Source organism: Bos taurus, chromosome 16 (genome assembly GCF_002263795.3).
Source record: "Bos taurus isolate L1 Dominette 01449 registration number 42190680 breed Hereford chromosome 16, ARS-UCD2.0, whole genome shotgun sequence".
Classification (NCBI taxonomy): Eukaryota; Metazoa; Chordata; class Mammalia; order Artiodactyla; family Bovidae; genus Bos; species Bos taurus.
The window spans coordinates 60065649-60345996 of NC_037343.1; the positions used below are offsets into that span (position 1 = coordinate 60065649).

The 280348-nt window shown below is 39.3% G+C and overlaps 2 protein-coding genes, 1 long non-coding RNA gene and 1 pseudogene across 8 annotated transcripts; 1 reads left to right on the plus strand and 3 right to left on the minus strand.

The window, feature by feature from the left end:
* Positions 1-59130: 59130 nt before the first annotated feature.
* On the plus strand, positions 59131-224495 carry RALGPS2 (Ral GEF with PH domain and SH3 binding motif 2). Of its 4 annotated transcripts, none has more exons than XM_005217159.5 (20): positions 59147-59273; positions 100702-100846; positions 106267-106371; positions 107643-107693; positions 127560-127643; positions 135811-135900; positions 140393-140485; positions 145490-145616; positions 187476-187613; positions 188803-188893; positions 193655-193722; positions 195075-195210; positions 195986-196137; positions 199918-199972; positions 203462-203539; positions 205085-205190; positions 205725-205817; positions 211985-212090; positions 214877-214968; positions 217739-224495. In XM_005217159.5, exons 2-20 carry the CDS (start codon positions 100790-100792, stop codon positions 217766-217768), a joined length of 1752 nt encoding a protein of 583 aa, XP_005217216.1. In that variant the 5' UTR covers positions 59147-59273; positions 100702-100789; the 3' UTR covers positions 217769-224495. The 4 variants fall into 4 exon arrangements, with proteins under 4 accessions (NP_001178355.1, XP_005217216.1, XP_059731571.1 ...); XM_059875587.1 differs by lacking the exon at positions 59147-59273 and adding an exon at positions 94570-95431; NM_001191426.2 differs by lacking the exon at positions 203462-203539 and having other exon boundaries at positions 59131-59273; positions 217739-218761.
* LOC107133253 (small ribosomal subunit protein uS8-like) lies at positions 138611-139181 on the minus strand (annotated as a pseudogene).
* Positions 154094-180919, minus strand: ANGPTL1 (angiopoietin like 1). Of its 3 annotated transcripts, XR_009490751.1 has the most exons (6): positions 180578-180915; positions 174695-175540; positions 160369-160562; positions 158961-159231; positions 156136-157628; positions 154094-154443 (listed from the first exon to the last, which is right to left on the minus strand). XR_009490751.1 is itself a non-coding variant. In XM_015475137.3 (5 exons), exons 2-5 carry the CDS (start codon positions 175515-175517, stop codon positions 157441-157443), a joined length of 1476 nt encoding a protein of 491 aa, XP_015330623.1. In that variant the 5' UTR covers positions 175518-175536; positions 180578-180915; the 3' UTR covers positions 154094-157440. The 3 variants fall into 3 exon arrangements, 2 of the variants coding, with proteins under 2 accessions (XP_015330623.1, NP_001068894.1); XM_015475137.3 differs by having other exon boundaries at positions 154094-157628; positions 174695-175536; NM_001075426.2 differs by lacking the exon at positions 154094-154443 and having other exon boundaries at positions 156677-157628; positions 180578-180919.
* LOC132342483 (uncharacterized) lies at positions 184337-237305 on the minus strand. The gene is made up of 4 exons (XR_009490889.1): positions 236716-237305; positions 226159-226441; positions 191494-192448; positions 184337-186625 (listed from the first exon to the last, which is right to left on the minus strand). It is a non-coding gene; the product is annotated as an uncharacterized lncRNA (long non-coding RNA).
* Positions 237306-280348: the final 43043 nt, after the last annotated feature.

Below are 280348 nucleotides of genomic sequence, written 5' to 3' on the forward strand. Positions count from 1 at the left end.
TTCTGCCACCAGCACAACATTCAGCCAAAGCCTTAGGAAAAGATAGAGGGCTCGACAATCACATTTCTCCCATAGCTTGAGTAAAAATCCCAGGAAGAATTTTTTTTTTTTTTTTTTTTTCGCTCTTTGCTCTTGAGACATTCAGAAACTTAGAGGTCATGGCAGAATCTGAGAACGGGCCAAGCCAAGAGTACCTCACATTACTCAGTGGTCAGGGAGTCATTAATTGATGCTCTAGAAACCAGGAAGTATCGGTTCTTGTGTGAAAGCATGGGAATGAGGGCCATTCTGAAAACATATTGGCAATATCGTTGGGAAAATGTCAGGTTTTTAATGACCAACAGAATTTCAAGCAAATCTTTCTGTAATGTTGCTATAGCTAAAACCACTATTTGTTATGATTCAAAGTAATACTGGCTAGCTTTGCTCTCAAGATGCATACTTGGGCCTTTTGAGAAATCATATTCACTCCAGATGTTGTGTAACAGAGGTGGAGAACAAATTCACTGTGAGAAAAAGCTGGAAATGACCTAGATGAGTACAGGAAAACCCAAGGGGCCCAGGCAGTTTTCTATTAAGATCAAGCAACTAATTAGATCGTAAAACGTGTTATAGTTCCCTGACTTCCCCCTCCCCTCAAAGATATGAAAGGCACATTATGTAGCACCAAAGACCACTTTAAAGGATGCTTTAGGATTTGCTTTATTCACAAGTCTGCAACTGGACCACTTATCGCATGTTAAGGAAAAAAAATCCCTCCCTTGTGCCTCTACCGTGTGGATACCACAGCATCACAAGGGTGGTGCAAACACCCTGTTTGTGCCATTTGCTTCCTGGTTCAGCCTCGGTGTCCCCTTTGTCTTCTGATGCACTAGAAGAGTGAGTCACATCTAGCGGGTGTTACATCACTGGGTCCTCATCTCTCTGCTGGTGCTTCACCTATTTTAGCTCAGTGAATCCTCACATGTAAAGGCGGTAGGTAACATCATACCCGTGTTACACATTAAAAGGATACACCTCAGAGAATATGTTGCATCCACGGTCTATTTATTTTAGATAAGGAATATATTGACTCTTGGAGCTCCCATTTCTGGACTCGAAACCTTGGCGTTAAGAATAACTCTGCAGGGAACTTCCCTGGTGGTCCAGCTGTTCCCAACGCAGGGGGTGTGGGTTTGACCCCTGGTGGGGAAACTAGATCCTACATGCTGCAACTGAAATCCAGTATAGCCAAATAAATAAATAAATAAAAATAAATATCTTAAAAAAAAAGATATTTATCTTTAAAAAAAAGAGCTCTGCCTTGTCTCAGAGAGGTGGAACCCTTTGAAACAAAATTGCTAAATAACTTAGAAATAGCTAAATTTCACTCATGTTAAGCAAAATCCAAGAAAATAAAAGTTTGAAACAGCAAAAGAATAGGGTCAAAGAAAAAAAAAAGTCCCTTCTTCCTACAGAAAAAGGCTACATCATCTTTATCACTATATCCCCAGTGCTTAGATTAAAGAGAAAATCAAGACGGATCTGTGGGGAACAAATAAATTCATATGATAGCTTTGGGTGTTTACAATACACAGTCCAGACTGGATGTTTCCTCAAAAGTCACTCTGCTTCCAAGCAGTTTCCCATCCAAAGTAAGCACCAAAAGGACCTGGCCTACCTCCCTAAGGCGTAAAAAAAGCATTACAGATGGACAGTTAGAACAACAAAGAGTGTCTAAGATAAAATAAACTTGATCCACATTGCCTACTTGCCATTCTTTCTTTCTTTCCTTCCTCCCTCCCACCCTTCCTTTCTCTCTTTCTATTTCCTCTTTTTTGTTAAAAAAAAAAAAATCAAAACAGAGACATGTTGGGAGGAAAATTCCTGGATGTTTCCCACAAGCAGATGGTAATGTTCTCCTATTCTCATTTTATGGGCTCTAGACAAAGAAGGGGGCAGTGGAAAAGGGAATGATAGAATCGAAATTAGATAAAGCACATCTGGCCAATCAGTAATCCTCTGATTCTAATGACTCTTGAAAGCTACAGTATTTGCAAGAATTATTTACCATTCAAAAGCAGAGACATTACTTTGCCAACAAAGGTTCGTCTAGTCAAGGCTATGGTTTTTCCTGTGGTCATGTATGGATGTGAGAATTGGACTGTGAAGAAGGCTGAGCGCCGAAGAATTGATGCTTTTGAACTGTGGTGTTGGAGAAGACTCTTGAGAGTCCCTTGGACTGCAAGGAGATCCAACCAGTCCATTCTGAAGGAGATCAGCCCTGGGATTTCTTTGGAAGGAATGATGCTAAAGCTGAAACTCCAGTACTTTGGCCACCTCATGCAAAGAGTTGACTCATTGGAAAAGACTCTGATGCTGGGAGGGATTGGGGGCAGGAGGAGAAGGGGATGACAGAGGATGAGATGGCTGGATGGCATCACTGACTCGATGGACGTGAATCTGAGTGAACTCTGGGAGTTGGTGATGGACAGGGAGGCCTGGCGTGCTGCAATTCATGGGGTCTCAAAGAGTCGGACACAACTGAGCGACTGATCTGATCTGATCTGATCTGATCACTATACTATCCTTACAATCAAGGAGTAAGCCAGTAAGAAATTTCATCTGCACTTGTTCTTTCAATACATGTTTGGCCAGTACTGAGCACGTCAGGCTTTGGGTTAGTTTCATGTTTTATAGAGAAGACCATCTTACAGAGATGGACAAAACAAAGTGCTTGGTGTCAGCTAGCGCATAACCAAGACAACCCTGACAGCAGTGACCATGCAGGTTGGTCAATGCTGGGACAGTGGCATGCCCAGGATACTAGGGAAGTCTTGGAGTGTGGTCAGAACAGGTCTCAAGACCAGGTGACCCTAGAGCTGTGTCCAGAAAGAGCAGTAGAATTTAGACACAAGCGAAGAAGCAAAGGAAGTGATGTGAAGCAGGAGTAAAAGTCATTGAAATATGACAGCTCCTGAGCTGTTTGGGAGCCAGATTTAGTTGGTATCTCTAGAATCTGAGAGGGGGCTGAGGATCAGCAACTGAGCCTGAAGAAGCAGCAGGGGCAAATCAAGAAAGACTCTAGCTCTCATGATTGGACGTTAAACTGAAAGCAGTGGGGAACCATGCAAGGATTTCCGACCAGAAACAAAAATGCCGCGTTAGAACTTTTGGAAGTTCATTTGATTAGCAATGTAATACACAGACTTGGGAATCATGAAAGAAGACTGGAGACAAGAAGACTCGTTAGCAAAGGATGGCAAGAAACCAGCCAAGGACTGCCAGTGAGGATGGAGAGGAAGAGGCCAACTGGTTAGTTGGGCATGAAGAATGAGTGGAGAAGGAGATGCCATAGAGAACTCCAGGGCTTCTGATTTGATTTACCAGGTAGATGTTGATATCACACAACACGCAAGGTAAGGAAAGGGCACAGTTTGAGGAGGAAGATGATATGGGCAATGCTGAATAGGTTGAGTTTGACATGTCCAGCTGGCAGTTGGATAGCCATTTCTGGAGCTCAGTTTTATCCTGGAGATATGAATCAGCACATGGGTGATCAGTGAAGCTCTAGGTTTAAGTTCTACTAGATCAATGGCTTACAGACAGTTTTTTAATAGCCCACAGTAGAAATACATTTAATATCACAATCCTGTGGGCACATGCACACACAGATAAAAATTCACTAAACAGTACTGACTATTGCAAAGTGATGGACTCTAATAATTTTCCCTCTTATTCGATTTTTTTTAATGCAGGTTAAATGCATACTACGTGGGTGCAAACTTTAGTTTAAAACACATAGTTCTAGACTGTAAACTTCTTGTGGCAGGGACCACATCTTACACAATTTGGATTCCCCAAAGTATCTATTATTAATATGCTTTTCACGTAATTTTTGTGGGAGGAAGGGAGGGAAGAAGGGTTTTCTGATAATTTTCTCCAAAACTGCGATGACATCTTATCTCCTCAATTCTCTTGAGCTTTTATATACAGTTTCCATTTTTTCCCACACATTTCCAAGATGAATCAAGAATGAATCACTAGAGAATTCCCTGGAGGTCCAGCAGTTAGGACTCAGTGCCTTCCCTGCTGTGGCCCTGGGTTCAGTCCCTAGTCAGGGAACTAAGATCCTGCAAGCCATGCAGTAAAAATTTAAAAAAAATCATTAGTGCCTAGGGTGAGGGATGCTTTTTCTCCCCACTGCACCCCCAATACCAACTCCCCCAACCACACCAAGCATTACAGGCATGGGGTATTAAGCTGGACTGAACTGGCAGAGCAATGTGCTCACGTGTCCTGGCTGCAGCTCTTTCTGTGCAAAGATTCTCATGCTCTATTCAACATGACCCATCACAGCTGCCTGGAACCAAAGGAAGACAGCAGTGGCAGCCAACACACACATAGAGAAGAGGAAGTGGAAACCAGGAGGAAACAGAAGCTATGAGCAAGCTGAAGGCAAGAGGAAGAGAGGACAGGACGGGTTGCCAAAATTAGTTGATAGGGACAGGAGCGGTTGAAAAAGAAGCAGAGAGTAGTTAAGAAACCATAACAAAGCCCTAGAAAAGGGCGCTGTGGCCAACTTCTGCTCACAGGGGCAAGATACCCAATTAGGCTACCTTCCACTCCTCTGAGAACATTTCAGGCTCTGTGACAGCTGGCTTTTCATAGACTTATCTTACTCCATAAGGCCTAGCCATCATAAATAAAATCCCCCCCTCCCTTATTTTGATGAATTTTTAAAATTCTTAAGTTGTAGAAAAGTTACAGGACAAATAGAGAGAACTCATACTCTTTACCTAGATTCATCAACTTTTAACATTTCGCCACATTTCCTTTTGTCTCCGTTTTTTTCTCTGAAGCATTTGAGAACAGGATGCATATATCATACTCTTTTGCCTCAATATTTCAGTGTGTATTGCCGTAGAACAAAGATGTTTTCTTCTACAACCACAGTACAGGCACATTCAGGAAATTTTACACTGATGTACTGATTTAAAAGTGTCTTTCTACGCCAGTGCTCATTGTAGCATTTTTCAAAATAGCCAAAAGGTAGAAATAACTGAAATATCCATCAGGAGATGAATGCTCAAGCAAAATGTGGTACATGCATACCGTGGGATATTATTCAGTCTTAGAAAGGAATGACATTCTAATGTTTGCTACAACATGCATGAACCTTGAAAACATGATGCTAAGTGAAATAAGCCAGACACAAAGGAAAAATGTTATATAATTCCACTTATATGAGGCACCTAGAACAGGCACAGTCACAGAGACAGGAAGTAGAGTGGTGGTTACCAGAGGCTGGGAGAAGGGGAAAATGGGCAGCTACTCTTTGGTAGATATGGAGTTGCTATTTGAGAAGATGAAAACATTCTGGAGATGGATAGTGAGGATGATTGTATAGCATTGTGAACATACTTAATGCCACTGAACTATATACCAAAAAATAGTTTAAATGGTAATTTTATATTATATTTTATCTCAATTTTCAAAAAATTTCAAATTCTATGACTTGTCCCAATAATGTCTTTTATAGCATTTTCCCCTCCAGTTCAGGTTCACCCATTGCACATGTAGCATTTAACTATTATGCTTCCTTATGAAGGTGACGAATTCATTCCTGTTTGCCTGGACTTTTCCCATCTTAACCTTGCAAATGCTGAATCCTGGGAAACCACTCAGTCCCAGACAAACAGGGATGGTTGGTCACCCTACTCTTTAGTTTCTTTTGATCTGTAACTGCTCCTCAGCCTTTGTCTTTCATTGCCATTTTTAAAGAAATTGGTTCAGTTATTTCATGGGAAATTCTGTGGAAAATTCTTCAAGAGATGGGAATATTAGACCACCTGACCTGCCTCTTGAGAAATCTGTATGCAGGTCAGGAAGCAACAGTTAGAACTGGACATGGAACAACAGACTGCCTCCAAATAGGAAAAGGAGTACGTCAAGGCTGTATATCAACACCCTGCTTATTTAACTTCTATGCAGAGTACATCATGAGAAACGCTGGGCTGGAAGAAGCACAAGCTGGAATCAAGATTGCCAGGAGAAATATCAATAACCTCAGATATGCAGATGACACCACCCTTATGGCAGAAAGTGAAGAGCAACTAAAAAGCCTCTTGATGAAGGTGAAAAAGTTGGCTTAAAGCTCAACATTCAGAAAACTAAGATCATGGTATCCGGTCCCATCACTTCATGGGAAATAGATGGGGAAACAGTGGAAACAGTGTCAGACTTTATTCTTGGGGGCTCCAAAATCACTGCAGATGGTGATTGCAGCCGTGAAATAGAAAGACGCTTACTCCTTGGAAGGAAAGTTATGACCAACCTAGACAGCATATTCAAAAGCAGAGACATTACTTTGCCAACAAAGGTCTGTCTAGTCAAGGCTATGGTTTTTCCTGTGGTTATGTATGGATGTGAGAGTTGGACTGTAAAGAAGGCTGAGCACCGAGGAATTGATCCTTTTGAACTATGGTGTTGGAGAAGACTCTTGAGAGTCCCTTGGACTGCAAGGAGATCCAACCAGTCCATCCTAAAGGAGATCAGTCCTGGGTGTTCATTGGAAGGACTGATGCTAAAGCTGAAACTCTAATACTTTGGCCACCTCATGGGAAGAGTTGACTCATTGGAAAAGACTCTGATGCTGGGACGGATTGGGGGCAGGAGGAGAAGGGGATGACAGAGGATGAGATGGCTGGATGGCATCACTGACTCGATGGACATGAGTTTGAGTGAACTCCGGGGGTTGGTGATGGACAGGGAGGCCTGGCATGCTGCAATTCATGGTGTTGCAAATAGTCGGACATGACTGAGCGACTGAACTGAACTGAATGTTTTCCCAGGTTATGCATTTCTGGTTGAGGTACCATTTTAGTAATGTTGCATCCTTCCAGAGTACCTCAGAGTCACATGTGTCCCTTTGCCCTGGCATCTTAATTTTGATCATGGGCAAAGTGTGGTCCAGTTTCATAATCATGGACTTACTACTTTCTTCCCTGTACATTCTTTTTTTTCCCTTCAGTTTTATTGAGCTATAATCGACATATTGGCTTTCCAGGTGGCTCAGCAGTAAGGAATCCACCTGCTAATGCAGGAGACGTGGGTTCGATTCCTGACTTGGGAAAAGCCTCTGGAGTAGGAAATGGCAACCTACTCCATTATTCTTGCTTGGATAATTCCATGGACAGAGGAGTCTGGTGGGCTACATTCCATGGGGTCAAAGGAGTTGGACAGAACTGAGTGACTAAGCTACACACACAATTGACATACAGCACTGTTTAAATTTAAGGTGCACAGCATAATGATTTGACTGTGGTGACCATAGATGATGACCACAGAAAGTTCAAAGGACATGCATCATCTCACATAGATACAAAATTCAGTTCAGTTCAGTTCAGTTGCTCAGTTGTGTCCGACTGCGACCCCATGAATTGCAGCACGCTAGGCCTCCCTGTCCATCACCAACTCTTGGAGTTCACACAAACTCTTGTCCATCGAGTCAGTAATGCCATCTCATCCTCTGTCGTCCCCTTCTCCTCCTGCCCCCAATCCCTCCCAGCATCAGAGTCTTTTCCAATGAGTCAACTCTTCGCATGAGGTGGCCAGAGTACTGGAGTTTCAGCTTTAGCATCATTCCTTCCAAAGAAATCCCAGGGCTGATCTCCTTTAGGATGGACTGCTTGGATCTCCTTGTAGTCCAAGGGACTTTCAAGAGTCTTCTCCAACACCACAGTTTCCTCGGTGCTCAGCCTTCTTCACAGTCCAACTCTCACATCCATACATGACCACTGGAAAAACCATAGCCTTGACTAGACAGAACTTTGTTGGCAAAGTAATGTCTCTGCTTTTGAATATGCTATCTAGGTTGGTCATAACTTTCCTTCCAAGGAGTAAGCGTCTTTTAATTTCATGGCTGCAATCACCATCTGCAGTGATTTTGGAGCCCCCAAGAATAAAGTCTGACACTGTTTCCACTGTTTCCCCATCTATTTCCCATGAAGTGATGGGACTGGATGCCATGATCTTTGTTTTCTGAATGTTGAACTTTAAGCCAACTTTTTCACTCTCCTCTTTCACTTTCATCAAGAGGCTTTTTAGTTGCTCTTCACTTTCTGCCATAAGGGTGGTGTCATCTGCATATCTGAGGTTATTGATATTTCTCCTGGCAATCTTGATTCCAGCTTGTGCTTCTTCCAGCCCAGCGTTTCTCATAATGTACTCTGCATAGAAGTTAAATAAGCAGGGTGTTGATATACAGCCTTGACGTACTCCTTTTCCTATTTGGAACCAGTCTGTTGTTCCATGTCCAGTTCTAACTGTTGCTTCCTGACCTGCATACAGATTTCTCAAGAGGCAGGTCAGGTGGTCTGGTATTCCCATCTCTTTCAGAATTTTCCACAGTTTATTGTGATCCACACAGTCAAAATTAAAGAAATAGAAAAATATGTTTTTTTCCTTGTGGTGAGAAAGATTAGGATTTACTCTCTTAATAACGTTCATGTATAACATATAGCAGTGATTGTTATATTTATCATGTTGTACATTATATCCCTAGTGCTGATTTATCTTACATTTGTAACTTTATACTTTTTGAATGTCTTCATCCAATTCTACTCCCAGGACCCCACGTCTGCTAAACACAAATCTAATTTCTTTTTCCTGGTCTGGTTGGTTGTTTTTGAAGAATAATTGACCTACAACACTATGTTAGTTCCTGGGACTCAGAATAGTGTATTTCTATACATTTTCCTATTCTAGATATTTCTATGTATTTCAAAATGATTGCCATGATAAGGCTAGTTACCACCCTCTCAGTATATTTTTAAAATAGACATTTATTATGGTATGTAAATATTCCTCACAACCTGAAAGCCTGTCAATCGCTCAGTCGTTCTGACTCTCTGCCACCTCCATGGACTGCAGCCCGCCAGGCTGCTCTGTTCATGGAATTCTCCAGGCAAGAATTGCCATTTCCTCCTCCAGGGGATCATCCCAACCCAGGGATCAAACCTGGGTCTCTTGAATTTCAGGCAATTTCTTTTCCATCTGAACCACCAAGTAAGCTCTGAAAAGCCTGAGGAGAAGCTAAACATTTGATAGGAAGCATCTGACATCATCCTTGCATTTGAGAAGCAAGCATTTTAGGATCCCCTTTCCACTGTCATCACAGGACACAATAAACCACTTTATTCCCACTCCTTCCCTCTTTGGCCACTGTAAGTTTTTTTTTATTTGTCTTTATATAATTTTATTTAGTTGCTTTTGGCTGTGCTGGATCTTCGCTGCTGCTTGAAGGCTTTCTCTAGTCGCAGTGAGTGGCGGCCACACTCTGGTTGCGGTGTGCAGTGGCTTCTCACTCACTGCAGTGGCTTCTCTTGTTGCAGAGCATGGGCTCCAGTTTTGTGAACTTCAGTAGTTGTGGCAAGAAGGCCCTAGAGCATGGGGGCTCAGTAGTTGTGGCACACGGGCTTAGTTGCCTCTCAGCATGTGGGATATTAGTTCCCGGACCAGGGATCGAACCCATGTCCTCTGCATTGGCAGGTGGATTCCTAACCACTGGGCCACCAGGGAAGTCCCACTGAGGAGAAAGACTTTTCAAAATGCAAATACTTTATGAGGAGAAAGACTTTTCAAAATGCAAATACTTCTTTCTATACAATCCCCTCTTTTAAAAAAATTCTTGGCTTGACTGGCAAAGAGTGCGTGTCCTCCTGTTTGAATTTGGTGCCTTGATTCTCATTCTTAAAGGGAAGAGTGTTTTCTTGGGAAAAGCACAATATTTATGTGTCGCAAAGACCTCTAACCTTTTTTATTGACAGCCCCAACTGTCTTCAGAATTTGTTGAATATTTATTTAGTAAGTGATCGGTTCAGATGAACACATCTTCTTTATGAATTACCCAATCGGATAAACAGTGAACTCTTCAGAAGCACTAGCAATCACCGGAGGCAGGGCTTTGTGGGGAAAGAGGTGGATGAGCAAAGGTTTCAGAGCTGTTTGAAGGACACAGAAGCCTTCAGCACCTGGGAGCATTGTGGCCTGGAATTCAACCATGGCACTTATCCCAGGCCAATGCCACAGAATCTATTTATCTCTTATGTTTTCTGCTCGTTCCCTACCTCTGTGTGCTAAAATGAAGAAACCCTCTGGAGCCAGGGAATCTTTGTTTTTGTTCATAGACTGCAGTGCCTGCTCCATAGCACTCATTCAATTAAAATTATTGAATGAATGAATGAGCTTGTTCATGAATGAATGAATGAACTTGTTCATGAATGTAATTAACATAATAATACCATTGATTGCACACCTAAAAATGGCTAAAGTAGTAAATTTTATGCTGTGTATATTTTTTCACTTAAAAAAAGTTTAACGAAGACATCTGACATGAGTAGTCCTGGATCGTTCATATACAGTTGACCTTGAACAACACGGGTTTGAACAGTGCCGTCCCACTCATGCAGATTTTTGTTTCTATAGTAAATTCTACAGTGCTACATGATCTGCTGTTGGTTGAATCCATGGTTTCTGAACTGTGGATATGGAGGGCCTTATAGGTGGATTTGCAACTACAAGGAGGGTCAGCCACTCAACCCTCTTCCCCACCCCTCACATTGTTCAAGGCTCAACTGCACTTGAAATTAACACAGTATAACTATTCTACTAAGGAATCAATCCAGACTAGTTCTTCATTCCAAGAAATGATGGAGGATCAGTCAGTTTCAAAGCCCCTTGGGTCAAGTTTTTTCTTTTTCATCCTACTAATAATGAAATTTATTTTTTTTAAATTATTTATTTGATTGATTTTTGGCCGTGCTGGGTCTTCATAGCTGTTCGGGATTTTCTCTAGCTGCAGTGAGTGGGAGCTCCTCTCTAGTTGTGGTGCACGGGCATTGTGGTGGCTTCTTTTGTTGCAGAGCACAAGCTCAGAGCGCTTGGGGTTCAGTAGTTGCAGCTCGTATGCTCTAGAGCACAGGCTCAGTAGTTGTGGGCTTAGTTGTTCTCCTGCATGTGAGATCTCCCCAGTCCAGGAATTGAACTCGTGTCTCCTGCTTTGGCAGGTGGATTCTTTACCACTGAGCTACTAGGGAAGCCCGACTCGGGTTTTAAGTTTTTAGTTTTATTGGGAGTGGGGGGCTGTGTGTGAAGGATGAAGACTAGCAACCCGTTTTTGGTTATAATCTTTTCTTGACATCCTTCCTCCTGACACGCACCTCACTATCATTCCACCAGAGATTTGAAGAATGGAGTCTTTGAACCCTAAAATTAATGATAGAATAGTTTTGCTTTCCCCATTTCACATGGGGAAAGGCAGAAATTCAAATTCAAATGTGAATTCACATTTTCTGCCAGTATTCTTGGTCATCCACCTTCAGGTAAATACTAGGGTGCTGTGGTAACAGGGAACTTAGAAACCACCTGGTTGGAAAGTATTGCACGTGCTTCTTCTGTTCTCAGATCCTTCTCCCCCAATAGTGAAGAGCCCATGCTTGCCAGTGATGAGGTCTAAAAAGCACAGAATCAAGAATTACAGTTCAGGGAAGTTCGGTGAGATAGACTGGACAGGGAAGATGCACCTACATTAATGGTCCACTCTCGGCAATTTTCTGCTTTAGTGTTCACAAAATGCTTTGCGATCTACAGATAAACGTGCAGGCTCTGCGAAGTGGAACATACAAATGGCTCCTGGTAAAATCCTTAAGGATCAAAGCTATTTTCTCTCTGCCCTTCGAACTATCTAGTTTACTTTTTAAATTTGAACGCTTTCATACAAGTTGTGATGATGACACGAGTGTGAATACACCATGCTCCTTTTGAAAAGATCGTGACTTAGAAAAGTCTTCACCCCAACTCTGACTCTTCTCTGAGGCTTGGGAGGAAAAGAAAGAATGAAAGGGATGCTCATTCATACAAGACTTTGAAAATATATTGGGCACTCAGTTAAAAATACTCTATTAAATTTGACACCTAACTCAATAACTGAAGAAATAGTAATGAAAGATTTTGTAAAAGATAGAAATGATGAGTGCCAAGTCCCATCATTTACAAATGTTCTGCCTTCCATGCAAATGTGGATTCAGATGAAGAAGCAATGAACAGATCTGGGACATCTTCTTTGTACTGTTTTAAGTGTTTTTACACATTTTATCTCATTTAACTTACAGCCACATCTACACACATCTATGTAGACTAGGAAATTGTGATTCTTTTCTTGAGGCAAACGATTTGGCTTTCAACTAAGAAATTTTCTCTCTCTCCTTCACTCTCATTTTTTCTTTTATGAATTATAGGAACAAGCTATTCTTACTTTATCTTAATGTTATGCTTCTAAGACTCAGATACATGTTTCAGGATTGTTAACAAGAAGAAAAAGTATGTTTGTGTTATAAGGTTAATTATATCAAACACTGAGCCAATATTTTTAATAACTATATTTTATTATAACTATACATTTTAGTTAAAATGTCACTACTGTATTTAGTTTAATTGTATGTTTTGATTCTGAATCTCAATAACAAATGCTGGGTTTGTGCTATAACTGTCACGGAAGTGGGTAGGAAAGTTGCAAAGAATGTCAGGATAAGTACTATTCAGTGGGAATCAAGCTTTAAGGAGAATGAAATATTTGACTTGCCCCTCATTCCCAACAAGCTCAAGGCACATTTTCCAACTCTCATTTCGGTGAGAAGTGTCAAGAAGTGAACACAGTGGCTATATGCAGATTATTTCAGAACATAACCTTGATTGATGTTCAGTTCAGTAGCTCAGTCATGTCCGACTCTTTGCAACCCCATGAATTGCAGCATGCCAGGCTTCCCTGTCCATCACCAACTCCCGGAGTTCACCCAGACTCACATCCATCGAGTCAGTGATGCCATCCAGCCATCTCATCCTCTGTTGTCCCCTTCTCCTCCTGCCCCCAATCCCTCCCAGCATCAGAGTCTTTTCCAATGAGTCAACTCTTCGCATGAGGTGGCCAAAGTACTGGAGTTTCAGCTTTAGCATCATTCCTTCCAAAGAAATCCCAGGGCTGATCTCCTTTAGGATGGACTGGTTGGACCTCCTTACAGTCCAAGAGACTCTCAAGAGTCTTCTCCAACACCACAGTTCAAAAGCATCAATTCTTTGGCACTCAGTTTTCTTCACAGTCTAACTCTCACATCCATACATGACCACTAGAAAAACCATAGCCTTGACTAGACGAACCTTTGTTGGCAAAGTAATGTCTCTGCTTTTGAATAGTTATCTAGGTTGGTCATAACTTTCCTTCCAAGGAGTAAGCATCTTTTAATTTCATGGCTACAATCACCATCTGCAGTGATGTTGGAGCCCCCAAGAATAAAGTCTGACACTGTTTCCCCATCTATTTCCCATGAAGTGATGGGACCAGATGCCATGATCTTCGTTTTCTGAATGTTGAGCTTTAAGCTAACTTTTTCACTCTCCTCTTTCACTTAGTTGTATATTATTAACAATTTAGCAAAATAAATGTAGATAAAGATAATTTTTGAAGTATTATACTAAATAATACATAGGTCACTGCTATATGACTTATTCAACAATATAACCCCACTCAAAAACTTATGTACACTCCTCTTTGTGTAGAGACTATTATTGCAGTTCCCACTCCAGTGAACATAATAAATAACTGTGGAGTTATTAGACGTTATTGATCAGTACCCCTGGAGGTATAGATAAATAAAGTTTCAGAAGAAGATAGAGGACTCTGTGTTTATGAGCTATAAGAAATAGGAATTTATTAGAGTGCAAAATCTGGAGCACGAATATCTGAATTTCAAGAATCTGTTCTAACACTTAATAACTGTATGACCTTGAGGAAATTCATTCTCAATTGTAACACAAAGAGAAAAATATTACTTGCCTTCCAGCAGTGCTGTGGTGTTTTGAGAATAAGTGATAAGGAAAAACATTTTTTAAAGCTAAAACACCATAGATAAGTTATAATAATAAATACTTCTAGCAAGATTCAGACTTTTGTTTCCATTACAATTTTTATCTAAAAATCAGTTGCCAAATACTCATTTAAGAAATCAGAAAAGTAAATATAAGGGAAAAAAAATATCCATAGTCCTGCCATCCTTCTTCATCTTCAAGTCTTGCTCAAATATCACTTTTTCGGTGAAGCTTTTAAGGACATTGGGTTTAAAATTGTTGCACAACCATCTCTACACACATGAACACTACGTACTCACTGACTATAGCATTTCGGGTCATGTGACCCACTATTTAATTTATTTGTGTACTGCCTATATCCCTCAGGAATTTGAGCTACATAAAGTGAAGGACTTTTTTCAGTTTGTTCACTGTTGTATCCCATTGTTATCTCTAGTCCCTGTTCCCTGTCAGTATTCAATAAATATTTGTTTTAAAAAAAATCAACAAATCCAAACACAAGTACTATAAACACTTAGATGTGTTTCTGGCAGTGCTTTTAAATTTCAAATGCAGTGAGTGTTGTTATTTTTAACGTACAGCATATAAGTAACACTTATTGAATGCCAGATACTGTGCTAAGGATTTTACCTACTATTTTTTCTTGTTTTTTTATTTTTTTTATTTTTTACCTATTGGTTTTAAATTTACTATGTCAACAACCCTGAGTGATATTATCCTTGATTTACAAATGAGAGAACCAAAGGCTCAAAGCGTTAGGCAATTTTGTTCATCATCAAGCTTCCAGTAAATTAAAACTGGACACAAACCAGTGTGTGATTTTCACAACATCACTGTGCTCTGGAGTTGTACTCTTACTACGTTTTTATTTGTATCCATCTTTTTCTACTTCCTTTTATGTCCTAAGTATTTCCTGATGTTATCACGTTTCATTTCCTACTTCAATGGCCGAAGCTAACTGCGTATATGAGGCTCAGGAGACAGCAGTAAAATGTGGTGGCTGAAGGTCATATCTATTCTTAAGTGTTCAGTTCTGAGCTTTACCTAAAAAATCATATTTAATCTAATCTCTGTTTTTGCCCAGAAGCCCCTCCCTACTCCTGTCTACTTACTCACATTTGTATTAGCTGGGATTCCTGGACTCAACCTATCTGCTCAAGCATTTTGCTTTTTAGGGGGGGGTGGGGGGATTTATGAGAGAACACTGGATTGACTCAGATTTGAAGCTGAACAGTAAGCCTTGGAAAGCTGTCAGTTGGACCCTGGCCATCAGGGCTCCCTCCCCATCTCCTGCCTCTTAGCGCCTTGCTCTCTGACCAGCTTCCTCCGTGGGAGTACAAGACATAGCTGCCTTGGATGGACATCCTTGCAGCTCTTTGACCAAAGAAGAAAGGATTAAAACTTTCTCCAACTCAAGTTTGAAAGATATTGGTAACAAGGCACTGGTTGAACTGGTTGGGACCCTGTGCCTGTCTAGGGATGGACCGATGTGCCCAGGGGAATGGAGAGCAGAAACTGACTCAGCTTGGGCTATGTGCCCTTTCTCTGAAGCACTTCACAGTTAGTAGCCCTAACATGATTTTAAGGATCATTTCCCCCCCAAAAAATGTCTGTTCTGAACAAAATATTGCAAATTCTACTATAGAACCAGATCAAACGCCACCATCTTCCCTAACCACTTCAGGCTTATTCACTCTTTGTGAAGAAAAATTCATGGAACACCTATCACGTGGCAGGCACTGCTAGGTTCATTTGATCAGTCAACAAGGTTTGTTCTCAAGTACCATATATTAATGCATATATATGAAATCTGAAAAAATTGGTGTGGATGATCTTATTTACAAAGCAGAAGTAGAGACACAAATCTAGAGCACAAATGTATGGATACCAGGGGGGAAAGGGAGGGAAGGGATGAACTGGAAGATTGGGATTGACATATATACACCACTAATATTATGTGTAAAATAGATAACAAATGAGAACCTACTGTAGAGCACAGGAAAGTCGACTCAGTGCTCTGTGGTGACCTAAATGGGAAGGAAATCCCCAAAAGAGGGGATATTTGTATATGTTTAGCTGATTCACTTTGCTGTACAGTAGAAATTAACACAACATTATGAAGCAACTATACTCCAATAAAAACAAACAAATAAACAAAAAAAACCCACAAGGTTGATTCAGAGCCTCCTATGCCAGGCATCTTGCTAAGTTGCTGGGGACTCAACAGTGAGGAAGAGAGGTAGGTCTCTACCCTCTAGAACTTACACCCTATGGGCCCAACAGTTAATAAACAAGTAGATAAATGACACAGTCATAGATTGTGAGAAGTCATACACGGGGTGCCGTAAGAGTGTACTGAAGGTAGCTATGGGGAAGGGGTCTGCAGAGCTGATAATAGAACAACTACCCAGCTCACGGAGGCTGAGCCCATGAAGGTCTGCTAAATTGAAAGAGAAACTAGAAAAAGGAATGTCTAGCTTAGGGTAAAAATAAAGGAAATTTTCTGAATGTTAAGAACTGCTGGTTAAAGGAGGTCATACTCCCTTAGGAGTTTTGGAAAAAACACATCATTTAGCAGTCATTAAGAAAAAATGTGTGACCCTAGGAACTGTAAAGTTCACAAGGCTTCAATACACATTTCAAAACAAGCCCAAGAAATAACAATCAAATATGTCATTGCTATACAAGTCATTCAAAAACAAATCCACAACAAAAGGAGAAAAAAAAAAAGCTGTTTCAGAGTTCACTTATCTAAGCACTAAAGAATGAAAAGGCTCCTCTGAAAATCCACATGGAGTGTTTATTTCTTTAAAATGACTCCACCGCTCCACCCCATACATTTGTTTGTTTATATGCATAACAAATATGTAAAAAGAATTAAGGTTTGTATTTTGAGATTGCTCTTAATACAATATCAAACCACATAGTGTCATGAACTTGCCCTCTATTCACACACATAAACATGCTCTCATGCATAAAAGCAGCGTCATATGGAAAAGATACGTTTATAGTTAGAAAGAGCTATGTCCCTATCCTAAGTGGTTCTACCACTTATTAGCTGTGTGACTTTGAGCATCTTATTTAACCTTTCCAGACCTCATTTTTCATTTGTAAAATGGACATAACAATAATAACTTCATGGGGCTGTTCTGAAATTTTTATTAAATGAGATCTATGGTGCTAAGCAGTATGTGAATCAGAGTAGGCATTCAATAGATGGTATTTATTTTTTTTTTTTTAAGATTCAGTTTCTGATTAGGCCTGGACAAGACACAATATCATTTTGACTATTCTTGTATTCTATGAAAAAATTAATTTAGTGTATTTTCTTTGTTTGCTAGTGATTCAGACCACATCAGAAATATTAGTTAGAAGACAGCTATATTTCATTAATATGTCAGGAATAATTGGAACAGATCCAGCTATGAAATAAGTTAAGAACGTTAGCAACGGTTTTTTGTTTTTTTTTTTTTTGGTTCCTTCTGCTATACACTAGAATAGACAAGGGATTAGTTTAATTATTCATGTGTGAATGGGAGACCCAAAGAACATTCAGTCAAAGCAGCCTTTACAGGTCAGAAGAACCTTGGCCATCCGTATGAAAACTCTTGCCTCCCTGTGTGTTCTGCTCGTTCTTGAATTCACAGTCTGGCCCAAGGCGTTCTCATTACTCACTCCATCTGCTATCATTGCTCTGGTTTTAAGGAAAGGGAGTTCACAGTTCTTTTGTTACATCAGTAAACAACACTTACTCTGGAATGTCTTAAGTTCTTATCATCCTTTTATAAATACCTCCAAATCTCCCTTAAATCACACTACCTCGGACATGGAAACCTTGTATCTTACCATTAGCTAGTCCAGGTCCATTAAAGTAGAAATCCTGCTTGAAGCCATGAGACAATCAATTCTTTAAGACACAGTCGAGTCCTTATGGGTAACTCTAATCTTAAGAAAAGTTTTCATTCAACAGTTCACAGAGGTTATAACTTAAGAGTAGAAAGAGAGGAAGGTGAGTAGCAGAGAAGGGAAGAGAAAGAAAGAGGAAATTTTTACATTTCATTCCCTAAAATTTGGTCAAAACCAGTTCTAGAATTACATGGAATAAATCTAATGCTGCCCCCAAACAACTTTCAAACCTTCAAAGGCAACTACTTGCTCTTTCTTTGTCTTCTCTTTTTCAAGCTATATGTTCCTCATGTGTTAAAGTGTGTACCTTTATTGGTTATTCCTGCAGCATTTATTTCCTCTTCCCTTTTTCCACCAGCCCTGATTTCCAAGTGGGACTCTCTGTGGTACTGGATAAGCTGATCCCCTCCCTACTCCAAGGGTGGAGTTCACGGCCAGGGCTAACACTCCATTCTCCTGGCCACAGTGATAGCCACAAGGGTGGGCACCTGACTTAAGCCAGTCAAGTTAGAGTAAATCTCAAGACATTAATGCATTGGTTCTAAGGTGTGAGATGGGGGTAAGGGTTCTTGGGACCTTGGGAATATTGACATCTGTCTTAGACCACAAAGGGAAGGGCCTATACCCAAAATGGTATAGGTGCCAACACCCAAAAAGGAGACAGAGAGAAAAACCTGAGTTCTGGTTGCATCAGGTGAACCTATAGCAAAGCCTTGTCTTAGAACAATTTTACTTCACAATTTTCTGGTTTCAGTTGCATGTGTCAAATTCTTACTTTTGCTTAGCTCAGTTTAATTCTAGTGTTTTGTTCCTTGCAACTAAATATATCCTGACTGATACATGTGAGATGGTGTTGTTATGGTTTCCTTCCCTTGGACAAGCTCCAGATTGTCAATGACCCTCTTCCAAGAGTCCCAGAAGAAAAACCTATTATTCTAGATGGAGCCTGACTAGTACAGGTCAGAGGGGGCCTCTCATGAGACTGGAGTAGAATGTAGTATTGTTAATAACTCAATCTGAGACTGGTATTGGAATTTTGAGCATCCTAATTCCAATTAATCTCACCAGTAAACTACCTATTTTCCCAAATAATTTACCCAAGTGTAACCTACACCCTAAACACCAGGCCCTTGTAGGAAAAAAGAGAAAAGTGTATTTCAGAATATACTTTCTACCTCTTTCTTCCCTACAGAAAGGCCCAATCCCTGCTGGTTCTACTTTAGCTTTCAAAATAGAATCACCAACTCCCTTCTTCTATTTTTCACATAGAGGTTAAAAAAAAATCTGCAGGTTTTCAAGTATAATCACTGTACCTGAATACTTTGAAAACTAAGCAAAGAGACTACAGTGTTCTGCAACCATGTGGAATGATTGCTCCCTAATTACAATGAGCTCCAGGGGTTTTATCTAGGAAAGAAGACAGGTGACTGGTCCCCAAGAGGCCTCTGGGTGGATATTTCCCTAGTAACTACACAAAGGTCTGGGTTTGGACCTCAGCTGGGAAAGTTCACAAACTAGATTTTCCAAGTGTATCCCCAGAGGTGCAGACTCAATGATACACTCACACAGTGTGGATGTATAAATCATAGTATCAATGCGTTCATTGTTAATTGGAGACGAGCTTTTGTGGCAGGAAACAGATGACCTTAATCTCATTCAAAATACCACACCCTCTTTCCTGAGGACGCATACCTGAAAAGTTGGATTAGTAATCAAGACACTTTCTGGGTGAGGATGGAATTAAGAGAAGTTGATTGTCTTGAGGACTTTTTCACTACTCAGGCCATGGTTGACCCTGATCAAATATATCATTACATGGTTACATTGGGGAAACGTATCTATCTAGGGGCCAGAAGGACTATGATGTGGATCCATATTGCCAAATTGTTCTTTGCAAAATAACAACAGTTAATGTTTATACATGGTGCTTACCCTGTGGTCCATCGCTGTACCAGACTTCTTATCGATTAACTAACTTAATCTTTATAATGAAACTTTGAGACTTTTGTTATCAGCTTCATTTTACAAATGGCAACCCTGAGTCACAATGGGGTGAATAATTTGCTAAAAGTTGCCTTGTTAACTAGGTGGTAAAGCTAGATCCCCGGGTTGCCTGGCTCCAGAGTCCATGCTTTAAGTAGTTAATCTACACTACCTCCTCCCTTTTTTTTGGCTCTGCTGGGTCTTCATTGCGATGCGAGGGGGCTTCTGTAGTTGCAGCACACAGGCTCAGTAGTTGTGGCTGAGGGCTTAGTTACCCCGTGGCATGTGGGATATTAGTTCCCTGACCAGGGATTGAACCAGCGTCCCCTGCATTGGGAGGCAAATTCTTAACCACTGGACCACCAAAGCAGTCCCTACACTGCCTGGACCACCAGGGAAACCCCTACACTGCCTCTTGAACTTTGTGTTCTTTTATGCTACACCCTACATGCTACGTGGGTTACTTCATAACCTATTTGACACCATTCTCTATAAATCTGATTCCTTATAATACTGTGTCTCTGAAATATTTTTCTTAAAAAGTATATATGTATGTGTTAGTGCTAGTCCCTCAGTCGTGTCCAACTATTTGCAACCCCTTGGACTGTAGCCCACCGGCTCTTCTGTCCATGAAATTCTCTAGGCAAGAACACTGGAGTGGGTTGCCATTCCCTTCTCCAGGAGATCTTCCCAACTCAGGGATCGAACCCAGGTCTCTTGTATTGCAGGCAGAGTCTTTACCATCTGAGCCACCAGCGAAGCCCAATATATGTATGTATACAGCCTACCAGGCTCCTCTGTCTGTGGGATTTTCCAGGCAAGAGTATTGGAATGGGATGCCACTGCCTTCTCTGGTATGTATATATAGACATATGTATATAGAGAAATGTTAAGGAAAAATAGCATATACCATATATGTGGTGTATGTGTATAAAATCCTTACTGCTGCTCCATATATACCAACAAATATGAGCAAAACCATGCTCGTATGGGCAGTTGGCCAGGAGGACAGGAACTTTGTTATACTGGACTAGACAGCATGATGATAGCTGTTAAAATAGCATTCTGCCTATACTTAACCCTTCTCCAAAAAAGGAAATATTTAGTTTCATGGAGGTATTTAATAGTTACAGCAAGAAACACTAGAAAGGAATGAGGACCTTATATTGGCCTCGTGCTAGAAAGCGATGCTACAGTCAGAGGCAGCCCCTTCTGAATAAGGCTTGAGGCAGCGCACCCTCTGGCACTCGGCATTGCCACAGAAGGCCCCGGTCAGGGCTGGATTTTACTAAGCTAGACGCATCCTTGTTTCAAAGGGATTATTTAAAAACAGCTACAATTTTAAGAAAGATTCCCTTGTTACTTTCTTTTTTTTAAATCTAGTATTTTTTAAAAATAGATTAAAAATTAATATGATTCCAAAACCCAAATGTACAAAAGTTTATATAGTTAAAAAAAAAAAAAAAGAATGTCTCTCCTATGCCTAAAACCCTGAAACTTGGTTCCCCTCTTGGGAGGCAATTATCGGTTCTTTATTTATATTTCCAGAGGTATTCTATTATCATTTTCTTTTACTGTCACATTTTCCCCCATGGGGACGTTATTGGAAACTTTTTATCTTGTTTTTGCCATGGTTTCCTCTCTTTCTTTCCGGTCTCTTTTTACAGACGACAAGGTTGACCTTCCCTGGGGACCTTCTTCAAAATGTCAACTTCTTGTTGATGGATATTGGTTTTATCCTGTTTCCAACTCCAGTTTCTGCTCTGGTTAGGAGTCAGTTTGTGTGTGACAGCTGGTGGTCCCAGGCACCTTCTGATGAATGATGGATGGGACCAGGAGGAACAACCCTTCCCTAATATTATTAATTGCGAGATTTTTGCAAGCTCAAAATTCTAAGAACTGACAGTTGCCTCCAACTGTTACCAGCTGTTAACTTGGCTGAAGTGGTGGGGATCCGATTCCCCTTCAGCAAACACTCTGGGACAACGGCTGGCTTACTATATATCTTCCTTTACACCCTCTGTGACACTCAATTCTGAATTATTTAAGCCTAAAAATAATATCCTAAACCTATTCCAGAGTGCCCACATATACCATTGACCGTGTAACCCTGCAAGAGTAACTTACCTTGGTCCTGGGTTCCCCATTCATACAATAAGGGAAATAGGTGCATTGATCAGCCTGCTTCCAGCCCTAAAAATCTTCAAATGTAAGAACAGGATGAGATGGTAAATGGTTAATGTTGCAGCAGTCTTTCCTCTTTCCCTCAAAGCACCTGACACTTGAAGGAGTGAAGAATCTGGTTGTGATCTTGAAGCAACACCCAGTGTGTACTTGAGCAATTTTAGAGCAAATCTGCTCTTCGCTTCCATGGCCTTGAAGGGTTTAAGAACTGCTTTGTTTCACAGCTGCAAAAAAATTCTCTCCTAGTCCCATATACTAGCAAGTAATTTTTCTTTCTCATTTTAAGTTATTATGAAAACATGGGATTTCCCTGGCAGTCCAGTGGTCCAATGCAGAGGGCTTGGTTTCAATCCTTGGTCAGGGAACTAAGATCCCACATGCCACAGGGTGTGGCCAAACATTTTTTTAAATAAATACATTTTTTTAAAGTTATTATGAAAACAAGCATTAATTTTTTTAAGTATAGAAAAGCAGTAGAAAAAAAAGCAATCCACCCTTTTAATCTCACCTGTGCTTGTCCAGGTAATCTATAACTCTCACCCAATTTGAAAGTTTAGTTTAAGTCATCAGAGTGACAGTTTTGAGGTATGCTTCATGAATTAAATTTTTCTATTTTTATTTATTTATTTGGCCACACCAGGTCATAGTTGCAGCATTCAGACTCTTAGTTGCAGCATGTGGGATCCAGTTCCCTGACCAGGGATCGAAACCCCGCTCCCTGCATTGGGAGCATTGAGTCTTAGCCACTGTACCATTAGGGAAGTCCCATGCTTGGTGAATTAGATGCTTCTGTCTGAGAAGGGTGAGCCTGGTGACAAGGTTTTATGAGTGGAGATACGATGGGTGCCATATTTCCGTGTTCTGAAGTGGAATTTCATCAGGCACTCTAGGGTGTCAGTTTCTTAGGACCCAGCTACAAAATCAAGGGGCTTCCCTGGCAGCTTGGTGGTACAGAATCCACCTGCCAATGCAGGAGACTTGGGTTTGATCCCTGGGTCGGGAAGATCCCCGGGAGAAGGAAATGACAACCCACTCCAGTATTCTTGTCTGGGAAAATCCCATGGACAGAGGAGCCTGGTGGGCTACATGGGTTTGCTACAGTCAGGCATGACTGACCGACTAAACAACGTGAATCAAATTGTCAAGAGACTGATTTCTTCCCAGACTGACAATACATCAATGTGCACTGGAAAACGTGCTTTCACTCAGGTCTGCTGTGTACACATCACCTCCCCCATATAAGGTACCTGGGGAAAATTTTTTTCTGTCAGAAGATTTGATAAGCACGGAGTTAGTATAAGATAACGTATCCAGGCCCTGATAGATATGCTAAGATAGAAAATTCCTCCTCTACAAAAGAGATTCCTAGTATGCAAGTGTCTCATCTTTGGCTCACTCACTCATTGAGCAAACATTCCTCAAGCCCCCCAGCAGATAAGATATCCTAAAGCTATTACTGGTTAAGTTTCATGGTCCCTCACTTGGAAGGGTCGTCCCTCTTATGACCATGGGAGGTGCCTTCATAATAAGTTCATACATTCCTATGTTTTTGTAAAATTTGCAAAAGTAGGCACTTTAAGTAAACAGTTGAAACTTCCATCTCCTGGCCCTCTTACTTCTTCTCAGTCACAATTCCTCTGGAGTAGGGTGACTTTGGAGTGGTCGTGGGTACTTTGGGGGTCTGATAAAGGAGTTGAGTTGGGGATGCATTCTGATTGGGTTTAGTAACTTGCAATCACTTCTGTAAATAGTCAAGTCATTGCTGGTCTTCCAGTGTCAGAATAGCTACAGGAATGCTTCTACTACTCACTGAGCCAGCCCGCCCAGCAATAAGACTTGAAAGTGCTGGACCAGAAGTCGCATTCTATTGCATCAGAAGTACATGGAGTGGGGAAGGAAAAGATGATTTGAAACATACAGACAGAAGGTAATCTATGACGCTGAAGGTTTCCTGGCTGCCCCTCTCTTGGTTCAATGCGCCCTATCCCTTTTCCTCTAACACACCTGACACATCCTCTTCAAGGGGCTTGAGATTTTTACAAACCCCAGAAATAGCCTTAGATGTCATGCTGCCTGGTAAATTTTGTCTAGAAAAAATCCCCAGGATAAGGAAACATGAAGGGGCCTGGGAATCTGCTCAAAGTGGGGAGAAATGAAAAATACTGAGAATACAAATTAATATGAATTGAATATAGTGGCAATGGAGGAGTGAGAGTATTAAGGGAATGGGAATGAACAGGAAAGGTGAGTGTGGGGGTGCCGGGAAGGGAGGACTTGGCAGACACTGACAAATTCTTGCTCTCCATTTCCTTTTAGAGAAGTTAACAGATTGTCCCCTTTCCAAGGCTTTCTTTTTGCAAAGTTCACCACGACTGCTTAGTTCAGACTTTATTAGGTACCATGGCATTCCAGTTATGCCTCCCTGACATCATCCAGATTAAACATGAGGGTTTTTGAATACTTGGCGAAATCTTTACTAAATATTGAGTAGATTGAAAAGAATAGTAAATTATAGATATATGTCAAGTACTCAGTCTTCAAGTGTAAGAAAACAAGTTAACCTGTGAACCTCTCCCTACCCAATCTCCTCCCCTTCCTTCTCAGAGCTAAAGACTATAATTTTGTAAATAGCATTTGTTTGCTTTCCTTTACAGTTTTATCACATGGATTCATTATTTATTGTTCAGTTGCCATGTTGTCTCTGACTCTTTTTTTTTTTAATTTGGTGGTTTTTTTTTTAATTTTATTTTATTTTTAAACTTTACAAATTGTATTAGTTTTGCCAAATATCAAAATGAATCCGCCACAGGTATACATGTGTTCCCCATCCTGAACCCTCCTACCTCCTCCCTCCCCATACCATCCCTCTGGGTCGTCCCAGTGCACTAGCCCCAAGCATCCAGTATCGTGCATCGAACCTGGACTGGCAACTCATTTCATACATGATATTATACATGTTTCAATGCCATTCTCCCAAATCTTCCCACCCTCTCCCTCTGCAACAGAGTCCATAAGACTGTTCTATACATCAGTGTCTCTTTTGCTGTCTCGTACACAGGGTTATTGTTAGCATCTTTCTAAATTCCATATATATGTGTTAGTATACTGTATTGGTGTTTTTCTTTCTGGCTTACTTCACTCTGTATAATAGGCTCCAGTTTCATCCACCTCATTAGAACTGATTCAAATGTATTCTTTTTAATGGCTGAGTAATACTCCATTGTGTATATGTACCACAGCTTTCTTATCCATTCATCTGCTGATGGACATCTAGGTTGCTTCCATGTCCTGGCTATTATAAACAGTGCTGCGATGAACATTGGGGTACACGTGTCTCTTTCCCTTCTGGTTTCCTCAGTGTGTATGCCCAGCAGTGGGATTGCTGGATCATAAGTCAGTTCTATTTCCAGTTTTTTAAAGAATCTCCACACTGTTCTCCATAGTGGCTGTACTAGTTTGCATTCCCGCCAACAGTGTAAGAGGATTCCCTTTTCTCCACACCCTCTCCAGCATTTATTGCTTGTAGACTTTTGGATCACAGCCATTCTGACTGGTGTGAAATGGTACCTCATAGTGGTTTTGATTGCATTTCTCTGATAATGAGTGATGTTGAGCATCTTTTCATGTGTTTGTTAGCCATCTGTATGTCTTCTCTGGAGAAATGTCTATTTAGTTCTTTGGCCCATTTTTTGATTGGGTCATTTATTTTTCTGGAGTTGAGCTGTAGGAGTTGCTTGTATATTTTTGAGATTAGTTGTTTGTCAGTTGCTTCATTTGCTATTATTTTCTCCTATTCTGAAGGCTGCCTTTTCACCTTGCTAATAGTTTCCTTTGATGTGCAGAAGCTTTTAAGTTTAATTAGGTCTCATTTGCTTATTTTTGCTTTTATTTCCAATATTCTGGGAGGTGGATCATAGAGGATCCTGCTGTGATGTATGTCAGAGAGTGTTTTGCCTATGTTCTCCTCTAGGAGTTTTATAGTTTCTGGTCTTACGTTTAGATCTTTAATCCATTTTGAGTTTATTTTTGTGTATGGTGTTAGAAAGTGGTCTAGTTTCATTCTTTTACAAGTGGTTGACCAGATTTCCCAGCACCACTTGTTAAAGAGATTGTCTTTAATCCATTGTATATTCTTGCCTCCTTTGTCAAAGATAAGGTGTCCATATGTGCATGGATTTATCTCTGGGCTTTCTAGTTTGTTCCATTGATCTATATTTCTGTCTTTGTGCCAGTACCATACTGTCTTGATAACTGTGGCTTTGTAGTAGAGCCTGAAGTCAGGTAGGTTGATTCCTCCAGTTCCAATCTTCTTTCTCAAGATAGCTTTGGCTATTTGAGGTTTTTTGTATTTCCATACAAATTGTGAAATTATTTGTTCCAGCTCTGTGACGAATACCGTTGGTAGCTTGATAGGGATTGGATTGAATCTATAAATTGCTTTGGGTAGTATACTCATTTTCACTATATTGATTCTTCCAATCCATGAACATGGTATATTTATCCATCTATTAGTGTCCTCTTTGATTTCTTTCACCAGTGTTTTATAGTTTTCTATGTATAGGTCTTTAGTTTCTCTAGGTAGATATATTCCTAACTATTTTATACTTTCCGTTGCAATGGTGAATGGATTCACCATTACTATTCAACATAGTTTTGGAAGTTTTGGCCACAGCAATCAGAGCAGAAAAAGAAATAAAAGGAATCCAAATTGGAAAAGAAGTAAAACTCTCACTATTTGCAGATGGCATGATCCTCTACATAGAAAACCCTAAAGACTCCACCAGAAAATTACTAGAACTAATCAATGATTATAGTAAAGTTGCAGGATATAAAATCAACACACAGAAATCCCTTGCATTCCTATACACTAATAATGAGAAACAGAAAGAGAAATTAAGGAAACAATTCCATTCACCATTGTCTCTGACTCTTTCCAATCCTATGGACTGCAACAAATCAGGCCTCACTGTACTCAGATTTTGCTCAAACTCATGTCCATTGAGTCAGTGATGCCATCCAAACATCTCACCCTCTGTCACCCTCTTCTCTTCTTGCCCTCAATCTTTCCCAGCATCAAGGTCTTTTTCAATGAGTCAGCTCTTCTCATCAGGCGGCCAAAGTTTTGGAGCTTCACCATCAGTCCTTTCAATGAATATTCAGGGTTGATTTCCTTTAGAATTGACTGGTTTGATCTCCTTGCTGTCCAAGGGACTCTCAAGAGTCTTCTCCAGAACCACAGTTCGAAATCTTCTTATCTTCAGCACTCAGCCTTTTTTATGGTCCAACTCTCACATCCATACATGACTACTGAAAAAACCATAGCTTTGCCTAATCAGACTTTGGCAAAGTGATGTCTCTGCTTTTTAATACACTGTGTAGGTTTATCATAATTTTCCTTCCAAGGAGTAACCATCTTTTAATTTCATGGCTGCAGTTACCATCTGCAGTGATTTTGGAGCCCAAGAAAATAAAATCTGTCACTGCTTCCATTTTTTCCCTTTTATTTAACATGAAGTGATGGGATTGGATGCCATGATCTTAATTATTTGAATGTTGTTTTAAGCCAGTTTTTTCACTCTCCTCTTTCACCCTCATCAAGAGGCTCATTAGTTCCTCTTCACTTTCTGCCATTAGAGTGATATCATCTTCATATCTGAGATTGTTAATATTTCTCCTGGAAATCTTGATTCCAGCTTGTGATTCATCCAGCTTGGCATTTCACATGATGTGCTCTGAATATAAGTTAAATAAGCAGAGTAACAATTAACAGCCTTGACATACTCCTTTCCCAATTTGGAACCAGTCAGTTGTTCCATGTCCAGTTCTAACTGTTGCTTCCTGACCTGCATATAGGTTTCTCAAGAGGCAGGTCAGGTGGTCTGGTATTCCCATCTCTTTCAGAATTTTCCACAGTTTGTTGTGATCCACACAATCAAAAGCTTTAGCATAGTCAATGAAGCAGATGTTTTCCTGGAACTCTCTTGCTTTTTCTATGATCCAACAGATGTTGGAAATTTGATCTCTGGTTCCTCTGCCTTTTCTAAATCCAGCATGTACGTCTGGAATTTCTTGGTTCACATACTGGTGAAGCCTAGCTTGAAAGATTTTAAGCATTAGACTCTTTGGCATTGCCCTTATTTGGGATTGGAATACAAACTGGCCTTTTCCAGTTCTGTGGCCACTGCTGAATTTTTCAAATATGCTGGTATATTGAGTGTAGCATTTTAAGAGCATCATCTTTTATTAACTAATTAATCATTAACTTTTTCATAGATTCTTGGCCATATTTACCAGTTAGTTTGTTTTCAACCTTTATACTTTATTTTCCTTCTTATTCTGGTCAGGATCTCCTGTATGATGTTAAGTAGAGCATCCCAATCTTGTCCTATCCTAAAGAGAATGCTTTCAGGGTGTCACCATGGGATATGATGACTGCTGTAGGGTTTTGTTAGTGTTCTATATCAGGCATTCATTACTGTGTAACAGACAATCCCAATGTCTTAAAATGACAAGCGTTTTATTATTTTTCATGATTCTATGGGTGGACTGTAGGGCAGGTGGCACGAGTAGTAAAGACCCACCTGCCAGTGCAGGAGACATAAGAGATGCAGATTCGATCCCTGGGTTGGGAAGATCCCTCGGGAGGAGGACATGCAACCCACTCCATATTCCTGCCTGGAGAACCCTGTGGACAGAGGAGACTGGTAGGCTACAGTCCATAGGGTGACACAGAGTCAGACACGACTGAAGCGACTTAGCACGCACATGGGGCTCCGTGGGGATGGCTTCTCTTTCTGTTCTAGGTAGAATCAGCAGGTCCGGCTGCAATCTGGATGAGATCCAAGATGGCCTCACTGCAGCTGAGATGGCTGGAAACCCAGGCCTTTCTCTCCTCCTTGTCTTTCCAGGGCTTCTCTCTCTGGCTGGCCTTTTCCAGCAGGAGAGCATGACTTTCTTGATAGCTTAACTTGTCAAAGTATAACACTTATTGACACTTTCAATAACACAAGAACCTTTGAATATTCTATTTCTAATCACTCCTGGACTTATATGCTATTATAGAAGTGTTTTTAGTCTATATGGATTTAAAAAAATTTTTTTTAATTATAGGAGAGTTCCTTTACAATGGTGTGTTGGTTTCTGCTGTACACCAGTTCTGGTGAGGTGATGAACCTACAGCCTGTCTATATTGTAGTTTAGATTTATGTTTACTCACAAATTTAACCCCTTTTTTGTTCTTAATCTCTTCTTGCATCTCAGACTTTCCTCTGGGGAATATGCTAATTCTTCTTGAAGTATATTCTTTAGAATTTCCTGCAATCAATTGGCTGAATCTCAATTCTTGAAAGAAAGTTTTTGCTAGTTATATAATTTTAGATTGTTTTTCTTGTCTCTCTCTTGATCCATTGAAGATATTATTTTACCACTTTCTGACTTCCACTTCTGTTAAAATTAATTTCCATTCCTTTGAAGATAATATATTATTACTCATTTTCTTTTAAGATCTTCTATTTCACTTTTCTGTATTTCAATCACATTATATGTCTAAGTATGATTTTTAAAAATTATTTATCCTGCTTAGGAGTTTTAAAAACTCATACAAAGGTATAATAAAGATTGAAATTGGAGATATAGTTGTGGATCTGAATGTGAAAGATTTTGAAAGTGATACTAAGGAGTTGAGTTCATTCTTCAAACCTGGTGGCTATGCACAGTATATACAAATTTTGGAAAATATGTGTTCCCTTGCATATATTTAATATATATAATTTTCATCATGTCCATATAAGTTCATTTCTTGCTAATAAGAGCGTATAATAAATATTTTGTAAACTAAAATAAGGTGAGGATTGACTAAAATTGGAATATGTTTTATGGAATGCTTGAATGTATCAATTTGATATATATTTGGATATGATTATATACTATTTATGTGCTTAATGAATAAAGTGTGCTGAAAGTGAAAGAGGAGAGTGAAAAAGTTGGCTTAAAGCTCAACATTCAGAAAACGAAGATCATGGCATCTGGTCCCATCACTTCATGGGAAATAGTTGGGGAAACAGTGTCAGACTTTATTTTGGGGGCTCCAAAATCAGTGCAGATGGTGATTGCAGCCATGAAATTAAAAGACACTTACTCCTTGGAAGGAAAGTTATGACCAACCTAGATAGCATATTCAAAAGCAGAGACATTACTTTGCCAACAAATGTCCGTCTAGTCAAGGCTATGGTTTTTCCAGTGGTCATGTATGGATGTGAGAGTTGGACTGTGAAGAAAGCTGAGCACCAAAGAATTGATGCTTCTGAACTGTGGTGTTGGAGAAGATTCTTGAGAGTCCCTTAGACTGCAAGGAGATCCAACCAGTCCATCCTAAAGGAGATCAGTCCTGGGTGTTCATTGGAAGGACTGATGCTAAAGCTGAAACTCCAATACTTTGGCCACCTCATGTGAAGAGTTGACTCATTGGAAAAGACTCTGATGCTGGGAGGGATTGGGGGCAGGAGGAGAAGAGGACAACAGAGGATGAGATGGCTGGATGGCATCACCGACTCAATGCACATGAGTTTGGGTGAACTCCAGGAGTTGGTGATGGACAGGGAGGCCTGGCTGCAATTTATGGGGTCGCAAAGAGTCAGACACGACTGAGCAACTGAACTGAACTGAATTTAAAAATAAATCACATATAATTTTTACCCAACAGTTTTATTAAATGTGTCTTAAAATTTTTGTACTTTAAAATATCATGGTTTCATTTAAAAGAATAAGAATTACTTACCTATGCTGCTTCAATTGTTCTGAATTTAAGCCATCCTAGTATGAGATCAACACTGTTCCTAACTTGAAGCTTCACCCTTGACAGAAATATGTGTAGGACACAAAAAGGCAGGAATGCTTTCATTAATCATTAAGGGGGGTTCCCTGAAACTCATTGTCATGGTGGTATAATCAGTCACACAAGAGGTCTAAACAAATTTTCTATAAACAAATTCTCAATGTCACAATGACTTTAGAGGATCTCTATCTCTCTCACACACACACAAAAATGCAAACAGACCTGGATGTCCTACATTTACTTTTGGAAAAGGATTCAGGCAGACAGGTTTTGCCCACAAATAGATATCTGCTTCAAGGGGAGAGGAAGTCCAGACCTTTTTCTTGGGCCAAGAAAGATAGGCAGAAGAGAAACCAGTCATAATTCTTCTATACTTTATTTGGAAGTAGGTTCAAATGACCTAATGGGCAAATTTTTCTCTCTTCTTTACTTGTAACAGTAAACAGGTAACTGGTACAAGTTTGAAGTGAGACTTCATAACATAACATCTTCAATTACTACAATACTATGAAATTTGTCTTTTTGAAATTTTACTTGAGAATGGTAAATTAGAGTTATTTTAGTTATTTCTACCTTTTTCTCTGAAAAGAGAGAAATATGAGAAATGTGTAACTTTAGACCAATAAAGAAGAATTTGACAAAGGGTATGGTGGCTCAGATGGTAAAGTGTCTGCCTACAATGCGGGAGACCCGGGTTCAATCCCTGGGTCGGGAAGATCTCCTGGAGAAGGAGATGGCAACCCACTCCAGTATTCTTGCCTGGAAAAACCCATGGACAGAGGAGCCTGAAAGGCTACAGTCCATGGGGTTACAAAGAGTCAGACACAACTGAGCGACTTCACTTTCACTTTCATCTTAGAACAAGGTCTAATACATACTTTATGGTTAAGTGTTAATTGTCCTCAGTACAGATTGTATTCTTGATAATGTACTAACCATTAAGCAGTTAGAGGAGGTATTAAACGGGGATTAAGGGCACAAGTACAAAGCTAAACCGCCTGGGTTCAAATCCCCTAATTAGCTCTGTGAACTTGAGTAATTTTCAAAACGTCTCCAGGCCTCAGTTTCCTCAACAATAATACCAGGTTAAAATGTTATCTATCTCAGATGATTGTTTTGAGAATTAAATGAATGCCCCCGTTTCCTCAGCTGTAAATGATCTTTTGCTCACAGGACAGTTATAGGGATACAATGAGTTGTATGTGTATAGTGTTTAGCACAGGGACCTGCCTTATGGTACGACTTCAATAATGTGTTCCATTTAGCAAGTAGGAAATAAATCTGCCTTAACAATACAAAATTAAATGCTTATTTTACTTTCACACACCATATTACAGCTGGGAATTTGAGGATTTAACACAGAAACTGAATACGCTGAAAGAGAAACAGACAAGGCATTAACTTTAAAGAGAGAAGTCCCTAGACATCTTTGTATTCCATTGTACGAATTACATATTAAATATAATGGGAAAAGATAGCAAAGATACACAAAGATAAATGATTCTCTAATTTTCAAGTAAAGCATATCTCAATTTCAGTTCTTAGTTCAACTAAGAAATGTAATGCCATTATAGAAATGTAATGGCAAAACAAGTTCTCCATTTTATCTTATATTAGTTCTCTGGTTTAGCTCTAACTTGTGGAGAGTAAGCATGTTATGGCAAGACACTAAATCTCCTACAAGATCTAATGATTTTTTTTTTAATTGTGTAATCATAATTTTTTAAGTTACATATTCTAGATTCTAAATGACACTAAACCAGGTTAATGTAGCCTTAAAACATCCAGATCAAAAAATAAAGGAAGCTGTCAGTTATCTATGTTTCTCATAAAACACCAAAGGAATTGAACATTTAGAAACATTTCTATGATTGACTGAATTTTTCACTTTTTATTTAGACTTTTTTCTTCTTTTTTTATTGGCCATGCCACAAGGCCTATGGGATCTTAGTTCTCTAACCAGAGATTGGACCAAGGCCCTTAGCAATGAAAGCACAGAGTCCTGACCACTGGACCACCAGGGAGTTCCTTATTTAGACATTTATTATAATCAAGAAGGCATATATTATATAAACAAAGCATTCAAAAGCTAGTTCTGGTTTTTTAATTTATCCAGTGTAAGCTGTTTTTTCTCTTTAATTTCCCTAATTTTCATGCTAGAGATAACTTGAACATTAGAGTGAACAGCTATAGTTTTCGACTGCTCAGAGCCACTCATTATTTGGACAACTGTCCCTTTGCACTTTATTAGAGCTTGGGGTGGGGGGAGCTGTCATCTGCCACCCACTCTCCCCTATCATGCTGACAAGTAAATAAATTAGCCCTGGATACAGGTATATGTAAGGCTGAGTTCCTTTTCTGTTCACCTGAAACTATCACAACATTGTTAATCAGCTATACCCCAATACATAATAAAAAGTTTAAAAACAAACAAAAGAATGAGAAATGACAGAGGTCACATAACACCTAGGTTTAGGATCAATTGTTAACAGCCATAAATATAAGTTATAAACACTAATAACCCACTGGAATCTGACAAGAAGTAGGCCAATTTTTTGAAATTATTGAAATTATTTGAAATAAATTAGCCCTGACTGATCAAAATGGTCCAACTTTCCAGGTAAAGTGATTGGTTCAGGGGTAGACACACAACCCAAGAGGAACCAGTCAGAGTCCTTCCCTGGGACTTTTCAGCCAGAGCTGGAGGGGAAACCTGCTGTCATTTCTAGACCTGGGGGCTGGAAGGATGTGCATCTGGAGTGCTACCTTCTCATCTGTAGAAGTAGGTGAATTCAACAAACCAATACAAGAAGATCTGGGAGATGGAAGGATGGGGCTTGATTGTATAGCTTGGTCCCTAGATTTAACTCTTGTCTAGCATCATGTCCTCACACCCCTACATATGTGGGTGTGTTTTAAAGATACTTGAGTTTATAGCACTTACAACTGGAGGAGTCCTGGTAAGTACAGACATTTTTCTAATTTATTCATAGATGCAACCATTCACCATGAAAGTGAATATATTACAATGAAGTACATTAAAAATGTGGTCTAGGTGTCACTTGAACCCAGCTAGTATAACACGTGGTTGAGGGCATAGACTCTGGAGTCACCTTACCTGCCTGCAAAACTAAGCATCGCCTAGGGCTGAGAAGGGCTACCCTCCCAGAGGGCACACGGGCTCTGCAGTTGCCATAGGGATGGCCTCACACACCTGGAACCAGCACTGATTGCCATTTATCATTGCAAGACACTATTATCTTTCGTTGAAGTGTGTTACTAGAAGTGTCAACCATTCTTTGTTTTGTCATCTGTACAATTCTATAAAGAGAAATGTGCAATGGGAGAACCAAGAAAAACAGGAGCCAGTGTTTTTGTCCATGGATGGGTGGAAGGTTCCTACAGGTTGTGTCTGTGAAGCCACTATTTCATGCATTTTCATGATCTATTTGGGCCCTGCAAAGCATTTGCTTTCACCACCCTGGTTCAGTGGCCAGCTATGGTAGAAAATCCTCTCTAACACTCCTAGAATTTTTTCACATGTATGTTATGCTGCCTGGAATGTGGACATTCACTTGTGTTAGGTTGCCTGGATTCAGAATCCAACTCCATCACTGACTGTAGTACAGTGACTTTGAGCAAGCCACCTAAATTCTCTGTGCCTGTTTCCTTATTTGTGGAATGTAGACAGTATAGCACCTCTCTCCTGGGATTGTTGAGGATCTAAATCATTGACGTATGCTTAGAATAGTGCCAGGCACAGCACTACTTAAGCGTCAACTCTTATTGTGCTTAGGTGTTCATACATCATTTAAATCGGATTTCCTTCTCACTAATCTGTCTGAAGACTGCTTCACTGAGGGAGTGGAAGTTTGTTGAGATGACCCAGGTCAGGGCTCAGGGACTAGAGGAGTTGGAGACAGGGAATGGAGTGGGATGGGTCGGAATGGAGAGGATAAAAAAAGCTCAGGGCTTTGCAGAGTGATGAGAATCTGAATGGGATGACAGGTGGAGTCTATGGACCCAGAGTAAGGGACACTTAGAAGATGGAAGAGAGAAAAAGAAAAGGAAGTAAGAGGGTGCCTAAATACTGGGTTGGTCAAAAAGTTCATTTGAATTTTGGTGTAAGATGAATGAATGAACTTGAATGAACTTCTTGGCCATCCCAATAAATTGCACACATTTCAAAGCTTTGTCTATGTTGACTTGCATCCAGAAAAGGGGGGAAGAAATGTCTTTTTCCTCTCTTTCACTCTTAGACAAATATCATAATTTAACTGCATTATAAATGAAATAGACTGGTGTGGACAAACCTGAGATCCCAAGCATTGTTTATACCTTTCAACAGGAAATCTTTTCTGAGTCCCGAATACCAGGCTTCAGCAATCTTCTGGAGAAGGATCCATAGTAAGTTGGGGCTGCCTGTTTGCTGGGAGAGGGGTGAAGAAGGAGTTTACAACTGGGCAGGTCAGAGAGAGAGCCAATGTCTCACAAGAGAAGAAACTGGAGCTTGCAGTGGTTGAGTTGTCTGGACTAGTGACACAGCTAGTTCTAGAGCCCAATCCCCAGGTCTCCGAATTCCCAGCAGAGATTGGATGACCGCCTGCCAATTTTCATAAAGGTATCCAAATACTAGGCTGGAGGAAGTAGAAGAGGGTAGGAAAATTAGGAGATCCCCAAGTCTACCAAACTCAAGATTTAATTATGCTACACTGCCCAATTTTATTTTATTTATTTTAATTGGAGGCTAATTACTTTATAATATTGTGGTGGGTTTTGCTATACATTCACATGAATCAGCCATGGGTGTACATGTGCTCCCCATCCTGAACCTCCCTCCCACCTCCCTCCCCATCCCATCCCTCTGGGTCATCCCAGTGCACCAGCCCTGAGCACCCTGTTTCATGCATCGAACCTGGATTGGTGATCTATTTCACATATGATAATATACATGTTTCAATGCTATTCTCTCAAATCATCCCACCCTCGCCTTCTCCCACAGAGTCCAAAAGTCTGTTCTTTACATTCATGTCTCTTTTGCTGTCTCGCATATAGGGTCATTGTTACCATCTTTCTAAATTCCATATATATGCATTAGTATACTGTATTGGTGTTTTTCTTTCTGACATACTTTACTCTGTATAATAGGCTCCAGTTTCATCCACCTCATTAGAACTGATTCAAATGTTTTCTTTTTAATGGCTGAGTAATACTCCATTGTGTATATGTACCACAGCTTTCTTATCCATTCATCTGCTGATGGATATCTAGGTTGCTTCCAAGTCCTGGCTATTGTAAACAGTGCTGCAATGAACATTGGGGTACACATGTCTCTTCAATTCTAGTTTCCTTGATGTGTATGCCCAGCAGTGGGATTGCTAGGTCATATGGCAGTTCTATTTCCAGTTTTTTAAGGAATCTCCACACTGTTCTCCATAGTGGCTGTACTAGTTTGCATTCCTACCAACAGTACATTGCGCAATTTTAGACTAGACATAGTAAGTATCAATCACTTGCTTTATACTTTTGGTACTGCAACAATCTGGATCATTATCATTCCTCGCTGATGACGATCAACTTGAAGTACAATCTGCCATGAACTTCCAGGAATGTTTAGCACCTACGAGGCCCAACGGTAGACAACTTTGCCTAAGGTGTGGGTGCATGCATGCTAAGTTGCTTCAGTCATGTCTGACTCTTTGTGACCCTGTAGACTGTAGTCCACCAGGCTGCTCTGTCCATGGGATTCCCCAGGCAAAAATACTGGAGTGGGTTGCCATGCCCTCCACCAAGGGATCATCTTAACCAAGAGATCGAACCCACATCTCCTGTGTCTCCTGCATTACAGGCAGATTCTTTACTGCTGAGCCACCAGGGAAGCCCCTGCCTTAGGACAGTGATAGGAAAATTTTTATGTATTCTTTACTTGCAAGAAATGTCCCAAGATCAATAATGCCACTATTCTCTCTACCTGACTGCTGTGGAATTAACCAAGAGAGGTGAAATGACCAGCCAACTCACTGCAAATTTTGTGTGGCAAGACACTAGAGCAATGATTAAAGAGCACTCTCCTTGGACTTCCTTGGTAGTCCAGCAGCTAAGACTCGTGCTCCCAAAGCAGGGTTCAATCCCTGGTCTGGGAATGAGATCCCACGTGCTGCAACTAAGATTTTACTCAATTTAAATAAAAGATCCTGCATGATGCAATGAAGACAGATGATCCCGTGTGCCACAACTAAGACCTGGGGCAGCCAAAAAAACCCCCAGACACTCTCTCCTTTCACTGCTTAATGGGGCATAAGCATCAGTAAGACATAGAATCTGATCAATTTTAACACCAGCACAATTAAAAAGTAATAGCACCAAAAGGCAATAGCGAGAGTGCAAATCTTTATGGTTACCCCCTTACAAATAGCTGTGAAAAGAAGAGAAGCGAAAAGCAAAGGAGGAAAGGAAAGATATAAGTATCTGAATGCAGAGTTTCAAAGAATAGCAAGAAGAGATAAGAAAGCCTTCCTCAGCTAAAAATGCAAAGAAATAGAGGAAAACAACAGAATGGGAAAGACTAGAGATCTCTTCAAGAAAATTAGAGATACCAAGGGAGCATTTCATGCAAAGATGGGCACAATAAAGGACAGAAATGGTATGGACATAACAGAAGCAGAAGATATTAAGAAGAGGTGGCAAGAATACACAGAAGAACTGTACAAAAAAGATCTTCACAACCCAGATAATCACAATGATGTGATCACTCACCTAGAGCCAGACAGCCTGGAATGTGAAGCCAAGTGGGCCTTAGAAAGCATCACTACGAACAAAGCTAGTGGAGGTGATGGAATTCCAGTTGAGCTCTTTCAAATCCTGAAAGATGATGCTGTGAAAGTGCTGCACTCAATATGCCAGCAAATTTGGAAAACTCAGCAGTGGCCACAGGACTGGAAAAGGTCAGTTTCTATTCCAGTCCCAAAGAAGGGCAATGCCAAAGAATGCTCAAACTACCGCACAATTGCACTCATCTCACATGCTAGTAAAGTAATGCTCAAAATTCCCCAAGCCAGGCTTCAGCAATACGTGAACCGTGAACTTCCTGATGTTCAAGCTGATTTTAGAAAAGGCAGGGGAACCAGAGATCAAATTGCCAACATCCGCTGGATCATGGAAAAAGCAAGAAAGTTCCAGAAAAACATCTATTTCTGCTTTCTTGACTATGCCAAAGCCTTTGACTCTGTGCATCACAATAAACTGTGGAAAATTCTGAAAGAGATGGGAATACCAGACCACCTGACCTGCCTCTTGAGAAATCTGTATGCAGGTCAGGAAGCAACAGTTAGAACTGGACATGGAACAACAGACTGCCTCCAAATAGGAAAAGGAGTACGTCAAGGCTGTTAATTGTTACCCTGCTTATTTAACTTCTATGCAGAGTACATCATGAGAAACGCTGGACTGGAAGAAGCACAAGCTGGAATCAAGATTGCAGGCAGAAATATCAATAATCTCAGATATGCAGATGACACCACCCTTATGGCAGAAAGTGAAGAGGAACTAAAAAGCCTCTTGATGAAAGTGAAAGAGGAGAGGGAAAAAGTTGGCTTAAAGCTCAACGTTGATTCAGAAAACGAAGATCATGGCATCGAGTCCCATCACTTAATGGCAGATAGATGGGGAAACAGTGGAAACAGTGTCAGACTTTATTCTTGGGGGCTCCAAATTCACTGAAGATGATGATTGCAGCCATGAAATTAAAAGACGCTTACTCCTTGGAAGGAAAGTTATGAGCAACCTAGATAGCATATTCAAAAGCAGAGATATTACTTTGCCAACAAAGGTCTGTCTAGTCAAGGCTATGGTTTTTCCTGTGGTCATGGATGGATGTGGGAGTTGGACTGTGAAGAAGGCTGAGCGCCGAAGAATTGATGCTTTTGAACTGTGGTGTTGGAGTAGACTCTAGAGAATCCCTTGGACTGCAAGGAGATCCAACCAGTCCATTCTGAAGGAGATCAGCCCTGGGTGTTCTTTGGAAGGAATGATGCTGAAGCTGAAACTCCAGTACTTTGGCTACCTCATGCGAAGTGTTGACTCATTGGAAAAGACTCTGATGCTGGGAGGGATTGGGGGCAGGAGGAGAAGGGGACGACAGAGGATGAGATGGCTGGATGGCATCACCGATTTGATGCACATGAGTTTGAGTGAACTCCGGGAGTTGGTGATGGACAGGGAGGCCTGGTGTGCTGCAATTCATGGAGTCGCAAAGAGTTGTACACGACTAAGTGACTGAACTGAACTGACTATGTTGGTTTACTCATGCAGCAAGAGTTAGGTGAATTGCTAAGAGAATAATGACAATCACTAACAGAGCTTTACTAGGCACCAGATGCTATGCTAGTCCCCTAACCTACATCATCTCTGAACCTTACATGGAGATTTTATTATCCCAGTTTTTCTTATACAGAGCTGAAGCTGAGAGAATTCCAGTGACTTGTCTGAGGTCCCCTAGCTGGTAAGGAGCAGATGGGTTTGATGTTGCTGCCCTATATGAGGCAGCAGCAGCTAGGGACTTTGGGTTCGGCATTCTGAGAGAGATGCTAGTAGTAGAAATGAACAAACTGTAAAGAAGTTGTGGTGCAGTGGATAACTTGATTGTCCTGTAAGAATTCCAAGAACAACAAAGTTGAATTATAGTAGTAAGGGAGATGTTTTAGTAATGTGAACAGTACAACAAAGGGAGGAGAAAAATCTCTTCTACCTGACTATACCACAAACCACTGCTGATCAAAAATCATGCCTTTAAGAAATATTTTAGATTAAATCAGTTGTTTAGGAAGCCACTATAATGTTTTCTGTCTAGGAGGCAATAAAGTAGATTGGTTAGGACCGTGCACCTGGAGCAAGACTGCCTTGAATCAAATCCTGGTGCTGCCACTTCCCAGCCATGTGACCTTGAACTAGCTACTTATGTTTAGTACCTACCCCATAGGGCTGCCATGAGGGTTAAATCATTAAATACGCATGAAATGCTTAGAAAACACCTGGTCCATGAAAAGCATATGGTCAATGTTATTCAATACTGTGTGCAGAGTAGTTATAAATGGTGTGATGAGATTGAAGGCATGGTCCCCACTTTCAAGGAACTTAGCGACGAGCTGGGATGAAAAAGCATCTGCTAATAATATGTCTCAAGAACTGGTACAACATTAAAACATCTGTTGTCAAGCTATATGCTCTTATATCACTGAAAAAATTTCCAATAAATATTAATAATAATGATTAAGGAAATAAAAGAGAAAGTAAGCTATGACTTAGATTTTGAAGAAGCTGATGGCTCACCACTAGAAAAACTTTTATTCCAGGATTCTGGAAAAGTGACTTGTCCATTATCATTATTGTTCCTCTTTATCTGTTATGTATTTAATGATAACCTTCTCCGTGCAAGACACTGAGATAGTGGTAACAAAGGACTACAAATCTGAAGGAACTCTTATCCTCAAGGAGCTTAAAATCTATTATAAGAAGTTAGATATTAATGAAATTCAAGGTAGAAAGTGCATTAAAGGCATCACCAGTTGTTAACACAATAGTTTCTAGAAGTTCTATTATGTACTTTTTTTTTTTTTAAGTGTTAATCAGGTGCACACAGGAGCCCAGATGCCAAGTGCAATAATGAACATGAGAGAGATCTTGTTCTTTTAGGAGGGGCCTACTTGGTTATAGTAGGAATGGGGAGCAGTCCTCCCTAGGAATCCTCTGCAGGATGAGAAATTTAATCAGGATACAGAGACTGAGGAGATCTCACTAAATGGGCAAGAGCATCGGGATGAGAATTTATTAAATTACCTAGCCAGATCATCCATATGGTCCTAATTCTCTCTCTCCAGCTGTGCCTCCCCTATCTCACCATGCTTCAAAGGTAGATTCATTTTGGGAATAAATACTAGATAATAGATTGTGAGTCAGATAGACTGATATTTTCCACTCTAAGAATATTTCTGTTTTAACTAGATAAAACAGTTTTGTATCTGGACAATTACCTTTTAGATTCCTCTTTTTTACATTTTTTCCTACTATTACATCTGAACAAGGATTTTTAGCATGTTACAGTTTTCAAGTTGATAGCTCATTTTCCATTGGCTACACTCTTAGTTTCTTCCTGATGACATTCAGTGGGGAATCTTCCTTTCTTATAAATCCGGCTAGAGGATGGGTTATGTTGCAAGGCTTTCTGTAGAAAACAGAAATCACTAGGGCTTCCCTGGTAGCTCAGATGGTAAAGAATCTGCCTGTAATGCAGGAGACCTGGGTTTGATCTCTGGGTGGGAAAGATTCCCCTGGAGAAGGGAATGGCAAACCCACTCCAGTATTCTTGTCTGGAGAATTCCATGGACAGAGAAGCCTGGCAGGTTACAATCAGTGTGGTCTCAAACAGTCAGACATGACTGAGCGGCTAACATGCACACACAGTAGTTGATTATTAATACTTTTTTACCTGGAAATTTCATCTTCTTCCTGACTTTTTGTCTCTATCTCTTGTCCTAGATCTTGAATACTAATTTTAGGTTTGACTTCTGTTTGCTGATTACATAACAAATTCTGTTTGGTTAATTGAATAGGATTTATAGTTCATATGAAACCTAGCTCCTTTGTAGCTCAGCACCACTTTGGCTTTCCCTAGTGGGTTATATCGGAGAAGGCAATGGCAACCCACTCCAGTACTCTTGCCTGGAAAATCCCATGGATGGAGGAGCCTAGTGGGCTGCAGTCCATGGGGTCACTAAGAGTCGGACAGGACTGAGCGACTTTACTTTCACTTTTCACTTTCATGTATTGGAGAAGGCAATGGCAACCCACTCCAGTGTTCTTGCCTGGAGAATCCCAGGGATGGGGGAGCCTGGTGGGCTGCTGTCCATGGAGTTGCACAGAGTTGGACACGACTGAAGCGACTTAGCAGCAGCAGCAGCAGCAGCAGTGGGTTATATGAAACCTGAGGAAATCACACAGTGCCCTGCCTAATGGAAAGAGATGTGTACAGGTAACATCAAATTGAAATAAACGTAAAAGGAAACGAAAGTTAGGCAAAAGCTGGTGTTTGTAAGAAGGATAGAGTGTGGAGTTTGGGCCTTCCAGAAGGGGGATGGAGGTTGAAAGATGACTGATTTTTCAGTCACCTCCCAACAATGTGGCAGGACAGAAAGTTTTTATACTGTGAGTGTAGAGCCTAAAATGGGTTTATCACATGAATCCCTCTAGAAAGAATAGATATGTTGACTAAATGCTGCTCAAGTAAGTTTGTGTGAATTCCCTTTCTAGGCCAGTTGGGCCCTGAACTTCTAGGCAAGTTGAGGAGCCTGCCGTGGACATGGGCAGGCAAGGCTAGCCCAGGGTTTGATGAGGCAGAGAATTGGAAGGCATCTAAAACAAGGTAAACACAGCATTGACCTGATATTTCTGGGCAGTAATTTGGAAACAAGGAAAAGGAAATGCAGATACTGTGATTGTACCAGTCTTATAATTTCAAGCACCAAACATTGGTGATTTAGAAAAGTGCTTAGAAGTTAACGTCATAACATATAACAAAGGATATTACTTATAAAACCCAACAGAAACACTTTTCAAGGTTATTTTTTTAACTTTTGTAATATTATTTAATGTTTAGAATAATGACATGAGGAATGACATGGGTACAGTTTTCTCAGTACCCCATCTCTCCAATTCCTAAACTTCTCAGAGTTCTGCTGTGCAAATCAGCTAGCTTCTTTTTGCCTTTTAAAAAGACAGCTCATTGCATTTTACTCCACTTACTTAAATCTATTTATCCTTTATTTTTTCATCTTCTAAAAATCTTTATTCATTATCCTTTCTTCTTTCATTCTTTTTATACTTTATTGTAATTTTATGTGAATTTTGGGAGGTAGCAGATATAAACTTGAATATTCAATTCACCAAGTTTAGAAGGTAGTCAATAAATTTGTTTTTAATTTATCAGAAGCCTTGCCTTTCTTGTGGTTATATTTCAAAATTAATCATGTTGATAAGGAAGAAAAGTACCAAGATATAAGTACATCTAGACAAGTATGGGAAATAGATGGGGAAACAGTGGAAACAGTGTCAGACTTTATTTTGGGGGGCTCCAAAATCACTGCAGATGGGGACTGCAGCCATGAAATTAAAAGACACTTACTCCTTGGAAGGAAAGTTATGACCAACCTAGACAGCATATTGAAGAGCAGAGACATTACTTTGCCAACTAAGGTTCGTCTAGTCAAGGCTATGGTTTTTCCATTGGTCATGTATGGATGCGAGAGTTGGACTGTAAAGAAAGCTGAGCGCCGAAGAATTGATGCTTTTGAACTGCGGTGCTGGAGAAGACTCTTGAGAGTCCCTTGGACTGCAAGGAGATCCAACCAGTCTATTCTAAAGGAGATCAGCCCTGGGTGTTCTTTGGAAGGAATGATGCTAAAGCTGAAACTCCAGTACTTTGGCCACCTCATGCGAAGAGTTGACTCATTGGAAAAGACTCTGATGCTGGGAGGGATTGGGGGCAGGAGGAGAAGGGGATGACAGAGGATGAGATGGCTGGATGGCATCACCGACTCGATGGACGTGAGTTTGAGTGAACTCTGGGAGACGGTGATGAACAGGGAGGCCTGGCGTGCTGGGATTCATGGGGTCGCAAAGAGTCAGACATGACTGAGTGACTGAACTGAACTGAGACAAGTATCAATATTTATGTTTAGGTATAACTTGGCACCAAAGCCCATTAGTTTTAAAGTGGCTTTAGTTCAGTTTCAGCATGTGTGCTGCTATTGTTTATATTATAGTACATATTAGTAAATTGAAAACAATTTTTTGAAAAATGACTTTTTAATGACATCATGATTTCTAAGTGTAGTCACAATTTTAAAGTCAGTCTATAACTAGTTTTACCACCATTTATATTTTCTCAAGTTAAATACTCTTAATAACCACTATGTTATAGATACAGTGAAGAAAAATATAATTGCCATTATTCAACAATGAGTTTCAAATCTGTGTATGCTAAGTCATAGTGAAGAAAGTCTCTCTGGCTAAGTGAAGTCTCTATTAAATACAGTAAGAATTATATAACATGTATTGGTTGGTCTAACAGAGGGACAATTAAATGCTTATGTTACTAATTTTCAGAAGGAGTTAGAATATTTATTTTCAGAATGCGAAACCACAGATAGAATTACATCTCTCCAGGGAAAGGGACTCATTGGTTATGCAGTAAGATTTTCCCATCTGTAATGTGAGAAGCAACTTTATTACTACACTCAGTTCAGTTTGGTTCAGTCACGCACACAGTCATGTTGAAATCTTTGCGACCCCATGGACTACAGCACGCCAGGCCTCCCTGTCCATCATCAACTCCTGGAGTTTACTCAAACTCATGGCCATCGAGTCAGTGATGCCATCCAACAATCTCATCCTCTGTTGTCCCCTTCTCCTCCTGCCTTCAATCTTTCCCAGCATCAGGGTCTTTTCTAGTGAGTCAGTTCTTCGCATCAGGTAGCCAAAGTATTGGAGTTTCAGCTTCAGCATCAGTCCTTCCAATGAATAGTCAGGACTGATTTCCTTCAGGGTAGATTGGTTGGATCTCCTTGCTGTCCAAGGCACTCTCAAAGAGTCTTCTCCAACACCACAGTTCAAAAGCATCAATTCTTTAGTGCTCAGCTTTCTTTACAGTCCAACTCTCACATCCATACATGACTACTGGAAAAACCATAGCTTTGACTAGATGGACTTTTGTTGGCAAAGTAATGTCTCTGCTTTTGAATATGCTATCTAGGTTGGTCGTAACTTTCCTTCCAAGGAGTAAGTGTCCTTTAATTTCATGGCTGCAGTCCCCATCTGCAGTGATTTTGGAGCCCCCAGAAATAAAGTCTACCACTGTTTGCATTGTTTCCCCATCTATTTGCCACCAAGTAATTGGACCGGAATCCATGATCTTAGTTTTCTGAATTATGAGTTTTAATCCAACTTTTTCACTCTCCTCTTACACTTTCATCAAGAGGCTCTTTAGTTCTCTTCTCTTTCTGCCTTAAGGATGGTGTCATCTGCATATCTGAGGTTATTGATATTTCTCCCAGCAATCTTGATTCCAGCTTGTGTTTCATCCAGCCCAGCATTTTGCAAGATGTACTCTGCATATAAGTTAAATAAGCAGGGTGACAATATACAGCCTTGATGTACTCCTTTTCCTATTTGGAACCAGTTCCACATCCAGTTCTAACTGTTGCTTCTTGACCTGCGTACAGATTTCTCAGGAGGCAGGTCAGATGGTCTGGTATTCCCATCTCCTTCAGAATTTTCCACAGTTTGTTGTGATCCACACAGTCAAAAGGCTTTGGCGTAGACAATAAAGCAGAAGTAGATGTTTTTCTGAAACTCTCTTGCTTTTTTTGATGATCCAATGGATGTTGGCAATTTGATCTCTGGTTCCCCTGCCTTTTCTAAATCTAGCTTGAACATCTGAAAGTTCACGGTTCACGTATTGCTGAAGCCTGGCTTGGAGAATTTTGAGCATTACTTTACTAGCAGGTGAGATGAGTGCAATTGTGCGGTAGTTTGAGCATTCTTGGCCATTGCCTTTCTTTGGGACTGGAATGGAAACTGACCTTTTCCAGTCCTGTGGCCACTGCTGAGTTTTCCAAATTTGCTGGCATATTGAGTACACCACTTTCACGGCATCATCTTTCAGGATTTGAAATAGCTCAACTGGAATTCCATCACCTCCACTAGTTTTGTTCATAGTGATGTTTCCTAAGGCCCACTTGACTTTGCATTCCAGGATGTCTGGCTCTAGGTGAGTGATCACACCATCGTGGTTATCTCAGTCATGAAGATCTTTTCTGTTCAGTTCTTTGGTGTTTTCTTGCCACCTCTTCTTAATATCTTCTGCTTCTGTTAAGTCCATACCATTTCTGTCCTTTATTGAGCCCATCTTTGCATGAAATGTTCCCTTTGTATCTCTAATTTTCTTGAAGAGATCTCTAGTCTTTCCCATTCTATTGTTTTCCTCTATTTCTTTGCACTGATCACTGAGAAAGGCTTTCTTATCTCTCCTTGCTATTCTTTGGAACTCTGCATTCAAATGGGTATATCTTTCCTTCTCTCCTTTGCCTTTCATGTTTCTTCTTTTCTCAGCTATTTGTAAGGCCTCCTCAGACAACCATTCTGGCTTTTTGCATTTCTTTTTCTTGGGGATGGTCTTGATCACTGCCTCCTCTACAATGTCATGAACCTTTATCCATAGTTCTTCAGGCACTCTATCAGATCTAATCTCTTGAATTTATTTGTCACTTCCACTGTATAATCGTAAGGGATTTGATTTAGGTCATACCTGCATGGTCTAGTGGTTTTCCCTACTTTCTTCAATTTAAGTCTGAATTTGGCAATCGGGAGTTCATGATCTGAGCCACAGTCAGTTCCTGACTGTGAGCTAGCAAAAACTTTCAAGAACCAGAGTAAGCAAAAACACTAAATGACAGACTCCAGTTTCACTGTTAAATTTTATACGCATATCTCTCAATATATAAATGCAGAAAGAGATATAGAAAGATATTCTTTCAAATATCTTTTATAATATCATTTCATAAAGGTGATATAGTAGAAAATTCTCTCCTGTAATATATTTTAAAATTTTCTACCATATCACCTTTATGAAGTGATATTAAGTACTTTGGTCACCTCATGCAAAGAGTTGACTCATTGGAAAAGACTGATGCTGGGAGGGATTGGGGGCAGGAGGAGAAGGGGATGACAGAGGATGAAATGGCTGGATGGCATCACTGACTCGATGGACGTGAGTCTGAGTGAACTCTGGGAGTTGGTGATGGACAGGGAGGCCTGGCATGCTGCGATTCATGGGGTGGCAAAGAGTCGGACACAACTGAGTAACTGAACTGAACTGAACTGAATGCTATTTTTTTCCCACTTAACTTTCTCCATTATTCTAAAAATATTTTGATTTTTGAAAGCAATTTTACTCTGGAGCTCATGAATAAGCTTCTATAACCAAGCTGAATTCTAGGAAATATTAAACATATATTGAGTATCTCATGCCAAATTGTTCATAGTTAGTATAAAATATATTCAATAAGTATTTTCCAAGCTTCATATATGTATATGACATTGTGCTGTTTATTGATAAGAATATACAAGGAACTATTTAAAAATCCTAACAGATGATGCTGTTAAAGTGCTGCACTCAATATGTCAGCAAATTTGGAAAACTCAGCAGTAGCCACAGGATTGGAAAAGGTCAGTTTTCATTCCAACCCCAAAGAAGGGCAATTCCAAAGAATGTTCAAACTACTGTACAATGTGCTCATTTCACATGTTAGTAAGGTTATGCTTAAAATCCTTCAAGGTAGGCTTTAACAGTACATGAACCAAGAACTTCCAGATGTTCAAGCTGGATTTAGAAAAGGCAGAAGAACCAGAGATCAAACTGCCAACATCCGTTGCATCCTAGAGAAAGCAAGGGAATTCCAGAAAAAACATCTATTTCTGCTTCACTGACTATGTGAAAGCCTTTAAGTGTGTAGATTACAACTGTGAAAAATTCTTAAGGAGATGGGAACACCAGACCACCTTACCTGCTTCCTGAGAAACCTGTATGTGGGTCAAGAAGCATCCGTTAGAACCAGACATGGAACAACTGACTTGTTCCCAATTATGAAAGGAGTACATTAAGGCTGTATATTGTCACCCTGCTTATTTAACTTCTTTGCAGAGTATATCATGCAAAATGCCAGGCTGGATGAATCTACAAGCTGGAATCAAAACTGCCAGGAGAAATATCAACAACCTTAGATACGCAGATGACACCACTCTTACAGCAGAAAGTTAAGAAGAACTAATAAGCCTCTTGATGAGGGTGAAAGAAGAGTGAAAAAGCTTAAATTCAACATTCAAAAAACTCAGATCATGGCATCCAGTTTCATCATTTCATAGAAAATAGAAGGGGGGAAAATGGAAGAAATGACAGATTTTATTTTCTTGAGCTCCAAAGTCACTGCAGATAGTGACTGCAACCATGAAATTTAAAGATATTTGCTCCTTGGAAGGAAAGCAATGACAAACCTACACAGCATATTAAAAAGCAGAGACATCACTTTGATGACAAAGGTCCATCTAGTCAAAGCTACGGTTTTTCCAGTGAAAGTGAACGTGAAGTCGCTCAGTCGTGTCCGACTCTTCGCGACCCCATGGACTGCAGCCTACCAGGCTCCTCCATCCATGGGATTTTCCAGGCAAGAGTACTGGAGTGGGGTGCCATCGCCTTCTAGTCATGTACAAATGTGGAGAAGGCAATGGCACCTCACTCCAGTACTCTTGCCTGGAAAATCCCATGAACGGAGGAGCCTGGAAGGCTGCAGTCCATGGAGTCACTGAGGGTCAGACACGACTGAGCGGCTTCACTTTCACTTTTCACTTTTATGCATTTGAGAAGGAAATGGCAACCCACTCCAGTGTTCTTGCCTGGAGAATCCCAGGGATGGGGGACCCTGGTGGGCTGCCATCTCTGGGGTCACACAGAGTCGGACACGACTGAAGTGACTTAGCAGCAGCATGTACAAATGTGAGATGGACCATAAAGAAGACTGAGTGCCAAAGAATCGATACTTTCGAATTGTGGTGCTTGAGAAGATTCTTGAGAGTCTCTTGGACTGCAAGGAGGTCAAACTAGTCAATTGTAAAAGAAATCAACCCTGAAAATTCATGGGAAGGCTTGATGCTGAAGCTGAAGTTCCAAACTTAGGCCACCTGATGCTTAGAACCGACTCATTAGAAAAGACCCTGAAGCTGGGAAAGATTGAAGGCAAAAGGAGAAGGTGAGAGCAGAGAATGAGATGGTTAGATAGCATCACCAACTCAGTGGACAGGAATCTAAACAAACTCCGGGACATAGTGAAGGACAGGGAGGCCCGGCATGCTGCTGTCCGTGTGGTCTCAAAGAGTCAGACATGACTTAGTGACTGAACAAGGGTGTGGAGTGGTGATAGGCGGAGAGTGGACTGAGGTTATGGAAGTCCCTGGATGCCTCCTTGTTGAACCATAAAGAACTGGGAATTTTTCAACTGGCAAATGAGTAAGGATGGAGAAGACTTGTGACATAATGAAAACAGTGATGGAGGAAAAGTGAGCAAAAGAATAAAAAAAGGGTGTAGTTAAATCTAAGAGACTAGTTAGGAATACCTTTCTACATACATTGTTTGAGCTTATAGTTGCAAAACAGTCTGCAAATAAATTATAAGGATCAAGAATAAGTGGATAAATGTTAAAGGAGGGAAAAGAGTAAACATTCATTCTAAAGCCTGGAAAAGAGAAGTGATAGGAACAGTAACTGTTAGGAACTTTAGGAACTGATAGGAATTTTAACAGATTAAAGAAAAGTTTTCAGGTTAAAAAGAAAGCTCTTTGATTGTTGTGCTATGCTATGCTTAGTCACTCAGTAGTGTCCGACTCATTGTGAAGATTCTCCAGGCAAAAATACTAGAGCAAGTTGCCATGCCCTGCTCCAGGGGATCTTCCCAACCCAGGGATCAAACCTAGGTCTCCCACGTTGCGGGCAGATTCTTTACAGTCTGAGCCACCAAAGAAGCCCAAGAATACTGGAGTGGGTAACCTATCCCTCCTCCAGGGATCCTGACCCAGGAGTCAAACCAGGGTCTCCTGCATTGCAGGTGGATCCTTTATCAGCTGAGCTACCAGGGAAACCCTTGATTGCTGTGGTTGCTTTTATAAAAGCTATCATGCTTCTGGTAAAACAAAAACAAAACAACAACAACAACAAAACCCCACAATGATAAAAGCAAACAATAGAAATATATAAAGTAGAAAAATGAAGTCCCCTTCTCCACTCCTAATTCCATTCCCCTGGAGTAACCATTGTGACAGCTTTTCTCTGCTGATTTCTATGTACGCACCAACTTAAAAGGAAACTGGAGACTCATGTACATGATTCCCTTCAATGTTTGGGCTCTTTCCCATATTGGTCTATATATAGCTATGTTTTCATGTATGCAAAGAAACAGTATAATTGTTTTTACCTACCCTTGTATTGCAGAGTTCCAAAGAATAGCAAGGAGAAATAAGAAAACCTTCCTCAGAGATTAATGCAAAGAAATAGAGGGAAACAACAGAATGGGAAAGACTAGAGACCTCTTCAAGAAAATTAGAGATACCAAGGGAACATTTCATGTAAACATGGACTTGATAAAGGACAGAAATGGTATGGACCTAACAGAAGCAGAAGATATTAAGAAGAGGTGGCAAGAATACACAGAAGAACTGTACAAAAAAGATCTTCAAGACCAAGATAATCACGATGATGTGATCACTCACCTAGAGCCAGACATCCTGGAATGTGAAGTCAAGTGGGCCTTAGAAAGCATCATTATGAACAAAGCTAGTGGAGGTGATAGAATCCCAGTTGAGCTATTTCAAATCCTGAAAGATGATGCTGTGAAAGTGCTGCACTCAATATACCAGCAAATTTGGAAAACTCAGCAGTGGCCACAGGACTGGAAAAGGTCAGTTTCCATTCCAATCCCAAAGAAAGGCAATGCCAAATAATATTTAAACTACTGCACAATTGCACTCATCTCACACACTAGTAAAGTAATGCTCAAAATTCTCCAAGCCAAGCTTCAGCAAGACATGAACCGTGAACTTCCAGATGTTCGAGCTGGTTTTAGAAAAGGCAGGGGAACCAGAGATCAAATTGCCAACATCCGCTGGATCATGGAAAAAAGCAAGAGAGTTCCAGAAAAACATCTATTTCTGCTTTCTTGACTATGCCAAAGCCTTTGACTGTGTGGATCACAATAAACTGTGGAAAATTCTGAAAGAGATGGGAATACCAGACCACCTGACCTGCTTCTTGAGAAACCTATATGCAGGTCAGGAAGCAACAGGTAGAACTGGACATGGAACAACAGACTGGTTCCAAATAGGAAAAGAAGTACGTCAAGGCTGTATATCAACACCCTGCTTATTTAACTTCTATGCAGAGTACATCATGAGAAACGCTGGGCTGGAAGAAGCACAAGCTGGAATCAAGATTGCCAGGAGAAATATCAATAACCTCAGATATGCAGATGACACCACCCTTATGGCAGAAAGTGAAGAGGAACTAAAAAGCCTCTTGATGAAAGTAAAAGAGGAGGGGGGAAAAGTTGGCTTAAAGCTCAACGTTGATTCAGAAAACGAAGATCATGGCATCCAGTCCCATCACTTAATGGCAGATAGATGGGGAAACGGTGGAAACAGTGTCAGACTTTATTTTGGGGGCTCTGAAATCACTGAAGATGGTGATTGCAGCCATGAAATTAAAAGATGCTTACTCCTTGGAAGGAAAGTTATGACCAACCTAGATAGCATATTGAAAAGCAGAGACATTACTTTGCCAACAAAGGTCCGTCTAGTCAAGGCTATGGTTTTTCCAGTGGTCATGTATGGATGTGAGAGTTGGACTGTGAAGAAAGCTGAGCACTGAAGAATTGATGCTTTTGAACTGTGGCGTTGGAGAAGATTCTTGAGAGTCCCTTGGACTGCAAGGAGATCCAACCAGTCCATCCTAAAGGAGATCAGTCCTGGGTGTTCATTGGAAAGACTGATGCTGAGGCTGAATTTCCAATACTTTGGCCACGTCATGCGAAGAGTTGACTCATTGGAAAAGACTCTGATGCTGGGAGGGATTGGGGGCAGGAGGAGAAGGGGATGACAGAGGATGAGATGGCTGGATGGCATCACCGATTTGATGCACATGAGTTTGAGTGAACTCCGGGAGTTGGTGATCGACAGGGAGACCTGGTGTGCTGCGATTCATGGGGTTGCAAAGAGTCGGACATGACTGAGCAACTGAACGGAACTGAATTGAACCCTTTTATTGATAGATATTAAGTATTCCAATTCTTGCTATTACAAACAATACTAAAAGAGCAGTCCTATATATTTCTTTGAATGTCGTCACAGTATTTTTTTTTAAGACAAGTAATATCTACATGTGAAATTGCTTAGTCAAAAAGTATGTACATTAAGATTTTCCTTAATTTTGGCAAACTGTCCACCAGAGAGAGATGCTCATTTAAACTCCTGCCATCAGTTTATTAGACAGTCTGTTGCTTACATTCTGGCTAAAGTTGAACATTATGAATCTTATTAATGGGTCAATCTATTAGGTGAAACATGTCTTGCTTTAATATCTCTTTCTCTGATTATCACGAAGGGTAGGTGTATTTTCATAGGTTTTATTTTTATTTTTTCTCCTGTGGTTATTTCAGTTTTGTAGGGGTTGAACTGATGATGAGTGTCCTCATCTAGATGTCCATGGAAGCAATTAGATGTGTGGACAGAGGTCTGGGAGACTTTCACCAGTGGAACAGTGATAGTTGAAACAGTAAGGCCATAATAATTCCCTGTATAATCATAAAAAGAAGGGAATACAAGAACCGTAGGAAACAGCGTTAGGAAGGAGGAAAGAGAAAGTGATAGAAACTGAGCAGTAACCTCAGATAGAAAGCTCAGCAGTTGTAGGGACTGAAGTAGAATCAAGACGGTGCTCTGACATGTTAACTGGTTCAAGAGTTTAGGATAAGCTTGAATCTCTGAGCTGCAGTTTCCTCATTTATGAAATAAAAAGGTTGGATAAGATGACTCTAATTATAAAAATTCACCATATCTGTAATTTTAACCCAAGAGATGAGACAATTTCATGGAAGTAGTCAATTTTAGAAAGCATAGGGGATTTGGCAGTAAGGCGGCCATTTAAAATAATTAGCATGTTACGGTCTAGGATGGATTGCTTACTTCTGTCACTGCTGCTTTTTTTTTCTTAATGATTTTTTAAAAATCCATTTATTTAAAAAAAGCTTTTTATTTGGAAATAATTTCAGATTTATAGAAGTTACAAGGAACAGCCAAGCAATGTTTATCCAGAGTCACTTATTCTTAACATTTCACTTTTTTATTACTTTTGTTTTCTCTTCTCTCTCCCTCTCTCTCTCTTTATATAAATATATTTCTTCCCTCCAATTATACATAGATCTTAGCCTATTACTCCTAAATATTGCAGTATTTATGGACATTATCACAGTATAGCTATGAATTTCAGTGATTTTAATGATATAATGATACAGTACTTTGATCAATCTAATATCTGCTTTCCAATTAATAAAATAATTTGCTTTATAAAATTTTCCCCCTCCATTTAAAGATCCAACCTAGTATCTCATATTGCCTTTAGCTGTCATGGCTCTTTAGCTAGAATATTTTCACAACTTTTGCCTTTTATGGCATTGATAGCTTTGAAGAATATAACTCCCACCCCCTTAAAAAAAAAAAAAAGACAACATAACATTCCTCATTTGGGATTTATCTGATATTTCCTCATTAGATTCCTCATTATATTTCCTCATTTCCTCATTAGATGCTACGTCCTCTGGGAACTGCATCTTGAGGCAAAGAATGTCCATCTGTCCCTCATTCGTGACGTTAATTTTGATTACCTGGTAAAGGTTTTGTTCAGTTTCTCCAGTGTATAATTACTGTGTTTCATTCCTTGCAACTAACAGGATATCTCTAGGAAGAACTCTTAAGATGACCCAAATATCCTGTTCCTCATCAAAATTTCTCATAGTTAGTGCCTATTGATGATTCTTGTCTTACCCAAACTGTGCCACTGTGGTTGCAAAATGACTGTCCAACTCCAGTACTCCCTCCACATTTACCTGTTCAAGTATAAGCAAGAGTATATCCTTCTCCATTGATTTAATGTTTATTACTAGTACGGATTTATGAGTTTCTGTTGTTTTTTAATTCTAACCTTTTTTTTTTTTTTTGGCTGTGCTGGTTCTTCGTTGCTGTGCACAGGCTTTTTTCTAGTTACGGGGTGGGGGAGCTGCTACTCTTAGTTGTGGGTTCGCTGGCTTCTCACTGTGGTGGAGCATGGGCTCTTGTCGCAGAGCACAGCTCCAGGCACTCTCGGGCTTCAGTAGTCGTGGCTCGTGGACTCTGAGTGCAGGCTCAGTCACTGTGGGACATGGGGCTTAGTTGCTCTGCAGCATGTGGTATCTTTCCCGACCAGGGATCGCACACTACGTGCCCCACATTGGCAGGCAGATTCTTAACTACTGGACTACCAGGGAAGTCCTCTAGCCTTAATCTGAATGGAAGATGTATGAATATGAGGAAACTACTGTGATGAACATTATTGACAAAGATGCTCACCTTCCATTAAGTATGTAGAACATTTTTTATAAAGGAAGTAGAGTGCAATAATAATTTACTTATCTGGTAAACTCAATTTCCAAAATAGGAAAATACGAAAGTAGGCAGATGGCTTTTGCCCCACATATCAGAGTTGTTTTAGCATTATCTGAGTTTCTTTACTCCCACCTTTTGAAAAATATTGGTTATTTGGCTAGCATGATAAGACAATTCAAATGGAGGTGTGAATGTGCACACAGGCAATGCTGTAGCAGCAGTACAGCAAGAAGGGACAGCAGGAAGATTGATCATGAGGACTATCCAGCTCATTTAGACTCAAAGGGGTGCAGGAACATAGTAGGCCATGATTATTTGCTGTAGAATGAAGGGTTCTAAGTACTTCTAAGCTTCTGGGGGCATCCTGGTATTATAGCTTTTGTATTGATATAAGATACCTCTGGGTCATTAGGAATAGGTTAAGCTACACCATATTGTATTAGTTTCAGGCAGAGAAGCAAGTGGTATTTCCGAAAAAAACATCAATACAAGTGGGTTAAATGAAACTTACTAACTAGTACTTGAAGATGAAAACCTCAGTTACTTAGAATATCTAATTATGTTCAATCCCTCGCTGCCCTCTTTCCTTATCCTGTCATATAAATAAGGCATTACTGTAATTGTCATTAAAGTTCATTTGTATTAGTTCATACAAACATTTATTTACATACTAGTTTGTCTCCCCAAGAGTTGTGCCAGGGAGACATTAATCTTCACAAAGTAAATATATCCCTGCTGATCCATACCCTGCAGAGTTGCCCTTATTAGAGGTAGCTCAGTCATAAAATAAGTCCTTACTGGACAGCAAGGAGATCAAACCAGTCAATCCTAAAGGAAATCAATCCTGAATATTCATTGGAAGGACTGATGCTGAAGCTGAAGCTCCAATACTCTGGCCACCTGATGTGAAGATCTGACTCATTGGATAAGACCCTGATACTGGGAAAGATTGAGGGCAGGAGGAGAAGGGGATGACAGAGGATGAGATGGTTGGATGGCATCACTGACTCAGTGGACATGAGTTTGAACAAGTTCCAGGAGTTGGTGATGGACAGGGAAGCCTGGCATGCTGCAGTCTATGGGGTTGCAAATAGTTGAACATGACTGAGCAACTGAACTGAACTGATGTCTTTTGAAATTTGTTGCTCATATTTGAATGGACGGGTGATTATCTCTGTTCTTTGTATCTTATTATCTGTGGCATGTCTCTCTTGATTTGGGAATTGTGGCAGGCTTTTCCAGTAACTTGGTGTCAAGTTTTCTGGAGAATGCCTGTCTATTCCTTCAAACACCTGTGCATTTGAATTTTGAATATGCTACTTTGCCTATACTTGCAGTCAGAACACTGCAAACATAACAGATCTTTTCAAAATGTCCAGCCAATAAATATATTTGAAAAAAAAAAAGATTAAAGCTTAGGAAAATAACAGAGATACATGTTATTACTGAAATTCTGTTGGTTGTAAAAGAATTAAGTGTTACTGAAATAATAAGCTTTCTTATGCCACCAGTTCGATTTTGTTTTGACAGCTGTAATGACAAGAGTTATTTGTTGATTCTTTTTTACAGTGGTGGTCTCGTCTTTGAAACTGCTTGTTCTACATCTAAATGAGTTCCTTGGCTTACCCCTTGGAAATAAGATTGATGGACAGTAATAAAACTGTTACATAATGGTGGTTGTTCTGAAACTACTTTTAAGCCTATTGAATTCTTATTGATTTCTATTTTATATAATGGCATTTCTATTTTATACATTAGTACTTTTTGTTATACTAAGACTTTGTATATTTCTTGTCTTTTGGCAAAAGCAAATGGAAAACATAAAGCAACTCAGAGAATTTAACTGTGATTAAAGATGCTCTTGGAGAAGGCAATGGCACCCCACTCCAGAACTCTTGCTTGGAAAATCCCATGGATGGAGGAGCCTCGTAGGCTGCAGTCCATGGGGTCGCTAAAAGAGCAACTTCACTTTCACTTTTCACTTTCATGCATTGGAGAAGGAAATGGCAACCCACTCCAGTGTTCTTGCCTGGAGAATCCCAGGGGCGGGGGAGTCTGGTGGGCTGCAGTCAATGGGGTCGCACAGAGGACTGAAGTGACTTAGCAAAGATACTCTGATAAAGAAAAGTTGCTATTCTTCCTCTTTGGACGTAAAAAGTCACTGTTTCATTTGCATATCAATGAATAGGAAAGGATACTGACTTCCTAAAATAATTTCCAAGCTATGGAAAAAAAAGAACCAGACATTGAGAGTGAACTTTTTCTGTATTTTTATACACAAATTCTCAATCTTAACGAAATTTGGACTTTTGGAAATTTGAACTTAACACAACTCTAAAGGTTAATAAAATTACTATTTTACAGGTTATCAACATGAGAAACAGATTTTGAGTAATTATGCCAAACTCAGAAATTCAGTATGTTAGAATTTAGTATCTCCATGGCCTAGCTTCATGAGTCACAGGACTTCTTCTCAAGTCCAGGTGAAAACTTCACTGCTCTTACAGTAAATTTTAAAAGATTATTGGCAGATATAGGAAGACAGGCTCATTTGTTTTCAGGAAACTCTCCTAGTTTTATTCCTAACTATGGAAAGCAATCAAAACCTTTGTAGGTGTGAAGGGAAGAAATGAGATCTGAGTCCTGTTTCCTGAAAGCCCATCTCTTTTTCTCAATCAACCCCACCGGGTGAACAGTACAGAGTAAAGGCTTTTACAATAAGCCTTTGTCATTGCACAAGTCGGATAGTGTGGTGCGGGCAGTTCCGAGGTTGGGTGATTCCGAGGCTGGAGAAATCCGTTTCAGCTATCTCATGCAGAGTCAATACTGTCCATGGAAAATGGAAAACTTTGGGGAATTACAGCAGATTCTAGCTCAGATCTTTTCTGCAGGAGCTGGGTAATGTCCACACTGAAACCACCAGCGGGTAGGAAATGAGGATCCCCACTGGGTTCATATCACTCCTCATTCCCTCCAGGAAACAGGAGACAGAGTGCCAGTCTGCCTCACCTGAGAACATTGGGAATAAAAGATACACAGTGTGTGGCCTGACTGCTGGTAGAAGTGGGACAGTTTCCGCAACAGACACTGGCAATGCTACGTCTCAGGCCAAGGGAAGGTCCTGCCAAGGTGAGAAAATATATAGCAGCTCCTGAAAGCTTCCCACATGTACCTGGTACTTGAAGTTATCTCCCCATGTGGATACTGGATGTATGAAGTTCAACTTCTGGCTGTTGGTTCCATTGCAAAGGCTACTATCAGAATTTTCTCTTTTATGAGTCACACTATGTTGAGCAAGGAGAAACCCTAATCAAAATTTAAAGTTATTACAATTACACAAACTAAAATTCCCTGTTGTTCCTCAGTCTTCCTATTTTTCAAAAGCAGTGATAATGGGATTTATATATGCAGATCTATATTGTTGAATTATTACTGTGGGCACATAACCTTTTCCTTAATCTCTAACAATTTAAGAAGATTAAAGATTTACCCAACTAGAAGGATTTTTCCTCCAAATGCTAGTTCTGTTTGCTTATTATTTTTTGGAACTTGAAGCAATTAACATCTGTGGAAAAACTTTCTTTACACATCACACATTCTCCCCTTTTCACCATTAGTCTGCTCTACTTTCCCTTGGTCTATTCTCATTTGACAGTTTGGTTGACCGTTTGCTTCTCCTAGTGATTTCATCATGATTTTTTTTTTTTTAGGACTTTCTTTGAAAGTAAATGAAATAAAAATGAAAAGAACATGAACTTTACCTATCCTTTTTTTGTTTGCTCTTTAACAACTTTGGGTGTGGAGAAGGAGGCGGGGAGGTGCTTTAAAGAAGTAACTCTATTTAAGAGACAAGGGTTGAAGGGCATTCTAGCTTCCCTAACTAGAGTGAAGGGCAGTCAGTGGAGAAAATAATTAGCATCCTACAATATATACGATTAATCTGTTCTGTTTAGGGGTAATTAGAGAGGAAAGAAAGTAAATGGGAAGGATTTTGTCGCTTTCCTATTTTATGGGCAACGCTGGTTCACAGTATTCCTTTCACATTCTACCATACATTGCCTGGAGAGAGAGGCAGATCATCCAATAAACCATCCATTTCTAAATGGTCTAATGATAGCACATACAAAGGTGGATCACCTTCCTTTTATAGTCAGACTGCATCAAATGGTGCTAATTCTAAATAGGCCACCCGGTATAGTGCACCCTCCGAAACAACACCCTTCCGCTGTTTAACGAAATCCATTCCTTTTTTATTCACAGGAAATATTTAATATTCCAGAATCTTGTTCTTGGATTCAACGTGAAAATATTGCTCACCTGAAACTCATCAATCTGAGACCCAAGGGATGCCAAAGTCCCTGTCATCTGCTCATTAAGCCAAGGGCATCACACAAAGGCCTACTTCTAACACCTCCTGAATCTTAATGAGAGTATTGATCTCTACAATTTATGATCCTACGGCAGTGGGGTGGCTCTTCACACGTGGAACCTCCTCACTTGTGCTCAGTGACTTCGAAAAACACCTCTAGCGCGGGCTGGATATAGTATCCGCGAGCCGAGGGTTTTCTCGGTTTCTTCGTTCTCTGGCCTTAAAGGTAAGGTGCCGGGCGCTGAAAGAGGCGGCCACCGCAGCAGATTTCACCGCCGAGGGCCGGGCGCGGGGAGCCGGTGGCCCGGCTGCTGCGGAGGCCCCACCTGTGCGTCCCTCCAATCCTTCCCTGCCCCCTCGTTTGGCTGGTAGCGGCCCCTCCTTCCGGCGGGCTCGAGGCGGAGGGACTGCGGCTGTGGGCGCGCGCCGCGGCCCCGGGCCTCCGGGGACAGTTGGGCTCGGCCCGGCCAAGGAGCCGCTGGCGGGAGCGCGCGCCGGGAAGACCCCCGCCGGCCGCGACGCTCGGGGCCCGCGCGAGCGCGCTCGGTTGGTGCACGAGCGCGGCTCCGCCCCGCCTGCTCGGAGCGCGCCCCCGCCCTGCCCGCTCTCCTCCCCCACCCCCGGCGCGGACGGGGTGGATCCAGCTCACTCCCCTCCCCCGAGCGGCCGCGGCGGCGGCCGGCGCTGAATGAGAGACGCCGACTGCTCCGGTCGCTGAGCGCTAGCCTAGGCGGCGGCGGCAAAACGGCGGAACGCGAGGCCCGCGCCGTCCTTCCAACCTCCGAGGCGTTTGCCGGGGCTGCACAGGTCGGTGCCTTCGCCGCGGGCCTGGAGCGGAGTCTCGGTGGGCGGTGCGGGGGAGGGAAGGTGGGTGCGCTGCGACCCTAGAGCGGCGCGGAGCCGCAGCAGCGGCGGCGGCATCGCGGGGAATGGCGGCGCCTGGGGCGCTGCGGTGTGTGTCGTTCGCCCGGCCGCGGGCCCCGGGACTGCTCGCCCTCGTCGAGAAGAGGGGGTTGCGGGGCTCGGGCTGAGGGAGGAGGGGGCTCGGAACCCAGGGCCGCGCCTCCCTCGGCAGCTCGCTTTCGGCGTCAGGAGGCGGCCATGGGGTCCCCGCTCCGGCTCCCTGTCCTGCGGCCGGGGGTCAGCCCGTCTCGCCTCCCCTCGCTTCTCCCCTGGGTGGCGGAAGCCCCTGGCCTCCGCCCGCGCTGCCTTGGCGCCCAGCGGCACCTCAGCCTCTCTTCAGGTGAGCGGAGCCGGGGCTCCGGGAGCCGGAACCCGCCGAGGCGGGCCACACCCCCTCCCCAGCCCTCGCAGCTGCGCCTCAGAAGCCCGGCCGCCCGGCTGGCCGCCTTGCGGACCCGCACTCTCGCGGTCAGGGTGACCTGTTGCGGAGCGGCCCGCAGCCCGAGTCGCCCGCCGACTCGGACCCGGAGGGACCGGTCTTGCGCTGGCCCCGCGCGGCGGGACGCGGGGCCGGCGCCGCTGCCGGAGATCGGGTGTGCTGTACTGCTAGGAGCGGGCGTACTGAAAAAATAAAAAATAAGAGGTTCCCCCAGGGGTCTGATCAAACACTTGCAGAGCGGGGATATCTGTCTGCAAATATCCGGGATTCCATTGCAGTATCGGATTAGGTAGGCTCATAAACACCATGCTTTGGAGGTGATTTAAGAGAAACCCGAGCCAGGAGTGAGGAGCTGTTATCTGTATCTGGAAAATAACCTTAAACCTGTGCTGAGCTAAATTATGCCCCCACATGCCCCCATCAAAGCTCTTTTCCTGTAGCTGTATGTTGTGTAGACGCAGTCCAGTTTCACTGTACGTGGGCGTGTTTGGGAAGAAGCTGCGAGCTGATAGGAGGTACCTTAGTACAAATGTTAATTTGTTTTACCCAGGAGGGTTGAGGGAGGAGGAAGAAAGGGCACTGATGTTAGCTGTGGAGGAGGGGGCCATTGAAACACTAAATTTCTGTTGAAGAAAGCTCTGAAAAGAAATACAGAGTACCTGGCCTTTAAGATGGTTAAGAAGGAAATACAGTCAGCAGTTAATTGAGCTTTGTCTTTTACATGCCCAGGATTTTTAAATTTCGACACTGTAGTTGCTATAGAGAGCTTTGTTTTCGTACCGGTGTTTGTGAATTGATCTTGGTGTTTTTCTGTATTCACCATCAAGCCAGCTCTGTCTCTTTGAAGATGACCATCAGAATTTTGGGAAACTTTTGGATCTGAGCAGCATAGTATTACAGTCATAGATCATAGCTTGCTGGCTCTAAAAGCCTATTCCATCCAGATAATTATGGTTATACAGTGCTGTAGAATCATAAATAATGTGTGTTACTGTTACTGCTGCATATCTTCCTGGAGACTTTAGAATTATGAAGGATCTTATCCAAACGGTATTATTTTAATAAAAGCCTCTTACTCAAGCTTTGTAGGCATAAAGTTTATCGTCTAGCTTCAAAGATTTGGAAAAGTACTTGTTTTATTAGCTTACAGACCAAATGCAAGGACATTATTTTGAAATGGTAAGATCTACCTTTTTTTTTTTTTTTCCATTTTATTCCACCTTTCATTCAATTAAGAAATTTGACTTTAAAACACTGAGAATGGAACTCTGGAAATATTGTTCATTTTGCCTAAATCATTCCAGATTGCAATATGCTTTTCTGATACATTCTTTGATTATCAGCAAGAACTGACCAAAATGTCCTGAGAGAAAATATAACTACTTTAAAACTGACCTTGTGGATCCTTGATGTTCTTTTATCATATATGTGAGTAGTGTATTTGTGTGTGTTTATGTACCTAGTACATGTCTCTTTCGGTTTAGTACCTGTCATTAGAGCTGAGACAGCAGTTTTTTGTAGTGAATGATGGATATATGTGTAAGTGAAATTGTTCTGTTGCAGTTTAAGGCACTTTTGTCCAGAGGCCCAGATTGTACATTCATTCATTCATTCCACACATGTTTATTCGTTTTCTACTTGGTGCCAGTTAGTTGCCTAGTTGTTGGTGATACAACAGAGAAAAGGATAGGTCTGTGCCCTGATGGAGCTTAAAGGGTAGGTAGGCAGATTGTCAGATAACACTATTTAGCATTAGTTTACAACTTTAAGAAGTAAAAACTCCTCTGAAGAGTTTTTTTGGTTAAGGATATTTGTTGTGTTTTTCCTTCTAAGGATAGTGGATATTATTACTGAGTGAACAAAAGCATCAAGACAAGTTATTTTAAAAATACACTGATGTTTATGTACTTTGGGTATCTGGTTCCCCAAAATAAACACTCTACCTTAAGTCACATGATGCACAGTTTACATGTGGTTAGACAGCTTTATACTTTTGGTTTATATAGTTAAATGAGATGTTTGCTAAAAATATTTTTCTTGGCACTTGTTTTTAAGGGAGTCTAATTCTTTTTTTCCCCTAAATTTTTAAAATCGTTCCTAAATTTTTTCTTCCTCTGGCTGTGTATGTGTGAGTGGACCAAGGTCCTATTGTTCTTCCTTAGAATGTAATAACTGTTATCGCTAAATCAGAGAATTCTGACGGAAATTTTTCTTTTTAAAATATGACAAACACTGGTATAGTTTGTCACAAATTATTGTTGTTGTTTAGTCGCTAAGTCATGTCTGACTCTTTTGAGACCCTATGGACTATATAGCCCACCAGGCTCTTCTGTCCATGAGATTTCCCAGGGAAGAATACTGGAATGGGTTCCCATTTCCTTCTCCAGGGGATCATCCCGACCCAGGGACCTTTGCAGATCACAAAACTTTTTAATATACTGCTGCTGCTGAGTCGCTTCAGTCGTGTCCTACTTCGTGCGACCCCATAGATGGCAGCCCACCAGGCTCCCCCGTCCCTGGAATTCTCTAGGCAGGAACACTGGAGTGGATTGCCATTTCCTTCTCCAGGGGATCATCCCGACCCAGGGACCTTTGCAGATTACAAAACTTTTTAATATACTGTTGATTCTTAAATATGTTGGTACTTCTTATTTACAGGAGTGCCAGCAATTAACATTGACCTTGTGCGTGTGCTCAGTCACTTTGGTCATGTCTGACAGTTTGTGACGCCTGCCAGACTCCTCTGTTCATGAAATTTTCTCGGCAAGAATACTGGAGTAGGTTGCTGTGCCCTCCTCCAGGGGATCTTCCCCACCCAGGGATGGAGTCCCTGTCTCCTGCATTGGCAGGCGTATTCTTTACCATGGAGCCACCGGGGAGGCCCAGAACATTGACCTTATGTAGGTATTATCATCTCCATTTTGAGCTGAGGAAATGGGTTTGAAAATGTGAGTACACCAACGAGCAAGCAGTGAACCTAAACCCAAGTCTTAGCTCTTACTACAGTGTGATGCTCCACCTGGGGAGTGTTGATGGGGGAGCATCCACATCCACTGCTGCAGTTCAGCATACGGTATAGCTGCTAGCCTGCCTTTCCAGAAATTTCTAAATAACTTTTAAACTCTAAACCCAACTGTTAGTTGAGATTTAATTAGACCTGTTTAGAATCTAAAAGTTCTGCTTTTTATTGCTGTATAAAAAAAGACAGTTTGGATCTACTTTTAATGATATAAATGTTTTGAGAATAAGATGTATTAAAATTAATCTTCTTTTCTGAATGTGAAGTTTTTATTGTATAACAACTGTATATAGAATAAAGCAAATAGCTTCACTCAGTTTTCAATAAAAAGATAATTCAGATAGCCTGAAACTCTGGCTTAACCTGAGTGAGATTTCTTGGAGAATAAATTACCCTCTAAATTGTTTTTTTTGTTTGTTTGTTTGTTTTTTAATATGTCTTACTCCCGTTGGTTTACGGATTTTCTTCAGTGAGAAAATAAAGATTGGACGTGATATATTTCAGTAGCTTGAAATTAATCTGGAGTCCTTCTTGATTAACATCTTGAACTTTTGGTTTAGGAAACCTTTTAACCATGTCATAGGAATAAAAACACTGAAATTTGAAATATGTGGCATCTGCCTATTCTATGGAAAGAAGAAAGTTTGAGTATATATTTAGTGAGTCCCTTTAGTCAGTAATGGCTAGTTAGGGATGTAGGAAGCAGTGTTCATAGGACTCAGCTTGAAGGTGTCTGGCAGCTTATGTGTGCCACCACAAGGAACTTTGATACAGGCTTTTGAATGACACATGGCTTTGGTGTATGAGAGGCTTGAAAATGAAGCCCTCACCTTGAGCTAAATTGATACCCTTCTGTTATTTTGCTTATATGACCTTTTCTCCAAACAGATTTTTCCTTTAGAGCTCTATTTCCTTGTTGTTCATTCTTGGAGAACCCTTTTCTGAAAACCTTGCCTAAAAAGCAGCCCCATCACACTCTACCCTCATCTTTATTTCTCTTCACAACAGTAATTTATCTGACATTAAAGCATATGTTAATTTGCTTATTATCTGCTTCCCTCTGGATATAAGGAGGGACCTTCCTTGAAGTCCTTCACAGGGTCAAAGACTTTACTCGCTGATGTCTTCCTAGCACCTAGAAAAGTGCCTGGCACAGTCAATGCCCAGATAAACTTTGTGGAATGGTTGAATTAATTGATACTAAATGATACAAAAAACACTAGTTATGTTTCTTGAAAACAACAACACATTAACTTTTGACTTTAAATAATACACCTGTGCAGTTAAAAAGAAAGTTGTACTGTAAGACTTAAAATGAAAACCCCACCCCCTGAATAATTTTCCCTCCCAGGTCCTGCTTTTAGAGCAATTATTTTTGATACATTTAGCTGGTTTTTTTTTTCTTTCTGATATTTATTTCCATATTTTAAGATATTACTTGTTTTTCAGTTTTAGATATCTGTTGGTTTCCTCCTCTGGAAAATGAGTCTATGCTTTAGGGTTCTTAGGCCCGCTGAGCTTCCTCTCCCTTTATCTCCTTAATACAGTCACCTCCTATTACGTTATATCTCCTAATGTAACATATAGTTATGTAACTTGTTGTTTATAGTTTACATTATTATGACTTTGTGTATCTGTTTACTGTTGAACTATGCAGTATTCTATGATTGTATTTCATGGATTTAAAATTTTGGGGGGACTTCTCTGGTGGTCCAGTAGCTGAGACTCTGTGCTCCAGTGCAGGGGGCCTAGGTTGCATTGCTGGTCAGGGAACGAGATCCCACATGCCACAGCTGAGTTTGCATGCCACAGCTAAGACCTGTTGCAGCCAAATAAATAAATATTAAATTTTTTTTCTTTTTTTTTTTTTGCTTAGTGTCCTATTTGTCTCCCCCCAACCCCGCCCCCACCAGGAACTGTCTCAGTATGTGCAAACACATCAGATTGATCACTTGATTTTTTTTTTTTTAATTAGAAATATCTCAGAGTTCCCTGTCCTTATGCCCAAATCAGCACTGGGGCTCTTCACTCTGCTGGGCATCAGCTTGTGATTTCCCTTTGTGACCCTGGGGGTTCTCTTTACCTTTTCCCTGTGTTAGGGTCCATGTTCTCTGGATCCCTGTCCTCCTCTTTCCCTGATTTACCCCTTTGTTTTGGTGAAATACATCCCTCAGTAACTTTCAAGAAAGAGTGTTTGAGGCGGTGAAATTTCTGAGACGTTTGCATTGCTGAAAATATCTTTCTTCTACCCTGACAGCTGGTTGATAATTTGGCCCGCCTCAGTGTGGGATTCTAAACTGAAGTAATTGTCCTTCAGAATTTAAGGGGTGGTACTGTAATTACCTAGCTTCAGGTGGCTGTTGAAAAGCCTTATGCCCTTTCATCTTCTTCATCCTTTCTACGTGACCAGTGTCTGTTGAGATCCTTTCTTGGTCATCAGTCTGTGTCTCTCGTGTCTTCTGTGTCTTGTGTGGGTCTTAGCGCATTTCTTCTGCGCAGGACTCACTGGGCACTTCAGCCAGCAGTGTCTGTATTAGATGAGAGGAGAGGTGATCATCTAGTGCAAGGCTGAGCCAGTTTTTTCTTTGAAGGGCTGAATAGTATTGTAGGCTTTGTGGGCAGTACCATGTGTTACTGCTACTCAGCTTTGCTTTTGCAGCATGAAGCTGCCGTAGACAGCACAGGCACGTGGTTTGCTGACCCCAGTCTGAGCACAGGTGGAAGGATTAGCCGTTGCTTTACTAGGAGTCCGTAGAGAAGACCAGAATTTGCAGACAGACATGATGGTGGTGGCTTGAGGAAGTTCTCATCTGAGGTTTTCTGTTAGTGGATGATAAGCAGGATCATTAGCTGAGAGTGAGGAAGAAAGGTTGTGTGTATCGGAAGTTTGACAAGGGGGAAAGTACATGACACAGTTGTCCATCAAAGAGTGGAAAAGTGAAGAGAATAGAGGAGAGGAATATATTGTGTTGGCTTGTCAGCATTAAGGGCTCACTTACCTGAGAGAGATGATTCTAAATTTCAGGTTCCTGGCTTTAATAGAAATATCTCTAAAATCTCACTAAATATGATATCTTACTAAAGGTCTCCCCCCTCCCCCCACAATCAGGTGAGGTTTTTTAAAATTAATCATCAGAACTATTCACATATAAGTACTGTATACTTACATGTGTATATGTTTTTATACATACAAACATGACCTATATAACTTCTCATTTGTAGAGAAATGCCAAAAGAAAGTACTATAATTTTTCCCAAATGCATATTTGATTTAGAAATCATTTGCTTATTCATTTTTTAAAAGCCATGGAGCATTTTCTGTGTTCCAGGAATAGTTCTTGGTGCTGGGGATACAGCTGTAAACAAAAATACAAAAACATTTGCCTTTATTACACTTATATTTTAACTAACATCATCGACATTAACAAAGAAAGGAACATTATGCAGAGATGAGAAAATATAATGTTATTCAATGTATTTTTTTTCAGCTTTCTTGAGGTATAATTGACAAAATTGTGTAAGACATTTAAAGTATACAGAATGATGATTTAATACATGTTTACATTGTGAAAATGCTCAGCATCATTAGCTGTAAGACAGTGGTCCCCAACCTTTTTGGCACCAGAGACTAATTTCGTGGAAGACAGTTTCCATGGATAGGAGTTGGGGGTGGTGGTTCAGGCAGTAATGTGAGCAGTGGGAAACAGCAGATGAAGCGTCACGCACTAGCCCCCTGCGTGGCCCAGTCCTAACAGGCCATGGACAGATATCAGTCCGTGACCTGGGGATTGGTATAAGGGAAGTGAAATCAAGCCATGATGAGATACCCCTTCACATTACTAGAAGGGCTAGAATTTAAAAAGTTTGGTGATGTAGCAAGTATAGGTGTGGATGTTGAGAAATTGGATCCCTCAAACACTAACAGGAATATAAAATTATGTAGCTTCTTTGGAAGATAGTATGGCAGTTCTTAAGGAGATTAAATGTTGAGTTACCATTATGACCCAGCACTTCTTTCCTAGGTATATACCCAAGGAAGATGAAAGCATGTCTCCATAAAAAAATTGTTCCCAAATGATTATGGCAACATTATTCATTGTAAGGAAAAAAATAGAAATAACACAAATGTCTATCACCCAACAAGTGAATAAACAAAATGTGATATATCCATCCAATGGGATTATTATTTAGCCCTTAAAAGGAGTAAGGTACGATACATGTTATATCATCAGTAAATTTTGAAAATATTATGCTTGGTGAAAGAAGCAGTCACAAAAGGCCTGATATTATATGATTACATTTGTATGAAACATGCAGAACGGGAATCTGTAGAGATAGAAAGCTAATTAGTGATTGCGTGAGGTTGCAGGTAGGGGATGGGAAGGCCTAAAGAGTATAGGGTTTCTTTTTAAGATTTTAAAAATGTGCTACAGTTGACTGCATTGATAGTTCTACATGCCATTGAACTGTATACGTTTTCTTTTTGGCCTCTCCGTGTGGCTTGTTGTATTTTAGCTCCCTTCTCAGTGATTGAACGTGAGGCGTTGTCAGTGAAAACTCAGGAGTCCTAACCACTGGACCACAAGGGAAATTCCTGAATTGTGTACTTTAAATGGATAGATTGTATGGTATGTGACTTATATTTCAAAGCTGTTTAAAAAAGCAAGACATGGCAAAAATAATCAGTGATATGAGGCAATGTCATTATATTTAATTGAGAAAAGCAAGTTACAGAGAAAAGTATAAAATATCCCATTTTAATGAAATAGTAAAAATCCAATGTTTATTACAGAGTATAAGTGATCTTGTAAGATTGAAAAATGTTGCACACCAGATGTAAACATTTGTTACCTAGGTGGTCTTAGGTAAAAAAGAGGGAGAGAAAGAAGGGAGAAAATAACTTGAAGGAAAAGGGCTTGATATAGAAGAAAGAGCATTTATAACATAATAAACATAAATCTTGAAAAGAAAATGGTAGTTGTCTATGTGGTGAGATACCAGGGTTTTTTTCTTTTTCTTATTATATTTTTCTGGATTGTTTGATTTATTTTATCAATATAAATATCTAAAACTAAATAAGAAACAATACAAATAAAACATTTATGAAATCTGAAAAAATGCAGCAGTTTGTTTTCCATAATAGCACCCAACTGGAAACAAGCCAGATGCCCATCAGCAGAAAAATGTAGCAATAATTTGTGGTATGCTCTATACTGGAATACTATATATCAGTGAAAAAGAAGGAACTACTGCTATACTTAGCAAATATGGGTGAATATCACAAACTATTGATAGAAATCAGACACAAAAGAGTATGTTCTGTGTGATCCTCTTTTCTTGAAGCTCAGGAAAAGGTCAAACTCATCTCTGTTGTTGGAAGTCAAAGTAGTGGTTAAGGGTTGGAACTAGCAGAGCAAGACTTCTGGAGTGCTGGAAATGCTCTATATCTTTATTTGACTGGTGGTTACATGCACATCTACATAGTAAAAATTCATAAGTACATTTTAGTGTTTATGTGTATCTCAATAAAAAAAGTAAAACACATCAAGCCAGAAAAAAATGAAAAAAATAAGCTTTAAAAAATCTGGTGCTCATGTAAAAAGTCTTTGTATACTTTTAAGGATACTTATATCATTTCCAAAGACAGTTTCTCTCTGCCTTCAGTTTTTTATTAATTAATTTTTAATTGAAAGATAATTGCTTTACATAATTGTGTTGGTTTCTGCCAAACATCAGCACGAATCAGCCATATCTGCCTTCATTTTTAATGGTTGCATCATATCACTTTCTGTGGGTGCATCATAATTTATTTAAGCAGTCTCTCGATGGAACTCTTGGGTTGTTTCTAACTTTTATATACTGTAAAGAGTGGTAGAGTTTGCATTTTTTCTTATACTTCTTCCTGTACTTTTCTGGTCGTTTCCTTTTGATGAATTCCTAAAAGGAGGATGGTTTGCTTGTTTGGAGGTTAAGTCCATTTGCATTCTTGCCTGTGCCGTATAATTGTTTCTCTGCACTCTCACTGACTTGGTGATTAACTTTACAAACATAGATTTTGATCTGTTATGTAATAAATTCTTATTTTAATTTGCATTTTAAAATATTTTTGGTGAGATTTATATTTTCATGTTTTTGGACATGTAGGCTATAATTTCCTTTTCATATCTTATATACTTATTGCTTGTATTCTTATCTCTTAAAAGTCTTTTAAGCAGGTAAGTCAAGTAAACAAAAAATACATAAAGATTAATACACTTAACACCTCAGATAGAAAAAGACAAATAAATACCAAATGATATCACTTACCTGTGAAATCTAAAATATGATACAAATGAACTTATCTGTGAAGCGGAAACAGACTCACAGAGAGAACAGACTGGTGGTTGCCAGGCAGGAGGGTTAGGGGAGGGGTGGATTGGGAGTCTGGGGTTAGCAGATGCAAGCTGTTATATAGAATGGATAAACAAGTTCCTGTTGTATAGCACAGGGGACTATTTTTAATATCCTGTGACAAACCATAATGGAAAAAAAAAGAAAAATACAGTTAACTTGAGAAATGAAGCATTACCAGTGCAGTTGAAGCATCCTGTTGCTTAACATTAATAACATGTTAGGGCTCTTCATGTATGAAGAATATTGGTTTTGTTGCTTGTTGTAGACCTTTTCCCTATCTTATTTTCTGTCATATAACTTAGTATTTCCGTGGTGGCTCAGACGGTAAAGAATCTACCTGCAATGCAGGAGACCTCGGTTCAGTCCCTGGGTTGGAAAGATCCCTTGGAGAAGGAAATGGCAACCACTCCAGTATTCTTACCTGAAGAATCCCATGGACAGAGGAGCCTGGTGGGCTACAGTCCATGAGATTCAAAGAGTTGGATGTGACTGAGTAACTATCTCTTTTTAGAGATAGTTTTATTAAATCTATGTTGGCTTCAGTTGTGAGATATTCTGTTTAATAAACAATTAAGGATAGAAATATACTGTCAGTTAAACCATGACACTCTTAGTTTAAGAGGCATCCTAATTTCAGAGATGTTAAAAGATGAGAAAATATTCATCCTAGAATTGATGAAATATATATATATGTTTGGCTGTATGTGTGTGTTGTATGTTTTCTTTAGTCAGATTTATCAGTCTTTTCTACTATTTCCTGTTTTTCTATTGTCAGTCCTAGACTTTCCTACGCCAACATTAAAAAAAAATTCACCTAGTTTTACTTCTAGTATTTTTATGCCTTAAACATTTTTCATCTTTAATTCATCCTGTTTATTTTAATGTAAGATCTAGTTTTTGTCCTTTTACCCAAATAGTTAGCCAGTTGTCATAAAGTTAAAGGCCACTAGCAGTTTTTTGAATAAGTAATGAGTGATACAGTCAGATGTGCTTTTTGAAAAATATTAATATGGCAGTGGGTCTTGGTTGGGTTTAGTCTAAAAAGTCCCAGTTGCATTTTCTATTAAATGTATATCTTAATTCATTTGCAATAAGAGGAATATGAACATTACAACTGTGATTTCATATTGCCTTAAATAATGCATCTGAATATTCTTGGAATCAGTCAAATAATTAAAACAATTTTTTGCCACATAGACCATGGTTTTAATCCTGTGCTTAAAGTTTGTGTGAATCTGGGCAAGTTACTTAATTTTTCTTAATATTCAGCCTCCCTGTTTGTGAAGTGGGCATAGAAGTGTCTTCTCATAGGATCGCTGTAAGGATTAGATGAGGAGATATAAAAGCAAAGTACTAGGCTGAATTAGTTCTTAACTCTTCCTCCTTTCAGGACCGTGAAGATCAAGTGTACTAATCACAGCCTAGCTTCTCTTGTATCTGGGGTTACTCTAGATCTCTAGGGTTACTTGAGTAAAGAATTCGTTAGACCTCTTCAAATTCTGATTTAGGTGTCTCAGGATTTGACTAGAACTTTTCTGGCCTCCTGGAAGTAGCTTACATGACAGATCTGTCTGTTTTCTGTTGTTGCTTTTAAGCTGCTCTTCTGTGAATGTGCTGAAATCTTCATAGCTTTTAGGGTTTTGTAGGTAGGGGATTCGTATGTATTTTAGGTTTCACTGATACAGCTTTTATCCTGTCAGTTGTCATTAGGATAACCTCTGCTGCTTTTCTTTCACAGTTTAGATTTGTGGATATATTTTTTTGATAGGTTTGTGTGGTTCAGATCCCATTTCTTAGGGCTGAGGGTACAGGGGTAAGTTATTAAAAGGGAAATGTTTTGAAGATACCCTTGGATAAGAAACTCCTCTTTTGACTTGCTTCTTTTTGTCAGCAGTGTTTTTGAATGGTTTCTGTGAGCCCAGTACTTGCGAATGTTATCCTTGGAGGAGTAAGTTCTAGATCTTGCACTGGTTGTTTACATCTTCTTGGTGAAGAGGAGAGAGAGAGATGAAATCTTCTGTATGAAACCACAGTAAATCACATGAGATTGTACGTAGTTATGTGTCAGATTGAAGAGCAGTGTGCAGGAGAAGAGGGGGGAGGAGTGCTCAGTGAGGGCAGGAGTGGTCCTTAGGAAATGTGTTTCATTAAGGTGGTAAGAACATAAGCTTTGGGGAGCAGCAGTACTGAAGTTACAGCAACAACAATCAGTTTTGGCATGCTTTGGCCCGAAGGGTTTTTGGAGGTTTTGGAAATAATTTGATAAAATGAGACCAAATTATTCAGTCCTTAGAAGCAAAGCAAGTTAAAATTTAAGGGATAACATATACTGTTACTGACTTTTGGCTTCTCACTCTATTTCCTTTCTTTTTAAGGTTGTAAATTGATCAATTGTAAATGAAGATTGGAGGGAAAATCCAAACTGTTTAGAACCAGTGTTTTTGTTTTTTTTTTTTTCCCCAAAAGGAGGGGGTTTCTACGTAAGTTATATATGTATTGGGTTATCCTCCCAACAAGATTTAAAACAACATTGATAGGAAAGTAGCATTGATAAGTTATATGTTTGCTTTTTCCTTTCTGTCCCTCTTACTTGGTTTTAGCTAATTATGTAGCAGAAAGTTCTTTCCCCTGCCATTGAAAAAGCCAAGGGGTGTAGGGTCAAACTCATCTGCAAAAGGATATTTTGAGCTATAATTCTGCAGGTTTGAACTTGGGGGAACCAGAGTACTGTTGAGGCCTCTGTGCTGTGTGTGAGCAGCTGTGAATTGGCTGTAGTAATAGTGTCAGCACATCTAGACCCCTCTTCTGCTTCAGTTCAGTGCGGTGCAGCGGACGTAGCTACGAAGGGAGAGGGTTATTGACGTTTACTACTTCTGTCTGAGCAGAATTGAAAATGATAGACGATGATGGGCTTTCCTTGTCTCAGTCGTAATATCGTTGCTGTCGTGTGGCCACCCTCGACTTAACAATCACTGGGCCTATGTCCCATGTCTTACTTGTGTGACGCTGTAAATTATATGATCTCCTTAATAACAACCAAAAGTTGTATTTATGACTGCTTAATTACTATAACTAAATAGATTAAAAATACTGACAAGACTTTTGAGCCCCAGATGAAGGGTGACTTGGCTGACTCAGTGTCCCAGACATGTGTTTGATAATTCTGGTGTGCCTGCAGTTGCACAGTACATTGCAGAGGAATAGACCTCAATAGCTATGTTTTTAACCACATAAAAGCTGTATTCCACCTGATTGATCCAGGAGTGGGCATTTGACCTAAGGGCTGCTAATCTGTAAACCAGCTAACAACCTAGCATTGTCTGGTGGGGAAAATTACAGCCATGTATAGGGAACATGGAGTTAATTTGCCACTGAGCCATGAGAGCCTAAGCTGGGAAGATAACGTTAGTGTGGAGTCCCGTAAAACTAAAGTTTAAGAGACTGGAAAGTTAAGTATAAGCAGAAGCTGTGAGTTACAGAAATGGTAAAGGAGTTGAGGAAGCCAGTTGGTAACCAGAAGAGAATGAGGCATCTGTGATGAGAGAAGCACAAAATTGTAAGCAGGAAGCCATGTGGTGAGAGAGGGATGGGCACAGAGCCTGAGACTGGAGATTGTGCTGTCTGGCTCTGTAGATACTCCTCTCCGGTTACTCCAGGACTTCTGTGGCTCCTGCCCTCCTGGAGACGCCATCCCGTTTTTTCCCCAGGAAAGCGTGCAGGCATTGGTGTCAGACTTTTGGCAGTAGAGTTCTGGCTCTGTCTTTTACTACTTGTGTGACCTTGGAAAGGTTGTTTTAACTCCTCTGTCTCATTCCTTATGTGTAAAAAGTGAGCATCATAAGTAATATTGATACCTTTCCTAATGGGGCTGATGTCAGGATTAAATGAGATGACACAAAAGTTTTAATAACAATAGTAAGATCATAACCAGTGTTCAGTGAGTAGTGTCATACATAACATGCTCTTTAGGGTAATTTGAATGAATTTCTTGCAACTAAAAGAGCCTAAGGAAATAATTTGCTTGGAGATTCACTTAGAGAAGTGCAGCCTAGTGTGTGGGTTGAGTAATCAGGGTTATTTTAGGTAGTGAACAGGGCACTAAAAAATAGTCTTATTCACCTTATGAGTAATGGGACTTGCTGTATTTACTCACATACCTTCTTTTATTGTATTTTGCTTCATTGTAGTTCACAGATACTTTGTTTTTTACAGTTTGAAGGTTTGTGGCAACCCTCCATGAGCAAGTCTGTTGGTGCCTTTTTTCCAGCAGCATTTGCTCACTTCTTGTCTCTGGGTCGCATTTTGGTAATAATTCTCAAAATATTTCAAGCTTTTTTCTTATTATATTTGTTATGGTGATCTGTGATCAGTGAACTTTGATGTTACATTGTAATTGTTTTGGGACACCCGAAACCTTCCCCATATACCATAGTGAGCTTAATGTGTGCATTCTGTCTACTCCACCAACTGGCCATTGATGTCTCCACCCCTACTGATCTCTGTCCATCTGTTGAGGCCTCCCTATTCCAAAAAAATGGGGTATTGAAATTAGGCCAAGTAATAACCCTACAGTGGCCTCTTAAGTGTTCAAGGGAAAGGAAGAGTGGCGCGCCTTTCACTTGAAATCAAAAGCTAGAAATGATTAAGTTTAGCGTGGAAGACATGTTGAAAGCCAAGATAAGAAAGCGGAACCAGCCTTATTGTTCATAATGGATCTGAACAGAAGATCAAACCAGTTACAATATTCTATTAGGGGAAGGCCCCAACTCTCTTCAGTTGTATGAACACTGGGAGGGGTGAAGAAGCTGCAGAAGAAAAGTTTGAAGCTATCAGAAGTTGGTTCACGAGGTTTAAGGAAAGAAGCCGTCTCTGTAACATAAAAGTGCAAGGTGAAGCAGCAAGTACTGATGAAGAAGCTGCAGCAACCTGGCCAAAAGTTTTAGCTAATGAAGGTGGCCACACTAAACAACAGGTTGTCAATGTAGACAAAACAGCCTACTGTTGGAAAAAGATGCCATCTAGGACTTTGACAGGTAGAGAGGAGAAGCCAAAGCCTGGCTTCAGAGGACGGGTTGACTCTCTTGTTAGGGACTAATGTATCTGGTATCTTTAAAGTGAAGCCAGTGCTCATTTACCTTTCCTCAAATCCTGTGGCCCTTAAGAATTATGCTAAGTCTTCTTTCCCTGTGCTGTACAAATGGCGTAATAAAATCTTGATGGTAGCACATTGGTTTACATGTTTGTTGTGGTTTTTTTTTCCAAGACAACTTTTATTGACGCATAGTTGATTTACAGTGTCGTGTTTCAGGTGTACAGCAAAGTGAAGCAGTTATTTTTTTTCAGATTCTTTTCCATTATAGGTTCTTGCAAGATATCAAGTATACTTCCCTGTGCCATACAACAGGTCCTTGTTGTTTATCTAATTTATATACAGTAGTATGTATCTGTTAATCCCAAACTCCTAATTTATCCCTCCACTTCCCGTTCCCCTTTGGTAACCGTAAGTTTGTTTTCTGTGTCTGTGAGTCTGTTCTGTTTTATAAATAATTTCATTTGTATCACTTTTTTAGACTATACATATAAATAATGTGATATTTGTCTTTGACCTACTTCACTTAGTGTAATAATCTCTAGATCCACCCATGTTGCTGCAAATGGCATTATTTCCTCCTTTTTTTTTATGGCTAAGTAATATACGACTATATAAATCTCACATCATCTTTATCCATTCATCTGTTAATAGACATTGGGTTGCTTCCAAGTCTTTGCTATTATAAACAGTGCTGCTGTGACCATTGAGGGGGGTGCATCTTTTCAAATTAGTTTCTGTCTCTTTCGGATATATGCCCAGGAGTGGATTGCTGGATCATGTGGTAACTATTTTTTAAGCAGTCTCCATACTGCTCTCCATAGTGGCTATACCGATTTACATTCCCACCAACAGTGTTTACGACGTGTTTTACTGAATATTTTAAGTCTACTGTTGAGACCTACTGCTCAGAAAAAAGATTCCTTTCAAAATATTACTGTTCATTGACAATGCACTTGGTTCCCAAGAGATGGAGATGTTCAAGATTAGTGTTGTTTTCATGCTTGCTAATACATCTATTCTGCAGCCCGTGGATCAAAGAGTAATTTTGACTTTCAAGTCATTATTATTTAAGAAATATATTTTGTAAGGCTATCAGTGAAAGTGTTAGTCATTCAGTCATGTCTGCCTCTTTGCGACCCCATGGATAGTAGCCCACCAGGCTCCTCTGTCCATGGGATTCTCCAGGCAAGAATACTGGAGTGGGTTGCCATTTCCTTCTCCAGGGGATCTTCCTAACCCAGGGATCAAACCCAGGTCTCCTGCATTGCAGACATAGTCTTAACCGTTTGAGCCACCAGGGAAGCCCGTAGCTGTCACAGATGTAAGGCTATGGCTGCCACAGATAGTGATTACTTTGATGAATCCAGGCAAAGTAAATTGAAAACCTTCTGGAAAGGATTCATCATATTTGCTGCCAGTAAGAACATTCATGATTCCTTGGAAGAGGTCAAAATATCGACATAAATAGGAGTTTGGAAGAAGTTGCTTCTGGATGACTTTAAAGGGTTCAAGATATAAGTGGAGGAAATAACTAGCGATGGTGGAAATAGAACTATAAGTGGAGCCTGAATGTGTGATTGAATTGCTACAATCCTATGATTGCTGCTGCTGCTGCTAAGTCACTTCAGTTGTGTCCAACCCTGTGCGACCCCAGAGACAGCAGCCCACCAGGCCCCACTGTCCCTGGGATTCTCCAGGCAAAAACACTGGAGTGGGTTCCCATTGCCTTCTCCAGTGCATGAAAGTGAAAAGGGAAAGTGAAGTCGCTCAGTCATGTCCGACTCTTCATGACCCCGTGGACTGTAGCCTATCAGGTTCCTCCGTCCATGGGATTTTCCAGGCAAGAGTACGGAGTGGGTTGCCATTTCCTTCTCCAATCTCATGATTAAACTCGGATGAATGAAGAGTTGCTTTTTATGGGTGAGCAAGAAAGTGTTTCCTTGATATAGAATCCTCTGGTGAAGAAGCAATGATGATTGTTGAAATTTTAACAAAGAGTTTAGAATATTACAAAAACCTAATGATAAAGCAGTGGCAGTGTTTGAGAGGATTGACTCCAATTTTTGAAAGAAGTTCTGTAGGTAAAATGCTATCAGTCAGCATTGCATGCTACAAGAAAATCATTCATGAAAGGAAGGGTCAGTCACTGTGTCAGGCTTCATCTTTGTCTCATTTTAAGAAATTGCCACAGCCACCCCAACCTTTGGTAGCCACCAACATGATCATCAGCAGCCATTGACATTGAAGCAAGACCCTCCACCAGCAAAATGATTGACTTGCTAAAGGCTCAGATGGTGGTTAGCGATTTTTAGAAATAAAAGATGTTTAAATTAAGGTATGTCCTTTTTTTAAGACATAATGCTATTGTACACTTAATTGACCATAGTATAAACATGACTTATATGCACTGGAAAACCAAAAAACTGGTATGACTTGCTTTATAGCAATATTTAGTTTATTGCAGTGTTCTGGAACTAAACCCAGAATATTTCAGGGATATCCTTTATTTTTCAACCATTTACTAGTTGCTTGGAGCTGTTCTAAGTATTTTACCTGTATTAATTCATTGGATCATCACAATTAACTGTTAAAGAAGGTACGGTTGTTACCTTCATTTTAAAGAGGTAGAAACTTAGCAACAGGAAGGCTAACTGTCTTGCTTTATATTATACAGTATGTAAGTAGCAGAATTAGGAAATGAACCCAGGTGGTATGGTTATAGTTTTAGGCTTTTTTGAAAGCATCTATGTCTTTTTCAGTTTTTATTTACCATTTTAAATGAAGCCAAGGAGAAGGTTTGAGTTTGTTGCTACAGTTTCTTTTACATTATTCTAGTGCTTCTCTCCCATTTTAATAAAGAGTTAGCATCTAGTTATAGAGTATTAGTTGGGCAAGATAGTGATACTAGGTAGTATACTATCGTAAGAGGCTTATACTGTATGTGAAGTGGTACTGTCCCTTGAAGTTAGACCATGGTAAGTCGAAAGTTATATGCTGTAAATCCTGAAGCAATTCTATTTTTAAAAAGGTTGAAGGTAATAAGCCATCAAAAGAGATAAAGTGAAGTCAGAGTTATACTTATTTAATTCAAAAGAAGGCATTAAAAAAAGGAGAAAAAGAACCTTGGACAAATAGAAACAAATTGTAAGATAATAGACCTAAATTTGACCAGATTGGGAATCATATTAAATATAAATGGTCTAAACAGAGATTCTCAGATTGGGTTAAAAAGCAAGACTCAACTATATCCTTGCCTATAAAAAATATGCTTTACATATAAAGATGCAAACCGTAAAGGATGGAAAAAGATACACTCTACTCACAACAGTCAAAAAGAAAGATGGAGTGACTGTATTAATATTAGACAAAGTAGACTTCTTCAGAGCAAAGGATATTTCCAAGAATAAAGGATGTCATTAAAAAATGATAAAGAGGTCAGATAATCAGGAGGACATAACGGATCTAAACATTTGTGTCTCTAAGAACAGAACTTCAAAAATGGATAGCGCTCCAAGGAGAAACAGTCAAATATGCAATTTTAGCTGGATGTTTCAATACCCTTTCTTGAGAATTTAAAAAATTGACCTAATTAACATTTACAGAATATTTCATCTAACAGCAGCGGAGTATTATTCTCAGGTCTCTTTAAATGTACATAAAGCATTTTCCATTATGGACCATATTTTGGGTCATAAAGTAAGTCTCTATAATTTAAAAGGATTGAGATCTTATGTTCTCTGATCACAATGGAATTAAATTAGAAACAGAAAACTTTGGAAAATTTACTAATACTTGGAAACTAAATAATGCAATTCAAAGAGATTAAAAGTTTTGTACCGAATGAAAATGAAAACAGAACATACCAGAATTTGTGGGATTCCATTAAAGCAATACTTAGGGGGAATTTATATCACTGAATGCCTGTATTAGAAAAATATCTCAAATTAATGACCTCTACTTCTACCTTAAGAAATTAAAAAGCAAATTAAACCAAAGTAATTAGAAGAGAGGAAATGGTATAGACCAATGTGGAAATTAATGTATAGAAAACAGACAAATAGTAGATAAAATCACTACAACCCCAAACTGCTTCTTTGGGAACATCAGTAAAATGGATAAAGCTTTAACCAGACTTTCAGAGTTATCATCATTACAGACTCCACAGATAATGAAAGGACAACAGGAAAGTATTATAGACAGCTTTATGTCTGTAAATTTTATAACAAGAAAAAGATTGTTCAAAGACATATACTCAGGAGTAGACAACCTGAGTGGCTGTGTATCTATTAGAAAAATTGGATTTGTCATTTAAATATTTCCCCCAAAACACCATTCAAGCCCAGATGGTGAATTCTACTAACCATTTAAGAAATAAATTATATCAGTTCTGTACAAACACTTGAAAAAATTGCAGAGGAGGAGTGCTTCCTAATTTTCTTTGTGAGGCCAGCATAACCCTTATACTTAAACAAGATATACACTTTATGAGAAAAGAAGTCTGCACAAAAATATTCCACATGCAAAAATTTTAAATTATAGGAAATTGAAGGCGACATTTCATTAAAAATATATATATAATGACCAAGTGGAGTAATCATTCAGGAATGCAAGGTTAGTTTAACATTTAAAAAGCAGTAAATGTAATTCACTCTATGAACCAACTAAAAAAGAAAAACCATGTAATCATCTCTATAAATGCAAAAATAAAAACATTTAATAGTCTTACGTCCATTCCAGATAATACCTGAGCACAACAAGATTAGAAAGGAACTTCTTCAACCCAATAAAGAGCATATCCCCCCAAAACTACGGATAATGTATTTTTAATGATGGAAAACCAAATGATTTCTCCCTGAGACCAGAAGCAAGGTTGTCTACTCTCACCACTTCTGTTCCACACTGTACTATAAATTCTAGACACTACAGTCAAGCAAGCAAAAAAGATAAAAGGCACCTAGAATGGAAAGGAAAAAGGAAAAGTATCTCTTTTTTCTTTTTTAAACACAACTGTTAGAAAATCTGATGGAACCTATGAAACTACTGGAACTGCTAAGTTTTGTAAATTTATGGGATACAGGATCAATGTAGAAATATCAGTTGCACTTCTTTATACTAGCAACAAACAGAAATTGAAATTTAATACAACCGATACCATTGACAATAGCAACATGTATGCAATACTGAAAACTACACGGCAGTGCTGAGCAAAATTAGAGAGCATTTAGATAAGGCAGGAGACATTCTTTGTGCATGGGGTCAGAGACTCATTGCTGCTAAGGTGAAAGCTCTGCCCAGTTGAGTTATTGATTCACTGCAAGCCCAATCAGAATCTTAGCAGGCTTTTTCTGTAGAAATGGACAAGGCGATTCTGAAATTCATGTAGAAATGGCCAGGACCCAGAATATCTAAAACAACTTTGAGAAAGAAGAACGGGCTTGGAGAGCTAATACTACCTGATATCACAATTCATTGCAGAACTAAAGTAATCAAAACAGTGTAGTATTGGTATAAAGATTGAGAAATAGATCAATGGAATAGAAGAGTCCAGAAAAAAGTCCAATAAATATATGGACAACTGAATTTTAATGCAAGTACAAAGGCAATTTATTGAAGAAAAGATAGTCTGTTAAAAAAAATGATGCTGGCTCAATTGGATATATATCTATATATAAGCAAATGAACTTCATCTATACCTTGTACTGTATACAAAAATTAAATCAAAATGAATCATAGACCTCAATGTAAAACCTGAAGTTATAAAACATGGAGACAAAAACAGGGCAAAATCTCTGTAACCTTGATTTAGGTACAACACCAAAAGCACAGCCCAAAAAACCACACAACGATGAATCGAACTCCATCAAATTAAAGTGCGTGCCCTTTGAAAAATATTAAGAGGTGCTTAGTAAGCACCTGTGGAATTGAACTGGTTCTTTGGTCCTCCTGGTATCCTGACCTGGAACTGGGGATCATGGGCTCCTGTCTCTCTTCAGATCACAACTGTTCCAGTGGCCCTCTGTGGCCCTTATTTTTCTCACCTGTAACATGTATGGTTTGGACCACATGATTTCCAAGGTTCCTTCCAGCTTAGACACCTAACATGTCTGTGAAACAATTGACTTGCAAAGCAATATCTACCATTAAATGTATTTTTAAAAATAAAAATTAAAAAAATTTAATTCATTTGGTGAAGTAGTTCTCAAATGAGGCAGTTTTGTCCCCCAGGGGACATTTGGAGTATCTGGAGATGTTTGATTGCCAAAACTAGTTAATGGCGTCTAGTGGATAGAGACCACAGATACTACCAAACAGCCTGTTATGCATAGCCAAGTCCTCCTCACATAGAATTATCTAGTCCCAAATATCAGTAGTGCCAAGGTTAAGAAATCCTAGTATAGAATATCTAAAATCTGTTTAGCTGCTTATTATTTGAAACCTGTGGTATTACACCTTCCTATGTTGAATTCGATGGGCATGAGTTTGAGTAGACTCCGGGAGTTGGTGGTGGACAGGGAGGCCTGGCGTGCTGTGATTCATGGAGTTGCAGAGTTGGACACGACTGAGGGACTGAACTGAACTGATGTCGAACATATTCTTGGTAAAACAAGTTGCTTAATAAAATCCTTTGGAGAACATTGTGTCTTAGATTTTGGGGAATGTGTGTAGATGATGTATTTATGAGACTCTTATTTTTGAAATAATTTTTATATAACTGTGGGGAGTTGATCAATTTGGATATGTTGAAGTTTGTGTTCTCATACCATTTAGAAAAAATATATATTTTTTGGAATTCCCTGGTGGTCCAGCGGTTAAGAGTCCAGCTTGCACTGCAGGGGATATGAATTTGATCCCTGCTCAGGGAGTTAAGATCCCAGCCACATGCCGCAGAAAAACTAAGCTCACTCGCCTCAACTACTGAGCCCATGCACCACAGCTGGAGAATCCATGTGCCAGAACAAAGATCCTGCATGACACAACTAAGACCCGACACGGCTGATAAATAAAAATCTAAAAATGTTTTTAAAAACTTACCACCACCATACATATAATTTCCCAGCCTAGTCTAATAGAGGCCACCAGTAGAGCTTAATTTTAATGGATGAACTAAAATTTAGTTTTTTAAATAATCTGAAATTTACGTTTGCTGCTGCTGCTGCTGCTAAGTCGCTTCAGTCATGTCCGACTCTGTGCGACCCCATAGACAGCAGCCCACCAGGCTCTGCCATCCCTGGGATTCTCCAGGCAAGAACACTGGAGTGGGTTGCCATTTCCTTCTCCATTGTGTGAAAGTGAAAAGTGAAAGTGAAAGTGAAGTCGTGTCCGACTTGTAGCGACCCCATGGACTGTAGCCCACCAGGCTCCTCCACCCATGGGATTTTCTAGGCAAGTGTACTGGAGTGGCTTGCATTGCCTTCTCCGGAAATTTATGTTTAAGATTCGCTAATGCCTACTTTGCTAACTTTTTGCCAATATTCCACAAATAGGCCGAGACCCAGGTTCTCAGATTGGAGAATTTAATCAGTTTATATGGTGATGCTTAGATCTTAGTATTTTTTGTTTTCTTGTTACTTAAAAAAAAAGAGAGAGAACCTAGGGGAGAGAGAAAATAGGTTTTAGTGGAAGAATGAAGGAAATGAACAGGGATTTGAATTGGGTTGAGAACATTGGCCCTTAATATGTTGCCTTATGAGAAGTGGTATTTTTTCAAATAGAGGGAAACTAGGAATTTTGTATATTCAGTTTGATAAGTAGTTTGCTGCTAATACAAGTTTATCTACAGCTGCACCCAGAAGACTGATGTTACACAGTTGAATTTAGTCCACGCATAGCCGCCTTCTACATGTTAATCCCACCTGTTGTACTGAAGGAGTATTTTCTGAGATAGAATCTATCCCTGTTTTTGTTCTAGGCCAGGAGTTGGCTGACTTTCCATCAAGGCCCCAGATAGTAAATACTTAAGGCTTTTTTCTCTGTAGGCCATACAGTCTGTGTTGCGTCTATTCAGGTCTGCCTTTGTAGCATAAAAGGAACCATAAACAGTACAGAAATGAAGAAGTGTGGCTGTATCCCAGTAAAACATAATTTACAAAAATGAGCCTGGGTCCAGCTTGTAGATCATAGTTTGCCAACCCCTGTTGTAAGCCATCAGCATTTTCTCTTTGGAACATTTGGCATTTCTGGTTAGTTTCCCAGTGGTGGCTGGTTGCAGATGGAAGAAAGAGGTACCTTGTCACTTGCAGCTGCTCTGCTGTATTGAATGGCTTTTCTTGATGATGGTGTAGGGTAAGTAGATGATAGGAGCTTTAACTGAGAAAGAGAGTTAACTTCTTAATTCTTTAATTAGAGTTAAAAAAAAAGGCTTGGTTCCCTTCTCCATCACAACCCATATGCAGGTGGTTGACAAATTCTAGCAAGTTTACCTTTGAAAAATCTCTGGAATTAGGTTGTGTGTGTGTGTTTAATAGAAGTACTTATAACCTCTTGGCTGGAGCAGGGTAATACCTTCTTATCACTCTCTGCTTTTAAGGTTCTTTTCTCTAATCCATCAACCTCCACAGATGTTGCCAGCTACCTTTCTAAAATGAAAGTGTTATGGCACACATGTCTGCCTATAAAAAATTATACAGTGGTTCCCAGTCATTCAGAATAGTGGTTCTTAACCACTTTTTATTTCTGAGTTCCTTTGAAAATCATTTGATAGCTGCAGATCCAGGAAAATGAGTTTGTGTGTGTGTGTGTTTATCACACAATTTTCATACTTTGGGGAGCAGGGCATTTCATGGCCCTAGGGTTTAATTCGTGATCTCTCAGTTAAGAAATCTTGATTTAGAGAATAAAGTGCATGTTTCTTCCCAGGCTGTTGTTAATATTTCGTGATCTGCCGCCAGTCTGTCTTCATAGGTTATTGTTCATTTCCGTACACACACGCACACATATACGCATGCGCACTTTTTCTGCAGCACATTAACCAGCATTGTCCTGACATGCCAATTTCTTCCATTCTTCTGTCTTTGCAAGTATTATTTACTCTTGTCAGGAATGTCCTTCCCATTACCCTCCATCTGCCCAATATTTGCTCATTAAGGCTCATCTCAAATATCAGGTTCTCTGTGAAAGCCATCCTCACCTTTCCTCCTTGACAGACATAAGTAAATACGGAGGAATTGTAGTGACTGAGACTTGTAGAGAATCCTTCCCTTTGGAAGGGAAAGGTATGGATAAGGATGGAAGAAGGAAAATTCTAGGAGAGAGTTCCTTACTTTTAAGAGATATTCCTCCTCTTAACCTCCGTGAGCCTCAGTTTCCTAAGTTGAATGTAATAATATTTATCTCAGGGGGCCGTTAAAATAAATGAATGTCCCAGTCCCTACATCAAGTCAGTCTTTATGCAGGCAATTCCCTTCCTCTGGTCATTGGGTGGCCCCAGGAACTTAGGCAGGAGCAAACATCTTCAGAGATCCAGTACTCTCGGTTCTTAATAAAATATCTGAATGGAAAACTAGGCTGTAAATCTAGTAATACAAGATTTCTTGAAATCCTTCTGCCAAAATTGTGGTAAGGTGTGTGTTGTAAGCTACAAGTTGCTATGCTAATATTTATGTTGTTATAGGCATTGCTGCTTTTAAAAGACCAGTGGATCTTTGCTATTAAAGTACGTGATGCTTTTTTTGGCTAGTCAGTTGCTGCTAGAATAGAGCTCCATCTTTCACAAATTAACACTTATGGTTTTCACTGTTCAGTGAATGACTGGGAGGGTGTATGATCTGATAATTCGTAATTTTGCTGGGCACATATTTGGTCCTAGTCTGCCACTGGTAGGCACATTTGTTATTCTCTGGTTTTTTTTGTGTGTGTGTAGTAACTTTGGTTGTGAGGACTGTTTATGCTGCAGGAGGCAACTAGTTCTGGTGATCAAAGAGAAGTAGAAGACAGTACATCTAGAAAGGAATTTGGGGTAAATTGTAAGATTCTGTGGTGGCTTAATAAATTCATGATGTAAAAGAGTCTGGTTTGCAACTTGCAAATAACTAGGGATTCAGTTCAGTTCAGTTCAGTTGCTCAGTAGTGTCCGACTCTTTGCAACCCCATGAATCACAGCACACCAAGACTCCCTGTCCATCACCATCTCCTGGAGTTCACTCAAACTCATGTCCATCGAGTCGGTGATGCTATCCAGCCATCTCATACTCTGTCATCCCCTTCTCCTCCTGCCCCCAATCCCTCCCAGCATCAGAGTCTTTTCCAATGAGTCAGCTCTTCGCATGAGGTGGCCAAAGTATTGGAGTTTCAGCATCAGTCCTTCCAATGAACACCCAGGACTGATCTCCCTTAGGATGGACTGGTTGGATCTCCTTGCAGTCCAAGGGACTCTCAAGAGTCTTCTCCAACACGACAGTTCAAAAGCATCAATTCTTCGGCACTCAGCTTTCTTCACGGCACTCTCACATCTATACATGACTACTGGAAAAACCATAGCCTTGACTAGACGGACCTTTGTTGGCAAAGAAACGTCTCTGCTTTTGAATATGCTATCTAGGTTGGTCGTAACTTTCCTTCCAAGGAGTAAGTGTCCTTTAATTTCATGGCTGCAGTCACCATCTGCAGTGATTTTGGAGCCCCCAAAAATAAAGTCTGACACTGTTTCTACTGTTTCCCCATCTATTTCCCATGAAGTGATGGGACCAGATGCCATGATCTTAGTTTTCTGAATCACCATTGAGCTTTAAGCCAACTTTTTCACTCTCCACTTTCACTTTCATCAAGAGGCTTTTCAGTTCCTCTTCACTTTCTGCCATAAGGGTGGTGTCATCTGCATATCTGAGATTATTGATATTTCTCCCTGCAATCTTGATTCCAGCTTGTGCTTCTTCCAGCCCAGCGTTTCTCATGATGTACTCTGCATATAAGTTAAATAAGCAGGGTAACCATATACAGCCTTGATGTACTCCTTTTCCTATTTGGAACCAGTCTCTTGGTCCATGTCCAGTTCTAACTGTTGCTTCCTGACCTGCATATAGGTTTCTCAAGAGGCAGATCAGGTGGTCTGGTATTCCCATCTCTTTCAGAATTTTCCACATTATTTCAGGGTTTTTTAGAATCACTGAAAGTCTGTTGGAGTAAAAAAATTAGTTATACTTTAATGTGCTACTTGCCTGGAAAATCCCATGGATGGAGGAGCCTGGTAGGCTGCAGTCCATGGGGTCACTAAGAGTTGGGCATGACTGAGCAACTTCACTTTCACTTTTCACTTTCATGCATTGGAGAAGGAAATGGCAACCCACTCCAGTGTTCTTGCCTGGAGAATCCCAGGGACAGAGGAGCCTAGTGGGCTGCTGTCTATGGGGTCGCACAGAGTCGGAGACGACTGAAGCGACTTAGCAGCAGCAACATTCTCAAATTTGGGAATATTTCAAGATGTCTTGAGACAGATCGCTCTTAAACATTGAGGATCTGTTGTACTTGAAGTAATTACACAGGTACCCATTTGTTGAGGTTTATGAATTCAACAGGAAAGTCTTTCTATCACTGTGTATGTATATGTGTGTATATCTTCTTAATGAGACTTGTAAGATCCTGTAATTTAATAGTCCCATTTATAAGGACTGTCTTTTTATTGCCTCCAGTCCAAGCTTTTGTTTTTGCTGTGGCAAACGTTGCCCTTTATACCAGCTTTTCCAGACTCACTTCCTGATGCTTCCCATCACTCTTTTTTACATTTTACCCTCTAATTATATTGTACTCCACTACTGACAGTTCCCTGAATGCCAGTGACAAAGGATTTCACTGTCCCTAGCCTTTGTACATGGTGTTTTCCTTTGTCATTGTGTTTACCTAATGAACTTCTGTTAGAAGTGGAAAGAGAGAAACCAGATATTTTACCCTCTACCACTCCCACATTTCCACAGTACTTAAACATCCAGTTAAGGATTAGTAGGAAGAGGGTAATTTGGCATTGTAGAAAGCACCAAGGATTAGCAAATAGAAGGCTTGTGTTTAAGAGCTACCTGTCCCTTTAATGATGTGAGCTTGGCCAGATCACATGACCTCCCTCCCATTAGATTGTTGTCTAGCTGTAAAATCAGGAGATTGGAATAAAGCAAAGGGTTAGCAAACTCACCCACTCCTTCTTTCCTTTACTTCCATTTTTCTTCCCTCCCCTTTTTTTTCTTGCACATTGGAAGGATACAGTGCTTTCACGTTGCTTTATAGTAAATTACTACAGCAGTGATTCTCCTAGGGAAGGATAATGGCATTACCTGGGTTGAGAGGGGCAAATATTAAAATGAAGACTTGGAGCTTTGAAATGTACTCCAAGTGGAGATCTCCAGAGTACCTTTCCACCTCTTAAATAATGTTCATCTGTGTTATTCTTGGTAGTAGCATGAGGCAGAAATATTTGAGGGTTTATGTAGCTTAGTTCCAGAACGCTGTTCATGAGATCGTTTCTGGCTCTGAGGTTGAAAGTGACACTAAATAAATAGCCACTAGCGCCATCTATTGGTGGAAAGAGTTATACTTTTTATTAGAAATGGACCTTATTCTTTGAAATTTTACAAGTTGAAGATTTTTGGGACTTCCCCACTGGTTCAGTAGTAAAGAATCTGCCTGCAGTACAGAGACACAGGAAATGCAGGTTCAATTCCTGGGTTGGGAACATCCCTTGGAGGAGGAGATGGCAACCCACTCCAGTATTCGTGCCCGGAAATGGACCGAGGAACCTGTTGGGCTGCTGTCCATGGGGTCATAGAGAGCTGGACGTGACTGATCATACACACACTATGAAATGAAGATTTTAAGGCCAATAAGGTTTTGTATAACTCAGAAGAACTTGTAGGATTCCCTTCACTTTTTACTTTGAAAGACTTTCAAACCAAAAAGAAAATTATGAGAGCAGTAAAGAGAACTCCTGTTTACCCTCTGTACAAATTCATCAATTTTCAACATTTTGCCCTATTTACTTTGTAATTGATTTATTTCTCCCTCACACACACATATATGCTGTTTTTCTGAAATATTTGAGATTAGTTTTCATACCTCATACCCTTTTATCTCTTAATACTTCGATTGTATTTCTTAACAGCAAATTTATTTTTTTATATAACCACAATATAGTTATCAAATTCAGGAAACTGACACAGTACTTTGATTTTCAGTCTGTATTCTGGTTTCTGAATTGCCCTCAATAACATCTGTATAGCACTTACTGTAGTCCAATACAGCGGGTGTAGTTATCATGTGTCTTTGCGTTTTCTTTCATTTGTAATGGTTCCTCAACTTTTCTTAGTGTCTCATGACAGTGGCATTTTTAAAAGACTATCCAAAGACCATTCCTCAGTTTAGGTTTGTCTATTTCCTTGAGATTAGGTTCAGGTTATGGGTGAATTTAACTCAGATGACCATTATATCTACTACTGTGGGCAGGAATCCCTCAGAAGAAATGGAGTAGCCATCATAGTCAACAAAAGAGTCCGAAATGCAGTACTTGGATGCAGTTTTAAAAACGACAGAATGATCTCTGTTCGTTTCCAAGGTAAACCATTCAGTATCATGGTAATCCCAAGTCTATGCCCTGACCAGTAACGCTGAAGAAGCTGAAGTTGAACGGTTCTATGAAGACCTACAAGACCTTTTAGAACTAACACCCAAAAAAGATGTCCTTTTCATTACAGGGGACTGGAATGCAAAAGTAGGAAGTCAAGAAACACCTGGAGTAACAGGCAAATTTGGCCTTGGAGTACAGAATGAAGCAGGGCAAAGGCTAATAGATCTTTGCCAAGAGAACACACTGGTCATAGCAAACACCCTCTTCCAACAACACAAGAGAAGATTCTACACATGGACATCACCAGATGGTCAATACTGAAATTAGATTGATTATATTCTTTGAAGCCAGAGATGGAGAAGCTCTACACAGTCAGCAAAAACAAGTCCAGAAGCTGACTGTGGCTCAGACCATGAACTCCTTATTGCCAAATTCAGACTTAAATTGAAGAAAGTAGGGAAAACCACTAGACCATTCAGGTATGACCTAAATCAAATCCCTTATGATTACACAGTGGAAGTGAGAAATAGATTCATGGGATTAGATCTAATAGACAGAGTGCCTGATGAACTATGGACGGAGGTTCGTGACATTGTACAGGAGACAGGGATCAAGACCATCCCCCCCAAAAAAAATGCAGAAAAGCAAAATGGCTGTCTGAAGAGGCCTTACAAATAGCTGTGAAAGAAGAGAAGTGAAAAGCAAAGGAGAAAAGCAAAGATACACCCATTTGAATGCAGATTTCCAAAGAATAGCAAGGAGAGATAAGAAAACCTTCCTCAGTGATCAGTGCAAAGAAATAGAGGAAGACAACAGAATGGGAAACACTAGAGATCTCTTTAAGAATATTAGAGCTACCAAGGGAACATTTCATGCAAAGATGGGCTCAATAAAGGACGGAGGTGGTATGGACCTAACAGAAGCAGAAGATATTAAGAAGAGGTGGCAAGAATACATAGAAGAACTGTACAAAAAGGATCTTCATGACCCAGATAATCACGATGGTGTGATCACTGACCTAGAGCCAGACATTCTGGAATGTGAAGCCAAGTGGGCCTTAGAAAGCATCACTACGAACAAAGCTAGTGGAGGTGATGGAATTCCAGTTGAGCTCTTTCAAATCCTGAAAGATGATGCTGTGAAAGTGCTGCACTCAATATGCCAGCAAATTTGGAAAACTCAGCAGTGGCCACAGGACTGGAAAAGGTCAGTTTTCACTTCCAATCCCAAAGAAAGGCAATGCCAAAGAATGTTCAAACTACCGCACAATTGCACTCATCTCACATGCTAGTAAAGTAATGCTCAAAATTCTCCAAGCCAGGCTTCAGCAATACATGAACCATGAACTTCCATATGTTCAAGCTGGTTTTAGAAAGGCAGGGGAACCAGAGATCAAATTGCCAACATCTGCTGGATCATGGAAAAAGCAAGAGAGTTCTAGAAAAACATCTGCTTCTGCTTTATTGACTATGCCAAAGCCTTTGACGGTGTGGATCACAACAAACTGTGGAAAATTCTGAGAGATGGGAATACCAGACCACCTGACCTGCCTCTTGGGAAACCTATATGCAGGTCAGGAAGCAACAGTTAGAACTGGACATGGACCAACAGACTGGTTCCAAATAGGGAAAGGAGTACATCAAGGCTGTATATTGTCACCTTGCTTATTTAACTTCTATGCAGAGTACATCATGCAAAATGCCGGGCTGGATGAAGTACAAGCTGGAATCAAGATTGCCGGGAGAAATATCAATAACCTCAGATATGCAGATGACACCACCCTTATGGCAGAAAGTGAAGAAGAACTAAAGAGCCTCTTTTTTTTTTTTTTTTTCTAAAGAGCCTCTTGATGAAAGTGAAAGAGGAGAGTGAAAAAGTTGGCTTAAAGCTCAATGGTGATTCAGAAAACGAAGATCATGGCATCTGGTCCAGTCACTTCATGGCAAATAGATGGGGAAACAATGAGAGACTTTATTTTTGGGGGCTCCAAAATCACTGCAGATAGTGACTGCAGCCATGAAATTAAAAGACACGCCTTGGAAGAAAAGTTTGACCAACCTGGACAGCATATTAAAAAGCAGAGACATTACTGTCCATCTAGTCAGAGCTATGGTTTTTCCAGTAGTCATATATGGATTGTGAGTTGGACTGTAAAGATAGCTGAGCTCTGCAGAATTGCTGCTTTTGAACTGTGGTGTTGGAGAAGACTCTTGAGAGTCCCTTGGACTGCAAGGAAATCCAACCAGTCCATCCTAAAGGAAATCAGTCCTGAATATTCATTGGAAGGACTGATGTTGAAGCTGAAACTCCAGTAATTTGGCCACCTAATATGAAGAACTGACTCACTGGAAAATATCCTGATGCTAGGAAAGATTGAAGGCGGGAGGAGAAGGGGATGACAGAGGTTGAGATGGTTGGATGGCAACACTGACTTAATGGACATGCACTTGAGTAAACTCCAGGAGTTGATGATGGGCAGGGAGACTTGGCGTGCTGCAGTCCATGGGGTCGGAAAGAGTCGGACATGACTGAGCAACTGAACTGAACTGTGCAGTCGCAGCTCAAGTACTCGTAAGTGGTGTGTCCCAGAGTATCCCATGAGAGACACACGATGTCTGTCTGCTCCTCAGCTCAAGGCATTGTCCAGTTTCATCACAGTATACTTGTTTATTTTTCCTCTTGCAGCTAATAAGCAGTCTGTGAGAAGACACTGGTTTTTTGGGTTTTTTTTACTTTTCAAAAATTGAAGTCTTTGTGGGAAAGTTTAAAATATGCCGGTAAGCCAAAGTTAGGGAAAACTTGATGTGTAAACCTGGAGACAGCCCCATTTTAGTGTGTGTTGGTACAGGTTCTCTTCCATGCTGCAATGATAATGACAGCCGAAAGGGATTATACCTCAAATACCTTTTTTGTCACATTGCTTTATTGATTTAGCAGTAAGTTGTGGACATTTCTGCATGTATCATTGAGGATTCTTTTGTTCTTTAGTGACTGCATAGTGTTCCATTGCCTATAGATTGTTCCCTGGTGTTCAGTCAGCCTCACATTTCAGGTTTAAGAATCTCCTGAATGTCCAGGCTGTTTAATTGTCCTCCTTTTTATTTATTCCTTTTTAAAAAAATCTTTTTGGCTGTGCCACGTGGCTTGTGGGATCTTAGTTCCCTGACTGGGGATTGAACCCAGGCCCTCAACTATGAGACCGCAGAGTCCTAACCACTGGACCGCCAGGGAATTCCCTGCCCTTGTCTATAGAGCCTTTTCCCCTGTGTCTTAAGGGAGGCGCTGCGGCTGTACGGTTGCCCCACCTGAAATCTTTGCTTGGACATAGAGTTCTGATGTCTGTCCTGCTTCTGCCACACTGATTCACCATGCTGTCTTTCTCTTCCACTATTTGAATACTAACAGGCTGAGTTCCTTTCTCTAATCATTTCTAGGCCTACAATGACACACTTTTGCCAAATACGTAAATGTACTTCTGATTCAGTTGACTTGTCTTTATGCTTTATTTGCCAATATTGTGCAGTATGTTTTGTTTTTTTTTTTTCAAATAGCATGTAGTCTTATGAATTAAATGGACATTTATGGGCTAGTCTTCTGAGTTGAGCCTCTGACCAAAATGCGCACACACCCACCAAAACACAAAAACAGATGTTTGAGGGACAGGGTATCTTTTTGCTTGGAGCTTCCTTTCTGTTAATGGAATTTCTAGTTAACCTATATTTATATTTTGGGCCAAGTCATATAGGAGATCTTGGAGCTTTTTTTTTTTTTTTTTTAAATTATTTGGCTGCACTGGGTCTTAGTTGCTGTACACGGGATCTTCAATCTTCCTTGCAGCACGCACGATCTTTAACTGAGGCATGTGGAATCTAGTTCCTTGAACAGGGATCAAACCTGGGACCCCTGTATTGGGAGCTCAGAGTCATAGCCACTGGACCACGGGGGAAATCCCCTCTTAAGTATTAGAATCTTGGTAGATTATCTTTATGAACATTTTATGCTAGAGATTGAGTATAACCTTTAAAGGCATTACTTAGTAGATTATCCCCCTTTAGTATCTAATTTGAAAGCCTCGCCTCCCCTACAGATAGTTTTAGGCCATTTAGGTACATAGACATACAAGTTTTCTGTGCAGCTGTGGGCCAGTTTATAAATGGTTCATCCCATTATATGTACAATTTAGTAGAAATGCAACAAAATTATATCTGAAAAACTTATATTGAGTCTTTAGATAGGGAGGTTTAAGCGGGCTAGTTTGTTTTCATCATTGCCTGTAATATATGCTGTAACCCTGCTTCAGGCAGGCTGTTAAAGTGGCAGTGTGCTAAGTGAAATACTTTTCTGCTATCCCTATCTTCTTCCTTCTAATTTAAGGTCTCAGCTTGCTTTGTTTTGAAAATCATCTTTCTCACATATCTTAAATATGTACCTAAAATATCTCTAAATAAAATACATGCCTGGAAAAAAACATGGAGACATTTAAACTTAAACAGTAATTTGGGAAGTGATCTAGTAAACAGTCTTGCTGGGAAACAGTTTATTAAGTTCTTTTGACAGAAGATTTCTAAATATGTAGATTAGTTTAAACACTGTCTTTTTTTCTCCTCAACCTGGGTGGTGTGTGAAATTGCTAAACCTGTCTTTGTGGTTGGCTTACAGTGATTGAAGCTTCTCCAGCACATCTTGTTTTTCTTACAGTTTCAGGGTGTTCTTGCCATGTGAATTACTATTGTTTGAAAATGCTTGTTATCCTTTGATTAAGAATTAAGTATAGCTTAGAATATCTTATCACTTATTCTGTACTACTAAGGATACATGGGATAATTTCAGTGGACTTTTGAATAAATTTATAAAATAATTTACAACATTCATGTTTAATTTACACTTGGAAGTTAGCCAGCCAGCATGCAAAGTGGTGTCTCTCCTAAGAGACCTCTCATCATTAAATGCAGTGATTTAGTGTTGGAGACTGTTTTGTAGGTTTATCTCCTTCTTGTGCTGAAAGATAACAGTTGTTATTAACATGTGATACACATAGCACTTCTAAGAAATGAATATTTTTTAAGTAAAAGAAATTTTTAATTGTTCAGTACATTTCTTTTCCAGTGTGCTGCTGCTGCTGCTAAGTCGCTTCAGTCGTACTTGTGTCTTAAAATATGCTTTCAAAATGGTTCATTTAGAGGCATAGTTTACCATTTTTTCTAATTCATTAATTTATATTGTAATTTTCACATGCTTCTGGAATTTTAAAGAAGGGTTATTTGAGATCTGCCTCTTCCTTTCCTTTTGATTTTTTGTGGATTTTTTTTGCGGGGGGAGGGGGGTGGATTACTTGTTTTTATGTTTGTTTTGTTTTGTTTTAAGCCCATCACTGATAGATGGACTTTGAGCCTCTGTCTAAATATTAGCAAAGTTCCTTGGCCAACGCCTTACAGCTGGCTGGCAAGTGCCCAAGCTAGAATTTGAGCCAGGGCTTTCCAACTCCAAAATTTGTGTTCTTGCTATTATACTCAACATTTATACATGCATTGAATTTTTCCTATTTGATTACATATAATTCTCACAAAATCACTTTGATGTACACTTTATTGTTTCTTATGACTATGCATGAGTGCTCAGTCTTGTCCGACTCTTTGCAACCCATGGACTGTAGCCTGCCAGGCTCCTCTGTTCATGAGATTATTCCAGCAAGAATACTAGAGTGGGTTGCTATATCCTCCTCCAGGGGATCTTCCTGACCCAGGGATCAAACTTGTGTCTACTGCATCTCCTGCATTGGCAGGCAGATTCTTTACCACTGAGCCATCCAGGAAGCCCATTGTCTCTTATTTATACACAGAGAAATCAAAGTTCAGAGATTACATAATTTACGCAACAGCACATAGCTAAAGTTCTAGAATTAGTATTACTGTCTTACAGTTTTCCCACTGAACTGCTCTCACTACCCCTCAGGATGGGTGGAGCCAGTATTCACAAATGAATATGAATTTTGTTAGATTTTTTTTCTCTTAAATGTCATCCAAAGTTGCCATTTTCACAGCATCAGGTATTCTGAATTAGAAACTGGTGATGGAGGGTGAAGGTGATGGCAGTTAAGGGGATAGGGTGTGATCAGGGGCTTTTTATACAACCAGGAGACTAGGCGAGGGTCCTGGAGAGCAGAGATTGGAGAAGCCTGGGTAGGAAAGGGGTCTGCACATCATTTCAAGTGCTTCGCTGTTCTTGGCAGAAGGTAAGAGCGTGTTTTTTACTACTCACTTTCCATAAAGCTCAGTGGCATACCCCTGGCATGGTAATCCTTGAAATACTGGTTTTAGTTTCCTAAGGTCATTTCCCTACTCAGAAAACTTGAATGGTTCCTAGCGCCTTTCCTTTCCAATCTCAATTCCTCCTTTTAACAGTTGAGACCATCTGCAGTCTGGTCCTGTCACTTCTTTTCAGAATAACTCAGAAAGGTTGTCCCCACTAAGCAAGTCTGTCCACATCATACTTTCTCTCTGGGCCACCTTTGCTTTTAAATTTGCACCCTTGGTGGTGGTGTTTTACTTCCCCTTCTCTTCAAACCCTTCAACCTGTCTTATTTGGTAAACCTAAAGATATTTCCTCCTCTAGAAATCATGTGACTCTTGAAGCTGAATCACTGTGTAGTAAGTTGTAGTATTCCCTGATGTCTTCTGTTTCCCCTCTAGTTGTATTATAAATCTGCTCAGAGGAAGGAAAAACTTTTGGATTCTCTTCTTTGAACCCCCACTTCCCTCGTTTTGTCCCCCTACCGTCCCTCTCCACTCCTTTCCCTCTCTTTTTTACCTCCTCCCTCCCCACCCCAAGTTTTTGTTCTATCTGTGCAACAGTTTATCCATCTTTGCTATCTTTTGTTTTTCTGTCCATCCATCCTCCCTCCCTTTTTCTTCTTCTAGCTGCCTGTTTCTACTGTGTAAGCTTAGGCAAGTTACCTTTCCACTCATCTCTAAAAACGGGAGTATAATGTAATAATTTTGTAGGATTTGTTTTGATCATTGAGTGATTTTTTAGTGGAAAAATGCTTAGAGTGGGACCTACTGGATAGCAGGCACTCCATAAATGTTAGCTTTGATTTGTTATTGCAGTGTTTTGTGTATTTCAGTGTATAAAACAAAATGATAGGATTGTCTATAAAAGAAGTAATTTTTTTACGTAAACGTAGGTCATTATTTTAAAAAGTTATTAAATAGAGGTTAATTTTAAACTTATAAACACATTGACAATCTAAAATCACTAATCATCCTAATCACAGTTAACATAAATATTTATATTTTGATCTTGACAGTGAGAACTTATTTTCAGAATTCCACATTGCCTGGATTGAAGGAATGTTACTTCCCACAAATTTTGTTTCCTTCATCTGCTTTGGGTTGTGTACATCTCATTGGCTTGTGTACATATTGTATGTGAATATCTTATCTTGAAGGTCTTGGACCTTGCTGGTAGTATAAATTCAATTGCTGTATTTATGCTGGAGCATGCCTAGGATAACAGATTTTCATTTCGTAGGCAGCCTCCTCCAGCCACCGTATTAAGCCCAGGCAAAGACATACAGGTACTTATCTTTCTGTACCAGAATTGTTTTGTAAACCATCTTATCACTGATTGGGTAGACTATCAGTCTCTCTGGTTTTATTCTGGTTAAAATTGTGTGTGGATGGGGTAGAGAGGATAGTATATGTGTCTCTGTCCTCATCTCTTGGTTGATTTTTCTGTTCAACTGGTGTCAGAGTCCAAGCCCCCATCTCTATCCCTTGTTGTCATTTTTTAGCCATGTTGCTAGAAATAGAAAGATTCCTTTAAAAAAAAAAAAAAAACTACAGCCGCGCCAGCTCATCATTGCTGTACTTAGGCTTTTCTCTAGGTGTGGCGAGTGGGGGCTGCGCTCTAGTTGTGGATGGGCTGCTTGTTGCCGTGGCTTCTCTTGTTATGGCGCACAGGCTTAGTTGCCCCCCACCATGTGGAATCTTCCCAGACTGGGGATCGAACCCATGTCCCCTGCTTTGGCAGGCAGATTCTTAACCACTGAGCCGTCAGCAAAGTCCTGTATTCATTTAAATGTGTATATTATTGTGTGCACTGATTATTTGATTGCCATTATGCCGGTATGTTTGTTGTTAAATGGACATTTATTTAATGTTGTCATGTAAACAACTGCTTTGTTCAGTCATTCACTCATGTTTCACAGACAGGTGCTTAAGTTAGGCAGTTAAGGTCAGTATAATGTTTATGTGCCTGAGTGCAAAGATGAAAAATCATGGTTTTTCTGTTGTGTTTTGTTTTCAATATGGGTCCTTGACATCAAGAAGCTCAAAGTTCATTATGGAGAGATATATAAATCAGTGAGAAAATAGAGCAATAGAATTTTGACAAAAGAACAGTGGAAGCATAAAGGAAGGAGACTAATGACCTCTTTGTGGGAGGCATTGGGGAGCTCATATAACCCTGGATGGAGGTATATCATAACCTCTTTCTATTTCTTTTGTAATAACTTGAACTTGTTATAAGCAAATACCCAAAGATAATCTTGTTTTGTGCTCTAGTAGAAATGATTTTAAGAGGCAACCACATTCTTTACTAAACTTCTCTCAAAATAGCTCAATATCAGTCATGTCAAAGTCAAAATTGTCTTTTTTTGTTACTCATCAGTGTTTTTTGTTGGCTGTAATTATTGAAACAAAATACTGGGGGATTTGGGACTAATCTCTAATTTTCTTAAATAAAAATTAAAGAAGGCAGTGAAAGTTCAGCTGTCATACATGCTGAAAGTGCTGTGATATACAGGCCGTTTAAACCTTTTGCCTTCCACGTAAAAATAAAGTGTTTGTTGCTCAGTCGTGTCCAACTCTTTGCAACCCCATGGACTGTAGCCCGCCAGGCTCCTCTGTCCATGGGATTTTCCAGGCAAGAGTACTGGAGTGGGTTGCCATGCCCTCCTCATTGTCATATAAAATGTGTCTTTAATATTTATTTAAAAATAAATTTTAAAGGAAAGCAAGTGCTATGACAGCATATAAATATTGAGTTTCTATTATGGTGTTTTAATTTCACCATATTGCTTTTTTTTCTTATGAAATTTATATGATCATAATACGATTTAGGTTCTGTGGTTGAAATTGTCATTTCTGTTTTCATATTTTTTCCTTAAAATTGTCTATTTGAATTTTTTAACGTGATTATGTACAAAGGCATTAAGGTCACTTTTGGTTTTCACTGTTGTAAATAGTGCTTGTTTGAATAACTTTTAATCTATGTAGTTTTTGCTTCTTCTCCAGAGTTTTAGTGAGATTATTTTTGTTACTGAGAGTTTAAGCCAGCATGTATAAGCATATCAATTCTGTATTATCTGAATGTTTCCAAAGAAATTGCACTAATGAATTATAATTCACTATTTTCCTTATAATTGCTTAACTCTTCTAAAGTATATTTTGTAAAATTACTAAGTGTTTTTAACATAATATTCCTAATGATGATAGCATAAATTATTTTAGAAAAGAATACATAACTGGTATTATGATAGGAGATTAATTAGTGAGAAGTTGTCACTTTAACTTTACCCTCTTGGTATTTTTGTTTGGAATAAAACAATTTTCTCTCCTAAAAAAATAAAATGAAAAGTATTGGGCTTCTTGGTGGAGATACTATTGAGAAGGTGAGGAGGGGTTAGGAGACTGAATGATTTTGCCTCTTATTTAATAATCTGGTTTGGGCTTCCCTAGTGGCTCAGCTAGTAAAGAAACCACCTGCAATGTGGGAGACCTGGGTTCAATCTCTGGGTGGGAAGATCCCCTGGAGAAGGGAACAGCTACCCACTCCAGTATTGTGGCCTGGAGAATTCTGTGGACTGTATAGTCCCTGGGGTCGCAAAGAGTCGAACACGACTGAACGACTGCACTTTCTTTTTTTTCTTTCTTGTGACCTCAAGCAAGGAGCTAAATCTGCATATTTCAGGTTTTGTATTTGAGGATGATACTGCTTGGAAAGAAGCAGCATTGATGTTTGGGGATTATATTGAAGCACTATGCCTGTCTGGGGATTTAAACCTTTCTAAAAGACAGGTAAACTGTTTTTAGAAGTTTCAGAAGAGAATAGTAGGAAATAATTTAACTAAGAAAAGCGCTTCTGTCATGTTGGTGTTTACTGTGAATGATTGTGCTGTTTATACATAGTATTAGGAAAAGTAAATAATATTAAAGCATGTATTTGTCTTATCCAATTTGAACATTTTTGTGTGCAAAGCACAGGAATGTATTGAGGCACATGTTGTAAAAATTAACCCATGCCTGTTTCTTAGGACTTGCAATGTTTTTATGGTATTGTATGAGGCTTTGTTGTACTTGAACGCTGTTAAATACTATTGACATGTAGTACATTTGTAAGTGATTATTAGAATAAGACTTTCATTAAGGTATGCTTTGCTGCCTTTCATTTCACATAATGGATTTTAATATGACAGTTTTCATTAGGATATTTGAATGACTTTTTAATTAAATGCAGGCAGAGAGAGTGATTCTTTACTGTCAATAGTTTGCAAACGTATTAGTGTTTACTCCTGGTATATTACCTGCTTTTTAGTAAATAATAGCCATGCTGCTGCTGCTGCTAAGTTGCTTCAGGCGTGTCTGACTCTGTGCGACCCCATACACGGCAGCCTACCAGGCTCCTCTGTCCACAGGATTCTCTAGGCAAGAGTACTGGAGTGGGTTGCCATTTCCTTCTCCGATTATTAACCATAAAATTTATTTATCTGATATGTAAGTTAGACTAAGGATACATTTCTTTTAACGATTTGATGAATTTTTCTTAACACTAGGGGGCACTCTTGATCTATGAATTTGTATCTAAATTAATCAGGTGCAGAATGTGGAATGAAATGAAATTGTTTGAAAACATTTCATTGCAAACTGAATGTTGCCTTCAGAAAGAATTTGGATTATCAAGTTCATTTTGCATAGTAGCATAAATATAAATGATTCTTAGATCCTTAAAAATAAAGGTTATAAAATGAAATACTGTAGATTGGAGGACATTAAAGTATTTCTGTGCTCTATTCCTTTTCACATTGGTTTTCCAAATGATTATTTTAAAAATCATTGTTCCTAATATATTTCTAATTTAAAAAATTCTGTCACAGTGTTTTGCTCATAGCAGGTACTTAGGATATATCTGAAGAAATGAAGATAAATTTAGGATGTGACTGAAGCCTGCTACCATTAGTAAAAATTTTTAAGCATTTGAAAACCAGCAACATGTTTTTGCTACATCTGGGAAACATATTTTAGGTATTCTCATTCATTGTTTCTGCAATCAGGATATTGCTGATGCCCACCAACAAGTGTTTTGTCGGAGGTATATTCCTAAGATTTTTGTATTTTTTTAATTAGAAGATTCTCTTGAACTTAAGCTTCGTGTGGATTCAGTAGCGAGTAGACAGAATGTGCATTATTATCACAGTGCTCTTCACGTGTGTCAGCGCTGTTGTAGGCGCTTTACATGTGTTAGTTTCTCATCACCACTCTGTGAAGCAGGTACTTCTATCTCTGGGCACAGAAAAGGTAAACAGTTCACTGGGTTTAAACTTAGGCAGTTTTGTCCTGTAGTTTGTGCTTCTAAATCACTGCCATACGTTGCTTTTCCAGAGAAAGGAAACTTAGCATTTCAGGCAAATTAGTATTTCAAGCTCCGGTTGTTAAGTGGGTATAATTTTATAACGTACAGCATAGGGAATGTGGTCAGCAATATTGTTAATAACTCTATGTGGTGACAGATGGTTACTAGCCTTAATGTGATGCTCATTGTAATGTGTAAAAATAGCAAATCCCTATGTTGTATAGCTGAAACTAACTAATAATGTAAGTCAATTATACTTCAGTAAAAATAGATACAGTTTTAAATACCTAATTGATAGACACTTATTTCTCTTCTGGAAAATATCTTAGAAATTTAAAGTTTGAAAGGGGCCTTACTCTGTTTAGAGGAAGAAATTGCCTCCGAAACAGGTAGTTACCAACATACCCATCTAGGAGGCAGTTTCTTTGTGGAAAGGGATTAGAATCACAAGTAAACGTTTTGAGTTTCAGTAAAGTAGAAAAAATATGGTAATGTGGAAAAAATATTTGACAAGAATTTCAGATGGCTTGAATTTTATTCTTGACTCCTCATTTACCAGCCTGTGTCCTCAGAGACGGTGTTTGTGTTATGACTATAATGAAATCCTCCTTAATTAGCTTTATGGTCATTGTGAAGATCAGTGAGATAATGGATTGAGGCTATTCAATAAGCTTTAAAGCCCTATACAAATAAATATATATATATATATATCATATATTGTGTTATTTTTATAACATGTGATATCTTTATAAATAATAATTTGTTTTTAATTATTTGTGATATCTTTGTCAACTATCAACTTGTAAACTTTGTGACTGTAGACTATCAGCAATGCTAAACTTATTCAGTATGGTTGATTTAGGGATGTCATTTAGATCTCTAAGACATTATTTTGTTAAGCCATGTGTTACTTGGCAAGATTTTTTTTACACTTTATTTTATTAAAGCAAACACTTTAAAAATTTTTCTAACAATAAATGAAAAGTTATATCTTTGTTTGGCTGATAAGGAACATAACAGTAGCATGTATTGAACATACGTGTTGAAAGTAGCATTAATAGGATTGTCCTCAGACTGAATTTACTGATTTAAATGAAAAACAGAATTTGGTAAACTGGAAGTATTTTATTTGGGGGCATGGTGAGAGGTATGGGTTTGTTTTCTTAAACTTCCAATAAGACGCACAGTTAAAGTTTGCTGTTTATTTTTTTACAGGAATAATAATGTATTTGTGGCCTTGGACGTGATGCAGTCAGTCTTCTGTTGCTATTAAATAGCGTCAGGGACTGATGTTGTGGGAAGCATGGACCTAATGAACGGGCAGGCAAGCAATGTTAATATTGCTGCTACTGCTTCTGAGGTAAGACAGTTAAGAAGTTCAGTTGTAAAATTTCTTACCTGGCATTTCTAATTTTTTAAGCATTATGGTTGGTTACAGATTTTAAATCATAGCGTGAGAAAAGGGTTACAGACTTTTCAGTTTTTTTAAAAACTATTTTAATTGTACCATCCATGTGTTCATTATACATTTTAGGAGTTAATCCCTACCTACTTAATATAATTGACAGATAATGATTACTTAAAACTCTTTTTTAGTTTTAGTTTTGAAGGATGCATAGGATTTCTTTTTAAGGTATTTTCACATTATATGAACCTTGAGGGCATTAAAACAAGTGGGGCAGAGAATGACCAGTTGACACTGTCAGATCCCTTGATTCCAAGCCTGTCGAAGGAGGCTGAAGAACCGTTAGGCTGGAATGTTGAAAGGGCTCTTCTGGTGATGTAGCTCAGACTGTTGGAGATGAAGACTGAACTAGATGCTCATCTCTGGTTAATGGATTATGATTTTATTTTTGCCGCACCCCCCCCCCTTTTTTTTTGCTTTGTCTATAGATCTAGGGTACTTGCCTGCTTTCCTTAATACTTTCAGCATCTAGCGTCTGTATTTCCCCTTTATTTCATCCTTACTGTAGAGGATGAGAAAAAATGTTTGACGCTTTTACACCTTGACTTCAGAGTTCCTTGGTAATTTCAGCTTCATTTTGCCCAGCCAGCTTACGTAGGCCTTGCTGTTGTTAGAATATTCTCAGTCAGTAGTTTCAATTATTTTTCCTATGTAGATTATTTCCATATTTTTAACTCTAGCTCTGGCTTCTGTTACAAATTTTATTAAGCATTTGTGATGGACCAGGCATTTTACTTATAATATGAACAAAATCAGTTTACTTGTTTCTCTTTTGCTCTACTACTTGTAAAGAAAATAGCTCACCCTCCTTCTCTGACTTCCATCAGTAACATCACTATTTCCTTAGCATCTAAGTTCAGTTCTATAGATTTTGCATTAACCTGCTTCTCCTTTGCCCAGCACAACCATTTTCACATCACAGCAGGGAGAGTCCACTAGCAGAACATAAGCTGGAATCCTCTGTAATGTAATCATCTAGTAACATCTTGGGTCCTGCCTGCACTGTAGCGGAGAGGATTACACAGGCCAGTGACCACCAAGAGCTAGAGAATGCCTGGCACCGGCTTAGAGCCTGGCCACCACACCTTATCTCTGAGAGCCAGTCCTGTTCTCCTTGTTTCTACTAGTAGCATCTTAGTTTGGTCAGTTATTATTTCTTGTCTAGAATATTGTTGTGGGCTTTTATTTTGATCTTGCACTTCTGTTCTCTGCTGTTTTTGGTCCATTTGACTGTAACTCAATTTTAACATTCTTAAAATACAGTTGTTATACTTTATTGTATTCCCGAACTGTCCGTGGTTCCTCATTACCTACTAACTAAATACCCATGACATTCAGCCCTGCATTTGGGACTTTTGTCAAAATGGGCTTAAATTTTCCTTCTAATGGATTTAACTACCACTGATTCTCTACTTGAAATTTATATTCTAATGAAAGAATACTACATCTTGCTGATGTTTGGATAAACCCTCAGCTTTTTCTATTTTAAATGGTATACTTTTATGAAAGTTTTCTCCTGATTCCCTAAACAGGAGCTTTCTTCTTTCTGAAGCTATTACTTTAAAAAAATTTTTTTAATCATTTTTTCCATAAATTTGTATATAGCTTTTATTCCTCCTTGAGGCATGGATTAAATATATTTGTAAATATGTCTATATTGCATGTATATTTACTTGGTATCTTTATAATCATATTTCTTAACTTTCTTAGATGTATGTGGGTATATGATGGTATATTTATGACTTTGTGTCCTGAAATATATGAAATAATATTATAGGAAACAGTACAGAATTGTTTGTTAAATAAAACAGATCATTTCACTTGTATAAAAACTTATGTTGGCTTTTTCTAAAAGTAGATGAATTTCATGAGACCTCAGAGTAGTATAATTCAGTATGTGAGAAGTAAGGGTAGAAAGTCTGCCTTTTAAATTGTCTTCCTGCTATGTCAAGAAAATAAAATAAAAAATATATATTTTTCTACCTTCTCTTGAAATAAAGATGTATTAACATATCAAAATGCAAGCTTCTCAGAAATGCGGTACCCTTACCCTTCTATCTTTACCTTTTAGACCTAACCTGTGCTTAAGCATCTGGTATCAGTAGAGGGGTGGTGAACTTTTTTCATACATTTAGAAGTGTCAATAGTTTTTTAGTCTTTCAGTGGATAAAGAATAACTACTGTGAACTTAGTGTACATTATGTCTCGGTACTGCTTAGCTTCTTATCAATACCACTGTTTATTGCCAGTGGGGAAGCAGGTAGAAGCACATCACTCAGAATTTTTTAAGCCCCTGCTACTGGTTTGTAAGAAGGAAAGGAGGAAAATGATTATTCATTTTGATAAGCATTAAGATTGCCATTATGACCTGCTCACTTCTTTTGAATGAGTTAGAAACTTGGAGAAAATTGGCAAGTTATATTTAAAATGAATGTCTTTACCTGACAGAATATATTTATTATTTGGTAGTTACTGGATTAGTATATACTGTTTAACTGATGTCTATTTGGATTATTGACATGAATAAATTTCTGTGTTAGTCTTGGAATATAAAATAACATTGTTGACATATCGTAAGCTAGTCATAGTTACAGAGATCAAATACATGGAATAAGATAAATATATGAAATCCATTTATGAGACTTTGGGTTTCTGCTCAGACACATAAAGAGCTTGGAATTCATGACTCCTGTCCTCACAGCTTGAAAAAAGCTGAACAGTCTGAAAACCTGCTCTGTTGGAGAACTGATGTCACAGAGCAAATTGACAAGTGATGCCCTGAGAACTGGAGAGAGAAGCAAATAGAGAGAATAACTGTTTACCAAGAGCAGAAATCACTGGAGTCAGGAAAGGGCAGGAACACTTAGTGTAGTTGACAAGCTGCTAGAGGCTCTGTGTGGACTAGCTTGAGAGTTAGCCTCTCCTGGGGGCTTAGTTTAGGCCTCCCACCCCACTTTTGTGAATTTTACCTCCAGGAGCCCCACCAGGTTTTCACAGTGAAGATCATGGAAAAATCCCTCATGCTTCCAGCTGGAGGAGGGGAAGTAACCATTTTGAAATATACTAAGGGGAAGTAATCATCCTGAAATATGCCCAGCATGTTCTTTTCTCCACCCGTCCTCAGGGGAGACTTTACCAGATCCTAATCTACCTGGGGAAAGAGGAATACCGAATTCCGAGCCCTCCAGCCTTCCTGTCTTACTTTCTAAGGGGAGTCTGGGGTACTGAGAATCACCTAAGGTCACAGCCCAAGCGCACAGGCTCACCAAAGTAACAGACTGTAGGGTGGTGGAACATGTCTTCTCTTCCTACTTCCCATACCTTACCACCACATCAGCAGGGTTCCTGTATGATAATAAAGGATCACAGCCTAAAGAACTGCAAGGCACATATCTTATCTAAGGAGTTTCTAGGGAAACCCAGAGACAAAAACAAGGACACTACAGGAAAGTGAAGACGCCTCTAGCCACAACAAATAATAAACAAAGTAACTCCTATCTAGATAAACATAAACTCTTACACTAAAGGCCTATTTACCTCAGTTTCTGTTACCCACTAAGTCACATCTGACTTTCAGCAAATTTTAAGACATGCTGAAAGATAACCAGAAAAACTTAGATTGAAGAGGCAAAGCAAACAATGTAGTAAGAGACTCCAGATATGGCAAGAGATTTTGGGATTAACAGGCTGGGAATTAAAATAGCCAAGATTAGTAATGTTAAGAGCTCTAATGGAAAATAATGGACAACGTGTAAGAATAGATGGGTAATATAAGCAGGAATATTGAAACTCCAAGAATCAAAAGGAAATGCTGAAAATCAAAAACGTTGTACCAGATGACTTTGATTGACTCACCAGGAGACTGATGACCAGCAGACACCTAAGGAAAGAATCAGTGAACCTGACATGAAGACATGTCAGTAGAATCTTCGCAAGCTGAAGTGCAATGAGAAAAATAGAATGAGGAAAACGGAACTCAATATTCAAGAGTGGTGGGGCCAGTGACAAAAGGTGTAGGGTACACATAATGGAACATCAGAGGAGGAGAGAGAGGAAGGAGCAGAAGAAATATTTTAAGTAATAATGGTGCAGAATTTCCCAAGATTAACGAGAGATCCCTTCCTTTGTAATGATTTCGATATTTAGTTGCTACTGAAAGGGTCACAAAGAGTCTGACAGGACTGAGGGACTGAACTAAACTGAACTGAAAGAGAAGGAAAAAGTAAAAATGAAATGTAATGACAGGTGCTCAAAACTGATGTATAATAGCTGTTGGCTTGACATACATATTATACCTCTGTAATTGAAACTTTGGTTAATTTTTTGTGCCATTTACTGAAGCCTGATATTCTATCACCATTTAACAGAACATGATCTGAATGTTCTTATAGTGCTTTTTCTTTGATTTCAGTCAATGATTTGCAAAATGCATCTTTATTTTGTAGTACAGATGAAGTGGAAATTTAACAGAAATAAGGTTTTCAGAGCCAAAAGCCACCTTTTGTTCTACATATGGCAACAACAAATTAAAATTAAGCAGTAACCTTAAAGCAGAAAACACTTAAATTTGTACTGTAATAGAAAGGGCAGTATCAATTGTACTATCACAGACAGACATTCACTTGACAGATAAGACTGGGTCATTTATTATTTAGTTAATGGAATTTTAAATGTTTTCCTGTTATGTTAGGAAAATAATTTATCTTTTTCTTAATAAACATCAGTTTTAAAAATTATAGATGAGTGTATCCCCCCTCTTTTTTTTAATCTCATTTGAAAATCGTTGAACTTGTTAAAATCTTTCATTTCTATTGGAAATGATAGGAGGTCAGGGTGAGGAAACTGACATACAGAAAAATGACTTACTCGCAAACCTAAAATCTAAAGTTGAGGTTAAATTTAGGAACTGACTTATTTGAAAAGACCCTGATGCTGGGAAAGATTGAAGGCAGGAGGAGAAGGAGACGACAGAGGATGAGGTGGTTGGATGGCATCACCAACTCAATGGACATGAGTTTGAATAAGCTCTGGGAGTTGGTGATGGACAGGGAAGCCTGGCGTGCTGCAGTCTATGGGGTCACAAAGAGTAGGACACAACTGAGAGACTGAACTGACTGACTGAGGCTGAATTTTACATTGCCCGACCCTTTTTCTAGTGCTCTTCCAACTAAGCAGTCTGTTCCGACTAACTTTTCTACAATTTGTTAACTCAGTATTCTTAGCTTCCTCAGTTTTAAAGCCAGTCTAGTTTCTGTGATATTGACTGCAAGACAATTTTTTAGTGGCTTCTTTTTTTTTTTTTTTTAATTTAACAGAAAAGTAGCAGTTCTGAATCATTAAGTGACAAAGGTTCTGAATTGAAGAAAAGTTTTGATGCTGTGGTATTTGATGTCCTTAAGGTTACACCAGAAGAATATGCGGTAAGTCTTCCACCTCTTGTTCTCCAGTTTTTGCACATAATTTACATATTGGTACTATCCAATTAGAATTTGTAGGCCCAACAGAGGAGATGTTTAAAAAAGAAAAAACAAACTGGATGTGGGAATCAGTGGAGAGAGTAGCACAACAATGGAGCAAGCAGAGGAATGAAATGGGGAAGATGAAAGAAAAAAATCCACTGATACTTTTAGAGAAGCTTTGTAGGTTACACTATCAACTTGAGAAGTAATAGTAAGCCTTTATGATAATTGCTTTCGTCTCTACCTACACCTCCTCCTCCAGCTAAATGTACTTTACTGACATAGGTAGGAAAGAAGTACTTTTACTTTTTTGTAAATTAAAAAATTAAAGTTGAAGGCATTATTGCATTTTCATGAAGGATACCTAAAAAAACTTAGTTCTTAACAGACAAGTGTTCATTTATTTGCGTTATCTTTTTCCGTTGGCTTGTTAGCAGAATATACTGAGTTCCTGATATTGAACTACTCTTACATTCCAGGAATAAACTTTGGTATATTGCTAGGTTTTGTTTTATGTGTGTAGTCACAAGAGGGATAGGTCCATAAGCACGTGAAGACCTTCAGTATGAGTTGCCACTAGTGTAGAGTCAGTTACTTTTCATAAGTTGGGAAAAAATACCCTTGTATTATTATCACATTTTATATTACTGTTTGAGTAGGTATGATTTAATAGTCACAGCAACACCACTGCTTTATAAACCAGTAGATCCAATTTTTGTTTTTTGTTTTGATTTAATGTATGTATTTGGGCTTCCTTGGTGGCTCAGGTGGTAAAGAATCTGCCTGCAATACAGGAGACTCATGTTCAGTCCCTGGGTCGGGAAGATCCTCTGGAGAAGGAAATGGCAACCCACTCCAGTATTCTTGCCCGGGAAATCCCATGAATTAGAGGAGCCTGTTGGGCTACAGTCATTAGGGTCAAAAAGAGTCAGACACTACTGAACAGCTAACACACACAATGTATGACCATGTTCAAACTTTGAAAATTATTTGTTTATTTTGTAACTTTACCCCACTTGTCTCACAGGAAAATATAAAAAGGCATGAGATAAATAGAAATAATTTTATTTTATGGTGTAAGGACTAAATTTTCATTTTTTTAAGCCCTTATAAAATTGGGACTTTTTTCTAGTAAAGATTTGAGTACAGACTAATAATTTTAATTTCAAATATATGTCATATTATGGCATTCCAAAGAAGAAATTCTAAAAATTTTTTACTTTTTATTTCAGGGTCAGATAACACTAATGGATGTTCCAGTATTTAAAGCCATTCAACCAGATGTGAGTAGTTTTAAGAACTTCCCTTTAAAATATGCAAAATGGTGAATTATATCTCAAATTGAGAAGTTTTAGAAACGAAAAATTACACTTTATATTAATTTTTAAATGTTTAAAGCTTTTGGCATTATTCAGGCTTTGGAAATGCGTGGCATTCATAGCTATACACTGTTGAGTCATAGATGAGACTCAGTCATTTTGGTTGATTTGGTTTCATCACTTTACTGAAGGGGGCATAGACTTAGGCAGGTTGGATGATCTACCTGAGGCTTTGAATCTTGTACTCCCAAGAAGTAAGCTACTGGGTTTCACAGCTCACTTCAGTAATCGTTTCCCTTGTTCCTTAATTTTATGACTTTATAATATGACTGTGTGTTGACACTTGGGCAAGAAGAGAGAGAAGGAAGGCATTTTTTGTTTTATTAAGAAGAAGGAGACTATCTGCATCTACCCACTGTAAACTGTTTATTACACTGTGTGTGTATGTATGTTCCTATCGTTATCACAGTCTGAATATGGTAGCATCTATTTTACTGATGAGAAAACAGAATGACAGTTGTCCCTGATTACAGCTTAGTATTAGAACTGGTTTTCAGACTTTAAAAATTGATGCTTTTTCCACTCTTATCAGGTGAGAATATACATATGACTTTGTATCCCCAAACTAAGTCATCAATAATACTGACATATTCAGTACCTTAAGACAGATACACTTTTAGTTCTTTCAGAACAAAATATAATGTATTTGTTATAGTATTTTCAAGTCAACTATAACATAGATGTTAGAGAAAACATCTGTATCTTCAGTGGCATAGACAGTCCTGTGTTTTTCAAGTTACTTAATTTCTGAATATCTCAAGTTTGTCGCTTACAAAATGAAAGCATGGGCCTAAATGACCTCTGAGTCTTTGTTATATCTACAGTTTTGTTTTGGTTTTTTTTTTCCCCTTTTTCCCTATACCGTGGATGGAGGGCACTCTGAAACCATTAGTTTAGCAATAGAGGAAGCAGAACAATCTAGTCTATAAAGAAGACACAAACAGAAAAATGGCTTTTGTATTTAAATAACAGTAACTGAAGTATTCATTTCCTCACATCCTTGAACAAAGCAAACTGAATTCTTCATAAAAAGAACAACGTTTAGTCCTAAAGTTCAGTCATCTTCTCTTTTTGTGCATGCTCAGGCACTTCAGTCATGTGTAACTATTGGCCACCTCATGCCAAGAGTTGACTCATTGTAAAAGACTCTGATGCTGGGAGGGATTGGGGGCAGGAGGAGAAGGGGACGACAGAGGATGAGATGGCTGGATGGCATCACTGACTCGATGGACGTGAGTCTCAGTGAACTCTGGGAGCTGGTGATGGACAAGGAGGCCTGGCGTGCTGTGATTCACGGGGTTGCAAAGGGTCGGACACGACTGAGCGACTGATCTGATCTGATCTGATGGGCACTTGCCTACCAGGCTCCTCTGTCCATGGGATTCTCCAGGGAAGGATACTGGAGTGGGTTGCCATGCCCTCCCTCAGGGAATCTTCCCAACCCAGGGATTGAACCCACATCTTTTATGTCTCCTGCATTGGCAGGTGGGTTCTTTACCACTAGCACTACCTCTTCTCTTTAGACATATTTTTTTTCCTTTTGAATAAACTGTGATTACTATATTTCTAGAAGTTTCATCCGAGATTAGTGCCATCCAGTAGAAATATGTGAACCATTTATATAACTTTACATTTTCTACAAAATAAAAAGAAACAAGTAAAATTAATTTCAATAATTGTATTTAACTGCAACATCCAAAATATTATCACTTCAACCTGTAATCAGTATAAAAATTATTGAGATTTTTACTCTCTTTTTTCTGTGCTAAGACTTTGAGATTCAGTGTATATTGTACAATTACAGCACATCTTGCCACATTGCAGGTGCTCCATAGCCATTTGTGGCAAGGGGTTGAACACTGAAGATCTAGCAGTGACTGCTTATGGACATAAGCTTCAAGTCAATGGGAATTTTTTGTGAACTTCCTAGAAGTGAACCTTAAAAATTCCCTTGACCCCACTTCCTGATCGAATTTAACACTGATCCTGTTGATTTTTTTTTTTTTTTTTTAGCCTAAATCTCTTATTTATCCATTCTATCTCTACTCTGAACACCCTAATCAAATACACCATGGTAACTCATCTGAATTGTTGCATTGCCCTCTACCTTATCTGTCCACATCCATCCTGACCCTTCTAAACTTTCTCTACCCAGGATCCAAGGTCATCTTTCAATACATAAATCTGCTTTCATGATTCTTCTGCTTAGAATGCTTCAGCGGCTTCCTGTTGCTCTGAAGATAAAGACAAATTGTCCCAATATTGTCTACGAACCTATTCTAAGTTTTGCCTCTTCCTACCTACTCCAACCTCATCTTCCGCCTTTTCCACCTCTTTCTGGTCTAGCTACAGTGGCCTTTTAGCCCGTCTCACCACTGAGCCTGTGTGCGTCCTAGTTAACTCCTAATCATCCTTCACTTCTCAAGTTAAGTTTGACTTTCTCAGATGAGTTTTTTTCTCTTCATACAGGCTCTCCCAGCACTTCCTACTACTTCACTGGACTTGTCAGTTGCAGTTTTACATTTATGGATTGTGGTTCAATAAGTATTTACTGAGTGTCTGTTCTATGTCAGATGCTGGTTTATAGCAGTGAAGAGACCAAAATTCCTGCCCTTGTGCATCTTACATTTGAGTAAAGTAAGCTAGTAGTGTGTCATGGGAAGTATCAGCCAGCCAGAAGAGGACAGGGTGTGAGGGCCGTGAGAGCTGTGATTTTGCATAGGGTGATCAGACAGGCTTCACTGCAAAGGTGCCATCTGAGAAAGACCTGAACGAGATGAGAGAGCAAGCCCTGCAACTGTTTGGGGGGAAGGGTGTTCCAAGCAGACAGAACAGTGCCGATATATAGTGCCATAAGTTTCTTTCTTAGTTCTTTTGGGAACAAAATATAGTGTATTTGGTGTAGTATATACAAGTCTACAATGGCCCTGAATACTTTTCCTTCCTTTATTTTGTGACTTTATAATATGACTGTGTGTTGTATCTTAAAGACAAGAAAAAAATCAAGGAAGACATTTTTAAAAAGAATTAGACTAACATTTATTATGTATCTACCCACTGTAAACTATTTATTATGCTCACATAAGGGAAAAGATTACTGGAGTGAGGTGTGAAGCCCAGGGCAAAGGCCAGTGAGCTCAGTGAGTAAGTGTGGGGGTCTAGTAGAAAGTGAGAGGGCCAGATGGCATGGGACCTGGGGAACCGTTACTCTGAAAAAAATCAGAAGGTATGGATGGTTTTGAGCAAATGAATGACATTTTCTGATTTGGGTTTTAAGTAGCTCTTCCTGACTAACTGGCCATGGTATGTGGGGAAGCAACCATGGGGGTGGGGAGGGGCAGGGACCAAGGACTGAATCGAGGAGACCAGATGAGCAAGGAAGGTGACTTGGGTCAGGGTGTGAAGGGAGGAGGTGGTGAGAAGTTGTCAGGCACTGTATGCTAAAGAGGAGTCAAGGATGATGGCAAGATTTTTGGCCTGACACCTGAAACATTTACTCCATAGCCTTTGAGATGGAAAATGGTTAGTATTGTGTTCATAGCTCCTGGGACTGCCATTTATAGAAAACAGAATATGCAGTGTATTCTGGAGAAAGGCCAGAAGAGCAGATTTTGAAGGAAGAGCTTGAGTTTGGCTTTGGACATGTTTAGTTTTACATGTGTGTTGGACAGCCAAAGAGAATGTTGAATTAGGTAATATATACTGTATTTTATATATGTATATGTATATATATATTCTACCACCACCACCCCACCACCCCCAGTTCAAGCTGGAAATGTAAGTTTGGGAGTTGTCAGTGTAGAGATATTTAAAGCGTGGGTGAGATTACCGAGAGTGAATATACTTGGAGAAAAGAAGGAACCTATTTAGTGTTGAGGAGGAGCTAGCAAAAGAAATTGAGATGCAGCACCTGGTGATTTAGGAGGAAAACTAGGTTAGTGTGAAATTCAGTGAACCAAGTGAAGTACGTGTTTTTAAGAAGGAAGGAGTGATCTGGTGTAAAGTGATGTTAATCCTGGGCTTATATGTTTATTGCTTGCTACTTCCACTAGGTTTTAAGCTACATGAGGACACTTAGGACAGATACTGTTACTATTTTATCTGGCATGTAGTGGGAACTCAATATTTAGAATGAGAAAATGAACAATGTTTAGTAAGTTTTATCCAATGAGAGAATGTTTTTCTTTTTTTTTCCCCCAAAATTGAAGCAGTAACTCTTGGAAGAAGCAATGTAGCACCAAAATATTCTTGTCATGTATCCATCTCATATAATCTTCAAGGTTACATTAACTCTGGCAGCATCAACAGGACTTTGTCACCTGGCAGAAAAACGTCTTCTGATTTATCCTGGGATATTTAAGACGTGTAATAAGATGTAAAGTGTAACAAGATGAAACTCTGTGTACTGACCTAGCCCAGTACTGTTTGAAGCCACTCTGCGTCCTTCCGTATTCGCCTGTCTTCCCTCCTCCCACCAGAGGAACCACTATCCAGTGTTGATCTGTATCATTCCTGTGCATTTAGCTATCGATTTTCTATAAGTGTATGTTCTCCCTTAACAGTATTTGCTTTTGCATGTTTCTGATTTTTTATGTATGGTATCCCGTGATTTTCTTTTTTGTCTACTTATGTCCAACATTGTTGACCAGCATCCATGTTTATACTCTAGTGTGTTAATTACTGAGTTGTAGCACATTAATATCCTTAAGTTTATTAAATACTGCCAAATTGTTTTCCATATTGTTTGTACAGATATTATTTGTTTATTATGTAAAACTCTTGCTATTGATAACTTTAACAAAAGATTTTTTAAGTCAAGATGTTGTCCAGTCTAATGTATTAGTCTCATATATTAGCATAAAATGAGGTCTCTCTATGTAGTCAGAATATTAATTTGACTACCAGATGAATTATTTTTGTTAAATCCAAATTTAACCTCAGATATGAAAAAACAGTGGTTATCACTGAACCAAATAAATTTTTCTTCATGTTTCTATCCATTATACCAATGTTCAAGTCTGTATAATTTTATATAAAGCTTTAAAAACTATATATATAATATATAAAAGGAAACTATTTAAAAGATCGTTAGTTACACTAAAACTGTTTTAGTCAAAACTCAGTATTCTGTGTATATATCCACATGTAACTATTTCAGGTGATGATTTATTCACATTTTCTGAAATAAAATGTTCTAAATCTGAGCTTTGAAGAATGTAGATTCTGAATCCAGCTATGTGGTTTAGTGATTTGATTTGCAAGTTGGTGATTGAGCCACACAGGTCTCAGTTTTCTGCAAATGAGGCAATTTCTGAGCTACTTGCAACTTATATATTTCACATTAATTCTGTTCCCTAAGTAGATCATTGCCATTGTTACCAGCTTGTGGAATTCTATATTCCCAAGTCTTTTTGTATCATGCAGAATTTATTTAAACTTTTGTCCCTAAACTTGTTATTGACTTGTAGGCAGAAAGTCCAGTTGTTTTCCCAGAATAAAGCTGTTTATCTGCCTGTCTGCTGCACTGTCTACCTCAGAATTGCTCAGGGGAAAAAAAAAAGAAAAACTCAAAGCCTTTTGTTTCCCTCTGGAAACTATTGGCCTTATGTTTGAGATGTCAAAAATTATTTTTTATTATATAGAGACTGTCCTTAGTCATCAGTAAAACACTGGCTGAAGAAATCTGGTCTTTTAGTAAGCAGATTTGAGTCAGATTTAATGCTCAGTCTGGTTTTTCTCCAACCTTGTGTTACACTTGAAATGGCTTGAAAGTGAAGGGAAGACAAAAGAACACATTTTGCCACTTTGTTTTTTTGTTTTATAATAGAGAATAATGGGAGAAAAACATGTTTACCAATGAAAAGAATTTAATGGTAAAGGAAAGTTCAGTAATTTTACAAACTACTTAATAGAATTATACAGAAAAAATGTTTGCTCAGGTTTTAAAGTTGTCTTTCTGAGTGGTTTGCACCATCTGTCTATCCATTTTTAGTACCAATCAGAAACCTGCGAGTCATTCTTTTCTCTTCTCCCTCTGTCCTCTTTCTTCTGTTTTTTAGTATCTCCAGTTGATTTTATTTCCTAAATAACTTTTCTCCCCTTCTGCTTCCCTATGCTTCCCTGTCAACGCTGAAGGAAATTTTTTAAAAGAGCACAGTATTTTTACAGGGCTGCAGCTCACTGGCTCAGAGTATGAACCTTCCCTAGCGCCTGTACATGTTTGTTCATCTCAGTCTGTTACCTGTGTTTACTGGTGGATCCTCCTTTATGTGGACACTGCCCTGACGTCCCTATAGCTGCTACTGCTAAGTCGCTTCAGTCGTGTCCGACTCTGTGTGACCCCATAGACGGCAGCCCACCAGGCTCTCCCATCCCTGGGATTCTCCAGGCAAGAACACTGGAGTGGGTTGCCATGTCCTTCTCCAGTGCATGAAAGTGAAAAGTGAAAGTGAAGTCGCTCAGTCGTGTCCAACTCTTAGCGACCCCATGGACTGCAGCCCACCAGGCTCCTCCATCCATGGGATTTTCCAGGCAAGAGTACTGGAGTGGGGTGCCATTGCCTTCTCCGCCCCTGTAGCTAGTGCTACAGAAATCCCATGCCCTGATATTCCTATAGCTAGTGCTGCAGAAATCCTAAGAATCTTCATTTGCACCCTGGCCCAAGCAGCATGGCCAAATTTGGAAGCTTCTGTGAATGGTGATTACTCTCACACAAAACCCGGCTTTTCATTCTTCTCCCGTTCCTCCTTCTAAGTAGCCATTCCTTAGTGATAGGCATGGGACGGAGACACCATGATATACGGTTGCTGACACTGCAGTTACACTGATTACAAGGAAGGAAAAAGCTGGTAGTTCTGTTAATACATCATTACAGTTCTTAACTATCAGAGTTGCTCACTGTCTTTTTGTTCTCAGTATTCTTTAAATTAGACCAGTTTAGAGGGGTAAATGGGCTTCCCTGATAGCTCAATTGGTAAAATCCACCGGTAATGCAGGAGACCCAGTTCAATCCCTGGGTTAGGAAGATCCCCTGGAAAGGATACCCACTCCAGTATTCTGGCCTGGAGAATTCCATGGACTGTATAGTCCATGGGGTCACGAAGAGTTAAACACAACTGAGTGACTTTCACTTTCACTTTGGGAGGTAAATTGTCATGTATTTTGCTTTCTCTTTTTTAAATCGGTCCAACATTCACAGCTCTTTCTGTGGGTGCTCAGAAAATTCTCAATTACTTAATTTCACTTATTTTAAAATTTATTTTAAAGCCCTTTGAATTCCAAAAAATAATTTAGTAGCAAAACATAAAAGGCATGAGCCAGAAGACTTGCGGTTTTGTTTCAGTTTTGACATCTACAGAGTGTGCCACTAACATAACCTATTTCATGTCATTCAGTTCAGTTCGGTTCAGTCGCTCAGTCGTGTCCGACTCTTTGCGACCCCGTGAATCGCAGCATGCCAGGCCTCCCTGTCCATCACCAACTCCTGGAGTTCACCCAGACTCACGTGCATCGAATCAGTGATGCCATCCAGCCATCTTATCCTCTGTTGTCCCCTTCTCCTCCTGCCCCCAATCCCTCCCAGCATCAGAGTCTTTTCCAATGAGTCAACTCTTCGCATGAGGTGGCCAAAGTACTGGAGTTTCAGCTTTAACATCATTCCTTCCAAAGAAGTCCCAGGGGTGATCTCCTTCAGAATGGACTGGTTGAATCTCCTTGCAGTCCAAGGGACTCTCAAGAGTCTTCTCCAACACCACAGTTCAAAAGCATCAATTCTTCAGCACTCAACTTTCTTCACAGTCCAACTCTGACATCCATCCATGACCACAGGGAAAACCATAGCCTTGACTAGACGGACCTTTGTTGGCAAAGTAATGTCTCTGCTTTTGAATATGCTATCTAGGTTAGTCATAACTTTCCTTCCAAGGAGTAAGTGTCTTTTAATTTCATGGCTGCAATCACCATCTGCAGTGATTTTGGAGCCCCAAAAAATAAAGTCTGACACTGTTTCCACTGTTTCCCCATCTATTTCCCATGAAGTGATGGGACCAGATGCCGTGATCTTCGTTTTCTGAATGTTGAGCTTTAAGCCAACTTTTTAACTCTCCACTTTCACTTTCATCAAGAGGCTTTGTAGTTCCTCTTCACTTTCTGCCATAAGGGTGGTGTCATCTACATATCTGAGGTTATTGATATTTCTCCCGGCAAACCATTCAGTATCACAGTAATCCAGGTCTATGCCCCAACTAGTAACGCTGAAGAAGCTGAAGTTGAATGGTTCTATGAAGACCTACAAGACCTTTTAGAACTAACACCCCAAAAAGATGTCCTTTTCATTATAGGGGACTGGAATGCAAAAGTAGGAAGTCAAGAAACACCTGGAGTAACAGGCAAATTTGGCCTTGGAATATGGAATGAAGCAGGGCAAAGACTAATAGAGTTTTGCCAAGAAAATGCACTGGTCATAACAAACACCCTCTTCCAACAACACGAGAGAAGACTGTACACATGGACATCACCAGATGGTCAACACCAAAATCAGACTGATTATATTCTTTGCAGCCAAAGATGGAGAAGCTCTATACAGTCAGCAAAAACAAGACCAGGAGCTGACTGTGGCTCAGACCATGAACTCCTTATTGCCAAATTCAGACTTAAATTGAAGAAAGTAGGGAAGACCACTAGACCATTCAGGTATGACCTAAATCAAATCCCTTATGATTATACAGTGGAAGTGAGAAATATATTTAAGGGCCTAGATCTGATAGAGTGCCTGATGAACTATGGAATGAGGTTCGTGATATTGTACAGGAGATAGGGATCAAGACCATCCCCATGGAAAAGAAATGCAAAAAAGCAAAATGGCTGTTTGGGGAGGCCTTACAAATAGCTGTGAAAAGAAGAGAAGCAAAAAGCAAAGGAGAAAAGGAAAGATATAAGCATCTGAATGCAGAGTTCCAAAGAATAGCAAGAAGAGATAAGAAAGCCTTCCTCAGTGATCAATGCAAAGAAATAGAGGAAAACAACAGAATGGGAAACACTAGAGATCTCTTCAAGAAAATTAGAGCTACCAAGGGAACATTTCATGCAAAGATGGGCTCAATAAAGGACAGAAATGGTATGCACCTAACAGAAGCAGAAGATATTAAGAAGAGATGGCAAGAATACACAGAAGAACTGTATAAAAAAGATCTTCATGACCTAGATAATCACGATGGTGTGATCACTCACCTAGAGCCAGACATCCTAGAATGTGAAGTCAAGTGGGCCTTAGAAAGCATCACTATGAACAAAGCTAGTGGAGGTGATGGAATTCCAGGGGAGCTATTTCAAATCCTGAAAGATGATGCTGTTGAAAGCTCTACATTTAATATGCCAGCAAATTTGTAAAACTCAGCAGTGGCCACAGGACTGGAAAAGGTCACTTTGCATTTCAATCCCAAAGAAAGGCAATGACAAAGAATGCTCAAACTACCGCACAATTGTACTCATCTCACACGCTAGTAAAGTAATGCTCAAAATTCTCCAAGCCAGGCTTCAGCAATACGTGAACCATGAACTTCCAGATGTTCAAGCTGGTTTTAGAAAAGGCTGAGGAACCAGAGATCAAATTGCCAACATCTGCTGGATCATGGAAAAAGCAAGAGAGTTCCAGAAAAATTTCTGCTTTATTGACTATGCCAAAGCCTTTGACTGTGTGGATCACAATATGTGGGAAATTCTGAAAGAGATGGAAATACCAGACCACCTGACCTGCCTCTTGAGAAAATTGTTTGCAGGTCAGGAAGCAACAGTTAGAACTGGACATAGAACAACAGACTGGTTCCAAATAGGAAAAGGAGTACGTCAAGGCTGTATATTGTCACCCTGTTTATTTAACTTATATGCAGAGTACATCATGAGAAACGCTGGACTGGAAGAAACACAAGCTGGAATCAAGATTGCCGGGAGAAATATCAATTTCATGTCATTAGGCTTTGTTAAAAAAAAAATTTAGATAAGTGAAGGGATATTAGACTACTTGACCTTTAAAATACTCTTTAGGTCTTTGAGGATTCCTGAAAGTAGAATAAATTTGGGTGGTAACTTCAGAGTAAGAGCTTCAGTTAAGTGTAGCTTCAATCAGTAATAAATAGGATTTTGACCAAAACTGCAGAAGTCTTGAGATGATAAGTGTTGGGGGTGGTCAGAAGTCAAGTTTTTAGAGATTGGGGTCGGGGGCGGGAGGGTCTCAATGGAACATAAATTCCACCAAGGCAGAAACTTGTCTGCTCATGTGTCTATAGTGATTGAATGATACTTATTCGATACTTGAATTTGAGTGACCATTCCAAGGCTTGTACACTGTACAGCCTGTACAGCCTGCAAGCATATCATCTCCCATTGTTTACCATGTTTAGTTATTTTCACAAAAGTCTATTACCCAGTCCAAGAACGTAATTTTTATCAAGTAACACTTGTTCTATGGAAGCAGAAGTGTTTTTTCCTCTCTGCCCATAATCCACAACATTTTCTTCCTTAGTGTGAATTCTTCAGTGTTCAGTAAGGGCAAAAGTTTACCATAAGGTAAACACTCATTAATTTCTAGAATGAATTTTCTGGTATTTAGTTGAGGCTCTGCTGCTGCTAAGTCACTTCAGTCGCGTCCAACTCTGTGTGACCCCATAGACGGCAGCCCACCACGCTCCCCCATCCCTGGGATTCTCCAGGCAAGAACACTGGAGTGGGTTGCCATTTCCTTCTCCAATGCATGAAAGTGAAAAGTGAAAGTGAAGTTGCTCAGTCATGCCCAACTCTTAGTGACCCCATGGACTGCAGCCTACCAGGCTCCTCCATCTATGGGATTTTCCAGGCAAGAGTACTGGAGTGGGGTGCCATTAACTCTTGTTAAAGTTTTTGCACATTTCTTATATACAGAGGTTGCCCGAGTATGGTTTCTCTTCTAATCATGAACGTTTTTTATTTTTCCTTTAGAAAGCTCTTACACATTTACCGGGCTTCTCTCCAGTGTGAGTTCTCTCATGTTGAGGAAGCAATGACTGTATTCTGAGGAATTTTCCATGTTTCTTTATAGGATTTTTGTGGTTTTTTCCTATTATGAATTCTTGGATGCTCTATAAAACTTGTATTTCTTCTGAAGTCATTGCCACATTCACTACACTGATGGGATTTCTCCTCAAAATGAGTATCACGTTACTCAGCACAGGATGAGTTATGACAGAACGCTCTCTTGCAATCAGGTTTTCTCTCCATTAGCAGCTGTGCTTGAAATCTGTACTGTAGTCATTACATTGGATAATGTTTACTTCTCTTAGAGGTTCCCAAATCTTTATGAAGTAACAGGATCTGACTGAAAGTCCTCTGACGTGTATTACATTCAAAGAAGAAAGTTCTGTGCTTTATTGTTTATTCTGTTCAGTTCGGTTCAGTTGCTCAGTCATGTTCAACTCTTTGCGACCCCATGAACCACAGCATGGGGTTCCAGAGTCCACCCAAACCAACTCCCAGAGTCCACCCAAACCCATGTCCATTGAGTCGGTGATGCCATTCCACCATCTCATCCTCTCATCCCCTTCTCCTCCTGCCCTCAATCTTTCCCAGCATCAGGTCTTTTCAAATGAGTCAGCTCTTCGCATCAGGTGGCCAAAGTATTGGAGTTTCATCTTCAACATCAATCCCTCCAATGAACACCCAGGACTGATCTCCTTTAGGATGGACTGGTTGGATCTCCTTGCAGTCCAAGGGACTCTCAAGAGTCTTTTCCAACACTACAGTTCAAAAGCATCAATTCTTCAGCGCTTAGCTTTCTTTATAGTCCAACTCTCACATGCATACATGACTACTGGAAAAGCCATAGCCTTGACTAAACAGACCTTTGTTGACAAAGTAATGTCTCTGCTTTTTAATATGCTGTCTAGGTTGGTCATAACTTTCCTTCCAAGGAGTAAGCGTCTTTTAATTTCAGGGCTGCAGTCACCATCTGCAGTGATTTTGGAGCCCAAAAAAGTACAGTCAGCCACTGTTTCCCCATCTATTTGCCATGAAGTGATGGGACGTAGGTCAGTATAATAAGTCATTTAGATTATATCAATAAACACAATATAATATATGCAAACACAGTACAATAAGTCATTTAGATTATATCAATAAACAGTAAATACAAAGGATAGATAAAACCTTCCTGTATAACTGGGATACACTAGAGATGGAGGAAGAATTCTGGTTAAATGAGGGAAAGTACATATAGGTCATTCTGAATCTTATTAAAACATTTCTGAAGAACTTGCAATTGTGATCTTTCTGGTGATATATGTAAAGAGCTTTCTCTATGCAAAATTTCTTTCATATGCAAAGAGGCTATTGTCTTGGCAACATCCGAAATTCCAACATCAGGAATATCATAATTCTGTCCTTGTTTTAATGAAAAGTAACATTTTCATTAGGCTTAAAATATAAAAATCCATAAATACAGTAGGAGATTTGAAGAAAGCAAAGAAGACATACGACTTTTTTTCTCATATTTCGTTGGACGTAAGGTTAGCTGCTTTGTCAGTTCTTATTGCTGTTTCTCACTGAAAATTTTCTTAATATATAGTAAGGTCAGACTTAGGGAACTAGGGAAGGTGAAGAAGAAAGCTGTTGACTAGGAGAGTAGGTATATCACACCATCAGTGGTAGCAGAAGATAGCTCCTGCCTTAATCTCTGACCTCACTGTAAGGGGCAACATTAAGGTATTGGAAGTAGGGAGGTTGGGGGAGTAGAGAATGTGAGTTCATTAGAAAAGTGATGTGATATTTTTAATTTAACATAATACATTAGAATTATATAGTTTCAGAGCTTATTCTGTGGATTAGAAGCATAGGAGTCGCAGTGAGTGCTTCATTTCAGGCTGTGACTTCTTTCTAAACAGCCATATAGGCTGAATGGATATACTGGATATACCAGTTCCCTCCAGATCTTCCAGGTTTTGAGCCTAGGAATACCTACCTCAACAGTAGTGATTTTCTCATTGTGAGGACCCCTACCCTTTCAGTCTTGTACAGATTCCATCGCTTTTTCTTTCTTTCCCTCAGTCTTTGTCTACAACTGGTCTATATTGGCCTTTTCTCTTCTTCTATCTATAGGTATCCCTACAACATCACCCTTAGAGCAGTCCTTTTAAGAGTGTTGGAACCTACAAGATGAAATTTAGACCAAGAATTTGACTTTACAGAACAGACCTACAAGACATAAGAGAAGCTGTGACTCCCGTGAAATTCAGTAATTCTTTCATAGGGTAGGTGGTCATCAGTTGTGGTGTTTGCCTTCCCACATGCTTTCAAAATAATCTGTTTAATGGCTAAAAATGAACCCACGCATATTCTCTCTGATACACTTTTAGTGACCATTAAGAAATTGCCTTTGTATATGTGAGTTACTGTTAGAAGCTTTCTCTTCACTGCCTGTTTTAAAAATTGCAAGTTGAATCCATTTGAGCAGATTTTAAGCATCGAGGCTGCTCTATTTCCTTTAGCCTTTGCTGAAATGGAGGCTTATTTACATAGTGTACTTAACTTGAATCAGTCCTATTCATGAGTCAAACCCTAAAAAAACATCTTTTGAGTCACTAAGTTTACTTAAACTTTTTGGTGTTCATGGGAAGTGGTTTAGTATAGAGTAACTGGAGACCTGGCAGATAACCTGTCAATACAGTATGGTGCTGGTAGGAGAATTCATTTCTTAGATGGTATAGTCTCATGTGGAGAAAGATTCTAGGGTCTGAGACAGAAAGAGACAGAGACAAAGGGAAAAGCAGGTTTTTTTCCCACAGAGATATTTAGTGGCTGTTGAGGTAGAGATGGGGCAAGACAGATTCCTGTAAGGTCAGCTAAGCATAAATGCATGTCAGGGTTTAGGAGGAAAGCACTGAATGAGTCGCAGTGCGGTGTCTCCTTCATAGTCCATTATATGGGTTTTTCTTGTTGTTGTTTTATAAACTTTTTATTTTAAGGTAATTAGAGATTCACAGAAAGTTACAAAAAAAATACTACAAGCATAGTTTTATTTTAGATAGGGAACTGTTTTTCTTTTCCTTTTTTAAAAAATGTGTTTAGCTGCACCATGTTTTAGTCACGGCATGGGGGATCTAGTTCCCTAGCTAGGGATGGAATCCAGGCCCCCTGCCCTGGGAACACAGAGTCGTAACCGCTGGACCACCAGGGAAGTCCCCAGAGATAGTGTTAGATTCACGGTTTTGAAACCAAGAAGTAGGTGTTTATACAGTGCATGTCTGTACAGTCCTGTGGCGTTTCAGCGTCTGTGCAGATTTCCTAATTGCTGCCTCCATCAGGACACACAGCTGTTCCCCCAGCACAAAGCTCTCTCACCTGTGCTTCCCCGTCGCAGTCACACCCCCACTCCCCTCATCCACGATTCCTGGCAGCCTCCATGTTGTCCTCTACCCTAGTCTGTTTGATGTTGTATTAGATGAGCTAGTAATGGAACATTGTTTCCAAGGGGAAATGTTTTCTGAAGCAGAAAATATACTCTTAAAAGGTAAAGAACCTCTTTATTTCTTCATGTTTTTTATGTATAAGATGGAGAGCTCCAATGGAATTTTAACCCATTTGCTCCCAAGTAATTTGACTGGAGTTTCATTCATCCCCTGCCTTCTTTCAGGTCTGCTTCGAACAGAGTTTTCTTAGAGGAAAAGCATTTTTTCATTAAGTTAGTGATGTTGCAACTCACCAAAAATTGGATGGATTTTTCAAAACCTCTTAGCTTCTCTTATTTTGAGGAGTCAGAAAAGAATTTTAAAAATTTTAATGTAAAAAATAAGGCTATAATCCACTGCTACCTTTGTGTTCCTTATCATAATAAATTGTAATGATAAAGATAGGATCAAATGAGTTGATATGTGTAAGGCATTTAGAGTAGTGCCTGGCACATAGTGATCTCTGCCTTCGGGTTAGCTTTTATTTTTATTGCAGCTGTTAAGACCTGTGTTTTAAGGAAGAAAGAACTTTTTAAGCCCAGAGTCAGAAGATTAGATCACACAGAAAAGGACAGATGTATTGGCTACCGTCAATAGTTCTATATGCACATAAAGGAGATAGGGAAGATGTTTACGTAGGTTTATTCAGGTGGTGGGTTCTGGGTGGTGTATGGTCCCTGCCTGCTGCCCCTCTCCACCCCCCGATTTTCTGTTTAACAAATTTTGTTATTTAACAACTGTAATTACTCTTACAGATGGGGAAGTTAAGATATAACGTATAGAAAGAGAATTAAGTACACCTAGTTTTGATAAGACGCTTGTGAAACTGACAGGAGTTGCTAGTATGAATGATTCAGTATTTCAGAAGGGCAGTTTGACAAGCGTCAAGACCTTGAAAGAAAGGGTTCCTACTCTTTGACTTAGTGATTTCGCTTCTAGGACTGTATATTTAGGAAATGATCAGAAAAGGTGCAAGGATATTCTTTATTTATACTATATAGCCTTACTTATGACAGGAAAATGGCTTGTCAAATGGCTAGATAAGTTGAATAGCAATTTCATAGAAACACTTTGATTATAGCATTAATATAAATTTGGAAATTTTGTAATTGGTTAAAAACAAATTCAGAGTTGATGGATTTAATCCTAGAAATTGTGTCCTAAACCTTGACATCTTTATATAGTTGTATAAATATACTGTGATATTTAGGAAGACCAAACATGTTTTCTAGCAGTTTGATGTTTTTAATATAGTTATCATGTGTCATGTTTATGTTAATATAATATCTACCACTAAATATTTTGTGTCTATACAGGAAGATTATGTGAAATGAGTATATATCTAGGCTGAGTACAGAGTACTCAAATTCCTTTTTATTGTAGAGTTGCTTCTGTCATTTTCTTTTCCTTGATTAATTTCAGATTTGAAATTTGCAAATTCTAGGTTTAAAAAAAGTACTTTATATCTTTAGAAAATTTACTGTTTACTGTGTTAAAGTGATAATTGTTGTCTCTTTCTTCAGTATTCCCCATCTCAATTGCTCAGGCCAGAAACTTGGGAATTTTAGTACTTCTGGATACCTCATTCTTAACACTGTGTGGATCCAGTTTTTGATCAAGTGATATTTTCAGTATCCACTGATACTACCCTATTCCAGGGAACATTAAACAACATATAAAGTTGTTATAATACCATCATAACTTCCTCAGTCTTTCCGAAGTCAGTTCATTCTTTTTTGTTTTTATTTAATTTTTAAATTATATTGAAGATATGCATATATCATGTTTAAAAAGCTAAATATTTCCACAAGAGAGCAAAATATAACAATATCCTGTTGTTTCCACCCTTCCAACCTCCACCTTTGAGCCCTACACCCATCCAGGTCTCTTAACTTTTCTTATTTGGAAGACTTTATATTTGTTTTAAAGATAATATATCTAAATACCTATTGTTTATGAGTTTTCAATTTTGGTTATGATTTATTGACTCTCTACTATGGAAGATGATTTCACTCTATTTTCTCTTCCTCTCACATTTGCACAATTTATTTCCTCTTCTTTTCTTTATAGTTATGTCACAATTTTGACATGAATAAGTAATCATGGCTCAGCTGTTCTTTACAAGTGTAGAGAAAGCTGAAGAACAGTTGATCCGTGATTACTTACTTAAATTTTGTTTTCTTTCAGCTAAATAACTTACTTTAACTTTCTCTGTTTTTGGGCGCATGCTCAGTAGTATCCAGTTCTTTGCGATCCCATGATTGTAGCCTGCCAGGCTCCTCTGTCCTTGGGATTTTCCTGGCAAGAATACTGGAGTGGGCTGCCATTTCCTCCAGGGGATCTTCCCAACCCAGGGTTCGAACCCATGTCTTCTGCATCTCCTGCGTTGGCTGGAGTGTTCTTTACCACTGAGCCACCTGAGAATCCCTTTAGCTCTCTCTATGACTTGTCACTGATTTTTCTGCCAGAAGTGAATGCAGTGAGTGTGTTTTCTCTGTGTTCAAACATTCCAGATAGTGTTTCATCTTTCAGAGATGTCTCTCTTGGAATTTCCGTCCTTGCTATTTACCATCTGGACTATCGTTCTTATGGTCTGCTCTTAGGTTTGTCTCAGAATCTCCCTTTACTCTTTTTTTTTTTTTAATTTATTTTTTTAAATTTTATTTTATTTTTAAACTTTACATAATTGTATTAGTTTTGCCAAATATCAGAATGAATCCACCACAGGTATACATGTGTTCCCCATCCTGAACCCTCCTCCCTCCTCCCTCCCCATACCATCCCTCTGTGTCGTCCCAGTGCACTAGCCCCAAGCATCCAGTATCGTGCATCGAACCTGGACTGGCATCTCGTTTCATACATGATACTTGACATGTTTCAATGCCATTCTCCCAAATCTTCCCACCCTCTCCCTCTCCCACAGAGTCCACAAGACTGTTCTATACATCAGTGTCTCTTTTGCTGTCTCGTACACAGGGTTATTGTTAGCATCTTTGTAAATTCCATATATATGTGTTAGTATACTGTATTGGTGTTTTTCCTTCTGGCTTACTTCACTCTGTATACTAGGCTCCAGTTTCATCCACCTCATTAGAACTGATTCAAATGTATTCTTTTTAATGGCTTAGTAATACTCAATCGTGTATATGTACCATAGCTTTCTTATCCATTCATCTGCTGATGGACATCTAGGTTGCTTCCATGTCCTGGCTATTATAAAAACCCTTTACTCTTAATTTGGGAATTTCCAGTATTTTCTTTCGGTCTTGGTTCTGTGGTTTCCTGGATCTTCTCTCCCTTTTTCTGACTTTGCTAGTTTGTTTTGATGGATTCTGCAAGCTCTGTGAGAATAGGTGCATAAAAGGAAGATTCCCCAAGACTTCCTGAAAATGTCTGTGATATACTTTCATACTTAATTGATTCTTTTGTTGAATATAGAATTCTAGGATTTTGAAGGCTTTGTTTCAGTTGTCTTCTATCTTCTAGAGTTGCTGTTGAAATACCTGATACCTTCTGATCCCTTTTTTTCTGTATGTTATCTGTTTTTGTTTTGTTTTTGAATTGACAGATTTTATGATTTCTTTGTCTCCAGTGTGCTACAGGTTTTTGATGCTAGGCCTTGATTTGAGTATTTTTTTTTTAATCTTTTATAATGGACATTAGACAGGTCTTGTCCTTTAGATTCAGGAGACATTTTCTTGAATTAGCATTTTTTTCAGTAAGTTACTTTCCTCTATTCTCTCTGTATTCTTTTAGAATTATTTTTATTATTCAGAAGTTGACTCTAGTGGACTCTTCTAATTAACATACTATTTTTGCCCCCATATTTAGCTTATTGTTTAAAAGGTATTATCACCTTTATCTTTGCTGATTTTTAACAGTTCTTTTATTATATTTTTCATGTCCAAGAGTTTTATTTGGTTCTCTGAATCTTTCTTGTTTGTACCCTTCTATTTTTTCTGTTTAATGGGAGCAATATCTAGCTGGAAGTAATAATTACATGGTTTTACCCTTTTCTCCAGAGAAGGTGATGGCACCCCACTCCAGTACTCTTGCCAGGAAAATCCCATAGATGGTGGGAGCCTGGTGGGCTACAATCCATGGGGTCGCTAAGAGTCGGACACGATTGAGTGACTTCACTATCACTTTTCACTTTCATGCATTGGAGAAGGAAATGGCAACCCACTCCAGTGTTCCTGCCTGGAGAATCCCAGGGACTGGGGAGCCTGGTGGGCTGCCATCTCAGGGGTCGCACAGAGTCAGACACGACTGAAGTGACTTAGCAGCACCCTTTTCTCCGTTTTCTTTTTTCTCCACCCTAACTCAGTGTCCTCAGAATTCTTCTTTCCTATGGATTATGTCTCTTTCTGGCCATGGTGGTTGTATTACAGCAGGGTTCCTAACCTGTTTTGACTCTTGAACCCCTTTGGAAAACTGAAGCTTCTGGAGCTGAACCCTTACTTAAAATCCAAGAAAATCAGTTCTAATAACATATACCTATCAAAATATTTTTTTAAAACTGTCCTATGGCTATATATGTGCCCCTTTGTTAACATATTAAGTATCTAGAGGTGCTGAAATTATAACTTCAAAGCAGTGATGAGTGTAAATGATGTTTTTGAGATATCTGTACCAACCGTAATGTGATATGAAAAATCTGTGTTTTTATTAGTCATAGATAAGTCACATATATTGCCAATTCTTCTATAGTCGGTAGCCTACATGTATAATTAAAAGCAGTGTCATTTCAGTTGGAGGTTAGTGTAAAACAGAATTGTAATTTTCTTTTTTTTTTTTTTTTTACATCTAAGTTCTTGAGCTCTTTGAATTCTATTGATAGATCTATGGGGAATCAAACATCCCCTTTTAGGGGTTTCTTCAAATGCCTGGGGTCATTGGCTTTCAGCTCAAAAGATTGAGGTTACCAGAAAGTTGATTGGAAGCTCTGAATGATTGACTGGGACTTGGCAACAAGTAGGCTTCGCTTTACGTTGTGGGATGCTCATCTTTCATTATTTGTAGATTTTCTTCTTGGGATTCAAATCTCTTCAAAGAAGAACCTACATTCTGCATATGGAGTATAGATCTAATTATCTATGTTCATATGGATAAGTAATTGTGCCCACTTGTATTCTTGTAAAATTTGTTTTTGTGATTTGCCTGAATGGTTATACTATTAAATATGTTCCTATTAAATAAAACAATTCTAGGAAAGTACGCAAACTGTCTTTAATGCTTTTAAACCATTAATGTAACACGAAAACTGGGCTTTTTCATGAATTTATATTTAATTTTTTAGGAGCTTGCAAGTTGTGGATGGAATAAAAAAGAAAAATACAGTTCTGCACCAAATGCAGTTGCCTTCACAAGAAGATTTAATCATGTGAGTTGCTTATAAAATTTTGATATTTAGTTTCTGAAATTCAATTCCTCAGTATGTAATTTTTCATTAAGAAATAATTTAAGTTTTTATATCAGTTCTAGAGCATTTTCAACCAATATCTCTTCAGTGTCTTTCCATATAATCTTTTTTTCTTTTTCCTTCTGTAATTCCTATTGAAAATTTACTGGAACTTTATGTTCTTTCCTACTTGTGTCTTAACCTGTCATATTTTACATCTATCCCTTTGTGCTCCATTCTGTGTTATTTACTCAGATTTATATTTCAGTTCACTAAAACAGTTCTCTTCAGATGTGTTAAATCTGCTTCAAATCTATGTACTTTTTTTTACACTAATATCATCCCCCCCCCTTTTTTTTTCAATTGCTTAAGTCATCTTCAACTTTTTATTTTGTTTTATTATAAGGTGTATTAAATCCCACATCCCTAAGCTCTTGAGAGGAAATCTGCCAACGGCAGCTGTCATACCCTTTCCTTTTTTGCCTTTATTTCCTTTATTTTTGGCCTCAAGTGAAATCTTTTCTTTTCAAGTTAGTCATGTGCAGTGCTTAGTCAGTCAGTTGTGTCTGACTCTTTGCAACCCCATGAAGTATAGCCCACCAGGTTCCTCTGTCCATGGAGATTCTCCGGGCAAGAATACTAGAATGGGTTGCCGGGCCCTCCTCCAGGGGATCTTCCCAACCCAGGGATCAAATCCAGGTCTTCCGTATTACAGCTAGATTCTTTACCGTCTGAGCCACAGGGAAGCCCAAAATTACTGGAGTGGGTAGCCTATCCCTTCTCCAGGGGATCTTTCCAACCCAAGAATCAAACTGGGGTCTCCTGCATTGCAGGCAGATTCTTTACCAGCTGAGCTACCAGGGAAGCCTACTTTTTAAAAAATGGTTTTCTTTAACTCAGCATTTCTAGGGGTTTATAGCAAATAGTATATCTCAAGTTATTTGGTTCACTGCGTTACCCAAAATGGAAGTCCGTTAGTATTTTTTTTTTCAGTTAGATTAAACCATTAGTAAGGAACCTACAGCAAACATGTCTTATACTGAATTGCTTATTTAAACTATATGGCAGTTGTTTTAAATTTTTTCTGGAGTGGTCAGAATTTATCATCGTGGTAAACTTTTTTTTGCCAACAAAAACATTGTCACAATACCCACAAATTTGACTTTAGATTTTTAAACACTAATATTATTCTTAAGTAAGTCAAAAGATTGTTAGGGTCAAATATGTCACCATGTACCAAAAGCTTTTACACTTAATCAAGATTACAGTTGATCTATAATAAAATTCATTACTTAGTTATTCCATTACTCTATTATTTTCTCTTAGAAGTGTGATGGGAAATCTGAAGTAGCAAATTACAAAAGAAGTTGCAAAGAGACTTTTATTTTTAAAATGAATTTCTTGTAGATAGCATATAGTTGAGTCCTCCTTTTTTTTTTTTTTTTTTGCCCCATCTGACACAGTTTTAGTAGGTAGTTGCTAAAATAAAATCATTGCTGTTTGAAAGAAGACAACAAAATCCACAGTCTCTATAACATTATCCATAATGATGACTATACAATTGAAAAAATTACCAGACACACAAAGAAAAAGAAAAAGTTGACTGAGTATTAAGAGAAAAAGCATTAAAACTCCAGGAGTTGGTGATGGACAGGTAAGCCTGGCGTTCTACAGTCCATGGGGTCGCAAAGAATTGGACATGACATGCGAATGAACTGACTGACTGAGTTAACTCGGCCGGGCTCAAACTCTAAATTCTCTTTCTTGTTGGAGAATAGATCGGTTCTTTCCAGATTTTGTCTTTATCTGGGCTTCTTAAAGTTTCTCCTGCACATGCACAGTTCCGAGGTCAACTGGAGATTTGGATGAACTTTTTATATAGATTTGGGGGACTTTTCTTACCTTTCCAGAATTTCACCCCTTATTGTCTAGCCGATTGTTCTCTGACTCTTGAAGCCATCAAGACTGTGGCCTTCTCTAAAATTCTCGGTGCACCACCTGGTAACCCTGAATGTCCTCAGACACTTAACTTTATAAGTGCAAATCTCATCCAGTGCATCTTACTTCTTTCAAAGATCTTTTCTCCAGTTTATGCCTTCTTTTGGTTCCTCTCTTGTGCTTTTAAATACTGTTTTTATAATTTGTAATTATAATCAGAGGAGCATTTCCAGAGATACCTGCTTCTCCACATTACCAGAAATGGAACTCTCCCACATCTTTTTAAAACTATGCTTTTTTCAATTGATAATCAAAACACTGGCACACATTGCCAGAAAACTGAAAAAATGTAGAAATGTATGAAAAGCTGGGGGGTAGGTGCAGAATCACCCAGAAATGACTGTTACTAATATTTTAGTATATATTCTTCCATTCTTTATTTTTTTCTTAATCTAATAGAAATCATGTTGTACATATAATTTACAGTCCTATTGTCTTCACATATCATGAAATATTACTGTATCATATTGATAAAATCACTTTGAAAACATTTTAAGTATCTGTATAGTCTCCTGTGACTTGACTCTATCAAAATTTTAATATTCATTCTATTTTGGCTATTTCTTTGGTCACTTTTATTTATGCCTTCTGGCCAGTGGCTTTCTGATTTTTTTTTTGGTGGGGGGGGGGAAAGGTTGTCTAAATTTTTTAAAAATGTTACCTTTAGATAATTGGAAATTTGATTAATTAGAAATTAATGTTTTTAGAAATGATATTAATTTTAGGTTATGTTTGTAGAAAGACTCCTTTTTGAAAATGTTGATAGATACTATCATATATTGTCTGTGATTTGCTTCACAGTATTAATGGAGCATTTGAGAGTGGGATGAGAGTAGAAGTGAGAGAACTTGGCCATAACTTGGTTGTTGAAGCTGGTTGATGTGTACTGGGGAGTTCATTATTATTATGTTTAGTTCAGTATACGTTTGAAGATTTCCATGATAAAAAGTTAGGAATTATCTTTAAAGCTTAACAAATGTTTGGCTGTAAATAAAAGGTTTTCATAACACTTTTATATGATTATAAAAGCTTGAATAAAGCAGCAACAGTTAGAAATAACCTCTGAATAAAAGTTTTCTAAGATATACTTTTTAATGAAATACTTGATTCACTCCTAAAATACTTTAAATGTTTGTTTGAATCTTCTGAAACTGCCAGTTCTGGCCTACGGAACTGGCAGGTTCATATGGTTAATCTAATGTGTATTAGGAAGTATTATAATAAAACAACTGTGAATTCACCACCTAAACTAAGAATATTACCAAAACTATTGAAGCATTTTATATGTTCTCTGCTCTGTCCTCACTAAAAGGGTAACTATTATCTGAAAAAAATTTTTTATCTTTTGTCTTTTCTTAATTTGATTTTAAAAATTTTAACTCTTGTTATAATTCCTATATGAGTAGATTTACCAGAAAAAGTTGTGCCCCTAAACAACATATTGTATATCTTGCTTTTCATCTTTGTAAAACATATCATCAGACTATATAGAGATTTCTGTGGTTGGCTTTTTTTCACTTGTATTTCTCTGCTGTATCCATGATAATGCATATAGTGCTTACTCATTGATTTTCAGTGCTGTCTTCTAGCATTTCATTGCATGAATGTATCAGAAAGAATTCATCATTCTTTTGAGGGTAAACTAATTTTGAGGGTGGACTAATGTGTCTCCTAATTTTTTGCTGTTGTGAAGAATGTTGCTATGAATATTCTAAGAGTTTGGGTGCCCATGTGCAGTAGTTTCTCTAATTGGTGGTTTTCAAACATTTTTTGCTATGACCCACAATAAGATAAAATATTTTTACATTGTAACTGAATATACAAACTAAAGTTTTCTGAAATAATACTTACCTGTATTAGACAATATGTACTTCGGTCTTTGCTTAAAAAAAAAAATTGCTGCTTAAACTTACTAAATTGATTACCATAAAATAACGGGAAAACACTGTGATTTGTTTGAAAAATGTGTTCCTAAATACAAAATTTGTGTCAGAGAGAGTATATCCATGTTTAACTACGTAAGACAATATGTATTTTTAAAAATGATTATACCAGTTTGCTTTGAGCTTTCATCACTGTGTATCCTTATCAGCACTTGGTGTCATTAAACTTTGAAATCTAATTGATGTAAAATGACTCAACTTTTATTTTCATTCATTTAAATATTTACTAAGTTCCTACTATGTCCTGAATATTGGTCTTGATGTTGGGGATATATTAGTGAATAAGGAAAACAGAGATCATTCTCTTTATGGACTTTTTCATTCAGTTCTTCCTAATTTTAATTTTACTTTTTTTTTTTTTTCATTTTCAGACATTCTATCATTTTCAGATTTCTCTGGTCATGTGTATTATTCTCTTATTTTTTATTTTAAACTCTTTATTGTAAAATAAAGCATGGATACAAAAAGAACCCATAAAACAAACATATGGTTTAATGAAAGTTTGGGAACTACCCTAGAAACCCCTCCATGTGCCTTCATCACAGTTCACAGCCTTTCTTCCTCCAACAATAAGTACTGTCCTGACTTTTATAGCACTCACTGTCATGTATTTATTTTTATAGTTTTTATCACATAAATATGGATCCCTAACTTAGCCTGGCCAGTTTTTTTAATTTGTTAAATGTTTGCAACTTTTTAATTTGCAATTTCTCCCTTTATCCTTTTCTCTTCCTTACTATTTCCTGTGGAAGAACCTCTAGAGTCTCCCATAGTCTCCCATAGTCTATATTGCATTTTGTGTAGTATATGTTCTATGTTCTCTGGAAATTAGCTGCTAATTCCTAAGGTTTAGTTGGGTTCAGTGCCTTTGGCAAGAGTCTGGGTTGTATGGGGTTTCTTCATCAGATCTTTTCTGTGATATTAGTAGATACATTAGATATTAGATATAAAGAAATATTTTTAGTGGGGATAATTTTATAGAGATATTTTCCCCTCATCTAGTATTTGCATACCTAGAGATTCCATTTCATACAGGTAAGGAAGAATAAGTATTTGATTTTTTTTCACTTTATTTAGCGGTTTTGAAGATAATGAATTGGTGTTCTGTCATCCTTTAACAATGACAGAGTAGTTTTTAATTTTTTAATTTTATTTTAAACTCATAAATGTAAACATACATGATGTGAATCAGTATTTTCATTGCCATTATTATCATTATTGAAACTCATATTATCCTGTCATTGGCCAACAGGAGCCTCTTCAGGTTGGCTTTCATGACCTTTCTCATGACCCTTGTAATCTTGAACAGTTTCTTTGCTTTTGTTTGCAAAGACGTTGCATGTTCATTTTGTCCATTACCAGCTCTCTGCCTGGAATCAGCGTTTCTTTAACAAATGTTGGTTTCTTATAGTAGGAAATGGACCTAGGTGCTAAAAATGCTCATTGCTATTAGAGTGACCATAATTTCTAGGCTTTTTTAGCAGATATAGCTAGGATACCTATATGTCATACACACACACATATATATACCAACTACTTGAAGATAAAATATTTCATAAATTCATACTAGTACTTCTAATTCAAATTCAAGACCAGAGTTCTACTTAATCTCTTCCATATTATATCTGTATATCCTTTCTTCCACACCTGCAACCTGGTTTTTCATGAATTTGGGGCGTGATACAGTATCCTACAAGTTACTCATTTGCCTTAACCTACATAAATAAATAACAGTCTCAGAATAGCAATACTAATGCCAATAATACTCCTTTAAACAGTTATGTACATATTCTTGCAAATGTTGTATTTCTTTTATAATAAATAGTATATAGTGTCTGGGCATATAGGCATTATATAATGTACTCTCCTTCTTTTAACCCTTATCATTCTTATTTCTGTGAATGTGTGTATTTAACAGTCACTGTCTTTCTAATGTTGGTGTTTCTCTAGTCATTTGATTTTCTGAAGCCTGTTCTCCAGGCATTTACTCAGGAAGGGCTCATTGGAATAATAATTCTTGAGTTCTTACACGTTGATAAGTTTGCCTGTCCTTTGTATGAAATTTTCTTTCCTTGATAATACTTGATGTAGTACTCCCATTTTTTTTCTGGCAAAGTGTTGCTATTAAAAAGTCTGATGATAATTAAATTTTCTTTTCCTTAAAAATCACTTTCTCTTTTCTTAGCCTAAAGATTTTTCTCTTTTAAGTCCAGTAATTTCATTAAACTGTGTCTTGCTGTTGATCATTCTGGGGTGGTATTATCAGGTGTGATTGGCTTTAGATGGGACTGTGAATTGGGAAGCACCTACACTTAGCCTTTCTGTCATGGAGGTCTCAGGGTAGCTGGACTTCTTACGTGGTAGTTCAGGAATCCCATAGAGAATGTTCCAACAATCAAGGCATGGGCTGCATGCTCTTTTATGACCTTGTCACGGAAGTCAGTATCAGTTTTGTTAATTTTCTATTCCTTGAAGCAGTCATGAGCTTGTCTAGGTTCGATGAGAGGTGACATATACCCCCAACTTTCAGTGTGAGGAGTGACAAAGAGTTTGTGGCCATGTTTTTAAATTACCATAGTATTTGTCTTAAAATTTGACATTAAATTTATTAAGTCAGTGATCATGAAGTTTAGATTGAATCATAATTAATATTTTCTAATAAGGTTGTTGTTGGGCTTCCCTGGTGGCTCAGTTGGTAAAGAATCCACCTGCAATGCCCAGGGAGACCTGGGTTCAATCCCTAAGTTGGGTGGATCCCGGGGAGGAGGGTGTGGCAGCCCACTCCAGTATACTTGCCTGGAGAATCCCCATGGACAGAGGAGGCTGGCGGGCTGCAGTCCACGGGGTTGCAAAGAGTTGGAAACGACTGAGCGACTAAGCACAGGACAGCACAAGGTTGTTGTTAAAATAACCTTAACTTTAGATACATTTTAGAAGTAAAATTTATTAGAATCAGGGATAATTATTGTCATTAGTAGTTCAAATATAGTAACAAATATAAAGATGTCTTTGTAAAATATATTCATTTTACATTTACATATACACTTTAAAATATACAAATTTTGACTGTTTATAGATGAAAGTGCAAATAAATTCTGAAATATTTCTCAGAAGAAAAGGTGGTAGTGGCTTTATTTTTGCACTGAGATTTCTAACTACATCCTACGTTTAGATTTGTATAATTTTGAACCAACTGATAGTGCTTTGATTTTGCTTTTATAGTACATGAATTGAAATATGTTATATAAAAAATGTGTATTACATACATATTGCTCTGTGTCATATGATAAGCACACTATTTTCACCAGAGCATTTTAGTAATGTTACAGACCCATCCTGCCTTATGATGAATGATGTTTATTGTTTTTTAAAAGAAATCTTGAAGATGGTTTCATTGAATTAGAAAGCATTACATAATTGTTAAAAATACAATCTTGATTTTAGAATGACTTAGATATATTTTTCTTTAAGTAGTTTTATATTTTATCCTATTCATATCAGGAAAACCATACTTGAGATTCTTGACATTTAGGATTCTACTCCATGTAAATAAATGGCAGCATGGGATTATGCAGACACAGAAAAACATTCTATAAGTAGCATGTTTTACAGAGTCTGATCTTAGAGCTTATCTAATTCTGCCAGAGTGTTATAAAATACAGCAAAAAACACTTGTATACTGTTCTTGTTGCATCATTCTGGTTTTATTGCTTTCTCTTTTCCTTCAAATTTTACATTCGCTTTTATAGATGAAAAATCATTATGATGTGTTTATGTGTCTGTACGAATGTGTATATATGTTTCCCTGATGGCTCAGCGGTGAAGAATATGCCTGCCAATGCAAGAGACGTGGGTTCGATCCCTAGATTGGCAAGATCCCCTGGAGAAGGAAGTGGCAACCCACGCCAGTAGTCTTGACTGGGAAATCCTATGGACAAAGGAGCCTGGTGGGCTACAGTCACAGAGAGCTGGACATGACTTAGTGACAGGGACTCACACACAAACAAATACTCATGTCTATATCTGTCTGTCTATATATGTGTATGAAGTATGTGCAGCATTTGAAGAGTTATGTCCTGGTGGTGAGTCAGGGGCAAGAGAAAGTATTTTTACACAATTCTCAGTGGTTCATCAAGTAGCTCTTGTCATTCTTTGATCCTGTAAGTAAAGAATCTTACCATTCACCTATTTTTATTTTTTATTTGCAGGTAAGCTTTTGGGTTGTTAGAGAGATTCTTCATGCTCAAACATTAAAAATTAGAGCAGAAGTTTTGAGCCACTATATTAAAACTGCTAAGGTAAGATAAACTTGTGCTTCTGTTTTTAATTCAGTCATTTACGAATGCTTGTGAGTAAGTATTTGCCTGTGTGACTATAGTCACTATTTATTGACGCTGGAAGATAAGGCCTACTGATTAACCTAAGTTAATTTTTTAAATTGCATGTCTGTTTCCTTTGCCTTTTCTTCTATTCCTCCTATCTTCCTCCCCTTTCTTTTATACTTTCCCTCTCTTTCTCAGAGAAGCTGATTTGTATTTGGGCAGAGGTCAGATTATGATGAAGTTTAATATTTATAAAATATTTTGGTATATTCTGCAGGTGACTAAAAAAGCCTTGCAGGATTAAGTAGAGAAATACATATCAGTTATTTGTCTTTAAAATAGATTATTCTGCCAACCATGTGGAGAATAAGACTTAATTTTAAAAGAACAGTATAAATGAGGGTGTTAACCAAATACATTGAGTAACATAGATAATAGATACAGCAGGAGAAATAGAACATGGATTTCAAAGACAGTTAAAATTTACAGAGGAAGATGGAATAGGACATTCCACAAGAGGTTACAGAATTTTGCTAAAATTTGTAACAACTCCAGATTTATGTCAAGTTGACTGAAAAGAGGTATAATGGTAGCCACATTCATTATTCTAATAATAAATACATAACTTATCTCACCTGTGAATGAAGGAAGATGGGATAAATTGAGGATATGATTTTTACAGTTGTAAAGTATTGTAATCATTGTAAGTCCTAACTGTTCCATGGCTTCCTTGAGCATCTGGGAGCAGTTGTATTCCAGCATTCTGTGGCACTAGGTGGCAGAGCTAGCCTTCTTTAAAGTTGTTATTTTTTCAGAAGTGTCATAAAATTTTAAAAAACATTCTTTGTGATATGTTAAAGATTGGATTTTAGCTAGTAGAATCCATGTCTTTTCTCCATAGATCCTGAATTTTCATTATTGTTTTCTTGTGTTTTTGTTAGTTTTTTTCTTTTTTTTATGAATGTTCCACTCAAAACCACCACATCCATTAAACCTGTCATTATTCTCATCAAATAATCATTTAATTCCTGTTCAGACTCATACTTTGAGTTATTTCTGATAGTGCTTACTTTTACCCCAAGGTCTAAATTCATAATTTTTTTGTCCATTACTGTGTCTTCAATCCCACTGGGGACTCTGCCTTCTATTTTGTTTCTTATAAAACAGGCAAGTCTTTCTCTTCTTTTAGTAGATGTTTCAGTTAGGTTCTACAGAGTCAGAAAACACCCACACATGTAAATGTATAACATGTATAAAAAGGTTTAAGAAATTATCTCATGTGATTGAGTTGGGGAGAGGCTGGCAAATTTGAGTCCGTAGGGCCAGTAGACAAGCTAGAGACTTAGGAAGGAGTTTCTGGATTTTTGCTGTTACCAATACCACTACTTATACAGCATTCTTGTGTGAATCTCTTGGTGCTCAGCTGCAGGTTAAAATACTAGAAATATAGAGAGAAAAGACAAATTACCTTCAAAGAAATGACAGTAAGACCAATAGCTTTCATTGAATCTGATGAAAATGAACATTTTTTTGTGTTTTGGCTGTTTATGTTTTTCTCTCCTGAAATGTCTGCTCAAGATCTTTCTTTGAACAGTATTCTGTTATAGTGTTGGTCTTTGACTTTTATAGTTTAATAAATATAATCCCAGATGCTAAAGTTTTTTGCTATATTCTTTGCATACATGTTCGTATTTGTGACCTATATTACAACTCTTTTCCTATTGTCTTTTGATACAGATGCTCTTTAATAGTCAAATATATTAATCTTTAACTTTTATTGTCTTATTTATTGTCTTGTGCCTAAAAGACTATCTCATTTAAATCTTACTCTAACTCTGAAAATGTCAAAGATTTTCTCACACATTACTCTTCTATAGCTTTGATTTTGATAGTTAATTCTTAAATTTTAGATATAATACATGTAATTATGGATTCTAGTTCATATTTTTCCATATGAATAATCATTCTGACACCATTTTAAAATCTTTTTTAAAGCTCTCTTTATTTTATCTGGAAGCATCTTTCTGTCACCCTTGTTCTTGAAAAATGAGATTCCAAATTCATGATTCATTTTTTTATTTACTCTGCTTGGGATTTCTTGAGTTTACTCACCCTGGGAATTAGTGTCTTTCAGTAATTTGGGAAAATAATCCACCATTACCTTTCATAGGCTTCCCACTCCAGCATTCTTGCGCTTCCCTTGTGGCCCCGCTGGTAAAGAATCCGCCTGCAATGTGGGAGACCTGGGTTTGATCCCTAAGTTGGGAAGATACCCTGGAGAAAGGAAAGGCTACCCACTCCAGTATTCTGGCCTGGAGAATTCCATGAACTCTATAGTCCATGGAGTTGCAAAGAGTCGGACACGACTGACCAGCTTTCACTTTCACCTCTCATGTTGTTTCTACCCCATTATTTATCATGTCCTTCTGTAGCTCCATTTAGATAAATATTAGCCTTTTCCCCTCTACCTTTCATGTCTTTTTAACCTTTATTTCACATTTTTAAAAAGACTCCTTAGCTTTTGTGTTGCTTTTTGGACAGTGCCTTCCGTTTCATTTCATTCACAGCCAGTACCTGATGTTGTTCTCCATTTGTGAATTCTTGTTTCATTTTCTTTTTCTTATTTTTCCTCTGAGGCATTTTGTTTGTATGAATTTGCATCCCTAGTTTTTATGAATCTACATCCCTAGAAAAAGAAAAAGAATCCAAGGATTTTCTCTCCTATGTGTTTTTGTCTTGCTTCTTTCTGGTCCATGATGACAGCTGAGGTTGTCAGTGCAATAAAACCAAACTGATGGGATGGGAGCAGGTTGTTCTGCCATTTTTCTAGTAATAGATCTTGAGTCACACATCAAATCTGGGGCCCATCCCTCCACACTTACTGAGCCTGCCTGTGAGGTTCACAACAATTTTCTCAGCCCTGTGATCATCAGTGATTTCAAATGCACTAATGTAAGCATGCTTCATCATCACAGTTAGAAACCTGATGATGACTTTGGAGCACAGCCTAATAAGCACCTGGCTTTTGCCTCTCTTTTCGGCATTGTTGATACTCTAGAGAGCATCAGCCAAGACATTCATGCACCCCATTATGGTGGCACAGAAAGATGGCAGAAAGAGTCCTTGTGTTTTTCCCTTTCCCTTTTTTATTTTTTTAAACTTGAGTTCATATTTCTTGAAATTTTATAGGAGTTCTTTCAGACCAGAATTAAGGTGGTATTAGAGTTCATCAAAAGAATAGAACCCTTGCCTTTCCTTGGTTCTCATATTCAAAACAGGCAATTTTTGTCTTGGAGTTTCTTAATAATTAAGGACAGTTTTACATGCTAAGACCTTTGAGGTGTAAACATCTGATAGTTTGGAGAAATCTGAGCAATTAGCAATAATTTGACAAAAGTAGATGATCTCTTGGTAAAGTGATGGAACCTAGCATTAGCATGCATGCACAGCATCATATGGGATTCTTCTGCATGGAGGCTAGAAAAAGCAACGTCTAGTGTTGGGAAGCAGGTAGATGTCCCAGCATGAACAAGGAAAAAAGGGATGGGGATTCAGGTGGGAGGAAGCCAGAAATTGAGGAGGGCTGTGAAAAGCAAGCTTGAACCCTAGCCCTGGAATGTTAGGGGTCCTTCTGCTGCTGCTGCTGCTAAGTCGCTTCAGTTGTGTCCAACTCTGTGCGACCCTAAGGACAGCAGCCCTCCAGGCTCCTCTGTCCATAGGATTCTCCAGGCAAGAATACTGGAGCAGGTTGCCATTTCCTTCTCCCGTTAGTGAGCCTGCTGCTACTGCTGCTGCGAAGTCGCTTCAGTCATGTCCGACTCTGTGCGACCCCATAGACGGAAGCCCACCAGGCTCCCCCGTCCCTGGGATTCTCCAGGCAAGAACAATGGAGTGGGTTGCCATTTCCTTCTCCAGTGCATGAAAGTGAAAAGTGAAAAGGAAGTCCCTCAGTCATGTCCAACTCTTAGCGACCCCATGGACTGCAGCCTACCAGGCTCCTCTATCCATGGGATTTTCCAGGCAAGAGTACTGCAGTGGGATGCCATTGCCTTCTCCTAGGAGGCAGGGGCACCTGAGTAGGACACAAATCAAGATCCTGGGTGCGGGCCTTTCTTTGAACTTGGATCATAAGGCAGAACTAGTAATAGTTCAGTATAAGAAAGGAAACTGCCTACTAGAAACAAGGATGCATACCAGATAACTTTGATACTGAGCCATAACTTTGGTTTTCTTAATGTATTAGACAACTGGAGGTAGATGTATTCCCAGAGCTAGGAGGGAGTTCTGTGTGGGCCAAAAATCAGCTTACTGTAAACACAGTGGATACCCCAAAAACAAATCTCAACAATGAGGGTAATAAGTATGCTATAAGAACCACCAGTTGCCTAAACTGTATTTGTCTTCAAGTTGTCTTGTATTCATGCTATTTATTTTTCATCTCTCCTCCCCCTTTTTCTAAATCTTCCAGAAGTTGTATGAGCTGAATAACCTTCATGCACTTATGGCGGTGGTTTCTGGCTTACAGAGTGCCCCAATTTTCAGGTTGACTAAAACATGGGCGGTGAGTAATCTTCCTTAGTTAATGATAGGTTAGACTGCCTGTTGGAAGTGAAGATGTTTTAGTTCCTTTTGTAGTTCTTAGTAAAGTTAATATTATGATAATAGATAAGGATTTTTTAATTAGTTTGTACTCTGTTCTTTGAAACCTACATTTTTTCCTCTCCCCTTAAATAAGTATTTCATGAGGCTTGTTAAGTATTTTGAGCTAAAACCAACTTGGTGCTTGGTTTCTGCTCTTTAGGAAATCATCTTTGTAGAACTTTTTAAAACATCTTTGACAATATAGAATTTCAAGTTTACTGATGGGAAACTGTAAATGTGAAAATAAATTGCATTAATCATGTAAAGATTATGCTTTTGGAAAATTTGAGAAAGATATAAATTGTAAGTTGCCCCCCAAATTTACTGATTCAGATTTCCATTACAATATTTTTACTCAGTAAACTCTTGGGTTTTTTCCTTAGGAATAAAGGAAAATCTGATAGCTAACAGGGAAGTAGGCAGTGTTTTGCACATTGTGATATTATGCTAATCATACTTGGTTCTGTTTAACAGGGTCAGAGTGTGAGGTTTTACTTTTGCACATTTGTGTATTTTTATGGTTGATCAATGTGATACTGGCCTCAAGCTTGCTGGGTATTTTTCATTTAGGTTTTATAGAACTGAAACTTTAGATTCAGTTAAATCTGTTCATATTAATACTGTTCTTTAATGTTAAAGAGGAATGGTTTTGTTTACTACATTTTGTGCAGAGGGTTAGTGTGTTCTTACTGTCCTGGAATAAAGACTTGACTAACTTTATCACAGTTTTTTACTTACTAAAATATAACTTTGTGTTTAATTAGCCTGCTGTTCTCACTTTTCATAGTGTCTGAAGAGACAGATGTTTCTCATACTGGAAAAACATTAGTATGGAAGAGCTTATGATCTTGTTTATATTTCATTTGTATTTTAGAAACACCTGAGTGAACAGTTTTCCTACTCTAAAAATTATTTTTAATAATGATGACCTAATTCTCTTTTATTAAAACTTTAATTTAATGAGGGAATGGAAGTGATTATAAATATACAGTCATGAATTCCATCTTTGAAGTTTTAGGGAAAAGAAATTGTACTCTGGTTTATATTGTGGTTTAGAAATGAGATACATTTCCCTCAAGTTAATTTTGTTTCCTTGAAGTTATTTTCATTGTCTCTGTCTCATGTCTTGCATCAAAAATAGTTTTGTTTAAATTTAGTAACAGCTCCATTATTAATCTGAATAAAATTTTTGGTGTTCATGTTAAACTTGAAAATATTCCGCAGTTTTGCTAGGTACTAATTGTTTGACGTGCATAGTGGATGATATAGACAAAGTCCTGTTCATATAGAGCTAACATTCTACTGGGAAAAGATAAGCTGTAAATATATAAATGATATATCATAAATAATGATGAATGCGCTGTAGAAAAATAAAACCGAGTAAATGAGATGTAAAATACTTCCCTCATGCTTTTCTGTGATATGTGGTAAGAATTTCTGATAAGTGATTAGACCCAGTTGCAGTTGGACCTGGCAATTGAAAAGGATTGATGACCTTGTCAAAGATGTTGGAATGATTAGATTTGAGAGAATAGTGAAGGAAAAAATGGGACAGTAAGAATAGAGAATGCCTTTGAGGAATTTTGTTGTGAAGTACTGAGGTGAGGGCCAGCGGTAACTAGAAGAAATGTGAGATTAAAGATTTGTGGTGTTTTGCTTTGATTTTAAAGATGAGATCCGTGACAGTATGCTTGAGTGGTAGTACAGTGATCTAATAAAATGAGGAGGTGAACAAGAAGTCAAGGCTGTGATACCATAGATTAGCCCAGAGGAGATAAGGTCCAGTACTCCAGTGGGGCAGGAACAGTGTCTCCGTTTTAACAGGAGAGAAGGGGGTGCATTTGGTTACAAACACAGGTATGTTGGTAGATTTGGTGGTGGGATTCTGCAGAATTCTGTTTCATAAGACATAAGAAGCAAGGTCATTAATTGACAGTGGGAGAGGTATTGGAGGTTTGAAGAGAAAGGAAAGGATGAAAGTCATCAAGGGGACTGTGAGAGTGAATTAATTAGGGAAACATGTAGGTCTTAGGTGGAGAAGGCAATGGCAGCCCACTCCAGTACTCTTGCCTCCATGGACGGAGGAGCCTGGTGGGCTGCAGTCCATGGGGTCGCTAAAAGTCAGACATGACTGAGCAACTTCACTTTCACTTTTCACTTTCATGCATTGAAGAAGGAAATGGCAACCCACTCCAGTGTACTTGCCTGGAGAATCCCAGGGACGGGGGAGCCTGGCGGGCTGCCGTGTCGGGGGTCGCACAGAGTCAGACATGACTGAAGCGACTTAGCAGTAGGTCTTAGGAAGGTCCACTTGAGATTTTTGGTCATGAACTTAGAGTGAAACTAGTGTTCAGCGTTACCATGAAGAAGTGCTGAGAATTAATTGTATTTAACCAGTTGGAATTTTTTTAGGCGTGTTTGTACCACAGAGGGATCAAGGATAGTACAAGAGATAAAGTAGGTAAATATAAAAGTTGTGGTAGATGAGGAATCTAACCTAAGTAAAAGGAAAGAAATAATGAACAGTGAAAGGGTAGTATGGTGGAAAATCCTGGTGCCCTCAAATACAAGGAATGTACCAAAAAACAACATCACAAATGGGGGAAATATTAGAAACATTATCTTTAACATCAAGCAAAAGTATGCTCATTTTCACTGTTTCTACTCAACATAAAAATTTTAGCATAGTCAAAAAAGATTAGAAATAATAAGATATATCCTCAAAAAATTAGAATTACATTGAGTTACCATTTATCTATCAACTCCACTTCTGAGTATATACCCAAAAGAATCATAAGATTGGGACTCAAACAGGCATTTTTATACCAGTGTATAAAAAAGCATCATTATTAACAATAACCAATAGGTATGAACTATCCAAATGTTCACGAACAGATGGATGAATGTACAAAATGTGGTGTAAACATACAATGAAGTATTATACATCCTTTAAAAGGATTGAAATTCTGACACAAGCTGCACCTTGGATAAACCTTGATGATGATATGCTCAGTGAAATAAGCTAGACACAGTAAGACAAATAGTGAATGATTCCATTTATATGAGGTGCCAAGAGTAGTCAATCATTCAGACAGAGTAAAAGGTGGTTCCCAGGGCTGAGAGGAGCAAGAAATGAGGAGTTCTGTTTAATGGTTACAGAATTTCAGGGAAGATGCAAAGAGTACTAGCCATGGATAATTGCAATGATTGATGGATAATGTGAATGAACTTACTGCCACTAAACTATACACTTAACACTGGTTAAAATGGTAAATATTATGTATATTTTACCACAGCTTTTAAAAATAGTCCTCTGAAAACAAGTCTCTGCTATCCCACCCCAAATTGAATCCTTTCATTCTGACTATTGATTTGTTAAGAAAATTGCAAAATGTGTTATTTTTATACATATCAGACTCCATGCTTCTTTAGTTTTGTGTTTCAGATATGTCAAAATCAGCTATGAGTTCCAAGTAATTTGTTTCTCCAGATATTGTACCAGAGTTCTGGAATGATTGACTTTGGAAAGAAAAAAAAGATTTCTTGTTATCCTTGCTGTGTCATGCAGTATATTTTGCATATTCAAATACTTTGTTATGTGGGAGAGAAAAGAATGTTTGGATTTGTAGATCGAAGTGGAGAGTTGCACCAAATCTTGAAAGTTCTAATCAAGTGTATTGAAACTGGGCCATAGAAAGTCGTGAAACCAGTGTTTGCAGGAAAACCCATCTAAAACATTCAGGGATGCTGGTTAGACAGTTTTTTTGTTTTTGTTTTTGTTTTAGAGATTATCTAAAGATAATCTGTTATCTTGGAGCCTGTGAAAAATAGATTACAGCATCAATCCCAACTATATTACTTGTAATATTAAAAAGAGTAGTGGATTAGATGTTAGAATACTCTGTCTCCAGGACCAGACTGAGACCCATAAAAGCAGGACCTAGTCTTCGTGAATGATGACTGACGAGTGTTGGTGTATTCTGCTTCTCCTTGGGGTCTCAGTCACCTCATCTTTAAATTAGTCCTCTTGACTTTTCTCTTAACCTCGTAGGAGAATTAGATGAGAATTTTATAGGTGGAAGTGTTTTGCCTGCTATAAAATAACAAATATTTTATGACATAAAGTGAAATTACAACATAATGAAATAGTAACTTCACATATTTAAAGAAGAGATTTTTTTCCCCAAAGTCTTTGAAATACTTAAAAACATGTATTTTCTGAATCTTTTAGTTAATATTATTTCGGATGACTGTCCTTGCTTTTCTTTTATTCCCCTTGATATCTCCATTTTTCTCAAAGGGCACGCACTACAGATCTACTCCTCAAGCCTCCTAAAACAGCTGCAGTTGATTGTTCAACTGTATATAATACAGCACTGATCAAAGGGATCAAGGAAAAAAATGTCAGAAATCCAAACGTGTAAATTGTAGTTTTATAGTACTGGAAGAACTAGGTATGGTTAGAGTCATCAAGAAAAATTATTACTTAAATTATGAAATTCAGTATTTATTTCCTAATGCTTATTTACATAATTAACTATCTTTGAGGGGGCAGGGGACAAGTCATGAAAATATTTGGGCCTTTGAGGTAAATATGAATATATAATTATTTTAAATTAGGAAAATGAATAATAAAAATTGTTTAACCATTTAAAATAGTAAAGATGAGAAATAATGTATTATAATTTACTACTTAGTTAATTATTTTACGTACATACAAAGTATATTGTATTTTATAAATAATGAATATGGGTTTATTATATTAATAAACATGTCTGATTTTGTTTTATTTACATACTACCAAAATATAATTAAAGAAAATAAAACTTTGAAATTAAAATTCAAATTTATGGTAATTCTAACTTTTAAGTCTTTAATAAAATTGGATACAGAAATAACTTGGGCTTTTCTGTTTGTCTTATAGTTATTAAGTCGAAAAGACAAAACTACCTTTGAAAAACTAGAATATGTAATGAGTAAAGAAGATAATTACAAAAGACTCAGAGACTATATAAGTAGCTTAAAGATGACACCCTGCATTCCCTATTTAGGTGAGTTATGTCACTGTATATTCATTATACCTAGTTGTTGCTTTGCTTTAATCAATAGTTTATAAAAAATTCAATGTATTTTAAAAGTTTGTGTGTCCTTTAAAGAAATTAAAGGATTCTTAAGTTGAAAAAATTGTCTAGAGGAATGTGTTACCTTACTACCTGGAATGTATTTTCATTTTTTCTTAGAAATGAAGCATATGGTAAAGCCATACATTTTTCCTATTTTAGTAATGCTTTAAAAGAATGAACTAGTAGTTTGCAGTGAAGTTTAATGCTGTGAAAATATTTAACATTTACTTAAGAAATTGATCAAAAGATACAATGAATTTATTGTCAACATCATGAGTTCGTAGTTTATATTGTTGGCAGGTATTTTAACAGTGAATTATGAAAAACAGTCTCAATGAAGGTGTTATTGTTTTTCTGGAAGAAATTAGCTGTTTAGCTGTGGAAATTTAGCTCAGTGCTGAGACAAATCTGTATTTTACATATTATTACACATAGCGTGTATCTCTTTATTGTATATTTTACAGTGTTGATGAATTCCAAGAAGCATTAAACCAATAACGTAAGATGTTCACCAAAATATGAATAGTAATTGTTTATTAGGTGTTTGAATAAAAAAATGACTGAAACTATACCTTTTTAATGTATATGTGAATTTAAATACAGAAAATATATTATGTATACCTAGTATATGCATTATATTATGTATACCTAGTATATGCATTAAAATAAATTGACTTGATCCTATGTAGAGAGTAATCAAAAGATAACATTTGTTTTTTCCCGGTATCCCCTTTTACCTCCTATTTCCACTCTGTCTTTTACGTAACTACTCATACTGGATTTTATCATAACTGTTTCTGAAAATCATGGAAAAACCTGTTCCTTGTTTAGGAGACTCAACAGTGTCATCTTTGAAGTCTTTATAGTACCACTGAACACAAAGTACCAGTATAGTACCAGAACTCAAAGCAGGGCAGAGACAGCTGACGCACTGTCCTTTAGCTGCTCTAGAGCATCACCTTAGTTTGTCAGAGATCTCAACTCATCATATCATTGTGGGACATTCTCAGAGTCCAGTGGGAATAGGAAATGTTGCACATCCTGTGTTGAAGGCAGAGCACTCCTGTGCATTGTGCAGTGGCCACGTACTGTTTGTTTCTTTGATACATGGTTCAGGGCCATAGTAAACATAACTCAGGCTCTAAGCTGATATTAGGAAAGGCATTCTGCATACGTTCTACTTTCTACCATTACCTTGGCTTTGACATTCTTAAAAGTGGGGAAAGGAAGAATAGAGGACTTTTTAAAGTCATCAATATCTTCATACTCCATAAAAACATAAACTTTTCATAACATAAAGAACATTAGAGAGAATTTTTTGAATTCATGTCACTCAGTTGTGTCCAACTCTTTGTGACCCCATGAACTATAGTCTGCCAGGCTCTGTTCATGAAGTTCTCTAAGCAAGGATACTGGAGTGGGTCGCCGTTCCCTTCTCCAGGGGATCTTCCCAACCTAGGGATTGAACCCAGGTCTCCCAAATTGCAGACTGAGAATTGGGAACTGTAAATTCCAAAATGGCTCTATGATATTCATTTTTCAAGTCATTGAATTGTCTTCTTTAAGCCTTGTTTTCTTTACCTAGAAGTAGCACACATGTTTTTCTTGAGGCTGGGTGGGACGACAGTGATCTCTTCTATATAAATCACTTATACTACACTTGAGAAAACCAAAGTCCAGAAAGGTAGAAGAGCTGATTCAGAATCCTAAAACCTAGTTAATGACAGTTCTGAGGTTCTGACCTAACATCCTTCCAATTATAGCTGCTAAACTCTTATTCTAAAATTTACTGATTCCACAATTGTGTTTTTTCTCATTGAAATAAATATTTTTTGCAAATTTCATAATTTTTTTTTTTTAGCAAAGGAGACTAAGATTATTTTCTATTAAAGAGGACAGAATAACATAAATCCTTGTGCTGTGATGTCTAGTTCAGGGGTCTTTGTTTTATATTTATCCACATAGAAACTTCAGTAGAGGGTTTGAACTTGTCTGTGCCTGTGCACTTAAGCACACTCTTATATACCTATGAGGGTGTGGTGGGAAATCATTGAAATAGTGGAATCTGGACAAGTTTTCCTTTAGAAAATATACCTGTTTTCTCCCAACTCTGATACCTGAAATGGAGTATTTTTTCCTGTGGGTTAAGGCAAATGAAGAAAACACTGAGGTATAGAAGTTAGTTTGGAGAAAATAATAAAACCATAATCTTTCCTGTGTCTTCAATTTGGTCTGCATTAACTCCTCTTTTCAGTTACTTTTCACTTTATATATTCTCATGACCCAGAATCTTCCTTACTGCAATTCTCCACCAGTAGCACCAGTCTCTCTTGATTTACCTTCTAATTTATGGCTTTTGTTTTTTTGACTCCTCTTTCTCTGCCTTTCTCTCAAATCTGTTCTTTTAAAGGTCTCAGTCCTTTCCATTTATTCCATACACACACTTAAAATGGTCTCATTCAGCTTTTTCCCATATATCACCTGATGACTGCCAAATCTCAGATTGGACCTATATATTCAATTGGCTTTGTGGCCTAGTAATTCCTAATTCTTGTGGCCTAGTAACATTTTAGGTACTCAGATACTGATTGAATGAGATATCTATTGGTAACTCTTAATTTAGCATGTTCAGAAGTATATTCATCATTTTCCCCCTTTTTCTATACCTGATCCCCATCTTATCTCCTAGCTTAGTGACCTAGTGATCACAGTGTTGCATTATCTACACTGCTTCACCGCCCTCAACACTTGGCGGGTTTTCTGTTCTTTGTTTTTGGCTTTACTGAATTTCTCCTCCTCCCCTACTTCTCATACCATCTGTTAGTTTAGTTCAGTTCAGTTGCTCAGTCGTGTCCGACTCTTTGCGACCCTCTGTTAAGCAAGATGCATGTTTGTGAGGGTTATCAAGAATTAGAAGCCAAAGTGAAAGTGTTAGTTGCTTAGTCGTGTCCGACTTCACAACTATATGGACTGTAGCCACCAGGCTCCTCTGTCTGTGGAATTCTCCAGGCAAGAATACTGGAGTAGGCTGCAATGCCCTCCTCAAGGAGATCTTCTGGACCTGGGGATTGGACCTGGGTCTCCTGCATTGCAGGCAGATTGTTTACCACCTGAACCACTGGAAAAACCCCATTAGAAGCCAAAGGGTGAAGGGGAATGGCAAAAACTTATGCTAAAAATAGAAAACATACACTTTCAGTCTAGTTCAATTCAGTTGCTCAGTCATGTCCGACTCTTTGAGACTCCATGGACTGCAGCATACCAGGCTTCCCTGTTCATCACCAACTCTCAAAGCTTGCTCAAACTCAGATCCATGGAGTTGGTGATGCCATCCAACCATCTCATCCTCTGTCGTCCACTTCTCCTCCTGCCTTCAATCTTTCCCAGCATCAGGGTCTTTTCCAATGAGTCAGCTCTTTGCATCAGGTGGCCAAAGTATTGGAGTTTCACCTTCAGCATCAGTCCTTCCAGTGAATGTTCAGGACTGATTTCCTTTAGGATGGACTGGTTGGATCTTGTTGCAGTCCAAGGACTCTCTCCAGAGTCTTCTCCAACACTACACAGTTCAAAAGCATCAGTTCTTCAGTGCTCACCTTCCTTTATAGTCCAACCTCACATCCATACATGACTACTGGAAAACTTTGTCGGCAAAGTAATGTCTCTGCTTTTTAATATGTTGTTTAGATTGGTCATAGCTTTTCTTAATTTCATGGCTGCAGCCCCCATCTGCAGTGATTTTGGAGCCCCAAAAAATAAAGTTTGTCACTGTTTCCGTTGTTTCTCCATCTATTTTCCACGAAGTGATGGAAGTGGATGCCATGATCTTAGTTTTCTGAATGTTGAGTTTTAAACCAACTTTTCACTCTCCTCTTCCAGTTTCATCAGGAGGCTCTTAAGTTCTTATTTGCTTTCTGCTGTAAGGGTGGTGTCATGTGCATATCTGAGGTTATTGATGTTTCTCCCAGCAGTCTTGATTCCAGCTTGTGCTTCATCCAGTCCAGTGTTCTCAAGATGTACTCTGCATATAAGTTAAATAAGCAGGGTGACAATATACAGCCTTGACATACTCCTTTCCTGATTTGGAACCAGTCTGTTGTTCCATGTCCAGTTCTAACTGTTGCTTCCTGACCTGCATACAGATTTCTCGGGAGGCAGGCCTGGTGGTCTGGTACTCCCATCTCTTGAAGAATTTTCCAGTTTGTTGTGATCCACACAGTCAAAGGCTTTGGTGTAATCAATAAAAGAGAAGTAGATGGTTTTCTGGAACTCTCTTGCTTTTTCGATGATCCAGTGGATGTTGGCGATTTGATCTCTGGTTCCTCTGCCTTTTCTAATTCCAGCTTGAACATATGGAAGTTAACAGTTCACAGACTGTTGTAGCCTGGCTTGGAGAATTTTGAACATTACTTTGCTAGCGTATGAGATGAGTGCAATTGTGTGGTAGTTTGAGCATTCTTTGGCATTGCCTTTCTTTGGGATTGGAATGAAAACTGACCTTTTCCATTCCCTTGGCCCCTGCTGAGTTTTCTAAATTTGCTGGCATGTTGAGTGCAGCACTTTCACAGCATCATCTTTTAGGATTTGAAATAGCTCAACTGGAATTCCATCACCTCCACTAGCTTTGTTCATAGTGATGCTTCCTAAGGCCCACTTGACTTTGCATTCCAGAATGTCTGTCTCCAGGTGAGTGATCACACCATCATGGTTGTCTGAATCATGAAGATCTTTTTTGTATAGTTCTTCTGTGTATTCTTGCCAGGAATATTCTGTATTCTGTACAGAAGTATTCTGTACAGAAGTATTCTGTGTATTCTTGCCAAGAATATTATGTATTCTGTACACGAAACATACACTTTAGCATCTACATAATTTTATACATTGGATTCTCCATGTAATTATTCATCCCTATACCAGTCTGTGAAGAAGCATCTGAGATTGTGAGATGATTGCGGAACATTTGGCACAAACATTTGGTAGACTTGGGACAGGAAAATGAAACAGTGAAATATTTGTCAGACAAGTTCTTGTGATGCAGTTAAGCTCATTTCCAGCATGAAAATCACCTTTTTAATGCAGTGACAGTTTCATTTTATAGCACACTTTGAGATTAAATGTATTCATCCCATCTATCAAAACAAACATGCTTTTCCTAAGAAAATGTGAAGCATTTCAACTTTATATAACTTTTTGACTGCTTGATTTATTTATATCATATGCAGCTGGTTTATTTTCTCATTCCTAATCTTCAGTACTAAAGTATGTTGAAGAATGAAGATTTTACAATAGTTTATATCCTGTTAATATTTACATTTTTCATATTTTGTCCTTATTAAAAATGAATTAGGATCATGGTTTTTAAATTTAACTTTTCTTCAGAATTTTTTCCCCACTCATATTAAACTAGGCCTAGTGCAGATAGATGCCAAAAATGACAATATTTACAAGATGCTGTACATTTGATAGGAGATAACTTGTCCTGAAGACATTTGAGAGATAATAGTCATTGTGCATATTAGGAGCTTCTAGTTAACTATCCCTCCTCAAGTGTACAGAATTTGCATAATGTTATCCTTTATCCAGATGACTCCATGGTAAAGAATCCACTTGCCAAGTGGACGACCAGGGTTGGATCCCGGGGTCGGGAAGATCCCCTGGAGAAGGAAATGGCAGTGTATGCCAGTATTCCTGCCTGGGAAATCCCATGGATAGAGGAGCCTGGCTGGCTACAGTCCATGGGGTTGCAAAGAGTCAGACACAACTCAGTGACTGAATAACCACCCCTTGTCCTTTAGTGTCTGCGAAGGTTCTTTTGGAACAGATATGTCAACCAAAAGAATCTGTACTGTACAGAGAAAAGGTAAAGGTTAATCACCTACTCTTAACATAAGAGGCATTATCCAAACTAACGGTGTTATTAATGTTATGAATTATGAACTGAACCAACCATCATTCTCTGTGAAATTTAAAACAGAAAATGAAGGCTTATATACTGACAAAACTCTTACTTTGATACTGCCAGATTTATTTATAATTCAATGTGGATTAAATTATAAAAAGTAGAAAATGTTTTCTTGGCTTTCAACTCATCATCTGTTGAAAAGTTGTCTCTTCTGTTGGTTTGCATTCAAGGTAAAAATTAGTCAGCCTGGACGATATAGTGAAAAGTTCTTAGGCTAAGGATGCAGTTTTTCTGGAGAGAAATAGTTTGGCAAATTTCAAGGAAAAAATTGTTTTATATGAGAATTATTGCTTTAAATCTGAAAATCATTAACAGCACTCATTTGTTCTTGTCATTGGAGAACAGTCTTAAGGGGCTTATTAGAGAATTTGGCATGGGAAGTTTTGCTTTGCTGGAGAGAGGGCAAAAGAGCATTGTGCAAAAATAATTTAGTTGTTGTATGAAACATGATAAATATTCTTTCATGTGCGTTTTCTAGCCTCATTTCTACTTTATTTATGTAACTTTGGGAAGATGCAGTAGCTCAACCAGCTTAGGATGTTTTCTGGGAAGGAAAGCATATGTTTTTAAAACTATGGAAATAAGGAAGTTGTTGCAGTTCTATACACTGCTTCCTATCAAGTAGAAGCAGAATGTTACAGAGAAAAGTAAGATGGCCTAACCCTGTCTCTTATAGAGACACCCCCCAACTTAATTTGCAGTTTTGTATGTTAGATTTTCAAGATAGCCCCCTCTCACCCCCCTCTCTTTTTTTTCCCTTTTTTGAGAAGAGAAAATCTGTCTTTATGTTGGGCTTCTCTGATGTCTCAAGATAGTAAAGAATCTGCCTGCAATGCAGGAGACCAGGGTTTGATCCCTGGGTTGGGAAGATTCCCTGGAGAAAGGAATGCCAACCTGCTCTAGTATTCTTGCCTGGAAAAGTCCATGGATAGAGGAGCCTGGTGGGCTTTTTTTTTCTTTTCCTTTTGTGAGAATAGAAAAGCTTTCCTTATATCCATCTGTAATAAAGAATATAAATTGTACCCTTTCCATCCCCTATCCTCTGACAAGCACTATTTTGTTTTCATTAATCTCTCTCCCTCAGCAGTGTGTAATAAACCCTTAGTTTTTCTTGGTCCAGGGCTCTATGCTTAGCATCTCAAATAAAAGTGGGCACTTAATATTTAATACTTAACTGGTTGACTTCATTAATTAAATTATCCCTTTCTGGCTCTTCCCATTGTTCCAGCAATTTTATTCGTGTGTCATTTTTTGTATACAACTCCCTACCTTCTCCCAGTGTTCCGCTGGCTATCCAGTGTTTGCTTAGCACTGTTCTTGGTGATAGATGTAGAGCAGGGATCAGAGTGGACTTCGACCCTTCCTTTGTGGAACTTAACATCTCTTTAATACCAAGGACTGTGTGGATGTCATTACCTTGTGAATAACCTCTCCTATCTCCTAAGCTGTGAAAGAGGTGCATAACATTACCAGGCCTTGATAGCAGTGCCCTCATCACAGCAATGTTTGAAGCACACCTAAACTTGCAAGGACCTTCAGATTTTATCTGATCCTCTTTAATGTTTCTGGAGTTTTCAACCTATCTTGATCCCTTAGAAGAATATAGTTCTTTAATTTTATATTAGTTTTAGAAATTTTTGCTAATCTATGTACAAATATTTTCAAAAACAGTAGCTTTTTATTCACATTTCTACAAAGATATTTTGACAAAGTCCAAAGTTTTAATGAGGGTGTTTTCCCTGCCTCTTTGGTAGAATTTTACGTGGTTAAATGTATAAAAGTCTTTGGCACTGATCTCAAAAATGCCTAATGGTCAAAAAATGTCACTGGCTTTTAATATTTTAAGAGTTTTATTCCATTTTCCTTTCTTTGATTTGTAAGTAATACACACCATGGATTACTTTACCTTATTCTTCTCACTAGGATTACATAGTGAATTCTAAAACAGCAATAAAGCATGTTCAGTCATTTTATTCTGAATCCTGAGAATGAGGTCTGAAATGAGCTCTGACCAAATGGCAGCTAGCCCTAGCTTTTTCTTTAGCCAAAATTACATTCCCATTTTCCATTACCTCATTTATATCCTTTTTTACTCTCATTTTTTTATATATATATTTAAAATTCTTCTAACTTTCTTTAATAGTGTATTTTATGAAGTTTACTTTAGGCCATTCAGAGACTTGTGATATAAAAGGGCTAGGGATGGGGTTATATTGATTGCTTTCCCATTTTCATCGTTTTGGGGTTTGTTTGTTTTTTTTGAAGAGCCTATATCTTTAAAATATATGTATATTATGTGTAGAAGTTATATAGATCTGCATTTTAATCATAAAGAGAATCAGATTCCCCCAGTTCCAACAGCTTTGCCAGCAGTGTTTCCAACTTGATATTTCAGTAACGTGTTTTGTAAATTTTTTAGCAAACCTTAATAGGAGGATAATAATAAAAATCTTAAGTAACATTTATTTGCAATTTAATCCCATATGCCCAACATTGTACACTTTACATAAATTTTCTAATTTGTTACAACAGTTTATAAGTGATATTATTATTCATGTAAGTGAAAAAACCTGAACAAGGGAGGTTAAATTGACTTGCTCTTAAGATATGCATTATAACCATTTCATTTATAGCTCCAAGAAAGCATTATGGAATTATATTAATATTTTAGAAATCTGTCTTTAGTTTTAATTTTGAGTTCATCTTGAAAACTGAGCTTATTTTTATGGCTTCTTTAAGGAGAGGTCATGCCATCATTACGTAGAATCATTCTTTTCTTACTTATTTTCTCAGACACTAAAAGAATAAAAAAATCATTAGGATATAATCATCTTTAACTTACTATTGATTAATTCAAGTATATAAAAATCATATCACAGTAGTACAGATTTACAGGTAATTTGAAACATTTTCATAGTTGTAGAAGCTTTTACAGTTTTCTTATATGATTACTAGTAGGAGTCCTAACAAATATAATGCCAAAAGAATTAGCACTCCTTGACTCATAGAGTCAAGTGAACATTAAACTGAAAATCTGATCTTTACACTCACACAGGCTTGGAGCCTGAGGATGAGTTTATTAGTTCATATGTACTTAATTTTAGAGATGTCAAGGTTCCTTAATATTGACGATGTCCCATTGAGTGGAGGATAGAGTCTAAGTCATTTTTAGGATAAGCTTCATTTCATTTATTAAAAATAACTAAACATAAGTAATCCTTCTATAAACCAGCTTCAAGTTTATAGCTCAATCTTACTGAAGGTAAGGCAACCACATCTTATTCCCGAGTAACCTGTAAAGTGGCTAGCTATCAGACCTTGCCTACCATACATGTGACTTAACCTAATCGCTCACAAGATTCTCATTAGGCTGAAATCTCTTAGTATGGCTATTCCTTTTTTTATTTTTTTGGCTGTGCCACACAGCATGTGGGATCATAATTTCCCAACCAGGGACTGAACCCTAGCCCCCTGCATTGGAAGCGTAGAGTCCTAACCACTGGACCACCAGAGGAGTCCTTTTTTTTTTTTTTTTTCTTTTTTTTACTATGGCTGTTCTTAATTTTTCTTATGGCCAATGCTCTTTACTACCTGCCGTTAACAGGTGGCATAGCTCTATTAAGTTTGCACATGAAGATCGTGGATCAGTGTAATTTTGTGCTGGAAAATTTGGATATTGTTTCTTTTAGCACGTTGGTTACTCACTCTGTGCAAGACACCACATGATAGGTAATGCAGAAAGTATATAGATGAGCAAGAATAATCTGGTAGTTGAAGTCTACTGAGTCCTTACTAGTATCAAGCATTATTCTAAATGTTTCACCACATGTATTACCTCATTTGATTTTCACAGTAACTACATGAGCTAAGTACTGTTGTTATCTCCACTTTATAGATATGAAAACTGAGGCAGGAATATATAAATTGACCTCAGGAATATCTAAGTCTAACACATGTACATAGTAGATTTGAGCCACAAAGCCAAGCAGTTCTGCCTTTAGGACCTATGCTTAGCCATCATATAATATTGCTTCCTACTCCTTGATCTCGAGGAACTCAGTTGCTTAAGTTATTGTTAAGCTTTCCAGGAACTTTTGAGCAGAGCTGTATCACCTCTCTATAAAGGAGGGTATAATGAACCTGTGGGCAAGGCGCTGTGAGCATTCAGCAGTCTTCCAGTTTGTATGTTGACTTTCACATGATTCTCGTGTTAATAATATTCCTCTTCTGTGAAAATTCTCTGAGACTTGTCTTTAATAGGGTTTTGGATGTGTGAGTGAAATGCTGTAGTTCTGCAAATAAATGGAATGCCCTCGTAAAGTTTTATTCAATTAAGACTTGATAAAATGATTAGATGCCTAATTTCTCCCAGAAATTTTCTAGTGGAGTTTTCTGGTTCTAGGGGTGGTGGAGAGGGACTTGAAAACCATTCCAAAATGACCAGATAAAGCAGGGAATAACATTGCTGTCAGCTTGATGTTCTCTTACCTTCTTTCACCAGAAGTTTTGAGATGTGGCAGAGCAGAAACATTGGACTTGATGTTGATGGATTAAAGTTGTGCAGATAATTATCTTCAGTTCTGCCTGGTTGAGCAAAAGTCTCAAGAGATTCCTCTAAAATTTTTAGTTCACAAATGAGTTAAGGGAAGATCTGCTCTAAGCAGAACATATTTTTAGAAGATAATTATTCTAGAAGATTGGTAGTAAAGTTGTTAGTTGCAAAGATGAGCTAAAGACACACACACTGGAATTAGCCATTTGGACTACTGAAACCCCTGTGGATTCCATCCTGAAACTGTTGAATCTCAGTATTGGAAAGATATCTAACAGCTCGTTGAAGATGTTTTAGTCCCACCCATCGGTATGCAGTAATGCTTGTAAAGCTGTCCAAACTTTCTGACTTGACTAGCAGATAAACTTTTTCTAAATAGTTAAGATCAGTAAATTAGGGAGGGAAAAGTATTAATAAATAAGCTTAGAGTTGTAATTCAGTTCTGTAAAACCATTGACTCACCAAATATTCTGCACGTTTGTAATATCAATGTTTTACTGATATAAAAACATAAAGTAGATTTTAGGAAATTTTGGTATTCATACGAAATCATATGAAGGTAACATTGAAAAATTAATTTGTCTATTTCTGTTTCTATAAATTGGCCATTTAAATACTGTAAACATTATTTTTGTTTTTAAAAAATATGTATCTTGTGGATTTCTTCATTCTGAAATTGACATAAAATATATTGTCAAGAATTCAAGTTTAATCATTTCATGTGAAAGGCATAAACTCACTTTGAAATAACTTTTATTCAATGCAAATTGTTGGCAAAACTAGAGTTTTTTCTAATTTCCTGTCTATATTTTTTATAAATAAAATGTATGATGTTGCTGAAATCTTAAAATTATTTTTCCATTGGAAGTTACAGCATTCTCATAAAGGCTTTAAATAAATTGTTAAAGATCTTGACATGTATTGAATTTTGATTTAAAATAAAGCTAAAATTTGTTTTACGTTGTGACAAATAATTTACATTTTAGAAAACAAACTTTGGCTGTATTCAGTCAATAATATTTTTAAAATAACTTGGATTATAGATGCAGATAATCTTCTACAGTATATTAAGGGAAGATGAAACTATATTCATAAATCCCCTTTTATAGTTATAGTAAAAATTCACTTAAAAAACTATATCTGTAGAAATGAATTGTGCAAAATAATACACATGTAACATTTACATTTTTAAGAACTGAAAATTAGAGTTCTGTGTCATTTAAATTGGAGACTGCGTCTCTTCAGTCAATAGGCTTGATCAACATCTGAACTGCTCTCAAGGAGTATGAGCCACCTCGGTATTCGGCCCAAAATATCCCATCTTGGTACTTGCTTCTGTAATGGCCTCCTCTGTACCAGACTCCATTGAGATTCGAGTGTGCACAGGCATTGTACCACCATCCTCCTTTATGGAAGTGGGCGCAGTTTCCTTTGAGGAAAAAAAATACAGACATCAGAGTAAAAGTTTCTTCTAAGTGTGGTACTCTGTAAACCATCAAAAACCTACTCTACTTTGAGAACAGTTTGAGTTTTTCTTACTGATTTCAGTTAACCTTTATCTTCACAGTGGTGTTTTTTCATTTATCCTGTTACTGTTGCTTGAGTATCAACTACTTGAAAGATCACTTGAATTGCCTTTTTTATTTTGCTCTTTGCTTATTAGCACATGCTTTTTTTGTTGTTGTTGTGAGTGATTTTCTTTGCTGGGAGGCAGGGTAAATAAAATGCAAGTAGTGTTTGTATGTAAGAGAGAGAAATGGGAGAGATTGGGAGGGAAAAAGATATGGAGTTGCTAAAGAGAGTAAAGTTGGGTAAAATTGATTTTTAAAATAGCAAAAAAATCTATATCTAAAATAGTACTATTAACAAATCAAATGAGTTTCTGTAAATAAGGCATATATTATGGTCAAATCTGTCTTCCTTTTTCCTCTTTTGCCAGAGTGAAATAGAGACCTGTGTGCTGCTTGCCATAGAGCTCAATGTAAAAATAAATCAATTTTCAGGAGATATCGCTTTATCAGAGCCAGAAACCTAGGCTAAAAAGGCAAAAAGTGTGTGAAAATTAAATTAAAAATTACATTATGTGGATGACCTAATTGAGTCTTTCTAAAGAGAATATTTCTCCTCTGAATAAAGCTTTTCTGCAGTTCCTGTACCCCCTGCTACAGTCATCTTGCTAGTCGTCTTTACCAAAAAGTGCCTTTACCCCATGTACCCAAATGACTTGCTTCCTTCACTCCCTTCAGGGCCTTGTTCAAATGTCACCTTTTTTGTCCAACCCACGGAAAATGGCACCCTCCCTGTTCCTTGTTCAGTTTTACTTTTCCTGAAGCACTTGCCACCACCTGAGAAATCATTTTGTTTACTTCCAGAAAGTAAGTTCCCAAAGGGCAGGAACTTTGTTCACTGCTGTGTTCCTCAGAGCCTACAACAGTGCCTACCACATGGTAGGTGTCCAGTGGGATTTGTTAGCAGCTGTAGGCAGTTGCAAGTTTATTTCCAGATGACTATGTTTTGTTTCCCATCCCACCCCATCAGGTTAGAACAGCAAGACCTTGTTCACAGAGTTCACGCTTTGCGATTGCCTTAGAGAAGAGCTCCTAAAAAGCTGTTCCTTTTAGCAGGTTGTATTCCCTTTGACTGAGTCCAAAACAACTTTTCTGAAAAGACTTCAGTGGCATATACTTTATAACTGGGTTCTATTTAGTGCATAGAAAGTGGTGATCCTGCAAAGAAGACGCATCAGTTTTTTCTCACTCACCTGCATACATATCTTTATCTCTGTCCAGAGTGGTGAACTGTTTACCATTATGCCACATCATGGAATCCCCAGCATTCCCCTGGTAAGTCCCCAGACGCAGTCTATAGAATTCACTTTCCGGTTCCAGGCGGAAACTGCTATATTCTGCATAGACTTTTTTGTCACTCCAGTCTTCTAATTCAATCAGTAACTTATAATTATCTTGATTGCTAAGCAAATAGATATTTTCCAGTCCAAGCCAATATTCTCCATCAATGTTTCCAAATCCTTTCTGTTATTAAACAAAGAACATGCATACATGAATGAGTGTAGAGATAGTAAGCATTTTCTAGATGTTTTAAACACCTGATAGCTTAAAGATATTGACCATTTAAGTGTTAATGTAATCTTCCATTTTTGTAGATCACCTGTTCTACTGAAGTCCCACGTAATCACTTTGTTTTGTTTTGCTTTCTCTCAATTTGTCAGCATTTATTTGCACAACTAACTCCAAAGTCTACAAATAAGATAAAAGCAGAATTGAAATTATTCATAGAAACTAAAAATATTAACTAGTACACTACCCAGATCCTCGAAAAGCGTTCCTGATTTCTTTCATACTCATACAAAGAAACAAATTTTTGTTCTAAAGGTATTGTCTCCACCATAGTCAAATAAATAATACATCTAACATTTTTTATGATACTCAGCAAAAATGGTAATATCTGTTTTAGAACAAATTATCTTCTTTAGCTCTATTAAAAATAAAATTAGTAAATGTAAGATGATAAAATAGTAATCTTCAAAGTCCTGTTGGAAAATTGTAGGTTAATGTTTGAAGAAAGTAACAAATTAACTATCCTATTTCCATAAATATTTGCCATCGCAAGTATGCAGCAGAATATGTTTGATAAACCTGATCTTAATGCTAAATGTATTTTCAAAGAGGTTGTGTTCTTTCACTTGTTACTTGTTTAGAAATGTATACAATTTCTCACATGGATATATTAATGTCTCATTATTATAAGCAATAATACAGAGTATAGGACTTCCAAAACATGACCTTTTTTCTAAGATTGTTTACCTCCGATTAAATACACTTGATAATGGGTGCAGATGTGGTCATGAACAAAAAAGCAGTTGTCTTCCTAGAAAATGAAATTAGGATCAATCTTTGCAAAGAATTAAATATATGTGTAAATCATCCAGACTGAAAGGGAACATTTTAAAGTACATCTTCAGTTTCCTTTTTACATTTTAATTTTGACTTGAAACCAAAGATGAGGATTGTCTTTTGGACAAATGCAGATAATGAAAAACATACGAAGAGCAATTTTTTAGCTGTGTATCTTATTTGTTGCATAGAATGACTATTCTTGCAAGAGCTGCTTTGTCTACCTCTCCCCCCAGGGCTGAATCACTGATTTACCTTATAATTTTCCCAGTTTCTGAAGAAGTTGACAGAGCCATCTGTTCTTTTCTGAATAACAGTCCAACCCCCGGGATCCAAACTGTTCTCACACCATAGTTGCATTGGTCCATTGCTGTTTTCAGGTTTGATCATATAAATCCCACTGACTGAATGTCCAGCGTCTTTTGCATGCTGACAATCTTTGTATGGTCCTGTAATTAAAATTTTGGTTTGGCTTTGATTGCCAGGAAACTTAATAGGAAAAGAGCCATATTAAAGTAGTTTTTAGTCAAGAGTCTTACCGTTGTATCTTTCTTTACAGATACCATTTTTAATGTATTGTGTACACAAACCTCCAAAAGCTAAAGAAACTAAATTTTTTTTAAAAAAGCATCTAAATAAAAGAATTACCCTCCCCGAGTCCCACTATCTGGAACATTAACTTGATTTTCCACTGTTCTTGCAAGTCTTTGTCCAAATACATCTATTTTTTGTATTGTTATAATTCTGACACTTATAGAAAATTGTATTCTTTTTGTTTCAACAAACGTTTCCATGGGACTACAGCCTCCATTCTAGCACTTACAGTAACTGTACGACACAGTCTTTGATGTTGATATATCATGCTTACCTCTGCCACTAGGCACTGAGGTTTCATCTGATTTTTGCTATTATAAATAACACTATACATAGTGTCTTCTTTTTGACTTCATTTTTTCATACATATGAAAATCTTGCAGGATTGATCTGCTAGATCAAAAGTGTGTGAACAGTTTTACAGTTTTTCATGGGGTCCAATTTATAGTTACCAAAATTTGATTTCAGTGGATCACACTAGTCCCTTGAGATACTCAGTGAAAATGGCATACCACGGTCAAGTAAGTTTTAGAACTGCTAAGTATTATATTACCCTTTCAGAAACACAGTATACATTCACATATGAAAGACTGAGAAGCCCTGAAATAAACCAGTCTCCCAAGCTTATGGAATCTTTTAAATTTTTCCCTCATACAACAGTTCATAAGAATACATTTCAGGAATGTTGGCAACATGCCTTTCTAAAGTGTTGTATCAATTTATATGACTAACAGTAATTTTCTTATTTAATCTACACAGTAACCTTCTGATAGTTTACAGATGTTCTGTAGATGAAACAGTTAACTGACTAGTCTTGAAACCCTAGACTTAAGCCCACTTTTTTCTAATCCCAGAACCCATGCTCTGAACTGTTATGCTACAATTGTTCCCATGTTATCTCACAGTTGTATGAATTCACTCCCTATTTTTTAATCCACTGATAAGTTCTTCATATATTTTAAAATGACAGAACATTTTGTGAAATCGTTTGTAGGGTACCTGACTCTTGAACTTGTGATTTCCATATTTCTGATCAAAGAAAGATAGCATCTAGTTTACTGAGCATTCTTCAGTTTCACCCTTCTCCAGTGTTTTGATGCTTTGAATTTTTTAATAAGCATGTCAAAATATTAAGTGATTCAGAAATAAGAATTACCCTAAAGATCAACCCTAAGTTACCCTTAAGAACAACCAAATGAGTATAGAAATGTCAGTTGTCAAATTTTATATTTTACTAAAAATTTTTAAGTTCTGACATGTAGAATTTTTAGAAATTGTGTGAGAGTTCAGTCAAGTAAAATTCGTACAAGAAAATCTGTACTGTAATGATAATAGGATTGTTGAAATTTTGAGGAATGTGTTTTCTGTACGATGCCAAGTATGTACAAGGTCCCTTATGGGGCCTTATTGGGGTAGAATTAATCTCATTAAATAAATAGTTACACAGCTACAACATTAGAAGGGTTTCTTAGAAACTGTAAACTCTTCCCTCTAGATTATCCTTAAGGATGGAGACTGTTTTTGTTTTTCTTCTGACTTCATGTCATCAGTGTTTGAACTATTAAGTTCAAACTTAATAGTTTGTTAAGCAAATGAATCAGAGTTGCTTTCACATTTTGAATACAGGGAAATTGAAAACCACACGCAAAAAGAAGAGATGATCAATTTCTCTAGTCCATATTTTTATTGTGTTTCATTGATATTTCTCTGTTTCGGGTTTTTAAAAATTATAATGACTGTAAGCACTACTGATTGCTACTAAAAATTTATAGAAACTGGAAATACATAATGCTGCCTTTCTTGGGTTATATTTATTTTAAGTATTAAATTTCTTAGTTCTAGAGCTTCAATTAGATTATTTTTTATCATTTTTATTTCTCTTCTGAGATTCCAGTCTTGCATTTATTATGGACATAGTTTCCTTTAAGCTGTAATAACTACTTTAAAAATTCTTGTTCCTTCTATTTCTAGTTTGTTGAGAGCTGTTACCATGAATGGATTTAGGATTTTGTCAAGGCGTTTTATTTATCTACTGACATGATGATATGGTTTTTCTTTTTTATTTGTTAATATGATAAATTCTATTGATTGTATTTTTAGTGTTAAGCCAACCTTTTGTTCCTGGGATAACCTCAACTTGGTCATGTTATATTATTGTTTTTATATATAGCTTGATTTGTTAAATTTTTGTTAAGAATTTATGTTTTTATAGTTGTGAGGATATTGGTTAGATTGTGAAAACTCATAAATGGTTTCTTAAGCTAGGGAGGGCTCTTCTAAAAATAATGTTTTTCCTTTTCACACTAGCTGTAAATTAGATCACGTTCCATTTAAATGCAATGTGAATTATTTTTACCTATCTACCTTCTCAGTTATTGAATTTAAATTACAAAGTATTCATAGCCTTTAACACAGTGCTTAATAAAATAGTCATCATCAGTAACTTAGTTCCCTTTTCTTCTTTGTTGCTGACCTTTACACATAGTAGTAACTTATTTAATAATTTAAGTAGCTTGTGTAATAAATATGTTTGTTGTATTAAAAGATTTAATGTGGCTATTCAGAGTTGAATGTACACTCATTTCTATTATAGAAAAATAATGTATTCCTGAAAAACCTCATGTTCTGCAAAATCATGCACTAAAAATAACAGTTAATGTTAGCTCTTAGCATACTTTGTGTTCATCTGCAGTTATTTGTGGCACAGAACATTACTATGCTTGGATAAAATCCCATGTGAACCAATTTGACCACTTTGTTTCACTGATGTTATTCACCATTGTTTTTTTAACCAGTCATGTATGAGCTACTTCACGTTACAGAAGCATGCAAGTCAAGTCAGAGAAGGGTAGAGAAGTTTAAATGAAGTATGATTTCCAGATCCAGTCTTAGATTATTTTGTGCAATGCATGGTAACGTGTTTTATTTATTTACTTGTGGGTGAGAGCTCTAGTTTTTATATCCAGTTTAACTGTGTATCTAGCTTAACTCACTTCAGTGCTCAAATATTTGTTGAATTAAACGATTCCTGGCAGCCACAGTGGTTTCCTTGGTTCTGTCTTTTCTGCATCTGCAATAGGCTGGAGACTGTGTTAGGCTCCAGGGATAGAGAAACAGCCACAGAGTCCAGGGGGAAGTGGGGAAAGAAGACTCCACTATATCCTGATGAGTCCTCCGATCGGCCGCAGGGCGCACAGGAAACCTGGCTGAGAACTAGCTAACCCAGACTTGTGGGGAAACCATGGTGTTGGCTCCATCTGCCGAGGCATGGAGAGAAGAGAGCTTGATGAACCAGGAGAGTTAGAAGTTCAGCATGAGATGTCTGTGGTGGAGGGTGGCTCTTAGAGCTCTTGAGGTCTGCTGCAGGGTTGAAATAGATGTCTTCAGTCTGAGAATGCAGTTGTCATAGTTGTTTACAAAATTAACCAGATTTTTTCTAAGTTGTCACTTTCAGAACAGTCAAGAATATCTGAGGAACACTGCTTTTAAAACTTGTATCAGTATTATAGTTAATGCACACATGAAGTGTTTTTGTTGCAGTACATACAAATCTCATTTCGTAAGTGTGCTTCTTCTGTGAATGTCATCTTTGTAAATGTTTGCTCTGTACTCATTTGAGTATAATTTTGACAGTTTACATTTTATATTCTACTATATATATTTACAAGTTGGACTTGCATTAGATTATTGGAATTGCTGTAAAACATTTATAAGCATCGTTTGGAGTCTTGACAGAATTTTTGTAGAATGCCATTTGTCTCTCTTCTGCTATTTAATAGGCCCTCAGATATTTAAGCAAATTGGGGAGTTCCTGGGTTTTCTAGATCCAGCTTTGATTTGATAAGATTTCAGTTTATGCAAATTTAAAATTATCTTCAAAACCCACTTTTTTGTAGTGAGCTTCATGTTTGCAGTTTGGATGCCTGTTATACTTGGTTGATATAAAGGCTTAGGAAAATGTGGTAGAAATTCTTTTCTGAGACATGTGGATAAAATTAGCAGTATTTGCAGCTATTTTTTTCCTCCTCAGTAAAGCTAATAAGTATCAGAATTTAGTGTTTGTTTATATTTATTTTTATAAATAAACCATTAACCTGTCTTAGCCCAGTGTATACTATTGATCTTGGCAGAAATATTTTCTCATTATTACTTGCATATCTTATTTATTTTCTGCTATGCGATTAGATTATAGATCATTCTTATATTAAATGTTTTACTGCTTTCTCTTTACCATAAAAAGTGCTTCCCAGGCATTCTTAAATGACTAGTAAAGAAGTACCAGCTTTATTTTTGAGAGGCCAGTTTCCCAGTTTAACTTGCTGGTTTGTGTAGTATCAGAAATTAATTTATCTATGATATGATTCAGGAATTTGTTATTAGTTGTTTACAGGTATAGACTAGGAGTACCTTTCTTCCAAAATAGGAATTTTATTACAACCTTTTGCTTACAACCTCTTAAAATTTTTTATTGGAGTATATATAGCTGATTTAGTGTTGTGTTAGTTTCAGGTATACAGCAAAGTGAATCAGTTATACATATACATATGTCCATTCTTTTTTTTTTTTAGATTATTTTCCCATATAGGTCATTACAGAGTACTGAGTAGAGTTCCCTGAGCCATACAGTAGATTCTTATTATTATCTATTTTATATATAGTAGTGTGTGTCTGTCAATCCCAGTCTCCCAATTTACCCCTCTCCCCCACTTTTCCCTCCTGCTAACCATAAGTTCGTTTTCTACATCAGTGACTTGCACTGAGTAATCTTGAAATAGTTGTTTTCTATGATGCAATTGGATTCTTCTCAAAGCGTGAAAATGGAATTCTGTACATTGAATCTGAAGTCTCTTTCTTCCTCAGTTTATTTGGTGATTAAAATTTGTATAAGACTAACAAAGTCCAGTTAATAGGTCTGATTCATCATAGAAAAATACCAAAAAAAAAAAAAAGAAAGAAAGAAAAATACTGACCAGTCATGCCACATATTTCACAACATGTATTTTTTTATGAAGAACCCATGTTTTGAACAGAACAGTGTGTTGAAAAAGACAAGAAGATTTCATACTTTGAATAGCACCTTTACTGGAAGCCATCTTTATTTAACATACCTGTCCTCTTTCTATAAAGAAACTGTTTAATTACTTGAGAGGTAAATCCTTTTCTTTTTGTTGTTGAATTTCTCATTAATTTCCTTACTTTGTCCCAGTACCGTGTTTTTTGTGATAGAAGAAGTAGGACGAAAGGGATAACCAACTTAGAACTTTCAGATAACTGGTCAGCAAGTAAAATCTTTCGACAAGTAAATTTTTTAATTGGGTTGAGTTAAGTATAAGATAAATATATTTAGCATTTCTGGAATGGGAAATTTGAGGCAAATGCCTTCTAAAGTGATAATAGATTCTTTCTTGTAAAAATATGAATTACTTTGTTTATTAATCTATAAGCTTAAAATGCAGTTAGCAACCTGAGCTCTTATATTGAAGTTACTTAAGAATATACACGGCATCCGGTCCCATTACTTCATGGGAAATAGATGGGGAAACAGTGTCAGACTTTATTTTTTTGGGCTCCAAAATCACTGCAGATGGTGACTGCATCCATGAAATTAAAAGACACTTACTTCTTGTAAGGAAAGTTATGACCAACCTAGATAGCATATTCAAAAGCAGAGACATTACTTTGCCAACAAAGGTCTGTCTAGTCAAGGCTATGGTTTTTCCTGTGGTCATGTATGGATGTGAGAGTTGGACTGTGAAGAAGGCTGAGCGCCGAAGAATTGATGCTTTTGAACTGTGGTGTTGGAGAAGATTCTTGAGAGTCCCTTGGACTGCAAGGAGATCCAACCAGTCCATTCCAAAGGAGATCAGTCCTGGGATTTCTTTGGAAGGAATGATGCTAAAGCTGAAACTCCAGTACTTTGGCCACTTCATGCAAAGAGTTGACTCATTGGAAAAAATTCTGATGCTGGGAGGGATTGGGGGCAGGAGGAGAAGGGGGCGACATAGGATGAGATGGCTTGATGGCATCACTTGCTCGATGGACGTGAGTCTGAGTGAACTCCGGGAGTTGGTGATGGACAGGAAGGCCTGGCGTGCTGTGATTCATGGGGTCGCAAAGAGTCAGACACGACTGAGCGACTGAACTGAACTGAACTGAAGAATATACCAATTGTTTTTCATAACTGGTTAATAGAAGCGTACTTCAGCCCCTTTGCTCAACTAGTCGTCCTCGTTAATTTAGTTTTTGTTGGTTTAAATGTTAATATAAGTATTCCACTGAAACCAGCTGCATTTTTAAAATTTACTAATGGGAAGCATTATAAATAATTAAATTGAAAATTAGCTTATTACTTACTAAAAAGCATGTTTTTAGTTTCTAATGACTGTTTTTCAAACTTAACTTTATTAGATTGCCTTTTATATTCCCATACATGGCAAGGCATATATTGGAAATTACACTCCAAAAATATACGACAGGGATGGTCAGAGCATACACAAAGCTTATTTTCATTTGTATCACCTCATTTAATCATCACAACAAGCTCTTAGAAAAGAAGCAACTGAGCCTCAGAAGAGCCTTGCCAGAATCCAGATTTCCTGGTATGCAGGTCTATTCTCTAACATACTATGAAGGAACTTTCTCAACTTCATTTACCTACAAGGAATGAACTTATAAATATGCCATCTGTAAAAGGAAAGTGTTTTCTTTTATTAAAGACTATCGCCAATGAACAACATTACCAGTTAAGAATTTTTTGATAACAGTCTGCCAAATGTATAGTTACATTCCCAAACATTTTGTTTTTCAGGTAGAGGGAAAGTAATTTTTCTGGGGATTATTTATTGTAAATGAACAAAAATATTCTGTTTTTTGCCATAAGCTCATAGTAAGTTTATTCTCCTGAGGTGCACTTTTCTTATAACCATTTTAAATGAAAATATAAAATTGCCTGTCATTAAGATACCTTTTTAAAAATGCTGGTAAGATATATATAACATAAAATGTACCAGCTTAACCATCTTTAAGTATACAGTTGAGTGGCATTAGTACATTTTCATTACTATACAATTAATCTCCATAGCTCTTTTCCTCTTGGAAAACTAAAACTCTGTATGCATTAAATAACAACTCAGCATCGTCCCCTCCCCCAGCCCCTGGCAGCCACCATTCTACTCTCTGTCTCTCTGAATTTACTGTAGATACCTCACATATATGTAGAATAATTGTATAGTATTTGACTTTCTGTGATTGGCTAGGACACTTTTTAAATATACATACACGTTATTCATTTAAAGGGTTTAGAATGACCATGTACCTACATGTAGAGGGCAGTAATATGAAATTCTTGGTGCCAGGAGCATATGTGAGTTCAGCAATAGACATCCATGTTTGCCCTTTTTGTTCAAGTACCCAAACAGCTGACATATTTTCCAGTCTGACATAGGAATAATATGAACAAAGATTTTAGCACATTACATATAAAGAAAAAATAGCAAGTCTGTTGTTGCTTGTTGTAGTTTATATTTGATAAGAATCACAGAATACTAGAACTAGAAAGAGGTATTAGAGTCTTCCAGTCCCACCAGTACTTGTACAAATGAGAAAAACAGGCAAAGTGACTTACCCAGGGTCAATAACAAAGAAAACAAGTTTCCTTAATTCTGTGCAGTTTCCCTTGTAGCTAATTAATGTCCTTGAGTTTCAGAGACCAACAGTTACAGAAAAAAATAAAAAGTTAATGTTTGCTTAGAACAACAAATATATAATGAATAACAGAAGAAGTTATGCCCGTGCTTCATTTTTACATTAAGGATTGGTTTATTTGGGATATATACACCATTATTTCTTTTAAAGCAAGTCTGTTTAATGGGACCTTTGATATGCTAAATCCTTAGCATGAGATTTAACTCTCTAATACTGGATTTTTTGGCACTGCAGCTCAGTGTCTAGTAAAACCTAGAGCTGATGTGTCTCATTTCCCATAGGCATGCTTAGTGTGTCATTGTCTGAATATGTGAATTATCATTTCTTCCAGAACTGGCGATAACCATCAAATTAAGATACTCCATGGCAGTCATCCCCATATTTATGTGACTATACATCCCATCAGTTAAAAAAAAAAAATTCACACACTTCAGTTATGTTTATTTATAAATTATATGTAAAAATTACTGATAAATTATATACATTAAAGGCTTAGACAAGACATCTATTTTTAAGAGAATATAAAAAAGTTTTTTCTTTCTTTATATGTCCAGGTGATCATTCCATCCACATCATTCCCTTGAAAATCAGAGGGCATGGAGATCTTAATAATGATCATCATTTGCCCAATTTACTGGTTCACTAGCCTCTTGTTTCTGACAGTTACAACATAAAATGAATGACTGCAGTAGAGTAGAATGTGTTAAAGTACTTTCATGAAGGTCTTTGGAATGACAGTTTTAAGAAGCTCTATAAAAATATAATATCAAGTTAATCAGCATTTATTTAGCATCTGCAAAGGACACAATATCCACCTACCATGAAGGAGCTTACACTATAGACTGAAGGCATTTTATGTATGTGTGTATACATAAGTACTGTGTGTACATGTGAAGATACCTGATGATTCAGCAGTGAATATAAGAAATATCGTGTCTTTGTTATAGAGTGTAGAGACATTCGTGTAGGAACAATCACTTCAAGCCTGGGGAAGTCAAAGAGGCTCTCAAAGAGGCTTCAAGGAGGACTCACTTTTGTATTGTATAATACTGTAGTCTGAGCCTTACAATTTGAATTAGGGAGAATGCATGGGAAATATTTAGAAGACAATGAGTTGATTTATTTTATTGAAGCAGATGGTTTTTGTGAAAGAAATCAATAGAAGGAAAGCTAAAGAAGTGGGGTTGATTCTTTTGAGGAGGATATTAATCTTCCCCAGGCTAAGCAAACTGGATGTTTTCTGTTTGTAGTAAGGACCTGCTGGGCAGGTGTGTGTTGTGATCAGGATGGAAATTTGAGGCAGATCTGTTGGCAGTGTAGAATATATTTTGGTGGAAAGAGAAAATGGAGTTAAAGAGATCAGTTGGCAAGCTGTTTTACAATTCTCAGTAAGAATAATGTTTGAGTGCCAGGTCCATGGTTCTAATGGCTCCTCATGTGTGGTAAATACTGTTGTTATCCCCACTTTACAGATGAGGAACAGACACAGAGCAACCCTTTCCACCCAGCTGTCACCCAGCTAGTAATCCAGGACGTTTTTGTCCACTCTCTGCTTTCACAGATAATGTGGATCTAAGTTAGAGTTCCGGTTCTGAACAGAAATGAGGGACACATCCATGAAAGACTGAAAAGCAGCACAGATACAACTTAGTTGACTCCATGCATGGGACAGGAGGGAAGAGTCAAAGATGAGCCAAACAGATTCTGAAATGGGTGGTAAAATACACCAAAATAGAGAAGTCAGAATCCATTTACCTATCAGTTTCATTTACAGAAATTTATTTCCTAAGAGTGTAATTTTAAGGATAGAAATGGTACGGACCTAACAGAAGCAGAAGATATTAAGAAGAGGTGGCAAGAATACACAGAAGAACTGTACAAAAAAGATCTTCACAACCCAGATAATCACGATAGTGTGATCACTCACCTAGAGCCAGACATCCTAGAATGTGAAGTCAAGTGGGCCTTAGAAAGCATCACTATGAACAAAGCTAGTGGAGGTGATGGGATTCCAGTGGAGCTATTTCATATCCTGAAAGATGATGCTGTGAAAGTGCTGCACTCAGTATGCCAGCAAATTTGTAAAACTCAGCAGTGGCCACAGGACTGGAAAAGGTCAGTTTTCATTCCAATCCCAAAGAAAGGCAATGCCAAAGAATGCTCAAACTACCGCACAATTGCACTCATCTCACACGCTAGTAAAGTAATGCTCAAAATTCTCCAAACCAGGCTTCAGCAATACGTGAACTGTGAAATTCCAGGTGTTCAAGCTGGTTTTAGAAAAGGCAGAGGAGCCAGAGATCAAATTGCCAACATCCGCTGGATCATGGAAAAAGGAAGAGAGTTCCATAAAAACATCTATTTCTGCTTTATTGACTATGCCAAAGCCTTTGACTGTGTGCATCACAATAAACTGTGGAAAATTCTGAAAGAGATGGGAATACCAGACCACCTGACCTCTTGAGAAACCTATATGCAGGTCAGGAAACAACAGTTAGAACTGGACATGGAACAACAGACTGGTTCCAAATAGGAAAAGGAGTACGTCAAGGCTGTATATTGTCACCCTGCTTATTTAACTTCTATGCAGAGTACATCATGAGAAACGCTGGACTGGAAGAAGCACAAGCTGGAATCAAGATTGCCAGGAGAAATATCAATAACCTCAGATATGCAGAAATATCAATAACCTCAGATATGCAGATGACACCACCCTTATGGCAGAAAATGAAGAGGAACTGGAAAGCCTCTTGATGAAAGTGAAAGAAGAGAGGGAAAAAGTTGGCTTAAAGCTCAACATTCAGAAAACGAAGATCATGGCATCTGGTCCCATCACTTCATGGGAAATAGATGGGGAAACAGTGGAAACAGTGTCAGACTTTATTTTGGGGGGCTCCAAAATCACTGCAGGTGGTGATTGCAGCCATGAAATTAAAAGACGCTTACTCCTTGGAAGAAAAGTTATGACCAACCTAGATAGCATATTCAAAAGCAGAGACATTACTTTGCCAACAAAGGCCCGTCTAGTCAAGGCTATAGTTTTTCCAGTGGTCATGTATGGATGTGAAAGTTGGACTGTGAAGAAGGCTGAGCACCGAAGAATTGATGCTTTTGAACTGTGGTGTTGGAGAAGACCCTTGAGAGTCCCTTGGACTGCAAGGAGATCCAACCAGTCCATTCTGAAGGAGATCAGTCCTGGGTGTTCGTTGGAAGGACTGATGCTGAAGTTGAAACTCCAATACTTTGGCCACCTCATGCGAAGAGTTGACTCATTGGAAAAAACCCTGATGCAGGAAGGGATTGGGGGCAGGAGGAGAAGGGGATGACAGAGGATGAGATGTCTGGATGGCATCACCGACTCGATGGACATGAGTTTGGGTAAACTCCTGGAGTTGGTGATGGACAGGGAGGGCTGGCGTGCTGCAATTCATGGGGTCACAAAGAGTTAGACATGACTGAGCGACTGATCTGAACTGAACTGAAGAGTATAATTATAGAGGGGAAAAAAGAACAAGGTTAATTTTTAAAGTTTATGGGGGGAGCGGGGGAGAAAGACCTGAAGATTATTACCAAAGTGTTTTCAGAAAGTGAAAATGAAAAGTGAAGTCACTCAGTCGTGTCCGACTCTCAGTGACCCCATGGACTGTAGCCTACCAGGCTCCTCTGTCCATGGGGTTTTCTAGGCAAGACTACTGGAGTGGGCTGCTATTTCTTTCTCCAGGGGATCTTCCCAACCCAGGGATTGAACCCGGGTCTCCCACACTGCAGACACGCGCTTTACCATCTGAGCCACCAAGGAAGCCCATATAAATAGGTTCTCATCTCTAGCTTCTGACCAGAGCTCCAAAATTTCTGTAATTTCTTAAAAGATAAATGTACTAAGGGCATCTTATGCTCTAATGTACACTCCTATTACTACTAGTAACTATAAAGTAGTTCCTCAGAAGTAAACTATTACTGTAGTTTACTTCTGAGTATTTGGATATTCCAGAAGCATTTTTAAAAGTTTGTTAGTATTTTCTAGATTTTCCTCAGTAATTATTGTTTTTACAATAATAATTGACTTATTTCTTAAAGTAGAATGCTAGTTCAGGGAAAGATTGTTTTAGGGTCTAGTTATTAATTTACGTATTCATTCCTCAAGCATGTATTGTAGTGCTTACAATATGCGGAATACAACAGCCACACCTAATCCTGGCTAGATGTTTGAGATAGATAAATGAAAAGACAGTTTACTTTCTTCCAGAAATGTTCAGTCTAACAGGGAGACAGACATGCAGACAAATAACTTCAGTGTAATGTAATGGAAAAAAACATGTTGAAGGCATTGTCAGCAGTTTGGGGAGGGAGACTTCTAGATACATTTGTTTGAATCTGAGTAGGTATAACAGTTAAGACACTATTTTAGCTAAGCCTTGAAATCTACCAGGTTGGACAGATAAGCTGAAAGAAGGCATTTCAGTAGAGGAAGCAGCAGCATGTGAGATAATGATCCAGGTGCAAACATCCAGCTTTGGTTAGAATCAGGAGGCGAGCTCCATGCCGGAGTTATCTGAGCAGTGGTGAAGCTTGTAGCCTTGAAGGAGTGTGAGACCTCTAATAAAACAGAACATCTTCGAGAAAGCCTTTAAGTCATAGGAGAAGGAAGAAGATGCCAGTGAAGGACCTAGAGAAGTAGGAAGAGTTAGAGTATTATCATCTGGATACCCAAGAAAGCAGAGATGTGTGAATGGTCAGTGATGTCCCCTGCTACACAAAGACACGAGCACTTTGCAATGTACATACTTTCAGTCTTTTGTCTTTTTTCTGTTTTTTGTTTTTTTAATTATTTCTTAGTCTACATGCAGTCTTTTGTCCTCCCTTTTCAATAAGTGAATAAACTACAATTAATTTTTTTCTTTCTTTCTTTTTTTTTTTTTTTTAACTTTTGGGCCTTTGGGTCTTTCCCTTTAAGAAAACAAGTCAATTTGTAAAAAATTCAGGAGAATATAGCTTACGAGAAATTGGATGTATGTGTAAAATAAATGTATTCAGAACGTTAACAGTGAGCTTACTAGACGGAAACAAAGATGACTTATTCATCTTTTTGTGGCAGACACCTTGATCAGTGACTGATAATGAATGAAAGGAGGAAGGGATGGAATTAGAGGTAGAGATACTAGGATCAATCCTCAGGATTTTTGTGGATTGAAGACTTACTTATATTTACATGGTTACAGGGTATTTTAGCTTTGAAAAATAGGTGAGGTGGATACCTTTTCATGGGCTTTCCTGGTGGCTCAGATAGTAAAGAATCCTGCTGAAATGCAGGAAACCTGGGTTCGATCCCTGGGTTGGGAAGATCCCCTGGAGGAGGGCAGAGCAACCCACTCCAGTATTCTTGGCTGGAGAACCCTCATGGACAGAGAAGCCTGGCGGGCTACAGTGCATGGGGTCACAAAGAACTGGACTAAGCTGAGTGACTAAGCACAGCATACTTTTTCTTCTTCTTGAGACTGAGAGCAAGAAGCCTGGGTTTTATGCAAATGTTTTCAAGACAGGAAAGCACAAGGAACCTAGTACTAAGTATCTCAGCACAGCAGCAGAAGGTGGTGCATGTGCTGAGAGTGGAGCTAGGAGGAGGTTAATGCTAAGCTTCGGGAGATACTGTTGTTGTTTAGTTGCTAGGTCGTGTCTGACACTTGGTGATCCCGTAGACGGTAGCCTGCCAGGCTTCTCTGTCCATGGGATTTCCCAAGCAAGAATACTAGAGTGGGTTGTCATTGCCTTCTCCAGAGGATCCTCCTGATCCAAAGATTGAACTCACTTCTCTTGCATTGACAGGTGGGTTCTTTACCTCTGAGCCACCAGGGTAACTTTAGGAGAGTGAGAACTAATTGTTACACATTCCTTCTGAGGAAGATAATGATGAGAAGAACAGCAAGAGGTAAATGAAAGGGATGTTTAGCAAATGTGAGGACCTAGCTGGAGACAGGTAGGATGGCATAGAGGTTAGGAGTGGATTGTGGACTCATTCCTGTCTCAGTGCAAATAATTTAGATTATAAGAATTTGGATGAATGACTACTTTTCCCACAAAGTATACTGTTTCTAGAAACTGTTAAGACTGAGAGATGTATTTAAGAACAATTTCAGGTTAATAGAAAACAAAATCAGAAAATTTAATATTCATGTAAAATTACATCACCAAAATGAAGGATAGGCATGTATTATGAGCATTATTTCATAAACCATAAAACATATTGACCTTGTACTTCCATTTTTAGCAGTAAGAGGTAACTCACCTTCATTGATGAAAGTTACCGGTGGTATCTTGAGAGGGCTTTTGGTGGGAGAAGTAACCAGATCCGGTGGCGGCATTAAATCTCTGGGATAGCCTGGATCCCTCTGTATCTCATTGCCTCCCAGCAGACCAGGAGTGTACTGATGACTGTTAGGGATGTGCTGTGGCACGACCTGGACGAGAGGAGGAGACACATGGGGGTCCTGTCGAGAAAATATCCTCAAGCACTGTTCTTCCAACAAAGTGATCATCACAGACTGGTTATTGACCAGATCAGTCAAGGAAGCGTATTTCACCTCCAGTTCCCTGTACCTTGTTGCCATCTTCAACATTTCTGTGGTGACATTGAGGATTTTATTTTCCAACTGGGAAAGTTCAAGTGAATTATCCCTCTTTCGGATAATCTCATGCAGCAGTTGCATATAGAGCTGAGTGACTCGAGAGTTCATGTTACGGCTTTCTTTCCTCAGCAGCTTTACCTCATTGACAATGTTTCCATCCACGTCCACCACCAACTGCAGGACGTCTATCTCCCGCTTCTGCTTGGAGAGCACATCCTTTAGGTTCTCAAGATCCATCCTGGTGATCATGTCTTTAATGGTACCTGCATCTTGCCCTTTGGTATTGACACATATTGGCCCTGTTATTTTTTGTTCAGGTACCAGAAATGTGTATGAACATTTCTTTGCATCCTCTTTACCATCTGTGGCGCGAGGGTATCTCCTCTGGGTTATTTTTTTAATTTTGAACTGTCTTCCTCTGCCATGTCCAATGCCCATTAGTAGGAAGAATAGCACACTTAGGGTCCAGATAAAAGCCTTCATTTTGAAATGAGGTTGTATGCTATCTTTAAAAAAGAAAAAGCAAACCAATGAAGGGAAGAAGTAGAAAATAATTAATATTAATCTACTTTTTAAGTCAGAAATCTAAAAAAGTAAGGGAAAAACTGAATATCTATTGGTGTTAATAAATGGGGCCAGAATTAAAGTTATTAATTTTTAAATTCCATATTAAGTGCCTTCCTATTTGTTTAAAAATTAGGTTTCAGAGAAGAGCTTTCCAACTACCATCTTAGGTAATGCGTTTTGTTCCCCAGCTCAGTGAGCAGATCTTGGTGCCCCTGTGTTGAGGCATATGGTTAGATGCTCTTGGGGCTTTTGAGACCCTAGTAAGACACTTCTCCTACCTTTAAAAAGCTCACTTGTTGTCTTAAGGCTGGGAAAATGGTACACAATGCCTGTAAAAAATTAATTACAACATTCTTCTCTAACTAGTGTGAAAGTTGCTGGTCAGTGTTTTTTCTTTATATTGTATGTTTTGAATTAATTTGACCTTCTCTAATAAGTATCTGTTTTATCTGTCAAATTAAAGAAACATTTTTAGACAAAATGTAAAACCAGAATGTTTTAGCATAGTAGTTTTTGCTTGTTTCATAGTATGTCCTTTTGGTATTGGTGACAAGTTTGAGAATGATAGCATGCTCACTGTGGGTAATCGTGTTTCCTAAATCATATTCCTATATATGCTCTAAGTTTATATATGATTCAGCAGGTTCATTCTTCTAAGAGAAGTTCTACTGAACTGCATTTTTGTAAAATATTAATAACTTTTTATAACCATTACCAAGGAAAGAAACTCAACTGTAGTTGAATCTGATTAGTGAAAAGTGCCTGTTTAACAACCATCTCATATCATCTAAGACTTCTCTGCTCCCATGGGCATGTTGAAGGCCAAGGCCACACAAGTAGGTAATATTAGAGCCAGGTCTAGAATCCAGGTTCCCTGGCTCTTTAGTCAGTGTTTCTAGCAGTGGCACATAGGCTGAAATGTGTGCTTGGAATGTTGCACTTCTGCTGTGAAAGATAAATGCTTATTTTTTTATGGTATAATCGATAGAAACACTCTAGAAAACAGTAAAACTAGTTCCAGGAAGCAAAACTGCTTCCTTTCTCTTTCATTACCTCCCTGCAGAGCAGTAGCGGTTAGAATGAATAGGATGTATCATCCTGTCGTCAGTATAGCCCACCGTGCTGCAGGATAGCCCACCTTCCTCTCTTATAAACTTCTTGTGTGCTGTTTTTGAAGGATGGCAGTGGATATACCAAGAACTTTTCTATCCCATTTTCCACCCAATTGTTTTTTGATTTGGGAAGCCAGGTCCCAAATGATTTATGATGCTACTAATAAATAGCAATGCAGCAGTAACAGTGGGTCATTTTTATTGGGCGTGCCAGGCATTGTTTAAGCCTTTTACATGCATTAAATGATTTTACCACAGCCCTCTGAGGTAGGTTATTACTATCTTCATTTTCAAATGAAAAAACCTGGCATCCAGATGTTAAGTATCAGTACCTCACCCAGAGGCACACTGCTTTCTAAGACATAGAGCCAGAATTTGAACCCAAGCAGAAGACTCCAGGGTTCATGTTTTTCATTAACAACTGTATCATATGGCAACATATTCTGTCCTTTTTTCTATCACCAACACTATAACAATCCTTTATATTTATGTAGTGCTTAACTCATATTAACTGTTTGCATTCACAGCAGCACTGGGATGTAAACATACACCATTTTGCAGAGAATAAGCCTGGAGAAGCTGAAACACTTAGATGGGATTCAGATCTTCTACTCTTACCTCTCTAGACCTGTGACTTTTATCCTACTCGGGTCATAACTGCAGAGGAATCTTAACTTTGTGTTCCTTGTCTTTCACAGTCTCTTCCTGGTTTGTATCTCTTTACATTGACCCCTTACTTAATTATGCACGAGTACTTGTGGATCAGTTTTATATCCCAAGCTTTTCTGCTGCCATTCCTTTCCCTCCATATGTATTCTATCAGTTGATAGTAACATGTCTGACTTGATTATGAATCCTCCTAAAATTAAAGGTTGTATCAATAAAATATGGACTCTTCAACTAGAGTCATAAAGATGGGCTTCCCCTTTATAACAGGCTTCCCTCATAAAGATGACTACTACTTTCTAAAACCATGTCTACTTCAGTGTTTTCAAATGAGTAAGGTTTGCAAACTGGAGTGATAATGAAAATAAAGCAAAGAATGGATGGAGTGCAGGGAATTCTTTTTCCTTTATTAACGTAAGATAGGAGGGATGAGCATAATAATATTCCATATCTGTGTCCGAGGCCTTCTGTTTGCTGACAGATAGCCGGAAGCACACTTGGATGAGTACTTTTCATTTTTTGTTTTCATCCTTTGCCTTCTGACATCAGTTGAAAATTTAGACCAAGTTTCATTTATTTTATTTAAAAAGGGCTTTAGTTACTATATTGGAGTTACCTGTACCAAAAACCAGTAAAATGTTTCTTGTTATACTTGCAGATTCATGGGATTTAGATATGGTTTATTTTTAAAACTGCAGACAGTAAAATAGAAGCCATCAGCCTCCTGGGTAAACGTACAGCGTTTCTCCTGTAGTTAATGCAGCCCTTGTTCAGATGCACTCATTTCTTTCATTTCAGTAATGGAATGGAAACTCTTAGATCATAGAAAATCATTTTATCTAAGTAATCTACTATGAAAAAAGCTACCAAAACAAGGAAAATTCAGAAAGTACCGTGAAACTTCAAAACATGTAGACTTTTCTGAGCAGTGTTCTGATTGAAGGTCTTACATTCCTACCAGACACAGATTTGTATAGAACTGAGAAGCATATAATCCAACTCTGTTGGAACTTTGTATCGGTGTTGTTATGGAAGAACAAAAATGTGAAAATACAAATCTAAATTAAAATAGCCATAGCTTCCTTTTGCTGTATTCTGCCTTGGCTCTTTGTGGGTTCCTGTACAATTAAATCATACGGTGAATCACCATCTACGATAAGAGAATCTGACCTAGGATTAACATTTAAAGGGGACAACAGAAAGTTTATTTAAAAAAAAAATAAATACAATTTCCTTATCCTTTACAAAAGTCATGATTTCGTTGTCACCTAAAGCTGAATAAGGAGCCACATTTCTTAAGTAGTAGACTAGCTACGTCATGAGTAAAGAATGAGTTTTTAGAATACATTTACTGTTACCTTTTATGAAAACATTCTCTCATTTAATATTTTCCCACATATGTTCAGTTTTAAAAGTGAAAGATCCATAAATCTGTGTTACCTCATAAAACCTTTCTGTATATGTTAAAATTTTCCTAGGCCCCACGAGAATGTTGTAAATTAGTTACAGTATACTTAAGTTTAAATCTATGTCTGCTTGGTTGTTTTTAGGGGGGAAAAAAAAGCCTTCCATGCTTTGAGTTAATTTTATTGGTACTATTTCTCTTCACAGTTGCTACATTGCCAGTTAGTAGGGAGAAGAAATGAAAGCAAAGATTTGACTTCCTTTCAGATGGTAAACGCGTAGAGGCATTTAACTGGCAGTGTCATGCCCTGAAAACAGCATGAGGCAATGAAATTAAATTTATGAAGCACTGAAGATACTGTAGATAAAGAACTTCTAGATTGTGAATTATGTTCTGGGAAGAGCCTCAAGAACGATTTCATCCCCTGGAGATGTTTAAGAAAGGGATAAATAGTTATCTGGGTTTCAGATTAAATGCTCGCTTAAGGCTTCCATAAGAACCAAGGTTTAATTGAAGTCCTGTACTTTGCATAGCGGCAACAACAGAAAAGAAAGGGATGACATATTTCTGATTCAGTATTTCTTGGAAATTTTATCAGAATTTCTTATAAAATATGTTTAACAGAGATTGTCCCAGTATTTAGAGTTTTGAATCTTTAAGAAAAGGACATGAAAGTGAAGTTGAGGAAATCTTACTTAGCTTTACCATTTTTTTGCTTGTTGAAGATTCTTACCTTGAATTTCTTTGGTTTTTTAAAAGGACAGAGAACCCCCAAATCATAGCAAACTTAAGTGTCTTTGGTTTTAAAGCTCATTGTTGGTAACTAGTAATTTTATTTTTAGTCTAGTAACAAAATTAAACAAAGCTCCTAGATAGAATATTTAAAGAATTGTGTTCGTTGACCAAAATTGTATTTGTCTAAAAGTATTACATACTTTTGGTCTTTGAATTATGTATGTAAGTAATTGTGTCTTCTGGGTCCTTACTTTCTATTGTTAACACGGGCCACTTATGCAGTGCTTCTGTCACATTGTATTCCTTCTTAACTATGCTCTGTAAGATTTTAGGACTACTTAATGTATCCATCGCTTTGGTTTGTCACATAATTCTGGTTGTAGCAGTTTTAATTTTTGTTACCCAAGTTAAAGTACTGTTACATATAAACTTAGAAACTACTTAAAAGTTTGAGTTTTAGCAAGAAATACCATAGACTTATTTTAAAACTCTTATATTTAGGATTACTAAATACTAGGTTATATTTGGTTATGCTGTGATTGGGGTATCGTTGCAAAGCCTTGCAGTTAATTTGATGTTTTCTTAATTGTGTTTGTAGCTTTACTTTAAGATATTTTAACAGGACATGTAAGTCATTAGCACACACACTGTAGCTGCAAAGACAAACTAATCATGTTTACAACTATTTAGTTTGTATCCTTTTGTTTTTATCATTGTGCAATAAATCTTATACATTTAACGTTAATTGTTAAAATTTCTAATGTCACTAAAGCACTTGTTTTTTGAAATGCAGAATGTATGTACATCAATCTATAAACATACACACTAAATACCATTAAATTGAACCTCAAATAAATCATTAATCATCACAAAGTATGTAATGACCAGTTTTATCTAAAGTTGCAAAACAAAACCTTTTCCAGACAAGCAAATTGTAGTATGTTCCAAAAGTCTTTGATTAATAAGAGATTTTGACATTTCTACTACAAATATAAAACAATTATACATTTCAGCATTCATAGAATTTTAAAATAAAAGTAAAAGAAATATTAAAATACCTTTTTGCATCTGTTGATAAAGCAAGCCCAGAAACTTGCTGCTCTTACTCTTGCTTTTAAAAATCAGAGTAGACGTTTGTTCGTCTGTGACTTTAATGGCAACTGCATTTTTGTTTTGGACCGTTGAATCCAAGCTGTAATAAGGAGCTTCTTTCTTCTTACAGCACTAATCAATTGAATTTGACAAGCCACCTATGTAATTTTAAGTAGTAGAGTGGAAGTTCCTGGTCTGCGGGCTGTCTTTAATCCAGCAGAGAAAGCATTGTGGCTTTGCTCTGTCTGCCACATGGAGAAATGCAGTAAAACCAGCTGCAGCTGACCCAGATTGTATATACAGTACCCTCGAATAGTGATTCCCTCTCTTTCTCAGGAGACTCAAGTTCAGCCCACATATTACGTCACCAAAAATTTGCTGGAGACTAGGGGGGAAAAATCTCCTTAGGATTTCCTCTCTGTTGCCTTAAATAGGGGTGGGGGTAGTGGCATCAGCAGGAGGTTGAACGCCTGCAAACAAGGAGAGACTGTGTGCAGGTTGAAGGAAGGGCACCATCTGGAAACAAACTATCATAGTTTAGCGGGCAATTATAAAACAAACATGTGAGTCTGCTGCAGAGATCTTTTAAGTTGAATACTGAAAAAATAGTACTCAACTTCACTTAGAAGTAGTTGCAGGCTGATGAGTTTGTTTTTTTATTACAAAGCTTAGGAGTGAGACTCTGTTCTAAAGAGGCAGCCTCCTAATTAGCCTCCCAATCCTAATTAATAGAATACTCTTTACAGCCTCGAAGAATTTTTAAACATTTTACTAAATTTGCCCATTTTAGAAGGTTTTGAAGTTGTAAAAAAAAAAAAAAAAAACCTGGTGTGTATTTCTAAGATAAAACTGCTCATTATATATAATTATCAAAAATAATTGAAAAGCTAGGTATAAAATTCTCTCAGAAATTTAATATTTCTTAAATTCTAATGTTATATAACTAAATTCTGATGTTACATAATGTCACTTCCTCCTAGTCTGCAACATGACCCCACTTGTCTGAATACAGTTATTCTTATTAGTTTATGTTGTGATTTAAAAGCAAACATAACCCTGGCCTGAGTCTTAGGGGAAAGAGAGAGTTCTGAGCCCCCCATTGGCTGTGGGAACTTAGACAAGTCACTTTACTACCTCTGACCCAATTCTTCTGCTATGAAATTAGGGAGCTGCTTAGAGAATTAGTAATTGTCAGGTACCAACTATGCCTTTTTATTTCTTTAAATCAAGAATGTTAATTAACTCAGTGGCTGAGGAGACACAGATTTAGACATCTTAGGTAATTTGGCTTAGGACTTCAGTACTAAGCTGTAGCACTGGGATTTGACTCTGACTCCAAAGCATTTGGCCACACTCTCTCTGATTGGATTATATAACTGTTGATTGCTGCTTCTAGATAAAACTTGGCGGGCTCCTACTTTCTGTACGTGTTGCGTGCGTGTGTGTGTGTGTGTGTGTGTAAGTCCCTACAGTCATTTTGTTTTCTTTGCGACTCTATGGACTGTAACCCACTGGGGCCCTCTGTTTTGTGGGGTTTTTCCAGGCAAGAATACTGGAATGGGTTGCCATGCCCTCCTCAGGGGATCTTCCCTACCCAGGGATTGAACCCGCGTCTCTTATGTCTCCTGCATTGGCAGGTGGGCTCTTTACCAATACCACGTGCTTTCCCCCTGTCGTTGCCTAACTTTGTGCTACTTTTCTCTTTCTCAGGCCCTATCATCAACTCTGTTTGTTGATCAACATCCTTTATTTGAAGTCAGCTTAGTTTCTACTTCTTTCACAGAATTAATTATTTCTTTAAATTCCTATGACATACATAGGTATAGCAGGGGTGTACTCAAAGGCCTACAGATGCTCACAACAAGAATGAAGCAGGTAACGTATATAGGTGAAGCAAACGAGAAGTAGGAGAGCAGAGGAAAATAGGTTACGACAGACTGACATCTGTAATGATTACTATCTATACTCTTCCCAGCTGTACCTCACTATTGCCAGATCTCCCCATTTTTTTAAGGAAAAGGTCATATAGATACTTTCTATGTTATTTCCTGATTTTAAAAAGACTGGGACAGCTTCTAGCCTTTGATTTATACTATGTAATACATTACTTGATCATTCAGTGATCACATTGTATTCACTAATACCTTAACCTGGAGAAATATGAGATAGTAAACTCCTTCAGAGCTTGTTTGTTTAAGCAGTGTAGGGGTTTCTAATTTAGTTCAGTTGCTCAGTTATGTCCAACTCTTTGTGATCCCATGGACTGCAGCATGCCAGGCCTCCCTGTTCATCACCAACTCCCAGACCTTGCTCAAACTCATGCCCACTGAGTCAGTGATGCCATCCAACCATCTCATCCTTTGTCGTCCCCTTCTCCTCTCACCTTCAATCTTTCCCAGCAACAGGGTCTTTTCCAGTGAGTCAGTTCTTCCTATCAGGTGGCCAAAGTATTGGAGTTTCAGCTTCAGCATCAGTCCTTCCAATGAATATTCAGGACTGATTTCTTTTAAGATGGACTGGTTGGATCTCCTTGCAGTTCAAGGGACCTTCAAGAGTCTTCTCCAACACCACAATTCAAAAGCATCAGTTCTTCAGTGCTCAGCTTTCTTTATATAGTCCAACTCTCACATCCATACATGACTACTGGAAAAACCATAGCTCTGACTAGATGGACCTTTGTTAACAAAGTAATGTCTCTGCTTTTTAATATGCTGTCTAGGTTGGCCATAACTTTTCTTCCAAGAAGCAAGCATCTTTTAATTTCATAGCTGCAACCACCATCTGCAGTGATTTTGGAGCCCCCCAAAATAAAGTCTGTCACTGTTTCCATTGTTTCCCCATCTATTTGCCATGAAGTGATGGGACCAGATGCCATGATCTTAGTTTTCTGAATGTTGAGTTTTAAGCCAACTTTTTCACTCTCGTTTTTCATTTTCATTAAGAGGCTCTTTAGTTCTTCTTCACTAGTTAGTAATTCATATCACTGACCAGGTTTGGAAAGTGGATTGGCAGGTGTCTAGGGACAAATTATGGTTAGTTTGGGATGTTAAATTGAAAATGAAAGTCAGGAGCTGTGTTCTATAGAGAAATTTGGAGAGTCATCAGCAATCAGGTGATGGTTGAGGCCTCAGAAATAAGATAATTCAGAAGTACATGTAGATTGAGAAGATTAATGACAGAACCATGGTGAATACCAATTCCAAGGGACCTGAGGAAATAGAAGAATCGAGGGAGGATGGAAGCGAGGCAAGTTCAAGCCAGTAAAGACTGAGAAACAAGGGAGTAAGTAGTACAAATACTGCAGAGAGACTGAGCAGTAGAGAGGAGACCAAGAGAGATGTCTAAAGAATTAGTGTGAGAAGGTCATGTGTGCCTTTGCCAGAATAAGTTCCAGCAATGAGATAGATGTGAATTTCACATGTTAGCACATGTGGATCAGTAGAAACCTATATGCTGTCAGTGGGTGTATCAGTTGATATAGCTTTAAAAACCAATGTGGCACTGTCTTGTAAAGCTGAACATTATATATGCCTGCATGTATGTATATATGTGTATATATCTCTCCTAGAGAAGTTCTTGTACGTGTGCACCAGGAGACATGTACAAGAATGTCTGTAGCAACAAGGAGGAAGGGGGCAAGTAACTCAAAACTCGTATCAAACAAAATGAATAAGTAAATTGTAATATAGTTACATATAGTTTATTCTCTTAAGGAATCACGGCTGTACTTAACAAGATGAATAAGTCTTAGAAACAAAATAGTAAGACGAAGCAATCACAGATCATATTTTTAAAAACTTATTTAACAACCATTTGTAAATCACTTATTGTGTACGCATTCTAACTTTACCAATATTATCATTTAATCACACGTATAAAAGTATGATTTTTTTTAAAGCTCAAAAATAAGCAAAAGTAAAATAAAATGTGCAGGAATACAGACATGTGCCCCAAAAAGAACAAGGGGAATAATCTTAAAATTAGAAATGGTAGTTCCCTCTAGACAGGAGGCAGAGAGATGACACAGGGAAAGAAGATAAAGATGAGGCAACAGTACTGATATTGTAGCTCTTACGTTGATGAGTATTTATTACATTATTTGATAACCAATATTATATGTTAAACTGTTATTTTTAAAAGATACAGTTATCTTTTTCACACAAATAAAATATGAATACATGTCAAAGGTTTTGTTTAAATCATTAATTTTACAGGGAATCAGGAAGATATTTACAATAACTTCAAGGAAGAAGTCCGAGTACTGCACATACATGCAGGCCGTTGGGAATGCTGGAATGAATTTACAGATAGTTGCACAATTGTTCAACATCCACAGGGCAATAATCAGTTACATCCCACTGGACATAATTCATTGGCATTTTTATGGACAAGAATTTGTATTATTACCAGTTTTCAACAACTTATAAAATAGTTCAGGCCAAGAGGATGCACTGGAAACAGGATATACCTAGTAATCTTTTTGCCTATTGCAAAGTCTATCACAATTTTTCCTGACACAAGTAAATTTTTATATGTACCAAGTATTACATAAAAATAGAATGAAGGATAAAAAAATTAATTGTACCAGTCCTTATTTCTCTTTCAAGGTGTTTGTTGAAGAAGGCAAGAGTCCTGTATTGAGGAAGGGATCAGATTTAAAGGAAGGGTTGCTTTGCTTGTGTTTTTAAATAGAGGAGATTTAAATGTGCACACTGGCTCTTGGAAAAGAGCCATGGAGTGTAAATGATAGTGGAGGCAGCAGTGGATATGTTAAAAGGAGGCAGTAGAGATTACGTTCAAAATCACAGTTCAGATTTGGAAGAAAAAGAAGGGGATTCTTCTTCCTCTGAGATAGGAGGGAAAGAAAGGGAGCTAGGTTACAGATTTATTTGAAGTCATAAAAAATAAAGTTGAGAGTCTCTAAAGAAAAAGAAGTATTTATGATAGATGGCTTAAAGAATACTGTTAAGATTTACTGAATGGAAAAGGAATGATACTGGAATGAGTAAAAGGATTACCATTGCCAACTTTTTACATTTTGTTAAACACCAATTGTCTGCAAATACTGGTCAGGATTTTCATTTTTTAAAGTGCAAGATAGAGTAACCACTTGAATGAGTTTATTATCTTAAGCAGATTAAATATAAAATACTAAAGATTTTCAATAAAAAGAAAGTCTTAAAAACTATCAAGTGAGTGATACAGATACTGTATGAGTTTGTAACAGTGTAATTTAAAAAAAAAAAAAACCTTGGAGTACAAGTGTATACTCTGAGATCCAGCTCTGTCACCAACAATTCATGTGGTGTTAGGCACTTCCTTAATATCTGTGGACCTTAGAGTGTTTGCCTGTGAAAAGAGGGTTTGGACTAGACAGTTTCTAAATTCCTTTCTTGGAATATGTGAGGAAACTAAAGAACCGTTGACATGGACCTGAATGTAAGATAATGATTCAGATGGGCAGAGTTGAGTTCAGGTATCATTTAAACTGGAAGAACCGGCATGAGAAAAAACACAGGGCTTATCTGGAAGGCAATAAGTACATCATTTTGGTTGCACTTATTCTGAGAGTTCATGAACCGGGAGTAATGATTTGGAAAGTAGGAACATGGTGCCTTTTACGCTTTACACGTGCATAGTAAACTCTCAAGAGATATTTTCTATAGATGTGACTTTGAATATCTAGGACAACTGAATCATTTGAGAGGATGTATTATTTTTGTTGGTACAGAAAAAAAGAGCAAGGTTAACTTCAATGTGTAGTTAGTAGAACTATTTCAAAAATCCAACTGTTAATCTTTAATAAAAACAAGACGTTTCTACTAGAATGAGACAGTTTTCAAAGTAATTAAGAATCAAGACTTCTCCGGTCCTCCCAAGGTTAAGAAACTCTCTTCCAAGGTGGAGCGGGAGGAGAGCACAGGTTCCATCCCTGGTTGAGGAGCTGGGATCTCACGTGTTATGGGGACAGCTGGGCCCGAGCGCTCTGGAGTCTACACACCTCAGCGAAGAGCCTGTGTGCCACAACCCAGACCCAGTGCGGCCAAATAAATAAATATTTAAAAGGAAAAAAAAAGTAAGGCTCATGTGATAGTTACCCACTCGAGGCAAGCATGTATAGAACTAATATTAAGTTAACTGCCCCATGGAAGTGGAAGGGAAGTGGTTAGGCTGGCTAACTTAAAACTTCTTCAGGCTGTACCACAACTTGAAAAATAGGTACTAGTGTATAGACATAAAAACCAAGGTTTGGAAATTAGAATAATTATCTTTATTTTATACAGAGGCAGAGCCAGTTCAGGAGCTTATCTTCTTTCCATTAAGACCCATGGGTAGGTAGGTATTGGAGTTTCTAACTTCAGCTTTAAGTCATGTCTGACCTGGATGCCACAGAAATCTAGGCCTTCAGTCCAGTTCAGTTCAGTCACTCAGTCGTGTCCGACTCTTTGCGACCCCATGAATCGAAGCACGCCAAGCCTCCCTGTCCATCACCAACTCCCGGAGTTCACTCAGACTCACGTCCATCGAGTCAGTGATGCCATCCAGCCATCTCATCCTCTGTCGTCCCCTTCTCCTCCTGCCCCCAATCCCTCCCAGCATCAGAGTCTTTTCCAATGAGTCAACCCTTCGCATGAGGTGGCCAAAGTACTGGAGTTTCAGCTTTAGCATCATTCCTTCCAAAGAACACCCAGGACTGATCTTTAGAATGGACTGGTTGGATCTCCTTGCCTTAGTGGTCATGTTTTAACACAGTATTAATAATGAATATATTTTAAATAGGGCATATATTGAAATATAGCTATAAACAAACTATACTCATCCAAACAAGTAGAAAAACACTCATTTATCTTAATTTTGTTTCAGGTATCTATCTATCTGATTTAACATATATTGATTCAGCATATCCATCAACTGGCAGCATTCTAGAAAATGAGCAAAGATCAAACTTGATGAATAACATCCTTAGAATAATTTCTGATTTACAGCAGTCCTGTGAATATGGTAAGTTTCTGGGAGTAATGCTGTAATTCATTTATAAAGGTTTGATTCATTTACACAGGTTGATGGCCACTTTTCACAGAGCAGGGTACATCATCCTAATGTAAAGGAAAATAATGATTATGTCACTGTCCAATGTTTAGCATCCTGTTTAAGATCTTGCTTTTAAGGAGTTCAAGTATTTCATATTTAAAATGCTAAGTTTTATCTTTTGCTCTTCTGTAATTTGTAGCAACTTTGCTAATGTAATTTTCACAATTATTTTCTATTCTTCTCATCTCATTTGATCTCCCTGATCTATTATGTAAATATTTCTTTTATTTTTCAGTTAGGGACTGAGCTGAGACTGTTGTAGTAACAGTTGAGAAGCTTTCTTGAGTTCTATGTTGAGTAGATAACCAGTTTTGTCCAAGACGTATTTTATGGAAACACATATGTGAAAAGAACTTATGCAAGCCCAAATGATTAGAAAAAAAAAATTTATTGTTTTAAAGCATTTAAATGCTTTCAGTTTGATAGAAAATAGAGAGAGGTTTTTACAGCTATGTAATTTTAATGCTGTTTAAAAACAGTTTACAGTTTGTTGCTGTTTAACTTTAATTTCTTTTTTTTAATCCTTTTCTCAGTTTTTTTAACATAACATCAAATTGTAATGTTAAATCAGTCTTATTTGAAATTTCTAAGTAGGAGAGAAAAAAAACTACAAATGTGAGCCAGGCTTCTTTAAAAAAAAAAAAAAAGAAACCCTAAACTGCCTTATATGTTGCACTTAGATGAGGTTTGACTATAAATTACAATGGTGGCTCTGATTTTCTTTTATGAAATTTCTCATATATGTGGGACTTCGTAAATGGAGGTGTTTTAATCTATACAAACAGCATGCAGCTGCAGTTTTCTAAATGACCTTCAGTTTTACATTAAATAACATTTACCTCAGCCACGTCCTTCTAGAGTTAATTTAAATTTTGGTGCCACGTGGCCTTCAGTTCAGTTCAGTCGCTCAGTTGTGTCCGACTCTTTGGGACCCCAGGAATCGCAGCATGCCAGGCCTCCCTGTCCATCACCAACTCCCAGAGTTCACCCAAACTCATGTGGCCTTAATTTACCTTTAAATATATTTTTCTCAGCTTAACTTTAAAAATTTTGCCTGAGATGTACTTTATCAGATAATTATTTATCATGTTTTGCCTAGATATCCCCATGTTGCCTCACGTCCAAAAATACCTGAACTCTGTTCAGTATATAGAAGAACTGCAAAAGTTTGTGGAAGATGATAATTACAAGTAGGTTGGATCTTCAGAAGTGGTTTGTATAACTGTATCTTGTCCTCTACCCTTTCATCTCTGTATTCAAACATCTAAATACTGCATCTTATCATGCAAATACAGTTGTGTATTTACAGTGGTAAAGTCACCTATTCATGTGAAGTTTTTAAATCAGTCACTTGATGTGACTGAGCCAGTATACAAGTACGTCATCTCTTCTTCTATTAAAAAGCATTGTATGTTTCTCAACTTGTTGAGAGCTGATGTTTGATAGTTCTAGTTTTACATTTCTTCCTTTCTTTCTCCATTGAAGCATTGAATCTTTATGGAAATGTATCTTTTAATAGACTGAAAAATTAATGAAGCAGTCCATGAATAGAAAAATTGCTCCTCTTTAAGGAAATTTTTAACACAGTTTTGAATTTGTTTTCAGTTATTTTTGTGTATTGACAGAATATTGAACCTTCTGGACTCTGAATTAATATTTGTCCAATAGAACACCACACTTGTCCTTTCCTCTATTCAAGCAAGTCCTTCATTAAAGGTTTTCAAAACTTACTTTTAAAACAGCTGATATCCATATCTTTTTGCTTAACCATTCTCAGTCCTGCCCAACAGAAAAGGGATTTTTTCATTATTAACCCTTTTTATTTTTCTGGAGTCGGAAATGCAACCCACTCCAGTATTTTTGCCTGGAAATTTCCTTAGACAGAGGAGCCTGCTGGGCTACAGTCCATGGAGTCACAGAGTCAGACATGACTGAGCACACACACGTACATTCGCATTTATTTTTCAGTAGTGTGCTCTATATCATGACTACCAGGTTTTTGTTTTTTTGTTTTTTTTTTCCCAAAAGATATAAGGATAAAGAGGCTATTTTTCTCTTGAGGCTTTTCATTTTCCTTGCAGCTTCATTTATTTAAAAAAATTTTTTTTGCTGTTTCTAAGCTTTCAAATTTAACTTTGTGTCTACCACAAATATATTTTCCAGTAAAAGGTTATACTTTAAATTTTTATCAAAGTGAAAGATAAGGTTATTTTTTAATATTAATGCATTATATACAAAAATTTTCTTATGCTGTGTGATAGTAATTATCAGGTTCTTTGTTCCATAAGTTTCAACATTTTTTAAAGAATTCTGGAGAACAGAATTGGTACCCATAATAAAAGGCTAGAAATTCCAGAAAACAACTGGAAATAACTTTTCTTCAAATATCAAATATATTAAGAAGCTCTGTACATACACTTAAAATGTATCTAAAGCTTCATTTATATTTGAAAACACCTTTATTGTCATCTTCTCCACCATACTGTATTATTACCACTTTATCTTTCTGTATCAATTTTTGTTTTATGGAAAGATTTTATAGGGTAATTCATTGAAAATGTATGAGGTCAGTGCATCAGCTTTTTAATAATCTTGGCACTGTTTAACAAATCTGATGCCCTAGATTGTAAGTTTCTTGAGTGTGATGGTCTGTGTCATATTTATCACTTACTTCTCTCATCTCTCTACTGACATAGCATAAAACACTCATATTTTGTCCAGTTGGGTACAGAAGATTATCTTAAAACTCAAAACATGAGTAAGTCATTATTAAAATTTCTGTGTCTGTCTCAAGAAATTTAATGGATTTTTTAAAAGTTAAAGTGTAACTCTTCAGTAGAAAGTGAAAGTCGCTCAGTCAAGTGGGAATCTCTGCGACCCCATGGACTATACAATCCATGAAATTCTCCAGGCCAGAATACTGAAGTGGGTAGCTCTTCCCTTATCCAGGGGAATCTTCCCAACCCAGGGATCGAACCCAGGTCTTCTGCATTGCAAGTGGATTCTTTACCAGCTGAGCCAACAGGGAAGCCGAAGCACATTGGAGTGGGTAGACTATCCCTTCTCCAGCTGATCTTCCTGACACAGGGATTGAACCAGGGTCTCCTGTGTTGCAGGTAGATTCTTTCCCAACTGAGCTATCAGGAAAGCCCCTTCAGTAGAAGTGAAGTCTAAGAAATTGTTGCATAAATACAGAGTATGGTGAATTTTAATGCTGAAAGGATAGAGTTAACTAAGCTCTTAAGTAGTTTTAGCTGTCTGTATCCTGGCATGAGAGCTTCATTTTGGTAAGAAAGTGGATGCTGTTACACTGATTTTTGTTTTCATGAGTAACTAGAACTCGAGCAGCCTTCCCATTATACTCATTGTGTGTTAGTCACTTAGTCGTGTCCAACTTTTGCAACCCTCTGGTCTGTAGCCCGTCAGGTTCCTCTGTCCATGGAATTCTCCAGGCAAGAATACTAGAGTGGATTGCCATTTCCGTCTCCAAGGGATCTTCCTGACTGAGGGATTGAACCCAGGTCTCCTGCATTGCAGGCAGATTCTTTACCACCTGAGCTACAGGGAAGTCCCATTGTATTCATAAACAAATATTTATTCAGCTTTTGCTATAGGTGAATGCTAGCTGCTGGGATTACAAAATAAGTAATTACAAAATAGTTCAAAGAGTACTATACTAGAGATGTGCAGAGGATGCTATGGGAACATAGATGAGGGGAGACCCAACTCAGCTTTAACTGGGAAAAGTGAAGAGAAAATAAACATGAGCAGCTTCAGGTGACCATCTTACCTTAGTCTGCATCTTAGCAGGTGAGTTGCTCCACATGAAGAGTTAAGAAAGGTGTTTCAGGGATGGAACCATCAGTGGAATCGGCTGGGGAACTCCAAGTCACTTGGTGGTATTGGAGAATCTTATGGGACGCTAAAGAAGATAGTGTTTTCCTAAAGATGCAGTTGTGTTGCACGAACCTACTGATTAAATGTGTTGAAAATCAGAGCATTTTAACATAAGAGCTATTAAGGTCGTAAGTTGGGAAAAGTGGATTTTATGATGAAAGATTTAAATAGAAATGACTTTTCATTTATCCATAAGCCTCTGTTGTTGGCAGCTTCATCTACATAGGCAGCCAGTATCAATATTACAAGTTACATGCATGTGTTTTAGTCAGGGTGAAAATCTTTCAAAGTTATTTCATTTTAATACTGAGCATAATATCTTCTGGAGAAGGAAATGGCAATCCACTCCAGTATTATTGCCTGGAGAATCCCAAGGACAGAGGAGCCTGGTGGGCTGCTGTCTGTGGGGTCGCACAGAGTCGGACAGGACTGAAGCGACTTAGCAGCAGCAGCAGCGTGGTATCTTTTCTCAGTGAATCCGCATCACTGTTACATATAGTGTTTTGATGATGATGTGGGCAACTGACACTGACTGCACTTTAAGTGCAGTTTAAGACGCTTCCACTTTTTATATTGCTGTCGGTTATCAGCCATTGTTAATAGCAGCGTGATTCTCCCGTAGCCTCCTTTCTGTTCCTTTCTGTTTTGGTTCTGTGTTAGGAAACTTTACTAATTTGCTTACTTCATTGTCTTCCACCTTCTAGACTGTGCTTCTGAAGGGGAGAGACACCCTGTCTGCTTGAGTCTCCATTACATTCCAGTGCTGAGAGAACTGTGCCTGACACAAAACAAGAGTTCAGCGAAGGAATATAGCATAGTCTGAAGCTCACATAATTAGAGTCAGCTACCTGTAACAAGAAAAAGAGCAGAGAGTTCTGGTTAATCATACATCTGTTCAATACATGTACTTTACATGGTTAAGTAATTAGAGTACAATTATGTGTGATTTCTCCTTTAGGATATCAAAGAAATTGATAAAAAGTTAAGCACCTAGAATAGATTTATCATTATAATATCATTTGTATTGTGCAGTTTCATAAAAAATTCCAGTTGGTAGGATGCTGAAAAATAAAAAGTCTTCATTAATTTCCAGACAAATGTTTAATGATAATACAGAGTACACCAAAGTGTATTTCCTGGACTACACCAAAATATTTTCTACAACTGCTTTAGTATCCTATCTCCTGAAACCATTTCCACTGATAGGAATTATAACCTCTTTTTGCTGCAGAACTCAAAATTGATACATTTTCCTAAATGGAACTTGTGTGTGTGTGTGCTCAGTCGTGTCTGACTCTTGACCCCATAGACTGTAGCCTGCCAGGCTTCTCTGTCCATGGAATTTTCCAGGCAAGAATACTGGAGTGGGTTGCCATTTCCTTCTCCAAAGGATCTTCCTGATCCTGGGATTGAACCCAGGTCTGTTGTCTCCTGCATTGGCAGGCAGATTCTTTACCACTGAACTACCTTAATTTCCAACTAATAAACTCTGCCTTAGAAAGGGATTTATCAGGGATTTTGTAAACAGCCTTTTTATTTGTATAGATAGATCTTTCTTTTGATAATTTGAGTTGGTTTTTTGGATGGTTAGTTTTAAATAAGGTTTGTTTTGTTTTGTTTTAATTTTCAGTGCTACAGAGACCATTAGCCCATCCAATAAGGATTCTAGAAAGAATTTGCATAATTTAACTCAGTGTTGGAAATTTACTGAACTTACTTGCCTTGTATCAGTATAACTTCAGGTTAAATCACCAAATAGCTTTAAATGTGTTGAATTGTTCAGCAGTAATGAGGTTCTTGGGAGAGCTATCTCTGTTTTTGAATATGAGGTTTTGATGTTTTTCCCTCTCTTAATATTTCCTGGAATCACTGTAAGATCAGCTTTGTATGAAAGAGAAAGGGGGCTTAATTAAGATCACCCTTGAAGAAAAATATATAGTTGAGATTATTTTATAAAAAATGTTTTTAGGCTTTTGGTAGAAAAATATATGATTTTAATGTTATTTTGTCAAATATTAATCATTTTATGTGCTTTTTTCCTTTCTGAAATTCAGGCTTTCATTAAAGATAGAACCTGGAACAAGCACACCACGTTCTGCTGCTTCCAGGGAGGATTTAGTAGGTTAGTGCAGCTTTCTCTTGTTACTGAGTAATAAACCAGATAACCTAATAAGAAAGAAGGGATATATCCAAAGTGAGTAAATGCTTAGCACATTTTATTCTGCCTGCACAGTTTTATTTTTGGTATTAAAATACATCTTTTTCTATTTGGGTTTTCCTGTTTTTTCATTAAAAAGTTGTCACATGTAGTTTTTCAGTAATATGCAAATAAATATGCCAAGTAATCAAGAGTAATAGATATAGCCAACAGAAAATAATAAGTAAGTGTTTGTGAATTATCTGTTCTTTTTTCATTAAGCATACTGTAAGGGGCAGTGAGGGTTAATTATGTTAGAAATTTCTGTGGTCTAAGTGGAAAAATTTACTAATTTGAATAATTATAGGAGTCAATTTTAGTGGCTTAATTTTTTTTTTTTTAATTTCACTCTAATGCTGGACCAAGTACTCATAAGAATAGTCATAGTCTCTTAATTTATCTGTTGCATTACAATTGGGATTTATATGTATATAAATAATCTAAAAACATAAAATTGAAGAGAATTTTTTAAAGAAATCATAGACAATACCTTGTTTAATATTCCAAATACAGACGTTGGCACTAAGCTTTGTATTATTATGTATCCTAAAAATAATTGGAGACCCATCTAATAAGGTATGAAGGGAATGAGGGAGCAAAACCATGACAGTATCTACAGGATCTGAGAGTGGTCCAAGCAGAGGAAATCGTTTCAGGCTATATCTATTGAAATTTGCTTTTCTTTTCATTCTTAAAGTGATATTTTGCTTGTAAAGCAACTGTAAACCAATAAAAAAATTTTTCAGTGTTATTTTGCAAATCTGTGTATTCTCAAGTTCCTTTTTTTTTAATTTCCAGAAACTTGAGCAGTCAGTATAGATTTAAATTGTAACTTGAATCCTTGACCTACTCTACATATTCTGTATCTATGAAGAAGCTGAAACTAAGAGTGAAGCAGTCATGTGAAAATTAAACAAGCACTGAACTAGGATTCAGAAGACCTGAGGGTTTAGTCTAGGTTTCGTGTGTGATATGAGACCCTTACACCATCTCTTCTAATTACATTGCTTCCTCCATAAACAGGCTACTTAGGGCAAGTAAAAGAGATAGAAATTAATAGATATTATTTGTTTTGAGGTTTTGTGTTTTATGACTCAGAAACTAAATATTTTTTATGTTCAGTCAATTAAATAGAATTCATATTACCTTAAATTAAACCAAAATTTTTATTTCATATCAAGGGATTACAAATAAAGCAATCTTTCTAAACCATTTAATAATTTCTGTCTGTATCTCTTTGTGTCTCTGTCTCTCTCTTTTTTAATTTAACCCTTAAGGTCCTGAAGTAGGAGCATCTCCACAAAGTGGAAGAAAAAGCATGGCAGCTGAAGGAGCCTTGCTACCACAGACACCACCATCCCCTCGGAACCTGATTCAGCATGGACATAGGAAGTGCCATAGCTTGGGTTACAAGTCAGCACTTTTAATTTTATCTTTCAAATTTTTATGTATTTAGTTGGATTTATTTTCTACTTATTTTACTAGTTGGACAGAAAATAGTGTCCTTGCATAGTTTTATTTGTGTAAAGTAGTCTTTTTCTGATTTAGTAAACTATCTTGTTTGCATAAAGGCATTTATCTCTTCCTTACCTTAACTTGGAAATGAGCTTTTTCCAATAGTGCTTTCACATTTTGGGGAATAAAAATGAACATTACAGGTCGTCATCATAAATAAAATCAGGAAAGCAAACACTGTTTCCATTTTAAATTATAACTTATATCATTGCTTGTCTTAACCAAAACAAGTCACCATAAATAAAGCATATAAAAACTGTTCTTTTTATAACAAAATACAAAGAAAGGGAAACTGTCTTTTCGTTTAGCTTTACAAGATTGTTTCCTCAAAGTGGAACCCCAGGTTCACCTTTGCCATGATTTTTGTGGAAATTTAATAGACATTTTTCAAAAGCGAATGTGAAAATAATTTTTAATGAACCCAAGCATCAAGATTAAAGTATTTTCTGTTATATAGGTAGATATGGCCTGGTTTTCTAAAAAATTTTTCCCTAAACTGTTAGCTTGAGGCTTTCATGGTAAAATCTGTGTGTTCATTAGTATGAGAGTTCAGAAGTAAGTTCAGGATAGCAGGTACATCTTTTATATCCTGAATCTTTATGTAAGAGTATCTTTTATATCTGAATTAGTAACAGTAATGAAAGATATGAAAAATATTTCTCTTTGTTTCCAGTTTCATTCATAAAATGAACACAGCAGAGTTTAAGAGTGCAACGTTCCCAAATGCAGGGCCAAGACATCTATTAGATGATAGCGTCATGGAGCCCCATGCACCATCTCGAGGCCAAGCTGAAAGCTCTACTCTTTCTAGTGGAATATCAATAGGTGAGAAATAATTCTCTGAGAGAGTTCCAACTTATGTAAAATAAGACTTCTAACAAAACTCAGCTGGAAAAGCATGATTAACCCCACTACAGGTAGAAAAAGTAATTGATAAAAGCTAAGTAGCAAAGTGTGGATATAAGATCATATTACTAGTAGCTGCAAAAATTAATAATTCATGATGGTTTGAAAAGTGCTTGATGTTTTTGACTTCAAAAGGGGAAGCATTCAAGGAATGGTGGGGAAGAAAACAGGCACTGGTTGAATTGGTTACTGCATGTAGTTGGAATGCAGGAATGAGGAAAGGGGTAGATGAGTTATGATTCTCAGGTTTTTTTTAGATTAAGCAGCTAGTTAGATGGTGGTGCTGTTACTTAGGCAGAGAACATTATAACAGCAGCCATTTGTAGGTATTGAGGTATTTGTAAAGGGTGACTAGGTTTGGGGAATTAAGAATTCCATTTTGGACGTGTTTGGACCATAGTGAGTTGTCAGGTAGGTAATCGAATGTATGAATCTGAAGCTTAAGGAGGTAAAGTCACATCTATAGATACAGGTATAAGAATTAGCATATTTGTAGTATTTCAAGCCATGAGACCAGATAAGGTCACCAAGGGCAAGGATATAAATAAATAAGAGTAGACATGCTAACATTTGGAGGTGTCATTTTTTTTAAATGGTCAGCCATCAAAGGAAACTACAAATGAGGAACCACTGAAGTAGGGAGAAAAACAGTGTGGTATCACAAAAGCCCAGTAGAGGAAGGATCTCTGAAGGGAGGGATGTGCTGAACGTATCCATTCAAGTGCACAAAAGAGAAAACAAGAGGAGAACAGGAGTTGATCACTGAATTTGGCAAGATAAAAGTCACTTGATGACCTTGACTAGATTTGCTTTATAGAATACTGTGGGCAAAGCCCTGGCTGGAGTAGATTGGAGAATGAGAGGTAAGAAAACAGAGATAGCTATTATGAAGAAAACCAGGACTGGAAAAGGACGTGAAGTTAAGAAGAATTTGTTTGTTTTTACTTCCTAAACTGTTATTTATTTTCTGAACCTTCTGCTGCTGCTACTGCTAAGTCGCTTCAGTCGTGTCCGACTCTGTGCAACCCCATAGATGGCAGCCCACCAGGCTCCCCCGTCCTTGGGATTCTCCAGGCAAGAACACTGGAGTGGGTTGCCATTTCCTTCTCCAGTGCATGAAAGTGGAAAGTGAAAATGAAAGGGAAGTCGCTCAGTCGTGTCCGACTCTTCGCGACCCCATGGACTGCAGCCTACCAGGCTCCTCCGTCCATGGGATTTTCCAGGCAAGAGTACTGGAGTGGGGTGCCATGACCTTCTCCGTCTGAACCTTCTAGCTGAGCATAATTTCTTTGGATAGTTAGGAAATCTCTATATGATGCTATTTTTATTTAAAAAAAAAATAAAGGAGGAAAATGTCTTCTCTGATTAACTGCCAAGGTTGCTCAGGGGCTTAGTCTATTACTCTTAATATGATCATCTCAATATTGATGAACAATCAGTAGAAAGAAAGATAGTAGTTCATTTTCTTGAACATACTGACTTCTTTTAACCCTTGAGAGTTTCAAACCCTGACATTGCTTTGGAACTGGAAAGCTTCATTCAGCAGTTTTAGTCCAGTATTCCCTTTTTATAAATGCAAATGATGACAAAATTTACAGAACAGAAGACAAGTTGGTCACCTGAAATATCTCTTCATTAATACTGTAAATTGCCTATATGCAAATATTAACCTCAATCTGAAAAATAGTACACAGAATAATTTTGCAAAAGAGAGAGGAAGAAGCTTTTTCTAGTTAAAAATGTGTTACAGTTCTGGAATCTAGCATGTTACTTTAAGCAAAAAAAAAAGTAATTTTAAAAATTATAGTTCTCAATTTAGTATAAAATATTTGCCTTTTCTGTAATAGTTATCCTAAGTATTATAATGATGATTATTCTCTATTTGTGACTTTTACTTACCATAGATGTTCTTTTGGTTACCACAAGATAGTTATCTAATTATTTCATTCCATTACAGTTAATGTCTTATTTTAGAGAACTGTCTTTTAGAACAAGAAGGGGCTAATTCAATTTTTGCCTTTGTATTTATTGTTTAATTATTCCAAGGCTAAGTAGGTGAACAGTAAGGATTGTTGTATCCTTGTTTATAAATTAGGAACATTAGACATAAGCATTACTTTCCAGGGTGTTTCCTTTAAAACTTTAACATTCTAAAAAGAAAGTTTATAACCACAGCTGGTAGTTATTAATATACACACACAATTCATAATAACAAAAAGATATTTTCCTTAGCTGTAACTTTTACATACAATATTAATTTATGCCTTGGAGGCTCTGAGAAAGTACCCTGAAGAAATAACCAGTGCTTGGGACTGTGGCCTCTAACATTTTGTAACATAGCATATATGTCCTGGGTAACCCAGAATCCCAGAATAGTCTTGACCAGCTGAAGGAGGCATATCTACTTAAGATCCGTGCTTCTGGAAGAAACTTTTGTTTTCTACAAATAAGTCATACTGCTGCTGCTGCTGCTAAGTCGCTTCAGTCATGTCCGACTCTGTGAGACCCCAGAGACGGCAGCCCACCAGGCTCCCCCGTCCCTGGGATTCTCCAGGCAAGAACACTGGAGTGGGTTGCCATTTCCTTCTCCAATGCATGAAAGTGAAAAGTGAAAGTGAAGTCGCTCAGTCGTGTCCGACTCTTAGCAACCCCATGGACTGCAGTCCACCAGGCTCCTCCGTCCATGGGATTCTCCAGGCAAGAGTACTGGAGTGGGGTGCCATACTAATTATGCTTAAATTTTCATTCTTTATCACATAATATTCTACACATCAAAAATAACATACAGGCCTCCACTACCAACAGCAGATTGTCTCCAGTTTCTTGTCTGAGCCATACAACCAGAAAATTATTTCAGTAACTGTTAGTACTTCCAAGGATGGGATATAACTTGTACCATTCTACATGCATGGAAGAGGTGTTAAATCCATCACACATAATGGGTTCCTTATAGTATTCAAGTTTGAGCCTCTCAAAGAACCCTGGTTGTAAAAGTCTGATAGATGGCTCAATGTGATACACAAAGGACAAATTAATTATTGATTAATTATCTTTAAAATAAATTTTAAATCAACCTACACTGTTTTGGACTCTCCAAGTTCTTTCCCCTCCAGTTAAGCTAATTTAAAACTTTCTATTGTAACTGATATTCTGGGTCTCTAAGAGAAAGTTTTTACATTGTTATGCTACTTTTTTTTTTCTTAAGGATTCCATCCTCTTCTGCCTTGCCTCTAAAGACAAAAGTTGAATTTCATTGAGCTTTTTATCCTTAGGATAGTAATGGGTTTTTAAAAAAAAAAAATGCAAAAGGAAGTATACCATGAACCTCTAAGAAATTTGTAATTATATTGGTCTTAAATTATGACAAACCTTATAAGGAAAAATTGTGTGCTTATATGTGAACTTATATGTACTTATTCTCTGATGATAGAAAAAGTGTTTACTAATGTAATAAATTCAAGCCATAAGTATACATATAAAAATATTTTATGCTGTTTTGTTTCTTTGGGTAGATTTGTCAACTCTGTTCTAATATATTGCAAAATAAATCAAGCACAATGGTATTAGAATGAAGAATTGATATGTGAATGTTCACCAACAAATAATGTGAATAAGCACAGCTAGAGCATTTATTTTTTTAAAGTAAAATCTAAACTATAATTATGATGTTTAAAAAAATAAGATAACTTTTGATTTTAGGTAGCAGTGATGGCTCTGAACTAAGTGAAGAGACCTCATGGCCTGCTTTTGAAAGGTAAGAAAAATTGTCCATTTAAACTGTTTTGAGTTTATTTTGTCCAAGTATATGATGTTTCCCATCATATACTTCATTGGTTCATTGGTAAAGAATCCGCCTGCCAATGCCGGAGATGTGGGTTCAATCCCTGGGTTGGGAAAATCCCCTGGAGAGGGATATGGCAACCCACTCCGGTATCCTTGCCTGGGAAATCCCACGGAGAGAGAGCCTGCCGGGCTACAGTCAACGGGCTCTCAAAAGAGTCGGACACAACTTGGGGACTAAACAACAACAACAAAGTATATGATAATCTGAATTTTAAGACATAATATTTATTACATATAAAAGGACTATTTAGGCTTCCTGCTGGTGGCAGAAATTAAAAGTTAATACTTAAGCCTAGAATTCAGTATTATCTCGTAAAGACATTGTATTTGGTGACTTGACACATATATTTGATTTTTAGTACATTTTAAATTGTAACTTAAAATTAATAATAATCAGGGCTTCCCTGGTGGCCCAGTGGTAAAGAATCTGCCTGCCAATGCAGGTGACACAGGTTAGATCTCTGATCCGGAAGGATCCCACATGCCTCAGAGTAACTAAGCCTGTGCATTACAACTGCTGAGCCTGTGCTCTGGAGTCTGGTAGCCACAACTACTGAAGCCCACACACTCTAGAACCTAGTGCTCCACAGCCAGAGCAGTCACCACAATGAGAAGCCTGCGTACTGCAGCTGGAAAGGTGGCCCCCACTGTCCGCAGCTAGAGAAAAGCCTGCACAGCAACAAAGACCCAGCAGAGCCAAAAATAAATTTTTTAAAAAATAAGTAAAATATGAAAAAAATGACTTAAAAAAATAATAACCAATCATAGCTTACCTACTTTGATGTACAAAAGTAAAATCTTTTCCTTAAATTCTGGTTTATTTAAGTAATTTTAAGGTATTTAGTGAAATGATCAATTTCATTCTCTGCTAATTTATACATTTTAAATTATACTCTAAATAAGTAGATGAAAGTTTGAATTTAAATTGTTATTTATTAAAAGGTTCCACAAAGCACACAGACACATACTTAAATAATGTAAGTCATATTCTATTCTCTTTTCCTTGATGCTTTAATCTATAAAAGCTGTCATCTGCTTGCAGCAAATATGCTGTGTTGATCTTTCAGTATAAGATTTTTCTAAAAATGTAGGCAAGTAGAACAAATAATTGTTATTTAATAAATATCCATTAGAATTTTGCTGTCTTTGATCATTTTAGTTCTGCCATTGTCATACTAAAATATTTGAACCTTGAGCAAAATAATTGCTCCTATTGTGTATATACTAAGCAATAAGTTTCTGAGCAATCAGATTAGGTTGAATTTTGAATGTCATATTAAACTTGATGAAGTTGAAAATATTTAGTTACCTAACTCCTGCCAGTCACTTTTTTTAAAATATAGATTTATTTATTTTAATTGTAGGCTAATTACTTTACAATATTGTATTGCTTTTGCCATACATCGACATGAATCCATCACGGGTGTACACGTGTTCCCCATCCTGAACCCCCCTCCCACCTCCCTCCCCTTACCATCCCTCTGGGTCATCCCAGTGCACCAGCCCCAAGCATCCTGTATCATGCATCGAACCTGGACTGGCAATTCATTTCATATATGATATTATACATGTTTCAATGCCATTCTCCCAAATCATCCCACTCTCTCGCTCTCCCACAGAGTCCAAAAGACTGTTCTATACATCTGTATCTCTTTTGCTGTCTTGCTCACTTTTTAATAGAAGCAATTATACTCACTATACATCTGAAATTGAACTATACATATTTGAATTGGTCAATTTCATGGTGTTATTGGAAAATTAGGTCCCTGGAGAAGGAAATGGCAACCCACTCCAGTACTCTTGCCTGGAAAATCCCATCAGAGGAGCCTCATAGGCTACAGTCCATGGGGTCACAAAGAGTCAGACACGACTGAGTGACGACACACATTTGTTCTTGAAGCTTCGTGAAGATTCTCACCATGGTGATTAAGACTTTACTTGCATATCCAATATTTCAAAATACTTTTGAGCACTTCTAATTATCAGTGTTCTTAAGTTTTATTCTCTTTGTTTTGGGAAATTTTTAACAATTTGTTTTTACATATTATTTCTCTTCCAAGTTTTTATTTCAGTCTCTTTATTTGAGTTTGCCTGAAACAGGAAGATCACAAGAGTTGCCTCTGGCATTCTGTCTGTACAAATTGTTTTATTAGTTGTCTCCCTCTAGTAAGAACATGGTATCATCAGAAGTAGATTATAGTATATTGTATTTAAATAAAAAATATTGATGAACAAAATTGTTTATCATGTGGCATGAGAAGTAATCAAGTAACCAGAATGGTGTTGTGTTAAATAATCTGTTCTTATTCCACCAGGTTACTTAAGGAAGATGGTATTTAAGTGTTAACCTTCACATCTCAAAATAGTATTTTTCTTTTGACAAATGTTTTGCTTTGCAGACATTTGCAGCCAAAAATATCTACTGTGCTTTTGCCAAGTTTAAATCAGTGGCTCTTTTGAACACTTTGAAATCAAATCAGTGCTGCCCAGCAAGATTCAAACATGAAATATTAAAAAGTGAATAAAGAATTGGGATTTAAAATACTGTTGTACTTGTGGATAATGAATTTTGAAAATAGACATCAAATATTTTGCCACTTAAGTTGCTAAAATAAAACTTTTTGTTTTAAATATCATTTATCAACAGTGCTGCTTTGGGCTTTTTCTAGGCAAAGAAATATCAGTGTTTCTGTGTGTATGTGTTTATTTCCTTTTTTAAGTATCACATGCTATTTTGGATGAAAATTAACTCATACCATTTTTTTTTAATCATTTACTGGCTTTCTCATGCATTGTAGTTGATGTGAAAATAAAATAAAGCCTCTATTTTTGTTCAGTTTATCTATTTTAGTAGTTTTTTTTTTTTAGATTTAATATATAAAAGAAAAGAAAAGAAGATGTTTAGATCACATTAATTTTAAGTTTTTAGATCACATTGCTTTTAGGTATCTTCATAGGGACATATAATAAAAAATTATTATTCTATAAATCCAGGTACCATATATAAAGTGGAATCTAAGAACTAGAATATAAATAAAAGGATTTCAGGCTTTGTTTGGATATAAATACTTCTTTATTTTAGTAAATTTGTGAAAATGAATGTGTATATAAATACATGGTTTAAGAAGCAACCTCAAGTATTTATAGTCAATGGTAGAAGAAAATAATAATTTAAAATCTGTGCTGCATGCTTTTTAAAAAAAAAAAGGAGCAATCATATACTATCCTTTTGTAGGATTTAGAAAGCTGTATTACACGAAGAAATTATTATGAAAGCTGTATTACACAAAGAAATTATTATGAAAGCTGTATTACACAAAAATTATTATACTGTTCTAGGTTATTGATGATGACTATGTAAATAAAAGTAATATATGCAATTTATAATGGAATCCAACAGGAACAGATTATACCATTCTCTCGGCCCGGTGACAAGAGTGGCACGAAATGGCTATCGAAGCCACATGAAGGCCAGCAGGTACAATCCCCCTGCATTCAGGGGTCACAGAACTCCCCTCTGGTGGTGGTGACTGGCTTTCATAGGTGTGGTCTCACATTACTTCTGTTCTTTCTCAGATAATTGGTTTCAAAGCTAAATTAAATGCCCATGAAAACTTCCTTTCCAAGATTTAATCTAGAGATAAATTTGAAGTATTCTTTCTGATCCACAGAGCTAATTGCTAAAATTTGCATCTTTATGTCACATTCTTTAAATAATCCAAATCAGTAGCTTTTTAACTGCACAGGTCTTTCTAACATTGCTGATTATTAGAGGAGCAGTGCAAAAACCCACTTGTTTTTCAAAGGCTGCAATCAAAGAATTTACTACATTCAGTTTGTCTTTTTTAAGGATTTTTCAGATTAACTGCAGGTCTGAATTTAAACAAGTCTGTTTTATGAAATAATATTTGTGTATTTAACTCATGTTCATTTGGTTATCTAGTTAATCCTGATCTCCTTCTGCACTACATTAGCTGCTGAAGAAAATAAAGATGGTAGATTGATTGGGGACTGGAGGTTAATGGTAGTGAATAATCAACCAATTCTCATAAGACAATGCAATAGCAAACATTTTAAAGTTAATTTTATGTCAGTTTAATAGTGTCTAATCTCCTTGGATATAAATAGCTCCAGCATGAAATTTCTGGTGGTTTCTAGGTTTTTAAGTCATTGAGAGCACCTAAACAATCAAAAAGAGATAAACTTCAGTTTTTATCACTGTTGTAGAAATTCTGCAGCTCACATCAAATCACTGGAGAATGACAGATTTTTTTTTCCATCAGTGTATATGTTTTAATTGACTCATAAAAATTGTTCTGTTCTTAACTGTAGGACCTTAAATGAGTTGGGGAAAGATATTTAAATGTTTGATTATTCTGTGATGGAAGCAATCTTGAGTTTTAGTTAATCCTTTCTTTCAGAGTTGTTAGGCTTTAATCACTTAGATGCACTGATGACATTAAAATGTCATTAAATTTTATTGCAGTAAGTTTGATTTTTTAATATGTTGTTAATTGCCTTTTTTACTTCTCTCACCTATTTTGGAATTGAGCATGTATTTTCTTTTGCTTTTTTTCCTTTTTTGATTTTCTGATATTTTTATTTTGCGTTTTATATGCTTAAAAAGACTTTTAACATATAGAGTCCTCACCTTTCCTACCAGAACTTGAGTTTCTTCTGGGGAAAAAAAGGTATCAGCAGTGCTGCAGTATGACATGTTGAGAAGAAAAGTCTTGAATCCCTAATTTACTCTTTACTAAAGTGAATCACTGTATTCTTTCTGAATTATGCTTGTTCAGATATGCAGTAAAATGCGTTTTTTAACCATCTGCTGACTTTAATAACTGCCTGATTCATTTTGTGACAGCTTGTAAATTTCAGATCAGTAAACCTTTGTAATTGTCAGTGTCTTCTCATTCTTAAAAAAGTAGCAGTCTTAAAATTGAAAATAATTAATTTTATTTAAATACCTACTTGATAATTACTCAAGTGCTTATATGTTCTTTTCTTTTCACTTTTATAGTTCTGCAGAATCAGAGGATTTGGCAGTACATTTATATCCAGGGGCTGTTACTATTCAAGGTGTTCTCAGGAGAAAAACTTTGTTAAAAGAAGGCAAGAAGCCAACAGTAAGAATTATTTTATATTTTAAAACATGTCTAAAAATAAGCAAATGAATAAGACCCTTAAAAAAATGAAGACAATTGAAATAAAACCAGCTATATAATACACTTGAAATAATTTAAAATATATTTTGCCTCACAATGTTATTTAAAGTGTTATTATACCTGCCACATATTAATAGATTTTGGTTAAATTATACACTTCAGGTATTTAAATCAATATGCTCCTGTACTTCTCTTTGCTCCCTAATATAGTTCTTGGAGAATCTTGAAAGTATATCCTGTTAAGGAGTATTTTTAGAAGGAATAGAAAATAGAGAAAACTCTAAAAAACAGAATTCAGCCAATTTTGTTTTGTCAGTCCTAAGTAGAATGTATCAAGTAGACGTGGTAAGAATATTTGAGATAAAGATTTCAGAAGTGATCAAACTCAAAGCTAAGGTGGTGGAAGTGAAGTGGAATGCCTCTTTGGCAATGAGGAACAGTGACTGAGAAGCCGGTAGCATTTGAGTAGTATATTCATGTGTCTGTCCTCTCCAGGTAGCATCTTGGACAAAATATTGGGCAGCTTTGTGTGGGACGCAGCTTTTCTACTATGCTGCCAAATCTCTAAAGGCTACAGAAAGAAAACATGTACGTATTCCTGTTCCAAGTCGTTAACACAGTTTCACGGCCTCTATATGGTGGTAAGGAAAGTAGTCCTTATGGGATGTGAGGGTTTGGGGTTTTTTCCCCACTTTCTAACCCAAAAGTTCTTAGACTTTCTTTGTATGAGTATTGTAATGGAATTATTTTTGTTTAGTAACATGATCCTAAGAAAGGTCTTGGAATAACTTCCATATTCTGAAGTTCCTTTTTTGAATACTGTTTTTTCTTTGCAAATGTTAAAACTGCACCCTGCCATTATCTTATCTTCATGTCCAAGCCCTCCCAAACCTGGGGTTTTTTGTTTCAGAAAAAATGGTTGAAAACTGTTGCCTTGGAATGTCATTTCCTAATTTGTAAAGTATGAAAAATTAGGACCAGCATCTGCAGTTCTTTCCACCTCAGTCTCTGATTGAGTGATTTTTCCAACAGTGAAGAGGAATAATAGTTACTAAGGTTACTATCGTCACCTTCTTGTGCTTGAAAGATGCCTCGAAAAACTCTTTCTTGTAGAATCTTGCTATAAATGTAGAATCTTGCTATAAATCTTCTTTTGCATGCTGTCTGTCTTTGTATGCCAGTGATACACCATTTGAAAGGAAAATAATCTTCTGCTTTGCATTATCTCTTGGAGAGGAATTTATTTCTAAATTGTGTATTTTGAGGGTGGGGGGAATTAAGTGGTTTACCATATTGAGGAAAGGTAAGTAAGCCACTGAGAAAAAAAATTAAGTTCTTTTACTATTTATAAATTATCTAGTGATACTGTGTAATTCAGAAATGCCCCCTTTTTTTTTCTTTTTGGCAATTATCACTGTATGTTTTTTTTTTTCCAACAATGGCTGGCTCTCAAAAACAATAACACATACATATTGCATGTATTTTAATATCAGGTATTACTTCACCAAATACTTTGACTAAATTTACTAGGATTTGGTGGTTTATTATTGTTTTGTTTTTTCCTTTTAGTGAGAAAATCCCTAGTTTGAAGTTTGGTTGGATGAGGCCAGTTATAAGTTCAACTTTAAACATTATCATTATACAGAGAAGCTTTTCTTTATTCTCACAGTTTTAGCCCTTTAATCAAACCAGGAATAGAGAAAAATACAGTTTTGGTTTACATAAATGTGGGAAATGCTGTAATAAGATAGCATCACCTGCCTTTCTTTATCAGCTGTACCCATACCCTATTACTGTCCTGAATTCATGTTACTCATTGCCTGGCTTTTCTTTAGAGTTTGCCACTTAGGTTTCCTCAAATGATACATTGTATCATTTTTTAATTGTGCCTAAAAGGCACCATCCTTTTTGTTCAGTATTATAAATGTCTAGATCTAATCCTCACATTAAGGTGAAGGATAGACTAGAATGCCCACATATCTGACAAAGCCACAGTTTAGTTTCACTAGAATGTTTTGCAAAGTAATTGCCTCTGGTTAGTATTCTGTACTCAAAGGAGGGGGAAAAAAAAGGTTAATATAGCTGAATTATAATCTTCAGATATAGTTAACTGTTCACTTAGCCACTTTGAGAGACTTGGCTAGATTTCACTTAGTTGACTATTACAAGGAAGTAAAATGTATAAAATTTTTTTTATTTTTTCCTAACTGTAATTAGAAGCCAAACTAGAGAATTGATAAAATAACTGAATTTGTCATCTAATACATATGTTAAGTATCTTTTTGTGTTTAGTATAGGTACTTACACAGCTAGTTTGGGTTTATAATTGTATGAAGTGATAAATAATGCATATGAAATGTTTAGATATTAGAGCCTAGTGGGCTATGAGGGAGCCAGATTGAGTGCCAAGGAAATGGACTGTGTTCTTCATCTTTTCTAGTTTAAACTGTTAAGATTAAAAAAAGAATTATAATAACAAAGCAGTATGGAGACAAGTCCATGTTTATATTTATCCAATTTTAGGATAGAAAAAGGGCACAGAACTAAAAGCAGTGGAGAAAAATGTTTTTAATCATTTTCAAACAAAAGTTAAAATGCACATTGAAAGAAAATATTGGCTATATATAAGCAGTAGGTGTAGGATTAAAATATATAAACAGAGCATCACCTGTGTGGTGTTCTTGTCAAAAATTTAATCATGAGGATGCAATCAAATCCACATCATGGAACATTGTGTAAGACCACTGGCTTGGATTCTTAAGACCAAAATTTGACAGCTAGAGTAGAAAGAGGGATAGAAGGAATGTTCTAAATTAAGAGAAACTTGAAGAGTCTTGATAACTAAATGCAGTGTATGTACCTTGGTCTAATCTTGGAGGTAATTCTTTTAAGCTGTAAAGTTCATAATTAGGACAATCAAAGAAATTATAATAATGGACTTTATATGATTATGTCCATTAAATTTCTTAAATGTGAACCATTGTGATTATATAGTAATATCAGTATATTCTTAGAAGATACATGTTGAAATATTTAGGGTTCAATATTATGTCTGATGCTTACATTTAAATGTTCAAAGAGATCAAGCAAATGCAAAATGTAGATACATGGGTAATCCTTGTAGCATTCTTAGTAGTTTGAACTTTTTCAAAATTAAAAGCTGGAGGAGGAAAAAAGTCACTAATAAAAATATATGTGTTCCTATATGTAAATAAATGCAGGAGGAAGAAATGTGGAAACCTACACCTGTTTTATTGCTTTGTAAAGTATGAATTTTTTTTTTTCTTTGCATGTGAGGAAAAGAGCAGACTTGGGAATAGACAAGAGAGGAGTATGACTTCTTAATGTTTTAAAATGAAAGCATTCACTGTAAAACTATTTATAATGAAAGTATATTCATTATAACTTTTAAAAGTTTGCAGATATCTTTGAACCTCTCTGCATCGTAATGAGTGAATAAATACTGTTAGATAAGTTAAAAACAAAGTCTACACCTAAAAAAGAAGTCTGTAACATATGTAAAGACCTTCCGCAAGTCAGTAAGAATAAAACAACAGTGGAAAGATGAAATAGGGAGATAAATAGAAAGTGAATATAAATGGTTAATGTACATGAAAAGGTGATGAACCTCACTAGCTATCAAAAAGGCAGATTAAAGAAATGCTTTTTTTTTGACCATTAGGCAGAAATTTTAAAGATTGATAATGTAGCATTGGCCATGATGTAGGGAAACAGACTATGACCCAAAGCTGGCAGAAATTTAAATTGGTACTTTTTGTGGTGGACAGTCCTACTCAGCATTTAACTTAATAATAACCAGTGATTCTTTATCTGAAAATCTGTTCTTTGAAAATCATTAAGCTAGTGCACAAAGATATCTATAGAAGAATATTCCTGTTCTATTTATAGTATCAGCAGTCTGCAAACACTGAAAATACTTATTAAGGAAATATGATGGGTAAAAACCACAAGTCAGAGTATAAGTATACCCCCATTTGTATATGAAAACCAACAACAACAAGAAGTCTTTGGTGTAATGCAGACAGAAAGGTCCAGAGGACTACACCCCAAAGGACGGTAAATTCTGGGAGCAGGATGAGGTTCAGCTGGTGGTCGAGGGCATTTGCACTCTGTGAATGGGCTTATATTGCTTGAGTTTTTATTATTATTACTGAAAAAAAGCAATTTATGCAGAGGTTTTTGGGTCTAAGAAAAGATATTAGAAAATCATGCTGTATGCTTTGATATAAACTATAAAACTATCAGATAGCTATGTTTTGCCAGTTTGATTCTTCGTAGCATTGTTGTTGCTAAATCGTGTCCAACTGTTTTGCAATCCCATAGACTGTAGCCCTCCAGGCTCCTCTGTCTATTCCTTCTTCAAGGGATCTTCCTGACCCAAGGATTGAACCTGTGTCTCCTGCATTGGCAGGCCGATTCTTTACTGCTGAGCCACCAGGGGAGCCCTCTTCATCATATTAAAGCTAGTTCCTAATTCCTTTGGCTTTCATTTTTGCTGTAACCATGTTGTTAAAAATAATGTGATATGTTCCTTCTTTTTCCCATTTCTTTAAAATTGTGAAATATATACATGCAGAAGAAGATATATTGTATACATGTATATTTTAAAGAATAATAAATAAACACGTATATGACTCCACCCAGCATAAGAAGAATCATCCAAGTCTTCCCAGATAGTATCTTCTTCCTTATCAGCCATGATAAGGATCTTAGTTCCCCGACCAAGATCAGACCCATGACCCCTGCATTGCAAATGCAGAATCTTAACCACTGGATCACCAGGGAAGTCCATACTTTGTGATTTTAATGCATATACCCCGGATTATTAATGTTTGAAATAATTTTTTTCATGTTTACTAGCTATTTGTGTTTCTTCTATAAAATGCCTGGATAAATTATTTTGCTTATTGAATAATTTGTTTTCTTACTAATTGGTAAAAATTTCCTTTTATATATTCTGGATACTTATTAGCAATTATGTATTACTAATATCTTCCAATTTGTTCAGTTTTTGTTTCACTCTCTTTGTGATCTTTTAGTGAATGGTTCTTAGTTTTAAAGTAATAAAATTTATCTTTTATGCTTAATACTTCCTGAGTCATATTTTTTAAATCCTTCTCTAACGTGAGTTCCTCAAAATGTTCTGTATTTTCTACTAGTAAAGTTTTACAGTTTGCTTTAAAATCATTGACCCACTTGAAGTCAGAGGAGGGTATATGTGAGATGTGTTATGAAATAGGCATTCATTTTTATTTATCTGCCTGGAGAGGTTATTTTCCTGACACCATGTGTTGAACAGTCCGTTCTTACTTGGCTGGTCTGCAGAGCCCGTGTTGGTCGTTTGAGTTGGCATCAGGATTCACAGATCGCTTTCCAGACTTCCGTTGCCCTGTCAGCCTCTCCTTGTCCTAGTAGCTCACAGTCTCAGTCACTGTAGATCTGTAAGTCTCGTGTAGCAAGGCAAGTCCTGCCTCATGCTTCAGGAGCATCTTGGCTGCTTCTGATCCTTTGTCTTACACACAAATTTCGGAATCAGCTTCTCAAGTTCCACATAAAACCCTACTGAATTTTTTATTGAAATGACACTAAATCTGTAGATCAATTAAGGGTGAATTGACATCTTTGCAACACTGAACCTTTTTCTTCATCTCATGGTATTTTTCTGTTGATTTAGGTCTTCTTGAATGTCTTTTGACTATTATACTTTCCTGTATGTCTTTTGTTACATATATTCCTAGGTACCTTTCTTAGAAGTGACTTTTATAGTTCTAGTGTATAAAATTGCAGATGACTTTTATAGTGATCTTTTCCAAGCATCCTTGCTCATTTTTCTTATTAGTTTGGTGGATTTTCTGAACTGAATGGATAATACTGTCTGCAAGTGATGGCAGTTTTATTTCTTCCTCATCCTTGTACCTTTTATTTCTTTTTTGTTCTCTTATTATGCTGACTAGGTCTTCCAGTTCAGTATTGGATGAAAGTAGCAATGGTAGGCATCCTTGTCTTGAAACTGACTTTGAAATGTTTTATGCATTTTACCCTTGAGCGTATATTGCAGAATTTTAGTTTGGGTTTTATTTTATTTTGTGTTTTTCTTTCCTGTATACTTTGTTCAGGTTTTTTGTTTTGTTTTGTTTTTTAGTTGGTTGGGGGACGAGGGGAGTGTCGTTTGTTTCTTTTGTTTGTTTAGTATGTACTGTTGAATTCCTTGGAAGGGAATTTCCTAATTCAGTAACAGTATCTACCAAACAAACAAAAAAATAAATTCCATTCCAAGTCTACCACAAATATGCATTATATTCTAACAAATGCTTTTATTTTACATCAACTGAGTTGATAATATTTGAGTTGTGGCTCCCGGGCTCCAGAATACAGGCTCAATAGTTGTAGCACACAGGCTTAGTTGCTTCACGGCATGTGGAATCTTCCTGAATCAGGGATGGAACCTGTGTCTCCTGCCTCGACAGGTGGATTCTTTACCCCTGAGCCACCAGGGAAGCCCGACAGTTAAACTTTTGATAAAGAGTTGAAGCTGGGAAAGATCTGGAAAGTAGGAGATGATCTGAAGAGGGCATGCCTACATGGAATTTAGTAGTAAGAGGCTGGAGCAGAGCCAACCAGCAGGAAATCTTGTCTCTCCCTAGGAGAAACTGAAAATACACTTTTTAACAATAAGTTTTTACTTAGGATAAGCCATAAATTTTGTGTTTTTATTATTTTTTTTTGTCTCTCAGTTTAAATCAACATCAAATAAGAACGTGTCTGTAGTAGGATGGATGGTGATGATGGCTGATGACCCAGAACATCCGGATCTCTTCTTGCTTACTGACTCTGAGAAAGGTGAATCATTGAAATAACTAGGGGTTACCATACAACTTTAGATAACCCAGATTTTAGTTTAACTGGAATACTCAACTGGGGGCATTGCTTATATTGTTCCACCTCTTAGGAAATATTTCTGTCATGTGATGTATGCTAATTATGCCAATATTTTTAGATATCAGTATCTATTAATTGCTTCTTTAATAAGCTTATTTTCTTTGCTACATGGGAATAAGCTTGAAGAGCTAATAATCAAGAAAAGAAAGAGGGAATTTGAGAATCTATAAAACACTGTTACTTTAAAATCTCAGATTTACAATATGCAATACCCCTTCATTTATATCTTGAATAAATTGTTATTGTTAAATTCTGAATGTGGCAAAAGTTTTCCTTTAAATGGTTTGTGTTCCATTATTTTTAATTAAATTAATTGGTTATTTGACTGAAACCACTTTCCATATAAGTATAATTTTAATTACAATTCTTTGGTTATAATATGTAGTGGAGAAGGAAATGGCAACCCACTCCAATATTCTTGCCTAGAGAATCCTGTGGACAGAGGAGCCTGGTGGGCTGCTGTCCATAGGGTCGCATAGAGTCGGACTGAAGCAACTTAGCATGCATGCATGCGTTGGAGAAGGAAATGGCAACCCACTCCAGTATTTTTGCCTGGAGAATCCCAGGGATGGAGGAGCCTGGTGGGCTGCCGTCTGTGGGGTCGCACAGAGTTGGACACGACTGAAGTGACTTAACTGTATAATATGTAGAGACATTTATGAGTAACATTATTGGCTGTTAACCACAGGAGTTTTTAGAATGCACGAGAGAGGCTGGAGGGTGGGCCGTGTAGAATCAGGTCGTGTGTCTCCTTACCCTGCTTGTGTGTGTCGTGGGGACCTCAGTGATCATCAGAACAGATCCTCACATGATTGTAGCTCTTGCTTTATAACATCTGCCAGCCATTGATGAGCACCACAGAGGAAGCCAGAAAGGAAATCGTTTCGCATCTGCCCAGAACCTTCCACTTCGGCAACTCACTACTAAAATGATACTGTATTACCTTTTATTGACTATAAAGTTATATTCTTGACTTCTGTTTCTTTAGAATGTATATCAACAGATATGCTGCTTTTAGGATATTGTGGTATTTAGAGTAAAAATTTAAGAAAACATGCAGAAAAAATAACAGCAAGATGTCACATTTTGAGGTGAAATAGACTGATTTACAGAGTAAGGTGTTTCTACTCAACATTCTGAATTCAGCCTCCACCCTGCCAATCCCAAAGACATTCATTATTTATAAAAGTACATTTTAAAAGGAGATAATTTTCATAGGATTTAGTTAACAAATTCTTTGTTTTCCTTTGATTCCTTGTGTGTATTAGTCACTCAGTCATGTCCGACTGTCTGCAACAACCCCGTAGACTATAGCCTGCCAGGCTCCTCTGTCCATGAAATTCTCCTGCAAGAATAGTGGAGTGAGTAGCCACTTCCTTCTCCAAGGGAATCGTTGATTCCTTAGTGTACTTGATAGAACTACTTCTGAGTACAAGGTTTTTATGAAATCTATACTGACAGCCTTCTTCAGGAAGAAGAGTAGATAAATGGCCCCTGTGGCCAGCTTGTCAGATATGCCTGTTATTTAGGTTGATCTGATGTTTGATCTGGGTTCAACAAGCAAAAAATGTTATTTGAATAATTAAACATATGGTGAAGAGAACTTTTGCTTCTGAAAATGAATAAGTCTTTGATTGTTAAAATCTCAAAGAAGAGCTGAATAAAGCCTACATATAGATGAGATGAGGCTCCTGAATCACTGGATGCAGTTATAAAGGAAAGAGTAGAAGTCAGTAAGAACTGGGAAATAAGAACAACTCAGGTCAGTGAGAAGGAGAACTAAGCTTAACTTAGGGCAGCCTATACTACATGAATCCCTTCTTTTCTCAGTTTATTACCTTAGTACATATAAATGTATAAAAATACTCTTATCGTGTATCAGTTTTTTATTAGTCAACATAAGGTCTAAATGGTCTTTCCTAGTAACTTAGATGGTAAAGAATCTGCCTACCAATGCAGGAGACCCAGGTTTGATCCCTGGATCAAGAAGATCCCCTGGAGAAAGGGAATAGCAACCCACTCCAGTATTCTTACCTGGAGAATTCCATGGACAGAGGAGCCTGGCAGGCTACGGTCCTTGGGGTCACAGAGTCGTATGAGACTGAATGACTAACACTTTCACTTTCAAGGTCTAAATATATACGTCACAAATGAAAAAATGAATTTCTAATTTTCTAAAAGAGAAAAAGGTGCTTTCTCAGATTTTTCACATAAACCCTTATTAGACCTAGGAACTTCTCTAATAATTTTGACAAATGTAAGTAAAAACTAAAAGCATAGGTTATATTGATGTTAGCTGATTAATCCTTAATCACATTAAATAGCTAATGTTTAAGTGTTAAACATGTTAGAACATTTTGGCCTATAAAAATTTAGTCTTAGCATCTCCTAGTATTTAGGTCATCTAAATAGTGCTGAGAACTGATATTCTGTACTCTCATCCATGCATACAAATGTAGAGAAGCCAAACAATTGTTTTATTTAGGTATACTTAAAGATCATGTAAGAAAACAAAATACTTCTCTTCCAATTGATGAATAGCAAAGCAGTGACTTTCTGAATAAATTATAGCTTGTGAATGTAGCATATGGAACTCTGTATTGGAAAATCAGGTGATAGAGAAATAAACTGAGACTGAGAACTCTCATCAATTTTTGTTGTTTTCCCCTTGTTTTTAATAATTTTAGGAAATTCGTACAAGTTTCAAGCAGGCAGTAGGATGAATGCAATGCTGTGGTTCAAGCATTTGAGTGCAGCCTGCCAAAGCAACAAACAACAGGTGAGCATTTCTCTTCATCCTCAGAAGAGTCCATAAACTGGGAATGTATTTAAAAGAGCTGGAAAGAGAAGTATGTGGACTAATTTTTGGAATGAAGTAGAAAAACTGTGTTGTTTATGTTCTTTTTTTGTTGACCACAGTCAGCAAGACGTGAGGTCCACATTTTAGTGAGGGAGATGGACAATAAACAAGTGAACAAATAACAGCATTTCAAAAAGTAAAAACTCTATGAAGGCAGCAAAATAGAATTAGGTGATATGAAGGGATGGGAGTAAAGTCAACTTTAAATAAATTAAGAGTGAACAGCAGAGGTGTCCCTAAGGAGATGACAGTGACGTGAATGACAGGAGGGAAGAGCCACGTGAAGATAAGGGAGAGCAGAGTTCTGGTGAAAGGAAGGGAAGTGCAAAGACCCTGAAGGTGAAACAAGCTTTAAGGTGTTCAAAATAGGGAGGTGTAGCCTGTGTCAGAAGAATGGGAATGAGAGGCAAGGAAACGTAGCTTCAGAGGTTAAAAATTTGATGGTACCTTGCCAACAATTATTCTGATGCATCTCTATTTGTTCTGTTGACAATTTTATGTGGGTTCCTATGCTTGCAGTGAAACCCAAAACGATTTGGACTTTTTCCTTGTTTTTATTTCACTGAAACAAAGATGGCCTAACCCACAGAGGTCTATGATGGGAACTGGGCTGCAAAGAGGAATGAATCCATAGTGCTGTGTTCCCCAAATCCTGCTGCGGATTTAAAGTTGAACAACGAATTGGGAGGGCAGACATAAATATAACTGGAGTTAAAAGTTTTTACACTCTTTTTGGCCAGTTTTTAGTTGAAAAGTTTATTGCCTGTAGGTACTGAAATACAGAAGTATATGGTAAATATTATCAGTAGCTAATTTTGAATTATATAATACATTGTAGAAGTTTATAAAGCTTATAAATGTGTTTTTTACCATGTGCTATCAGTACCTAAGTTATAACCGCTTTTTTGGTATAGGAAGAAAGTAAGGCTTAAAAATGCTAATAAATGACCTCGACAAGGTCAAACAAATAAAAAAAGTAAAACAAACAAACAAAATTAAAAAATGGTGGACCTAAGACACAAAGTCTGTCTTCATTCTGTAGATGCGTTCTTCTTAAATATTGTTGGAATGGGCTTTGTTCTCTTATAATTTTTGTTTTAAAAATAATAAAGCAAAAATCATATCCTTACCCTTGTCAAATTAGTGTCTGGGACAGGATGAAGGAAACAGACCTTCTTTTGCCTAAACCAAGTTCTTGAGGATTCAGTTGCATGCATACATTTTCTTTAAATGTGGCCTTAAAGTATTGTATCATTTTTTTTAATCTGAAGATTTCAAGGTTAATCTAGAGAGTGTATGCATACCAGCATAGAGATTCAGTTTCTTTTACTGTATTAGTGGATCTTCATGCTGAAAAAGTTAACCAGATGTGTATAAATGGTTTTGTTTTGTTTTTTCAGTTTGTTTGTTGCTATACTTAGAAGAATGAGAGAAGTAGCAAATTTATAAATTGAAGCAATGAAATTTGAAAACTTAGTAGAAGACTGTAACTCAAATACAACATCTTAAACCATCATCAGGCAACTTAGGAGGAAATGAAAATTTTACCTTATTTAAATATGGATTTCTTATAACCAGACCTGAGAATTTATACTTTAAGTACTCGTCTGTTCATACTGTATTTTATTTATAATTCACTTATGATTACATCATCAAATGATTTTTCATTCAGAAGCTGACATGTGTAAGAGATTAATCTTTTTTTTTAGTGTCCTAGGTTTTCAGGAAAAGGTTGTTAAAGAACTGTTACCCTCTTTTTAACTTCCCTGGTGGGCCAGTGGTTAAGACTCCATGCTCCCAGTGCAGGGGACCTGGTTCTAACCCTAGTCAGGGAACCAGATCCCATATGCCTCAGCTAAGCATCTGCATGCCACAACTAAGAAAAGAGAGGGAGAACTGTTAAACTCTTCTAAAGGACACAGCAATGACTACTGATACATAAATATCTCTACCAGCACAGCTTTGGAAAACTGGTAGTAAAAGTTAAGAGCATTTTTTTTAACATGGCAAAACCCTCTTTAGTCCTTAACTAGATGACCCATCAACTAATTTTTAAAAACAAAATATATTTATATTTCTAAGAATTATTGTTGAATTTTAGATTTGAAATTGAATTAAATTTGATCCAGTCTATTAGCAGCCAACTGTTATTATAGCCTGTAGATTTTTCAGAGTCACAAAGTGTCAGATTAGAATTTATCTAGTGATGAGTTTTATTCTTTTATACTCATTTCATGATGACAAAGAAATTCTTAGTAATGTCTGTTATAAAATTATGCTGATTTTAAAATTTGCATGTAGGAATTCATTATAATACGTATAATGAGAAAATTAATGATGACAGGTGTGTCTGGAATCTCACACCTACTAAGGCCATACTTACTCTTTCCTCACTCATTCACTTATTCACTCAGCAAATGTCTACTGAGCTCCCCTGTGTTAGACAAGAAAGGTATTGTCTCTGCCCATTTTGCCATCCAGATTTCAATTTACTGGAAAGGGTATTAACTTATCTCAGTGGTTTTTCTCTAAAAATGTTCTAGTATATTTTATCCATTATTCATGAACAATTACAATACCTTCTATCAAATTCCTTTGGGCTTAGTTAAAATGACAAGGGAAGATAAGAAATAGTACTTTGAAGAACACCTTTCAAATACTATCAGTTTGTAATGCTTATATTTTTTAGGTTCCTACAAACTTGATGACTTTTGAGTAAAAACGTGATAAAGAACAAGGTGAACTGTTACCCTAAGTGAAAGCGAGGACATGATGAAAGAGTGCCAGCTACAAACCAATCCTGTGCCAGGCAGAGCCCAGAGGCTCCGTCTCAGCCTCTGAAGTCCTGAACCAAAAAAGCACTAATTTCAGGGAACGAAGTGAGATATTCCCAGGGAACACATCAGAGCTGTAAAACAAACTGCCATGGACCATGCTTCTTATCTCTGAACTGACCTGTGGAAACCACTGCCTTAATAGAATGAAAGGAAAACCACCACGAAACACCAAACAGTGCGTGTGAATCTCCTGGCGGTGCTGTGCTTGGAATAGATCGTAGCTACTTTGCATTTCTTTTAACTTTGTACTAATTTTGGAGGGGGGAATCGCCTTTTTTTAGATACACTTTAAAAGGAAAAACATATTTCTTATGGGTGACATCAGGAGCTGGTTTTGAACTGAAGTGTGAAGATGTTTCAGCTTAGTAAGGTTCTACCAGCCGCCTCGCCAAAAGGTTTGCTTAAGCTTCCATGAGTCAGCGGCCTCAACGCGCTTTCTCACAGCAAGAGTGTAGGAATTAGAAATGTTAATAATGTGAGTTGTTGGGGTTTGTTTGGGACTGGGGTGGGGTGGGGGGTTGTTTTGTTTTGGATAGGGGAGATTTTTTTTTTTAAACACTAAACTTCTGAAATTTAGTACTGTATGGGGTACATTATTTCCTGCTGGAGGTATAAAGGCTGAGTGTTCACATGCCAGACACTTTTTTCAAGTGGGCTCCAGAAAACATGGTTGTTTTTAACTGGGTTTAAAGTTTGGCCTTCTATATGAATTCATTGTTGGACCACATATCTGCTTAGTAGAGAACTGTAATCCCAACCTAAACTTTTCTAAGAAGATTTTACAGTAACTACAGTTTTCAGGTTTAAGTGGATTATCCCTTCTTTCACTCACAGGTGATTTTTGTCATCAAGGGTGATGGATCAATATTTTATTAGGATATTTTCTTTTACAGTGTTAAATGTGCACAATGCCAGTTTTTTTTGTTTTTTTTTTTAATTGTTTTCATTATTTTTGTTCAATATGAGATTCAGGATCACATTTGTTTAAAAGAGAATCTACATGTGTTTGTATGCATGTATGTATTTTATTATAAGGGATACAGAATAATTTTCAAAGGGAAAAAGGTGAAAGAGAGGCTGGAAATTTTGAGTATCAAAACTTTCCTTCCTACTTAACTTTCCTTTATCACAAACATTTTTCTCAAAATTTACTAATAGGTCCTTACCATGAAACCATATTTTGTTAATAGTTGATCAAGAGAGTTTTGTGAGAGCTCTTTTATGCAATAATGCATTTAACTTCCAAAATAAATGTTGAGTTTAAAAAAAGGAGGAAAAAAAAGTTTGAAGGTGAAATGCCTTAGAGTTTTAACCAAAAAAAAAAAAAAAAGGGCACTTGAACAAAGGCTGTGTGTTGGCTGTTATAAACTCATGAGGCAGCATGAATTTCGCCTATGGCCCAGAGTAAGAAGTGCTTTTTGACTGATAACTTCTAATAGATTTCTATTACTTTGGGCCTCACATAAAAACTTTCAGATTGTATTCTAGGGGAATTTTATCTTTTTCCTTTTTAATCATAAGTATTTCATCCTTGAATCCATGAAACTTACATAGAAAATATTGCTTGTTAGAATAATTAACTAAAAGTATATCCATTTGGAAAGTAGAAGAGCTTTCTCAGATTGCTAAATTTTTAAATTTTGTTTTCTGTTTGAAAAGTATATTAAGAGTTCAAATATTTTTCCCACATAGTACAGTTAGAAATAACCACTATTTCTGGTTTTGTGGGAAATGACATGAGCTGGAGAGGGCAAGAACATAGCTGAGACCTCCCAGCACAGCCCACGCTGGGCATGGAGAAGACCCCCTCTGCATAACCAGCATAGCAGTATTACTCTGAGACCTTGCACATCTGACTTTTGTTTTAATTTTCTTAACTTGTTTGTTTCTCTTCAGAAATAAGTGTTTTTAACAGTGTATGTGCTTTTAAAACACATTGTGGATGAGAACCCTGTGGATTTTTTATTACCTTGTCTGTTTGTCATAAATAAGCTAAAGTAGACTAAGTGGTAGGCTAACCATATTGCTGAAGATGGGCAGCTGGAAGTCAGAGCCTGACAGCACAGTTTTGCCAAAGAGAGAGCTCAAGTGGAAGACGTGTTTGATATTTTCAGCGCTAAACACAAGGCTGCTTGTGCAGAGTGAGAACAGTGTTCAGATTTGGTGACTAGACCACACATAGATTTGTGGCCTCTGACTGATGGAAACTCTGAACTGTGCAGCGGAAGTCACCATTGTTTTCTTGTCTTCAGATTTGTCCATTCAAAAGCTTGCTCATGGCTTTTTAAGGCTACTTTAGCATTTGAAGCAAAGAGAATTCCAGTGGGAGAAGTGAATTAAAATAGTGTGGGTGAATTTTTGATCTTATAATTCACCAAATGAGACCTAATAATAATGCAGGCAAAAATAAATACTACAATATTAAATATTTAGGCATCGTGTTAGTGAGAAGATGAAATTTTTCTCCTCTTACTAGGCCTACCCTTAATAAATTTGTAAACTAGCACCTCACAAGCTTGAAATTTTCACCAATATTAAGCCCATTTTTTTCTCTCTGAGTCAAGAAAAACTCATTGGAAATTCCATTATAATTTAAATTTAAGCTAGTTTTTGATAAGCATAATGATTGGTATATTATCCAGCCTGGTGCAGCAGTATAATACCAACCAAAATACAATTTGAGGCACATCTCATTTAACTGTTTGAACATGGAAGCTTATTTTTCATGCAAAAGTAACCTCTAACGGTTTTTAAAATGCAGCTATAAAAATCACTGTATGATGACCTTGAGGAGCTCTGATTTTGGTCTCATGCCCCCTCTGTGTGTGAGTTCTACTTATTTTTTTCAGAGACATTATTTTTAATACAACCTCCAAACTATAAAAATTAAAAGAACCAATCAAACACACCTTCCTATTACATTTTCTTCACTGTGTAAATATTATTTGTGTAAACATTACGAAAAGGGATCCAAACAATTTGAGTCTGAGTATTTTTTTTCCTCCCCAGGCATATGCTTCAATGATAAATGTTTTCCTGTGCGAAAAATGCCATATGACTGTTGTGCTACCTTCTGTATGGACTGTTTTGGTATTGTATCTTTCTGTATGTCAGGAACTTAGGGTGTTTGTAGCTGCAGAGTTTCTGTAAGTGGCTTTATGCCTCTTCTAGAAGGTTTATAAAGGAGCCCAATGTGCACTGTTACAGAAGGGAAAAATGTTTACAGTCTCTAGTGTATACACCTTGTATGTTAGTTGAAACCAGGGCCCGCCAAGAGCAGCCTGGCCTATTGCTCTCTTAGGATTACTAGAATTCACTTGGCCAAATGATTTGAGCAGAAGTCTTTTTTTTTTTTTTTTTTTAGGTTAAATCTGTAGTTATAGATGACTTTACTGCTAAAAACAAAACTACAGGACTTGGTATTAGTTTAAAAGTCAATAATAGTAGATTTAACCCATTAACTATCCACTCTTGATTTCGTTCCTATTTTCTGAGACATGGTCCTTTTCAATGTTCTTTTAAACCACCATATTATCTTTTTTTTGCTGTAAACAAGAGGTACCAGTATTGTTAACAGAGGATAATATCAGTTTTTTCAAAAATCATCTGCCTCAAAGGCTTTTGAAATAATTGGATCCCTTTTTGAAAATGAAAATGAATTTGACTGTGTCCTAGTGGAACAGTAGTACTGCTGGTGCGTGATAGGTGATACAAAGCAAGTGGTGAGGTATGTCTGACTTCTTCAGTGGTCTTTTAGGGTTTGCTTTTATTTTCTGTCTCTCTTCTTTTATATTATTTCTTTCAGGCATAGTAAATTTATAATTTTACAGCCAGAGTAGTATTCTCTTTTCTTGTAACAAACATTGTTATTTAACACATTGATGATAACAATTTTCTGTGTGAAGTTAACCTTTTTTGGTTTTGCTTCCTTAAAAATGGCTTGTGTCTAAGGTGACTTGTTTTATTTTTTTCCCCCTATTTAGAGGATTCTAACAAAAGAGATCTGTGTGAGCAAACTTTTAAGCTTTCTGAAAGCTATTTCATTACACTGGTATCTCCAGTTGTAGTGCGGGGAAAATTTGCTCAGTGCCTTATCAATTTGAAGACCAACTTTAGGGCATCGAGTGTGACAATAATCATTTGGCTTCTTACTCCTCTTATTTCAGGAGTGTGTGCTATTCCTCTCTCCACCAGCTTACTCTTGCTCACAGCAAGTCTAAGAAAATGCGTGCGGATCGCTCTGGGTTATTATCGCATTCCTCCTTGGCTTTGAGTCTTTTCAGACAAGCTCCTTCCCTGCTCCTCTCCTTCCAGGGGAGAAGATTAAAAATAAACCCTCTAAGTCAGCCTTTAGATGAACACGCCTAAGAGCAACTTTGAAGAACATCCATCCAGCTGAGTTTATTTTTATTTTGTGTTGTTGAAATTGTTTTGAGCATAGATTCAATTATCAGTCCTTTCAGAAAATCCTTAAAAGAATACAGTACAGCCAGAAAGATTTGTTTGGGTTCTATAAAAGCTACTAAAATCCTGAAATGAGAGTTCCTTTGCCCAGAAGTGAGATTTAGTTCAGTACATTCTTACAATTAAACAGGACTCAGAACAATAAGCGGTCGCTTCACCTACCGGTTAGTGTTAACTTGAAGATACTGTCAGGAGAGTGAAAACAATGACAAGGTATAAATTAAAGAGAAGTTGAGAGACTAAGCTAGCTTTCTCAGTGAAAACAAAGTGTGGAAGCATTTTGCTTCTCTGAGATCTGGAGATACTGTTGTTCAACAGAGTCAAAATGCTCTCTTCACATTTTGTAAAGGGCTGGTGTGTTCTAGAGGAGGCAAGTAAATTTAGTCTTTAAAGCCAAATGAAGGGATTAACTGGTCCTTGAAGGTTATTAGTAGGATTTAAAGTTTGATTCTAGTCATTTGGACTGCAAAGTGGTGATGGGATTAAAGGAATACATAATGAAAGGAATGCTTTGGGATTGAGCTTTTTTTTTTTTTTTTTAATAGACAAGTAGAAAGTTTCATAATTAGCTATGCTTTAGATACCAGGTAACAAATATCAATTTTCCCATGAAGATATCACCTATTAAAACTATTCACAGAAGATAGTCCAATAATTATTGACTTACTAAATCTGACAGAGTAGCTGATAAAAGTCACCAGACTCAAGAGTTTCTATACCTTGATTATCGACAGATCCATTGTTTTACAGCTGACTGAAGTATGTATGTGTGGGGAGGGGATGGGGAGCTCATTCACAGTGTAATCTAAAGGAGATAAAGGCATCTGTGGGGATGAATATCCAATAATGATAATATACAGGAAAACACAAGCCATTTTTACTCTCCTTCATCCCGGTTAACTTGAGGTACTAAAGATGAAGTACTCGTTTGCACTATGACCTCCTGGAGTGACGTGCAGCTTGGTTCCTCTCTCACTTTTGATTTCTGTTTAATATGCAAATGTGAGTGTGAGATCTTAAGTGTGTTTGCTTAAGCTAACTTGAATTTAAGTACAGTTTTCTGAAATATTTCTATTGGAATAAATTACTTAAAAATATAGGTTGTGTGGGGATAATTTGTTTCCATGGTTACATTTTTATCATTAACTTTTAAAGAAATGCTTTAAGTTGATTTCTTTTTTCCCAGTCTTTCTAGAATAGTTGACTAGGATTTTGTTGGTACAAGGAAGCTTCTGTCTGGGTAAACTTCAGTTGCTCTTCTCTATCCCAGAGCAAGGATATGCAGCATGCTGACAGATGGTGCCTTGGGGAAAGAGGTCAAGGGTATAATATTTCCGACATATCTATCTCCCCACTCCAAGTATGTTATATGAGCAGTCTCCATAGAGGCCCTCTTTGCTAATACTATATTTCATAAATTCCAAACCATGACACTCACTTCTCACCATTTCTGAGAACAGAATCCGCCATCAACCTAGGGAGCCTTAAATTAGAAGAAGTACCAAAATACATGTGTTGAGTCTCCTATAAGTTATCAGCTGGGGTGTTTGCTCTGCCCTTTCTTAGAATTCCATGAGTTTGCTTCTAAGAAGCTTGGGAAACCTCCAGATGGGACTGAATGCCCAGTGTTTGGGCAAACCATAACCCAGTTTTCAACTATTTTCTCACTTTTTTGATGGCTTTTGAAATTTTTCACTGACACTGTGCTAGAACCAAAAGACAGTGACTATTCTCTTCTTGGGTGAGCCTGTCCTTGCCTCACATAGCACCTCGTTCTCCGTGTGTGCATGCTGAGTTTCCGGGTTCCCTCCTCGTTTCGTTAGTGGCTGTTTCCTGAGCCAGTACCACATTGTCTTCATCCCTGGATAGCTGTGTAAGTCTTGATGTCTGATGAGGTAATTGCATTGTTCTTCAAATTTGCCTTGGCTCTTTGTGACTTTTTCATCCTCCCTATGAATTCTATAATCAGTGTGTCAGGTTCAGTGAAAACACTGTTAATATTTTTATTGGACTTGCTTTGAATTTGTAGATTAATTTGAGAATTAACAGTTTGAAAACCTTACTCATCTCATCTATGAATATGAACTGTCTCTGTTTTATTTAGGGTTTTTAATGTCCCTCAATAAAGTTTCATAGTTTTCTCCCTCCTAGTTTCATACCTCTTTTATTAGTTTATTCCTAGGTAAACTAGTTTTTGTTTCTGCTATGAGTTATCTGTCTGTAGGAATGCTATTTTTATGTTGACAGTTAACACCCAGCAACCTTACTGAAATCCCTTATCCCTTAATTCTAATGGTTTGTCCAGTATGATTCCATTGTCATATTAGCTGCAAATAAGGTAATAGATTGTGAGAAAATACTTGGAGTTTATAAAACAAAGGATTCATATCAAGAATATACATGGATTGGATTTTTTTGCAAATTAATAAGAAAATGTATTCAGTAGAGAAATGTGCTAAAGGGTATGAATAAACAGTTTATAGAAGGAGGCCTATGTGGCTAATCTATGAAAAGATGCTCAACCTCAGTTAGTAGAGAATTTCAAAGTAAATCATGGAAGAGCTGTCTCATTAAACCTGTCAAACTGGTGAGGCAGTGCCAGAGAGCATCTGGGCAGTATTACAGAGATTGTGTACATATACAGAGCATAAGAATTCAGAATTCCGGCCCTGGACCGCTTACTGGCTGCGTGATCTTGAGAAAGTGACTTAACCTTCTTCCTCAGTTTCCTCTTCTGTAAAATGATCACAGCGACAAGCCCACCTCAGAGAGTTGTGCGGCTCACCTTAGCTGATGTCTGTAAAGCCCCATGAGCAGAGCCAGCACTAGGAAGAACTGTCAGTGTTAGGGAGAGTTGGAATCAGTTACGGAGAGTGGGATTAGAGGTGAAGGGGAGAATAAGGAAGAGGTATTTGCCTAGTTAAGTCATAGTGAACTGAGAAGTATCTTATAAACCTTAGTAAACTAAATGAAGAAATAAACCAGGTATATTCATTACAGACTAACTGGCAAGTAGAGAAAAACCTGAAGGACAGCCACCTAAAAAAAGAACCCTACTTTATTATTGTTGATTATTAAGATCCGTATTTCACCCACCTGTTGCTTGTTCAATGATGACTTCTGAACACCACCCCCAAATTGCCTAAATCGGAATATGAGGACAGTACCTGGTGCACACCGAACTTTGAATTCATTTTGCTCTGATTTGCCCATAGCCCAGGCTCAAGTGAAAATAACAGTTACTGAATTTGCTTTGTTATTGCCTAATTGTCAAAACCAAGTTGTTCATACAGTTAAGGTTTGGAAACTGTTAGCATCTATATTGAGCTGTTGCAGAAGAAAGACAAGTTGCTGTTTTTATTGACAGAAACTATTCTGAGATTTTAACATGAAAACAGAATCCTTTTCCATTAGGCATGGAAGAAAAACCTGGAGATTCACATTGAGTTTCTTACTTCTTAAGCAATTATCAGTAAGTACAAACAATAAGTACAATCAGTGAACCTCTGCTGACCACTGAGCTCTACAGTAGCCATGTTTTAAGACCTCGTGCAACCTCAATGATGTGTTAGCAAATCTTAACCACACGAATACAGGATTGGGATTTCTATGTTGAAAGAGATTAAATAACTGTACTTTGGGTTGTGGTCATATCTACCTGGATCTTTGGTATAGACAGCCTACAAAAAAGTTGAGAGTATGACCTGATGTAGTTTGAATTGAAACCTTTGATTCTAGCCTAACTTGCTATGACATAACTAATTACGTTCTATGTCTCATTCTAAATCAAGATAGTTCATGAACTTACTTGAGTGACAAATTTTCTGTGATTCCTTAGTTTTACTAAATTAAAATTCCCAGACTCTTAAAGGAAGACTCATTTCTGGTTCCATGTTTCTCCTTTAAGAAGAGGCTTGTATTCGTGTTTCCTCTTTGGTTAAAATCATCCGTGGATGCCTTTTGTTCTTTGCACTTACTTCCAGCAGGAGGGCCTTTTGCTCTAAAGGGACTCTCAGAGAGGGCCATCAGACGTCTGATGATAACTTGACGTTTTCTGTTGGCAGTTCAAGCTCAAGTACCTGCCATCCAAACTGTGAAAAAGGAAAAGGACAGTGACAGAATGTATTAAATGATGGAAGTGTCTTATACCATAGTGAGCTGTGTGTTTTGAAGCAGTAAAGAGAACTTTTCATATAACACCTACAGCCTTAGAAACCCATCAGTATATACTCATTGCCAAAAGAGGTAATGAGCTTTTCAGCCTAATTTAAATCGTAGGAGTGGGTTATCTGTCATAGTGTCTAAAACAGATCATCTCTTTTTTTATACTTCTCAGTCAGTTCAGTTCAGTCGCTCAGTTGTGTCCTGAGCGATTTACGATTTACTCTTTATGACCCCATGGGCTGCACCACGCTAGGCTTCCCTGTCCATCACCAAATCCCGGAGTTTACAAAAAACTCATGTCCATTGAGTCAGTGATACCATCCAGCCATCTCATCCTCTGTCATCCCCTTCTCCTCTCGCCTTCAATCTTTCCCAGCATCAGAATCTTTTCAAATTAGTCAGCTTTTCACATCAGGTGGCCAAAGTATTGGAGTTTCAGCTTCAGCATCAGTCCTTCCAATGAACACTCAGGACTGATCTCCTTTAGGATGGACTGGTTGGATCTCCTTGCAGTCCAAGGGACTCGCAAGAGTCTTCTCCAACACCACAGTTCAAAAGCATCAATTCTTCGGCACTCAGCTTTCTTTGTAGTCCAACTCACACATCCATACATGACTATTGGAAAAGCCATAGCCTTGACTGGATGGACCTTTGATGGCAAAGAAATATCTCTGCTTTTTAATTTGCTGTCTAGGTTGGTCATAGTTTTCCTTCCAAGGAGTAAGTGTCTTTTAATTTCATGGCTGCAATCACCATCTACAGTGATTTTGGAACCCTAAAAAATAAAGTTAGCCACTTTTTCCACTGCTTCCCCATCTATTTGCCATGAAGTGATGGGACCGGATGCCATGATCTTTGTTTTCTGAATGTTGAGCTTTAAGCCAACTTCTTCCCTCTCCTCTTTCACTTTCATCAAGAGGCTCTTTAGTTCCTCTTCACTTTCTGCCATAAGGGTGGTGTCATCTGCATATCTGAGGTTATTGATATTTCTCCCAGCAATCTTGTTTCCAGCTTGTGCTTCTTCCAGCCCAGCGTTTCTCATGATGTACTTACTCTGCATATAAGTTAAATAAGCAGGGTGACAATATACAGCCTTGACGTACTCCTTTTCCTATTTGGAACCAGTCTGTTGTTCCATGTCCAGTTCTAACTGTTGCTTCCTGACCTGCATACAATTTTCTCAAGAGGCAGGTCAGGTGGTCTGGTATTCCCATCTCTTTCAGAATTTTCCACAGTTTATTATGATCCACACAGTCAAAGGCTTTGGCATAGTCAATAAAGCAGAAATAGATGTTTTTCTGGAACTCTCTTGCTTTTTCAGTGATCCAGCGGATGTTGGCAATTTGATCTCTGGTTCCTCTGCCTTTTCTAAAACCAGCTTGAACATCTGGAAGTTCACGGATCACGTATTGCTGAAGCCTGGCTTGGAGAATTTTGAGTGTTACTTTACTGGCGTGTGAGATGAGTGCAGTTGTGCAGTAGTTTGAGCATTCTTGGGCATTGCCTTTCTTTGAGTCTGGAATGACAGTTTATCCTCTCATATTAACCTTTTTCCCCCCTTACATATTTTGTCAGTTGTCTCACTTTTGGATGTCTACTCATTTACAGTATGTTGTCTCCCTTCATTTTGTTTAGATCATTGATTCTCAACCTTGGCTGCAGTTCAGAATCATCCAAGGAACTTTTAAAAATTTCAAGGCCTGGGCTACACACCAGACCAATCCCATATGCATGGGAGCAGTCGGGGCAGGGGGCACTAAGCCTCTCAGATGACACGAATGTGTAGCCAGGGTTAAAAACCAACATTTAGGTTGTTGGTCTCTAAACACCGCAGAGGCTTTAGGACAGTGCCTTTCAAACATCCAAAGGCATAAGAATCCCCTGGAGGGCTGGTTAAGACTTAAATTGCTGGGTCCCATCCCCCAGAGTTTCTGATTCAGCAGTTTTGGGTGGGACCTAAAAATGTACATTTCTTACAAGGTTCCAGGTGCTGCTGATGCTGCTGGTTTGCAGGCCATACGTTGAGAACCACTGGAAATGAGAAACTAGGTTAGGAGGGGAAGATGAGAGGATCCATCTTCGATGCACACTAGGCTGTGAGTGTGCAACTTCGTGCTATGAATGTGGTGGACGGGGTGCTGTCCAGAGTGTGAGCATCTGTGCCAGGTGGTAAGAGGGCACAAAAGGAGAAGACAGCACCTCAAAACTCTGAGGAAGCTCAGGATGAGAGGGAGGAGGCCAAGCTTGTGCCTGGGCAGCCACAGGGTTCCCAGCAGCTATGGCATGGCAGAGAGGCGAGGACTGAGGACGCTTCACGCATATTTGATCTCTGGCCCATCTCCTGTCCCTGCAGCTCAGTGCTGACCTCTGCAGAACTGGAGCATAGCAATGTTTTGACTGCTTGCAACAAATGGCAACCCACTCAAGTACTCTTGCCTGGAAAATCCCATGGACGGGAGCCTGGTAGGCTGCAGTCCATGGGATCGCGAAGAGTCGGACACGACTGAACAACTTCACTTTCACTTTGCACTTTCATGCATTGGAGAAGGAAATGGCAACCCACTCCAGTGTTCTTGCCTGGAGAATCCCAGGGACAGGGGAGCCTGGTGGGCTGCCGTCTATGGGGTCACACGGAGTCGGACACGACTGAAGCGACTTAGCAGCAGCAGCAACAATATATTTACTCACAAAGCAGTTATTTCCGAACATCCAGGATACCCTTTTCCTCCCTCTTAACAGCAAAGCAACAGGAAGAAAATTGTTCTGTATTTGTAAGCCTTCAGCAAGGTCATTTGCTCCAATGCGCCATAGTCCCTACCACTCCCGATAGTCTTTTTTTTTTTAATATTTATTTATTTATTGGATATGCTGGGTTTTTGTTGCTGTGTGCGGGCTTTCTCTAGTTGCGGTGAGCAGGGGCTGCTCTTCGTTGCTGTGTGAGGGCTTCACATGGCAGTGACTTCTCTTTTCTCAGAGCTTGGGCTCTAGGGTGCATGGGTTTCAGTAGTTGTGGTTCAGGGGCTTTAGTTGCCCCTCAGCATGTGTAATCTTCCCAGACCAGGGATCAAACCCATGTCCCTGCATTAGCAGGTGGATTCTTAACCACTGGACCACCAGGGAAGTATCCCCGTAGTCTTTTGACCTATTTTCTCCACTCATCTCTTTAGCAGCCTAAAACAGAAGGTCCCATTTTATGACAAAGAAGGAAGCTGGCCTGGAAGTAAAGCTGTCTGCAAGAACAGAGGGAAAAGATGGAAAGAACCTAGGTCCTTAGTGATTTCCTTGTGCTGCTGAATTAACCCAACCCTGTCAGAGTCCAGCTTCTGAACTCCTTACAGATCGTGATCATCTTTTATTTTTAAGACAAGAAAAGAGGGGAAGGAGAGGAGAAAAGAAAGAAGACACAAAAGAATAGAGAAAAGAAAGATGGGATGGAAAGAGAAAATAAGGAGGAAGAAGGGGAAAAAGCAGGCCACTTTTAAGACTTATGTGCGCTGGTAAGGAATGATGGAGCTGCAAAAACATAATAGATTTCTTGCAAGATTTCTGTTTGTGCCCCCACAATTTATTAATTTTTAAAAGTACAACCAGGAGGTATTAACAGTCTCAAAATAAGGGAGAGAAACACCTCTTCCTTATGTGGTGGTATTACTATTAAAGGGAGGATACAGGTGTTGACACTGGGCGCCCTGGTGGGCCATGGAGCCCCATCAGCCTCTGCTCTTGCCCACGGCTAGAGTGCCCTGAGCCGTCTCTTTTGGGAGCCAGGTCAGCCGCTGTTCTGCTCAACAGGGAACACTCCGTTCCTCTACTTGGGTAAACCAGACACAGGCCCCTGCTGCTGCTTCAGTCAACAGGGAGGCCGGTGACCAAGCAGCTGCCTCCTCGCGGGGTCAGTCCAGTGTCGGCAACAGGCCCTCTGCTCCCTTGGGGCCCTGCTCTGCCTCTGCTGACAGCACCAGCTTCGTCGGAGATGCTGAATTCTCATCAACTGTGAGAGCCAGATTGTTTCCCTCCTTGCTTTTGTTTTGATGTGTCTTAAAATGATTAGGCTTTTACTCTCAAATATTTCCGTTCACCCTTACTGGCTCATGAACGAGGCACCTCACACACCACAGCGGGACAAGGCGCGCTACTATGGTATCCAGTAAACAGTGGCTAAACAGTCAAAAGTCTTGCTCAAATCAAGTTCTCTTTTGTACTTGTTGTTCTTCCATCTGCCCTGAGCTACGTAATGGCTGTCCAAAAATGTAACCCACTGCACCTCTGTGAGGAGTTCAAGAAAAGCAGCTTCCTGGACCTTTGCCAATGACTTCTTGCATCATCTTAATTGTCCATTTGCTAGTTAACAAGTCAGTCTAGAAAGAAGTCTTTCTTCTTTTATTCTTGGAAAGTATGTACTTGGGAATGTCCAATAAAAGCCAGTATGTGCTGAATGCCTGCTGTCTGCCAGGTTCTGGCCAATGAGAGGCTGTCTCTGAGGGCTGCCCGGCTGGGAACATGAGGGCTGAGGAGAGGCCACTCAGGAGTGACCGAGGGTCTGATCAGTGATCACCTGCGTGAGACAGGTAAAGGCTCTCACCCTGTGGCTGAGGTCAGACAAGGGTGGTCTCTGGGAAGAAGGGGCACATTTCCCTGTCTGGGGACAACCAGCTCCCCATCACCGGGTTCCGGCACCTGGACCCCTGAGCCACTCTCTCAAAGTGACTAAGCACCTGCCTCAGTCCAGCCCACTCTAGTCCTGCCCTGTGTCTCGTCACTGTGTCCCTGCAGACCCCACTCTCAAGTCCCCAGCGTATTTCATGGAAACTTGTCAATTTGATTCATCACACAATCTCTGATGGCTTGGTTATAATCTTACTCATGTTATACACAATCTCTCAGTATTCCTTATAACAACTCTAGGAGGAAAGGATACTTCTTCCCAGATAACAACAGGAAGAGTCAAAGAGGCTAAGGAATTCAGTGAAGTCACTCAGTAAGGGGTGGAGCCAGAACTCAGTCTCTGATCAGTCTCATTCTCAACCCGGGTAGACCTTGGCTTTCAGAGCCATAACCTAGCAATTTCCGTGCCCAGAGCTAGCAGCACGAAAGCTCAGCAAATAATGTTGTGATTTATTATGTGACTCAAAGAAAGAACAACCAGCAGCTTCCTGTTTTAGTTATTCTTGCTTATGACAGTTTCTAGCTAAAGAAATTCATGTGCTGTCAACATGCAAATGTAACCTTTTTTTTTTTTTTTCCAATGTCTGTGCCAGGCCGGAGCCTCCCTATGGGCCTTGCACGCACTGTGCTGAATCTGGTCCCTTGAGTTTACAACCTCACCACAAATACAAAACACTAAAACAATTATCACGAACAACCCCGAATTGCTTAAATGTCACGTGTACATATTACATCAGAGAAGTTCTGCTCAATCAGAAGGAAAAGCACCATGCTATGGCCTCAGAGAGCTTGGAAAGGCTGGGTAGAAGAGAGGAGATTTTTGTGTGGATAGGATTTAGGGCCAGAGGAGAATTGAAAGCAAGAACTGGAAGTGTTAACTGACGTGGGTTCTTGGTCTCTTATTGTTAAGTTGCTCAGGGGTGTCCAGACAAGGACTTCAGGCAAGGCTTTATTGGGACTCAATTACAGCAGGAGGGCATGAGAACAAGAAACAGTTTCCCTTGCTTGCTCCCTGATGAGGGGTGGCAGGGGGTGGGGGGTTGATTTGGGCCAGTCTCTTAAATGGGGTGAGCATAGGGGCCCATCGGTGGTTCGGGCTTCAGGGCTGGCTTAGGTGGTCTGCTCATCCGCTTGATGGTGCTGTGGTGCAAGCTCAGTCCCCTGCTTTTGCTCCTGCACCTCAAGAGTGGCAGTTGGGTTTTGGCCTTTTCTTCGCAGGTCCCAGTCTGTCTCAGAAGTACACAGTTGAGGCTGCAAAGAGATCACACTGACAAGACCCAGGGCACAAAGTAGAAAGAGTAGGTTGGAATCCAACGGTCAGGACTTTGCCAGGATGAGGAATTGAGGGCGGAAGCTGGGAGAACAGGCAGGGAGTAGTTAACACTCCAAGGGAGAGAGAACGAGGGCCTGACCAAAGTAGGAGCGTGGGAGGGACAAGACTGAAGGAATCTGCTCCTCTGCCCCAGGCACCCAGACACCCTGCTCTCTGGTAACCAGTACTAGCTGGAATGATGAGCGATGGCTCAGGGGCAGGCTATGTTGGTCCCCACTGGCAATACGATACCCTTTCTAGAAAAAAGTAGAACTTCCCGGCACCCTGCATGTTCAACGGCCAATTTCACTCACCTCCTCCTATCAATTGTACTTAACCTTTCCGGTCTATTTCCTCATCTGTAAAATCAGCATGAAATGGTTCTTCCTTCCTGGGGTTGTTATGAGGTTGAATGAGATAATGCATGCAAAGTGCAAGGCCAGGCACTAGGCTCATAACTGCTAGTGATGAGCCACCAGTATGACAATCTGCTCCCTTGGTCAGCTAGAACCTCCTGAGCCATGAGCATGCTTTATGAGGACTTACTGCTGTGGAAAGTGGCTATTAGGAACCCCCTCTCTCTCTGGAAAGCATTAGACACTGGCAAATAGCTGAAGGTGCAATCAAGCAAATTTATATTGTGATATCTCTCAAGTTTCCCGTAAGTTAATTTGGACACAGGTAGCTTTCTAACAAAAAGTTCAGAATTGTTCCATTTTGACAGTCAACCGTCCTGTTCCTTATTTTATACTACTGTCCATACAGGCTCCTCTTCTCCCTTTGTGTTTATACTGGAGTGTACCTGAGCTAAACTGTAATGGAGCTCTGGGTGGGAATCTGGGATGCTTTAGACCCACCCATAGAGGTCAAGGCCTGAGAATACTAGAAGGATCTGAGAATACTAGATGGGCACTTCAGTAAGACTTCACCCATTTCATCCTCCAGGGCACTGTGCCATACATTTGGCATATGTCATGTTATGTAATCCTTACACCAGTCTCGTGAGGTAGGAATTGTTAACATTGTTATAAATGAGGAAATAGAGTCTTGGTTGAAGGGTCTTGCACACATACATCTAGCCAGCACTGCAGCAAAGATCCTCTCTCTTGTGTGTCTGGCTGAAGCCCCTTCTTTCCTGCATGTGTTCCTCCCTCAGGTTGTCACTCCAGGCCTCATGGTAAGCCTAGTACAGTTGTTACTGTGATTTTAAGTTTAGCATTTTTTGTTGTTGCTATAGGATGCTTAAGAGGTTTATAGTTCCATTATGGTGGTTTGCTATAATACTTCTAACCTGTATATTGTTTTTTAGTCACTAAGTCGTATCTGACTCTCTGTGACCCCATGGACTGTAACCCACTTGGCTTCTCTGTCCATGTGATTTCCCAGGCAAGAATACTGGGGCAGATTGTCATTTCCTTCTCCAGGGGATCTTCCCAACCCAGGGATTGAACCTGCGTGTCCTGCATTGGCAGGAGGATTCTGTACCACACAGCTACCTGGGAAGCCCTCTAATTTATATAATTGGGAATAAATGTAAACACCGCAAGCTCTAATCAGCCCCAAATAGCATGTTATTTCATGACAAATAAATAACATGTTGAATGAAAACAAAAGCCATAGGACAGAGTATGGAAAGCCATGGTAAATGGAACTTCTTGCTCATCACTAAAGAAAACAGGCTGACATGAAGAGTCAGTTCAGACAGAAACTAAAGATCAAACAACAGAGCATTTTAGCTTATGCTTTTTACAGCTGGATTCCAAGGAAGATAAATTCTATTTGAACTTATCTTTTCAAATATCTTGCTAATAAAGTCAGTCGATTATTGAGCGTCAGACAAGAAATTTAAAAGATGTATTATATGTATGTATGACTTAGGACATGTAATTGTATATGTATGTGAGATTAATATGGTAAGGGCGCTAATGGATAAAATAGCATGCAAGAACAGATAGACAATGTAAGCAGAGAGATGGAAATCCTGAGAGAGAACTCAAAAGAAATTCTAGAAATGAAAAAAACATGGAAATGAAGAATGCCTTTGATGGGCTTATTAGGAGACTGGACACAGCTGAGAAAAGTATCTTTGAGCTTGAGGCTATTTCAATAGAAATCTCCAAAACTGAAAAGCAAAGAGAACAAAAACTGAAGGAAAAAAAACCCAGAACAGAATATCTGGCGTCTCTGGACAACTACAAAAGATATAACTGAGTAACACAAATGCCAGAAGGAGAGGAGAAAAAGGAACAGAAGAAATATCTGAAACAAGAACAGAATTTCCCCCAAATGCTAGATATCAAGTCACAGATCCAGGAAGCTCAGAGAACACCAAGCAAGAGGAATGTCTCAGAAAAACTACAGCTGAGCATATATTTTCAAATTATTGGAAAGCAAAGGTAAAGAAAAAATACTGAAAGAAACAGAAGAAAAACACCTTACCTAAGGAGGATCAGAGACAAGAATCAATCTCACTTCTTCACAGAAACCATGCAAGCAAGAAGAGAGTGGAGTTAAACATTAAAAGTTTTGAGAGGGAAAAACTACCAACCTAGAATTCTGTACTCTGAAGAATTATCCTTCAGAAATAACTGAGAAATAGACTTCCTTAGACAAACAAAACTGAGGGAATGTGTTGCCTGCAGACCTGCCTTGGAAGAAAAGTTAAAAGTTCTTTGAAAAGAAGAAAATTGACATAGATCAGAAACTCAGCTCTACATAAAAAATGAAATAGCATCAAAGAAGGAATAATGATAAAACTTTTTGTAAAAACTTTTTATTTTCCTTAAGTGATCTAATAACTGGTTCAAAATAATAATAGGAACAATATTTGATTATGAATGCTTATGTATCTATCATATATATACATCTTGAAGTGAAGTCGGTTGCTCGTGTCCGACTCTTTGCCACCCCGTGGACTTTAGCCTATACCAGGCTCCTCAATCCACGGAATTCTCCAAGCAAGAATACTGGAGTGGGTTGCCATTTCCTTCTCCAGGGGATCTTCCCCACCCAGGGATCGAACCTGGGTCTCTCTCATTATAGGCAGACGCTTTACCATCTGAGCCACCAGGGAAGCCCTTATACATCTTATATATATGTATGTACACACATACACATATACCTATGTGTGTATGTGTGTGTATATATATATGTAATATGCTTATATAATAAGTGAAATGAGTGACATCAGCGGTACAAGGGACAGGGAGGAATTAGGATTATTTCCTTATTATTAGTCATTCACATGACCCAAGAAATTGTATAGTGTTATTTGAAAATGAGCTTGTATATTCTGACTTTAGTGCAACCACTAAAGAAAGAAAAGTATAACTGATATCCCAAGAAAGAGAAAATGGAATCATATAAAATGCTCAGTTGAAACTGCAAAAGGCAGGAAAAGTGGAAGACAAATAACCTGAAGGAACATGGGCAACAAATTGAGAACAGTATCAAATAAAATAGATATTAATCCAACCATATCAATAATCCCTTTGAATGTCAATAGTCTGCATGCACTAATTAAAATACAAAAATTGCCAAAGTAGATAAAAAGACAAACAAGTGGTTGTCTACAAGAAATGCACTAAGTATAAAGACACATGTAGATTAAAAATACATGAACAGAGAAGGTTTATACCATTCTAACACTAATCAAAGGACTGGCTCTATTAATTTGCATCAGAGCAGATTTCAAAGCAAGAAAGTTATCAGGGATAAAGAAGGACACATAATGAACAAGAGGTCACTACTCCAAGAAGACCCAACAATCCTAATGTATACACATCTAACAGCATCAAACTTTATGAAAAGTACTTCTTAAGCAGAAATCAGGGAAAAGGTGTTAAGGGGTGTGTGTCTCATATTCTGGAAGAGTTTGGAATGCCCTCTCTACCATTCTTTCAACACTCCTGGATAAATACCAATGTGATTATTCTTTAACCCCCTTTTTCTAGGCTCAATACAGGGCTATTCATGTCTACCCATTTAATTCTCTTCAAATAACATGACCTTATTACAATCTAGTTTGTCGTTTCTTTATATAATTCAGTTTTCCAATAAATTTTGAGTTCTCTAAACTTACCGGGAGTTTGTGATGGACAGGGAGGCCTGGCGTGCTGCGATTCATGGGGTCGCAAAGAGTCGGACACGACTGAGCGACTGAACTAAACTGAACCTTAATGTAGCAAACCATGAAATCCTCAACAATGCACGTGCAAAACCTACCTGAGACAGGTCACATCTGCAAGTGGTTAATCTCAGATGTATTATGAGGGTTCTAGTAGCATTCTTCAATTCCTGACTCCTTCTGACCATGTCCCCAAATTCTGAAGGTGCTCTCTATACTGCCCACAAAGATGGCAAATGTGTGTTAGAATCTGAAAGTGCTAGAAGACTCTGGAGGGAAAGAGGAACTGAATTTATACTGTCCTGAAATAAATTTGGTCATACAGAGGCTGTCTCACATAGTTCTTTTATGTCTGATGCAGCTCAAGTATACAGATAGCTGATCCCCTGGAGTTTGTGGTAACAGAGCTCCTAACAGCCTGACTGGTTTAAATAGCAGTCATTTATTTCTTATAGTTCTTGAGGCTAAGAAGTCCAAGATAAAGGTGCCAACAGATTCTATTTCTAGTGAGAGCTCTGGCTGGCAGACAGTGGGCTTCTTGGAGAGAGAGGGGTGAGCTCTAGTCTCTTCCCATTCTTAAAAAGGCACTAATCCCATCACAGGGGCCTCTCCCTCATGACCTCATCTAAACCTAATTATGTCCCTAAAGCTTCTCCTCTAACTACCATCATATTAGTTAAGATTTCAAACTATAGGGTTTTCCCTGGTGGCTCAGAGGGTAAAGCATCTGCCCGCAATGCAGGAGACCTGGGTTCAATCCCTGGGTCAGGAAGATCTTAGGACTTCCCTGGTGGCTCAGATGGTAAAGCGTCTGTCTACAATGCGGGAGACCCAGGTTCAATCCCTGGGTCGGGAAGATCCCCTGGAGAAGGAAATGGCAATCCACTCTAGTACTATTGCCTGGAAAATCCCATGGACAGAGGAGCCTGGTAGGCTACAGTTCATGGGGTTGCACAGAGTCGGACACAACTGAGCGACTTCACTTTCAATTTCTTTCACTTTCAAACTATGAATTTAGGAAGGACACATACATTCAGTCCATAGCAGATACCACTGGGTTCTTTTGTATCAGATATTTTCCATTAAATGGGGAAATGGTAGACGGGTTTTGGGATGCATACAATTGTTTTGGTACAGAGCCCAAATGAATTCTAGAACAGAGAGGTTTGTTTCTAACCAGCTTCTTAAATGAGCTTTAAGTAAAAGGTGAAGGAAATTAATGTACCTAGAGATGTTGTACCATGATTTTGCCAAAGATTGTCCAGGGTCTTTTAAGGCCACAATTAGAGACAAGACTAGACCTTTCCATTCCTCCTCTGCTCTTCTGGACGCCAAACCACTGCCTTTCTCCAAAAAGAAAAATTAAAAACAAATTCTCAAGTGGTTTGATAGTAATTCAGACCAACAAATTTTACTTTCCATTAAAAGTCACCAGCTATCATGTGCTTAGCTTTAAATGGGAATAACTTGCTCTCAAAGAACATTTTTCAGTTGATGTCACTTGTGAGTTTTATTTTCGCCTAATAAAAAATGGATTTGCATTAGTGTGGCTTTGGTGACAGGAAACCCCTGCTTGGAGGCCTGACTTGGTGATCCGCCCATGCCCTGAGGAAAGCTAATTGTTCTACCAGCCAACTCAGAGGACTAACACTGTGGTCAGGAGAGGCCTTTGAGGGGACAGAGGAGAGGGGTTGGTGATAATGTTCTGGCTTCTTGCAGGGAGGCTCTCATGGGGCTTCTTCCCTTAAAAAAACAAACCAAAAAAAGGCATTAAAAAGATGTGTTTAGAGCAGGGTGTAGGGAGCAAGGGCTTTCCTGATAGCTCAGTTGGTAAAGAATCTGCCTGCAATGCAGGAGACCCCAGTTCATTTCCTGGGTTGTGAAGATCTGCTGGAGAAGGGACAGGCTACCCACTCCAGTATTCTTGGGCTTCCCTTGTGGCTCTGCTGGTAAAGAATCAGCCTGCAATGCGGAAGACCTGGGTTCAATCCCGGGGTTAGGAAGATCCCCTGGAGAAGGGAAAGGTTACCCACTCCAGTATTGTGGCCTCGAGAATTCAAAAGCAGGGGACTGAGCATGCCCCCTGCACTCAATACCACCAAAGCAGTGGGCAAAACACTGAAGCCACCCCACACCTCCAGCCTGACCCCTGGACACACCCCTATCCTCACCCCATATAAGGAACAGGATCACCCCACCCCCAGTGAGCAAGCAAGCAAGGAATCTGTTGTTTGTTCTCACTCACCCCTGCTGCAGCAGGATCCCCAGTAAAGCATTGCCTGGGTGGGGGGAAGTGCTTTTAGGTATGAGGATTGGAGAGAGGAGTGACTCATTTTAATGTGATTACCAGTTTGAGGGAGGCAGCCCTTCTGATACCTGTGTGCTCAGAGACTGGGACCAAATCTCTGCCACAGCTCTTCTCAGAGAAGTGTCACTGTGGCCCCACCACTCTGGGCAACGGCCTAGACATCTCTTTTCTGTTGGCCACTGGAAGAATCTCATCACAAGTCTCAAGAACAAAACAAATCAAAAAGAGTCTCTGCACTGAAGCTCCTGAAACCTGAACCCTGTCAAGTGCAGCCACAACTCTGTGGACACTCAGGATCTGCCCGCTGCGGGGCCCTGTGATGACCATCTGCTCGGCAGGCAGGAGGGTGACACCGAGGACCTGGAGGCACCATCGACCTAGGTCCTCAGAAGGGTTCGGGGGGCTCTCTCGCCTCACCGGCCCCTGACGTGCACACCCACACACACAAGCATCACACACAGCAACTGTGGGCAAGCTCCCTGTGGAAACAGCAACATCCGAACCTGGGGCCATGACAAGGCCTCCCAGAGGAGGAAAAGCTCTCCCCACCCATCCGCCTTGTCTCAGTGCTCACAGTGAGGACTCGGAGTGTCCGAAGATTCCTGAATACTGTTCTTGACAGACACCAAAGCGCTCTCCTCCTCCTCCAAACGTGGAGCTCTGGGGCTACCCCCAGGGAAGACGCCTCTGGCAGCGCCCAGCCCTCCGAGCCACTGGGGCCAGCTCCAGGAACACTGAATTCTGGCCACACTTGCAGCCAGGCCTGGTTACTTTAGATTCCCTCTCCTCCCCACTTGTCTTTTCAAGCTGGAGCCAGCCAAGGTATTCGTCATATTTTCAAGCTACCCTGCTGCTTGATTTATGCTCTGACAGGGCAGAAGGGAAGACTCTGGAGTGGGGTGGGGCAGGGGGGTGAAGGCGGGTCTGGGTTGGCAGGGGGTTGAGGGATACTGAAGGGTCCTGTCGCCCTAGGTAGGGGTCACTGAGGGTGTCGCCAGTTTTAGGATCGACTCTGTTCAGTTAGTGCTGAGGAGCACACAGGCTCTGTCTCAGGGGAACAGAGATGATATCCCTCTCTCTCCCTCTCTCTCATGTTGAGGTACAGCCATAAAAGGAGTGAAGCTTCATTTGCCCTCTCACTGGGTTTCACCTAAAAGGGCTTTCAGAAAAATTTCCAGCCTTCTCCTGCGGGACATTGGATGCGGTCTCGTTGGCCAAAGAGAAAACGAGTAACAGATGAAGCTCATACGGATGAAGAGGCCAAAACCGAAATGTTAATCACCTCAAAATATGCGCTGCTCCCTCCAAAACCGCTCTTGGCTCGCCTCAGAGGATCTCTGATTGGAGACTTTTCCCCCAGGGGTGGGGGGGTCTGCTGCTGATATTCGGGGTTACATTTGAGGGTCCAAGCTGCAAGAAGATAAAGAATTGTCATTCAGGGCACTTAACGGCCCATTGTGGTGATTTGAAATGGCTGGAGTACTGACCAGCCCCTCTTGGTTAAAAGAATCCCACTAGGACACTCCCATAAAAGCTCAAGATGCTGTCATCCAAGATGAATAAAAATGCCTCTTTTGATTCCACTGCATATGAAAACATGAGATCATTGGAATATATTTAGAGTGAGATTTGGCAGTGTATTCATGTTTACAATTCTTGGACTCGAAACTCTAATGTGAACCGGAGGCTCTCTTTTCCCTCTTCACCTTCTTTTCTTTCTCTAAGAGGGTGAAGGCCTGTTCCAAGAGTTCAGAATCCCTTTCCTTATTAGATTCTGAAGTTAACATTGCTCTGTGATTGATGACATCTTCACTGCCACTGACCAGCTTTAGAGGCCCCATCTTGAGGTATTAATGTATTAATCAGACCACTGAAGTGACTCCACACCAGGGCGAAGCATCCATTGGGTTTGAGCAGAATATCTAAAAATACAGGCTTTTCCTCAGTTCTTTGAATCATGACTCGGTCTGATTGCATGAGGGAGAAGTCTATGATACCTTATGGTCACTGACTCCTGTTAATACATAGATTTGGGGTTCTTTATGGAGCCTTTAGGAGCAGCATGGAATCAATAAGAATCTGCCTGTGCTCTGCTGTCTGGTACTATCTCAGCTTTAAGGGCTCTTGTTCTCAATACTGGCTACTCATTAGAATCATCAGGAAGCCTTAAAAAGCACTGATGCCTAGTCCCTAACCCACAGCGACTCTGATTGTATTGATCTAGGGTACAGCTGGGCATCAAAAGTTTTAAAAACAGTAATATACTCTTTCAAATTTTAAAAAATAATCATTTATCACAGTGGTAAAGAATCTACCTGCCAATACAGGAGACACAAGAGACTCAGGTTCAATCCCTGAGTCGGGAAGATTTCCTGGAGTAGGAAATGACAACCCACTACAATATTCTTGCCTGAAGAACCCCATGGACAGAGGAACCTGCCAGGCTACAGTCCATGGGGTTGCAAAGAGTCAGACAGGACTAAATGACTAAACAATAACAATTAAAATATCAGAAAAAATTGGAAGAATACTTATCAATATGTTGATTATCTCCGAGTGGTAGAATTGAGAGGAAATTTTATTCATTTCTACACTTTTCTATATGATCTGAATTTTTATTTCAACAAAGCAAAATGCAATGAAACAAATTACTGGCATAAAGAAAGGGAATGCTATTTCTCACTTAAAAGGAAAGAAGCTCAAATACTCAGAACTCTTCATCTCCCACCACAGCCTGATGCCCTTCTGCATCCCCAGTTCTGAGAGTGGCACTGGATCTGCACAGCTGCACTTACTCAGTGCTCCTCCCCGCCTCCCATCTTCCCCAGCTCCGCTCACTTTATCTTCATTCATTAAGCATTCTTAATACTTCCGACATTTCTCTGCCTCTGGCCACACAGGCTCCCCATCCTCTGCTACCTCGATGTCGGTCTCCCATGATCTCGCTTCCATGCTGACGGCACTGGCTCCTCAGCAGGCTCTGTCCTGGAGGCTGCGGTGTGGCAGTCCTCCAGGGCACACTGCAGCCACATTTGCCCTATACCCCACGCCTGGTCCCAGCACTCACCTGCTTCAAGCCTTCAGTGACATCCTCTATTTCCAGAGCGTGCTGCAGTTCCTCACATGGCTTACCAGGCCCTCTGTGACCTGCCCTGCCCACTCTCAGAGCCCCTGGCCCTACACCCTTCCCCCAAACCATGTACACTGGAGACCTCCAAACATCACCTGTGCTTGTACTTCTGTGCTTGGAAGGCCCTTCCCTCCCACACTAACCATTTTCCCTAGTAAACTCCTACCCCTCAACTTTCTGCTGGGGCCGCCTTCTCCAAGGAATCTTTGCTTTACTGGATCTCAACACCCAGTCTCTTTCACATCCACCTATACCTGTGTCTTTAAGTCTAGTGTTGGTTATTTGTGTGTGTGTCCATCTGTCCATCTCCCACACTGCTCTCTGACCTCCTTGAGGATTAGGACCTCTCACCTTTGTGACCCAGCACCGCTCACATTGCCCGACAGGTCCCAGGTGTTCAATGTATGAGGTAAGGAGTGGATGGATAATATCGATCCCTTACATTTATACAGCTCTCTGATTTTTCAAAGCATTTCTGTATCTGTTTGGGGGTGGATGTTGTGACTTCAAATTGTCTTCAGAAGTACCACCTACATCCTCTGCACTCTAATTTATCCTCCAGGCAAGTCTGAAAGAGAGGAACCATTTATTCTTCCTCCTTTTTCTGGTAGTGAAAGTGAGGTACATGATAATGGGGGGCTGGTGGGGGAGCTGCTGCCCAAGGCCATATGTTCGGCATGTTGAAGACCCAGGAGACAGACTCTCTTCCTGGGTTCTTCGCCCTCACCACCTTATTTCTTCAGCACTTTGGCTCCACTGGCCTGGCTCCCGAGTCTGCCCTGGGCGATTGCCCACAGAAAAATGGAGATTGTCATTCATTAAAAAAAAATCCTGCCTCCTCCATTTTCCAATCATGCTTTCAGAAAGGAAGAGAGGGGAAACCAGGAGAAATGTGGAAACTGAAGCTCTGCTGAGTTTAAGATGAGCTACTCAAAGGTCTGCAGTCTACCACTATCCACCTTCTCTGGAGAGAAAGCAAACTCAGTATGTGCGGATTTCTCCTCAGGAGGAAGTAACACACTCACTAACCCCTTCCACTTTAACCAGGCCTGGGCTGCCAGGCACTCCTTTCCAGAGGGTCGTCAGTGGGAGAAAGAGCAGAGCAACCTGTCTTCTGACTCAGTGGCACATCCTAAGACTGGACACAGTGACCAAAACCATGGCTCATGGCTTTGCCCATCAAGCCAGGGTTGGGAGAATAACATTAGGAGGGCCTTGTCTCTGGCACACTTGGAGTCATCCTCACTTGATCTTTGCATTAAGTCTGGTCCAGAGAAGGCTTCTTCTCAAGCAGGCATTGGAGGAGGTCATCAGGAAGATGTGGGAATCAAAGACCCCTCACCCCTCCCCTGGTCCCTGCACTAGGAGCTGCCCAAGGACACAGCCTTGAAATAGTAAGCTGTTGTTGAGACCATCTGGACAGTATATGTGACTGAACCCAGCTAAGCCCTCTGTATAAACTTTTAAGATTCTGGCAGGGAATGTGCAAAGATCTACTCTTCTTGAAGCTGCCCAAGACAAGCCTTATATGTCAGTCCCCTCATTTATCAAATCTGCCACCTACCAATTTAATCTGCAATGGCCCGCCTCGTTCCTAGTCTTTCCCTGCCCTCTGAGTACTGGGGGTCTGTTTCTGACAACATTCAGGGAAGCACCCAAGGTTTTGAATTAACAGCAGGGCCAAGGGTGCATCTTCACCAGGCCCTTCCCAGGAGAGCGCAGAGGTGGGGGTGGGGGTGGGGAGGTTGTGAAGGTCAGGAGTGGGAGGGTGCGGCAGGGAGGAGTGTTGCCCCCACCTCAGATTCTCCTATAAGCTATAGGATGGAGCCCTGGTACAGGCATGTCCCTCCAAGGAGAAGGAAGTCACATAGTGGAGCTCCACCAACTCTTAACAGGCACCTATACTGTGCTATATACTATGCCAGGAGCCAGTTGAAAGTCACTCAGTTGTGTCTGACTCTTTGTGACCCCATGGACTATACAGTCGATGGAATTCTCCAGGCCAGAATACTGGAGTGGATAGCCTTTCCCTTCTCCAGGGGAGCCAGTTAGGTAGGGATAAATTAGACATGGCTCCACACCAGAAAAACAAGACATGTACACACAGAGGCAAATAACCATGATGCCTGGAAAACGGCAACAAGAGAGGCAAACAAGGTGCCATGCGAGTTTAGGAAAGATGATTTCCAGATGGGAAGTCAGCAAAGACTTCCTGGGAGAGATAGCATTATTTAAGCTGAAACTTGAAGTGAGAGTAAAATTTGGACAAGAAATATTGTTGACTGAGGATAGAGAGAGATGGAATAGTAAAGATAATAAAGGCTTTTCAAGTTGCAGTGTCTATGATTGGGCTGCTGCTGCTAAGTCACTTCAGTTGTGTCTGACTCTGTGCGACCCCATAGACGGCAGCCCACCAGGCTCCCCCGTCCCTGGGATTCTCTAGGCAGGAACACTGGAGTGGGTTGCCATTTCCTTCTCCAATGCACGAAAGTGAGAAGTGAGAGTGAAGTCGCTCAGTCGTGTCCAACTTTTAGCGACCCCGTGGACTGCAGCCTACCAGGCTCCTCTGTCCATGGGATTTTCCAGGCAAGAGTACTGGAGTGGGGTGCCATTGCCTTCTCCGATGATTGGGCTAAATCACATGAAATTGCAGACATTTTCCTGTTTTACTTACAATAACATTGATTTCAGATGGCTCAACATAATACTTCCCAGGTGAGTAGAGACAGGAAAACACAGGTTGTAGAGAGGAAACAAGGCAGAAGTCCAGCGTCTGTCAGTAGCTGGCAAACATGCACTTAGTTTCACCTTTTGTCAACGTGTTGATAGAAATATCCCTGGGATGGCTTTTTTTTTTTTTTTCTACTTTCTCCAAAGGAGACTGATACTGTGAGGTTTGTCTGTTGTCCAAAGACTTGAACTTTAGAATCAACTGAAATAATGAGTTGCTGGAAAGCAGTGTTGCATCCCCAAGTCTGAAAGATTTGAGTTTAAATCCTGGCTCTATAACTTGTGAGCTATGCTGCCAGTTTCATAACTTTCTGACTCATACTTTTCTCACCTGAAAAATGGTGAAAATAATAGTATAGTAGTAACAGTATAGTATTATAGTAAAAGTAATAGCATTTCCCATAACATCTTATAGGAAAATCCAAACGAACTTTTTGGCCAACCCAATACTTCCCTTCTAGGACTTCCCAGGTTATCCAGTGGCTAAGACTCCTCAGTCCCAATGCTGGCAGCCCAGGTTTGATCCCTGGTCAGGGAACTAGATCCCACATGCCACAACTAAGACCTACTACAGCCAAATAAATAAATTGAAAAAAAAAAAGACTTCCCTTCCTCGTAAGATCATGGAATTGAATACATGAGTTGGTGCCTGCATGGCTTAGCATAATAGCTAGCCCTTAGAAAGTGCCCAGCAGCTGTTTGACTGTAACCTATGTCAAGAGGCACCGAGAAGGACACTGTGTCCACAAATCATAAAGGGAATTCCATCCTCAGTCCCTTGGCTTGTTTCAGTGGAGACAGCAAGACGGAGACCTATTTTAGTGCCCACTTTAGTCACAGAAGAGGGAAGGAAGACACAAGGAAACATACAATACTTGAGTTTCTCAGGCCGAAATAACAAGGGCTTGATGCGATCCTATAAAGCCATTCAGTTGCTTTCAGCCCTCAAGCAAACCTGCTAAGGAATTTCATGTTCCCAGGTCTCCCCTGGCAGGCACCCCTGGCACAAAGATGGGTTCTTTTGAGCAACAGGGTTTCTGCAAGCTACCGAGTCAACCCCCCGGGAGCAGTTCCCAGGAGAGAGCAGTGATGTCAGAACAGCAGGCTGGCTTGGGCACCAGCGGTGCAGGAAAAACAGATGCTGGGCTTTCCAGGGAAGTAATTCTTGGCCACTCAGGGAAATATAAAACCAGAGAGGTGAGGCGGTAAAGGACACATCCTGACCAGGATGCGCAGGGTCGGGACAGGCCCCTGGGTAGGGCTTCTGGCCCAGCGGGGTGTGGGCTGACTTACCCGGGTTGGTTCCCTGCATTCTAATGTTGGTTTCACTGCATTCTAAGCCGTCTCCTGCTGGGCATGGGGACAAGGTCCCATCAGCACCAGAAGACTGGCTTGTGTATTTTATAATCATCATCAATAAGAATTTTAAAATGCAATTTAGGGTTCTAAAGTAAAGAGTGTTTGTGATGGGGCACTGCTTTGAGAGTAAGAAACTGGAGTGTCAGGGAACACTCTCTGCCAGCCCGCCTGACCCTCCTGCCTGCCCTTCGCCCACATCACTGCTGTCCTCGGTGACCCAGCCTCATCCAGGGGCCAGCAGCCCGGTTTCCTGTGCCTGCAGGTTCCTGAGGCGGGGCTCAGCAGGCATCTTCCCATTTTTCTGTCTATCTTTTACCACCTCTTCCCACGCCCCTCCCCCCCCCCCCAAAATTGATGGAGCTGGGGGCAGGAGTGGCTTGTGAACACCCTGAGACAAGGGTCGTTGTTGGGGACTAGAGACCCCTGTAAAAACCCTGAGGGCAGCACTTCTCTCTGCAGCCCTAAACAGTTTCCTCGCGGTTTAAAATTTTTAAAATTTTAAAATTCAAGTCACCATTTCTAGTCCTGCTGACAAGTCTTTGGGGTCGGAAAATGGCTCCGGCTGGGAGCAGCAGCTGGAGGAGCAGCCGGCCAGGCCTGGCCTGGGCGTCGACTGCTGGGAGCCTTCCCAGAGGCCAGGCGACCATTTCATGCTGAGAGATCAGTTCCTCCCGCCCCCACTGAGAGGGACCACAGGCCAGCGCCCTCCTGCCACGCAGAAGGAAGCTCCAGGCCTCCGCGCTCAGGAGGGCGGCTTCTCGATCATTCTCTGCACCGTCAGCAGGCCCTGCTCGAGCTGCCCTTCACCTCACCCCCTCCAGGGAGCTCCGGAGAATTTCCCCTCCAGTTTCAAATACAGCATCTCCCTCCACTCGGCCCCACCGTGACTCAGCAGCTGCAGAGAGGAGTCTTTTCCAGGAAATGACGCTGGACTTGAATCTTGAAAAATGAAGCCAGGGTAAGGGGGCAGCATTCGCGGAAAACCAGGGACAGGAATAGTGGTCCATTCGGCACTTCCGGTGTGTGAGCTGAGCCTGGAGAGAGGCCCAGAGCCAGCCCGGAAGCGGCCATCTGAGTAAATGTTTAACAAGCAGCTGGGGGAAGTGTTAGACAAGTTGCGGATGTGTAACGTCTGTGCCAATTTCTGTGGTGTAAATACTTCCCTCCATGGCAGAGTTCAATCTACCTGTGGTTTGACAACCAACTCACAAGAATTCCTGAAATTTTAACAATTAGTTTGCCAGCTGATAAAGGCTAGCTCCAACACCCTAGTTTATCACAAGTCGCATATAAACCCTACCCTCCCAAACTCGTTGGCTGCCACAAAATCCCTACAAAGTCCTTAGGCAGAGGGGCAGCATCAGGTAACTCAGTCTCCCTCACCTTCCTGCTGATAGTTGTTCCTTCTCCCTACCCCACGGACACAGGCATTGAGCTCAGTCACTTTTCCTGGAGTTCCACACACAAAAAATGCTCACTCACATAATGTAGCCAATTTGTGGAAATGGAGAAGGTCTACATCACAGAGATGCTAATTACATCCAAAGAAATATTAAATTGTCCATTCTTAAGTTTTTCCAAAGCCATTTCCACCATCCCGGGTTTGGTCTCCTTCCATAATTCTTTGTCCCTCTGTCTCCAACCTTGACTGACTCCGTCTGCCCTTAACACCACACCACTCACCTCCCCCATCAAATCCTATCACAGAGAGCCCCTCACCCAGGCCTGCAATGTTCAGTACATATTCAGTCTATCGATGGCTATTTCAACTCCGAAGGGCCTCTGGGAGGAACACTGACTACTCTTTACACCTGATTAATCAATGACATTAATCAATGCCCATTGATTAATCTTATGAAAGTGTAGCCATCATCATTCCTCAAACTATCAGAATTCCTTTAATATTCACACACTACTAACACAGGTAATAAATAAAAAATTTATTGCAAACAATAAGATACCACTACACATCAATCTGAATGGCCAAAATCCAGCACGATGACAGCCCCGAATGCTTGAAGGGTGTGGAGCAATGGGAACTCTCATTCATTGCTGGTGGAAGTATAAAATGGTTCAGCCACTTCAGAAAGCAGTTTGACACTTTCTTACAAAACTAAACATAGTTTTACCACATGATCCAGCAACTGTACTCCTTGGTATTTACCCAAGTGAACTGAAGCTAAACAAAAACCTGCACATGAAAATTTATAGCAGTCTTATTCGTAATTGCCAAAACTCAGGGGCAACCAGGATGTCCTTTGTAGGTAAATGGATAAATAAGTTGTGGTACACCCAGATGATGGAATATCATTCAGCACTAAAAGAAAGATAATGAACTATCAAGGTGTGAAAAGACATGGTGGTGGTTTAGTCTCTAAGTCGTGTCTGACTCTTATGACCCCATGGATTGCAGCCCGCCAGGCTTCTCTGTCCGTGGGATTCTCCAGGCAAGATTGCTGGAGTGGGTTGCCATTTCCTTCTCCAGGAGATCTTCCCATCTCAGGAATCGTACCTGGGTCCCCTGCATTGTAGGCAGATTCTTTACCAACTGAGCTACAAAGCTTAAATGCACGTTACTAAGTGAAAGAAGCCCAGCTGTAAAGGCTACATACTGTATGATTTCAACTATATGACATTCAGGAAAAGGCAAAATTATAGAGGCAGTGAAAGGGTCAGTGGTTGCCAAGGGCCGGCACTTGGGAAGAGATGAATAGACAGAGCACAGAGGTTTTTTAGGGCAGCAGAGCTACTCTGTGTGGTGACACAATGGTGATGCAGAGCCTTATACATTTGTCCAAACCCATGGAGCACAATCCACCAAGAGTGAACCCTAATGTAAACCATGGGCTTTGGGTGATGATGCTGTGTCAGGGCCGGTTCACTGATTACAGTACCTCTACCTGCTGCTCCGGAGGGGGATGTGGACTGTGTGGGAGACTGCATCTGCTTGGGGTACAAGGGGTAAAGGGGAATTCTCTACTTCCCACAGTTTTGCTGTGGACCTGAAACTGTTATGAAATTAAATTCTTTTTTTTTTAATTCATTAATTTAGGACTTCCTTGGAGGTCCATTAGTTAGGAATCCGCCTGCCAATGCAGGGGACATAGGTTCTATCCCTCATCTGAGAGGATTCCACATCCCTCAGGGCAACTAAGTGCTTGCACCACAACTGCTGAAGCCCGTGTGCCCTAGAGCCCGTGCTCTGCAACAAGGGAAGCCCCACAATGAGAAGCCCGAGCACTGCCGCTAGAGAGCAGCCCCCACCTGCCTAAACTAGAGGAAGCCTGCACAGCAATGAAGACCCAGGGCGGCCGAAGGTAAAATAAATACATAAAAATTCATTAATTTAGCACATTGGATTTTCACAAACATTTAACACTGATTGCACACTTAAAGTGATACCTCCAGACATTTAATTAAATTCACAAATTTAACATAGCAAATGCTCTTTAAAGCTCTCAATGTATTAAATACACAAAATATTACAATCCCAAAGCTGTTTAATACCCTTACATCAAAACCTGTTATAAAATTACTAATATTGTGGATTTCACTTTGTTTCTTCTCCTGAATTCTGCACCTTCCTGGGGTGCCAGTTTTGACACTTTCCTAGGATTTTGGTGATTTTTACCAAGTACTATTTTTAGCTGACTAAGGATTTTAACAATTTTACCAGACCACAAGAAAAAGAAAAAGCACCACCTCAAACTGCTGGAGTTGCAAAATCTGGGTGGTTGAACAATTCGTTCTAAGTCAGGATGTCAGGCTAGGGGTTGCAAAGGAGATGAAATCAGGTCAGGAAGCTTCCTTTTCATAACTGTTCTTTGTTTCTTCAGTAAGACTTTTTAAGTCCACACCTTTTGGGAAGGTTTTCTGTTTGACGGCATTGAATTTTCCCCCTCAGATGAATTCTCATCTTGCTTGCCCAGCATTGACCTAACCCATTGTCCTGTCATCATGATGAATTGACCTGATCTGTTAGCATTATTAAAAATGCACATCTTCTTGCTGGTGTTGTGTTATAATTTATAAAGACCATCTCCAAGTTTCATTCCCTAAGGGAGCAGGCACTGGGTCTGTAGTGTCGGCTCCTCTCTAGGACCCCATGGAACATGGGGTAACCACCTTCACTCAGTTGTCTGTATCACCCCAAAGTGGGGAAACTGCAGCCTGGACAGTGCCTACTTTTTCTTATACAAGTTGGCTAACTCAGTGTTCCCAGCATTTATTCTTTCCTGCTTTCACAGATAGAAACAAAATATATCTATCCTTGGTAAACAGATATTAATAGAAGAAAGAAAAGACCTGTTTACATGAAATGCCCCACTTACTAAAGTCAATACAAAACAACATATGCCATTACAGTCACTGCCCTTTTGTTCTCAAACCACTACTCCACATGCTTAGAGAGTTTTGAGAATTATCTTGAACCCATTCTTTCTCTGGCTTGACTTGTTTTAATTAATGTCCTAATGACCAAAGCTTGGCCCAGAAGCCCCTTTGTTTGGCTCCTTTGTCCTTGCAGCACTGCCCTTGACATTCTTGAAAGCATTCTTGATTTCTGGCAACAACAAGACGTTCCAGACCCATCCTAATTTTTTTCCAGCCTTGATACCTGGAATCAACTGCGTCTGTGGAATCCTCATTCCTGTGAGTGATATCAGAGCTCACAACCTGGGAGCTTGCGGTGCATGTGAGCACCGGGGGGAATGAGGGACGGGGGCGAGAGTGCCACCCTCGTGGTAACAAACAGAAAAATATTTCTTTTTAAGGTAATGTGTTTATATTACTTTTTCTGACTTAACACATCAGTGACCACTGAGCCTTTTTCTGCAGCTCTCAGCTATTCTCCCCACCCCTTCCTGCAAGAGAAAGGGAGGTGGACGGAGATTTACTTCCCCACTGATGCAACTGATGCCCCTGCCTCCCTCACCCTTAGGAAGATGCTGCCCTGCACTGACTTGGTTTTCAACTATTTTCTCCATTGTGCATTCCAAGGGAGTGGGGTGGGGCGCAAGACTGACTCTGTGTTTTGGATGAATTCCCCTTGTTTTGAGAATGGACAGGATAGAGGTAGGAAGATCACTGAAGAGTCCGTTGTGGCAGATCAGAAAGAGAGCCTTGAACCAAGGGAGCCGCAGGAGAAGCAGGGAGGAGGACGGGGAGTTGGGGGTTATTTGGTGTCTGGATAATAGAAGAGAAAAGGGTACAACCCGTGTGTCTGGTTCTAGCTTCTGAGAGTACGGTGGTATCAGTCACTGAGATAGAGAGAGAGACTGAACACCAGAGGTCTGGGGCGAGTTTGACTTTGACCTATTGAGTCCGAGATGTTTCCATTAAGATGGAAACCTCCAACAGTCAGTTTCAGCTGGACATGTGGGTCAGAATTTCTAACATGAACCACAAGCAGAGAAAGCCTCCCAAGCTAAAAGCAGGTGGTTTGGGGCTGTCTGTTGGCAAAGAATGTTCTCTGGGGGCCATCCACAGCTTGGGCTGTTTTCTTGGGAAGACTTGGAAACTTGTCTGTTTTTCTAATTTTCGTTTTGTCTGAGTCCTTGCCAGGAATCCCTGATGTTTTTACTTAACACCAGAGTTCCAAAACCAAAATAAGCAAACACCCCAAGAGGCTGGGACCCAGAGAAGGGGCCAGCCACCTCTCCCCATTGCTAATCCTAGAGAAAAGGTAAGGGTGATGGAGAACTGGAACCAAGGTGACAGAGGCTTCTGGAGCAAACCCTGGCCATTCCAGAAGCTGATCTTCCCATGTTTGCCTAGTAGGTTCTGGAGTCTCTGGAGGAACCACAGAAGTGAGGAATAGAGGGGGCTTTGCAGAGAAAGACCTTCTCCCATTGTCTAAGCATCCGTTGTGGTGGTGCTTGGAGCATCATGTGGACTGAGCATCACCTGACCCGAAGAGTCCGCCTTGGCTGAGACAAGACACTACAGCTTCTTTCCTGACTCTCTGCAGGACTGTGCTCACCTGAGAATGTTGTTTGATTTGAGACGGCACTAGGCAGCCTGTTCTCACTCAGGCTCTGGGCACAGCAACTTGAATCTCAGCTGTTTGCCTAATCGAGTGTTAGGTTATATTTTCCCCTCTCCTGATTATAGGAAATTGCCACATGTAATCAACACTCTCACCCTCATCACTGTTCTCTACTCAGAGCCAGAGAAAGTCAGACCTGGAGAAGGATCACTCCCCAGGCTAACAGCTAGTCCGGGGCCCTGTCTCCAGCCTCATTTCTCACCTTTCCCCAACACAAACCCAATCGAGTGAGTTCTGTCTCCTCACTGGCCCCCTACTCACTCCACACATTCCCTTCTCATGCCCATCTTCCTGCCTGAGTTTCCACCATCTCCTTGAGCAAGTTAACTTTCCCCCTTTCTTTACACCAACTGGGGTCTCACCCACCCTTTGGAGCTGAACTTGGCCCCATTGCATCCAGCCCACTCTGATGGGGACCTCATCACTTCTTCAGACCAAAGTAGAGTACAGTCCAGACCCCTCCTTCCTACAGCTTCTTACACAGTTGGAGGTACAACATCAACTTTAAAAATGACAACTATGGGAATTCCCTGGTGGTCCAGCGGTTAGGATTCAGGCCTTTACTGCTGGGGACCCAGGTTCAATTCCTCATTAGAGAACTAAGATCCCACAAGCCATGCAGTGCAGCCAAAAGAAATAGATAAATAAAATGACTACTACAGTTGGGAGGAGTAAGAAATTTCTCTTGGGTGTTTAGAGGAAAACCCCAAGTACACTTAGCCCTTTGCTTTTTTTTTTAAGAAAGCTTTTTTAAAAATATTATTTTTTAAAATGTATTTTTCTGTGCCAGGTCTTAGTTGCAGCCTGCAGGATCTTTCGTTGCAGCATGTGGTGTCTAGCTCCCCAACCTTTTCACAAACATAGGCAAGGGAGAGGGCCTAGTTTTCAGAGCCAGAGACAGTGCAGGAATCTCAAGATGCCTGAGACCTAGGGAAGATGGCTTCCCTGGTGGCTCATTTGGTAAAGAATTCACCTGCAATGCTGGAGACTAGGGTTTGATCCCCGGGTCGAGAAGATCTCATGGAGAAGGAAATGGCAACCCACTCCAGTATTCTTGTCTGGGAAATCCCATGGACAGAGGAGCCTGGTAGGCTACAGTCTACGGGGCCGCAAAGAGCCGATATGATTTAGTGACTAAACCGCCCCCACTGTGACCTAATTACCTATATGATGGTGATTGGGAAGCCAGCTTTGTGAGCTGGGCTGGTGCAGACAAAACTGAGACAGAAGTTGACCTTCCTCCAGTTTCTCTGCCCCCCATTCCACCTACCCCTTCATATCCTGCTGCCACACAACAATGCTGGCCTCTGTGCCCTTCCGAAAGAAATGTATGGACAATGATGTCCATCATACGATTATTTATAAAAATGAACATTAATCTTCAACTACTGGGGAACAATTTAACCATGCCTCAAAAATGTGATAGAAGACTCTACAGATGTTAGAATGGATCAGCATGAAGATGAGAGTATGGAAAGACGTCTGTAGGCTACTTCTAAGCAAAATAAGCAGAATACAAAATTGTAAACTCTGTGATTAGAACTAAGTAAAAAAAAATGTGTATTTCTCTGGCTGAAGGTTAAAAAGATCCATGGACGAACGGTGTAAAAGGAGTAGGTAGGATTGTGCCTTGGACTGTTGTCTCTTTAAATTCCTTCAGTGTTACTGTAATGTGTTAATAATAAAAATGTCATATAAAGTTAAAGTGCCAGTCCACTGGCCCATTCCAAGTAAGTTCACGACAGGCTGATCCTGGCCTGTGTTTACCTTCCCCTGGTTACGAATTTGGATCAGAAAGAAGCCTCTTGGGAAGGAGAGGAGCCTCCTGAATTGAAGACAAGACACTGGGAGGTGAGGTCTTGGATGGGACAGAATGCAGTAAGGTCTCTGCTGCCCTAGCACCTGGTATGTCTCCTCACAGGGCTGGAGAATTTCAGGGCTCTGCTGGCCATAGAGACCACTGCACTTTTCTGGGCTCCTCCCATGGGCAGGGTACCCTGGGGTCAAGAACCTCCATAGCCACCATGGAGGCTACAGACAGACCAGGCTAAATCCAGGCTATGTTTCAGGCTACAAAGGCAGGAAGAGAGTCCCTGCAGTCACAGAAGCTGAGGAGGATTTTGACAGATGAAGAAGAGCTCAGATTTGGCTGAACTGAAATAGATGAGGCCCGTGCCGGGAGGCAGGTGCTCCAGGAGAGAAAGCACGGAGTCTGCAGACTGAGTTTAAATCCCAGCGCCATCATTCACTACCCAGGTAATCTAGAGCAAGCTATTAACCTCCCCAAGCCTTAGTTTTCTTGTCTGTAAAATGAGCATTAATGATCCGTACAGGATTAATTCTCCTAAGTATTAAGAGAGACCAAAGAACACGAAAGTACAGTGCCTGCTCATGGGAGGCACTCAATAATATTCATTTCCCATATACACCGCTGCTGCTGCTGCTGCTGCTAAATCACTTCAGTCGTGTCCGACTCTGTGCGACCCCATAGATGGCAGCCCACCAGGCTCCCCTGTCCCTGGGATTCTCCACGCAAGAACACTGGAGCGGGTTGCCATGTCCTTCTCCAATGCATGAAAGTGAAAGGTGAAAGTGAAGTCGTTCAGTCGTGTCCGACTCTTCGCAACCCCATGGACTGCAGCCTACCAGGCTCCTCCGTCTATGGGATTTTCCAGGCAAGGGTACTGGAGTGGGTTGCCATTTCCTTCTCCAATGCATGAAAGTGAAAAGTGAAAATGAAGTCGCTCAGTCGTGTCCGACTCTGTATACACTACCACATGTGAAATAGATAGCCAATGGGAATTTGCTGTATGACTCAGGGAACTCAAATCTGGTGCTCTGTGACAGCCTAGAGGGGTGGGATAGGGTAGGAGGGATTCAAAAGGGAGGAGAATATGTATACCTATGACTGATTCATGTTGATGTTTGGCAGAAACTAACACAATATTATAAAGCAATTATCCTTCAATTAAAAATAAACAAATTTTTAAAAATAATATTGGTCTCCAACTTCTGTTATTGGTACAGCTGGAGGGGAACCCAGGGCAGTCTGTCTCCAAACCCATGATGCTCCCACAGAACCACTTGATGAGAAGGACAGAAAGAGTCTGTGAATCGGGGCAAAAGGCATAGAAATGCCAGGAGGTTTCCCGAAGAGTGCAAGGTGAGAGCAGCCCTGATAATAACCCCTCTGGGTAGGGTTCTTTCTTCTAGATTTTTACCCCACACTTGTTTGTGTTTTATCACCACCCTCTGTGTCAGTCTGAGCATCACAAAATCTGTTTCCACTGAGTTGGGTGCTCTCTCCAAAGCATTTTGCCCTCAGGTCTGCCAGAGTTCAGGGAGAGGAGTGGTGGCCGCACACAAGCTCTCTGACCAAAGTCGAGGGTGATCTTGCAATGTTTTGACCAGCTGTGCCAACCCAGTGCCTAAACTGTGAAATGAATGCCAGAGGGAGTCTCCATGAGTGCCAGCTGCCCTGTGTGATAGGAAGGGCGTTGGATTAGGACTCGGGACCCTGGAGCAGGGTTCATAGCCTGGCCCACCCCCACTGTCTATTACATGTCCTCAGGCAGGTACTTTGCCCTTTCTGATTCTGATGAGCTAAATGAGGGCTTTGGGCTTCATCAGAGGTTCTCAGTCCCCTGCACATTACTACCACCTGGAGACCTATCAAACCCAACCAGGCCAGGGACTTCCCTGGCGGCCCAGTGTTAAGGCTTCCCACTTCCACCGTGCCTCCCTGGCTCAGACGGTAAAGAATCCGCCTGCCAAAGCAGGAGGCCCAGTTTTGATCCCTGGGTCAGGAAGAGCCTCTGGAGGAGGAAATGGCAACCCACTCCAGTATTCTAGTCTGGAAAATCCTATGGACAGAAGAGCCTGGTGGATTACAGTCCACAGGGTCGCAAAGAGTTGGATACAAACCGAGCAAGTAACACACACACTTCCACTGCAGGGGCACAGGTTCCATCCCAGGTTGGGGAACTAGGATCCCACGTGCAGCACAGCACAGCTGAAATAAATAAAGACTCTTATTCGTTAAAAATTTAAGACATTTAAAACAAAAACAAACAACACCCAACCAAGGCATAGGACTCCCAGGCCCCCGGAGAGAGTCTAATTTCATTGGTCTGGGGCAGTCTGGGGCGTGGAGATGTTTTTTAAAGTTCCCTAGCCTTTTTTTCAAACTTGGCCACACCTGAGAGTCCCCTGAGGCATTATTTGTTTGTTTGTTTGTTCTTTATTGACAGAGTTGATTTACAATATTGTGATAGTTTCAGGTATACAGCAGAGTGATTCAGTGTTTTTGCAGATTAGATTCCCTTATAGATTATTATAATGAGTATAATTAATTCCCTGTGCTATACCTTATATCCTGTTGCTTATCTATTTTAAATATGGTTTCTTTAAATAGGGTTTCTGCAAACTATTATATAGTTTGTATCTGTTAATCCCATCCCGCTGCTCTTCCCTCTCCTTTTTGGTAAAACCACAAGTTTTGTTTCCTATGTCTCTGAGTCCGTTTCTGTTTTGGATATACATATGTTTTCTTTTTTTTAATTCCACATACAACTGATATTATCATGTAGTATTTGTCTTTCTCTTTTTCTTTGACTAATTTCACTAAGCATGATGCTCTCTCGGTCCATCCACATTTCTGGGGCATTTTAAGTACTGACTCCTGGGTCCCACCTCCAGCCATTCTGCCATGAGATGAAGCCAGGCACCGCAGTTTTCGAAGCTCCCTCGGGGGATTTGAATACGCAGCAAAACACATTTCACCTGGTGGCCTCTCCGCAGGAGGCTGGCATCACACTGGCTGGTGATGCTTTCTGGGCTTTGTCGGATTTTCATTCCTCAGGAAACAGAACCAGGAGTGACCAGCGAGGCCCAGCCCAGTGGCAGAGCTGAGATCTCTGTGACCGGCAGAGGGTCCCTGGCTGAGAGAGGGTACCGGTTGCCTTCTGCCTGCCTGCCCCAGGCAAGGTGAGTGCTGGCTGGACACAGGCGTCCTGGGGCTGTGTGTTTGTGGCCACCATCCCTCCAGCAGCGATTGCAGAAACTCAGGAGAAGGGCATGAGTACCACACGCAACTGATGCTGGAGACTTGGGTCTCCAAACGGGTCACGGTTTGAATACTGGGGGGTCCCAGGTGAGTCCCCTACTCTTTCCACTCGTTCATTTTTTCATACACATTTTTGGCCATTTACCAAGCACTCTGCTGGGCCCAGCGAAAACAGGTGAATTGGTGTAAGTGATCGCCAGGCAGGAAGGGCAGGGAAGGAGAAAATTCAGGCAGAGGCCAGGGACTGTAAGTGGTCAGATAAGGACGGCTCGAGGGAGGGAAAGGCAGGGGCCCAATCAAGCCTCGGGCACCATGCTGAGGAGCTCAGGCTTTATCCTGGTGAGTCCCGCTTTCCAGGCACAGGAGCCTCACACCAAGTAGTGTCAGGGTCACAGGACAAGCCGTGCTACCCTCTCTGCCTCCAGCTGCTCTCACGAGATGCCTGCTTCAAGGAAACTAATGCTGGGAGTCCCTGGGTCTGTCTCCAGGCCTACCAAGACAGCCCTGAAGTGCCTGTCCCACCCAAGAGTGTCTCTCTCCCAGCCCTTGTGAAGGCATCCTCTGTCTAGCACTCCCCAAAGCCCAAGAACGGTCCCCTGGGCACCTGCGGGTGGCTGCCAAGGCTTCTCCAAGAAGACCTCGCCACGTGGGCCTCAGATGCGTGCAGGCCTCTCCTCCCAGGCTGAGAGAGCACTTGGGGAAATCACCGCATCCCTTGTGTCTGTTGACCTTCCTCCTGGGATTCCCCAGAAGTACTCAAAGCCCACCTCCCCTGCAGACAGCCACTCCAAGCCCTGCCTCTACCCTTCCCTCCCTCAGGATGAGCTCTCCCCTGAGGGGGATCCATAGCCCGTGCTAGCAGTGGGCTAGCAGACCACCCGGCACTCTGAATCCTGGGACCGCCCCACCCCACCCCATGCACTGCTGGTCACTGGGAGCACTCAAGACAGGAAGGTAAGCCAGAGAGACTTGTGTTTTCCTTTGTAAAAAAAAAAAAAAAAAATATATATATATATATATATATGTATGTATGGGAAATTGAAGATGCTGTTACAATGTTATAAATTACAAGTTGCAATTTTTTTTAAGTGAAAAAAAGATTTCAGCAAGTGAGATAAGGTGGTATCAGCACCACGGCAACCACCTTCAGCTGTTAGCACTTTGCAGCTTGAAAGTGACTTTGCTGGCCTTTTATCACAAGATTCACAACCAGCCTATGAGACAGGAGTCAAGATTTTCCCCATTTCACAGGTGAGTAAATGGAGGCTCAGAGAGGTCGGGTGATTTGCCCAGGGCTGCACAGCTAGGACAAAGAATGGGAATCTAAACATTTTGGCTCCAACATACTGGCTATATCAAGCTGCTGACAGCCTTTTTAAAACTATGAAGTGTTACACAAATGTCAGGCATTAATAATTATTATCACTTCCACCGTGTGGAGCTTGGCTTGAAGCCCCTGTGCAGCCCACACTCAGCTCTGCTGCGCTGCGCACGCTCCTCTTTCCACTCGCCTGTCCCCAGCTGGCCTTTGATGAAAACGCGCCATCAGGAGTGGGTAGAGCTATCTTGAGATTCTCCTGGCCAAGGCTCCAGGCTCCCAACAAAATGTGAATCCCCGTCTGGTTTTACATAAGTCTTGTACTGTCTGGCTTTGTACTGTCCTGACTCCGAGTGTGTCCAGAAACACCGAGGCCTCGCAGGGTGCCTGCACTGTTCCAAAGGCAATACCATGGAGTGGGACACACGGAATGGATGAGGGCAGCCTGTCTGATGCGGCGTGAGGCTCGGAGGTGACCGCCCCTGGAGGATGCTCCCGTAGGCATCTCTATGGCTCAGAGCCATTCCAGCGTCTCAGCACAGAGCTTTAATGCTTCCCCCATGGTTAGCTTTTGCTGGAGCCTGAATTCCCTCTTCTAAAGTGTTGGGAGAGATGCAGCAATGTAGAAGACAGGGAGTAGCAAGTGGGGGAAGGTTCTGGGGATTGGGAAAGTCAAATACTCCCTCAGAAACATTTCAGTGTATAAAGGCTGAGAAACATATGGATTGAATTTTCCCAAAGAATACACAAAGAATTTAAAAATTAAAGGGCTAGGGTGGAGGTTGGATTTTTTTTTTTTTTTTAGATGATTGGCTGTTTTTCCCCCAGAGCATATTTTGGGGAATTTTATTGGCAGCCAAACCACTTACAGCATCCTGAGATATTAACCAGACATGGAGTCATCCAAGTGACCTATCACCCAGCTCAGCAGTTTAGCAAGCTGTCTGTCTCTCCCTGTTTCTGAGCACACATTCCTGCCTGCTCCACACCCAGAGGCTGAAGAGATACAAGATGACTGTAGGTATTCCTGCTGCCAGTTGGTACCCTTTGACTGTGGTCTGCAGGGACTGGGGGTCACCCAGTGTGAGCTCCAGAATATTGGCTAATAAAAGTCAGGCGGTGACGACGAATCTGGCCTGAACTTCTCCATGGTTCAGTTTCGTCATCCAACAAATGGGAATAATAAAAGCGCTTCTCTCATACTTAATTACGAAGAATTAAATGGACATGTAAAATGCTTAGTTCCGTGCCTCGCAAACTTTGGCACTCAAAAAAACTGTAATAAAAATAATAGCAATTATTATTATTACTATATGATATGTACATATATATCAATACCTAGAGTGGAGTTCTTCAGGACAATATGAAGGCAACCAAAGGATTCATTAACTATTCATTAGATATTTCTTGGAGGCCTGATGTATCAGTCAAGGTCAGCTAGGTTATTTTGCGATAACAAACATCCCCATTGTCTCAGTGACTCAAAACAACAAGGCATCTTTCTTGCCAACATTAGGTACCTCAGGCTGCAGGGGCTCGTCTCCACCCAGCCCTAAGGGGTGTGGGCAAACATACAGCATGACTCTGGAACACCCCTTTTGGAGGCAGCACATGTCACCTTTAATGCACATTTCAAGAGCCAAAACAAATCCAACGGCCATTTCAGGGGAGTGGGGAGAGTGTGGTTCTACTCTGAGCCAGAAGGGGCAGAACAGGAAGAGGCAGCAGAGACAATGAAGGAATCTTACCAACCAGCTGCCCCTCTCGGTGCTTGGGATGTAACAGTGAACAAAACCTGCCCTCAGAGACCTTATCATCCAGTGAAGGGAGAAAAAGAATAGACACAGTAAACTGAGGGCTACAGTTTGTCTCAGGTTTTTTATTTTTATTTATTGGAGCATAGTTGAATCACAACGTTGAGTTAATTTCAGGTGTACAGTATAGTACACCTGTACACATTCAGCTATTCATGCATGCATGCGTGCTAAGTTACTTCAGTCATGTCCGACTCTTGCGACCCTATGGACGGTAGCCTGCCAGGCTCCTCTGTCCACGGGATTCTGTAGGCACAAATACTGGAGTGGGTTGCCATTTCCTTCTCCAGGGGATCTTCCCAACCCAAGGACCAAACTTGGGTCTTCTGCGTCTCCTGCATTGCATGTGGATTCTTTACCACTGAGTCACCAGGGAAGCCCTATACATCTACATATATTCATTCTTTTTCAGATACTTTTCCAATACAGGTTATTACAGAATATTGAGTAGAGCTTCCTGTGCTATATAGTAGGTCTTTGTTGGTTATTTATTTTATACATAATAGTGTGTATGTTAATCCCAGTTTCCTAATTATACCTCCCCACTCCCTGCCCCATTTTCCCCTTTTGTAACCATAAGTTTGTTTTCAAAAACTGTGAGTCTGCTTTTGTTTTGTAAATAAGTTCATTTATATCATTTTTAAAATTAGATTGCACATCTGAATAATATCATGATATTTGTTTTTCTCTGACTTACTTAGTACGATAATCTCTAGATTCATTCATGCTGCCGCAAATGGCATTATTTCATTATTTTTAATGGCTGAGTAATATCAAAATATTTCAAGCTAGGCTTCAGCAGTATGTGAACTGAGAACTTCCAGCTGTACAAGCCGGGTTTTGAAGAGGCAGAAGAACCAGAGATCAAATTGCCAACATTAGTTGGATCATGGAGAAAGCAAAGGCGTTTCAGAAAAACATCTACATCTTCTTTATTGACTACGCATTAAGCACCAACTATGTACCAAGAAGCATGCTAGTTCATTTCAAGAACTTCTGCTGAATCAGCTACAAACCCATCTATATTAGTCAATCTGTTGTTCAGTCATTAAGTCATGTCTGACTCTTTGTGACCCCATGGATTGCAGCATACCAGGCTTCCTGTCCTTAGTCAACCTAGGCTGCCATAACAAAAGGCCATGGTCTGAGTGGCTGAAACAATGGAAATTTTCTTTTCTCACAGTTTCTGTAGACTGGAAATCCAAGATTAGAGTGCCATCAGAGTCAGATTCTGGCGAGGTTCCTCCTTCTGGCTTGCTGATAGCCCCCTTTTCACTGTGTCCTCATGCAGTGAAAAGGAAGAGAAAGAGGGTGCTCTGGTGTCTCATCCTCATCTTGCTGCTGCTAAGTCGCTTCAGTCGTGTCCAACTCTGTGGGACCCCATAGAGGGCAGCCCAGCAGGCTCCCCCACCCCTGGGATTCTCCAGGCAAGAACACTGGAGTGGGTTGCCATCTCCTTCTCAAATGCATGAAAGTGAAAGTGAAGTTGCTCAGTCGTGTCTTACTCTTTGTGACCCCATGGACCCCAGGGATGGAGGCTCCTCCATCCATGGGATTTTCCAGGCAAGAGTACTGGAGTCGGGTGCCATAGCCTTCTCCACATCCTCATCTTATAAGGGCACTAATCCCATCATGAGGGCCCCATCCTCATGACCTCACCTAACTATCTCCCAAATTAGATAAATCTAATTATCTCTCTTCTGGCACATGGGCTCAGAATTTGCATCTTGCAAGTTGCAGAGCGAGGGCTTGTTAGTTGTAGCACAGGGGTTCAGTTGCCCTGGAGCATATGGGATCCTCCCAGACAAGGGATAAAACTGGTGCCCATGTATTGCAAGGTGGACTCTCAACCACTGGACTACCAGGGAAGCCTGGTTTTCTCTGTTGTAATGCCACATGTGGAGTGTGGAAATTATTGATGAGATGGGGCACTCTTGTACTTGTGCCCTAGCCTCTCCAAGGGTACCATACAGCCAATGAGCTACTATCACATTGGTGGTTACAGCTTCAACCTATGAATTTGGCAGGGGGACACAGACATTCAGTCCATAACACCATCTAACCAGGTCATCATCTGCAAAATCATTTTTAATGAGAGTCCTCATTAAGGTCCATGCTTCAATTCAGAGTGTATTATTGCACAGATCCTGCAGTCTGGTGACCACACTATTAAAGAAATGAGACCATTTCTTTGCTGAAGGCTTACAAATTGTATATTTAATAATCTTCTCAAAAGGTTTTGCCAAGTTTCAGGTAGGTTGGTATTGTAATCTACCTCTTGTCCCAGTTTTTAAAAATTGGTTTAAAATCTACCCATCTCCTGGCATCTCTTGCCTTTTCCAAGACTCCTCGAAGAGGACCAATCAGAGTTTGGGGATATTCTTTGCAGGTTCTGCCCATGCTCTGGGTGTATCTGAACTAGGTTAAAGGTGCCAGGATCTCCCTTCCTTGTGTAACTGGATAATTTCTTAATAATTTCTCCTTTAAATGTCCTGATCCCAAGATTGGTGAAGGTAGCTACATCCTTATGTGTTCCTTTCTATGGGAGTTTTGTACAATAAGGTCAACAATAGAAGTACTTACTTGGCTGTCTAGTCCAGAATTGGTTGGAGAGATTATGATAAATACTTTCAATCACAATTGGAAGAGTAGGGGACAGAATTCCCTGAGGCACAAAAAAGAATCATCAATCAAGGTGCGAGGTAGCAGGACTGAACAGTGAGGAGGAAGTGAGAAGTCCTGGGTGGTTGGCTGCCTGGTACCCTTGGAGACGCTAGGGCACAAATACAAGAGTGCCCCATCTGATCAATGAATCCACACCCTACATGTGGAATTACAGCAGAGAAAACCAGGCTTCCCTGGTGGTCCAGTGGTTGAGAGTCCACCTTGCAATGCAAGGGGCACCAGCTTGATCCCTTGTCTGGGAGGATCCCACATGCTCCAGGGCAACTGAACCCCTGTGCCACACTAACAGGCCCTCGCTCTGCAACCTGCAAGATGCAGCTTCTGAGCCCATGCGCCACAACTACCGAAGCCCGTGCATCCTAGAGCCTGTGCTCTGCAACTAGAAAGCAGTCCCACTCTCTGCAACTAGAGAAAAGCAATGAAGACCCAGCACAGCCAAAAATAAAGAAATAACTGCTAAACAACAACAGAAAACCTTCAAGGGATCACTGAGTTCAGACCAGGAGGATATCAGCCACGACCATAATGACCTAGAGTTGTGTGACTTTGAACAAGTTCCTCCACCTCTCTGGGTCTCAGTTTCTTTATCTGTGAAATGGAAGTGTTAGTGTTATTTGTCTCAGGTTTTGTTATGAGGATTAAATGAGTTCCTATATGCAAATACTTACAGCAGTGCCTGGGGTCTCCCCCAGACTACCAGCCAGGAGACTGAGCCCCATCCAAGCCCCATATAACTGCAGACCCAGTAGACATCACATGGAGAAAAAGCACCTCTCAGGCAGGCCCAGTGAGCCCACAGAATCATGAGATAATGCAATGGGCTTTGGTGGCATTTTTTTTTGTTTGAGGAGTGGAGGTTAGTATATTAACTTTTTTTTAACTGGAGTCAAGATATATACTGCGCTGTCCTGGCAGCTGGGTGGTAGAGAATCTGCCTACCAGTGCAGGAGATGAAGTTTCCATCCCTGGATCTGGAAGATCCCCTGGAGAAGGAATGGCAACCCCACTCGAGTATTCTTGCCTGGAGAATCCCATGGATAGAGGAACCTGGTGGGCCACAGTCTGTGGAATCACAAAAGAGTCACAAAAGAGTTGCTTAGCGACTAAGCAACAACAACGAAACATACATTAACAACAACAAAAACATACATGACATACACTTTATCATCTTAACCTTTTTACGTGTACAGGTCAGTGGCGTTAACTGCGTTCACATTGCTGTGCCACCATCACCACCATCCAGCCACAGAATTCTTCTCATCTTCCTAAACTAAAACTCCGTCCTCATTAAACACTAACTCGCTGTTGCCCCAGCCCTTGGCACCCGCCATTCGACTTTGTGTCTATGAATTCTACTGCTCTACGTACCTCATTCGAGTAGAATCACACGGTATTTGTCCCTTCGTGACTAGATTATTTCACCAAGCATAATGTCTTTAAGTATCATCCATGGTATAGCATGTGTGAGAATTTCCTTCCTTTTTAATTTCCTTCCTTTTAAATAATATTCTCTGTATGTATGTGTATACCACATTTCCTTTATCCATTCATCCATTGACGGACACTTGGATTGCTTCCACCTGTAGGATATTACTTAAGAATAATACTGCCAGGAACATGTGTGTACAAATATCTCTTCAAGTTTTCAAAGTTCAGAGTAGAAACCCAGAAGCAGGATTGCTGTATCATATAGTATAATAATTCTGTTTTTAATTTTTTTGCGAAACTGCCATACTGTTTACCATAGCTGCAGCATCATTTTACACTTCCACCGACAGTGCACAAGTGTTCCAGTTTCTCCACATCCTCACCAACACATACTGTTTTCTGTTTTTCAGGTTTTTGTTTGTTTCGATAGTAGGCATCTCAGTGGCTGTGAGGTGTTGGGTTGGTTTGTTACGCAGCGGTAGGTAACCAAGACATTGCATTTGCAGTCCCGATGCTTCCCTAGCTGTCTAGTTACCGTGGGCTCTAACATGGCACACTGACCTCCCCACATAGTCTGCCATCTATTCTTTCCAATTTTTCTTGCTGCCTGAGAAGTCTAGAGTAGGTGGTCCCTAAAGAGACCATTGGAGAAGCATATTGAGAATTTCCCCCAACACTGTTTTCTGAAGAATTAGACACCCTGCCTCCCTGGACTTACTGTAACATTTTGACTTTGGCTTTCATAGGAAATTCTGAAACTTCAAGGTAGAACTGGGTTTAAGGCCATGGCTGGCCACCCTCATTTACCATTGTAGACACAGATCTCATACCCCTGAAGTCTTGTATATTTCTTCATGTGTTCACATATAAATCTAACTTTTCATTGACTCCCACATTCACATGTTCAGATACAAGGTCAGACCTTTATGACACAATTACAGTGAAGTTCAGCCAAGGTCAATCTGTCTAGCTGCCCTGGAGCCCTCAGCAGACCTGCAGGCTGGAAGAGATGCCAGCCCGGTGGAAATAGAAGGGAAGGTCCTGGGTGCTGGGATCTCATGAACAGCTTTCATAAGCTCTGTGTTCAGGCTTCTTCCCTGCTGATTAAATCAGAATCTCTGAGTGTGGAACCCAGGAATCCGTATTGACTGGTGACTCCTACATATACCAGCCAAGTTTGAAAACCAAAAAATCTTCATCTATCATCAAACATGGGCCTAGAGCAGAGATTTTTTTTAAACTGGGGCCAAGTTCACATGACATAAAATTAACCATTTTAAAGTGTGTAAGACAGTGGCATTTACTACACCCACCATGTTGTGCAACTACCACATCTATCCAGCTCATTTTCATCACCTCAAAAGGAAAGCCTGTACACCTCAAGCTAGCATTCCCCACAGCCCCTGGCAATGGCTAGTCTGCTATTTCTACCCAAGCCGTGTCCTTTACTTGGAGAGAGCTTCTGCACATGTTTACCAGGTGATTTGGAAGATCAAAGTGCCCAATCTTCAGAGTGAAATGAATCACTCCCTCATCTGATTTCCCATGAAACCTTGTGCACACATTCTGCTATTTGTCTTATTTATTGGGGCTTCTTCGTGGGTTCATCTTTTCACACTCACATTGGAAATTCCCTTACAGAAGAGTCAGATCTGCACCAGAAATAGTAATAATAACAGAGGCACCACTAAAAATATTTGCCAGCCATCACAGACTTAGAGAACGAACTTATGGTTGCCAGGGGGGAAGGATTGGGGGTGGGGGGAAGAGTTAGAAAGTTGGGGATTGACGTGTACATACTGATATATTTAAAATAGATAATCAACAAGATCCTACTGTATAGCAAAGGGGAAAAAATTATTTACCAACCAAAAAAAAAAATCTGTTTCTGTGGAACCTAATCTGGATATGTCATATAAATGGAACCATATGATGTGACCTTTTGTTTTCAACTTTTTTCACTTAGCATATGTTTATCATGTTGTAGCATGTATCAGAACTTCATCCCTTCTTATACCTGAATAATATTCCATTGGGTGGGTAGATGACGTTTTGTTTATCCACTCATCAGTGGAAGGATATTTAGGTTGTTTCTGCCTTTTATTTACTAGGAATAATGTGGCTATGAACATTCATGCACAAGTTTTTGAGTATCTGTTTTTTATTATTTTGGGGGTCTATATCTAAGACTGGAATTCCTGGATCGTATGGTAATTCTATGTTTAACTTTTTGATGATCCGCTAAACCATCTTCCACAGCAGCTGCGCTATTTTGTATTCCCACCAACAACCTACGAGGTTTCCAATTTCTTCACATCCTCGTCAACACTTGTTATTTTTCATTTTTCTTTTTTTTATTATTACAGCAACTCTAGTAGGTGTGGAGTGGTATCTCATTGTGGCTTTAATTTTCATTTCCCTAATGACTAATGATATTGAGCCTCTTTTCACGTGCTTGTTGACCATTTGTATATCTTTGGAGAAAGGTTTATTCAAGACCCAAATATTTCATATTCCCCAGTCCTCACAACTGAAAGAAAAGGATTGTGCATGCTTTTAATAGATGAAGAAAAAGAGACTAGGAGAGGTTAGGTTGTCCCAAATCCAACTGGTGATGGAAAGGAAGGTCTACCTGACCCTGAAATTCACACCACACACATGCCCCAAACATCTGAGTGTGCAGATGCTAGTGCCAAGTGAGAAGCTGCAGGGTGTGGAGGAGGGGTGAGCACACAGCACTGGAGCCACCATGGAGGTCTTCAGGTGGGAAGTGGGGAGAGGGTTCCGCATGGATTTGCAGTGGCAGAAAAAGACACAGTGTAAGGGGCAGGGCACACTGAAGGGGACCCCACGGCCAGGTCTGTGTCCGCAACAAAGAAAGACACGGCTAATGTGAACCACTGTGAGCTACTTGAGTTTCATGCTCTGGGCTCCCTTGGGCCCCAGTAACTCTCAAGCTTGGCCATACTCTGCTCCAGTTCCGGATTCTGGGATAGACTCAGACAGACCCAGCCGATTCCAGGGTCACACAATTGGAAGCAGAAAGTCCGAGCCCTGCACAAGCCACCACCGCAGCTGCAGGAAGCCTGGAGGTGTGAGCCGACGTTTCTGTTAAACTTCCAGCTTCATCAGAAACCCGTGCCAGAAAATGGCTTTGCAGCTGTGTGTGTGTGTGTACACGGACTCCAACATGGGCCCTTTAAGAATCCAACCTCCACCTCTAAGAGGTGCAAATTGAAATTGGGATGAGGGTCCATGAGGTGCGAGGAGTTCCGACAATCTGAGGCTGAGGAGAAATAAGGACCAGAACTGCCCTCAGGCCTGGCAGGCAGCCTTCAACTCTGGAAATGATGCTGAAATATTTAAGCCTCTCTCTCCTGGGGCTTCCTGTTTCCTATTTGGTCTCTGGTTTCCAAGCAACACATGAATACCCTGCCCCAACTCCTGAAACGTTCAGGTCTCCAAGTGTCCCTCTTAACGCTGAAGTGCACATCTGTAATGAGTTTCCGATCTGCGGGGTCTCCCATCCATTCTGCTCTCTCCGGAGGACAATAACAACCGAAGATGCCTTGTGGTTTGAGTGTGTGTGTGTGTGTGTGTGTGTTTCCCCCTTTGTAAGTTCCTTCAGTTTAATAAATCCTGCAAAGTCAGTTTGGCTGGATCTGGTGTGGGGGTGAGACAGGAGATTTAGGGTTTGATTTAGTAAAGAATCGAGTCTTGGCAGGAGCCCAGCAGTGCTGGGAGAAGGTGAGGGAATAAGTAAGCGGAGTCGACCAGCTGCTGTGCTGTTGGCTGGAAGGAGAGAGGAGCTGCTTTTGCTTTGGGTGACTCTGATGGGCTTCAGGGGACATGAAGCCCTTTTTTAGATGCATGGAGAACCCGGTTTCTGAGTCCAGAGCAGCTGGCAGGGTTGCAGTATAAAAGTAAGGGTGGTAGAAATTTGGGGAATTGCCTTAGTTTTTGTTTTGAGTACGAGAATACAAGATATATAGTTTTCAAAGTTGAATAGCACCTCAGGGCTTATCACAAAAAACAAGCAAGAGTCCTCAGCCACTTCTATCCCCTCCCAAGCCCCTAACCCCAGGGACAGCCACCTTTATTTCCTATAGCTATTTTTTAATGACCCTCCATATTGAAAAGATTATCTCTTAGTTTATTTTTCATTTTAGACATCCTTTATTGCCTTCTATGGAGAAGGCAATGGCACCCCACTCCAGTACTCTTGCCTGGAAAATCCCATGGACGGAGGAGCCTGGTGGGCTGCAGTCCATGGGGTCGCTAGAGTCGGACACGACTGAGTGACTTCACTTTCACTCTTCACTTTCATGCATTGGAGAAGGAAATGGCAACCCACTCCAGTGTTCTTGCCTGGAGAATCCCAGGGACGGGGGAGCCTGGTGGGCTGCCGTCTATGGGGTCACACAGAGTCGGACACGACTGAAGTGACTTAGCAGCAGCATTGCCTTCTACCAGAAAAGATAAGGATTTATCTCTCTACACACCCCCCCAACACACATACACACACTTCTACTCTCTCACCTTACAGTAAGTTTTGGTTTTTTGGTTTATTTGTTTTTTTAATTTTTACAACATTGTGTTGGTTTCTGCCGTACAACAATGCAAATCAGCCATAATTACACAGTAAGATTTATGGCAGTTTTTGAAAATCAGTATTCAATATTTGTATTATTACTAGGTAAATACCCAGCTGAGGCTTCTGGCCCCAGATTATGCTGCTGCTGCTAAGTCACTTCAGTCGTGTCCGACTCTGTGCGACCCCTTAGACGGCAGCCCACCAGGCTCCCCAGTCCCTGAGATTCTCCAGGCAAGAACACTGGAGTGGGTTGCCATTTCCTTCTCCAATGCATGAAAGTGAAAAGTGAAGGTGAAGTCGCTCAGTTGTGTTTGGCCCCAGATTATACTTTCCCATATGTACAGCTTCCTCACAGCTGCCCCACCCCTACATGGACAACTGCCCCTTTTGTTTGCTTTCTTCTCTACTTACCTATGATTAATTTTTCTCCAAAATGCACTGTGAGCAGACCTCGGACAATGGGCCACTTTTGTGTTTTCTCTGAGACACCAGCCTTGACTCTGACCTGGGCCTGACAGAACACGAGGGGCTGTCAACCAGGGCTTGGCTTCGACCTTACCCTGGAGGTCCCTGTCACCTCCCTCCCAAGATTCTTATACACCCAGTGTTCCCTTTCTTGGCTTCCTCCCTCATTTTGCTGAACTCCTGCTCTAGTAGCTTCGAGACCAGGCTGCCTGGGAGGTACATCATCTTAAAGCCTACAGGTTTGAAACGCCTTTAGTCTGTCCTTCCGAGATTAAGAGTTTGGCTGGAAATAGAAGCTGTGACTGGAAGGCATTTCTCCCATTATTTTGAATATATCACTTTCTTGTCTGCTGGTTCTCAGTGCTGCTGGTGATGAGAAACCTCATCCCTTTCTCACTACTGATCTTTGCTGTGACTTCATAGGATCATCTCTTTATTCTGGATGTTCTGATGATTCAAGATTAAGTACCTCAGGTTAGCTCTATTTTCATTCTTCTTGCTGGTGCCCTGTGGGACCTTTCAAGCTGGTGATTCATGGCCTCAGACGCTGAAAATGTTTCTTGTATTAGTTTATTGATAACATCCTCCTCAATTTCCCCTGTCTCTCCCACTGAAACTTCTCTAGTGTATGATGTTTAACCACCCTGTTTTCCATCTCTCTTTTTGTTCCACTTTCTGAGAGATGTCATGAATTTACATTCTATCCCTCCTACTGAGTTTATTTTGACTATCATATTTCCAGAAACTATTTCTTATTCTCTGGGTGTATATGCTGTCCTCTCTTTTGTGGACCCTGATCTTTCTGAGGATCATTATAATCATTTAAGTTTTCTTCTGCACCTTATATTATCTTTATTTCCTTAATTCCTTTCCTGAATTTCTGTTTGTTTGCTTGTTTTGTCTCCATCTTTAAACATTGGGGGTTATCTGGTATGGATAAAAATACATAAGCCAAAAGAGCAAAACATAAATAAGCCTCCCTTTAGAAGCAAAATATAATTATACATATATATATAAGCTCCCCTCTTAAGGAAAAAAATTAGGCTTTCTTTCAATAAAATACTTTGCTAGGTAAACTCACTAGTGTAAAATTTAAAATCCAAATCAGATTGCATTTTTCTGTACACTATATTTTCTGTTCTTAAGAAGTCCTGACACTCAAGGAATAGAAAATAAGAAAACTTGTGTTAAAACTTTGTTTTCTATTTAAGAAACACATAGAAAACACCTCTTATTCTTGAATTAGTCATCAGATTTGTGAAACCTTATTTTGATAATTATGTTATCATAAATTTATGACCACATGAATACTATTAGTGGTTCAAAATCCATGTAAACCTTTTTTCATAAAAAGCATGGTTTTCAAAACTCAATGTAAATTCCTAGCAGATAAAGATAATTCTACTTGTTGTCTTACTTCTGCAGTAAAGCAATAGTTATTTTAAATATGCACTGGCATGCCTCACTTTATGGCACTTTGTAGATACTGAGGTTTTTACAAATTGAAGATTTGTGGCAACTCTGCATTTTTCAGTGATAAAGTATTTTTTAATTAAGGTGTGTACATTTTTTTTTAGACATTATGCTATTGCACACTGGATAAACTACAATGTACTATAACCATAACTATTACATGTACCAGGAAACAAAAAAAAATGGTTTTTTGTACCAAGTGACTTGCTTTATTGTAGTATCTGCTTTATTGTGGTGGTCTGGAAATTCCCTATCTCTGAGGTATGCCTGGACAGTGTTTTCCGAGCATTTTTCCTGAAGTTTGAACTTAAGGCAGAGTGTGTGTTTGTTGGTTCCCTGATGATTTTCTCCCGCTCTGGTGACCCTGGGCTGCCCGGGGGTGACTGGGTGGTGGGTCTTCTCTGAGTACTGGGACCAGGCGTGGGGGCTGCAGGAGCTCTCCACAGAGTGACCAGGTTGAGATCTGCTTATTTTGTTGGGAGGACCCAAATTTCAATAGCTGTAGGTCTTTTCACTCAGGCTTATCAGTTTTTCCAGAGAAGAACACTCCAGTTGCTGGCCTGGAAGTACCTTCAATTGCTGGACTGCTCAGATCAGGGTGGAAAGAGGGCCCTGGTCCCTCAGAGAATAGTGTCGGGCCTTTCGGTCAATTGTCTCGCCTTCAGCGAGTGCCTTTCTCCCTGTCTGCTGGGCCTTGTGACGTGGAAGGTAGTCTGCTGGTCTATTTCTGTAGTGAGTAAACTTCTCATCACCCATGGGGGTGAGGGAAGGAGAGGTGGGTTCCGACTCTCCCTGTGTGCTCTGCTGCAGTTAGTCTCTTTTTAAAGTTGTTGACATCTCTTATCTTTGTCTTTGGGAGTTTACACATTTTGTATTTTTTTCTTTCTTTCTTTCCTTTTTTTTTTTTTTGGTGGCCACACCATAGGCATGCTGGATCTTAGTTCCCTGACCAGGGATTGGACCCATGCCCTCTGAAGTGCAAGCTCTGAGTCTTAACCACTGGACCACCAGGGAAGCCCCAGTATTCCTTGATGAAAGTTCTTAAATAGAGTTTGAGGAGGGAAGAGAGACATACATATGTTTTCAATCCATTTTGTTTAACCCAAAATTCTCATTTTTCTTTGGGGATGACCAGAGATTGTGCCCATCAGACTCCAGCTCCTTCATGAATGCCTTCCCAACTACTCATTTATTCACTTATCTATTCATTTATTTAACCACTATTTTTTCAGTGTCCCAGCTTCAGAGCCTAGTGGAACACTCATGTAGACAGACAGAAGCCAGTGTGACAAGGCTCATACTTCACAGATATGGGACTCAAATCTGGGTTTTTGAATCAAACCCAGAGCTCTTTCCATGTGAGAATCCAAGTTAAAGAGTCATATATACAGTGGGCTGTCCGTGCTCACATGTTCCACATCTGCAGATTCAACCGACTGCGGCTAAAAAGTTGTGCTTTTTTTTAATTTCCAGAAAGTTCCAAAAAGCAAAACTTGAATTTGCAGTGTTCTGGCAACCCTCTGTATAGCATTTACATTGTATTAACAACTAATATACCTAGCATTTACACTGTATTAGGTATGATAACCTAATCCAGAGATGATTTAAAGTACATAGGAGGGGCTTCCCTGGTGGTCTAGTGGTTAAGAATCCGTCTGCCAACGCAGGGGACACGGTTTGATCTCTGGTCTGGGAAGATCTCATATGCCACGAAGCAGCTAGCCCTGTGTGCCACAACTACTGAGCCTGTGCGCCCTAGAGCCCGCGTGTTCCACAAGGGAAGCCACCTCAGTGAGAAGCCCGTGCACCGCAACTAGAGAGCAGCCCCTGCTCACCACAACAAGAGAAAGCCCGCACAGCAACAAAGACCCAGCACAGCCTAAATAAATGTATAAATAAATCCGTCAGGAAAGTACATAGGATATGCATAGTTTATATGCACACATTATACCACTTTATATAAGGGACTTGATCAAGGGATTTGGGGATCCTGGGGGCCCTGGAACCAATCCCCAGTCCCCAGTAGATACTGAGGAGTGGAGGTGATTGTACTGCCTTCCAAAGCCCTGAGCTGGGCAACACAAAAGAAGCTTTCTTCCCTCTGGAGAAGGCAAGCACTCCGCTCTGCAGGGCGGGAGGCAGTGGGGAGCTTGGGGGTCATGAGTACGGAAACAGTGGTTGTAGGTTCATCTGTCGTGGGTGCTCTACCAGAGCCAGGTCATTGGACAAGCCCCTAGACCCCGTCCAATTCTCAATGCCTTACTTCAGGGCAACCCATCGACCCAAGCTTGAATCCTGTGCCCTGAGCTGAGATTTCCGCTTGGAATGATGTCTACCAGGAGTCACTAGGTGACCCTAGCAGCTCCCCCAGCAGTGTCCTAGCCCATAAAAGTTGATTCTCTCAGTCCCCTGACTTGAAACTGGATCCCCACTGAGACTGGAATACTATTTCCAAATTCTTGATAGGTATTTAACTTCAGCATTCAGGAAGAAGAAATTGAATTCCTGGGAATTCTTAGAAATTTGCCAAATCGCGTTATTCTTGAAATACTTTCAACATTCTTCAGGTTGTTGTTCAGTCATTCAGTCTTGTCTTACTCTTTGCGACCCCATGGACCGCAGCACGCCAGGCTTCCCTGTCCTTCATTTTCTATGCTCTTTACTTATTATCATGCATACCTAAAATTTTTTGTTTGATATATAAGAAGTGTTAAGTTCAATGGTATTCATGAAGAATCACTGCCTATATAGTGAATATTCAAATACAGGAGAACAAGCGCATGTTTTGGGCTGTGCTGTATTTGGATAATGTAACATTCAGATCTTCTTGCAAGGTGAACAGTGCTACCCAAAACTGTGTTAAAATCGCCAGGATAGCGGACTTAGTTTTGCTTTCAAAACTTGTTATTTCTTGGAATACTACTCATAGGATTTGAAAAAGGTGTACAAACTATATGTACCTATTTATTTACTTTGTTTGCAACAATAACTCAAGCTCTAGACAGGGCCACAAACACACATTCATATCATAACAGCTTTAAGCAAGGCAGACTATATAGTGACCACTTCTCTCCTATGGCTTCCCATCCCTGTTCCCCAAAACATTGACCTTTACCATCAACTCAGCGTTACCAGCACTTTTTACTTCTGATTTCGCTAGATGTCAGTGGAATCCCTCACACCAGTCACGTCTCTGTGTTGGTTGTTAAGCGTCAATTCTCATAGGAGAAATGTGATACTTTTTCCTGTATTATGGATTGATTTTTCTCAGGATTCAGGATTTGGAAAAGCATACTAATTTCCCAAGAAATGCCCAGAAGAAATGTCTGCATAGAAACAGTAGGCCGCAGTTATTTTTTGCCTGATTTCTGAAGGAAGCACCTTGTTAAACATAATAATGTCAGATGAGAAATGCAAGGGAAAGGAAGGTGGCAGGTTTGGCCCCAGTTACCCGGTCACTGCCTGTTAGGGGCAGTCCCCTGGGTGCATGGCCACTCAGGCACAAGCAGCCTTTGTTATTCCCTCAAGGGCCTCCTGGGAGCAGTCAGATCCCCGACCCCATTCTGCTCTTCAGTATTCATGGGGCAACAACCATGTACTGAGAAGCATGCAAGGTGCAGGGGACATGTAGATTAGTAAAACACAGCTTCTGTCCTCAGGAGATCTGGTCTCCTCTAAGGACTACTCACAGCAGGGTCTGGTGGGGCCAAGGGGGGGCGTCGCAGTGACCCCAGCCTCTATCTCATCTTGTCATCTGCAAGCTTCACCTCTCACTCCAGGGAGATCCCAGATATGTTTTCCCCCGGTCACAGCTGAAGTTGCAGCATCAACACCTGTGTGTGCTTTTGTCTCTCTGGGGCACCCAAGTGGAGAGAAGGTAAGGGTAAGTTGAAAGGATCTGTTTTATTCCCTATGTCTATTGTCTCTACTTGTCAAATCAGTGGAAAGTTTAGAAGGGCCATATGTTTACTGGAAGGAAGGGCAAGGCCCCAGAGAGGCTGGGGACCCAGGTGTGCTCTGGCTTCCATCTGGGAGGAGAAGAAATTCTCCACCAGAAGCAGCACAAGTTGGGTGGTAGAAAGTGAAGAAGGCAAGCCAATTATTCCTGGAAGAAGGAGGAAGTAGGGAGAGAGTGAGAGGTTCCAGGCAAGGGTGGATTTAACATGAAGCTAATAAAGCACAAGCTTTGGGACACCTCACTGGCAAGAACATGGGAGAGCCTTTAGCAATTGCTTAAAATGTATAAAACTTGAAAAAAGGAGGTGTATTAACCATTATCAATTAAGACTATCGTCTTAGATGATTGATACGTATACACTGGGAAAAGTTTCCCTCTTTGAGTTAATTAAAACATCCATCGCCTAAAAAAATAAAAACTAGTCTTTTCCCACTTTGACATCTCTTGGTCACACTTGGTTTCATGGTGGATGGTGGGCTATGGGCTGGCTTTGGAATGCTATGGGCATTTTTAGTATCCAAGGGAAAATGGAGCCAAGAGTGCATTGTATATATGCGATTTGCAGTGACTTCCTAGTAGTTGAATAATTTTTAGCACCTTTTCCTAGTGTAGGAATGGCCTGTAGGCATGTTCCTACTGTCTGCTTATGACAAATGACCAAAGGCCATATTACAATATGAATGTGACCTCCGTACCTAGTACCGGAAGTAGGTGGGAAGTGTGAGAGAAACTACGTTCAAAATGTACAGAAATCAGAAGCTAGTGTGTGGAAAAATCCCTCCAGTCATCATAAATCTATAAGACAGAGTTTGATTGTTAGTAATGCAGTTCGATCCCTGGGTTGGGAAGATCCCCTGGAGGAGGAAATGGCAATGCACTCCAGTATTCTTACCTGGGAAATCCCATGGACAGAGGAGCCTGGTGGACTGCAGTCCATGGGGTCACAGAGTCAGACAGACACAACAGGGCAACTGAGCACACACACACAATATACAGTCAAAGTTTTCTTCTGTGGAGATTCTCTCTTGTCACGAATATACTTAATAATGTAGCATATCGCAACTTTAAGCACACCACATGTTTTCCATCTTTGTTAGGACTGACAAATAGAATGTATGAATTCCTGAGTTTGTAAGCATAAACTGGTAGCAATATTACATAAACTGCTGATCAGCTGTAGTAAAGAGTGAATTCTCTTTCTGTTCTCTCTATAGAAAATGATATTACAAATTGCCGGCAAATGAAGTGCTTGTCAAAGAGTAAGCAGCCGAAACACCTGGAAAAATACTATAGAGGTGTGGTGGGCGGTTAACAAAAATGTTATTTTTCTGGATTTTGTGATGCTTGTGCGATTTGTTGGCTTTTTAAAATTTATAATTTGATGTCATCTGTTTTCTCATCCCAAGTAAATATTTGTTTCTCATTCTAAGGAAAATATCTCATTCTAAGTAAATATTTATAAAATTGGGTTTGCAAATATGATTTTGTGTTTGTAATTTTATATTATTTTTCTTAAAATGAGCCCCAAATGGTGAAAGCTTCAGACCCACAAAGTCCAGATCTGGACCTGGGCCTGGATTTGAGGGTCAGTCTTGGCCTTCAGGTTTCCTTGGGATCTCTAGCTCACTCCTCCCCCAAGGTCTCCATCCCAGCCTTCATCTCCTAGGCCGTGGGAAGTGAAAAAAAAGTGCAAGTCAGTCAGTCAGTCATGTCTGACTCTTTGCGACCCCATGGACTATACAGTCCATGAAATTCTCCAGGCCAGAATAGCCTTTCCCTTCTCCAGGGGATCTTCCCAACCCAGGGATCGAACCCAGGTCTCCCACGTGGCAGGCAGATTCTTTACCATCTGAGCCACAAGGGAAGCCCAAGAATGCTGGAATGGGTAGCCTGTCCCTTCTCCAGTGGATATTTCTGACCCAGGAATCAAACCAGGGTCTCCTGCATTGCAGGCGGATTCTTTACCAATTTGAGGCCGAGGAACCCCTTATCCTCCGGGAGCAGCAGGGTCTGCCAGCCAGTGAGACCTGTCTTATGCCGTATTAGGACGGCCTCTGGGGACTTTACTTCAGAAAGCCCCTTCTGGCAGGGTGGTTGGCCGTTGTGCGAGCACACGCCATGCCCCTGGGGTAGAGTGAGCCCCACCCCCCGGCCTCATGGCCTGGCCGGAGGCCCCACCACCAGCACTACCCGAGACTAGGAGTCCTGCAGTTGTTAAATAAGGCCCAGCAGAGGCGGGCTGGCTGCCGCAGACCAGAACCCCCACGTTCCTAAGGGGGATGACACTCCCTCTTCCTAAACTTGCATACTTCAGGCTTTTCCCCTTTTCTGGCATGTCTTCCTGCCCACCCCATGGTGCCCGAGTGAGTGCCCACTGTTTTTAAATGAGTCAGAGAACATGGAGCCAGCCTGCGCAGGGCATCTGGACAGAGCCCCGTGGCCCCTGTCAGTGCAACAGCGTGCCTGTTGTCTTCTTCCTCACCCGGACCATCGGGTCCCCCCAGCCATGCTGCTCCAAGCCGTCGGGGAGTTTTCTGTTTTTCACAATTAGCCAGAACTCTCTGCAGAAAGATGGGACAGAGAGCTGCGGGGTCCAGGGCGGTCCCCACCCAGCTGTGCTGATCCAGGCATGAAAGGACACTGACCCCGTGTGGCCACTTGTGGACGTGCAGCACCAGGAGGGAAAAGAAAGGCAGAGAGGCACTTGTGAGGTCTTTCGGTCCTTTGACCTCAGGAAATGACCCTCCCAGGCCCTCCCGCATCAGCTGAACTTGGTCCCTACTCATGGCACAGGACCCCTGGTCAGAGCCAGCTGTTCATCCCTGATGACATGTCCCCATCCCGCACTCAACTCTGTGTTAATATTGGGCTGTAGCTTCACAGGACATTTGAGTTCAGTGTGGGCAAGAGAGGTGCCATGGAGGGGCGGGCATGGGCCACTCAGAAAGGGTTTTGACAGATGGAGGAGAGGAGAGTTCTGTTCCCCACCCTCAGGTCCCCAAAGCCCAGACCACAATGTCCAAAGCATAGTAGCTTACTTAGTGGGGAATCTGCAGACGCCCGCACACCTGTACTCCAGGTGAGGGAACTGGCCTGAGCCCAGGCAGGCAGGTGGGGCGCAGGTATGGAGGGCTGGCCAGGGGAGCTGCCTCTCAGCAAAGGTTCCAGGATAGGTGGGGCACTGAACTGACTTCTCTAGAAGCTGAGTCTCCAGCCCCAGTTCTGTGCTCTTTCCCTGACCATAGGGCTCTCTGAAAGTGAAGAGGCCTGAGGGCCACCCTCTGGGCTAGGGGAGGAGTGAGTGTAGAGCTAGGCAGTTGTAGCATTCTGATGCTATTTGAATTCTGAACATATCAAAATCAGGCTCTGTTTTTAAATATTCACTGTTCGTTTGATGCTGTGATCAAGGTCCTATGAAAAGAAAGTGTCATGCTTGGGAGAGATGAGGAAAGAGGTTCAGAAAAGTCAAATAGCGAGTCAAGACCACTCTGTAAGAAGCCAAGCAGGGGGTTGAAAAATATAATGAAAATACAATATAGGAAGGGCTGTTGGGCTCCAGAATCCACGCCCAGCTGCTGCCCCTTGTAGCTTCTAAGGAACAAAAGCCTGACTGGTTTTCGGAGCTCCCTCCTCCCCAACCTCAATCCACTCTCCCCTTGCAGTAGAGTTATGGCCTCACAGTCAGATCTGATCATCTTGCTCCCTGCTCAACATTGTCAGCAGTTCTCCTTTGGCGTCAGGGTAAAGGCTCCAGCCTTTGCCTTAACTTCAGAGGCCTTCCTAACCTTTCCCCTTGCTCCAACCACATAGTTCCCCTCTAATTTCCAGCTGCACTGAGCCTTAGGCAGTCCCCTAACCCACTACCTCTCAGACCTGATGTGCAAATGAATCCCCTGGGGACTTTGATAAACTGCAGATTCTGATTCCCTAGATCTGGGGCGGGGCTCTGGATTCTAAACTTCTAACAAACTTCCAAGTGATGCCAATTCTGCTGGTCCACAGACTGCGGGTGAGTGTCAAAGTAGTAAACATGTCATATTCCCCTCAACTTTGACCCCTGCACAAACTATTCCTTTTGTCTGAAACATTTTCCCCTTCCTATCTTCTTCCTCCCACTCTATCACTTTCGTTGTTGTTGTTCTGTCGTTAAGAGACCCCATGACTGCAGCAGGTCAGGCTTCGCTGTCCTCAACTCTGTCCCAAAGTTTGCTCAAATTCATGTCCATTGAGTCAGTGATGTTTTCTAAGCATCGGATCCTCTGCCACCTGCCTCTCTTTTTGCCTTCAGTCTTTCCCAGCATCAGGGTCTTTTCCAATGAAATGGCTCTTCGTATCAGATGGCCAAAGTATTGGAGCTTCAGCTTCAGCATTCAGTCCTTCCAATGAATATTCAGGGTTGCTTTCCTTTAGGATTGACTGGTTTGATCTCCTGCTAATCCTACTCCTCCGTACATCAGGTTAGATGCCTTTGCCTCTAGGAAGCTTTCCTGCCGACTTTGAGGCTAGTTAGGGCATGCCTCATCTGATAGAGCTGCAAACAGATAACTGAAATGGGATCTGGGGTTGGGTTTTAAAAATACTCAAGAAAAAAAGTGGGATCAGGAGATAGATGAAATGAGGGTGACAGAATATTGATCCCTGTTGAAGCTGGGTGATGGATACTTGAGGGTTCATTGTGCTCTCAACATTTGTACATGTTTGGAAGTTTCCCCCCAAAAAAACTGATAAAAAAAACCAAAGCCTAGGTTAGGAGCCTCTCACATGTGCCTCCTTAACTTGTGCCCCTGCGTGTCCCCAACCCCCCTCTAGCATTGACCCCACTGCACTGTGAGTTGCAAATTTTGGGGGGGCCAAGATTATGCTGTGTTTTGTTCACTCTTGTACCCTGGCCTTTGGCACAGTCATCAACACAGAGTAAATACTCAACATATTTTTGTTAAATGACTGAATGAAAATCCTGCCAAGGTGACAGAAAGTGAATTGTGGCAAACACATGTTGAAACAAAACCATGCACTATTGCTCTGCCTTATGTAGAGCTGGTTTGTGTCCGCTCCTCGAATCCTCTGTGAAGTCCAGTGTGTCTTGGGAGAGTCAATTTAAATGGTGAAGCAGAAAGAAAATTTAGACCCAGGACCTCTTTAGTGTATAAGGGAGAAGAGTAAATATGATATGATTCAAAGCTGTTGAAACAGAAATAATATAGATTCATTCATTCAGTTACCAAATATTTGTTCAGTGTCTGAGCGTAAGATTTGTCTGTCATGTTAGAGACACCTCTTCTCCAGAGTAGCTATTTGCATGAGCTTATATGAAGTTTTTTTTAAAAAATCAAAACTCAACTGAGTACATTTTAAAGA

Excerpts from the sequence above, each read along its gene's own strand:
- ANGPTL1 (XM_015475137.3), bottom strand. The coding sequence starts at position 175,517 with ATGAAGGCTTTTATCTGGACCCTAAGTGTGCTATTCTTCCTACTAATG. Across the intron at positions 160,563-174,694 it reads GGTAACTTTCATCAATGAAG|GACCATACAAAGATTGTCAG; the intron begins GTGAGTTACCTC and ends TTTTAATTACAG. Across the intron at positions 159,232-160,368 it reads GAAACTGGGAAAATTATAAG|AAAGGATTTGGAAACATTGA; the intron begins GTAAATCAGTGA and ends GTTTAATAACAG.
- RALGPS2 (XM_005217159.5), top strand. The coding sequence starts at position 100,790 with ATGGACCTAATGAACGGGCAGGCAAGCAATGTTAATATTGCTGCTACT. Across the intron at positions 127,644-135,810 it reads TCACAAGAAGATTTAATCAT|GTAAGCTTTTGGGTTGTTAG; the intron begins GTGAGTTGCTTA and ends TTTTATTTGCAG. Across the intron at positions 187,614-188,802 it reads ACAGCAGTCCTGTGAATATG|ATATCCCCATGTTGCCTCAC; the intron begins GTAAGTTTCTGG and ends TGTTTTGCCTAG.